The sequence below is a fragment of the Adiantum capillus-veneris genome, chromosome 18, assembly GCF_014529385.1.
Source record: "Adiantum capillus-veneris isolate H3 chromosome 18, ASM1452938v2, whole genome shotgun sequence".
NCBI classification, from domain to species: domain Eukaryota; kingdom Viridiplantae; phylum Streptophyta; class Polypodiopsida; order Polypodiales; family Pteridaceae; genus Adiantum; species Adiantum capillus-veneris.
Window position 1 is genome coordinate 130,720,644 of NC_140948.1, and position 288,358 is coordinate 131,009,001.

At 43.4% G+C, this 288,358-nt stretch overlaps 4 protein-coding genes and 1 pseudogene across 6 annotated transcripts in view; 3 read left to right on the top strand and 2 right to left on the bottom strand.

Annotated features, from left to right (window-relative positions):
- Nucleotides 1-23,911: 23,911 nt before the first annotated feature.
- LOC147436413 (glutathione hydrolase 2-like) lies at nucleotides 23,912-28,280 on the bottom strand. Its single transcript, XM_086489320.1, has 6 exons — nucleotides 27,765-28,280; nucleotides 27,076-27,594; nucleotides 26,749-26,987; nucleotides 26,229-26,490; nucleotides 25,672-25,809; nucleotides 23,912-24,655 (listed from the first exon to the last, which is right to left on the bottom strand). The coding sequence occupies exons 1-6, from the start codon at nucleotides 28,134-28,136 to the stop codon at nucleotides 24,377-24,379; spliced, it is 1,809 nt and encodes a 602-aa protein (XP_086345446.1). The 5' UTR covers nucleotides 28,137-28,280; the 3' UTR covers nucleotides 23,912-24,376.
- Nucleotides 28,281-29,170: 890 nt separating this feature from the next.
- LOC147436414 (ruBisCO large subunit-binding protein subunit alpha pseudogene) lies at nucleotides 29,171-31,631 on the top strand (annotated as a pseudogene).
- A 42,311-nt stretch (nucleotides 31,632-73,942) lies between these two features.
- LOC147436415 (uncharacterized) lies at nucleotides 73,943-167,833 on the top strand. The gene is made up of 7 exons (XM_086489322.1): nucleotides 73,943-73,981; nucleotides 74,137-74,230; nucleotides 74,320-74,441; nucleotides 148,958-149,093; nucleotides 166,710-166,786; nucleotides 166,931-167,141; nucleotides 167,229-167,833. The coding sequence occupies exons 1-7, from the start codon at nucleotides 73,979-73,981 to the stop codon at nucleotides 167,369-167,371; spliced, it is 786 nt and encodes a 261-aa protein (XP_086345448.1). The 5' UTR covers nucleotides 73,943-73,978; the 3' UTR covers nucleotides 167,372-167,833.
- Nucleotides 167,834-168,430: 597 nt separating this feature from the next.
- Nucleotides 168,431-215,732, bottom strand: LOC147436416 (uncharacterized). 3 transcript variants are annotated; one of them, XM_086489325.1, is made up of 8 exons: nucleotides 215,577-215,732; nucleotides 215,110-215,346; nucleotides 173,862-173,937; nucleotides 173,719-173,791; nucleotides 169,690-169,783; nucleotides 169,499-169,606; nucleotides 169,355-169,415; nucleotides 168,431-169,203 (listed from the first exon to the last, which is right to left on the bottom strand). In XM_086489325.1, exons 3-8 carry the CDS (start codon nucleotides 173,862-173,864, stop codon nucleotides 168,784-168,786), a joined length of 759 nt encoding a protein of 252 aa, XP_086345451.1. In that variant the 5' UTR covers nucleotides 173,865-173,937; nucleotides 215,110-215,346; nucleotides 215,577-215,732; the 3' UTR covers nucleotides 168,431-168,783. The 3 variants fall into 3 exon arrangements, with proteins under 3 accessions (XP_086345451.1, XP_086345449.1, XP_086345450.1); XM_086489323.1 differs by lacking the exon at nucleotides 173,862-173,937; XM_086489324.1 differs by lacking the exon at nucleotides 173,862-173,937 and having other exon boundaries at nucleotides 215,110-215,351.
- Nucleotides 215,733-260,609: 44,877 nt separating this feature from the next.
- Nucleotides 260,610-288,358, top strand: part of LOC147436417 (ribosomal protein L30 family protein) — a 66,327-nt gene continuing 38,578 nt past the window's right edge. Inside the window, exon 1 of the mRNA XM_086489326.1 lies at nucleotides 260,610-260,841. Coding sequence (XP_086345452.1) covers nucleotides 260,659-260,841 — 183 coding nt within the window. The 5' untranslated portion in view covers nucleotides 260,610-260,658. The remainder of the gene's footprint in view (nucleotides 260,842-288,358) is intronic.

Genomic DNA, 288,358 nt, shown 5'->3' on the forward strand with positions numbered 1-288,358 from the left:
AGGGTTTTATCTACCTCTATTTTTGAAATCTGTTTGCGTTTTTGAAGTCCGATTGCTTATTTTACTTCGTTTGTCAAAGTTCTTTTGTGTTTTTGGACTATACAAGTCACTTCTGAAGATTGTTGCATTTCTGAAGTTCGTTTGCGATTTTTCTACTATTTGCCGCTAGCTTTAACAACCTCACATTCTCTAGCCATACCCGATTCCCACACACCTCGATCTAGAGGTGCACGGAGATCAGGACCACAAGATAATAATCTCGTCTTATTGGTCAATGACTATATATTAGGGTTTTTGAAGTCTATGTGCGCTATTGAAGTTCAATAACGTTATTTTACCTTGTTTGTCATAGTCCATTTGCATTTTTGAAGTACACAAGTCATTTCTAAAGACTGTTGCAACTCTGAAGTCCGTTTGTGGTTTTTCTACCATTTGCTGCTAGCTCTAACAACCTCACATTCTATAGCCATACCCAATCCCCGCACCCCTCGATCTAGAGGTGCACGGAGATCAGGACCTTCGGGTAATAATCTCGTCTTTATTGATCAATGCCTATATATTAGGGTTTGACATACCTCTGTTAATGAAATCTGTTTACATTTTTGAAGTCTGTGTGCACTATTGAAGTCTGATCATTGCGTTATTTTAATTTGTTTATCGAAGTCCTTTTGCGTTTTTGGAGTACACAAGTCACTTCTGAAAATTGTTGTGTGTTTGAAGTCCGTTTGCGGTTTTTCTACTATTTGCCGCTAGCTCTTACAACTTCACATCCTCGGTCTAAAGGTGCATGGAGATTAGGACCGCTGGGTAATAACCTTGTCTTTAGTGGTCAATGCCTATACATTAGGGTTTGACATACGTCTTTTTAAAAATCTTTTTGCGTTTTTGAAGTTTGTGTGCGCTATTGAAGTTCGACTGCGTTATTTTACTTTGTTCGTCAAAGTCCGTTTGCGTTTTTGAAGTATACAAGTCACTTCTAAAGACTATTACGTGTCTGAAGTCCATTTGCGGTTTTTCTACCATTTGTCGCTATCTCTAACAACCTCACATTCTCTAACGATGCCCGATTTTCACACACCTCGGTCTAGAGGTGCACGGAGATCAAGACCACCGGATAATAATCTCGTCTTTATTGGTCAATGCCTATATACTAGGATTTGACATACGTCTTTTTTGAAATCTATTTGCATTTTTGAAGTCTGTGTGCGCTATTGAAGTCCGATTGCATTACTTTACTTTGTTTTCGAAATCCGTTTGCGTTTTTGAAGTACAGAAAAAAAACAAAAGAAATAGGTGATGAGTACATGGAGCTTGAGGACGGTGAAGACTCAAGACTGCAAACGGTGACAATGTGCAACAACGTCAACCAAATGAGGAGCCTCAACCTATTCCCCGAAGATCTACAAGAGCAAGTAGACCTCCAGAAAGGTTTGTTCCTTCCTTCAACCATCTCTTGATCTCAGATTCTGGAGAGCCGGAATCATATGAAGAAGCTATGCAACATGAATCCAAAGAAGAATGGACGAAGAGCATGCAAGTGGAGATGGACTCACTACATTGCAACCAAACATGGGAGTTGGTTGAGTTGCCTAAAGGTAAGCGGGCACTTCAAAATAAATGGGTGTACAAGCTAAAGGAAGAAGAAGGTGGGAAGAAAAGGTACAAGTCTAGGCTTGTGGTAAAAGGTTTTTCTCAAAAGAAAGGTATTGACTTCAATGAAATATTTTCTCCTGTTGTAAAAATGAACTCAATTAGGCTTGTCTTAAGCCTTGTGGCTGCTCATGATCTAAATCTCGAGCAAATGGATGTAAATACGGCATTCCCTCACGGTGACTTAGAGGAGGAAATCTACATGCTTCAACCAAAGGGGTATGAAGTAAAAGGTAAGGAGAAAATGGTTTGCAGATTAAAGAAGAGCTTGTATGGTTTAAAGCAAGCATCAAGACAATGGTACTTGAAGTTTGATCGATGGATGTTGGATCATGGATTCACAAGATGCAACTCGGATCACTGCGTCTACACGAAGAATTTGGAAGATGGGAAATTCATCATCCTAATGTTGTATGTTGATGACATGTTGATTGCAGTGCTAACATGCAGGACATCAAAGACCTAAAAGAGGAGCTGTCCAAATCTTTTTCAATGAAAGATTTAGGTGCTGCAAAGAGGATACTTGGTATGAAAATATCAAGGGACAGGACGAAGAAGACAATAAAGCTATCTCAAGAAGATTACATCAAGAAGGTACTAGAAAGGTTTGCAATGCAAAATGAAAAACCAATTTCTACACCTTTGGCTGGTCATTTTAAACTAACAAAGGATATGTGTCCAAAGACACAAGAGGAGATAGCCTATATGTCTAAATTTCCATATGCTGCAGTGGTAGGTTCTCTAATGTATGCTATGGTCTGGACAAGGCCACACATTGCACATGCAGTGGGAGTTGTGAGTAGGTTCATGGACAACCCAGGTAAATAGCATTGCCAACTGTGAAGTGGATACTTAGGTATCTAAAAGGGACAACAAAAAATGCTTTGTATTTTGGAGGAACTGATATTTTTCTAGAAGGGTATGTTGATGCAGATATGGCAGGTGACAAAGATACTCGAAGAAGCACTACTGACTATGTGTTCACGGTTGGAGGCACAGCAGTAAGCTGGGCTTCAAAGCTGTAGAAAGTGGTTTCACTTTCTACCACGAAAGCAGAGTATGTAGCAATGATGGAGGCAAGCAAAGAAATTCTGTGGCTTCACAGATTCTTAGAAGAGATTGGATTCAAACAAGACAATTGTGTCTTGTACAGTGATAGCCAAAGCGCTATCCATCTTGCGAAGAACTCAGCCTTTCATTCAAGGACAAAGCACATTGAGGTGAGATATCACTTCATACGCACTCTTTTGGAAGAGGGACAACTAAAGCTAGGAAAGGTGCATACAAGTGAAAATCCTACAGACATGTTTACAAAGGTGGTCAACAAGGAGAAGTTGAGCTTTTGCTCATCTTCAATCGACATTCAAGGATAAGAAGCCAGAATGGAAAGCAGTCACAGGTTTGGTTTGGAGATCAGCCTCCGAGTGGGAGATTGTTAAGTATGGAGCCTTGATTTACCCTTGTAATTTTCTGTGGTAAAAGCGCACATTTGTAAGGCCCCTATTATGAGGAGAAAGCCATCGTGCATGAAGGAAAATCACTCACCGGAAACCAAAATTTTCACGGACAAGAATCAGGGGCAACTTTAGAAGCCTCGGGGGCGGAGGCCCCAGAGACTTTTTTTCGCCGGAATATTATGGCCGGCCAGTGGCCGGAAAATGGTCGGAAAAAAACCGGTCGGTTGGCCGGTGGCCGGTAGTCAATGGCCGATGGCCGATGGTCGAAAGTCAATGGCCGGAGGCCGGTGGCCGAATTCAAAAGCGGACTTGTCTTCTCAAGGGCGGCCACACATGGGCGGATTGGAGGGTCCAATTTGGACTTATTCACACAAGGGAGGCTACACATGGCTGTCTCTCATAAGAGAGGGTAGCCCTTTTGACCTATAAAAGGAGGCCATTTCTACACACATTGCATAGTGTGAAGTTGATGCAACAAGGTGAGTGTGAGGTGGTGAGAGTGAAGCAAGGCGGGAGCTCCATTAAGGGTATAATCCCTTTGTAAACTACTTCTTGTTTTGAAGTACTAAAGCCATTGAGTGGCTGCTTTCCCGTGGACGTAGCCCACATTGGGTGAACCACGTATATCGTGTGTACTCTCTCTCTCTCTCTCTCTACTCTATAATCTCGTGTATGTAAATCTGTCTCTCTCCATTAAGTAATCTACTCAATTATCTATTTTGCTATGTCTTATTTCCTAACACCTGATTGGTGCATGTTTAGTTGTAGAAACAAATTTTCTACCACTTCTTGGAATGATTACAAGCTGCTCAACGCCAGACATTGCTATGTTGCGGCGGTGGATTGCCTACATTAAGTCCTTAAATCCCACGTTTAAGCACAATGTAGGTAAAGACAATACAATGGTAGATATGCCATCAAGGGCAAGGTATGAAGATGAATCACACATGATTGATGAGGGAGATGATGTGGACACAAAGTTCTATTCTATCTCTCATGTCAAAGGTAACAATGTCTACATGTCTAATCCACTTGAATTGTTCTTGAAAGAGCTTTATGAAGGTGATTGGCTTCTTATTGGAAGCAACTTGAGTACTCTAACAAAATAGGATGATTCGTCTGAACAAAAATTCAAGAGGATATGCAGGGAAGCATATGGGTACTTTTTGAGGGAGGGTTACTTGTGAAAGCATCCTAAACAAAAGGTTGTTACACAACAAAGGGTTATATGTAAAAAATAAACTCAAGTAAAGCTCATGACAAAGTTTCATGAGAGTTGATGGGCTGGACACAGGGGTGTGTGGGAAACCTTCTCCAAGTTTAAAGAAAAATATTGGTGGAAGGGTATGTATAAAGATGTATCTCAATTTGTAGAATCGTGTGTAACTTGTCAAATGTATTCAATTGTTCGACATCACGATGGGTTGCACCCTACATATCCACTAGCCATGCACTATAAATGGGTTGTGGATCTAGTCACAATACCTTTATGACTCTGGCAGATGAGATACTTCGTTCTTGCATGAGAGGACCTGACTAACCATGTTAAAGGGAGAGCATTAAGAGAAAAACCACAAAATCTGTATGCAAATTCATTCTTGAACTGAAGTGATTTTTTGTTATGGTTGTGTGGAAAAGATCACTACAGACAGAGGTGAATTGGATGTCGAGGAATCAAGGGAGTTCTTTCCTAGATTAGGAATCAAGATTTCCCTTACTACTACAGGTCATAACCCCGAAGGCAATGGAAAGAGTGAAAGAGGGCATTCTTCTATCATCAAAGATTTGGCCAAGGCTTACGAAGAAAGAGTTGGTGAGTGGCCAAAATTGTTTCAATATGCTTTATGGGTTGATCGTACAACACATAGCTCAGTAACTGGCTATATGCATTCGGAGCTGATGTATGGTCAAAGCCAATGATGTCAATTGAAGATAAAATTCCCACATGGAATGTACTACCTTGGCAAGAGGGGCTTGGCAGGGAAGGTCTCCTTGCATTGCATATAAGGCAACTAGAGAGAAGACATGGAGACGTTGAGGTTGCAAAAGAGCGACTAAAAAATACAAGATTGAAAAACAAGGACTACTTTGATAAGCAACATTGACTCAGGAGAAAAGAAATTGACAAAGCTGACTGGGTTTTAGTGTATGATGGTAGCCTTGATAACCAACACACAGTCATGTGTCCTGTGGTGGCCACTTTTTAGAATGTGTATGCTATCACGTGAGTTAACCAGAGAGGATTATTAAAAGATCAAAATGTATACATACAGAGGGGGGTGGGGGTTTTTTAAATAGGCACGTAGTGTAAATATAGTATGTATATTGAGGTATTATTAATAACCTCTTGAACGCACGTGATATAGGAAGCTTTTGATAAAGTGACCGCCCCGGGTCATGCGTAAGTTCTCGAAATGGTGGTTTGGACCATATTTTGTAAATCATGTGCATGAAGATGCTACTTACAACTTGTCTGAACTAGATGGCATAGAAGTAAAGGTTCCCACTTCTGCAGGGAAAATGGTCAAAGTGTTTAAGAGAAGAGAAGACAGTGATCCAAAAGATATTGAGAAAGAGGAAGAGCAAAACATAGGTGAAGATCAAAGGGAAGATGAAGTGTTGGAATCTATCAATGAAGATGAAATCATGGAATATCTACAAGGGAATTGAATCTGTTGAAAATCAAATGTGGCACATATCAGAGGATATGCAAGTTTAGAAGGGGTGGACGTCGTGTTGTGGCACATACATAGTGAGAACAAATGCTAGGAGATGTATTTTGTGACTTTTTAGATATATAATTATATTTTCCATAATGTAAATATGGATATCTAAGTATAATAATAAGCTTTCTATCTCATCCTATTATTTATCTCAAGGGTAACATATTCTTACTTTATCGTTAGAAAGTAATATGGGAAAAAACATCAATAGCTCCGTCTCTTTAACCTGGGGAACAAGGAATTGATTCTTTCTTTCTACTATCCCATTATTCCCTCACACTCTAGCTAGATCCTATATTTAGTGTGATTTCCAGTATCTATATATATATATATTCTATGTATTTTTCATATTTTTTTCATATATCTTTTTAATAGCTACTATGAAAAAATCAAATCGTCGTGGGACACTAGCTTGCATGATTTTCAAAGATGCACCTATTTTAATGCATTATTGCAAGGATGCTTACAAAACTTTGTCAATGAGAAATGTCATGATTTCATATAGCATGAGGTGTCCATTGGAATCAAATGAAAGTCTAGGCTAAGAGGACCACAAGAAGACTTATGCTACCAGAAAAATATCATATTTTGGTGCTTTTTTTACACGTGGTTCCAATCCGAATTAAAAAAAGTGTATGAAATGGGGGTCATAGCTTATGAGTGGAATTATTTGCACCTATTTTTATATTTTTATTTGGAGCCATGATTGAGGAGATATGCTCAAAGTAAAGGACCCAAGTCTACCCGCATCATGTAGGGACAGCCCATTTCAAACTTTGCCAGTTTTTGTTCACACTGACTCCTCTCTTTTTTGTGTAACACTTGGGGGTTCCATTCACCTATAAAAGGGGACCTCTCTGTCTATCTCTCTGTCCCTTACATTCTTTGATAATCTATCTCTCTAACTATCTTGCTCCATAATCACCTATCTATCTCTACATAAGCCTCTACCTCTATCTCTAGCTACCGGCCATAACCAGATCCTTTTCTATATGTTTATATTATCTTAAATGAGTAACCCACATGATGTCAACTTTCACCCTTTCCATAATGTAAATTCTCTTAGGTTTAATGTGTGTTTAAGTCAAAGAATTCACTTCCAACGAAGAATTGTATTTCTTTTTGGACCTGCAAGACTACAAAAAATTCTTCTCTCTGCACTCCCCATTATTCTACCACTCCTAGATTATTCTAACTCATCAATTTGTAAATATTTATTTTTCTCTAGAAGGTGAGTCTTGAATGATTATGAACCATGAAGACTTATATACACAACTCATTCCAATCGCTAGGCAAAATATATACATATTTGTAAGTACAAAATTACAATTTCAAAGGACAATTCGGGGTTTGTTGGAAGACAACCCTTGATTAGATATGATCAAAGCTTGGATGTTTTTATCTTTGTCTTATTTTAAGAGTTCTATGTGTACATGAGAGGGTGAGAGAGAGTCTTCTATAAGCTGCACTTTAAGTATTCACCACCACCAAACACCAGACTTCATGGAGTAAATTTTTTGTTACCTCCTCACAAGCTCTCATAGCAAGAGGTTTGATACCTTCCTGGTAAGCACACCAACTTCTTGATAGTGTGCACTTTGATCCCAATAGGAAAGGCTCCCTAGAGCACCTTCCAAATGAATACCTTTATGTATTTTGGCCATTTAGTCTTCCCAATGTCCTTAACAGTCTTTTCCCAATGCTCTTCCAACTAGTTTTTCTTCTAGATTTTGGTGAATCTATCGAACCAATCCACTTTGTATATCAACACTATATTATAGGTACTCTAGGCCTTGGGAAGCAAGAACACTCTGTCTTTCAGCCAATTCCAGGATCTCCAATCAATTTTGATCCATTGACAAGTGGAGGTGAAGCTAGCAAGCACTTCCAAGAGTCTATCAATCAGAAGCCTTTCATACATACCCAACTTATGTTGCATCACTACTAGCTCCACTTCCTTACAGCAAAAGCTTCTATCATCCCATAGATGAGAGAATTTAGAGACTCCTTTGTTGTTTACTAATCCTGCAACTTCCCTCTAAAAGGGGTCTAAGGAACCCTTTACAAGTTTGGAGAGCCAAGGGGACCAAGAGAGGAATTCTTGAAGTGTCCGAAATTCTCCCCCAATTCCAGGGTTGAAGCTGCTTTGTTGCACTTTGGCTCCTCTGTGTAGCCTCCACGCTTCAGGAGTGTCCAAGAGGGTGCCAAAATCTTTTCCTTCACTGTGGCATTATTCCAAGTGTCCCCTTTTGAGGCAAGCTTTGCTCCATTAATCATATCCGAGGCTATAATAGCCCATTCATCCTTTTGGTCTGTCAATGAGATCACTAATTTGGTAGACAAAGCTTCTTCATGAACCTTGCGGGTCAATAATCCCATTTTGGCCTTGATTCTTTGGTCTCGCTACCCATTCTCATTGCCCCCATCGAGGGTTTGAAGTTTTTGTGTTGTTTTTCCACAAGATCTGTTTGATAGGCTTCAAAAAAAAAATTCCAATTGGATTTTCTCAATTTTAGCAATGATGATACAAACGAGATGTATGGAATCATGAAATCATTAATCACCATCACTCTGCTATGGAAGGGGAGGAGCACAAACTTCCACCTTCTCATTTTTCTATTTATTTTGGTCAAGAAGCAGTTAAGTTTTTGCTTATCCATAATACCCACCCCGAGTGGAGCGCCTAGGTGTATAAACACAGTTCTCTTACCTATAACTTTCCGTGGGATTGAACGAGTCTCTTTCTGACAAAGAAGTCAATCTTGATTTCTCATACTGCACAGTGAGCCAAAAGCAGAAGGAAACAACTGAACAATCTTAAGGGCTCTTTTCAGCATTTCTAAGTTGTCTTTAAGAGAAAAGAGTCGTCTGCAAATAGCTTAGCAAGCAGTTTTCTTCCTCCAAGAAGTGAAAGACCTTGAATTTCCCCTTTCCTTGCACTTCCCTCAAGTGTGGTCACCAGAGGGTGAGAGCCAATTGCAAACATCATCGGGGCAAGGGTGGCCTTGCTTGATTGAACACTTGACTTCAAACCCTCCTACTATCTTGTTGTTGAAGAGGAGCTTAGAGTAAACTTCCTTTCTTGAGCGTGCGAACAATCGCACACATTTTGGGTCCAAAGCCTAAAGCCTTCATGGCAGCCTCAATGTAAGACCACGCTATTCTATTGTAGGCCTTATCTAGGTCAAGTTGGAGGAGGATACATTCTTGCTTGGTATGAGAAGCCTATTCAATGCCAACCATGGCAGCTAGGATATTGTCATAAATTGACCGTCCTTTGATGGATCTGTGTTGGTGGGGGATGCCGATTCTGTTCAAGTTTGACGCCAGTCTTAATGCAACCACCTTAGCAATGATCTTGTACACAACTATCATCATGGAGATAGGCCACCAAGAAACGAAACAAATTGGGTATAGGTTTGATCAGTCCTCTTTTAACATTGGCATCTAGTTGCCCCTTCAAAATATCTGTGTTAGCTAGTTGTGCTATCAATATTTTAAGATCCTCCCAAAATTCTTTAAATAATTTGGTAGTGAGTCCACCCCAACCAAGGGACTTTTCCTTTCCCATTGCCTACAATGCAGCCCAACATCCATCAAAAGAGATTAGTCTCTCTAGTGCCTTCAGCAAGGAGTATATCACATTTGACCATACCCAGCATATGGGCTTTGGCCTCCTCAACCCCCTAAGTGGAGTCTTCTCGCTAAAAAATAAATTCACAGAGATGATCAAGCATGAGTTTATCCATAGCGTTCTGATCTCTTACTTTGTTTCCCCTCTTGTCAGTGATTGATGTGAGAGAGTCCCTACTTCTTTTAACTTTGAGGGCTCTGAAGAAATGAGCCTGGTTGGCCGGTTCGGGTTTTAGGGCAAGCTCTTCGGCCAACAAGCGGGTGTTATTGATCTCTTTAGCTTGTAGATAAGCAAGATGCACTTTCATCTCAAGCCATCTTTTGTGCTCTTCCTTAACACTAGAATGGTAACAGGACACTTTTATGTCCTTGCACACTTTTGTGTCCTGTTAAGTGACCATTTTGCTTGAATTATTTGAAGAGTATGAAAATGAATTTCTAGGTGCTATATATCCACAAAGTTTCCTTATGAGCTGAAAAAAACTTAGCATTTTTTTTGGAGTATCGATCTCACCATTAACCTTACTCTTGCACAACATTTTTGAACCTAAACTGTGTGAAAAAACGGGTCCTGTTTTTGGTTTTTTTTCAATTTTTGGCAGCTATACCACTCTAAACTTCATGTTTATGAGGTTTAGATGGCTAGAGGTTAGGCCTTCATAGTTCTCAACATGTTTTGATGCTTGTAGGGAGAGCTAAGTGTTAAAATTAAAAGTTATGACCAATTTACAAGAATTGCATAATCCTGTTTTTTGGCCAAAATTAGCACTTTTATGATTTTTTTGGTGGCTTTCTTGATATCCAAATTCAATTTTGATTGTGTAACTGTAATGTATAACATAAAGCTAATCTTCCTTGAGTTTTGGGGGACCTAATATGCTATATAGCATAGTATATGATGATGGTTGAGTTTTTTGATTGCTGAAGAATATGATACATTTTAGAGTAGCAAGTATAACTTTCTCAATATTGCTAGTTTCTTAGGTCAATTGTGTATATTTTGTAGGTAGTAACCATATCTAATCATAGACTAAAAACTTGGCTAGATATTGAGTAGTTTCTATGGGTTTCTAGAGGTCATAATGCTAAACCCAGTTTTTTCATGTTTGCTGTATTTAGCACTTTATCATTGCCCCCAAGGTTCCAATTGTAAGAGATCCATTATCCTTTTGACATGCTCCATGGCTCCTTTTGAATCCAAAGGCCCAAAGGGTACTAAGAAAACATGTATATAGCAACTGTATTGAGCGTGATTATAGAAACTTTGATGATAGGTCCGGAATGGCAAAAATGCAACTTTTTTGTACCTATTGTTTTTGCCCAAAACAAAATTAGTGAGGTAAAAGCAACCATATCTTTTGGTCACTAACCCATTAAAGCTAACGGGGCATTTTATCTCATGTCCTACAAAAATCCCCACTCTTATTTATATGCAATCAACCGTAAGAAATTGTTGTTTTGGGCAAAATGCACTGGTCCATCAACTTTGGAGGCTTGTAGTGACCAAGGGATGAGAAAAATTACAAGTTTCTGATTTTTCCCATATGTAGTAGTTATTGAACTACAAGATCATGAAAGGATTTTTCAAAATGAGTGGATCTACTATGGTTTTGGAATTTTTTCCCAAAACCCTGAAAGGACACTTTTATGTCCTGTTAGGTTACCATTCTAGTGTTAAGAGCTCTTCCTTCTTTCTTTCTTTTGGATAGCCCCTCTACTTCTTCCTTCAACTCCGTGTTTGCAACCTCTCAAGTCTTGAGCCTTTTTCACTTTGGGCATTGCATGTTTAATCTCTAATTGAATACTACCCACTAAGGAGGGCCAAGCTTGAGGGTGAGCTGCTTCCACATCCTTTATTAGCTTGCCAAGAGAGTCTTTAAAGAGATGATCCCCTGAGAGTAATTTCTTCTTCTTCCCCTCCGAGGAGCAAGCGTCATTGCTATCTCTTGCTATGTGAATCTTCAAAGAAAAGTGATTTGAAATGATCCTGGAGGTATCAACACCTAGTAGCACACAGGGAGGAATCCAATCCACATGGTGAGAGATGTAGCACATGTTCAAACGAGACGCTATATTGGCGACCTAGAGGCTTGAGTATGTCAAACTGGGAGAGATATTCCATGGACGTGCATTCCAAAAATCAAGTAGCACCCATTTCACAGAATGCTTGCCATTTGGATCTTTTAGAGACAACCAGTAGACTAGCCAACCCACACAAAGACACTAACTGGCGTACTTCATCAAGAAGAATTGCACACTCTGCTTTGAATTGTTTCAATCGGGCCTCATCAATTCTTTTATCGTGATTGGGTGATCCCTCTGTCATAATCATTTATTTAAGCAACTAAAGATGGAGGTTTTGATCCATTAGATGGTAGTTTCTTAGAGAGAGAGAGAGAGAGAGAGAGAGAGAGAGAGAGAGAGAGAGAGAGAGAGAGAGAGAGAGATGTGGCTCACCAAATGAAGAGAAATTTTGAGAGAGAGAGAGAGAGAAGCTCAGATAAATTATTCAATTCTCCTCAAATTCTTGCCACACAAAACTTATGTACAAAGCAAACCTATTGTCACTGCTACTCTATTTAGCACTAAGGCCCCCCGATGGTAGGCCTAAAAGTGGAAAAAACCCTAAAATTTTCACTAGAAATCGATTTATTTCCAAAGCTCTTCTTTTTTCCATTAATTGCTAAAAAAGGTTTCGGTGAACACTGGTTGCAGTGTTCACACAAAACCGGCGTTTAGTGTATTTTTAAAGGACAAAACCTAAAAATTCCCGCCAAGTTTGGAGCGTCACCATGATGGAATAGAAACCTTGCTTATGGAGGAAGTTTGGTCGCTTGTTTGGTTTTTGTTGTCACAAAATAAAATCATTTACGATCTCAATTGAGAGGTAAAATTCAATCTAATTTTTCAACCCTTGATTGAAGCAGGCTCATAGCCATGACTTTTGACACACACTACTTTGACTCTGGCTCCTAGCCATGGGTTTTGCTATCCTTAGAACTCATCCTAGGTAGATGTAAGCCCCTAGTTTGTTATGCCAGTTTCAAGACATTGTGTAGTTGATTGCAAGGTAGTCCACTCACTATTGAGTGGAGATAGTATTGCGAGTAGGCTAAGCCCTCAATTCTTACAAGTTGAAGGAAGTCAAGAGGAACCACCTTTGGCATGTTAATATCATTGTCGAACCCTTTGAGCATCAGAGCTTCTGTTGCTAGAAGTTGTGGGATCTCTATTGCATTTATAGAAATATCCTAGTATCTACGGAGATAGGCTTTGTGTTCCATCCATGAGAACTATCAAGTTTATGGTTTAGGGTTGATATATAATTTTCACACCATAATAGTCTAAGGGTTACCTTATTTACCTATTAGAATTTTGTTGCATCCTTTTACATTTCAATTGTTTTTTATTTTTCAATGCAAGCACCATGTTGCAGCAGTCAGAACATGGAGGTGTTGACCCCTCAGCCTTCGGCTCCCACACAGCATCCATAGCCACTAGAGAAGGCACCGGAGGAGTTATTTCATGGGGCAAAGCACCTTCACAGTCTTCAGCCTGCTCAGAGTCTAGGGCAGCAAAAAGAGAGTCCTTGGAGGCTACCACGGCCATGTTCGATACACAGGGGCAGGGAAAGCACATCAAACCCTACCCCTACAAAGTTACATGACCATCTAAATCTTTCTCGACGGTCTAGGACAGCACAATCGCCAACTTTTGGTTGTTGGCCCCTTGGTGAGCCCAAAGCCAAAACATTGGTGATTGTGTCGCCCTAGGAATGACGAGATGGGAGTGGATTGCCATGAAAACTTCCACGGGTAGATGAAGCAGACTAATCCCTGAACTTAAAAAGTTTCATAGACATCGAAATTCATCTCAACGGTCTAGGACGGCACAATCACCAACTTTTGGTTGTTGGGCCCTTGGCGAGTCCAAAGCTAAAAATTTGGCGATTGTGCTTCCCTAGACGTGGGAGACAAGAACAACTGGCCATGAAACTTTGCAAGGACAAGGGAAGCACAATCACCCTCACCCCTACAGAGTTTCATGGCCATCACAAATCCATCTCAACTATGAAGGATGGCATAATTGCCAACTTTTGGCCCTTGGGCCCTTGGCGATCCCAAAGCGACAAAATTGGCGATTGTGCCGCCCTAGATTGATGAGACAAAGCGGATAGCGATGAAACTTTCGAAGGGTTGGGGAAGCACACTAATCCCCACCCCTAAAAAGTTTCATGGTTATTTCAATCCGTCTCGATGGTTTAGGGTGACATAATCACCAGCTTTTGGTCGTCGGGCCTTTGGTGAGCCCAAAGCCAAAAAACTGGCAATTGGAACGACCTAGATCGACAAGACGAGAACGGATGGCTATGAAACCTTGCCTGGGTAGTTAAATCACACTAATCTAGGCCCTACAAAGTTTTGTCGCCATCGCAATCCGTCTGGACGGTTTAGGACGGCACAATCGCCAACATTTGTCCATCGATCCCAAAGCCAAAAAATTGGTGATTGTGCCACCTTGGACCGATGAGATGAGAATTGATGGCTGTGAAACTTTGTAGGGGTAGAGAAAGCAAACTAATCGCTTCCCTTGCGAAGTTCCATGGCCATCTCAATTCGTCTCGATGGTTCAGGGTGAAAAAATTGCCAACTTTTGGCCGTTGGGTCCTTGGCGAGTCCAAAGCCAAAAATTGACGATTGTGACGTCCGAGATTGACAAGACAAGAATGGGTGGCCATAACACTTTGTATGGATATGGAAAGCATGCTAATCCTTGCCCTTCCAAAGCTTCATGGCCATCAAAATCCATCTCGATGGTCCAGGGTGGCACAATTGCCAACTTTTGACCGTTGGGTCCTTGGTGAGTCCATAGCCAAAAAATTTGGCGATTGTGCCCTCCTTGACCGACGAGACGGGAATAGATGGTCATGAAACTTTGCAGTGGCAAGGGAAGAACATTAGTCCCTATCCCTATAAAGTTTCATGGTCATTGCAATCCGTCTCCTTGATAAAGGGTGATACAATCACCAACTTTTGGCTGTTGGGCCCTTGTCGAGCCCAAAACCGCCCTGGACTAATGAGATGGGAACGAATGGCCATAAAAATTTGTCAGGGAGGGCAGGGGACACACACACCATTAGGTAAATTTTTGAGGTCATTTTTTGGCCTTGTAAGAAATTGCTAATGTGGCACAAATTTAAGAAGTGAGACTAGTAAATTTTTTGCAAATAAGTTTCACATTTGTTGAAGATTGGATATTTAGAATTTACTCTTCAAATTCTATTTATTGATATATAGCATGTATGTATCGAACATTACCTTCATATAAATCTAGAAAAAGGTGATTTCAAATTATCGTGATAGTAACAAAAACTAGCTGATTGAAAACAAATGGCATAACTTTCATAAAACTCATCCAAAAAATTTGGACCTTGGCTCTTTATATGTCATATCATGGGGTTCAAAGCAATATTTAGAGGGGTTTATTGGGTTGCTCTTTTTTGTGCAGCTTTGATGATGTGGCACTCTTAAAAGGCTCAAAAATGAGCTCAAATTTTTCCTAATGTATTCCCTGCCCCTGCAAAGTTTCATGGCCATCAAAATCCGTCTCAATGTCAAGGGCGGCACAATCATCAATTAAATTTGATCAAGCAGGATATCATGCACCTCGACTATGAGGTCATTAGTCAATGTTTCTTAGCGGGTAGAGGATCCCTTTTTACCCTATGGCAACATTCCAAGATGTATGACTAATCCATTTGGTTCTTGGGAACGTAGCTGCAGCAAGGATGTCTGCTCTTTAGTCCATTTCATTCTCCCAAGTAGAGTGACAAATTCTACTTGGTGTTTGAGAGACGTCGTCATCACAAACATTATTCTAAGCATGTAAAGTACTTAAATTTGTGCACAATAAAAAGATAATTAGTCTTATAAGACAAAAATATTGATCATTTAAAAGAGACATGTACATTTTCTTACTCTAATGTAGCATTGTAAGCATTGACAAGGTTCATATTATCCTTAAGTTGTATTCCTTGCATCCATCTAGCATCTTCAAAAGGATAATTTTTTATCTTAATAAGATACCGTCGGATAATCTTACAATGTCATAGTACCTTGTCTTCATGTTGAATGAAGATACCGTCGAATAATCTTACCATGTCGTAGTACCGTTTCTTCATGTCGAAGGATAGCTTCGGGTTGTAGCAACTCTTCTTGGTCTTTGATTTGGGGAGGATCTTCAATAATTGGTTCACTTTGTGGCTCTCCTTTCTAGGGGATCCAATGGTTGGGCATCTTAAGTTGATAAGCCATCTCATTAATTGTCTTCAAGATTTGAAAAGGACCATAGTATCTTTTTGATAGTTTAGCATAATACTTTTGATGGCCCGTAGAATTTTTGTCCATCGTTTGCATCAATCGAGTCTTGAGAAACTTAAGCAAGACCCAATCATTTTCTTTAAACGTTAAGGCCCTTTTATGCTTGTGAGCAGCAACTTTTTGCCTTTGTTGAGAGATGGATAAAGCCTCCTTAATCTTTTGGAAAGATTCTTATAGGTCACGGCTGTACTCATCAGCAGCGAAGATCTTTCCATGTACTTTAAGTAGCAAGGGACTTTTAGGTCTTCCCTCTATGATTTCAAAAGGTGCTTTTCCCGTAGAAATATGGACAGTATTATTGTACGCATACTCTACAAGGGGTAAGTACTTTTACCATTGTGAGCGTTGATCTACTTCTGTAACAGAAGCCTTTAGTAGATTGAGAATTGTAAGATTGGCTATCTCACTTTGGTCATCCATTTGTGGGTGATAGGCCGAGGAGAAATTCAATCTTGTATCTAGATTTTCAAAGAGACCTTTCCAAAAAATTACTGGTCATTCTAAGATCTCTATCTGACACGATGAATGTTGGCAATCCGTGGTGTTTGAAAATCTGGGATATGAAGAGAGGAGTTGCCATTTGGTGTGCCTTAATAGTCTTTTTGATAGGAAGAAAGTGTACTTGCTTGCTAAACCTATCCACTATTGTCCATATTTTCATATTCCCATGGATAGACTTGGATAATCCAAATATAAAATCCATGGATATACTCTCCTATGGTGAATTAGGGATTGGCAATGGCTAAAGTAATCCAAGTTGATTCCCTCTATCATACTTAGTCTTTTGGCATGCCACACAATTTGAAACATACTCTTGTATGTTTACTTTCATGGTGGCCCAATATAAGTACGTCTCTAGTCCTTGAAGAGTAGGTTGAATGCCTCTATGCCCCGCATAGGGAGGAGCATGGGATTCATACCTAACTTTCTCATGAAGGAGGTGGGTAACACATATCCTATTGCCATGGAGAAGATAACTATCATGCAAGGTGAATGGTTCTCAAAGCTCTACAAAGAAGGATAAGTCTGAGTCTATGGGTAGCCAAGCTAGCCTATTGAGTCTGCAAGGAGATGGTGATGAAGTGGAAACCGAGGGGGTTGGGCATATTTCTGAAGCTCATGAGGTGATGGATGTTGACCAAGGTGAAGAGCAGCCGGAGGTGCATATGGGTTGCCATGATGATGTTGTAGATGCAAGCCTTTTTTATCAAGTATGTTGTGGAAGTGAAGCTGATTGGGGCCTTTGATGATGTCAAGGATGCCATGGATGAAGAGAATCTAAAAGACAGGCATTCCATGAAAAGCTGGATGAGGTCCTTGCTAGCCAATCTACACCCTGACTATTGGATCTAATACCGCGTGCTTGAATCTTGGCACCTATCGGCAAGGCCCCCACAATACCTTCCATAGAAATATCTTCATAAAATGAGGCCATTGTGGATTCCAAATGTTCTTCGTGACCCATCTAGCCTTTTTCCATTGTTTCTCACTGCTTGTTCAAAGGGGTGAACCAATCAGCCTCGTGTATTAATGCTTGGTAAATGCCCTTGGTATGAAATTTACAGAATTGGCTAAAAGGCCATTTCCAAGCTTTCTACTCAAAAGTAGATTCACAGATTGGCATCGGAATATTGCCAATACCTTCTACAACCTTGTTAACAAGAAGCTTCTCAGTGCCATTGAGTTGAACTGAGTCCTTTATTGTTCGTCCTTCTTGTAGTTTCTCTCCAATAAGGGTTCAGGATTACAACCAAGGGGCCCAGTGCGAGATGGAGTTCTAAAAGTATCTGGTTAATTCACCCCATTCCGGTACCCATGTTGCTCTATTGCACTTCCAAACGAGCTCTCCCGTGATGCCACCCAGTCTCGGTCTAGACCACCTCGGGGTTAATAGTTTGTCATGCACCCTGATTCCTTTCCACTAACCACCTTGAGAGCAAAGTTTTGCCTTGTCTATCATATCCTTGGTCATGACAGCCCAAGAATGGTCTTGTTTTTCCATTGAGACCACAAACTTGGCGCACAACGACTCAATATGAACAGCAGGGTTGAGAATTCCCAGGCCACCTTGGAGCAACGATCAAGCGATACCTTCCCACTTTGCCCGTTGCCACAACGGCAGGGCTTTAGTGTCATTCCTCCACAAGAATATTTTGACAGGTTTCAAAAACTCCTTCCAGTTACATTTGGTTATTTTGAGTAACGGGCTGGTGAAGGCAATGTAAGGAAGCATAAATGAGTTGATCACTCTAACCCGACTCTGGAAGGGAAGCAACACATACTCCCACCTTCACCTTTTTTTTTTATCTTCTCCAAGTTCCACTAGAACCTTTGCTTGTGTGTAATGTTCCCCAAGGGGGTGCCTAGATGGCAAAAGATCCTTCCTTTAGACACAATCTCCCATGACCAGATGGATGGGTGAAATGAGTCATTTTTCGTCAGGGAGATCAATCTAGACTTCTCAATACTACACTTGACCCCGAAGCCACAACAAATGTCTAGTTACATTTGTCTATTTTGAGTAACGGGCTGGTGAAGGCAATGTAAGGTAGCATAAATGAGTTGATCACTATGACCCGACTCTGGAAGGGAAGCAACACATACTCCCACCTTCATGTTTTCTTGAATCTTCTCCAAGTTTCACTGGAACCTTTGCTTGTGTGTAATGTCCTCCCCAAGGGGGCGCCTAGATGGCGACAGATCCTTTCTTTAGACACAATCTCCCCTGATCAGACGGATGGGTGAAATGTGTCATTTTTTGTCAGGGAGATCAGTCTAGACTACTCAATACTACTCTTGACCCCGAAGCCACAACAAATGTCTGCACAATCTCTAGGGACTTCTTGAGTACCTGAGGGTAGGCTTTTAAAAAGAGGAGGGAGTCGCCTACAAACATCTTGTCCAGAAGCTTGTCGTTGTTACCAAGAAAAGTCAACCCTTGAATTTCCCCCCGTGCCGCAGCAGCAGCTTTGAGCATTGTTATTAGAGGATGCAACCCAATAGCAAATAGAAGAGAGTCCAGTGGGCATCCTTGTTTGATAGATCTTTTGGCTTCAAACAAGCCCACGGTTCTATCATTGAATAAGAGCTCAGATTGACTGCCTACTCTCAGAGTATGTATAAGTGGACAAATACGAGGCCCAAGGCCCAGTGATGGACTTAATACACCAATGGTACTCATTGATTTCACTTGTGGCATATTCATTCATGAAAGGTCTAGGCAAATTCTAAGAAAACTTGCAATTTGATGATAGTATCTGGTTGATTTTTCCCTAGCCTACGATCACGATCCACTTGATAAAGGATAATGTAGCCTTGGACAAGCAAACTATCTGTCCACTCTAATCCCAAGGTACTCACTAGACGTTATTGTTGCCATGCCATTTTGTAGGCACTAGGTGAAAGACAAACATTTGGATGCATTTTAGTGCTTTGGTTATCTTATGATTATGTCAAAATGTTAAGGCAAGTATGTAGCCCAAGTGCGAGGATTTTATGCTTACAAAAAAAGAAAGGGTTGTATGGTAAAAGCCTCTCATAACATTCAAGGCAAGTTGGGTAGCTCGAGGCCATGTGGTCAATGATAGAGAGGAAAGTGGGTGAGAGAATAACTCTATTGTATGAGGGAGGTCGAAAGTGCTAATCTGTAAAATATTTACAAAACATGTTTCCTAAAAAATGGGTGGCTTGAGATAAAGAAATGGTTATTTTGAACCATTTTGCATGGCAAGCACATTGGCTTATTTTGCACTAGTTGAGAGATATTCAAGTTTTCATGCTTTATTCTTTTTTGAAGGTTGTAAAAAGAAATAGGGAAAGAAGAACCAAGGAGGGGAAGGAGAGGAAGAGAGGGGATTTATTCTTCTTGGACATGCCAACCCCCCCCCCCCCCCCCCCCCCCCCCACACACACACACACCTCTCTCTCTCTCTCTCTCGATTTTGTGCAAGGGAAGCGATGTGAAGAGAAGAGGAATTAGACAAGGACGACGAATTAACAAAGGAGAAGGGGAACTTTTTCTTGATGGCCACAACATTAAAAAGGGAAGTTGAAGATAAGCAAGATGTAGGGAAGAAGATGTAGAGATTTTGGGGAGTTTTCTAGTAAGGCTTCTAGAGACAGAGTGGAGTTGATGGTTGGCAAGTAGCAAATTCATCGAGGGAGTTTTGGGGTTTGGGTTCGCACATTGAGGCATATACCAACGAAGGCGTATGCAATCAAATTGCATGTGGGGTTCTCAAAATCTATAATTAAAGTTGTTGTTGAATCTAGGCATAAACCATAGCTTATGTGGAGACTTTTCCCTAGGTTTCCAATGTTTTTGGCTGATCAAGGTTGGTTTTGAGTATTTTATTGTATAGGTTTTACAAGATTCTATGAATTTAGTGTTGGATTGGGCTCATATGCATTGTTTCTCATTGTCTACTACTATTAATTGTGTTTTATTCATCAAATCATTGTTATCTTTTGCAATTAGCCTCTAATGACACTTAGACTCTTTTATTAACTATCCAATATCTCTTGTAGGCTTCTACACCCTATACAATTATTATTTTTTATGCTCCTTTCTCAACTTTCTCACAATCAGAGACCTAGGCTTTCTCGATCAACCCTAGAGAACCGTGCACTCCGACATCGTAAGGTGGTAGTAGGTGAAGAATAGATTTTAGAAAGGAAGGAAACATACATAGGGGTAAATAAGGCAGTTTTGGTGCACGCAGGTGACGTCTCCCTATTACTACTAGTGAATCCCTCGTGACTCTAATGTATTGTAATGGAAATGGCCTATGAACTTTGAGAATAGCGGAATTAAGAGAATATGAGTGAGCATTTTTGTTGTGAGATTACTTTGAGAACATAGAGGGTGAATTTAATTGATGGTAGAAACATAAACATAGTACTTAATTAACTTGGCATGAACAATAATTTTGCAAGAGAGAGAGTATTAGAGAACATGATAATAGTTGAGGACCAGATTTACTTGGAGCCGGTCCCCCCTCCAAAAAGCGTTTGTATTATAGATTCTCCCATCAAGAGAGACTTGATACAATACAATTTTTGTGTTCCTTGTGACCTAGGTGATGCAATGAAGATGGAAAGCTTCATGCATCCCCCCTCTCATGCTTGGTCCACACCTCTCTCTCTCTCTCTCTCTCTCTCTCTCTCTCTCTCGCACGCGCAAAAGTATTGTTCATACCAAGTTAATTAAGTACTATGTTTATGTTTCTACCATCAATTAAGTTCACCCTCTATGTTCTCTAAGTAACCTCACAAAAATGCTCACTCGTGTTCTCTTAATTCCGCTATTCTCAAAGTTCATAGGCCATTTCCATTACAGTACAATATTGAAGCTTGTGAAATTTGGCCATAAGGCGATGATATCATGAGTATAGTTGAAAGCCTTTCTTTTTTTAATATTTTTTAGCTTCATCTTCTCTTCATTGATAGTCCTAGGCAAGCATTAAGAGTCTTTCCTAGTTCTCTTTCATACATAAATCTTAAAGCCCAGGTGATTCACAATCCTATAACATATGGAGCTTTTGTATTATGTAGTAGATGATACCTATCAAGATACTAGAGCTAGAGCCTAGGGCAACAAGAAGATTAAAAGCTTTTGATAGTTTGAGTCTGCAACGGCTTACATGCAAGTTGTCTAGAAATGAAGGCAGAGCAGCACTCAAAAGAAAGTTTTTTCCAACACCTTAGAAAACCTACATAAGAACAAATGTAGAGCTAAATATACTATATTTGAAGGTTTTTACACTACATTTCTCTAAATTTTGTAGGATTTCTCACCTTCAAATTTATAATTTTGAGATAAATCTCAAATTTTGTAAGTCAAATTTCATAAACCTGGGTTTTTTTGAGCAGTGAGGTAGATAGACGATAGGATCGACTATATCCAATCAATCCTCAATGAAAACATTTTTTCCTAACCGATGTAACAAATTAATTATATTTAAAATTCTCGTCTTTGTGTGTGACAATTTTTGACAAGGTTGAAATCTAGACGAGACTTCAAAATTTGAGGAGGCTAGATTTCCCAAAACAATGCACCCAATGTGCCACTCTCCAAGCATCATGGCATCACGAATGTGAGACCAAAGGAACATATTGCATTGAAGGAAATCATTTCCATAGAGATATAAGCCAAAGGATGAAAGCATGTATAATTTTTTGTGGTAACCTTTACAAAAAGTGGAGGCTAATAAAATCTCTAAAAGAATCTCAAAACTTGTCAAACCTTATAGTTTTCAATTCTACTGTTAGAAAGCTATCCATTGATATATAACACGCTGGTGTATTTTACATGTAAAACATGAAAATGGGGTTTGTAACTGTCCAAGACACCACTTTTTGGTAGCACCAATACATACTTTTATTGTGAAGTCTAGAGCAAGCTTGCTTGCAAAACTTTTGGCTCGAGAAGACTGACCTCTCAACAAGGGATCATGCTGCATGAATAGCATGCATCAAAAAAAATCTAAGAAGGCTCTTGCACATCTGCATTATCATGCTAGCTATTGGAACACCTTTTTTGTTTGTAACAGAAACTGGGTCCTAGGCAAGCATTAAGAGTCTTTCCTAGTTCTCTTTCATACATAAATCTTAAAGCCCAGGTGATTCACAATCTTATAATCATATGGAGCTTTTGTATTAGAGCTAGAGCCTAGGGCAACAAGAAGATTAAAAGCTTTTGATAGTTAGAGTCTGCAACGGCTTACATGCATGTTTTCTAGAAATGAAGGCTGAGCAGCACTCAAAAAAAAGTTTTTCCCAAAACCTTAGAAAACCTACATAAGAACAAATGTAGAGCTAAATTTTACACTACATTTCTCTAAATTTTGTAGGATTTCTCACCTTCAAATTTAGAATTTTGAGATAAATCTCAAATTATGTAGTTAAATTCTATAAACCTGGGTTTTTTCTTAGCAGTGAGGTAGGCAGATGAGAGGATCGACTATATCCAATTAATCCTCAATGAAAACATTTTTTCCTAACCGAGGTAACAAATTAATTACATTTAAAATTCTGGTCTTTGTGTGTCACAATTTTTGACAAGGCTGAAATCTAGGAGGAGGGTAGATTTTCCAAAACAATGCACCCAATGTGCCACTCTCCAAGCATCATGGCATCACGAATGTGAGACCAAAGGAACACATTGCATTGAAGGAAATCATTTTCATAGAGATATATGCCAAAGGATGAAAGCATGTAGTGGTATCCTTTACAAAAAGTGGAGGCTAATAAAAATTTTAAATGAATCTCAAAACTTGTCAGACCTTCAATTCTACTGTTAGAAAGCTATCCATTGATATATAACACGCTGGTTTATTTTACATGCAAAACATGAAAATGGGGTTTGTAATTGTCCAAGACACCACTTTTTGGTACCACCAATACATACTTTTACTATGAAGTCTAGAGCAAGCTTGCTTGCAAAACTTTTGGCTCAAGAAGACTGACCTCTGAACAAGGGATCATGCTGCATGAATAGCCTGCATCAAAAAAAAATCTAAGAAGGCTCTTGCACATCTGCATTATCCTGCTAGCTGTTGGAACACCTTTTTTGTTTGTAAGAGAAACTGGGTCTCGCAAACTGTCGGAATACTTTCTTGCAACAAGGCTCGCAGTATAAGTAAATCAACAACCACTAAAAGATATGGAATTCAATAGCCCAATAAAGAAGGAACTCCACACTTTGATAAATGCAAAGTGGCTTGCATTCCATGGGTACCAAATAAATATAAATATATGGACTAAGAGGGTTGAACAACATTTGGGAGAGAATACAAATATGTCTAGTGCCACATTAACATTTAGGACTTCGATAGATTGTTGAGTGTTTGTTAGCAGGTATTGCAACAGACAATTCTCTGAAAATGCGATGTGTATTAACCGTTGTAAGTGAAATTCTCAGTGTCTTGCATTATGCCTATCAAGATGGTAGAGCTAGAACACTGAAAGCTTCTGACAGTTTGTAATTAAAACCTATCAGGTCCCTTTAAAGGATTAACAAGTTGTCTAGCAATGAAGGCAGATAAACCAATGGATTGAAAAAATAGTGTGAGAAAAAGGATATATTTAAATTTCTTTCAGTTTCTGTAACAAAATTTGTGACAAGCTATGTGTTTATATTAATAGATAATGTAAAATGTTACAAACTACTGAACAGTGTCTTGCCAAGGATAACATGCCACCTTCATGTGCATTCCTCGATATCTTTTCTTCATCAAACTAAGAGCTGGGATTTCTAACAACAGAGATGAAGCACTTGTAATGGGCAAATCAGGATAGAGTCTAAGCATCAATTTGTCGCATAATGTTGCTCCGATTGCAAACGGCACCACGGAAAAATTGTGTGTTGTGCTGCTATCTGACTCAGAAAGATGTTTCAGGAGCCCAAGGATTCATAAACTGTTTATCAGCTTATCATCAGATCCCCCTCATGCAAAGTTGTTCAGAATCTAAAAAATGGTATGAATTGACATACTGCTTTCTTCTGGGCTACAGAGAATCTGAATCGAAGGTGTTAGTACGCAGAAGGAGAACCGTCCTTTCGAAGGTCACTCACAGCAGTGAGCAAGCCCCTCACTGGCTCAATCCCTCTCATGATACGCCACCAACTGTGGACGCTTCGTGCATCAAGTGGATCACTCAGGTCCTGAATGAGGAGCTCCGTGATGCCTCCTTTCTTGGATGTCATGTTGTGGCCCTTGCTCTCTAAATATTCCACCACTGTCAGAGGCTCCTCAATAAGATCTCCAATTGCTGTAGTCCAGTCCTCATACTGTAGTACATCTGGAAACAACTGCACAAAACAAAGCCAGTCAAGAACTCTTGAAAAGATCACAGTTCTGTACACAACATGTGCGCGCATTATTGTTTAGGGTATGGAAAAAGGCATTGGAAGGCCGGAACAGTGTTCGGGTTAGCCATCACACCAGTTTTGTGAATGTGTGGGCATGCTTGGAACAAATAGATATTCCATTGTCTACATGCAAACAAGGCAGAAGGCTGTCTGGTAAAGAATCCTACAAATAATTATTCTCACCTGTTTCTGGACTGTTTTATCCCAAGGCCTATGGGCACCATAGGCCAGCCATATTTTTCCTTAAAATAGACGCATTTCCCCTTCTCAAGCACCATCTCTCACAAGACAACCTCTCCCTCAAGCTTTAAGCCTTCCAACATCCAGGCTCCAACTCTCCTTCCTTGTGTCAAGGCTCAAGCTCTAGCCGCAAGCTCTAGCGTCCATTATAATCAAGGCTCAAGGGCCTTTGACTTGTGAGGCTTTGAGCCTCTCAAATTCTCAAGACCTTTCTCTCAGCCTTCAAGCCACATAATTATCTATCCCCGTGTTCCCCTCTCTAAGTGAGGAGCCTTTTTTAACACTACTGACTGAGAGGCTAGTGCAAAAACAAATGAAAACATCTTCTTTTATCTACTCTAAATGTTTTCTTGCTTTAACTCTGTGTCATGTAAGCTATAACTGTATTATATTTGAAATCCTCTCAACACACATCAGCACATGTTAAAGATGCACGTCTGACAAATAGCCGCTCAAAATTTTGTTTTTAGGTGATAAGTTTAAACTGCTAGTATTGCAGCTTCTACTATTCAGGTACTCAAAAGGCATGATGCTCAAATTTGCAGAATTTAAGTGGTATTTTTGCCCCTGCTGTGTCCCCCATTCTCGTTCCATGTTTTATTCAACTAAGGTATGCATGCACATACCACATGTGTATATGTGCACCTATCAAGCAAGCAAGCTGTCCCAGTAGATGGAACGACCTTGCATTTAGAGATTGTCAAATATTAACACACCTGATGGTGAAGCCGTGGACTGGAAACAGCATCTAAAGGCTGATAACTTTTCCAAAATCTGTTTAAAAATACTTGCAATGTTGCTGTGATAATCTTGGTCCCTCCACTGCCTCCAAGAGCTCCTAGAAACTGCCTATTCTGAAAGATCAAACAAAGAAATTCATCAAAAACACTACAGTGGGATAGCAAGTTAATGCATATCTGAGATGAGATGTATTGTGTCCATTTAAATTTGTGAATGCCATCAGAAATTTGGTACCACCAAAGAACTCTGCTCTAGAAGTGAAAGCTCAACTTTCATTAATACAAATTTGATCTTGCATGCTCTGGTTAAAGTTCCTCAAGGATTTCACAAGCACAATCCCGATCTTGCAGTTTGCCTTGTACATAATGTACTAAAGGAGCCATACTTTGCTAATCGTCCAAACATATGTGTAAAATGGTACAAGTTCAATTGTCTAGTAAATCTGAACACTTCAAGGTCTTGAAACGCAACAAAAGAGTGTAAAATCTATTTCAGGTAATTCAAAGGAGAAACGTCAGGCAAGCTGGCTTGCCTTCATAACAATAGTAGGAGCCATGGATGACAAAGGCCGCTTATAAGGTTGAATGAAGTTAGCTGGGGCCGGGGGAGTAGACCCAGAACTATTGGTTGGGATTGAGAAATCATCCATCTCATTATTCATCACAATTCCTGTGGATTTTGAAAGCATCTTTGCTCCAAACGGATAGTTTACTGTTGAGGTCATAGCTATCACATTACGGTCCCCATCTACTATGTTGAAATGACAGGTGCCATGATCATTCAATTGACTCCAGCTGCATGCAAAGAATCAAGGATATTTGGGAAAAGTATTTTGAACACTTGACTGTAAAGTTCCATTAAGTCACAAATGACATGGTAACAGCAATAATAGAGAGTCCTACAATGGAGCATATGTGATGCACCCATACACGACGTGCACCAAAAAGAAAAAGAACACAACCAATGACAAAGCTAGCCCTAGCAAGTTGATCAAATAACAGTCGATATATTCTCACAAAGCAGGCATATGTAAACAGCGCTGCTGACATTACCTGCCACCATAGTATGGAGAAGGGTATGTTTTGTTGTCATTAATGAGACTTTGGAGTTCAGCTGCATAAGTAGCATTCAGCATGGTACTGACAACCTTAGTCACATTGACAAAATCTGGATCACTCAGGTTCATCCGAATAGCAAAGGCATGCTTGATGGCCTCGACCATACGGTGAAGCCCAAGGGGTCCCTCGACTGCTTGAAAAGGATCAGGGTAAGCAGCCAAGATGTTAAGCACCTGTAGTATCTCAAAACCATCAGTTCGCCAGTACTGTTCCACAGATTTTAGAGAAAGTTTCTGTGTAAAGAATTTAGTAGAATCCTACCAGTGCAATGCATGCCCCAGCAGAAGATGGAGGAGGCATTCCAAAGACTGAAAGACCTTCAACATTGACGACAGTAGGGTCACGTATCTTGACTGCGTACTGAGTGAGATCATCCATAGTTAAAATCCCACCAGCATCCTGCACATCATTCACAAAGTTCTGTCCAATGGAGCCATTATAAAAGGCAGCAGGGCCCTCTTCAGCTATGGAAGCTAGGGATTTTGCCAAGGATGTCCAGACACAGAGGTCACCTGCACCAAGTAAGGTGCCATTGGGAGCAAACACTTCACTTAACCCTTCATCTGCTAAGATACTGGAGCCCGCAGTCTCGATTGCAGCTGCTAAGTAAGGTCTTACAACAAAACCATTTGCAGCAAGTTGAATTGCTGGCTCAAACAGATCATTCCAGGGTAGGGTACCATACTGTTGCCACAATAAATGCAAGCCTGCTAATTCACCTGGAACTGCTACCGACAGCGCCCCTCTTAACTTTAATTCTTCATTTCCAGCATACATATTCTGCGGTAGCAACAGACTCAAATAAAAAATGCCTTTCAAGTACCCCCATCAAAAGTGCTTTTTCAAAGACAGAGAAATTGTAGTGAGCAAGCTTTCTTGTTGGTGATGTCTGCAACTCTCTCTCTCTCTCTCTCTCTCTCTCTCTCTCTCTCTCAGACATTGGGACTCACCTCAGAAGCAGCTCCTGGAGCGACCTCGCGGAAGTCAAAGGCAAGTGGGGAGGTGGCATTTGTAGGCAGAAACAGGAGGAAGGCACCACCTCCTATGCCACTGGCCATAGGGTTCACAACTCCAGAGCAGAGAGCGACTGCGACAGTCGCATCCACTGCATTTCCACCCATTTCTGCCATAATGTCTCGGCCAATCTCCGAGCACCGGCTGTCTTCCCCTGAGACAGCACCTGTGAAGCCCCGTGCGATCCTGCTACCACTCTCTTGCATGTGATCTGTTGGCATGCGAACCCTCTTGGGGGTACGTGCGAGAGAGCCATGAGGAGCAGCTGTGATCAAGAAGACCCATAGGAGGGCTGCAAAAGGTGCCATATGAATACGACCTCCTGAGGTGCGATGGTGGCCGCGGTGAGGGAGACGAAAGAGCCGACGCAGAAGCACTCTCTCTCTCTCTCTCTCTTCCGTGTGTGGCAGTGTGCAGAATCTGCATTCCTCTCTTCCAATCAAAAAGCTTCCGGTTTTGTGGGAACTTGAATGACGAGACTTTCCACGCACAATTTTTCGGATAATAACAAGTGATTGGTCATATTTCATGTGCATTTTTCGAATAATAACGAGTGATAAGATCACGAGGCTTGCCTATAATTTTTCGAATAATAAAATTAAGAATGCTTCAAATAAAAATCTTACTTTTAACTAGATAAATCACTTGCAGAATCGTGGCTAGATTTAAAGCTTGCCTTGAAGAAAACTTGTAAAGTTTTACAAGCTTCTATTGTAAATACCTAAAATGCTTCAAAATAGGTACCGAAAACGACTTTTTGAGAGACCATTAAGGGGAATGTTAAGAGATTCACTTTGATTTTTAAAGGAAACTTGGCTTGAAGAGTTAAATGAAAGGGACGAGGGCAGGTTGACGATTTACTTTTTTGGACAAAATGAGATAGGCCAGGTGGGTGGAGAGAGAGCCAGAAAGAGAGAGAGCGGTAGATATTTCAGTCTCGCTCTCTCTTTGTCTCATTTATGTGTAGACCAAGCCACGGGTCCAACGGCACCATCTATGTCTGCCTCTGGCTTTTGTTCAATCGTTTTTTGGGGTGAGTTTGATTTAGTTTGATTTGTTCTTTGTTGAGCAGGATGATCTCTCTCTCTCTCTCTCTCTCTCTCTCTCTCTCTCTCTCTCTCTCTCTCTCTCTCTCTCTCTCTCTCTCTCTCTCTCTCTCTCTCTACATATCTTGCCCGCAGACACAACAATGGCCATGCCCTCTATTTCTCTCTCGTCTGCACACACTGTAAAGGAGGTTGTTCCTCACGCTCGCAAATCAAGGTACGACACAACGTTCATACCTCAGTTCGACATGTCTCAAGACCTTGTCTCTCGCGATGCTGGTCCTCTCTCACGACCAATGGCATTGGTAACAGAGAGCATGATATCTTGGGGAGGCGAAGCAGCACCATTAGCATTAATGCAAAGGGGAAGCACTGAGCAGAGTTGTGCAGAGGGGAAGGGAGTAGGCTTGCAGAGCTTGTAGCGTGTGGCCGATGATGGAATCGTGAGTTGAGTGCGATGCCTGACGAGCTTGCACTGATGGCGACTTGGAGGTTGGGGGGGGTACGCAGGAACGGTTGGGATGGGAGGGCTTTTTGCTTTTGATAAGTTTGGGAGGGGAATCTCAGAGTTTAATTAATTAATGAATCGTAGATAATGAATCGTAGAATGGAGCCAGTAGTAGCCTATCATCTTTTATATATTGCTACAATCTTTTATATATTTCTTTTTATAGGAATCATAGGAGATGCTCAAGTTCATCTAATTGAAAAAGGGATGGTCGAAGGGAATGTCTCTCAAATCTTTTTTGAGCTACTTGATAAGTGGAATCTAAAGAGATCCTCGCATGGCTTTCTGGGCAAAAACGGATGATATGGCACGGGGGAGTAGGGCCGAAAATTGCAACCCTGCCCGCCCTTCCCTAGCGTTTTACCTTCCACATGAAGGGCTTTTTTTTTAAAGCTCTTCCTAGAGAAGACCATCTTGGTGAGGTTGCCCTGCCCATAGGAAGGGAACTTGCAAGCTAGCCTTTCCCTAGGAAGGGCATATCGCCAAATTGCCCTTCATGGAGTGCTTCATGTCTAGGGAAGGGTAGAGCTTTAATGTGCCCTTCCTAGTCTAACTTTTGGATAGTCTTGAGTATTTAGGTATCTTCTTTATAATTTAGATTCTACATTTATTCTTTTACAATACTTATAAATTATATGTTTGTTTGGAATGTAGAATGTACATTGCACAATGCAGACTCTAAACTAGGCTCTTTGATTACTTCGTTAGCGTAGTGTCCGTTTTCCTCTCCTTGGCCCCTCAACAGCCCACGTGGCTCCAGCTAATCTCGCTCAAAAGCTAAAAACGTGGGCCTAGCTAAAAACATCAGCTTTTGCAATCGTTCTCTCTCTCTCTCTCTCTCTCTCTCTCTCTCTCTCTCTCTCTCTCTCTCTCTCTCTCTCTCTCTCTCTCTCTCTCTCTCTCTCTCCTGCGTTGACAGAAAATCCGTCTCTCTACTACATTAAAATACTCTCCTTCTTCTTCTTCTTCTCTCTCCCTCTCCCTCTCTCCGTTGACAGACATCTCGACCTGTCAAGGGCCATGATGATATCAAAGTTGTGGCAACTATTTCTTCCGGTAATGATGTTGCCATAGGTACCATGATTGCTGATGCCATCGACAACGTTGGTCCAGATGGTGTGTTGTCAATTAAATCATCATCGTCCTTTGAGACGACAATCACAGTCGAAGAAGGAATGGGATCGATAGGGGGTATATCTCCCCTCAATTCGTGACTAACCAAGAAAAGCTTGGAATGGAGATCGACAGGGGGTATATCTCCCTCAATTCGTGACTAACTAGGAAAAGCTCATTGTGGAATTTGATAATGCAAGAATCCTTGTCACTGATCAGAAATTAGCCACCATCAAAGACATTCTATCAGTTCTAGAGAAAGTTTCACAGCTGAATGCTCCTTTGGTGATTGTTGCTGAGGATGTATCAGGAGAAGGTTTAGCAACTTTGGTGGTGAATAAGATGAGAGGAATCGTGAAAGTGGCTGCTCTCAAAGCACCAGGATTTGGTGAGAGACGGAAAGCCTTACTGTTGCAGGATATTGCCATCGTCACTGGTGCTGAGTTCATAGCCAGTGATTTGGCTTGAAGCCTGAAAGTGTTACTGTTGAGCAGCTGGGGATTGCCCAGAAGGTGACAATGACCAACAACTCAACGACCATTATCGCCGATGCAGCCACCAAGGATGAAATCCAAGCTTGCATTGCTCAAATCAAGAAAGAACTTGCAGAAACCAACTCTGTATATGACCAATTAAGAAAAGTTGTCGGAGAGAGTAGCAAAGCTCTCTGGTGGGGTTGCTGCCATTAAGGTGGGAGCAGCCACAGAGGCTGAGCTGGAAGATAAGAAACTCATAATTGAAGATGCAAAGAATGCTACTTTTGCTACTTGAAGAGGGCATATATTGTTCCGGGTGGAGGGGTAGCCTTTGTTCACCTTTCTGCCTTGGTCCCTAGTATCAAGGACACAATTGTAGATCCTGAAGAGAAGCTCGGTGTTGATATTGTACAAAAGGCTCTACCAGCTCCCGTTGCTTTGGTTGCAGATAACGCAGGGACTGAAGGTGTTGTTGTTATTGAGAAGCTTCTTTACAATGCTATGATTGACAAGTATGAGAACTTATTGGAGGCTGGTGTCATTGATCCTGCAAAGGTGACCAGATGTGCATTGCAAAAATCTGGCTTCTCGTCCTCCCACGTGGCACATGCCCGTTCCTTTGCTCATTTTTTTTATCGACGTTTCACTTTCACGGAGTAATTTTAGAGCAGCGGCACATAGCGTAGGGAAGGGCTCTCTCCAGATGCAATCACCTACGCATGCATCTTTTTTTATTGATGCCTTGCTTTTCACGCAGTGACTTCAGATCGTGGACTCTTGGAATGCACTGATTGCAGTAGGGCAGAAAACTCTACTCCAACTGCAATCACCTGTGCAGCATGGTGAAGGCATGTGGTTCTACGCAAGGTGCTGATATGGGCACGGAAATTCACAACTATATTGTTATTCAGAGGTTGTTGAAAAAAGAAGTCGTGCTTGGCTTTGTGTTCGTCGATATGTGTGCCACTCAGCAGATGCAAAGTGAGGGTCTCTCTCCAGATGCAATCACCTATGCAGGATGTTGAAGGCATGTCACTCTACGCATGCATCTTGAAGGTGCTGGAAGGGCACAGAAATTCACAATTATATTGCTAATCAGAGGTTGTTGAAAATAGAAGTCATGCTTGGCACTGTCTTGGTCGATATGTATGTCAACTGTGGTGCGCTTGAGAAAGCACAAAAAGTGCTTGAGAAGCTTCCTATCCAGAACGTCGCCTCTTGGAGTGCATTGTTTGCAAGATGTACTCAACGAGAGCAGGGCTAGAAAGCTCTGGGCTATTTTCAGCAGATGCGAAGCGAGGGCCTCTCTCCGGGTGCAATCACCTACACATGCCTCTTGAAGGCATGTGCCTCTACTCAAGATGCTGATGTTGGTAGAAAACTTCACAATCAATCGAAGACTCTTGAAAAAAGATGTTGTGCTTCTTACTGCCTTGGTCAATATGTATGTCAAATGTGATGCGCTTGAGAAAGCACTAAGTGCTTCAGGAGCTCCCTGTCCGGAATGCCACCACTTCCAATGAACGCAATGATTCCAGAATGTGCACAGCAAGAGCATGGCGAGCGTCCATGTGATTGTCCTCTTTTTTAACGTTTATCAGCTATGTGGGCAATCTCTTGGTCGATATGTATGCCAAATGTGGTGCGCTTGAGAGAGCACAAAAATTGCTTCAGGAGCTTCCTATCTGGAATGTCAGCATCGATTGCGGGATGTCGCAATAAGAGCAGGGCCAGAAAGCTCTTGGCTGTCTTCATTGGATGCAAAGCGAGGGCCTCTCTCAACATGCAATCACATAAGCGTGCATCTTTACTACATGTGGTTATACGCAAGATGCTGATATGGGCTTAAAAATTAACTCTGAAATTGTTAGTCAGGGGCTGTTGAAAAATATTTCCGTGCTTGGCAATGCCTTGGTCGATATGTATGCCAAATGTGCTACGGGAAAGCTGTAGGTTGTTTTCAGCAGACGCAAAGCAAGTATATCTCTCCAAATTCATTCAAGGCATGTGGCTTTGCGCAAGTGCTCGAGGAGCTTCGTGTCCTGAGTGTCGACTCTTAGAATGCGTTGACTGCATGATTTGCTCCACAAGGGCAGGGCCAGCAAGATCTATTTTGCTTTCAACATATGCGAAGCGAGGGCCTCTCTCCAAATGCAATCTCGTACACATGCATGAAGGCATGTAGCTCCACGCAAGAGGCTCATATGGGCAGAAAAAATGCTTGAGGAGTTTCGTTTCCGGAATGTCGCCTCTTGAAATGGATTGATTATAGGTTGTGCAAAACAGATCGCAAGAAGGGTCTCTATCCAGACACAATCAACTACGCCTACACAGGAATCTAGAAGGCATGCGGGTCAGCAGATGCAATGACATACACAGCCATAGATATTAGAATTCATGATATGATCGCTAGTCAACGTTTGTTGGGAGTACGATTTCATGCTTGGTGGTGGTTTGATCGATATATATACAAAATGTGGTGTTCTCACAATAGCACAAAATCTTCTTAAAGGGTATCCTCCCAGGGATGTCGTCTCTTGCAGCGGGTTAAGTGCAGAAGATGCCCAACATCGTTGATACAAGCAACTCCATTGGCGATAGACATTCAATCGCGCGGTGAGTAAACATTATTACTTTCTGATTTTTGACACTCAGAATGCAGTTAATGAACACACTGAAAATTGCACGCTGCCGTGGGAATGGCACGTTCCCTCGTATTATAAAAATTGGGGAGGACTGTGCAAACTCCCCCATGCAACGAGACTTGCATGTTTCCTTTTTAAAAAAATATAAAAATGGAACAACAAACAATTAATAACATTGTATGATCATGAACATTGAGCTTGACAAAACTCTTAACACTCCTTGTGGTTTTTGGCGAGGTATCCCTCTGAAGCACTACGATCGGTAACAAATTTATGCAGAGCTACACGACTAAACCACGATGATCGGTATCCCAAACAATCTCAGGTAAAAAAACCTAACACTCTCTCTCTCTCTCTCTCTCTCTCTCTGTGTGTGTGTCTCTCTCTCTTACTCTCTCAGTTTCCAATATTTTGTTCGATCTCAATTCAATGGAACATAGCTAACGAAGCAATCTAGTTAATAATGTCGTTGGCAGCTGCTTTAATATTTTGCGCTTATGCATGCATGATGCGATTTGCGAATTGAATTTGGAACTCAGACTCCGGAGTCTTGTCACTCTTGATGACCTGGTCGCGACTCGCGCCTCTCCTGGAGGATGTCCGATGGAGTCCTTCACGCTGGTGCATGCAGCATGACTCATGAGTCGTGAGTCGGCCGGGGGCCCGAGTGAGGAGCACGAAACTATTTTTAGGTTGAACTTCAATGAAGTTTGAACTTTTAAAGCCTTTGAACCAGCTCAAGGCTGCTCGACTTGCAGAAGCATAGTCCAGACTCCGACTTCGACTCGGCCAGAGTCTAGACATCTCCACTCACCATGATCATCATAGCCTTTGTCGACCTCAAGGCTGCCACAATCCACCTGCTTCCCTCTTGATTTGCACCCGCATGCGGCATCATCCTTGCCTTGGTAGCACAGGTAACTTCTATGGATTAATCTACACGAATACTTTATTACCTTAAGGTGTTTCATATATACACAAAAAAACATACAATGTCTATTCAGCAACTCAGTTGCGACTCCGACTCAACTTGCGAGCCTGCAATAGGTTGTGACTCGCGAGTGGTATGCCCAACATAGGTACGAGTAGGAAGCTCTGGGCTTGCTCAGCAGGATTGGTAGATTGCATGCACGACAAATCTGGTGTTTTTTTGCAAGCACAAGCAGCTTTGGCGTATTTCATGAGTTGAACATGGTCTCATGTAGTGCATGAATTGCATGATACCCCCAATAAGGGCAATGTCGGGAAGCTATGCAATGTTTCCATGGGATGCAATGTTTTCATGGGTTTTTCTTAAACTGTTGGTTGTGTATGCTTTCATTTTGAAGGTTCATGATGAGATTGTCCTTGACAATGCTTTGATTGACTTTTCCACTAGTTTGGTTTATTTTTTATGTGCTTCTTATCTGGGATGTAGTCCCTTCAAATGCTTGTTTGTAGGATATTCTCACCATGGGTAGGGCTAGGGAACTCTTGATTGTTTTCAATGGATGTAAGTGACAAATTCTCTCCAAATGTAGTCACGTGGAGTGCACTTATGGGAAGATATCTTGGCAAAGGCCAGCCAAGGAAGCTTTGAATTGTTTTAATGGATGCAACAAGAGAACATCTCCCTAGACACAATCACTTTTGTTAATTTGTTAAATCCATGTGGTCACTCAGGTCACAGGTGCTGTGAAATTCAGGTCGAAAGAGGTGAGAGATTGAGGGCACTAGCGGCCATCCATAACCAGGTTGCAACATTCAGTCTCAAGGCTCGCTGCTCAAGATTGATCGCCTATTGCTGCTCGTAGCCTAGTGTTTGGGACTCGAGAGTCTTCAACTTGTGTGCCAAAGTCTCCCACGCTCCAACAAAAAGGTGCGCTAATGTTTGTCTAATATACACAACACATCATACATGCGTTCTCTTAATGCACACAACACATCATACTTTACTTGCTTTCTACTTAGAAAGTCTTTTGTTCTCTTAAATGTCAGTTTTTCCAAGCATGGATAGGAAGAATGTTGGTAAAAAGCAAAGGCAAGCAGATCTATCGACCTTCTACAAATTAGCTGATGATAAAAGAAAAGGAGAGGAAAAGAAATACAAATACAAGCTGATCATGTCTTGGAAGAGATTTTTGGGGATGGACCAGCAATAGGGGTAGACGATAACGATGAGGTTCAAGAAGAGCAAGGAAGCACGGGTTCAAAACAGGTACACAAAGAGAAGCACAGGCGATGGAGACTAGCTTGGAAGCTCGAGCATCCTTGGGCATATCCTATTGTTGATGCTGGCAAAGTAAAAGTCAAATGCGAGTAGTGTGTGTACAACAAATGCAAGAGTCCTTCTGCCAACAAATGATCTTCCACACTTCAACTTCCAAGTTTTGAACGATCATAGCAAATCTGATGAGCATAAGGCAACATCTTTTAAGTGGGCAAACAAAGATAGTGCATTATGTATTCCTCTTCCAGATTATGTCGCAACGTAGATGATAAGAAGAAGGTAAGGGTCATCACTATTATGTGACAGGTCTACTTTGTCGTGACATGTGTTGGGCCTATGGAGCTCTTTGAAAAGCTTTGTCTTCATCAAATAGAGCAAGGTTTGCCTAACATGCCAGGTACTTCAGCCTATGGAACATATATAAACAGGACCTCTGGTTGGGAATTTGTTCAAGCAATTAGGGATGTTCTTTGGGTTTCCTTTTACAAGGAGGTGCAAGCAAGTCCTTGGTATTCTCTTATGGTGGATGATAGTACTGATAGAGGAAAAGAAGGACACTTGATCGTCTATGTTAACTATTTGAAAGGTGGGGGTACAGGTGACAATCATGTGGCTTTTGCAAGACTCATAAAAGTCAATCATGGTGGGGCAGAAGCAAAATACAACATTGTTATCAAATTGATTGATGAGATGGGGCTTTGCCTTCGAAAGCTTGTATCACTCGCAGGTGATGGTTGTTCCATTATGATGGGTTGTAGAGGTGGTCTCTTAGCACGAGTGAAAGCAGATGTTCCACACCTTCTTCCAATGCATTGTTTGGCGTATAGAGAAAATCTTGTGGCTAGCCAAGTCGTGGGGTTCTTTCCAGAGTTTACGCACGTGGATAAACTTTGTCGAAGCATCTATTCATGGCTTCATGCATCAAGAAACGGTTTGATGACTTCAAGCTTATTGAGGGTGCCTTGGATTTACCTGACTTGGCTATGTTACAAATCCATATGGTGAGGTGGTTGTCACGGGGTCAGGTTATAGAGCGTATGGTGAAGTTCATGCCGTCTTTGATCATTGAATTTGGCAAGGAGAAGCTAAGCATTTATGATGAGCTGACAACTTATGCCATTCAGTTTTGTATTCACCTTCTTGCTGATGTGTGCACAGAGTTGGATGTTTTGAATTGCCAGTTTCAATCAGATATAGATGACATTGCAAATATTTCAGGTTATGTCGAAGCTAATTTACGAAACCTTGAAACGAAGTTTCTTAGAGACTCCAGGAACTGTGGGACCAAGTATTTGCTCAAATTTGATGGAGTAAAAGGTTGCAAGAGAGGCAGTACATTTGAAGATTGCATGCAACTCGGAAAAGAGCTCGTGGAGAGAATTGTGGAGAATTTGCATGCAAGAATGGAACAGGATATCCAAATATTTAATGCATGCAAACTATTCAGCCCAAAGCTTTACCCGAATAAAGAGCTTGATATCACTTTACATGATTCCTTCCCAAACATTATAAAGCTTTGGCAAATCTTGTCTGTTGTCCCTCTAAATACGGCAGTTGCAGAGCGTGGGTTCTCACTTCAGAACACCATAAAGACACCTCAAAGGACAAGCATGAATATCACGACACTCGAGAACTTTATGTTTATAGGCTTGCAGGGTCAGAAAAACACATCATATTTTCTTTGGGATGATGTATTTTGTACTTGGAGCAAGAAGCGGAGTAGTTCTATAAATACATCCATCTAGATTGCCAACTTTGGTTGGTTTTTATTGGTTTTTGCTGAAGCTTTGCTAGTTTTTGTTTTTGAAGTTATGGGCAGACATAGAGTCTTCTTTAAGCTTTTGAAATATTTTGATGGTTTTCTTGAGGGCCGAGGCTATTGCGATGTATGAGAAGTGCATATTTATGTTCTAAATATAGAAACTTTGAGCTTTTGGTGAAGCAATTATTATAACTATGTTGATTTTGGTAGCTTCTTAGTGATCATGTTCAAGTCCTTCGTCCAATTAGATTCAAAAGTACAACGTACCACATTGAAAATCAAGCTTCTATGATAATTTTTCTCTTTCTCTATTATCATGAAACACCATATTATTTCTTGTTGCAGTTTAAAAATTTACTAGTATTTGAGGCATCAACATTGCATCAACATAGTAAGGCTTTGCAATAGTTATGATACATGTCTTTGTTCCAATTTGTATTGGCCATGTCACCTTGATACTTGATCTATTTCTCTTAGCATTCAGATTCTAGAGTCTTTGATGATAATTGATCGAGTCTTCAATAATAGAAGTGGATACCATAACCTTTGTAGGAGGAAAGTAGTGATCCTCGGATTGACCTCATCGAGTCGCCTTTCAACCTTCTCACAAAGTACGCAAATTGCCTGATGTTTTGATACACAGTTCTGAGATGCTTGAACTTTAGTTAATATTGATATCATGTTTTTGGATTAAGTGTTTTCATTTACCTTGCAGGTTATAGTAAAAATAGATGTGCCAATGGTGGATTTGTTTAGATGGAAAATATGGAGTTTGAAGCTCTCAACTTTTTCAGGTAGCTTTGATTTTCTTATTCATTAATGTACAATTAGATTACTCATGCACATTGGACACTTTTGGTTGCTTATTTCTTCTCAAATTATAGAAAAGTCCATGCCAAGAGCATTTTGTAACCCAATGACTCACAAAAGGACCTTCTCGCTCCTAAGTTCTTGTATTTATAGTTTTAATAAAGCTAAAATCCAATACTTTGCCTTTGTTCTGTTATACCGCTCTCATGAGAGAACTCACCATCCTAAAGATGGAAGGGCGGTGAAAATTTTTCCCTGCCCAATGAAGGGCAAACTATGAGATGGATTTTCCCATGGGACGTGAAACCTTTAAGGTTTCCCTTCCCTAGGACGTGTAGTACTACCCTGCAATTCAGGGGCCTGGTGGAGAGAGAGAGAGAGAGAGAGAGAGAGAGAGAGAGAGAGAGAGAGAGAGAGAGAGAGAGAGAGAGAGAGAGAGAGACCTATGCCATGTGTTGACGCGAAGGCGGACAAGAAGAGATATTTTTCCTTTGCATGATGTTGGCAATGCGCACTTAGGGGTATCATCGCCTCATGCTTGTTGCGCTACGAGAGGTGAAATTGCATAGCTAGGGGTGAAGGGTGTCGAGAACTGCTACGCGTTGCGAAGGCAGGGGAGAGGCTTGCAATGCATGGCCTTAGCAGGGAGGATTGCATGTAAGGATCACGTATTACGGTGGATAATGATGACTCGCATTCATAATAATGGACGATTAAATCCAAGCTAAGTTTTCACTTGAAATCACATCATAATATTATACAGGAAAAAGGATGTAGTGAATTATATTACATCGAGAGTGAGTTTGTACAGTGGAACTCCATTTATAGATGGGGTGATACATGCAAGTAGTAGAGGTGGCAGATGCTAGTGCATCCACATAGCTGGCTAGGTGTTGTCTACATGAGGAGATTTTATACAAGTGTATGCTCCATGTGGCACGCAAATTAAGTGCTAGGTGCAAGCATGTTTCCCATAGTGGTATGAGGAGCTTAGACTGGGAATGGTTCACATGTAGTGAGGTTAGGGTTATCCTAACAATCGCACTCTTAAGCCTAATTTCATCCTAGATGTGCCCATGATACATCATGGCAAATCTCAATGGATGCAATAGGTCATGGTTCATACAAGGCACTCCAAATAATACATGGGTTCACATTTTGATGGCATCATAGCATGGTTCAAAATGGATACATCATGCTATGGTTCATTTTTGGATACATCATGTAGTGGCTTAGAGGATATTTGCAAACCTTTTATAGTGCGTCAACAACGAAGAGGACTTGTGATGGCTCCTCTTCTCCTTCTCCATCATCGGTGAGGTTGAAGTTGCCTTTATACTTGTTTTGAGTTTTCTTGAAACATCTTGAGGGTGTATGGCCAAGCTTTTCGCATAGGGTGCATGATTTGACCTTGAAACAATCACTTGATTTGTGACTGTGCTTGCCACAATGCTTGCATTTAGCCTTATGCATAACATAAGCTCCGTTTGACGTAGAGTTTTCGTTAGAGTGCTTCTTCTCTTCATCTTGAAGTGAATTGACCACATCTTCAAACCTAGGTATAGGTTCCTTTTCTTTAATTACTCTGACTATGTGATCATATTCGAGCGGAAGTGCTTTGAGCAAGACTGCAATTTTATCCTCATCATCCACTTTAGCATCTAAAGACGCTAATTGAGTGCAAATGATTGAAGCCTATTGATAAGGCTAGCTAAATCTTCATTAGCATGAGTCCGTAAAGTTGCATTTCAAGGCTAATTTTGGAGTGTTTAGCCTTTGCATCAAACATTTGTGCCAAGGTTTCCCATGCTTCTAATGAAGTGTTGCATTCATCAATGTAATGAACATAATTATCATCTAATGCAGTGATAATAATGCCTAGTGCTTGCTCGTCTTTTGACACAAATTGTGTTTGTGCACCTCGTGTCATGATGCTCTCCCCTTCCCAAATTGGCTTTACAACAGCCCATAGGTTCTTTTTCATAAGGTACCCTTAATTTTAACTTTCCAAGTGTGAAAGTTTTGGCCATTGAACTTGTCCAAATTCTTGGTGCTCATTGTCTGGAGCGGTCTTACTTGAGAGACTCTCTCAAGCAGTGTCTAGACTCCTCACTTACAAAGATTTAGGAGTTGAGAACTTTGTTTACCAGTTTTTGACAATAGACGCGATATGCCTCGTTGATGTCATTTTCCGCGACTTCTTCTATTAGTAGTGAAGATCTTTGTTGTTGTGAATTTAACTTCTCTTGCCAAAAGTCTCGATAGTGCTCCCTTGTAATCCTCAGTGTATGCGACTTCACAATGCCGAGTCGATTTGTTGAATTGGAGTCAGTTTGCATTAGCCTTTTCGTTGGCAGTGCGGGAGTAAAAGGTGACAGAGCAATTTAAAGCTTGCAAAAGAGAGTTGCAATTGCTTCAGTCGCCCTTGCAATTATTTTCACACAGTATTGATTGTGTGAATGAGCGATTAGTTAGCTTATTAAGGCTAACTTGATAAATTAACAAATTTTGCTGGTAATTTTTGACGAGTCTGACGAGGCTTAGTATTGCTCAAGGCGAGAATGGGGTTTGATTCGGAGTGCGCAGCGTAGCAGATGGTTTGCGGGTTGCAAAAGATCTGGGTCAATGTTACAAAATGGTGCAGCGAAGCAAGCCAGTGAGCCAAGTAAAGCGTTAGTACAACCCGGGCTAAGAGGAATTACCAAAAGAGGAGATGGGGTTGAAAAGCACACAAAAAAAGGTGATGGGCTGGAGTGGGCCGTTGTAGTGATAGCACAAGCGAAGCGAAGTTGAGGGGCTACTGGTGCTATAGCTTTCTTGCCTCTCGTGGTTTGCAAGTGGATGAAAAACTGTCAGGGCAGTGAGTACGAGCCAGACATTTGATGATGAGGTGGGTGAGATTGCAGAGGAGCGTGGGCGGATATGGCACGCCAGGTAGTCGACTGCAAGGCGTGGGAGAGAAAATAAAACATAACAAAATGGTGATGAGTTTTCTCAGGCTTTCAACTTTAAGGCTTACTCATTAGAGGAGTGAAGATGGAGAGTTTGACACTTGGCTTAAGAAAGAAAAATTAACCAGCTGGAAGGCTATTAAGAAAGTACCTGCGATATTATCTTCTCCCTTTCTCATCAAATGAAATGAAGAGCAACAAAGCTTTAACACTTGTCCCAAAACCTCACCTCCCTCTGCCACTTAGAGCTGAATGAGGCACGAATTCTCTCAATCTACAAAAAAGTACAAACACATAATAAAAATAATATTTACAATAGGATACTTTGATAACTAAAAATAAATAATCCTCACATTATGATGTGATACCACTTGTAAGGATCACGAATTACGGTGGATATTGATGACTCGCATTCATAATAATGGACAATTTAATCCAAGCTAAGTTTTCACTCGAAATCACGTCATAATATTATACAACAAAAAGGATGCAGTGAATTATATTACATCGAGAGTGAGTTTGTACAGTGGAACTCCATTTATAGATGGAGTGGTACATGCAAGTAGTAGAGGTCGCAGATGCGAGTGCATCCACATAACTGGATAGGTGTTGTCTGCATGAGGAGATTTTATACAAGTGTATGCTCCATGTGGCATGCAAATGAAGTGGTAGGTGTAGGCATGTTTCCCATAGTGGTGTGAGGAGCTTAGACTGGGCATGGTTCACAGGTAGTGAGGTTAGGGTTATCCTAACATTGCAGGCAGACAAAGACAGATTTTTGTTTTTATGCAAATAAGGGTTGATTGCTGCCTTTCAACTAAACGGAAGGTGGAGAAATATAGAGAGATCGTAACCATGCGTAGGAGTCCCCATTCGTGTGAACCCGTGGCATCTCATCAAAACAAGATGAGGTGCACTAGTCTTTTTTTGCTCAGCACAGTGATGATGTATCGGATGCCAAGTAGCTTGTTCGTGTTGCTATCTCACCCAGCTCATTTGCAAGGAAAGCAAAAAGAATGGCTCTCTTGCTATGTGCACACGTGCAGTATGGAGAGAGAGAGAGAGAGGGGGGGGGGGGGGGGGGGGGCTTCTCCTATCAATTTTCCAACTACAACAACGAAAGGGAGTTGATGGTGGGACTACGGCCGCAAGGCATGATGTAGGCGTCTCTTGCAGGAGGACAATCACCAACAAAATGTTGTGTGCGCGTTGATGTGCTTGCAAGAGCTGGATAGGGAGGTGGCATTTGAGGGGAGAGAGAGAGAGAGAGAGAGAGAGAGAGAGATGCCAAACACGACGAAAGAGCCAACAACGGTCTATGTGAGCACGAGCTCTATCGAAGAGAAGCGATGGCAAGGGTGATGGCTACGCACAGGGAAGATGGTGACATGGGTGCTTCTTTTTCTTTGCAATTCACAGATTTGATGCAAATCTGCGAGACAAATTAATTTGATTTTGCAATTTGGACCAAATATGAATCTAAAAGTAAAATCAAGTTTCCAGTGTAAATTCTTGCAAATGCTTTAAATATTAACTAAAAATCAGGAAAGCTTTAAGTTTGCCCTTTTCCCATGATAATTAGAAAAAAAAATTGGCTAGCTCTTATCAACCCTGGAGGGTATTCAAGGAAGTTCACAATGTTAAATATGCAATTTACAAAGCACCTGTATCTTGGGACATTCAAATGGCAAAGAAACTTGACTATCTATCCTCAATGTTTTCATTGCAAGTCAAGCTAGTTTTGGATCAATAGTAAAAGAAATTAAACACTCTACAAGCATTTTCAAAGTTTTCAAATGGGCATCGCCACCTACTAGCACAACAAAGAGGAAAATACTTTCTGAAACATCGCCTACATCCTCAAAACCAGGACGTACATCAATGCCATGCACAATATTCCAAACGCCCTTTGAAACAAGGACATGCTGCATCATATAAGCCCACATAGAGTAATTGTCCCCGTCCAATCTATCCTCAACAGTAAACATCTTAAACACATTTGTGTTGTTGTTAGCCATGGAAAATGTTGCACCTGATGTGAAAACTGTCCAAAAAGAGGAGAAATGAAGTGGGAACAACATGTGATATATAGCACAAACCATAGAAGATTGTAAGGGACTGTTGGAGCCCCATTTGTCCAACTGTTGTAATGAGCCCATCTTGTAAAGTATATCAAATTCCCATTTTATGTCAAAGACGTCTTATCATTTTGATCCATTCGTCTGGGCTATGTAAAGATTAATCAGTTAGTCAGGACTCAGATTTGTTCCCACTTTGTAATGATGAGTAAGAGAACCCCATGTACATTTTTGAGCTAAAGTGACTAAAGTATAAAAGTCACCTTAGAACCATTTTTAAAAAAACATTATTTTGAACATTAATCCTATGTCGTACGAGTCTGAGAGAGAGAGAGAGAGAGAGAGAGAGAGAGAGAGAGAGAGAGAGAGTCTTATCCTCTTCGCTACGCGCTTCTCCCTCACCGGATTCACGACGTGACTACACTATCACGGTAGTCTCTCCGAGAGCTACGCGCCCACGCCACGCATTCACATTTTTGAGCTGTTCGCGATCGATCCTTCCTCGAGCTTGTTTTTCTTGTAAGTAGCACAAACAGTGTCTGTTTTCAACAATCAAGTGCTTTATGGAATGAGAAAGCGATTAGCTACACATAGATACTCATAAACTAAAGTTTCGCCCACTTTTGGATTGTGACCTGTTAGTCTATCGCGACTATATTCGAGATAACTAGGGTTCAAACCTGGTGAGATTAGACTTATAGGTAAGTATATCCTAGTGAGAGGATGGTGCCTAGTAAGTTTGATGTGATTCCGAGTTCATTGGAAGTGTAAATGGTGTTGTGAGTGTTTAGGGATAGAGTGGGTTGCATTCTACCAGGGTTAGTGATTGATGCATCATAAAAGTGCGTATGTGTAGATTGGTCTCAGCCTGACAAGCTAACGAGATTGCCTACGTGCACCTACGGGTTAGTCGTGTCATCGGATGATAAGTATGTTGTCTGTGTCGTGCTGGTGAGCATGAACAGGGGAGTAGTTTTGCCCTAAAACATTGGCGTCGCTGTCGGGGACACAAGACCTTAAGTAGGGAGATCTACGTCACTCGTGTGATGGTTAGCTTACTTTAGTCTTGACTAGAGAGAGCTTAAACTTTTAGAACAAGATCCATGATAGAGTATCCTGAGGTCTAGTGGATAGCCGGGAAGCCTGTGTCTTGCCGAGGGTCTGCGACTAGTTAGATTTAGTTAAGTAGGATAATGTGGAGTTATGGTTTTTGGTTTTGAGTACTTGTTATACTTGTGTAGAAATAGAGTAGAAAAACGCTGTAAAAACGCAAAAACAAACAAAAAGAAGAAACAATAAGGCTGTTTGCTTGCCTTGAAAGCAAAACCCACACCATATACCCTTGAAGGGGGTGAAAAGAGTAGACATTGAAATTTATGATCCAACACTCGAGAAAAACATAAAAATTGCTACCAAAACCAACAAAAAGAAACAGATGATTCTCATAAGAAAACACTAAGTGACCCTAACAAGGCCAAGAAGAGATATAACCATTAGCCTAGGGTAAACTGACTGTGTCATGAGGTACGACTGATGTTCACAAGTTTAAGATGAAGTGTCATCAAATTTGCATCACTTCAAGTGCAATTGAGTTGTGAATTGCCAGAGAAAAGTGAAATTTGTGAAGTGCTTGAGTCCAAGGTCAAAATAAGTCCAAACTTCATAAAACTTGGGGGATAGACTTATATGGGCACAGGGAACACAACTATGCAAAAACAGACAAAAATTAAATCCCCATTGCTCTCTGCCTAGTCTATCGCGATAGACTGATGAAGGTGGTGATTGACTAACAACAAGGAAAAAACCTTTTTACCACAGGTTTAACACATCAATACAAGGGTACCCACAAAAATTGAGTGAAACTGAACACCATCTTGACCACAAAACTTCAAAACTGGTGTTTTAGAGTCTGAATTCAGAGACAAGGGCAAGAAGGCTTTGGCCAAATGTCCAAACAGGGCCAAAATTTGTCAATGCACTACACAAGGAGAGGCTGAACTAGCTGTGGAGATAAATTGAAAAAAATGCCAATAATGGAGAACTTTCCCAGTCTATCGCGATAGACTAAGGAAACTGCTGCTAAGGACCTTTTCTTTCAAATTTCCCCTAGGGAGAGCTTTATCAGAGTCTATACAGTACACACACACCAAATTTCAAGGCATTTAGACCACTGAAAATCAATCTAAGGCCCATATAGAGAATCAGGCTCTGACTAAAATACTAACAAGGGACCAAAACCCAACCCAAGTGTCCAAACTTCATAAAACTTGAGGGATAGGCTATAGAGGGTAACTAGAACTCAAGGGTGAAGTCACAATTTTGAATTGACTTGTGCTAAGCAAATTGCCTAGTCTATCGCGATAGACTAAGAAAGTTGTGATTCAGACATTTTTTGCAATTTGTGACTATACTGCTAGGACATGCTCTCCATATAGATCCCAACCATCATCTCATATTTTAAATTGGACCACCAGAAGGCTGACTAAGTGGTTGCTGTACATACTTGAAAGATTTTTTGGTAATTCAGGGAAAACCCTTGTGAACAGACTAACCATCCTTGTGTAGATCCCAGAAGGAGATAATCACAAAGCCGCACAAGAAGGAGTCCAGGTAAGATTTAAGTTTGCAACCCAACTTTCATTCTTATGTATTTAAGGTTAGGAGCCTTTGTTAAGTCGGGAGCTAAAAGTGTCAAAAGTCAAGTAAGCACCACGTCCACCGAAGAGAGTGTAACTCAGACGAGACTAGACCCATTAGCACCGATCATTGAAGAGGGTAGTGATACTGACACTTCATCGGAAAAGGCCTTCTTCATGATGGGGAGTCAACAGCCAGGAGGTTTCAACGGTGAAGGACCAATGCCAGGGGGGAGCACCTCTTTACATCCTTTAAGCGAAACCAAGTTCACTATAATCTTCTTGGAAGGAACTAACTCGAGGGGAGCCTTAGTTTATTCTGACTATCGGGGACGCAAGTGTATTTGTATTGAAGAGAGACCGGCTCAGAGACTAGAGATAATTCGAGTCTATGATGATGGAGACAGATTCCAAGACGAAAAGGGGAACCACTATCTGATAGCTGCTACATGGTTTGACTCAGTGGAGCGAAGAGACTTTAAGTCTATGGAGGAAGTGTTTGACGAGTTTATCGAGGAATTCTCACAAAGGGGAATAGCTCATAATACAGTCTCACAAATCCATAAATTCAAACAGAAAGATGGAGAGTCTGTGCGAAAGGCAGCCCTCCGATTAAAAAGATATGTTAAGTTCTACCTCGTGGAAGAACTGCCAACTCAGTCCAGACTTATGCTTATATTTATCCAAGGACTAAGGAATGCAGATCTTCAGAAGGACTTACATATGAAAAGGAGCACGACGTTGAATGATTTAACCAAGGAAGCTCTATACCTTGTGGACAATTGTGCGGTCTACAAAGAGGGTGATTTCAAGGATCTTGACGATGATTCTTCCTCGCAACAAAGCGGAAGCAAGTCTGCTAAGACAACACCGAAAGGAGAAGTAGCGGTAAGCCAAGAGCAGCTTATAGAGGAAGTGCTTCAAAAGATTAACTTGTATTCCAGACGACAAGCTAAACAACCAAAATGGTGTGCAATTGAACAAAAATGGACAAACCATGGGACGGAGGAGTGTTATTATAACAAGGGATATGTGAGAGAACGACCATATGCTCCGCAAGCTCAGGCGACATCCCCTCAAGTCCCACCGATGCCTAGATATCAGACAGGCAACCTACCAGGACCTGTTGGGGTAGAAAGACCACAACCAGTGTTGGGACAACAACCACCCCTACCAGGATTACGACCAGTCAGCATAAGATACACACCCACAGTAAGTGAGTCGGATGAGAAGGCTTTGGTACCTATGCATGCATACTACGACGAGCCCAATGGATATGCGGTGAACTCTGTCTATTATCCACTAGAAAAACCCTCTACACAAGAACCATGGAGCATGATAGGAAATACAGGACCACCAACTGCTGCACAGGCAGCGGGGGAAGGAAGATATAGCTTGGATGAAAGAACATTGTTGTTCATAGCCAAGGGAGGCATGAGCGGGCAAAGAATTGCACACCAACAAAGAGGAGCTCCAGGAGCACCTCAACAGCCTAAAGGACCATGCTACAAGTGTGGTGGAGACCATTGGCTGAGGGACTGCCCTCATGACGAAATCATTAGGGTCAACGCATATTGCACCGAGTGTGGAATTACTCACTTGATCCTTGATTGCCCTAAAAACCCGAGCTAAGGAGCAAAAACTACCTTGAATATGTTGGGAGTGTTGCCTTCCAGTGGAGGGTCAGAAAACGAAACTCCGATTCCTGTTAAAGTCTTGACGAGAGCCCAAGCAAGGAGAAATGACAATCAGCCCAAGAGTAACGATGAAAATCAGAAAGAAATCAAGACTGACAAGTCTAGCGTCAGTCGTTATAATCCTTGGAAAGAACGAAGAGCGAAAATGAAAGCTAGACGTGAGCGAAAACAAAACGATGTAGAAGCTGAGCGAACGATAGCTCGAGAGCAACTTAAACAACAAAGAGAGTCCGACTCTCTAAAATCAACGGAGGGACCAAGAAGTGCAAGCTCAGGAGGGTCGGTATTGGTAGATAAGATCAATGAACCCTTAGATGCAATCTTGCAAGCATATGAAGCAAGATTGAAGAACAGACAGACTCTAGAGCAAAGGTGGATGACATATCCATATCCAGAGATAGAAAAACAGAGACTAGAGATGGGCAAACAGCTGATTGAAACTGCACAAGATTTACTGGAGCCTCCACCTATGGAAGTGGGAGATAGAGTAATCAAACCACCAAACAATGAAACACCTCACAAAACCGAACAAAGGATACCCGACAAGATAGAAAACGTTAAATCCTTGCCGGATGTAGAGGATGCAAGAGACATGTCTAATAGCACTGATGAATCACTGAAAGATTTTCCACCATATACCCCTATTGTGGAAGAAAATTGGCCTGAAGAACTATGGGAACGGTGCGAAAAGCTCAAGAAAAATATGAGACAAAAACAATTGAGTCGGCGCCTTTCTCGGAGTTGAACTTGAATAAGCCTCCATGGGATTTAGATGTTTACTCATTTCAAGGGGATAATGGTTCAGTTGCATCCGTAGATAGCAGACAAGAATCACTCAGAACTTTGCCATCATATATGGGGGACTATGAGGCAAGGTCAGAAATTCGAAGAGTACCTTCTCAAAGAATAGGCGGGTCAAATCAATTGGACACTAAAATCCTGACAGACTTGTTGACCACTCCGGTCAAGTGTACAATCACATTGGCAGAATTGTTAAAAATTAGGCCAAGCATGTGGACGGAAGTGGGCAAATGTCTTGAAAAATTTGGTATAAGGACGCCTCTTAAGTTCTTCGAAACCGAGCTCAATGACACAGAACCAAAGAAAGTTAACACTAGACCAGTTCCACTCAACAAGGTAGGAGAGTATTGTGAGGGTCAAGACGGCAACACAACCCTACCAGTTGAATATAGCGGCATAGAGACTAAGGCAATACTTGATAGTGGAGCTGGCATTGCCATTGCGACCAAAATGCTATGGGAAAAATGGGGAAAACCAGCAATACGAACAACTAGAATGAAATTGCAACTGGCGGATGGGCACATAGAAAGGCCTATAGGATTGCTTGAGGTAATTGTGGTATCTTCCTGTGGCATAGAGTACGAACATACCTTTGCCATAGTAGATTTTGGCAAGAAAAACAACTATGAAATTATTCTTGGTAGGCCGTTCATGAGGCAACTCAAAATGGTGCAGGACTGGGGGTATGATTATTTGTATCTAAGACATGTTGAAACTCCGACACGAGTAAACATGAAAAATCATAGCTACCATGATGTCACGAGAACCCCTGTGGAAGAATTTGACTCAGCCACCATTAGTGGATCAGAAGTCCCAGCGTGGCTTTGTAAGAAAAAGGAGATATGGATGTGCGGGGTATCTCAATGTAGTGAATTTGACCACAATGAAAAGACACTAGAGAGGGTCTTGGAAGACGATGCATATATACCTTTTCTTGAAGAGAAACTCTAACCCCTAGAATGGTCTCAAATTTTGGCTACATTGGATGTATGCGTCAATGAAGTCACTCCCACCAAATTTTGTGATGAGAATGGCTACGATATCATACCATACTACATGTTGAGCAAAATTGTGGAGGAGGACGAGAACGATGGAGATACTGAGAATATGAGGATCAATAAAACAGAAACGAAACTTGAGATTAAGATAGTGGGCTATGTGGACATCCCCACTAAAGAAATCAAGCACGAGGGAGAAGAATTTTATGATTCTTCTGATCAAAGTGAAAACAAGGATAATGCAGATGACGAGAGTCGGAAAATACGGAGGAAGACGAAATCAAGATCAAGACAATGACGTCTTCTACAACTTCCCAAACCAAAGTGAGAGGATGGTGCCTAGTAAGTTTGATGCGATTCCGAGTTCATTGGAAGTGTAAACGGTGTTGTGAGCGTTTAGGGATAGAGTGGGTTGCATTCTACCAGGGTTAGTGATTGATGCATCATAAAAGTGCGTATGTGTAGATTGGTCTCAGCCTGACAAGCTAACGAGATTGCCTACGTGCACCTACGGGTTAGGCGTGTCATCGGATGATAAGTATGTTGTCTGTGTCGTGCTTGTGAGCATGAACAGGGGAGTAGTTTTGCCCTGAAACATTGGCGCCGTGGACATCCCCACTAAAGAAATCAAGCACGAGGGAGAAGAATTTTATGATTCTTCTGATCAAAGTGAAAACAAGAAGACATTCGCCAAAAGGATAAAAGAAGAGATAGACAAACTTATGGAGGCTGAATTTATTTATGAGATAGAGCACACGGACTGGGTGTCACCGATAGTGGTGGTACCCAAGAAAAACGAGAAATTACGAGTGTTTGTGAATCTCAAGAAGGTAAACGCAGCAACAATAAGGGACAACTACCCTCTTCCTATCACTGAACACGTCCTGGAACGAGTAGCAGGCAAGCAAGCCTATAGCTTTATGGATGGATTCTCTGGTTATAACCAATTGGGGGTTAAACTAGAAGATCAATACAAAACAGCGTTTGCAACAGAATGGGGCATATATGCATTTAGGGTAATGCCATTTGGCTTGACCAATGCTCCAGCCACATTTCAGAGATTGATGACACACGCTTTTAAAGAATACTTGCGAATATTTTTAGATATTTACATGAACGACTTGTGTGTCTATTCTCTATTGAGAGAAGACCATATAGATCATCTTAGAAAGGTATTCGAAAAATGCAGAACATATAGGATTTGCCTCAACCCAGAAAAATGTGTATTCATGGTATGACAAGGTAAAATCTTAGGCCACATAGTGTCGGCTAATGGAATTACCACTGATGAAGACAAGGTAAAGGTGATCATAGAATTGCCAAGACCAAATAGTGTACGAAAGGTACAATCATTTATGGGACATTGTGGATACTACCGACGTTTTATCTACATGTACGCTGTAATAGCAAAACCCTTGTATAGTCTAATCACGCTCTTCATTTGGACCAATGAATGTGAGGAGTCATTCCAGAAACTAAAAGATGCACTGGTATCTGCACCAATTCTAAAAGCACCAGATTGGTCAAATATCTTCCATGTACATGTAGATGCTTCGACATTTGCAATAGGCTGTATATTAGCACAACCAGGGGAGGGTAATACGGATTTTCCAATCAGTTATGCTAGTAGACAACTCAACAGTGCAAAAAAGAATTATACTACCAATGAAAGAGAAGGATTGGGTATGATATATGCGGTAAAGTAATTTCGACATTACTTGCTCGTGAACAAATTCACATTCTTTGTGGATCATCAGGCACTCTTGTACTTAGTAAACAAACCTTGTAACACGGGACGAATTGTAAGATGGTTCATTGTGTTGCTGGAGTTTGATTTTACGGTAGTAGTTAAGAAAGGGAAAACTCATCAAAGAGCAGACCACCTTTCTCGATTACTACATGTCGAAAAAGCTACTGGGGTAGATGATGATCTCCCAGACAAATACCTGTTTAATATAGAGATGGTACCGAAATGGACAGAGCAAATTATTCCGTTGTTGACATATGGAATGAATCTTGACAACAAAAACACGGTGGAAGACGTTAGACAAGCACGAAATTACACAATGCTTGCGGGAAGATTATACCATCATGGAAGCGATGGGATTCTAAGGTTGTGTATAGGACCAGAGGAGTACGAAGCGTATCTAGAGGAGGCTCATACACAAACAGGGGGATTCCATAGAGGAAATCAAATGATGTATGAACAATTAAGAAGACTTGGAGTGTATTGGCCAGGAATGGCAGGCGATGTAGCTAATTACATCAAGAAATGCGACTTTTGTACATCCAATACTACTATGGATTATGCCACATTATACCAAGTGACAGTAGCACCCGCATGGAGTCAAGCTATTGTGGAATATTTGACTAATAAGGAGCTGCCAAGAGACTGGTCAAAATCCAGACAAAAGGCTTTACAAATCGAAGCGAATAGGTATACCCTCATTAGTGACCACTTGTATAAAAGAGGAACTGATGACCAGCTAAGGTTAGTTCCTCATGAAAATGACTACTTTCCATTATTGGAACAAGCTCATGCAGGCATAGCAAGAGGTCATTTTTCAGCAGAGAGAACCGTGAAAATCATTATGGTTGCAGGTATATGGTGGCCGACCATGATTCAAGATGCAGCAGAATTCGTGAAAAGGTGTGATGAATGTCAACGCACTAAGGTACCAGTTAAAAGAGACGAAATGCCTTTAAGACCAATGATGAGTGCTCGAGCATTCGCTAAATGGGGATTGGACTTTGTTGGTCCTATCACTCCACCAACGTATCATTCACAAGCACAATATATCATAGTAGCCACGGATTACATGACCAAATGGGTGGAAGCAAAAGCCACAATGAAAGCAGACGCTAGAACCACGACACAATTCTTATATGAATATGTGTTTACACGTTATGGCCTTCCAATCGAGCTGGTGAGTGATAGAGGGACACACTTTGTAAATGAAGTTATCCAACATCTCTTAAATGAGTTTATGGTAATTCATCGCAAATCTGCACCCTATCATCCACAAGCCAATGTCCAAGCGGAAGCGACCAACAAAATATTGTGCACAGTTCTTACGAAACTGGTTAGTGAAACAAGAACATATTGGGATCAGATGCTCTATTCGGCATTGTGGGCTTATCGAGTTGCATATAAAACAACACTCAATGCTACACCATTTAATATGGTATATGGGTTAAATGCTTTTTGATCCCCACACTAAGGGTAGCCAAAAAATTGGACTAGACGGGGCATGAACTTTCAGAACGGTTAGAGGACCTTGAAAAATTAGATGAGTTACGACTCAATGCTGTAGCAGCCATATATGCAAAAAAAGACAACAAAAAGAGTTTTTTGACAAACATGTCAAGAACAAGGACTTTAAAACGGGCGACTATGTCTTAGTATACACCCTTAAACAACATGCCAAAAAGCTAAAGAAAAGGGGAATGGAGCCTTATTTGATCCAAGAAATATCGTCCAGCGGAGCAGTAAAACTGTCGACACTAGATGGAAAAGAAATGCCGAACTAGATTAGTGGGTGTCGTTAAAAAAAATATCATCTACCTTTAACACTGGAAATGTTGTTTCAATTGCATTATGGAAAAGCCTATAGACAGGAACAACAAAGAATCCAGGACCAGGCTCAACAAGAAGCCAAGGAACGGATTGCTAAACGAAAGCAGTTTCTAACGACAATAAACATGGTCACCCCAATGATGACTGACGAATATCCTCTTTCGACATCCCAAACAATCGAAGTGGATATACAAAGCAAAGAATTAGAAAAGACCATGACAGACTTTAGGGCTCAGGATGATATCATCATTGACGACTTGGAAGATATGTGGTGTAGTCCTTACATAAAAGCTTATGCAGACACAAAACAAGTTGAAATCTATACATTGCTTGACACTGGAGCAAAAATGAGCGTCATTAGCTTTGAGCTCTTTCAGAAACTTGGACCAATGAGGACGATCCCAGAGACACACCGGTTGAAAGTAGCATCGGGTGATGAGGTGACCACGTTGGGGTCTATTATAATACCAATCACAGTGTAGGCACACCAGTACACTACAAAATTCCATGTACTGCCACCAAGTAGATCAGCAACGCCGTGTATTTTAGCAATGTCATGGATGAAAGCTAACAGGGTATTCATTGATTTGGATACTAATGAAGCACTGTTCCGAAATGAAAACTTTTTAGAACCCTTCTTAAAATAACCAATACATGTCAAGGAGGAAACAGGAGTCAATACAACCGCAAGGATATGCCCAACAACAAACAGAGTTTATAAGTCCAACAACGTCTTATCAAAAATCAACATCCATGCAGGGAACCAGGCAAGTTTGGGTACGGCGTACAGATCTGGCCGAGGCACAATTACATCAAAAGAGGAAATAAAAAGTTTGGATAAGGCAGGACAACCTAATTCCTATAAAAAAGGGGGCAGAAGAACAGACAAAACACCAAAAGCCAGCAAAACTTCAAAGAACCAAAGTCAATAGGTCGATTACGCAACGGACTATATTGGTATGGCGGCCAAAATTACCAATTCAAAACGGGCCAACAACACAAGAACGGAGGCCAAAGATGACCATCGAGCAGTTATCTACAACTGTCAATGTCAAGCCACATCATTCAACCAGCACGAGGAAACAAACAGAATCAACAACAAAAACTACAAGGATCTATAAGACCCAAGTCATCAAAGGAGAAAGAAAGAATGTTCCACCAGAAAATGCAACAAAATATACGACAATATCGACTTCAAAGGATCCACATACGCCAATTCAAAACCAGTGGAAAACAATCAAACAAAGAGCGGCAGATTTACAAGGTAAAGAAGACACAGAGAAAATAGGGACTGCAAAGGTGACAGGGCAAAATGACCACCGTCATGAAGGGACCTCCAACAGGAGAAATCTACAAAAATGGTAGAACTGGAGCAATCGAGGTCCAAATCAGGAAATTTGCGAGCCTAAACCGCATCTCGCAAAAAGTTTTGGCCACAGGTAAAAGATGGGAAAATTTTGTGTCGGAGTCTTGATTACATATAGAGAGGCTAGGCTAGAAATCTCTCATTTGAGTCATTTTCCATTGTGTGAGAGAGAGAGAGAGCTCCCTACAACAGTTGAGACTTCCAGAAGCTCATCCATCGCGCACGGTCACCAGATCGACATCAGACATGAGAGGTACGCTCGTCAACACTGACTCTAAGTGTTGTTTACTTCAGTTAGTCGCAAAACCTCACCGGCATCACAATCACAACCTGTGCACACATACGGTAGACCGGTTGTTAGGGAGACCTAGAGGCCACCAAATGGAACCAAAATTGAAAGGCACAATGCCTATAGCTTAGCGATCAAGCCTTGACCTCGGAAAGCGTAAAGGAAGCTGCTCAGAAAACCCTAATTTCACAGGAACTGCAAAAGTGCAACTGAACCAAGGTGATCGGAAATGAGCCAAAACTCATAGACAGCAAGCCAATAACCTCGACAAACCTACTGAAGGGTTAGACCATGAAAAAGTTCGTCAAAACGGAGCCTAAAGTCCCTATCTGACGAAAACTGCACAAAGCGTCACGATACTCTAACGGGCCGACCAAGTAACAAAATGACACCAAATTTAACAAGGTACATCCAAAAGAGGTCAACTACGAGATGGAATGTGTCCACTCAGGAAAAAAGCTCTTCCACTAGGGAAAATGCCAGCAACAGGCCAGAAAGATGTCCAAATGGTCGTTTTTGGTGTTGTAAACACCAAAACAACAACTGCCTGCTTGGATGGAAGGTCAAAAGGAAATAAAAGACAGCCGGAGTCATACAATGATCAAAAGGAACGGTGACCATCACCTAAGTGGTCTACTTCGACTCCAGGACCAGCTAAGTGTGCAAACAGGGAGTACACTCTTCTAAATTGATTAAAACTTGATGTGTGTGTCTAGGAGAGCCTATTAACACAATTGTGGTCAACTAACATTAAAAAAAAAAAGGTAAAAATGACTAAGTGCTAGTCTATCGCGATAGACTTGAATTTACAATTAGACCAGTAAAATTTAGATTTTGGCTTCATGAGGGGTGCTAACAAGGAATATTAACCACCATTATCAAATCAAAGTGCAAGAGGGATCTCTTTTGGCCAAATAACCTAGTCTATCGCGATAGACTTGCTACACCAATAATTGGGGGAAAGACTTTTCAAAATTTGAACAAGATAGACTTGGGGAAGCACATGAAGGCAGTACACCAAATTTGGTGACAGGATGGACTCATATGGCAAGCCAAGAAAGACATGATGACAACTCAGAGTCAGAACAGGACATCTCGAGGGCAGACAATTAAAATTCACATGTGAGAGGTCAAGAAACCTTACATCAACTTGGAGAAGGCAGACAGATGATCACAGAGCCAAAAAATGACAAATTGACACTAATTACCAGTCTATCGCGATAGACTAAGCAGAGGGATACTAGGCCATCTAACCAAAATTTTGAATTAACCGTTGGATTCATCATGATGCAAGAAGACTACCCACTAAGTTTGAGCCCAAAACAACACAAAATGAAGGAGATAGACCAACATCTCCTTGGAAGGAATCTGGAAAAATGGGAGTTGATCCAAAAGGGGGTCACTTGACATTCATTTGAGGTGAAAATGGGATCAGATCATGTGCAAGGTATGAGAAACCAATTGGTGGAGGCACAACTGCAAAATAGGACCCCTGTCAAAAAATGGCTAGTCTATCGTGATAGACTGAACAAAAGCTGCAAATGAACTGATTTTCTATTTGGGATCATAGAGTGACCTTACATGCCCTATGAACATACACCACACAAAATTTCAGAGCATTTGGACTTGTTTTCCTTCACCAACAACATTAATTTGAAGCCGTCAGAGTCGCACAAGGGAAGAGCTTGTCTATCTGCTAACATTTTACCTTAACTCATCTTTGAACTAAGAAGGCTCATCTAGATGCACGATTAAGTGGTAATCAATTTAGAAGGGAAGTACTATGTTTGTACATTAACTGTTAATTGTGAATACAGGATCCATGGATGCTTCTCCGGGGAAAAGAAAAGGCAAGAACCTGGCAACGGAAGGTGCAATACCATATGCACTTCTACCCAATTCACTAAAGCCAACGGCCACCTGGATACCTACAGATGTGCAATAGGCAGCAACCTTTCAGATCTATCAAGGTTCATATGTGGATGACAAAAGAAACTTAGTGGATAAAATGATGATCCCCAAGGAGGCAGAAAATTACTTGAAAAGATCACTGCAAAGGTCATGGCTCAAAAAATTTGGCTTGTGGAACTTTGTATCACTACCACCAGTAGGGATAGATTTCAAGAGGGTACAACACCTGATTGAGACTATCGAAGAAGATGGAACTTGCAGAGTGGCAGGCATGGATAATGAAGTGATGGAGATCCAGATCACCAAAGAAATCATCAAGGAGGCATTGAAATTGTCTGATCAAGGAGCCAACATGAGAGAAAGAAGGAAAAACCTCACAGTCTACTTGCAAAAGTCCAAACTACCTTCTTTCGAACTCATAGCAAACCCGGAAGTAAGAGAACTGACACAGATCTACAGTCAGTGTTTGTTGAGCTACAACAAAAGACCACCAAGATACACTACACCACATGGGAGCATCTCAACCACACTGACATGGGATATGGGAATGACCCATGAGTTCTATATATATCACGCATCATATCTGTTTGAAGAAGTGGCAAAGCTATGGTAGGACAAGCCAAATTACATTGCAGGAGGAGAAGTCCTTACCAGAATCATATACCAAGCCATAGGCGCGGCAGATCAGCTGCCACCTGCTCCCCATCAAAACGATTGGCTGGTGTTAAGAGAAAATATCGAAGACAGATCACAAAGGAAAGTACCGGCCTCTATTAACACCATTGAAGGACGCATGCTGGAAAGAGTAACAAGAAGTACACAAGAAAAGATGGAAGAAGAAAGAAGAACTGAAGAGGAAGTTGTCCGACTAAAGAAGCGGAAAGAGAAAATGGAAAACAACACTAGGTTGCAGAAGATAGCAAAAATGGAAAGGATGCTAGAAGGATTTGCTCTAGAGAGATCTCTACGAGGCGATGTAGGCGCTACTTGGAAACCTTCTAGTAGCACTTACACACTGAGAACGAAGATTAAAAACAACCCAGCTTTTGAGTTGGACTGGTTCGAGAGGTACATCCAAGAAAGAAATGCTAGGCACGAACCTGAGTTGCTACTAGAAGAGGAGGATCTCCAAACTTTGAGAGATCAGTTGAGGCCAACTTCACGAGATCAGGAAACACCACCACCATCTCCAAGGCCAGAGACAAGTGAGACGCAATCTACCCCAACGTGTTGACTCTCCTTCGCATTCGGAAAGCTCACACCATTCGAAAGATCACACCGAGTGAAGAAGAAGAAGAAGAAAGAAAAGATGGTCACCCAAACACTTGAACCATATCACAAATTGATAAAGGCAAGCAAAAGGAGGTGGATCAGACAAAAGATAAAGCTTCCTCCTCTCAAGGAATTGAGCTGGAAGCTACTATAGATGAAGATTTGCAGTCAATGGAGACAATACTAAACCGAACAAGACTACAAAGTCAATGGCTAGCTGATCAGAACAGGTCCAACAAAACAAAGTTAGAAAAAACCCATCAAGAAGTTATGAGACTGCAGGAACAAAGAGATGACACTCTAAAATTGATCAGCATCAGAGATGCTAAGATCTTGGGGCTCAAAAGCACGATAAATCTCCTCAAAGACAATTTACAGGAGTTTGAAGATTTCAATGCCATTTGTGAAGATACGATCAACATATTCCTTGAAGATGTCAGTGTGACAGATATGAACACATCTATAAGTTGGAAAAAGAAAAGCAAGATGCGCTGGAGACAGTCAAAAGTTTGCAAGTCGTCATTGATGACTTACAAATTGAAGTCAAAGATTTGAGGGCAGTAACAGATGTACAAGCAAGGGAAATCGAGCGAGCTAAGAAACAAAAAATGTCGCTACCAACAACACCGGTAGTCCACCCACAAGAAGAAGTGGCTGCACTGAAGAGGGAGCTGGAATTGGAAAGAAAGCAGCACTTAATGATAGTCGAAAGTGCGCTTAGAGCAGAGGATCAACTACAAAGGCAAATTTCAAACTTACAAAGTGAACAGCAACAAGGACGAGCTCCTGACAGTGAAATGGAAAGCATTGTTTCCAAATCACTCAGGGAAGAAAATGAAAACTTGCAAATCAGGTTAAAACAGTTAGAGGAGTCTGCAGCTCAAAAAGAGATGGAATTTCAAGCTCTTCAAATCAATAGTAGAACAATGGCTGCGCAAATCGCAACTCTTCAAACTGCAAGGCAACACCAAGGATAGGTACGAGTGCACCTGGAGCAAGCAGCCACAGATTTGGCTGGACTCGCCGAAGTATATGGGGATCAAGATGACTACGAGGAAGAATCAGATGATCAGGAGGCCCCAGATACACAGACTGATAAAACTGTCTCCAAAGACCAAGAAATAGACGAAGATTCAGTCACGAGATTGGAAGAGCAAAGGCTGGCCGAGCAAATGGAAAAACAATCAGAGATGATATGGTACAAGACAATGCAACTAGAAAAGGAGATGCTACAAGGGCTCTCCAGATCAGGCAAAACAGCAGCAGAGCTACGGGAGGAATGGAATGCCCCTATGTTACCCTATGCTCTGCTGAAATACAAAACTCTAACACATCACCAGCAAAAGAAGAACAAGTGACAGTGTTTGAAGGCGAATTACAGGATCGGGAACAACAAAACAGAATAGTAGACAGCCAGCCAAAGTGGAGGCGTCAATGGCTCTTGGATCATCCTAATAACCTGATCCATTTAGTCAACGCACCGCCTGAGCTGAGGAATGACAGAACTTTTTGCCCAACTCCCCGAACATACACCTACAGCCAACATAAAGCACTACAAAGCAGAAATCCGACATGGCTAAATTATCCAGTATTGCCAGGGCCTGCAGAGGGAGAGAGAATATCCGGTTCTTACATGGTGAAAACTTATGTGCTTTAAGAAGGGCATGCCATAGCATATGAGAGTCAAAGACTCAACTTCGATAAGTGAGTATTGGGCAAATATGAAAAAGAGCTACTAGCTATTCTATATGCCCTAAACACGTGGAAACACTATCACTTGGGGACTCCATTCATCCTACGAATGGATCACAAAGCCTCAAGAACTTCATGACGCAAAGCAAGCTCTCCGACAAACAAATGAGGTGGACAAATTTTCTTTTGTAATTTAAATTTCATATTGCTCACATTGTTGGCAAGCACAATCAAGTGGTCGATGCACTTTCACAATGACCAATGGTTAAGGTATCTATAGAAACTCACAATGATCCATCTTTTATGATAGATGAGTATGCTACTGACCGAGACTTTAAGTATGTAATTACAGCCGTTGCATTAGGAAAGAAAAAAGAACCATTCACCTTGAAGGATGGTTATCTTCCAAACGGCAATAGGCTATGTGTTACTCACCCATACAATAAGAAAGTCATGTATGAATCCCATACTTCTCCTTATGCGGGACAAAAAGGGATTCCATAGTCTACTCTTCGAGTCTCATGTATGAATCCTATTCTACGGACCACCAAGAGTATGACGCTAAACTAGCAAAAAGATACTATGGTCCTTAAAAGTCTTAAGCCAGTCAATGAGATGGCTTATCAATTGAAGTTGCCCAACCATTGGCTCATGCACAATGTTTTCCATGAGAACCTACATAAGCCTTACAAATGTGAGGTCCCTGCCCCTTGTCGAGAGGAGCGGAGTACCTTTGATAGGTCTCCAATCCTGATAAGGAAAAACTAACGGACATTGCCTTAGCTACTACGTAGCCACGGGCATGAACCGTTAGTGAAGGATTGGTCCTATCTCGCTATGGCGGAGCGTGACCACCATAACCCTATCTAAAAACTATCTATAATCAATTATACCTAAAAATATAAATCTTAGAGTGACCAACCTGTGCGCTTTTTTCTCCATGTTTCAGAAGCACAGCCGCCAAGGTTTGTCTCTTTTAAGATTTATGACTAAAGAAAAAATTCTAGCGTTGGAAAGTTACCCGACTCATCGGGTCTACCCGTCCATAGAATGATACCGTCGGGGTATCATTCTCCCACTTCCCACACCACACTCACCCTTCTTTTGTTATCTAATTACTACCACACTGTTTAAACATACATGTTCCTTTACTTTATTTATGACACTGGTTCGTTAAACCAGCCCTTCAAACAGTATTACAAACAATTGTCAAACAAGAAGTCGTCCAATTTTAAACCAACAACCCTTGGATTAGGTTCACTCAAGAATCTCTACTGGCGCTATTATGTCCGATCGGTGTATACATTATTCATAAAAACCCTTGTCCTCATGAGCGTCCCATACCGCTCGACAAGTACTCGTTGTGCTAATCTGGACGTACTCCCGTCACAGCAACAACGGTGCCAATCTGGGCGTCATCCTCACGCCACGGCAAAACAAAACCGCAGTATCCAACTGGGCTAATCTGGGTGTACTCCCACCACAGCATCAGCGGTGCCATCCTGGGCGTCATCTCACGCCTCGGCAACTGCCACATAATACCAGCGCTAATAAGTAGAGAGACTTGAGAGAAACCATACCGAAGGTTTTGGACAAACATTCTTTCCTATAGCAACCAGTTTAACCAGACAATCTTTCCTACTTGTCAAACATATGACGCGTTTCTTGGGGTTAAGCCCCGTGGTTTCGGTCCGTGTTTTCTTTTCATAAGGTAAATAATATATTCCTATGGTCTCGCATATGCAATGATGCATAACTTGAAACTGCAATACTAACCTGTACCATAGCTCCGATTGGTCCGATTGGTGGAGACATAGCATTTTCCGCAGGGATTCCACCGTTACTTGTACCAGCTTCATGATCATTAGCGCCTTGGGTTCGAGCACGCTTTGGAGCCATTTTTTTTTGTACTACACTTATGTTATACACTTAGAACTTTAAATTGGTCAATTTCCCTAGTAATCTCCTTGTTTTTAAAGAGAGTCTGTAATTTGAACTCTCGCCAACTCGGATTCACGCTTAGTGTTATTGTTCTATATCTAATTTCTATACACCAAATATTTGCTAATCTTAATTAATAAATTAAGTGTGTAAATTATGAGTGAAAGTTTAGGAATGCATGACATTTCTAATCCAATTCTAACTTCAATTCTATACTTCAACTACATCAATTTTTAGTATTATTCAAAATTTTATTTAACCTAATTGACAATAACATTGGTGAATGAGAATTTCATCATGTATGATAAGAATACGATGAGTTCTCTTATGTATTAACTTTCAATTAACAATATATAAGTTAATAGTGAAGATGTACTAACTAGAGAGAATAGGTATACTTAGAGAGATTAGAGTAAGAGAAAACATACACACACATCTTTTTTAAAGTTAATTGAATCTCCCCAATCTATTAGAGAGATTAAAATAAAAGATAACACACACATACACACACACACACATATCCTTCTTAAAGCTAATTGAATCTTATTAATCTATTAGAAGATTAGAGTAATAATATATAGCACACACACACACACATAACTAATTGAATCTTACTAATCTATTAAAAATTAGAGTAAGAGATAGCACACATACACATAGCTAATTGAATCTTACTAACCTATTAGAGAGATTAGAGTAAGAGATAGCACACATACATCATTCCTAAAGTTAATTGAATGCTTAATTAATACGCACCTTATTAGTCCACTAGAGTTTTTGCTCTCTTAATGGTTTGTGGACGCCTTCTCTCTAGGAGAAGTGGCAGCACTTCGTGAGCACTATAGAGGCAATCTCTATGTCTAAAGTGTGAGCATGGATGCTCTATTTATAGCAGAAAGAAAAATGTCCAGCTTTTTTTTTTCCAAAAAAAAAATATATATTTTTTTTAAAAAAATTATTAAATTTTTTTTATTTTTTTATTTTTTTTTTCAAAAATCATATCCGCGTTTTTGGTACCCTTGTGGTACCCATGAGCTTGACCACTTTGTCATTATCATCAAAAGATAAGGCCACTCCTTTCCATGTGATAGTGTGTCCCACTTTGTCCCCTCCTATGTGATCCATGTGCCTTCATTTGTCATCCCTATGTATTCTTTTGTCTTTATAATTATTTTATTTATTTTTTTAATGATAATTTACTTTACATTTTCAAGTTAAACTTTACAGTCTTATATTAACTTTACAGTAGTAAAAGAAAATTCTACAATCAGTAAATAAGTCTTACAATAAGTTAGTTAGTGATTCATATAGCTAAACATGTCAGAATTTTGTAGCGTAAATTTTAAATTCTAAGTTTTTTCAACCTACGATTCATAATTTGAACTTGAATATCTTAAATAATGAGTGATGGTTTAAAAAAATTCAATTGCGTAATAGAACTTGTGTGAAATTTGAAAGTAGAGACCTTACAACAAAGGAGCGCCATCAAGAGAAGCAATAGTTGCAGGCCCTCCAAAAATCGAAGATCAAGAAGTACTTCAATCTAAGTTCATCCTATGACATGAAGACAAGGTATTAAGAAACGGTAAGATTATCTTACGATGTCTTATTAAGTTTAAGAATTATCCTTTCAAAGATGGTAAATGGATGCAAGGAACCTAGTTTAAGGATAATATGAACCTTGTCAATGCTTACAATGATGCACTAGAAAAAGCACATGAAAATGCATTCTAAATGAAAAATGTTTTTGTCTTATAAGACTAGTTCTCTTTTTATTGTGCACAAATTTAAAATGTATGCATGCTTAGAATCATGTTTGTGGTGACGACGTCCCCCAAACACCAAGTAGAACTTGTCACTCTACTTTGGAAGTATGATATGGACTAAAGAGCAGACATGCTTGCGGTAGCTACATCTCCCAAGCACCAAATGGACTAGTCATCCATCTTGGAATGATGTCATACGGTAAAAAGGGATCCTCTACCCGCTAAGAAACATGGACTAATGACTAGGCTTTATCTTCTCTACCTCATAGTCAAGGACGACTATGATTTCAAGAGAGAGGTAATGTCATAAAATATCATATCTAACTTTACCAAATGATTTTCTCGTATTAAACTGATCATTTAATGTGGGAGAATAAAAGGGAACAAGAGTTAGAATAGAGATATGTGCTTCTAGACCTATCTCAACACGAGACCAAAAGGAGAGATGGTTGCATCTCAATAGGGGTCCAAAAGGAGATGGTCTGTCAGGACAATGGTAGGACCAGTCCGGGCCAAGGGCCAGGACGGACATGCAGTCAAGGGGGTCCCTATATTTAGAAGGCCAAGGGCCTATATAGGGCATGGCTAGGTGGTGATGAGCATGTTCGGTTCCCCTGTCCTTTCACTCGTATCAGAGCACAAGGGAGAGCAACCATGGAGGGGAGGGGAAGGAGATTTGCATGGCTTCTCTCTTTCTCTCATGCGAGAGCAAGGCCTCTCTTCTCTCATGCGAGTTTTCCCTCTCTCAGGCCTGGACGAAGGAGGAGACCGTGCTTGCATGCTATGTGTGCTCAATGGCAAACGAGGTCGAGGTCGACATGACGACAGCAAAAAGGCCATGGGCAGGCGCCCTAAGGAGGAGAAGGAGTGGAGTAGGTCAAGTCATGGGAGACGGGTCATGGGACACCGCCCCTGCAGAGCTGACGCTAGAGGAGAAGACCGCGGGAAGGCGGGCTTAGTCGAGCTGAGGATCGAAGATGACCTGCATGAAATTGATCGCGCCTTGGCTTGTTGGGTTCGCAGGGCAGGAAGCGGGAGAGTCCGACACTGAGGCGCCATCACTCGGTGCTTGTGGCGGGAGCTACGAGCTCGCCTTCCTCTGCAACAATCGGCAACGCTACACTGGCGTTTTTGGGAGCTCAATTTCACACACAGACACCCCAAGGCCTTTGGCCTTGGGTAATTAAAGTTAATTAAGGGGGGCTGCCCATGGGCCAACCCCCCTCGTAGCATCGGCATCTCGACATGCCCTCATCTTCGCAGGCTTTCAGCAACCTGTTGTACTGCAGAGGTTAAGCAATACTACAGAACTTCAAAGGTTTTAAGGGGCTTACTTCCCAGTTTAGTCGATAATTATTTCACATACGAGGAGTCTCGCTCTCATCATGGGCGACAAAGTTGCCTATTCAATGGTTTGTACGAGCATCTCCAAACCAACATGTACAAGCGAACAGCTTATTGCAGATTTTTGGTCTTCATTTTTGACGGTTTTTGAACGCCGTAATCGGCATGCAAGTGAAGCACTTCCGCACGGCCAACTTGTCAGGAAATTCGGATGTCGGCATTGAGGAGATAGATTTTTCTCAACTACCAACCACATTTGGGGTCTCAATCTCTCACACCGCGACAAAAACCAAGACCACGGCAAATCAACCTGACTACGAGTCAACATGGTAGGACCATGGCTCCAAAGAATCTTGCTACGAGAAGCTTGGCATGTAGCAAGTCTGTGTAGCTACAAGCATCCATATACAATTCACAACAAGCGCGATATATTCATCCAAGCTTTCACCGCCCGCAATTGGTTGACAAGGTCGCAGGTATGAAACTTTCTTTACAACTTATTTGATTTTGAGTTTATTTTGTAGAACCATTCTATGAATTTGCCAAAGATCGCACGATTTGAGACTCTTCCTTATGGTAGAAGGGGAGCTAGTTTCCAGGTATATTTGTCACAGATAAATATCAGGCTGTTCAAGCAGGACCTGTGGCATACCAGTACAGGCAAGAATCAATGCAGCATGGCATGCATTAAACAAATGATGCAAATGATAAGTATTTGTTGAATGTCTTACTATGATGCTACTAGCATACATTTTTGACATAGCAATTAGATTCATGCATGGCTTGAGTCTCTATCGCCTTCACTTGAAGCACAACTCGTCAGCAGTTCAAGGTTCAAGCAGCTGTGAACCTTGATTCCAACTCGTTCAATTCTTACAACGACCATTTCATCGGTAGGCGTACTTCATGAGGTACGCAATTGGTATTTATTTATTGCACATATAATTCTGTTTTTCCAGCAGATCTACAAGTAGACAAGGCCGATTTTCTGTGCATGAACGACAAGGTCGTCTCCCTTTGCTATGACATCCGTCGTCAATAGCATTTGTTGGCAATGAGTCCAGACAGAGTTCTACGAAGCAAGGCTTCAATTTCTACATCTTGCATTGAAGCTGGTCACGTTTCGCATATGCTATGAGCATACACAATGGGGACAGAATAGGCAAGGTGTTTGCATGTGGATTCAATTTTGCAGGTTATGGCCTTATGTACCAGACGGGTGTATAAGACATACGAGGGCGTCTGTGCAGATATGGCTATGGGCCGTTTTGGCATGAGTTTTCCTCCCAACTTTCATGACAACTGGTTGGAGGAATAACGACTAGGTTAGCCAAGTTTAAATTTTCTTGTTTTTTCCTGTTTACACTTTACTTGGCAATTACTGTCATTGTGCAAAGCAAAGTGCTTTGGCAATTATATATGCAGCAAGGCTTCGAGGAACTAGCAAAATAGGGAATATCAACTCTCCGAATCCCTACCAATCTAAACTGTGCAAGGCACTTATGGTTTTGGTTCTCACGGTTGAGGACATCACTCTCCGCAAGGGCTTACTAGACGGGATGCAAGGCATGCTACTTAGGTGGATTCAATTCTACCGCCTCGTAATTACGCTTTCGCTATCACACTTGCAACTTTGTCATCACGGACATACTAAAAAAGGGATTTTGTACAACTCCACTAAACAAAACCTAAAATTTCGACTTATTTCACAGGCGAAGTGCCATATTAAATCATTTTTGTAAAGTCACGACCCCATACATGGTAAGTGGGGCAAGCTGTGGCTTGTTTTTTCTCTTTCCTCTCTCGATGACAACATTATACAGACAGCTTGATTCATGCTTATAGGATAAGCTGCCAGGCAGGCATAAGATATCTAAGAGCACACATTCTGGGCACACACACACTAGAAATTTAAGGAAAGTTCCTCAGCCCAACATGCTCTTCTTTTCGTTCTCTATCTCTCTCTCTCAGAAAAAAATGAAACTCTTCTAAGAAGCTTTTGATACATGTTTTGCATGTGAGGCAGCTTGAGCCAAGGTGCTCTAACTCACAGCTAGCATGTGGCTAAGATGCTACTCAACTTAGTCTTCATTGATTCATCGATTGAACACTATTTTGCATAAGGGCTATGAGTCAAACAGGCTAAGAGCCGTTGTCAGGCCAAGGGTAAGACCCAACTATTGGCATTCTTTGGGTGATTGTTTTCAAGATCTACCCAAGGAAGTACACATCGACGTTAAGGGACAAGCAAGAGTCTTGTCATTATGGATGTTTAGGGTGTCATTTTTGCACTACATGTTTTCAGTGCGACACTCAAGTTGAGTTTTTGATAATCTTCAACTCCCAGCAGCTAATCTCTACAAGAAAGTATAGATGCAGCAGTCAGTTGCGACAGCATGTCTGTCCATAAGAGCTCGGCAGTTCACTTGTGTGGGTCTCCTGCTCTCTCTATAGCACTACGGAGTGTCTATGAACATATTGTTTGGGGTAAGACCCGGCGGGTGATTGCTACATCACCCCATAGGCATTAAGGACCACAGTTTGATCTGCATTGAGGATCATAGTTGATCACTCCTAGTTATACTTTCAAGGAAAGAATTCCACAATCTACCACGCGGTAGCGGACGAACACACTTTTCACGTTGATTCCAATCATTCTGTACACAGTTGACTATGTTGGTTACCATTATTTGCTAGTTGAGCAGTTTCTAGAAAGAGTCTTACCAAGGGGACGTGCTCCTCTCCATTTGAATACGGGTAAGTGAACAGTACGTTCAAATCTCTAGGTACGCATCTATTGATTTGGTGTTATTCCATTTTTAGTATACTTTGCTTGGTTTTTCAAGACGTCTAAGTACGCTTGAATGTTAAAGAACCATGCCAAGGGCATGTCGGCACAAAGTATTTTGGGCCCAGTGTCCAATCTATCTTTCTGCCTTATGCTGTTACGAACCTACTTGTAGGGTTCAATTTGGCACATGTTGTCACATGGGATACAACATGGTCTAGGGACTCAAGGAGTTCGGTTTAGCCAGTGTGGAGCAATGAATGAGGGTCCCTCTCACTCTTGTCGTAGAGTATTTAGAGTTACCTCCACACACAAGTACATCTTGTACTTGAAGGATGTTTTTTTTTACACATCCTTACATAAGACATATTCCACATGTGGAGAATATGAGTCTTTGGACTGACACTGGCGCCATTATTTCAATTATGTGTCACGACAAAGTCCAATTAGGTGTTGGTCAAATCTGTTTTCTAGACCATTTTCAACACGACGTATCAGGAGCAATTTCGGTGGCCAAAATTTGTCGGATACGTAGAATGACTTGTTCAGGTACAAGTACTGCTAAACAACATTACAGATGGTTGTTTATAGATATAGCAAGGCTCTAAGTTGTTAATGAAAAAGTTTCATTGTTTGTACCTAGAAGTGATCACTATTTCACCTTCTATTATGGTTCAGATGTTTCAGCAAGGCTTGCAAAAGATTGCAATTGAAAGTATTTAGTTTCTTTTCAGAACTATTTACATTCCTCTTTAAATGCGTGCTAGGCGCATCACATTTGCCACAAGTATTGGCAAGGATCACCATGGATATACACGTTCGGATCTGTTTTTTGCTAAATGCATGCACGCTAGGTGTTATGGGCCCTAGTGTTTAGCAAAGGCTGATTTGGAACGGCCTGCATATTCCTCAGGTTGTTTCTTATAAAGCATTTTGCACTCTATGTGCACTATCTCTATGAGATTACTTTTGAGTCTACTGATCACCAATAAAGGTCATGGCTCGGTTTGGTTGTTTGTGGATTTTTCAAGCTAACCACGATGGTTATTCCAAACACTGTTGATTCCTCAACAATGTTATACGCTATTGTGATTCCCCGTTTACCAATCGTCTGGGAAGACTGTCTGTAAACCGTGGGGGAAACACACCTCAGTACTGTCAGTATCCAAGGGGATTGACAGATTACAAAGTATAATCTTGGGCTACAAGATATGCAAAGTGCGTACACTAGCACCAAGCAATCAAATTCATAAGCATTTATTGCTCTTTTTGGAGTTTAGTTACTATCAGTTAATGCATGTTGCGACTAGGTAGTCTCTTCATGTATAACTCAGGTTCTCAACCTTGAACACTCCTTAGGGTGGGGTTGTTTACTGATGATGAAAATTGGGACCAAGTCAAGGACTTAAAATTGGCTGATGAGTTATGTTAGCAAGTTAATTTCGTGGAAAGTGACAAGAGGTACTCTTTTTGGCACACCTATGTTGTGATAAACTCGTTTACCATGCTCATGAGCGTTCTAAATGGAGTCTACACACTATGTTTCAATAGAAACCGGTACCATCAGATGGTTACAAATGGACAACAATCAAGATGTTACTCTTGGTTTCATTGAACCTCCTACTGAACCGGGTTCCGCTCAAATGAACCGTTGGATCCATGCGGGATGTTATGGTAGAAAACATTAGTGTTCTTATGAAGATACCATCACTTGTGTTTTCGCGGACGAAAACGCTTCTCCAAGGGGGGAGTAATGTCACGACAATGGTAGGACCAGTCCGGGCCAAGGGCCAGGACGGACATGCAATCAGGGGGTCCCTATATTTAGAAGGCCAAGGGACTATATAGGGCATGGCTGGGTGGTGATGAGCAAGTTCAGTTCCCCTGTCCTTTCATGGTCTATCAAAGAGCAATGTGCAATAAGTGCTTCTAGACTTACCTCAGCAGGGGACCAAGAGGAGAGATGGTTACATGTCAGTAGGGGTCTAAAAGGAGGTAGTCTATCAAAGAGCAATGTGCATCTAATGGAGCTTAAAAGACCTTAGGGTTAGCTTCATTAAAAACCTCCAATGGTTAGTGTTAAAGTTCATTTGACCTTAGGCAAGCAAGGATTGAGGTTGAGGTGGGAACCAAACCGAAGCTTGAGGTGATTGATGACTAAGGTGCGTGCTTGATGACTAAGGTGCTTGAGGTGCTTGTCATGCTTGATGAATAAGGTGCTTGTCATACTTAATCAGGAAGGTGCTTGAGAAGCTTTCCATGCATGGGGGGGTAAGGTGCTTGAATCAAAAAGAGATCCTACAAACTTAATGAGGAAGGTGCTTGAGAAGCTTCCCATGCATGGGGGGGTAAGGTGCTTGAGTCAAAAAGAGACCCTACAAACTTAATGAGGAAGGTGCTTGAGAAGCTTCCTATGCATGAAAGTCCCAAAGCTAGGGGTTAACCTTCCACTCACCCAAAGGGCACCCCCTTTTCTCAAAGGGCACATGGGGCACATGTCAGACTCTCCCTATGCTTAGCCACACGGTGTGCTTGAATGCTATTGGTTGGGCTAAAGAGGTTCTAGTTCCATCCAACAAATATCTAGATATTTTCAAGCTCTCTCTCTCTAAGGGGTAAGGAGAACACTTGTCAAAAGGCTACCCCTGTACTTGAATGCATGATGCATGTGATTGGCTAGGGGTAGAGGGGATCAATGAGCTTGAAACATGTGTAAAAGCTACAACTCACCCCAAGAAAGCAAGGGGGGTGCTGGGGGGATATACACCACACACACACACACACACTCATTTTGTGGATTCATTCTCACTTGGTGAAAGTAGAGGAACTCCACCTCCTTCTCCAAGCTTGTGAGAAGTAAGAGCCTACACCAACACTCTTGGCTATGGAATGCAAATCCAACCAAGAGCCATGCTTCAATGCTTAAGCTTGCCACCTTCTCCATCTTCATTACTATGCTATTATGTATGCTAGCAAGAAGAGTGATGATAAGTGAGGAACTATTTCTTTCTCCTATGGAATGTTTCTTCTTTCTCTTCCATACCCTCATTCCCCGCTAGCTCTCTCCACCTTCAAAGGTGTTTGATGCCTTGGGACTGAGGGTTGGGATAGTTAATTCTTTCTACAAAGTTTAAGTTATGATTGTGATGCATGAAGCTTTCCATCTTCATTGCATCACCAAGGTCACACGGAACACAAAGATTGTATTGTACCAAGTCTCTCTTGATGGGAGAAACTATAATACGAATGCCTATTGGAGGGGGACCGGCTCTGTATGAATCCGGTCCTCAATTGTTGTCACGTTCTCTAAACTCTCTCTCTTGCAAAAGTAGTGTTCATGCCAAGTTAACTAAGTACCATGTTTATGTTGCTACCATCAATTAAGTTCACCCGCTATGCTCACAAAGTAATCTCACAAAAGTGCTTTATCTAAATTCCTAATATCGCTACTCTCAAAGTTCATAGGCCATTTCCATTACATCATCCCACTACAATTTCTATCTATAAATAGTGATAAAGATAGCCATACTAAGAATGATATTAGCAAACAACCCATAAAAGAGGAGATATTTGTATTCGAGGAGGACTAATAAGGCATATAATGCAGCGACCAATGAATCCAAGTAGAATATGATGACGATAAGTGAATTTGATTATTAAACCACTTAGGCATGCATGCTGGCTAGGGATGGAGAGGAGAAATTCTTCAAATTACCATACCAAAGATTGAAAAGACAAAGACATAAACATCATAGAATAAGAAGAGGAATATAGAATGATGTTCCTATCATTCAAGTGTGGTAGATTGGTTATCTTGTTTTCCTTTTGAGCAACCATTCTTGAAATTGAGACTCATGGGATAGGTCTTTGAAATTGCTTGGATTGCTCTCAAGATTTTAAAAATCCTCTTCTCATGCTTGTGTGTGTGTGTTGGGGTGGGGTGGGGAGGGAGATGAAGAGGAAAAACAGAGTAACCTTTCTATTTGCCACTACGTGGTAGATTTTCTTTTTTGATTTCCCACTTGAGTACTAGCACCTAAGCTCAAAATCATTGGATAGATCTTTAAGTTATCTTGGTATTGGTCCTTGGACATTAAATTTTCTCTTCTTCTTCATCTCTCTCTCTCTCTCTCTCTCTCTCTCTCTCTCCCCCCCCCCCCCCCCCCCCCCACCGTGTCCTTCTTGGCTCACTTGTGTAAATGAAAAGCTCACTTCTCATAGTTTCCTAACTCAATTACAAATACTCAATACTGCGATGCTCATTCAAAAGAGAATTTAGATTCTGCATATAGTTTGTTTCCAATTTTGGCACTAAAAAGGTCTCACTTTGCGTTCTCTCTCTCTCTCTCTCTCTCTCTCTCTCTCCATAGTTTAGAAGATTTTCAATTTCAATAGAAAATGGGCTTGATTACCTCCCTTTCACTCAACGTGGAGTACCTCAATAGCTCACATAGGCATTGCATATGAGCTTGCTCGTACTTTGATACGAATTGAATAGCAAGACATACATGAATTAAATACTTTTGAGGACCCACTATGCTATAAAATAAAATAAAATTTATGACCCATGTCTTCAAACATGGGACTGCACTAAGCTTGCTTTTTTCTAGAAAAAATTCACTCAGATTGAGTGCTTTCAAAAAACAACGTATGCCTCAAAGAATTTTGATACCAAAATTCTCTTAGAGAATATCTATAATGAATGTTGCATATACAAATTAGCTTGCTACTTCATAAACTATACTACATAATTTTCACCATCACACAATTTAGATAAGTAGTGGGTGATTTTTCATTGCATAGAGAAAATGTTGTGTAAAATACATATATGGCCCTATTAAGACAACATCACACAATGGCCCCACCTCTTGACCATGATATGGATGCAACCAAATAGGAAGCTCTTGGATCTATTTGAACCACACCTTTGCTATGTACAAAATGGCCGTAGTAACCTTTTGTCAATATTGCAAGAGGCAAGGGGATTCTTGACACAAACTATATATGTTTCTACCTCGTGACCTCTTTTACAGAGAGTGAGATGGAATATACATTGCTATCAATATTCTATGCTCTTCTTCCTCCTTGCTCTCTCATGACATTCAAAGGCTATACTTCTTCTCTTAAGGGAGAACGTTTATTCACCCTTCTATATAGGGTAAAATTCCCTCATGCTTGGAAGGCACGTCACAAGACACATCCTATCCTCTCTTGTCCCTACACACTAGAATCTAGCACTAAGAGCTCTGACTACAAATTGTGTCATATTTTTCTATTGCAATCCTTTCCAACATGCTTCTTATTGCCCCTTTTTCATAGGACACGCCTTACGTGGGACTCCAGAGGAACAATCCCAAGAACCCATTCTCAAGAACTTGGGAGGAAAAATCTCGATTGATTTTGAGAACCATTGGAGATCGTCACAGGCAACATCTTGGATAGCCTTCTTGCAGTTACTCAAAAATCTTTGATCATATGTAGGCCGATTGTGGTGCCCATCTAAAAGCACACGAAGTTTGTGACGAGCTTTCTATTCAAATTGTCTTCTCATGGAGTGTGTTGATTGCAAGACATGCACATGAATCAAAATCCACAATAAGATTGCAAGGTATACCAATAAGAGTAGACAAGCAACATATCAACAAACTCATTCACAAAGCATTACCCAACATCATTGTGTTGGTTACGACAATCGATACATGAATGTCGAAATAGAAGGGTACGTAAAATATCATGAATTCCTTACTCATTACTAACGATGCAGTGAAATGAAAGCACTAAAAATTGCACGTTGTAGTGAGAATGACACGTTCCCTTGTATTGTAAAATTTGAGGAGGACTGTGCAAACTCCCCCATCCAAAGAGACTTGCATGTTTTCTGCCCCCCTCCCCCCCCCCCCCCCCCCCCCCCCCCCAAAAAAAAGGGAGCAACATCTCAAAGTGAACATATTTCAAATGATTCGTATCATCACTGTATATAAATTCTAATCCTTCGTATGGTTCTTTTGTGAGGTACATGGATCAAAATTGGGGCATCACGATCGTAACCTACGAGAGACGATACCAATTAAGAAACAAAGAAACATCTTTGGTGAAAGGTAACAATCTCTCTCTCTCTCTCTCTTGTTCTCTCCATTTTCTTCTCTTGGGATGTATACTCTTGTTGAATCTTCAAATGACACAACCACAATGACACAAATGACAAGAATACACACAATAGAGTGAGATTGAATCAAAAAATTACAGCTAAGGACATATTTAAACATATCAAAATTGGAACATGAAGAGTGTAGCGCTCTAACATAGAACCATGTCAACTACCAGGTAGCAAGATTTGTGACAAACAAAGCACAAGCTCTCTTTCCCTCCCTCCCCCCCCCCCCGCCCCCAACAAAAGCTTTCCTTTTCTAGGTTCTTCTTTACGGATCCATACTCTTGACGTACACTCTTGTTGAATGTTTGGATGACAGCAAAATGGTAAATGCCCTAGTCCTCACTTCACTTCAATTCCTCACTTCACTTCAATACACATGCAGCTAACGCAGCGCTATGGTGCAAAGGAGGTTCAGGCTTTTTTTAAAATGTGTGGGTTGCCCATAATGTAATTTTCTTGAATTTCGAAATAACTTCAGAATTTTAGCAAAGGAGGGAGAGAGGGAGAGATGGTGTTTGGGTTCTCGTTTGGCGAGGTTTTGCTGCTGATGGTGGGAACCGTGATCCTTCTGGGTAACTATCTGCCCCCCCCCCCCCCCCCCCCACCCCCCAAAAAAAAAACCCAAAACTCCCCCCCAACCGACCTATAACCTTTTAAACAGGTCCCAAGGATCTCCCAATTGTTGCGAGGGCAGCTGGTAGGCTCACAGGAAGGGCCGTTGGCTACATTCAGACAATACGGAGTCAAGCAGACACAATCATGCAGCAATCACAAGCCAATAGTGTAAGCGTCATGAGAGAGAGAGAGAGAGAGAGAGAGAGAGAGAGAGAGAGAGAGGTAATACAACGGGGATGCCTTTGTGAATCATGGAAAGAAAAGAGATGTAGCTTTATTTCTGCAGTGTCCACAATAAGGCTCTAGGATGATTCATGAAATGCATAGGTGGTGGCAAGAGAACATCCCTTAAAGGGTCTGCCAATGCAGTAAGCCCCGCGTTCTCTTAGGAATCTCCTTGATCTGTAGCTGTGTTTGGGAGTATGCCCTCGTGCAGGTAGTTACTGGCATCTATTCACTCTAGCTCTCATGGCCATCTACAATGTGAACCTCCTTAAGAGGATTTGTGGGTTATGGTTCTCGCTCCGGAAGATGTTGGTTTTGTGATCTTTTTTTGGGCGATATTGTTCTCTCTTGTGATGCTCGGTTTGATGAGACTCGATTTGGTCTCGATTCTATTCATGCTTCTTCATCTCATGATGGTCTCAATCAATTCCCACATTTGGACATTATTGTGCGACTTCTAGTACCTCTCCCATTGTTGGTTTGTCATTTCAAAGCATAAGGTTCCTCTTAGACATGTTTGCACTCTAATTCGTGTTTAATGGATTCAAATTTGCTTGAGTAAGTTTCTGCTAACTCGTCGCCTCAATCGTAGTTCACAACAAGTGATGTATTCTTTGATATCATAGGTTGTTGATCAAAGTCAAAGCATGCAACGGAAGATAGGTGCATGGTAATAGTATATGAAGTTGGTCAGCCATGGGACACCTCAATATATATTGTTTTTTTTTTTTTCTTTGGGCCACTTGAGACATCCGGTTTAAATGTATCATTCACTCTTAAACGCAGGTGCCCTTGCAAGGCTTGACCATCTCTCTCTCTCTCTCTCTCTCTCTCTCTCCTTATTGCCCTTCTCCCACCATACTTACAAGAAATGGTCATTTTCTAGTCTTTGTGCCCCATCCCCATTCTAGCTTCCCGTTGTGTTTCGGACGTGAGTATTCGTAACAGGGTATGGCATTTCATACCTGTTGCCATTCCCCGATCGCCGTTCTGATTTCTCGTTACGGGTAAATATGTACCCCACGACTCATAAAAAGGGGAATATGAAGAGTCACAACTTGAACAACATGCGTATGTTTGGTACTTGCGTAGGTCACGTGCAACAAGTGCATTGTTAGGTGCAACAGAATGAATGTTTGCGCTTTGCTCAAGATGAGTGTTCCGAACTGTGCTCAAGATTCCTTTTGTTCTTATGGAAGGGAGAGCCTTCCGTTTTTAATGAGAGAATGCTATGATCACAAACAAAGTGAATGGACACTATGCGTGCAAGTGTATGAGACTGAGAGATAGAGAGAGAAGAGAGATACGACACCAGAGATGTTGTAAAACCCTCCTTCGAAGGCCCCACTCTCGTCGGCGAGAGTGGTCTACTTATGATTGCACAAACTGGTACAAACTGAATGCATGTGATTGATGCAAGTTTAGGCTATGTCGGCGATGACGACGGGGATGGCGAGACTGTAACAAACTGTTGATGTGTCAAAGCCTAAAGAATGGAGCCAACTTACAGATAATGTGGCTGCCCTAATTTCTGCAAGAAACCCTAACTGTTGAAACCTAATTTTGGAAACCCTAACCCTAAAACCTGCAAACCCTAATTCTAGAAACCCTAAGAAGAACAAGCAACAAAAGAAGAAGTCCTACCAACTTATGGGGGTCCGTTCGATGGGGCCCCAAGTGACATAAAAGCATTAAAAATAAAGCAGAACATGTTCAAAAGACTTTGCACATCAAGATATGATGATGTGGCACCTGTACGGACGTCTCGGAATTCGTGGTGGATTTTTAGGGAAATTCCGAAATTTTAGGAAAGTGATTTTTTGGGGTCAGCTTTTCATATTTGATGCTTTTAGGCTTTGGGCCTTTAAATATGAGCCTTGGGGGCCCTCTCTGGCACTTTTTAGCGCGCAAAATGCAGAGCAGGTGCTCCTCGGCTGTTGTACTTTGTGAATCGGTAGTAATATAAAGAAATACCGAAAGGGGCGCCAAGGTTTGGGGCCAATACTCTTTGGGGTGGAATTCCGCCACTCCGTGTTACGTGTTGTCTCTCTCTCTTTCAGTTCAGTTGTTATTGAAGTGCTAAAAGTTTGTTCTTTTCTATTAGCACATGGTGTCTGCCTTATGACAGACCGACACTAGGGCTGAAATTTGCAATCTTTTATCTGCTTTCCAAAAACGCTATGGGCTGAAATCTGCTGCAAGTCCAAAAACGCTGATTTTGGGGTTGTTTCTGTAGGTCTTTGTCGCTGAAAATTTGCAGGTCTAGGCTGGAAACCAAGGCTTCTTGGGGCAAAATCTGCTACTCTTTAGGGGCTGAATCTGCTGTGACAAAAAACGCTAGGCATGGGGGTTTCTGTTGGCGATGGCAAGGCTGAAAACGCTGGTGTTTGTAGGCTGTTGAAGACGCTAGGAGAAGTGCTGCATTTTGTTGGTAAAAACGCTAGGGAATGCTGGTCTGGGGTTGTTGAAAAACGCCAAGGATGCCTGCAAGAGGGAATCGCCTAGCACTTGGGGAGTCTTGCTTGAGAAGTTGCGTGTTGAGCGGTGGAGCTCTTGCTGCCTCTTCTGCCAAGTAGTGCTAGTATAGGTTTGCTTATATACAAACTTACTCAATTTGCCCTACCTACTTTCCAACAAAAGTCACTTAAAAATAATAAGTGAAAAATATCAAAAATAGGTAAAATAGGCTAAATGCACTGGAAAATTCTCCTGAGAGATTCTGATGGGAATGCTTATGATCATGCTGTATGCAACCAGAGGATATGCATCTACACTAAGTGACTGGGCATGCACGGTCTACGAATAGACTCACAAAAGTGTCAGATCACTTCTAATCTAGACTGACTGGACTGACTGAACCTTGATCATGCTGTAGCTTGTCCACGGACACATAGGGTTGGATGTGTCACGTGAGGTACTGGTACCGAACTGTATGGCGTCGAGGAAGATTGTTGCTAATTGGACTATTTTCTTATTTTTAATGATTAATTTTTTTAAGGATATTTTATTATATGCACTAAGAACTGTTAAAAGATTGTAGCTACAGGAACTGCCATCAGGAACGGACAACTCTGATGTGTCATTTGATGGGTGACGGTAAACATCGCGAAGGAGTTTCCGTAAGTTCGGTGGAAAGGGCCGGGTTACGAGTGCCCCTGATGCGTCACATGATTGGTGACGGGTGCATCAGTAAGGGGGCATCCCGTAGGCTAAGGAGGAAATCCGAACTGAGTAAGAAAATACGCGTAAGAACGCAAGCACAAGAATAAAGATGGGTTCAATGAAGCTTTTTACGAAAAGCAAGAACAATCGCGGGAAGGCAGACGCTTTCCCGCGAGGAATCTATGTTTGCATTGCATTCGTGCATGTGGTTGCATCGAAGGACGCCTGAGAAGTGTTGTTAAATGCATTGGTTTTAACTTATAAGGTTTTATTGAGTATTTGGGCAGGTTCAGACCAATTTTAAAATATGCCGGCCGCCCACTTAATAAGTGGGTAGCCACTTAGAAGATAAAGCAACAAAACCAGCCAGCGAATTCTCTCTCCCTATTTCGGGTAGAACAGCGCAAAAAAAAAAAAAAAAAAAAAACCCCGGCCGCGATCTCTACGCGAGCAGTTATTCGTGCCGCCAAGGAGCTATAAAAGCACCACATGCCCTCACTCACGGGAGGTACCAACATCAGCAAGAGAAGACTTTGCCGTAAGAGATCGCGAGACTACGAAGCACGGAAGTCGCTTTTCCCGCGCAAGAGCGACAGGTATCTATTGTGGATTCGCCATACGAATTGTTGTCGCGTGTTTGTGTGGTTTGTTTTGCAGGAATCTCCTGTCTTACGGGAAAAGGCCCTTCACGGGAAGTATGGCTTTTACGCCTAAGTCCCTCATGGGAAGTACGGCCTTTGCGCCTAAGTCCCTCAGGGGAAGTACGACCATTGCGTTTAAGTTCCTCACGGGAAGTATGGCTTTGACGCCTAAGTCCCTCACGGGAAGTACGGCTTTTACGCTTAAGTCCCTCACGGGAAGGAACGACCCTCGGGTCTAAGTCTAAAGAACGGAGGGGTTTCCTCGTTCTTGTGCTTGTATACGAACTCTCCTTGAATAAAGAATACTCTTGACGGGGGGGGACCAGCCCATCTTCTGGTCCCCAATACTGTGTCGATCTTCTCCCTTCTCTCGCATTTGCAAAGTTATTTAATTTTCAGATTTTAAAGTGCTCGTGTACGCTCCCGTTTTGTGACAGTGGTATCAGAGCTCGGACTCCTCTCTTTCTCTGCAAAGAAGGATGATTCCGGGAAGAACGGGAAGAATCATGTCGAGCCAAGGGAGAAGCGTTGAAGAGGAGCTTCAACAAGTGCAAGCTCAGCTTGCGGAGTTGCAACAAATTTTACTGTTGCCAGACGTCCAAAAGCTTTTGGGCGGAATGAAGAAAACGAATGGAACTGATGCAGCCAAGCATCCAGACAACACTGTTGGCGTGAGACCACAGGAGGCAAGAGAAGAAGAACGTGCCGAGGTGCACAAAGGATCTACGGATCGGAATGAACGGCCTACTTCAAGGAAAGGCAAGGAAAAAGCGCTCTCTTTGCTAGACGAGAGCAAGGACATCTCTATCTCATCTCCATCTTACTCTCCTGATTATACTTCTACTTCTCGATCATCTCGTCAGAAGAAGGAAGCCGCTACTACTGCCACTACCCTACATCAACCTAAAGATAAACCTCGATTCAAGAAGCATGGTCGCAAGTCTCAACATCGCATGAGAGTCTTCAAATCGGGCGACAAGGACATCAAGTTCGAAACCTACAACGGACGGAGAGACATCTCCAAAGCACTGTCCTTCATCAGACAGTTTGAAGTCGCCTTTACCAATGGGCACTTCACAGAAAAATCCAAATTACGCCATGTGGGGATGCACCTCAAGGAAACGGCAAGTAATTGGTGGTTAGCCAAGATTCTGGAAGGTTCTCAGGCCAAAACTTGGGAGAGCTTCAAATCTGAATTTTATGAACAATTTCTTCCGCCTGACTTCGAGCAGGACATATGGAAGGAATGGGATTGGCTTGCCCAGAAGGAACATGAAAGAGTAACGACCTATGTGGACTTAGTGTTTCAAGAATTGCGAAAGCATGAGTTGCATGTGAATGCAAAGAAGAGCGAGTTCTTTCTCTCAGATATACACTATCTCGGCCATATAGTCTCTCACAATCAAGTGAGTATGGATCCTGCCAAGATCCGCGAGTGGTAGAAGATTGGCCTATTCCCACTACGGTACATGATGTACGTAGTTTCTTGGGATTATGTTCGTATTATCGAAGGTTTGTCCGAGGATTTGCCCATGTAGCAGGACCACTTAATGATTTGACAAAGAAAAAGATTCCTTTCAGATGGGGATCGAGACAACAAGGAGCTTTTGATCGGCTCAAGTACTTGCTAAGCCATGGATCTATTTTGATAGTGCCTGACTTAAGGAAACCATTTGAGGTTCATTGCGATGCTTCAGGTGATTGCATCGGAGCAGTGTTAAACCAAGAAGGCCATGCAGTGGCTTATGAAAGCAGACGGCTTAAGGATGTAGAGTTGCATGCATCAATCTATGAAAAGGAACTCTCGGCTGTGATTCACGCCTTATCCAACTAGAAGCACTATCTTCTAGGAGCGGATTTTGTGATCAAGACTGATCACCAGAGTTTGAGGTATTTTCTTACGCAACGGAAACTATCTGAGAAGTAGATGAGGTGGGCAAACTTTTTGTCTATGTTTCACTTCCAGATCCTTCACACGGCTGGGAGTAAGAATGTGTCGCAGACGCATTGTCTAGGCGGCCAAGGGTGAACGCTATCACTTCGGTGTATCAGCAAGAATTAGAAGCACTACCGGATTTGTATCCGAATGATCCAGACTTCTCCACCATTTGGGAAAAGCTACATCGTGGAGAGAATGAGTTTCCCTATTCCATTCGGGACGGTTATCTCTACCACCATCAGGCCATGTGTGTGGCGGAACCATTAAGAAAGAAGATCATGGATGAAGCACACGCTTCGCCTTATGCAGGTCATCGGGGTATTCTCCCTACGACCTTAGCAATGGAAAGATATTTCTTTTGGCCTAGCCTTAAAGCAGACATTGATAAGTATGTCAGGGAATGCTTGGTTTGCCAAAAAGTGAAGTATGATCGGCATAAGACGCCTGGGTTGCTACAACCATTGCCTGTGCCTAATGAACCTTGGGAAAGTATTGCCATGGACTTCATCATGGACCTCCCTAGAACTCAGACTGGAAATGACGCAATCTGGACCATTGTGGACCGGTTTAGCAAGCAAGCACACTTTGTACCAGTCAAGAAAACGATCAAAGCAGATCATATGGCTAGGGTCTTTCTAGCACAGATCTTTAAGCATCATGGAATGCCTAAGTCTATTGTGAGCGATCGAGATCCTCGCATGACAGGAAATTTTTGGCGTGCCTTGATGGATAATCTTGGTACAAAGCTGAATTTTTCATCTGCCTACCATCCTCAAACGGACGGGCAAAGTGAGATAGCCAATTCCACAGTATTGGACATAATAAAAGCTTATGTGTTAGACTGGCAATCTGACTGGGAGAGATATTTGCCTCTTGTCGAGTATGCGTATAACAATACCATACACTCATCGACGGGGAAAGCCCCTTTTGAGATTCTCTATGGTAAGCCTTTGCTTCCACCCATCCTTTTAACTAAGGATAAGATCTTTGCAGCAGATGAATTTGTCTGGGACTTGGACACAGTCTACGGGCATGTTAGGAGAGCTATTTTACGCTCTCAGGAAAAGCATAAGAAAGCTGCAGACAAGCACAGGAGGAATCTAGAGTTAACAGTCGGACAGTTTGTCTTACTCAAGTTTGAGAAGGCAAGACTTGAGAAACAAGCATCTCATAGAGGGAAGGTGGTAAAACTTTCCACTCGTTATTATGGGCCGTTTAAGATCACTGAGCAAGTAAATGATGTCACATTCCGATTAGAGCTACCGCCTAATTGGAGGATCCATAATGCTTTCCATGTCAGTTTACTCTGGCCGTATGTGGGACCGCCTCCAAGTCAGCCTAGTGCTGAGGAACCTCCTGAGGTTGAGGAAACGGAAGAAATACTCCAACCGGAGAAGATAGTAAGTCATCAGGAGCGGTCTCTCAAATCCGGAAAGATAACACGGAAGTATTTGGTTAAGTTTAAGAACTATTCGAATCTAGATGCTCAGTGGATGACGCAGGAGGAATTAGCAGCTTATCTCGAGATACTGAAGGTATATGTCCAAGCACTATAGTTGAGAAGCCAGAGGGATGTTGCTAATTGGACTATTTTCTTATTTTTAATGATTAATTTTTTAAAGGATATTTTATTATATGCACTAAGAACTGTTAAAAGATTGTAGCTACAGGAACTGCCATCAGGAACGGACAACTCTGATGTGTCATTTGATGGGTGACGGTAAACATCGCGAAGGAGTTTCCGTAAGTTCGGTGGAAAGGGCCGGGTTACGAGTGCCCTTGATGCGTCACATGATGGGTGACGGGTGCATCAGTAAGGGGGCATCCCGTAGGCTAAGGAGGAAATCCGAACTGAGTAAGAAAATACACTCAAGAACTCAAGCACAAGAATAAAGATGGGTTCAATGAAGCTTTTTACGAAAAGCAGGAACAATCGCGGGAAGGTAGATGCTTTCCCGCGAGGAATCTATGTTTGCATTGCATTCGTGCATGTGGTTGCATCCAAGGACGCCTGGGAAGTGTTGTTAAATGCATTGGTTTTAACTTATAAGGTTTTATTGAGTTTTTGGGCAGGTTCAGACCAATTTTAAAATATGCCGGTCGCCCACTTAATAAGTGGGCAGCCACTTAGAAGATAAAGCAACAAAACCAGCCAGCGAATTCTCTCTCCCTATTTCGGGGAGAACAGCGCAAAAAAAAAAAAAAAAAAAAAAACCGGCCGCGATCTCTACGCGAGCAGTTATTCGTACCGTGGCCAGGGAGCTATAAAAGCACCACATGCCCTCACTCACGGGAGGTACCAACATCAGCAAGAGAAGACTTTGCCGTAAGAGATCGCGAGACTACGAAGCACGGAAGTCACTTTTCCCGCACAAGAGCGACAGGTATCTATTGTGGATTCGCCATACGAATTGTTGTCGCGTGTTTGTGTGGTTTGTTTTGCAGGAATCTCCCGTCTTACGGGAAGGCCCTTCACGAGAAGTATGGCTTTTACGCCTAAGTCCCTCACGGGAAGTACGGCCTTTGCGCCTAAGTCCCTCAAGGGAAGTACGACCATTGCATCTAAGTCCCTCACGGGAGTCCCTCACGGGAAGAAACGACCCTCAGGTCTAAGTCTAAAGAACGGAGGGGTTTCCTCGGGTTCTTGTGCTTGTATACGAGCTCTCCCTGAATAAAGAATACTCTTGACGGGGGGGGGGACCAGCCCATCTTCTGGTCCCCAATACTGTGTCGATCTTCTCCCTTCTCTCACATTTGCAAAGTTATTTAATTTTCAGATTTTAAAGTGCTCGTGTACGCTCCCGTTTTGTGACAAAGATCGCCAATAGCATACGGAATCTTGGAAGGGACTCTTCGCGTGTCCACTCTGATGTGTGGGTCGTGCGGTACTTGAACTTCATAAAGGTCTGCAACGCTTGCTTCTTTGGGCCGCACCGAAAGCGACACAAAGTCTTCTATGGCTCCTTCGATGCTTCAACTTCGTTGAGAGTCATGCTTCTATCTTCTTCAAGAATCTCCATGGTTGAAAATTCCTGAAACCATTTCCAACACAAAACCATGAACATACCCATTCCATGTAACATGAGTGGAAAAAATCTTGTCTTCCTCAAAGACTGTGCATGCAATGTAGACGAACCAATAGACGGAGTGCCAAACCATTCACCACACACATGCAAACAATGAGATCGAATCTTTCTCTTAGGATCTAGAGCAATCAACTGTGGCAATTCACAACGGAAATGCCCATGCTTGGTGCCCATACTTTCTTGTGCTCTTCCTACAAATGTGTCATGCCAAGGAAGACACATGGAATGTGACGTCCTTGAATGCATACTTTTCAGCTTTTCATGAAAAATCCGCATACATTCGTGCTCATCCATGAGTGAAACGTGCTCAACGTACAATATGTCATGCCTAGGAAAAGGGATCACATAAAGATGCTGACTAAAATACAGGAAACGATCACGAATGAAACACTCGAACAATGCGTGCGTATCAATCATGCGAACACATAATACTTCCTATGCGGGTTCTTTGGACCTAGGTTCGAGAGCCAAGAGTGATCCTTCATGATTGATCGAATCTGCAACGAGGTTAGCTTCGCTAGAAAAAGCTTCCACTAACACATCATCATTGTGAACAATCACATTATCGTCATGAAAATCTTCATGCTTGTGAAAAATCACATCTTGATCTTGCAAATCATCATGCTTATCATTATCATTCAAATCATCATGCTTCTCATAATCATGCAAATCCTATGTGTCATGCTTTGAAGAGAAGAGACTGAGAGAGTCTCCTTCTTCTGAATCCTTTCAATCTTGTCTTGCATATTAGCAATGAGAGAGGGAGAATGAACAATGTCCTCTCCATGAATGACAATGGGAGAATCACTTTTGGCATAGAGAGTGAAAGTGTTAGCCTATCAATCAATGAGAGGGTTAAGATCCGAAACCATCGAACCCAAAGTCATATCACATCCTGAGAGAGGAGAGACAAAAAATCTTTTGCTGAAGGCAGCTTGTTGAATTGTAAACAACACACCAAGACACTCCTGCGTGATGAGAGAGTCCATACTGGGAACAGAGCTAGAGACCTCAAGAGGAGATTTCTGACTAACTTCTAGGCGGGCTCTCTCAACAAGAGAGGGATTGATCACATCATGCATACTACCTGGGTCAAACAATATGACAAAACCATGCCCCGACACTTGACCATAACATTTAATGAGAGAATCATCAATGGGAGAGTCAAGAGAAACTTGGGGCACATTCGTGTTAATCATTCATTGCATTGACAGAGGAAGTGGGGTCTCTGGATTGTTTAGATTCATTCGATTCAAGCTTAGGACATGTTTTTTTTATGTGACCCTTAATGTGACAATGAAAACAACGACCTTCCTTAGAATAAGTGCTTTGCTCCTCCGACGTGATGTATCCTCCTACAATTCCTTGTGCTACCTTTTCATCTGAAGTAAGCTTAGGGTTAGCAATTGTGTTAGCCTTACCCTTAGGTTGATTGGAAGAATTCTTTTTTGAGAGACTGTTGGAAGATTGGTTAGAAGATTTACCACTCTTACCATTCTTACCGTTCTTACCTTTCTGAGAAGTCTGCGAGGTACTTGTGGAGACTTGTTCTCCTTAGGCTTTCCCTTGTTGTGCTGCATCTCCTGTGCGAGAGCAATCACTACCGCCTTGTTGAAATCACTACCGCCTTGTTGAGATCGATTCGGTCGAAGACTTCTACATCAAACTTGATATAGTCGTCTAACCCAAAAAGGAATGCCTCTTTGCGTTTATCATCCGACTTGCATAATTGGGTACCTAGCTGCAAAACACGATTAGAAAAAGACATAACCGGCACACCATTTTGCTTGAGAGCGCGCCAATCGTTCTTCAATCGTGCGAGGTACTGAGGTGGCATAAACCGCGCCTTGAGCTTGTCTTGGAAATCAGCCCAATTGAAGGAAAGGGACGTGAATTCGTCGGCTTCCTCTAGGTGCGTGGCTAATTGTGCCTCTTGCCATGCGTGGTACCAATTGACGGCATCACCGGCAAGGTACATGGCTGCCGTCAAAACTTTGCTATTTCTTGTCTTCTTAGTTGTTGCAAAATAAGCATTAAATTGATGCAACCAAGAATGAATAACCGTAGCATCCATCTTACCATCATACTTACTGAAAGTCAACTTCTCTGTGACTGGATTGTTGGAATTCGCATCGTGGCTTGCGCCACTTGAGGAACTCCCACGATCTTTGGTTGGTTCGGACTTCGAGGCAAGTACTTGTCGAACCAATCCTTGAGTGCGTAGTTCTCTTTGAGCCTCACACTCGACCTCCAAGGCCACTCTTTGAGCTTCACGCTCGGCCTCCAAGGCCAATCTTTGGGCTTCACGCTCGGCTTTTCTTTGTGCTTTTCTTTCATTTCGTTCATTGTGCTCGCGTTCTAAAGCAATGCAATTTGCTACTTGTTGTGCGGCAATTCTTTCGTTTCTTTCTTCGCGCTCACGGTCCTTGGCTTCCTGTTGTTTTGCTTTTCTTGCTAGTTGTGTCAATGCAACTCGATTCGTTTCTTGTTGTTGTGCCATCATGTCCAACATCGACTTGACCATCACCTCCATAGAAGTTGGTACAACTCGTGGCGTAGATGGAGAAGGGGGAGGGTCGGAAAAATCTCTTGGTGGAGAGAACTCTTCATCGCCTCTCTCATGCTCACCACATGTATGCGAAGTATCCATTCCGCTTCGGGTGCTGACCATGCACTATCATCTTTGGTTCTTAAGTTCACGAGAAACTTGGGTTCTTGTGGGTCTTGGGTTCTTGGGTTCTTGAGGGTCTTGAGGTTCTTGAGGTTTTCTTTCGCTTGCAAACCGTGTTTGAGAAGGATCTTCTCTTTACCCGAGTTCTACTCTTTTCCGCGGGCGCACTCCTTCGCGGCCTTGGGCTCACACCAAGGTTGCTTTTTCTCACCTCACGTCGATTGGCCGGCCGCTAAGTGCATGGTCCGCTCTCAATGAGTGAAAAGAGACACAAGGGGAGGCTGGACAAGCCCTTCTTTCCTGGGATTCCTGTCACTCTTCAAAACACGATTAGGAATCGACACGCCCAAGCGAACTTGGGTTCGTGCGACCGCAGCAAGCAAAAAAGATCTTGTGATTCTTGTGGTTCTTTCCTTGAGTGATACAGAACACTGCCAAAGCTTTGATACCAATGTTAGGTGCAGCAGAACGAATGTTTGCGCTTTGCTCAAGATGACTGCTCCGAACTGTGCTCAAGGTTCCTTTTGTTCTTATGGAAGGGAGAGCCTTTTGTTCTTAATGAGAGAATGCTATGATCACAAACATAGTGGATGGACACTGCGTGTGCAAGTGTATGAGACTGAGAGATAGAGAGATACGACACTAGAGACGTAAAACCCTCCTCCGAAGGCCCCACTCTCGTCGGCGAGAGTGGTCTACTTATGATTGCACAAACTGGTACAAACTGAATGCATGTGACTGATGCAAGTCTAGGCTATGTCGGTGATGACGATGGGGATGGTGAGACCGACACTAGGGCTGAAATCTGCAATCTTTTATCTGCTGTCCAAAAACACTTTGGGCTGAAATTTGCTGCAAGTCCAAAAACACTGATTTTGGGGCTGTTTCTGTAGGTCTTTGTCGCTGAAAATCTGCAGGTCTTAGGCTGAAAACTGAGGCTTCTTGGGACAAAATCTGCTACTCTTTAGGGGCTGAATCTGCTATGACCAAAAACGCTAGGCATGGGGGGTTCTGCTGGCGATGGCAAGGCTGAAAACGCTGGTGTTTGCAGGCTGTTGAAAACACTAGAACTGCTGCATTTTGTTGGTAAAAACGCTAGGGAATGCTGGTCTGGGGTTGTTGAAAAACGCCAAGGGGAAAAACGTTAAGGATGCTTGCAAGTGGGAATCGCCTAGCACTTGTGGAGTCTTGCTTGAGAAGTTGCCTGTTGAGCAGTGGAGCTCTTGCTACCTCTTCTGCCAATTAGTGCTAGTCTAGGTTTGCTTATATACAAACTTACTCAATTTGCCCTACCTACTTTCCAACAAAAGTCACTTAAAAATAATAAGTGAAAAATATCAAAAATAGGTAAAATAGGCTAAATGCACTGGAAAATTCCACTGAAGGATTCTGATGGAAATGCTTATGATCATGCTGTGTGCAACCAGAGGATATGCATCTACACTAAGTGATTGGGCATGCACGGTCTACGAATAGACTCACAAAAGTGCCAGATCACTTCTAATCTAGATTGACTGGACTGACTGAACCTTGATCATGCTGTAGCTTGTCCACGGACACATAGGGTTGGATGTGTCACGTGACATGCATAAAGTGAACACATGCAAGGGGAAGATTTATATGCTTTGCAGCCACAAGTAAGCTTCCCCTTGCTTCCCTTTGCTTCCATACATCGAATTTTTGATCAGGTGTCAAGTTTTATGCGTATTTTCTTGAAAATAGGTTTTCTCAATCATTGTTATGCCGCTTTTGGGCCCAAAATGTGTAATGGGAACAGGCACTACGTGCTAATGGAAAAGAACACTTCAAATAACAACTGAACTGAGAGAGAGAGAGAGAGAGAGAGAGAGAGAGAGAGAGAGAGAGAGAGAGAGAGAGAGAGAGAGAGAGAGTGGCAAAGTTCCACCCCAAAAGAGCACTAGTCCAAACGTTGGGGTCCCTTTCGGTATTTCTTTATATTGCTTCAACTTATTATAAGCCGGTATTGTGTCTACCGCCCCATTGGATGGGGTCTCATAAGTTGGTGAGAACTCTTCTTTAAAAATAGGCCACTCGGCAAGACTTTGCAAGTTAGTAAATGTCGCAAACGGGAGCGCATAACAATATAAAAGATACTCGGATAAATAGAATTTATTACTTAATACTGAAGCCAGAGGAGATAAGAGAGAAATAGAGATAGAGAAAGAGCGAGACTCGAGAGAGATAGAGAGTAAGAAGATCGACACAGTATTGGGGACCAGAAGATGGGCTGGTCCCCCCTCGTAATAGTATCTTTATTACCGAGGAGAAGTCTATACAAGCACTTGAACCGAACGTATTACCACGTTCGTTCTAGAATAAGACTCAATGGTTCTTGGAAGCCTGAGGTTCCTATTCCTTGGGCAAAATCATATTCCAAGGAACTTCCGTTCCTTATTCCGAATCCTCGAGAACCAAGGTTCTCATCTTCCAAACTTAGGGCATGGTATCCTTGCAACTCTTTTCCGACTATGTTCCCAGAGTCCTCTTTCTGCATAATAACTCATCTTTCTTGGACTTCCTTGGGAATCTTAACTTCCGGATCCCAACTCGAGAGTCTACCTCTCTTCAATCCGTGGATCTACTCCCAAGCTCAGGGTGGGAAACCCTTGGGCTGATCCGGCTCTAATTCCTCAGAGCGCTTTTCTCCAGTAGAGGCTTATGCCTTCTTCTGCTTCTACTCTCTAGCGAAGAGGAAGTACTCCTGCAAACAAATATCCAGAGATCAAAACATGAAAATGTTACCTTTGAAGTCTTGACGCTTGAAATGCAACTCGGTTCTCAAAGATCCTGGACCATGGTGAAGAAGGGCCTTGGGCGCCAGAGTCGTAGGAAAGTCTCTCTACCCTGAAGTCTTCCAAACCGACCCCTGAAGTATGGATCATGTAACAAACTGCTGCGTGGCAAAACCCTAAAGAATGGAGCCAACGTGCAGATGTCGGCCGAGGGGCCTAAACCCTAAGAAGAACAAGTAATCAACCCAACATATGGGGACCCCGTTTGATGGGGCCCCAAGTGACATAAAGGATCAAAAGAAAGCAGGACCCCCACACGCAAAAACTGATGATGTGGCAGATTTTCAAAAATTGCGTTGACATGATGACGTGGCATGTTGTATGGATTTCCACATTTTGTGCTGGCTGATGACGTGGCAGGCTGTACAGATTTCCGTGATTTACGTTGGCAGCTTTTGAGCATTGCTTTTAGACCAGATGCTTTTGAGTTTTGAAGGCTTTTCACTGTAACTGCTTTTCAGGCCAAGGGCCTTTAAATATGAGGTTAGGGCTCATTCTTTGGCATGCTTCCTGGAGAAGGTGCAGAGTCTGGAGTACCGGCTTGTACTGTGTTGAGCAATATAAAGAAATACCGAAAGGGGCGCCAAGGTTTGGGGCCAATAGACTCTGGGGTGGAATTCCGCCACTCCTCTTTCAATTCAGTTGTTATTGAAGTGTTAAAAGTGATGAGCGCGTGGCAGTGTGTGCAAGTGATAGAGCACGCGAGGAAGTGCAGTGTGTGTGCAGAGAGGGGTGGCAAAGGCCAGCAAGAGAGGAGGCGCTAGCAAAACGATAGAGCAGAGAGAGAGCGTACGTTTTTCTCAAAGGGGATAAGTGAGTGAGTTTGTAAAAACTCACTATCCCTTTTATTATTGTATAAGGACCAATTTAATAAGTCAGTGGCCAAGTTCAATGTGAACTTGGCCAAAGGTTAGTAACCTTTAAAATGTACATTAAAGGGGGCCATTTGGGCCTTTAACCCAACAACCTCTCACTTAAAGGCATAAATGGCGCTTTTAAGCTACGTGACTCCCACCATCTCTATGCATACTCCCACCATCTCTATGCATAGATGATGTTCTGCTTTGGGTAAGCACTTAGTGAGAGCATTGGCTGGATTTTGTGATGTATGGACCTTAACCAATGTAATAAGGCCATCCTCAAGCACTTCTCGTATGAAGTGATACCGCACATCAATATGCTTTGTGCGTGCATGAAACATGGCGTTCTTTGCTAGACATATGGCACTCTGGCTATCACAACCAAGCATAGGGGCCTTGGCAGGCAAACCAAACTCACTGCATAGGCGTGCTAACCAAATAGCTTCTTTGGAAGCCTCAATGGCTGAAATATATACAGCCTCTGTCGCAGACAATGCAACAATCTTTTGCAGTCTAGAACACCATGAAACAGCACCTCCTGCAAGAGTAAAAACATATCCACTTGTGGATTTTTGTGTATCCACATCACTAGCCATGTGAGAGTCACAAAATCCCTTCAACTCCATTGGTCCTTTACCATAGCAGAGGCATTTGTTTTTAGTCCCTTTCGAGTACCTCATAATGGACTTCACTGCATCCCAATGTAACCTGCCTGGATTAGCCATAAACCGGCTCACAACTCCCACTGCATGGGCTATGTCAGGCCTAGTAGCAACCATAGCATACATAAGCGAACCACAAGCTGAAGCATAAGGCACACTTTGCATGTCATTGGCTTCTTCCTTTGACTTGGGACAATCAGCCTTGGAGATTTTGACATATGGCTGTAATGGCACACCAAGAGGCTTTGCTTCAGCCATGTTAAATCTGTCCAGCACCTTTTCAATGTACTTTTCTTGCGAAAAATACAATAGGCGCTTGTCTCTTTGCCGTGTAACACGCACTCCAAGTATATGTTCAGCTGTCCCAAGGTCTTTCATTGAAAACGCAGATTTCAGCTGCCCTTTAAGAGCATCAAGAGTGCTTCTTTTCTTTGCAGCTATCAACATATCGTCTACATAGAGCTCAAGAATGATAGGGCTGTCATCCTCATCACGTTTGGTATACAAACAATGGTCTGCATGGCTTCTTTTGTAACCATGTTTAAGCATGAAGCGATCAAACTTCTTATACCACTGTCTACATGATTGTTTCAGCCCATACAAGCTTCTATTGAGCATACATACCAAATGTTCCTTGCCAGGGATAACAAAACCCTCGGGTTGCTTCATGTAAAGCTCTTCTTCCACATCACCATGCAAGAAGGCGGTATGTATATCCATTTGGTCCATTTCCAAATCAAGAGCAGCCACAATGGCAAACAATACACGCAAAGTGGTCATCTTCACAACAGGAGAGAACACCTCCTGAAAGTCTATGCCCTTGGTTTGAACATATCCCTTTGCCACAAGCCTTGTCTTATACTTGGGTTTTGCATCAACAGTCTTGATTTTATACACCCATTTGTTAGGAATAGCCTTCCTTCCTTTGGGAAATTCAACCAAATCCCAAGTATGATTAGCATGCAAAGCTTTAATCTCTTCCTGCATGGCAAGCTCCCACTTGTCGTTGTGCTCACATGTCTTTGCCTCTTTATACGTAAGAGGCTCTCCCTCATCTGTCAACATAATGTAATGCAAAGAGGGGTCATATCGACTCACAGGCCGTCTTTGACGAGTAGACCGCCTCACCCAATGATCCACATTATCCGGCAATGGGTTTACATGAGGTGGCACTACAAAATCATCAACAATGGGCTGCTGTATATCATTTTCAGCATTGTTTCTTGGCTGCAAATGCCGTTCAGGAGCCTCAATTTGCTGTCCAACATCATCTGGCTCAGACACCACTGGATCATCTACATTTTCAGCCATTTGTGGTGCATCTTGAGGGTCAAAAGTAGGCCTAACAGGTGGTTGGTCATGCTGAAATTTCACCCTTTTATGGTCATTCTTTGAGGCACAATTGTTTTGAAGCAGCCTTGCCTTATTAAAAACATCCCGGCTGTGTACAACCCTTTTGAGCTGAGGTAACCAAATCTTGTAACCCATTTCGCCTTCTTCACCATATCCCATGAAGAGGCCTTTAATGGACTTGGCATCTAGTTTACTCCTCAACTCAGGTCTAACATGCACAAAAGCTTCGCAACCAAAAATGCTTAAGTGATCATATGAAGCAGGCTTGCCAGACCAAACCTCTTCAGGAATGTCACCTTTCAAAGACATGTGAGGGGATCGATTGCATATATGCACTGCAGTTTTCAAAGCTTCTCCCCAAAATCCATGAGACAGATTAGCTGTGGACAGCATGCATCTCACCCTCTCACAAAGTGTCCTATTAAATCTTTCAGCCACACCATTAGAAGAGGGGCTGTATGGCATAGTAAGGTTCCTCTTAATGCCCAAATTTTCACAAAATTTGTTAAATTCATCACCTGTGTACTCCCCCCCATTGTCTGTACGTAAGCATTTTAGCTTTCTACCTGTTTGGGTGGTCACAAATGCATGAAATCTCTTAAACGCACCAAAGGCTTCATCCTTAGACTTAAGCAAATAAACCCAAATTTTCCTAGACTGATCATCAACAATGGAGACAAAATAACATGCACCACCCATAGACTTAGTAGGCATGTTACATATTGTCACAAACGGGAGCGCAGAGCAATCTAAAATACATTCGGATAAATAGGATTTATCACTTATTACTGAAGCCAGAGGATATAGAGAGAAATAAATAGAGAGATAGAGATAGAGAGTGAGAAGATCGACACAGTACTGGGGACCAGAAGATGGGCTGGTCCCCCCCCCCGTAATAGTATCTTTATTACTGAGGAGAAGTCTATACAAGCACTTGAACCGAACGTATTACCACGTTCGTTCTAGAATAAGACTTGATGGTTCTCGGAAGCCTCAGCTTCCGATTCCTAGGGCAAAACCCTATTCCAAGGAACTTCCGTTCCTTATTCCAAATCCTTGAGAACCAAGGTTCTCGCCTCTGGATCTCACCTTCCAGACTCAGGGCATGACATCCCTGCGACTCTTTCTAACTCTCTTTCCAGAGTCCTCTTCCCGCAGAATAACTCTGCTTTCCCGGACACGAAGTCCTTACTTGGGAATCCCAACTTCCGGATCGCAACTTGAGAGACTACCTCTCTCCGATCCGTGGATCTTCTTCCCAAACTCGAGTACGAAACCCTTGGGCTGATCTGGCTCTAGTTCCTCAGAGCGCTTTTCTCCTGCAGAGGCTCATGCCTTCCTCTGCTCCTACTCCCTCACGAAGAGGAAGTACACCTGCAATCAAATACTCAAAGATCATAACATGAAAAACGTTACCTTCAAAGTCTCGACGCTCGAAACGCAACTCCGTTCTCGAAAAGCAATTCCCCGGAAGAGATCTTTACATAGAAAAATCCTCTCTTCCAATCCTACACACAAAAGAGGTGTGTTTTGGGGTTCCTTCTCGTAAATCAGCCCCGTCTACGACGTTTATGGGCTGAAAACAGAGAAAAACAACAACTTGTCGCGATGGAAACACGCTTCGTAGGCACTTCTTCGCGAGGGAACTCGCGCACTGGGTCTTGGCGACATCTGGTACACTTGGGGCAACCATGGGCATCACTGGCAACGTCTTCTTTACGGCTGAAATCTGCAGTAGCATCTCCTCCTTGCAAAGATTGGTTCTCCTCTCTGGGTGAGGGCATGTGATGATTTTATAGCTCCTAGCCATGGGCACGAATAGCTGCTCGCGTAGAGATCGCGGCCGTTTTTTTTTTTTTTTTTTCTGTTCTGCCAGAAAAAGAGAGAGAGAAAACGCTGGCTGATCTGTTGCTTTATTTATCAGATATCTGCCCACTTATTAAGTGGGCGGCCGGCGTATTTTAAAAATAGTATGAGCCTGCCCAAAAACTCAATAAAACCTTATAAGTTAAAAACAATGCTTTCCCAGCACTTCCCAGGCGTCCCTGAATGCAATCACACGCACAATTGCAATGCAAACATAAACTTCCTCGCGGGAAAGCATCTGCTTTCCCGAAAAGCAATCCCGCTTTCTCAGAAAGCATCTGTTTTTCCTCAAAGTTTCCTCTGAACCCATCTTCATTCAAGTGCTTGCTTTTCCTTGTGCACAATTCTAACACAGTTCGGAATTTCCTCCCGACTATGGATATTCCCTTTCCGATGCACCCGTCACCCACCTTGTGACGCATCAGGAATACCCATCACCTAGTCCTTTCCTACCGAACTTACGGTACAATCTCCTTCACGATGCTCTATGTCACCCATCCTATGACGCATGAGAGATGTCCGTTCCCGGATGGTCGGATACTTCTTTCCGATGCTCCCTGTGACCCATCCGATGTGACGCATCAGAAGTACCCGTTCCTGGTGGCCTTACAGATATTCCCGTTCTCAGTGCTGCCGTCATTACTTTGAATGACGCACTAGGAATACTCTGTACTCGGATGTCTCCAGTGAGAAAAGCCCTCTCACTTAAAATTCCAATAATTCATTTAGAATTATTTTTCCTTGGTGTTCCAAGCGAGAAAACCCTCTCACTTATAATTCCAACAATTCATTTAGAATTATTTTTCTTTAAGATAAAGCCAATTTAGCAACACATACATCAGAATGTACAAGATCAAGCACACAAGATTTACGAGAGACACTAGAGTAATAAGAACGCTTTACTTGCTTGCCATATTGACATTCATTACAAAAATGAAGCTTTGCGTCTTTAGCATCAAGCTTGTTCAAAGTACAAAGCTTAGAAAGGCCCTTTTGGCTCATATGGCCAAGCCTCTTGTGCCACAACTCCATGTGAGAGTTAATTTCAGCCAATGCAATAAACTTGCCCAACACGGCCTTTCCATGCATGCAGTAAAGTGTCCCTTTCTTTGTGCCCTTTACAATCAGCCTTGAGCCTTTGGTCATTTTCCATGATCCTCTCTCAAACAGGATGCTGTAACCATGCATATCCATCTGACCAACAGAAAGCAGACTCTTCTTGATTCCCGGCACATATCTAACATCATGCAAGACAAGCTCATTTGTGCCATCTATGGAGAGATGCACAGTGCTAATACCCTCAATGGAACATGTATGATTGTTTGCAAGGTATACATGGCCACGCTTGCCTACATCAAAAGTAGAGAAACACTCCTTGATAGGAGCCACATGAAATGAAGCACCGGAATCAACATCCAACTCTCCACTTGCTTTCCTCCTAATTTCTTCATTTAAGATAGAACCCCTAACACCATCAAAGGTCAAATTGGGGTTATTGGACAACGAAACCACGAAAGTTTCCCATGACTCAGGTAAGGTCATAAGCAAGAAGATAGCTTTCAGCTTATCATCAAAAGGGGGCAAGCCAGAATCCTGTAACTGCGACAGAGTACCTGCGAACAACGACAGGTGCTCTGCCGCGCTCTTGGACTCATCTAGTTGCATGCCAACAAGTTTTCGCATCAAGTGCACCTGGTTGACAGGCGTTGTATTTTCATACATTCTCTCTAACTTCTCCCACACATCAAAAGCAGTCGTGAGACCTTTCACATTAATGACGGTCTCATTTGTCATGGCCATTTTAATGTATGTAACGGCTTTTTTGTTCATGCTAACCCATGCTTCATCTGTCATATTCTGTGGCTTCACTTGTTTAAGTGCCCCTTCGCAATCCTTAAGAAATAGGATTCAAGGAATCCTGTCTTTCCAAAGATCAAAACCTGTACCATCGAACCTCTTAATCTTGAAGAGGTTCTTCACATCCGAAGAAGATGAGGCCATAGTTGCGCGAAATAAGAGGGAGAATACGCTGAATTTTTGGGCAAAATGCGCAAAAATTGGAGTATAGCCTCACAGAGATGTGCGCTACAGCTCCAAATGGTCAGAGGAGCAATTTGGGGCAAAATAGGACGATTTGGCCGAAGATCTGGTGCAGTGGGATGCACAAGAGGGGAGTCACTCCACTCCTTTGTCAACAGATGCCTTGATTTAGATACTAGAGTCACTAATGTCTCTTTGAGCTTCAGGGATACTGAAAGCTGACAGTATTCTGCTGTATGACTTTAATGAAATGGAATTCCTGATTATGATACTGATTTGTTCTTGACTTCTCTTAAGTGCAGGAACTGATAGACGAATTGACTGCAGCATTTTGGTCTGATTGATCTTGAATAGACATGGTTGCAATAGGGGTTAGTCAATCGGACATCGATGAGGTCCCGATTGGACCTAGATGTGATTGCTAGCTACATTGCGGATAAATCATGGTCTAAGATCCGAATGAATGTTGAATGTCATGTGATGTCCTGTGATGTCTAGTGATGTCCTTTGATGTCGTGTGATGTGACTGTCGATTTGGTACATGTGCTAGATGTGCGTTCCTAGTTCGTAGGTACTAACAGTCAGTGTCTAAGACGGTTTATGGCTTCTGTCGGTTTTGCAGGCGTAATCGCGGTCGATTACAATGCTTTCAAGAGGGGGGTATGTCACAAAGTGATGACGTGGCTACCGATAGCAGAATTCCTAATTTCTGCCAGAAACCCTAAAAATCCTGCAAACCCTAAGTTCTACCAGAAACCCTAATTTTGTAAAAACCCTAATTTTTGGAAACCCTAATCCTAACTGCTGGCTGAAACCCTAAAATGGTTGGAAACCTTAAAATCAGCGGCCATGCCACGTGGCAGTAGTGTACGGATTTCGGAAATTACGGAGGTGGGAAAAAAAGCACCTAGCGATGCAAATTTGGGCTTTTTTTTTGGCTACGCAAAATAGACAGAGAGAGCTGATTTGCTTTATTTACAAAAGCCTAAGAGAGAGTTTGAGATAGAGAATCTCTGCTTTTGATTTTAAGCTTTTGGGGCTCTGCTTTTGGGCATCCCATGTATTCTTTATATACGTGGTGAGGGCCTCACTTCACAGAGCACGTGGACGTAGGGATTTGTACTTTGTACTTTGACATTGATTTAATACAAAAAGAAATACGGAAAGGGGCACCAGTCTTTGGGGCCAATATCTCTAGGCACGGAACTCCGTCGGGCCAGTGCAAATCTATTGTGATCTGTGAATTGTTTTGAAGTGTGGTTATTTGGTGCTGTCGCGATTGATTCTTGACTTGGAGTGTCCAAGTCTGTTACACCGTGTCCTAAGAGTGACGTCTAACCCTCCTTATATAGGTGGAGAGGAGGAATCTTCCACAATTTTTAATGCTAGACAAGAGGGCCCTGACACATGGCCCGACCCTGCTAGGAAGACCATTGCCCTGGCGCTACTTAAAGAGTAAAACGAGAAATTTACAAGTGTTCGTGCGAGTGCAGGAGAGAGGAAGAAGAGAGAGAACCATTGATTTTTTGTAGAGAGGGAGAAAAGAGAGAATTTTCAGCCATGGAGAGAGAAAGAGAGTGAGAGTGAAGAGTGTATGTGTGTGTGTATGTGTGAGTGGTTATGTGCTGAAAATTGGCTGTTTTCAGCTTCCGTGTGGGCGTGTGTGTGTGTGTAGGAGAGCTTTTTTTTAGAGAGAGAGAGAGAGAGAGAGAGAGAGAGAGAGAGAGAGAGAGAGAGAGGGGACAAGCTGTGAGAGAAAAAGTGAATTTTTAGCCATGAAGAAAGAGAGTACGAGAGAGAGAGAGAAACAGAAAAGGTGGTGGGTTGAGAGAGAGAGAGAGAGAGAGAGAGAGAGAGAGAGAGAGAGAGACAAGGAGGCCCCTCCATCCTCCTTTGTTGACTTTGGCTTCATTATTGGCCACCCTATTATCAAAGTATAGATAGATATTATATTGTTTAAATAAATTAAGAGTGGAGCCCCATGGGTGTTGGGGGTAAAGGTCCCCGTGTGGCCCCCCTTCTTGTATAGTGTACACATGCTTATACTTAAAATACACTTATAAGTGAGTACACATATTTTTTATTAAGTGTCCAACCACTTTGGCCGGACAACTTATAAGTGTACTTAAATAAAACAAAGAACCCTCAAAATATAACATTGTGGGTTTCTTACGTTGAGCTCTCTCTTTCTCTCTCTTTCGATTTGCTGCGCACCCTACTTCCTGCAGTGTGTGCCCATCTCCTCCTGCTCTCACACACTCCCTGCGCTCAACAAACTGGTATCAGAGCACGGCTACGTGCCTTGGGCGAATCTCTCGCGCGTAGGAAGGAGTTTCTCTCTCCTGCGCAGATTTCCTCTCTCTAGAAACAGCAGCGCAGCAGCTTTCTCTCTCTTCTCCAAGTATGCTACGTCTACTACCCTTGCTTACACGCTGAAAACAGGGAATTATAGGTCCAACACAGGTGTTTTTGGGCTGTTTTTGGCTAAAAACAGGCCATTTTCTGCATATTCAGGTGTAAAAACAACAAAAACAGGTTTACAGGTTGTCACAGGGCACTTAGGGAACCCAATTTCATGTTTGGAATTGGGGTTTTCTACCACTTTGCTGAAATTTGTCAAATTTCAGCAATTATTCGCGACAAAACTTGGGGGCTTTTGCTAATTTCAGCAAAAACTATCAAGTTTACTCCTTACAAGTGCAGGTGGCAAAGCTACAGTGGAGAATTGAGCAGTGAGAATTTGTGGTTTTTGCTGAATTTTGAAAAATTCGGCAAAATTTCACTTATGTACTTACATTTGTGGTCAATTTGAGCAGAGAGATTGAGGCTTGTGGAGCCTACAGGTGTTTATTCAATTATTTGAGCAAATTTCACCTCTTATGTGTATTGCCAAATGTACTTTATGCAGTGAAACTGTGGCATGTACATCATTGGGGTCATTGCAAATGCATTTGGTGATGTATACTTGATGTGAGGTTGTTCTATGCGTTGAGTTTGACATGCTCAATATGTCATCTTGCTGAAAATTTTACTTTTGAAGTAAATTACAGCATTATATTTGCTCTTGTAGACACTTTTACAGTGTATATTTGCATTTGCTTTTGCAGTACAGTGATTGTACTTCTTGGCTGAAAATTATCTGTTTTTGTTTTGCCTCATTATGGCTGACACTTCGTCATCCTCGGACTCTAAGAGCCTCTTTGAGATCCGTAGGTTTGATGGTACAGGTTTTGATTTGTGGAAGGATCGCATACAGGGCATTCTTTTCTTGAAAGAGTGCGATGATGCATTGTCTGCAAATAAGCCAGAGGGTATGTCAGATGCAGATTGGACTAAGCTTAACAGGAAAGCCATTACTTACATCAAGATGGCTGTGACTGATGATATCCTTGTTGACATCAAGGGACTTGACACAGCTATGGCTGTGTGGGATAAGCTTAAAGCTACTTATGAGAATACGACTCCTGTAAATCAGGTCCATATCATGAGGAAGCTTGTAAGCTTAGAGCTTGATGAGTCCAAATCTGTCTCTAATCACTTGAATGCCTTTGGTGGGATTTTGAGTCAGTTGAGTGATTCAGGTTTGCAGGCTTTTGAGGATGATAAGCTCAAGTCTATCTTGGGAAGCATTGGTTGTTTCTTTGAGTAACAACTCCAACTTGACCTATGATGGTGTGCGTGGCTCTATCCTCAATGAGGAGATTAGACGCAAGTCAAGTGGGAGTGGCAGTGGATCAGCCTATAGTGTGCGTGGTCGCAATGAAAAAAGGCAAAATGTTGTAAATAAGCAAAGAAATCGCAGCAAAAGCAAGGAAAAACAACAAGACATTACTTGCTATCAATGCGGAAGAAAGGGGCATAAAAAGCCCGATTGCAAGTATTTTAAGAAAGAGCAGGAGCGCAAGAAGCAAATGAATGCAAAAGGCAAGAAAAATGACAAAGAGGGCAGCTCTACCCCTAAGGAAAGTGAGCCTGAAAAGGCAAATGTGATCTCTAGTGTTGTCATTAAAGAGATTGATGAAAATGAAGACACTCGTGATCTTTATGTTGCATCTTTAGATCCACATGTCACGACTGTTGTGGATATGCATATTACTAAGCATGATGTGATAGATGCTTTGCTTTCTACTCATGATGGCCTGTCACAATCTTGGATTGTTGACAGTGGTGCCTCTTTTCATGTAACTCCCTCTTTGGAGTGTTTTGCCTCATACACTGCAAGAAACCTTAGAAAAGTGTATTTGGGCAATAACTATGCTTGTGACAATGAGGGAGTTGGCACCATACACCTGGCACTTGATAATAGCCAGGAACTCACCTTTCATGATGTTAGATATGTGCCTGGTATCAAGAAGAGTTTGCTTTCAGTTGGGCAGTTGGATAGCAGAGGCTTCTTCACTACATTTGGTGGTGGCATGTGGAAGATCCAAAAGGGATCTATGCTTATGACTAGAGGCAGTAAGAAGGGTACTTTATACTATCTGCATTGCAAGTCATTACCTGGTCGTTTTGTTGCAATCACACATGGAGCTTTGGCATAAGCGTCTTGGACATATGAGTCATAAGGGACTGCAGACTCTTTCCTCCCTTGGCAGGATTGATGTAAAAAGCTCTAAACTTGATTTTTGTGATGATTGTGTACTTGGGAAGCATGTAAAAGCTTCTTACTCTCATGGAGCCTCTAAAAGGGCTAGTATTTTGGATCTTGTACATTCTGATGTATGCACAATGCCAATAAAAACTCATGGTGGTTCTCGTTACTTTGTGTCTTTCATTGATGATTGTTCACGAAAGCTATGGGTTTATTTGCTCAAGGACAAGAGTGAGGTTTTAAATGTTTTTAAAAGGTTTTATGCCTTTGTTTGTACTCAAAAGGGTTTGAAACTTAAATGCATACGTACAGATAATGGGGGGGAGTATGTTTCGAAAGATTTTAATGTTTTTTGTGATGAGAATGGGATTAAAAGGGAGCTAACTGCCCCTTATAATCCATCTTCAAATGGTGTGGCTGAGCGTATGAATCGCACGTTATGTGAGAAGATTCGGTGCATGCTGTTTACAGCTAATCTCTCGCAATTGTTTTGGGGAGAGGCACTTAAAACCGTGGTGCATATATGCAACCGATCTCCACATCGTGCACTTAATGGTGGCATCCCTGAAGAGGTTTGGTCTGGCAAACCGGCTTCATATGACCACTTGAAAGTCTTTGGTTGTGAATGCTATGTACATGTGCCTGTTGACTTGAGGATCAAACTCGATATGAAATCCTTGAAAGGCATCTTCTTGGGCTATGGAGATGAAGGTGAAATGGGATATAGAGTTTGGATTCCGGGGTCACATAAGGTAATTCGCAGCCGGGATGTGGTATTTAATGAACCTAAGCTGCTGAAAATGCCACATCCAGTGACTTTGATAAGAAAAAGGTGAAATTTCAGCATGATCAGTCACTTTCACAGCCATTTTCTACTGAAAATTCAGCTCCTTTTGATGCTGGTCATGAGGGTCAGCGTGTTATCATTGAGCCAGATGATAATGGACAGCAAGGGGATGCTGAAATTGAGTCTGAGGGTCAAAATCAGCATGCTGAAAATCAATTACAGTAGCCTGAAAATCAATTACAGCAGGGTATAAATGCTGAAAATCAGCCTCTATTTGATGGGGTTAATGTTCCGCATGATGTAGAACCCTTGCCGGTTAATGTAGATCATTGGGTGAGGCGGTCTACACGTGTAAGAAGACAACTAGAAAGGTTTCAGCCCTCTTTGGATTGTGTCTTGTTGACGGATGAGGGAGAGGCTCTTACATACAAAGAGGCCCAGTCATGTGAAGATAAGAGTAAGTGGGAGCTTGCTATGAAATCTGAGATGCAATCATTGGAAGGAAAACTATTCCTAACAAATGGGTTTATAAGGTCAAATGTGTTGATGACAAACCCAAGTACAAAGCACGTCTAGTTGCTAAGGGTTATGCACAGAAGGAAGGCATTGATTTCCAGGAGATTTTTTCACCTGTGGTGAAGATGTCCACTCTCCATGTGCTGTTTGCTTTATGTGCTATCTTGGATTTGGAGCTGGATCAAATGGATGTGATCACTGCTTTCTTACATGGTGACTTGGATGAGGAGCTGTATATGCAGCAGCCTGAGGGTTTTGTCATTCCAGGGAAAGAGCATTTGGTATGCAAATTGAAACGTAGCTTGTATGGGTTGAAACAATCCCCTAGACAGTGGTACAAGAAGTTTGATACTTTTATGCTCAACCATGGGTTCAAACGCAGTCATGCAGATCACTGTCTTTACACTAAAAAGGCTGAGGATGGAAGCCTTATTGTGTTGGTCCTTTATGTGGATGATATGCTACTTGCAGGAAAGCATAGAGCGACATTAGATACATTGAAGAAAGAGCTGAATTCAGCCTTTTCTATGAAGTATTTGGGTGCAGCTGAAAATATTTTGGGCATGCGCATTAAGCGAGATAGAAAGAAACGATTGTTGTTTCTCTCACAGGACAAGTACATCAAGAAGGTACTTGAACGTTTTCATATGGCTGATGCTAAGCCTCTTGGTGTGCCTTTACCGCCACACACAAAGCTTAGCAAGCTTGATTGCCCAAAAGATGATGCTGCCAAACAAGTCATGAAAGGGATTCCTTATGCATCCGCCTGTGGTTCTTTGATGTATGCCATGGTTGCTACCCGTCCAGACATTGCTCATGCAGTGGGAGTTGTTAGCCGGTTTATGTCCAACCCTGGCAAACCACATTGGGAGGCAGTAAAATGCATCTTTAGATATTTGAAAGGTACACAGGACATATGTATATGCTATGGTGGGATTACACTTGCGCTACGGAGTTATTGTGATTCGGACATGGCAGGTGATCTTGACACTAGGAAATCTACCAGTGGGTATGTCTTCACACTTGCTGGAGGTGCTATTTCTTGGTGTTCAAGGTTGCAAAAGATTGTCGCACTGAGCACTACAGAGGCTGAATATATTTCAGCCACAGAGGCTTCTAAGGAAGCCATATGGCTTGGCAGGTTGATCAAGAATTTTGGTCTTCTTGCACATGCTCCAGTGCTTGGTTGTGATAGTCAGAGTGCTGTATGCCTGGCTAAGAATGCCATGTTTCATGCTCGTACCAAACACATAGATGTGCGGTACCACTTTATACGACAAGTCTTGGATGTTGGTCTTGTCTCATTGACAAAGATCAAAACACAAGACAACCCTGCAGATGTCCTCACTAAAAGTCTTGCAAAGTCTCAACATGAGCATTGCGTACGCTTAGTGGGAGTTGCTTAAAGGTACCACATTGGGCCTTTAAGTGGGAGGTTGTTGGGGGTAAAGGCCCCCTGTGGCCCCCCTTCTTGTATAGTGTACACATACTTATACTTAAAACTCACTTATAAGTGAGTACACACATTTTTTATTAAGTGTCCAGCCACTTTGGCCGGACAACTTATAAGTGTACTTAAATAAAACAAAGAACCCTCAAAATATAACATTGTGGGTTTCTTACGTTGAGCTCTCTCTCTCTCTCTCTCTCTTTCGATCTGCTGCGCACCCTACTTCCTGCAGTGTGTGCCCATCTCCTCCTGCTCTCACACACTCCCTGCGCTCAACAATGGGAAGAAAAGCATAGGAAAGGAAGATGCTCTTGGCTCCACCAATGCTTGACCATAAATTATAATGCACTCTCTTGACCATCCGTTCCATGGCAAGCTCTCGTAAGAGATTTTCCTCCAAGCTTCGAGTCTTCAAGTGGTGTTTATCCGCGAAGCCTTGATGCCTTGACGTAAGTGCATACCAAGAGAGAGGTGAACCTAATTTCGAAGAGCTTGCCTCATTTAAAACGAAGCTTGGACGCCTTATCGTCAAGTGCATGCCAAGAGAGAGGTGATCCGAAATTCGAAGAGCGGCCCTCATTTAAAGACTCAAAGATTGGAGGAAAATCTTGTAGAGAGCTTGCCATGGGACGGATGGTCAAGAGGGTGCATATGGTCAAGCATTGGCGAAGCCAAGAGCATCTTCCTTTCCCATGCTTTTCTTCCCATGGGACTCCACTCTTAATTTATTTAAGCAATATAGTATCTATTATCTATACTTCGAAAATAGAGTGGCTAATAATGAAACCAAAGTCAACAAAGGAGGATAAAGAGACCTTCTTGTCTCTCCTCTTTCTTCTCTCTCTCTCTCTCTCTTTCCGATCAATAAAAAAGCTCTCTCTCTCTCTCTCTCTCTCTCTCTCTACACACACAGACACTCGTCCACACACAAGCTCAAAACTACCAATTATCAGCACATAACCACTCACACGGACACACACACACACATTCTTCACTCTCTTTCTCTCTCTCTCTCTCTCTCTCTCTCTCTCTCTCTCTCTCTCTCTCTCTCTCTCTCTCCATGGTTGAAAATTCTCTCGTTTTTCTCTCTAAAAAAAATCAATGGTTCTCTCTCTTCTTCCTCTCTTCTGCAATCGCACGACCACTTGTAAATTTCTCGTTTTACTCTACCTAGCATTACCCTTACCTTTTTTTTTGTAATTTTAGAAAAAACCCAAAATTTATTGTATATTCTCCTTCTCTCCGAAGCGGTGGCCATCCATTGACTAGAGAGCATCTAGCATGCATCATCATCCTTAAATAGGGCCAGGGCAATGATCTTCCTAGCAGGGTCGGATCATGTGCCAGGGCCCGCTTAAAAAATTGCAGAAGATTTCAGTGTGAACTAAGTGTCTGATTTTGTGAATTGCATGCTATGTGGATGTATTGTCTTGTGGAGATGGTCATGGGCATGGTTTGCTTGATTGAGATGTGATAAGAAAAGATTTGGATTTGATAGTAATAGGATTTAGTAGATCAAGACATCCGTAAAAAGATTAGGGCGGTCTTGATGTGATTTTTAAATAGGTTGCAATGATCATGATTTGTATCTGATATCCTCGACGGAAATGTGATTCATCAGTGACTGATGTGTTTGTAGAAGCTCTGGATTGGTGGAGTTTGATGCATGCGTACATAGAGTCAATGCCTATGGTTGTTTTGCAGGTGTAATCAAGAATGCCTGAGGGGCCTAAAACTGAAAGGAAAAAGGGATTTTTAATTCCAAGATCCCACCTAACTCGTAGAGCACCGGCCTAGGGGCCTCAAACCCTAAAAACCGAAAGCTTGAACTCTGAGGCCGACTTTCCTAAATCGCATTGACATGCTAATGCGGCAAATCGTACGGATGCTCACATGGCAGGGTTCTACGGATTTTCTACGTTTTGCCGCTTGCGTTGGTTGTGCAACGTGGCAAGTTGCGTAGATTTCCATCTTTTTCACTGGTACATTTCGGCAGTTTTTGACGCTAGCTTTTGTGAGCAGATGCTTTTGGGGTTACTTTTGGGTGACATGCTTTTGGGACCGTGCTTTTAGGCAACCCTTGTACTGTTTATAAGGACCCTTGGGCCTCTCACTCTGCAAAGCATCTGAACCTCAGCTCAATAATAAAGAAATATAGGGAGGGGTGCCAGTCTTTGAGGCCATCGCATCTGGGTGCGAAACTCCACCGTGTGAAACCGGCCTGTACTTTCAAAAAGGGTGGTAGACTTTACTTCAAACCTTGATTTAGCTTTCACCCATTATTAGTCGTCTATTCTACCTGTACTTTCAAGACACAACACGGGGGAAAGGGATACAGGCTGCTAGAATGCACCTGTATGAGAAGACCGACACTAGATTGGCCCCTAACTTAGGCGCCCCTATCGGTATTTCTTTATTGTTTAATAGAGGGAATAAACGCTGTGGTTCCCTACAAGCTGCCCCGCACAAGCTTGGCTGAATTTCAACTGTTCCGGCAGCATAACTGTACTAGGACCCTTCACAGTTAGTATTCCCACGCATTGAATGACTTTCCCGACGCATACGGGCACTTTGCAAAACCTGGCGAGAATCTGCAGCAGGCTGAATTCTCTGTTTTCAGCCCCGAAAATGCGCCAGATCATCTGTACAGCGGTCCCCTCGCGTCCCCGAACCTCCTGGGGGTATTAGGGACCGTTTAGGGCCAAAACCCTAAACCTGCAAAAATACACAGCAGGCTGTAATTTACTGTTTCGGGCTCGGTTTCGCGTGCCGGTCGCATCTGTAGCAAGTCCTCGAGCTCCCGCACCTGTAGGGCTACTTGCCCTTTGAATCGGACGAGATTTCTGGCGTGAAACCTCTCCGAATTCACCTGTACCTGCGGGGGATTAGCCGCTAGCTAATCTAGTACCTATGCAAGAGGCTCTTGCCTCGGCAATCGCGCATGAACCCACACAACTGTACATTGGTCAATTGAAAAGCCCACTAGTGGGGCATAACATACTGCCATAGGGGAGAGAGAGGGCATTGCGTAGCGTGCAGGGCATCACTCCTGGCACTGCATTGTACATAAGAGGGAAAGCAAGCACTCCATAGCTCTTAACCTGTGACAAAATCTGAAAATGAGCCTCTCCTAGCTTCAAATTCAGCGCCACTTCTTGTTGCATGAGGAAAGTGCACCAGAAGGTGCCACTTGGCACATTTACAAGCATTTTCCCGTTTCGGGGTTGCTGCCTAAAAATCTCCCAACCGGTTGCCCAATTGACTTCACGGCAGAGTAAGAAAATGTTGTCCTTGTCATTCCGGAGGTAATGACGCAAACACATTTTCAGGTCCCAAAATAGCAGTTTCCTAAATTTTAGGAGATGCTGCCATTGTATCTTTCTAGGTCATCTGACCCCCTTTGTACACTGTAGCCACACCCATAACTGAAATGTAGCCTCTGTAGCAAAGGATTCCACTTTGGCTAGTCAATGACCCCACTTTGGCTAACCATAGTCTTTGTTCAACCTTAGTGCTCTCTTGCCTTTAGGCCTGGACTCCCTTTGGACAGTTCCACACTAGCTATGCAATGCAGGGCAGCTAGATTTCCCGAGGGGTGTTTCCAAAAAGTGAAAGTAAGTAAATAATAAGAAAGAAATCAACAAAAAGGATAGATAGTAGTCACACGCTGGTGACATACCCCCCTCTTGAAATCTCAAACGTCCTCGTTTGCATCTATGTCGTACATGCTCATAGTCAACACTGATGTATTCAACATCTGTCGACACATGTACGACACATACATGCTCATTGTCAACCCTCGTGTATTCAACACCTCGTCGACACATGTATTGCCTGCGTGTGAACCGTGTCCCAGGGCATAAGCCATAAGGAGTTCAAGACTACTTGCAAGAGAAAAAGGAGTTCGTTTTTTTGACGCTTTTTAGTATTGCAGAGACCTTAAAAAACCTCTTTGACGGTTGAGAATTTAAATGTGTGTCAGAAGACAAAGTTGCTCCTCTCAACAAGCTCAATGCATTGACGCGAACAGATTTTATATCCAACAACTATAAAAAATTAGGGTTTCTGCAGAAAGTTTCAGTATGTGTGGAATTAATGTTTTTGCAAGATCTTGTTAACTTGTCTTCAGGTAACTGGTAATAGGAGCGAGGAACTCACGTTTGTAAGCATTGGGAAGTATGGAGTTGGACATTCACTTTTTTGCTACGAGGTGAGCTATCTCCTTGAAATTTTACCTGTTTTGCAGGTGAAATCGAGGATGAGATGGTGAGGAATTTGCATATGAATGCAATGGGAAGCAATGACGGCTCCAGAATGAACCTGATCTTGGTTCGAGACAAGAATCATGAATTTTGAATGATGATGATGAATGATTGAATGAGATGACTACATACTGTGGTGAGCGCATCAAGAGTTACCGAGGGATGAAATGGCCACACAGGGATCTAAGTGCATCAAGATTTTTGAATCGATGAGATGACTAGAGTGAATGATTGAAACACTGTGTGCATTACGAACTAAGTGTGTGATTTGTGAACTGGAATTCCTGGAAAGGAATTTGATTTTGAGTGCTCACTCATGTGATTGTATTAGAGTGCCAGATTGAAAGACAAAACGATTGCAGCATTTCGGTCTTGAATCTATGGACATGATCGCAATGAGAATTAGTTAATCCACTGACATCAGTGAAATCCGGTGTGGATCTAGATGCGATTACTAAACATTGCCAGGAGTCACGGTCCTAGATCAAAATGGATTTGTATGTGATATGATTTGAATGTGATGTGAATGCTCAGTGAGTGTCGTCTAGTGTGTCGGTACTTAGAGTCAGTGTCTACTGAACTGTCTACTGAACTGGTTTATGGCTTACAATTCTTTCAAGAGGGGGGTATGTCACAAACTGATGACATGGCAGTCTCACGTTGGGAGACTTACGTGGCAGAGTAGTATGGAAAATCCCGCAAATTGCGTTGACATGCTGATGTGGCAGCCCGCATTTTGCGTTGGCTGTGCCATGTGGCAAGTTGTATGGATTTCCACGATTCATTCACATTGGCAGCTTTTTTGGGCGAGTGGCTTTTGAGTTTGCAGCTTTTCATATAATTGCTTTTGAGTTTGAAGGTCAAGGGCCTATAAATATGAACCCATGGCTGCTTATTCTCTCAGTTTGCTAACGAGCTGAGCAAAGAGGACCCTCAGACTCTGTAACTTTGCTCAAGCATTAATATAAAAATAAATACCGAAAGGAAAGGGGTGCCATAATATTTTTGGGCATGGAAATACGCCGGGCCGTGTTGACTCTATTTTGAATTGTGATTAAGTTTTGTGAAGTGTTTTTAAGCGATTCTCTTGTGTCGTGCCAAATTTACGACTTGGGATGTCCAAGTCTGTTACATTATGAGACAAACTGCTTGTCTGAAAGCTCTTTCTGAGACAAGAAATATCATGAATTCTATGATTAGTGAACACTGTGAAATCGGCTCCGAGTAAAAAGTGTCGCCACTGAGTAAGAACGTGAATAATTACCAATAGCTTCTCATAAATCTGTGCAACCCGTTCTGGTCTAGAAAACATTCTACTCTCATAGGCTACAACACGACCTTCCTGCATCAAGACGGCTCTCAGACTGCGGCCGTTGGAATCACAATATACTTCAAATAGCTTTTGCAAGTCTGGCAAAACCAATACTGGCCAGTCATCAACTTCTCCTTGAGAGTCTTAAAGGCTGTAATCTCAGCTGGTCCCCAAGTGAAAGGAACCCCTTTCTATGTCAAAGCATGTGGAGTGATTATAGGACTACAATCCACTCTCCTCAATTGTGCGTTCACACACACACACACACACACACACACACACACACACACACACACACACACAAATACAAATAATTGCATCTTCCTATGAGCGTACAATTGTCCATAGGGAGATAAAGAATGATGGAGGGAGATAGAAAGGGTACACGACAACTTGAACGCCTGTGTGTGTGTGTGTGTGTGTGTGTGAGAGAGAGAGAGAGAGAGAGAGAGAGAGAGAGAGAGAGAGAGAGAGAGAGAGAGAGAGAAGTTTTGATGTCATAGAAACACATCAAGAGATCTCAAAGCTCTATTTGACAAGTCTTGAACTTAAGACCTGGTATTTAAGAGAGAACTTTGATAACCAATCTGCTACACTCAAAGGTTACTATAGTTTCCTTTTCTTATTCACTGAGAGAGATCCCAAAGATCTACGTGACAACTATTAAACTCAAAACGTTTTGTGTGTGTGTGTGTGTGTGTGAGAGAGAGAGAGAGAGAGAGAGAGAGGGGGGGGGGGGGGGGGGGGGGGGGGCAAGGAGGTAGAGAGGAGAAGAGGATTTTTGTTGTCATAGAGAAATCCAAACAGATATCAAAGGTCTCGACGAGTCTTGATCTCAAGATCTAATAAGAAAGAGAGGGGGAATTGCAATCTTCTTGAAGTGATTACAGGGACTAAAGTACATCCTTCTTGCTTGTGCGCACACACACACAAGCACACACACCCCTACAAATATGTGTATGTGTGTGACCCAATGGCCATGCTTTCTTAACCGCAGTAACGCGCGGGTCACACACTAGTAATAATTGAAGTGGTTGTCTGAAGCGACGCATTCCTCGAAGAAACATATTGACATGACTCTAGGATAAATGCCAACTTGAATTTGAATGTAGCTTTTCTAAAGCTTTGTGTATGTATAACCAAGCAAGGGCTTTCCAAAAATTTGAATGTCTGAAAGCGAATTATCCTCGGAACCAGTCTACTAGTAGAAAGCCAAAATAACAAAACCACCTCACCTTGAGGAGGTTTGCAAAAGTTTAATAAGATAGATAACCCATGTAATATGCTCGTTCATTACATGGCAATATGCTTCGTTCATTACGTGGCACATTGGGTGTTTGAGGATTGTTTGCTAGTCAAGATCTCAAGCACAATGTAAGTGCCTTTATGATTCAAGTTTTTTTCATTGGTTAAAGCATGTTTAGGTTGTCATGTTTTTTTCTCCTATAAAATGAGTCTTGGAGAGACATAAACTAGGCAAGGGTTTCAAGTGAGAACAATTCGGAAAAGTAATAGATTGTTTCATTAGTTACACTTAATTTAGTACAGGTATTGAGGAGTATAGTGAAATGAAGCTGTTGTTGAAGATGGAGCTCTATCTATTTATAGGCATAGTTTCAAAAACAAAAGTTCTTACTTGCTACTCAAAGAAAAGGTGGTAATAGCAATATAGCCACTTCTCATAGTTCTTTAGTGAGTGGCAAATCAGCTATTCCTAATACTTTTGTTAGTAGCACCTCGTCTAGGAATTCTGGTGAAAAGGGGTAGAAGAAGATATGTTGCCATTATTGCAAGGCTAATGATCATTTGATGAAACCATGTCCTAAGTTGAAGGCGAAAGAGGCCAATAAGAAAGAGTTTAGTTCCACTACAAGTGTCGCCATTGTAGAATCTACTAGGAAAGGAGATTGTGATGTTGATGTAAATGTAGATGCAGAGTTGGCATTTAGTGCAAAGTGTACTTGTGATCCTTCTGTCGATGATGCATGTGTGTCGATTCATGTTTGTGGCACTTTGATAGTGGTGCTGCAAAGCACATTACTTCACATCGTGACTTCTTTATCTCTCTCGAGTCTGTCCCTCATGGGAATACAGTCACTTGTGCCAACAATGCCTCTTAACCAATCAAGGGACTTGGAAAGACTGTGCTAACTGTTGTGAATGGCAGTTCTTTCACACTTATTGACGCACTTTATATACCAGGGATAAAAAAGAACCTTCTATCTGTATTTGCACTTGCAAGACTTGGTCTTGTTGTCATATTTGTGGATGACTGATGTACATAAAATGAATTTAGTTTTGGTGATAAAATAGTTGCATCTAGAATTTTGTACCGTGCGCTATATAAGCTCACTTTGTAGGACATGTCGATAGAATTTTGTAAATGTAACTGTGTATTTAAAGGCTGTTTCAAATGCAAACCTGTAGCATGCACATTTTGGACATTTGAATTTTGCCAATTTGCTCCGTTTGTAGAAATCTAATATGGTTGCTCCTTTGCCGCCTATTGTAGCACCTTCTTACCATGTTTGTGAAGGCTGTATTTTGACATAGAGACATTACTAAGTAAGTTTGGACTTGAGGATTGCAAACTTATTGCTACTCCAATGGAAACATGTTTAAAATTGAGTCTTCATGATGTTGGAGATCTTGCTGATGCTACTCTATATCAGACTGCTATTGGATGCCTTATTTAAGTATGCAATACGAGGCCAGATATTCAGTTTGCAGTCTCACAAGTTAGCAGATTTATGCATAGCCTAGGGTCTAAGAATTGACTGGTTCTTAAGAAAATCTTTTGCTACTTGAGTGGCACTTTATATTTTGGGTTGTTTTATCCCAAGGGGGGATCATTGCCTCCATATTTACGTGATTTTTTGGACTCAAATTGGGCTAGTTGTTATGACACGCGAGTGTTCAACAAGAAGCAACCTACTCTGGACACTTCCAATTGTGAATCTGAGTATAGGATAGTCTTCACAGCTACGGTTGAGTGTGTATGGATGAAATGCCTTATGGATAACTTGGGTGTTAGACAGGACACTGCCAACATCATCTATAGACAACCAGAGAACATTGGTAGTTGTGAGGAACCCAATTTTTCATGCTCACAAAAAGCACATTGAGGTGCATTATCACTATGTCAGAGAGATACTCTCAATAGGAGAGATCAACTTGGCTTATGTGCCAACACAGGACAACCTTGTATATCTATTCACAAAGGCATTGCCTTCTTAGAAGTTCAAAGCTTGCCGCAAAGCTTTGGGCTTGTTTCCCTTTGTGGATTGATCATGTCCTCTGGGCATGGCACTTTCCTTTACACTATGTGCTAGCTCTTGTTCACCACATCACTCCAAGGGGGATTTGTCACCATAAATGTGGTAGTGATTTGTGTGAACACACTTAGGACCGTCGGCGGGAATTTTTTTTCCATTTTTCCCTCGTGCATTGTATATACACCCATCTTTCCATTGTGCAAAACCCTTTCACCGATGAAACCCGAAGTGTGTAGAATAAAATTGTGTAACTTCGTCCCCAAAGAGTTGGTCTAACAGTAAGGCATTTGGCCTCTCAACCTACGGGTTGTGGGTTCAAATCCCCGTTGGTTCACACTCTAGAGGGACACCTTGTGCTCACTTGGTGTTCACGTTGCTAGGGCTCTTTCCCTTGGACACTCGAGTGCATCCTCCTCCTGAGGTGGGGCATTCGAGGAGGAGGTTCCTAGTTGGTTGCTACGAGTTCTCTCTGTCATCGCACATCTATAGTAGAGAGAAAACATTGGTGCAAGAGAAACGCTATAAAGCAGCACACATGAGCTAGAGAGAGAGTGCCCAAACGCTGACAAGCTCTATGTACAACTGATGTACACACACAACACAACCGCCCCCGGCTGGCAGTAGATTGGGCTCTCGGAAATTTTGATCGACTGCTGACATGGCACTGCCATACGGACATCACCGAAAAATGCAGCGCTTTTTGCAGAATTGTACGGACATACGATGTGGCAGCAGCGCACGGAACTTTTGCTTTTTGGCTATGCATGGCAAGGCTAAAATCTTGCGCAAATCAAGGGGCAGCTTTTGGGAATTAGATGCTTTATTTTAAGAGGCTTTTGATTTTCAGCTTTTGGGGCTCTGCTTTTAGCATCCCTTGTAAACATTTAAATAGGTGGATAGAGCCTCACAACTCAGAGCATCTGGACGTAGAGTCTGAGAGTGAGCGCCTGCCTACTCTCTTGTACTTTGAACACAGATTAATATAAAAAGAAATACCAAAAGGGGCGCCAGTCTTTGGGGCCAATATCTCTAGGCACGGAACTCCGCCGGGCAAGTGTCAAATCAATTGTGAACTGTGAACTGTTTGAAGTGAATTCTTGTGGTGTCGCGGTAGATTCTCGACTTGGAGTGTCCAAGTCTGTTGTAATGGTATCAGATTGCGGCCGATTTCTCTTCTACTGGGAAATCCGATCCTCTTTACATGGCACTTATGGCTTCAGACAAAGATCAGTCGACTCCCTCTGCATCCAGAGATGCGGGAGGAGAGCACGAAGAAGATTTGGCGAGGAGTACGGCCCCCCTCGGCCTACTCAAGCGGAGATCGAAGAGATGGAGCGTCGACAATTGATCGGCGATGCAACAAAGATGTTGCTAAATTTTGCGAAGGACCCGAAATTTGCAAAATTTATGAGCCAGACCTCCTTCGACAAGGTGTATGCACAGTGGCAACAGACCACTGAACCACCCCCCAAACCAATTCTCAAGAAACCTTCTACCCCAAGGATGTTTACTGAGCAAGAATTAGAAGAGGTGGTTGATGCACGGATTTCTCAGCTTTTTGACGCACAGAATAGAGCAGAAGAAAGGAACTGACTTCCCTGGTTATTTGGGTCGTCAGTCTACTTTTGCCTCGGCCAAAAAGCAGAAGAAGCGTGTGCGGTTTGAAGGATTACCTAATTCTTCTTCTTCTTCTTCGAGTTCTTCTAGCTCTTCCAATTCGAGCGAAGAGGACAGAAAAGGCAAAAAGCGATGTAAAAAGCAAAAGGGCAAGAAAAAGGCAAAGAAGTCTAAATCTTGCCCAGTTTCCTACAGTTCTACAAAGGACTCGTTTCAGATAGTTCGGACTCCGACGACCGCAAATTCTATTCAAAGAAGAAATTTTTAACAAAGCCAACCAGTATGACTTTCTGGAAAATAAAAGCAAGAAAGTCCGAGAGTTCAAAGAAGGTGGACAGTCAGTTAAATTTAACACTTTTTCTGGTTTTCGAGATGCTTCGAAGGCTTTGGCCTTCAAACACCAGTTTGACATAGCTTTCTCTGGAGGGCGTTACGCAGAGCACTCCAAGATTCGGAGGGCTACTTCCTATTTCAGAGGGAATGCTCAAACTTGGTGGTCCACGCTTCTATTGAACTGGAAAGCGCCAGTTAAATGGCTGAAATTTAAAAGGCTTTTTATTTCTTCTTGGCTGACTTGAGAGTACGAACGCGACATACAAATTGCTTGGAACTCTCTTCGGATGACCAAGAAGGATACTTTGGACTCATATTGCGAGAGATTCTAGAGCTCTTTTCTACTAGCCTCTTCATTTAAGAAGATCTCGTTTAGAGAGCAGATTGAGCGGTTTACCTTGGGACTTCCTACGTAGATCCGAGATCACTGCTTAGAACAAAAGTCAGATTCCATTCAAGAATTGATGAGTCATGTGAAACGGGGTTTTGCCATTCACTCAGGCAGTTTGATCTACCCCACATATGAAATCATGACACAAAGGAATGAACAGACATGAAAGTAGAAAGAAGAAGAATAACCCAGAAAAGAAAGAAAAGGATGCACGACCCAAGCTTATTCTTTCATAGAGAGCTCTTTACATCAAAGAGGGGAAGTGCTTTGGATGCGGGGAAACTGGGTATATCTCCGTGAAATGCCCTAAAAAGGCACCGAAAGAACAGAATGACAAGGATGAAGATAGGCCAGAGAGTTCGAGAGCAGCTAAGGACGGTGGACGAAAAGGCAACATGAAAGCAGGACTGGTTCCAGATTGCATGGGTACTGACCCAAGCACGATTGATGAGAGTACAGAACTTTACCAAGAAAGACCAAGAAGCCTTGATTTTCTTTAATGGAGGAGCCAAGGCCAACTTCATTTCACCTGAATTGGTGGCACGTCTCGAGATCACACCCGATCGAATGGGACCACTAGCAGAGGCAGTTCTAGCGGCACCCGGCAGAGACGTAGCCATTACACGTGTCATTGGCAAACTTCGGTTGCATTGTCAGGGGTATTTGGACTTCTACATAATGCCTTTGGAAGGTTGTGATGTCCTCTTGGGAATTCCCTGGTACCAAAAGAACAACGCCGTGGTCGACTATCGGGCGAGAAAAGCAACTTTGACCACAGAGAAGGGAAGAACCATTGTACTCGATGTAAACCTGAAGGGCGAGTCTGTCCCTATTGTATAGGCTTCGGCCATTTCAAAATTAATGAAATCCAGTCTGTTTGGTTACTCGATCTTCTTGAGAGAGATGAATGATGAGAATAGGACAAATATGTCTGAACTTGATAAAGAATGCCAAGATTTTCTCCACACTCATGTCGATTGCTTCTCAGAGGGCTTGCCAAGCGAGTTACCACCCGCCAGGGTTGTCCACGTTCGACGTACTGGACGTTCCGTACATTCCGTACCGTACCGTACGACTCGTACGTTCCGTACATGAGTCGTCCGTTTTTTTTAAAAATTAAAAAATTAAAATAAATAAATAAATTTATATTTATAATTATATTGGCGGGGGCGATTTTTGGTGTGGGAATGTTTTGCATCTCGACTGCATTTAAACAAGAGCCCAATGGCTGCATTGGCTCAAACCACCATGACCTATGTGCGACGAGGCTTGGGTAGCGGATCTACTATGGCCGCCATCACTTTGAAGATCATGATTCTTCTTTCTTCGGACATTGCCTTTTCCAATGTCCATGGACAGATCTTTCATGTTCTAACTTGTAAGACTTAAGTTACAAGTATTTAGTACTAAGCAGTGTTAGAAAAAAGCAAGGGTCTAGTGTATTTTAACCGGTTGAAATTATAAAATCCCGGTTAGATTTTGAGCTTGCCTCTAAGAAAACCGGCAAATTTACACAAGTTTTAGTGTAATTACCGGCAAAAGCTTCAAATTTTGACCTGAAAACCGGGAGAATTTCAAGTTTTCCCTTATTTTGATTGGTTAGGAAAAATGTTTGTTTCTAGCCCTGGTACTAAGTACTAAGGTCGATGTTATGACGTGTAAGACGCATGATTTTTTTTTGCATCGTACTTTACGTCACCGTACGTCTAATTTTTTTTAGTTCGATTAGTACCGCACGTCTTCGTACATGTACCCGTCGTACGTGACCGTACGTGTCAACTATGCCACCCGCTCGTCTTGAGGATAATACCATTGATCTGATACCTGGAAGCACACCACCGAACCGGCCACCTTATTGTGTGAGCACAGCCCAAAACGAAGAAATTATGATCCAAGTGAAAGACCTCTTGGAAAAGGTCTTGTCCAGCCTAGTACTTCACCGTATTGCTCTCCAGTGTTGTTGGTTTTGAAGAAAGACGGACCTTGGAGAATGTGCATCGATTATAGAGCTCTCAACAAAATCACCATCTAGAACAGATTTCCGATTCCTAGGATCAATGATATACTTGACAGATTACAAGGATCCTCGTGCTTTAGCAGGATCGATTTGAAGAGCGGATATCATCAGATCTGAATCGCGTTGGGGGACGCTACAAGACAGTCTTTCGAACGACTTTTGGGTTATTTGAGTTTTTGGTGATGCCTTTTGGCTTAACCAATGCTCCTGCGACATTTAACTAGATGATGGACAGGATTTTTCGAGAGTATAGACTATTTGTTGGTACTTTCTTTGACGACATCATTGTTTTCTTCAAGGGTGAGGCAGAACATAGAGAACATCTGCTTCAAGTCTTTCAGGCATTACGAGATCACAAGTTGGTGATTAATGCGAAGAAAAGTGAATTTTTCCTACGAGAGAGACACTTTTTGGGACACATTGTCTCAGCAGCAGGAGTGCAGATACCCAACCAAAATAGAGACTATTCGTGATTGGCCCAATTTGAAGAATGTCCATGAAGTTCGAAGCTTCTTGGGCTTGTGTTCATACTACAGGCGGTTCATTAGAAAGTTTGCAGATGTTGCTTCCCCTTTGCATATCTTGACACAGAAAGGAGTACCTTTCTTGTGGGGACCCACGGAGCTGACTGCCTTTTAGACATTGAAAGAGAAATTTACTAGAGGACCAGTTTTGACTTTGCCGGACTTGCAGAAGTCATTTGAAGTATATTGTGATGCTTGTGGTCGTAGTCTGGATGCGGTCTTAATGCAAGAAGGGCATGTCATTGCTTACGAGAGTCGATTGTTCTCAAGGCCGGAATTGACAGCACATATTTATGAGAAAGAGCTTTTGGCGGTTATCCATGCTCTTACTCAGTGGCGGCAGTACCTACTCGGATCGAATTTTACTGTCTTTACAGACCATCAGAGTATATGCTACTTCTTGTCATAGAAGCAGCTATCGGAAAAGCAGATGCCGTGGGCGAACATCTTGTTGGGTTAAAGGCCCAAACGGCCCCCTTTTAATGTATATTAAGGTACTAACCTTTGGCCAAGTTCACATTGAACTTGGCCACTAACCATAAATTGGTCCTATACAGAATAATAAAGGGAATGTGAGTTTTTAACTCACTCACTTATCCCCTTGAGAAACTTACGTGCCCTCTCTCTTCTGCTAGCGCTTTCTCTCCTGCTGGCCTTCGCCTCCCCTCTCTGCGCACACACTGCACTTTCTCGCGTGCTCTTTCACTTGCACACACCGCCGCGCGCTCATCAACTGGTATCAGAGCCCAATTAGGGTTTGCCCCCAAACCTGCAAACGCTGAATTTCAGCCAAGAAGGTTAACTTTCACGCGAGATTTTGCAATTTCGTCACCAAAGGACTCGTCCCGGACACTAGAGAGCTTGGCACCTCAAATTGACCCAAAACAGGCTGAAATTAGGTCAAAAACAGGAAATTACAGGTTATGATAGCAAAATACATGTTTTGCAAATGATGTATTAAGGTGTGGGAATACTTTTGCTAAGTCCCCGCTACCCGAAAACCCTGAAATTGCTGAAAAACAAGTATTAAAACAGGTGGTTTAAGAAAATTTCAGATTTACGCAGGTTTTTGCAAGTGTTTTTATGGTGCGATTACATTGGGGAAAGTGCAAATTGATGCAATCTACGCACATTTGACAAATTTTGTCGATGTATGACCATTTGTGGCTCAATTGCATGCAGTTTTGATGCTACAAATTGAGGCTTTTGTGCTTACATGCTTCTAAAGCCTGTGTATTAGCCTTATGTATGTCTTCAGAGGTTAAAAACAACTAAATTTGTTGTTTTCGAGCACAAATTCGCTCGCTGAAATTTCTTGCGCATAAATTTAAGAAATTGAATTTTGTGCCCAAATCGTCCTATTTTGCCCCAAATTGCTCCTGTGACCATGTGGAGCTGTAGTGCACATCTCTGTGAGGCTATACTCCGATTTTTGCACATTTCGCCCAAAAATTCAGCGTATTATTCCTCTTATTTCGTGCAACTATGGCCTCATCTTCTTCGGATGTGAAGAACCTCTTCGAGATTAGGAGGTTCGATGGAACAGGTTTTGATCTTTGGAAAGATAGGATTCATGGAATCCTATTTCTTAAGGATTGCGAAGAGGCACTTAAACAAGTGAAGCCACAGAATATACTTAAAAGGGACTAAAAACAAATGCCTCTGCTATGGTAAAGGACCAATGGAATTGAAAGGATTTTGTGACTCTGACATGGTTGGTGATGTGGATACACGGAAATCCACAAGTGGCTATGTATTTACTCTTGCGGGAGGTGCTGTTTCATGGTGTTCTAGATTGCAAAAGATTGTTGCATTGTCTACGACAGAGGCTGAATATATTTCAGCTACTGAAGCTTCCAAAGAAGCTATTTGGTTAGCACGCCTATGCAGTGAGTTTGGTTTGCCTGCCAAGGCAGCTATGCTTGGTTGTGATAGCCAGAGTGCCATATGTCTGGCAAAGGACGCCATGTTTCATGCACGCACAAAGCATATTGATGTGCGATATTACTTCATTCGAGAAGTGCTTGAGGATGGCCTTATTACATTGGTTAAGGTCCATACATCACAAAATCCAGCCAATGCTGTCACTAAGTGCTTACCCAAAGCACAACATCATCTATGCATAGAGATGGAGGGAGTCACGTAGCTTAAAGGCACCATTTATGCCTTTAAGTGGGAGGTTGTTGGGTTAAAGGCGCAAATGGCCCCCTTTTAATGTATATTTTAAAGGTACTAACCTTTTGCCAAGTTCACATTGAACTTGGCCACTGACCATAAATTGGTCCTATACAAAATAATAAAGGGAATGTGAGTTTTTAACTCACTCACTTATCACCTTGAGAAACTTACGTGCCCTCTCTCTTCTGCTAGCGCTTCCTCTCCTGCCGGCCTTCGGCTCCCCTCTCTGCACACACAGTGCACTTCCTCGCGTGCTCTTTCACTTGCGCACACCGCCGCGCGCTCATCACATCTTGTCACAGTTTCACTTCCAGATTGTCCATGTTCAGGGACAAAAGAATTTGGTGGCAAATGCTTTGTCTCGGAAGCCATTGGTTCTGGCTATCTCCGCGATACATCATAGGAGCTCCGAGGATATGGTCAATCAATATGCCACATATACAAATTTTGCAGACATTTCACACGGATACGGGATGGGGAGACACTAGCGGGATATTCCATTCGGGATGGCTACTTAATGAGGAAAACCATGTTGTGTGTTACACAGCCCTTGAGGAAAAAGGTTATGACCGAATGCCACTGTCCACCTTTTATGGGTCACCGCGGCATTTCTACCACCTTGAAAGGGGTAGAGAGAGACTTCGTTTGGCCGATACTCAAGAAGAATGTGGACGAGTTTGTGCGCAGGTGCTTCGTATGCCAAAAGGTCAAGTTTGACAGGCATAAAGCACAGGGATTGTTATAGCCTTTTCCCATACTCACCCGCCCCTGGGAAAGTATTGCAATGGATTTCATTTTTGATCTCCCGAGAACACAGAGTGGTCACGATGGTATCTGGACTGTTATTGACAGATTTAGCAAGCAAGCTCATTTCATTCCAGTGAAGAAAACAGTCAAGCCGGATCACTAGCGAGAGTGTTTGTGGCCCATATCTTCAGACTACATGGCATGCCCGAGACGATTGTCACCGACAGGGACCCCAGATTTACGAGTTTGTTTTGGAAGGCTACTTGGGAGAACATTGGCACGCGGTTGTAGTTCTCGTCATCTTTCCACCCGCAGACTGACGGGCAATCCGAGATTGCTAATTCAGTGGTTCTAGATTTATTGAAGTCTTACATCGCAGATCAAAAGACTCAATGGGAAAAGTATTTACCTTTGGTGGAATTTGCCTACAATAACACGATACACTCTTCGATGGGGAAGGCGCCATTTGAGATTATTGAAGGTGCTACGAAGGTTCCACCCTTCCTAAGCACGAAAGATAAGATTTTTGAAGCCGATGAGTACACGCTCGACTTGGACACGGCTTTTGCCAAGGTCCACGAGGCTTTGCAGAAATCTCAAGAAAGATAGAAAAAGGCAGCAGGTCGCCATCGTTGTGATTTGAAATTGAAGGAAAACGATTGGGTGCTTTTACATTTTGAGAAGGCACGCCTGAGAAAGAAAAAGGGAAAGGAGAGGCTTTTTCCAAAGCTTAGTATGCGATACTACGGACCTTTCCAGCTCTCTAAAAAGATAAATGATGTCTCCTTCCGATTGAAGCTGCCCGAATCTTGGAGGATTCACAATTCTTTTCATGTGAGTCTCCTGCGGTCTTTTAGAGGCGATGTGCCCGAAGATGGGGAGCCTGATCAGCAACCCGAAGTGGAAGAAAACGAGGAGATCCTTGTTCCAGAACAAATATTGGCACATAAAGACAGAAAGATTAAGGATAAAGTAATAAGGCGGTTTTTGATTAAATTCAAGAACCATCCTGCATTGGATGTGAAGTGGATGGAGGAGGAGGACCTAGCAGATACTCCTCAAATCGTGAAACTTTACCTTAAAGCTTTTGGTTTAGCATAGTCTATTCCAATTGGAACCCTGAATTCAACTTGGCCGAAAATCTGGTGCAGTGGGTATGCACAAGAGGGGAGTTACTCCGCTCCTTTGTCATTAGATGCCACGAATTTTGAATACTAGAGTCACTGATGTCTCTTTGAGCTTTAGGGATACTGAGAGCTGACAATATTCTGTTGTAATGACTTTATTAAATGGAATTCCCAATAATATGATACTGATTTGTTCTTGACTTGTTTAAGTGCAGGAACTGATAGACGAAATGACTGTAGCATTTTGGTCTGAATGATCTCGATAGACATGGTTGCAATAGGGATTAGTGAATCAGGCATCTATGAGGTCCTGAGTGGATCTAGATGTGATTGTTGATTGCATTACCGATAAATCATGGTCTAAGATCCGAATGAATATTGAATGTGATTTGTTATGTGATGTCCTGTGATGTCGTGTGATGTGACTATGGATTAGTACATGTGTTAGATGCGTGTTCCTAGTGCGTCGGTACTAACAGTCAGTGTTTGCTATGATAGTTTATGGCTTCTGTCTGTTTTGCAGGAGTAATCGAGGGCGATCACAATGCTTTCAAGAGGGGGGTATGTCACAAACTGGTGAGATGGTGTGCCCACAGTATACACACAACACACCCGCCCCCGGCTGGCAGCAGACTGGGCTCCCGAAAATTCTGACTGACTGTTGACGTGGCACTGCCGGACATCACCGGAAAATGCGGCGTTTGTTGCAGAATTGTACGGATAGATGAGGTGGCAGCAGCGTACAGAACTTTTGCTTTTTGGCTACGTATGGAAAGGCTAAAATCCTAGCAATTAAGGGGCAGCTTTTGGGAATAAGATGCTTTATTTTAAGAGGCTTTTGATTTTCAGCTTTTGGGGCTCTGATTTTAGCATCTCTTGTAAACATTTAAATAGGTGGGGAGGGCCTCACAACTCAGAGCATGTGGACGCAGAGTCTGAGAGTGAGCGCTTGCCTACTCTCTTGTACTTTGAACACAGATTAATATAAAAAGAAATACCAAAAGGGTGCCAGTCTTTGGGGCCAATATCTCTAGGCACGGAACTCCGCTGGGCCAGTGGCGAATCAATTGTGAAATGTGAACTATTTGAAGTGAATTCTTGTGGTGTCGCGGTAGATTCTCGACTTGGAGTGTCCAAGTCTGTTACATGTTCTCCACATTTTTTGCAAGGAAAAAATGCAGAGCAGTGAGATCGTGACCCTCTGAAACTGTAGAATAGGGGTCTCACCTCTTACTAGCCTACTGAGTGGGCAACACGTTGGAATACATTGCCGAGAAAGTACGTCTACCTCGTGTACGGCGGGGCACAACCAAAAAACAAACCTCACTCCCTAATCTGCGCGTGGGAGATACTGGAGCCACATCGGAGCAGGAATCTGAAACTCTTAACATTTGGAGGGCCCTTGCAACAACCCGCACTCCCTATCACTTGTCCCTGGGAGATATCGAGACCAAATGGACGAATCTAGAGAGATCTAACATTTCCATACCACATGCTGGACAAATAACTTTAGTCTTGCCACTTCACCCGATTGTGAAGAGTCAAAAATCCTCTATGAGTAAAGAACTTGCTCTTGTATCCATACATGTTCCACGTGCAAGCAATTCAAACCCCCTTTGGCTATAAAGCACTGGTCATATTGTAGTGACAACACCGTCCAACCGGTACTCGTCCACCTTAGCATGGGTAGCAAGATGATTCTCCCTTCTAAAGAAGAACCAACGACCACCATTCACATTTTACCACCCCTTGCATGAGAGATACGCCTCCGAAGCAAGTCGGCAATATGAAGCATGATAGGACATCTCTTATCATCTCTCAAAGCGAACAGGTACGAGGATCTAAACCGCATTGGATCATCTGCATCAACACATCCTCTTGTAGGAATCTTGCAATTCCATGCAAGCTGTGGCCTACGCTCTAATACCATGTCAAAGTATGCAGTGGAAGACGAATGCATGTCACCAAGAGGAGAGGGATGAGGAGAGAGAAAACGCTAGCAGACAAGCCCTATAAGAGCACCGTTGATCAGAGTGAATGATACAATAGAGCCAAATGCCTCAAACGACCCCCCCAAAACACCACACGCGCGCGCGCACACACACACACACAGAGTTTTCCCTTGCCTGCCCAACTCCCCCTAATATACTCCATGACCCAAACATAGTAAAGGCAAATATAAAGAGTCATAGCCTAGATATAGAGCACCCATAATAATTGGGCCAACGATGGCCATACGGACACAATTTGGGCACTGCCAAAATTAATACAGAGGTCACAAGACCAAGTACAGCCACATAGAAGCCCTCTCCCTAGATCTAGGTAGAAGATGACCCCGTGTTAGAGCCAAACTATTTAGAGGAGACTCTCTTATTGGCATGATGCCATGATAGCTGAGATGGCAAAAGGTGACCCCTCACAGCTCTTACATAGCCAAATTCTTTAGAGGAGGGTGTCTCTCTTATTGGCATGATGCCATGATAGCTGTGATGTCTTCTATTGAGGACAATCATATATGGGAGCATGTTTTTTTTTTTTTTTTTTTTTGAGAAAAAGATCCTTCTATTAGTTAATGAAAACTGCCCATAGGGCTACATCCACCTCTGCAGGAGAGGGCTACAACAAGCATGATGGGGAGACTCTCCCAATGAAAAAACAGCATATATATACACTGGGGCTAAATCAAGAGATGGGAGGAGGGAAGAGCCACACAGGTGGACAGTAGTGCCATCTGAGCACCCCCTGGACCATGGTGTAGAAAGGCCCAGGGCGCCAGAGTCGAAGGAAAGCCTCGCGGCGCTCCCGCATGCGGTCGGAGCTGCCCTGTAGTCCCTCAAGCTGTCCTGTGAGAGTATGGATCAGCTCTAGCCAAAAGTCACGAACAGTCTCTGCTGGTGGCACAGGGCGAGCCTCAAAGATGCGGAAACAGCGGGCCCGCCAGATGAACCAGAGAGCTAGGCCGCTGATGAGCTCCCAACACTCCTCTCTCTCACTGCACCACTCCTGTGGAGTAAGATCTGTAGCAGGCTGGAGTGTAGGTTGCCCCCCCTGTATCACTATCATCCTGCTGGTGGAAGATAGCTCAAACTGAAGTGACGGGCCCGTGAGGGTGGACCAAGCCGCTGCCCCCCAAGTGTACTGTCGAGCCGTGGAGAGGGCAGGCATCAGCCGAAGAACTCGTAACCACACCTGCTGGGCCGAGGGACAGTCCCAAAGACAGTGACGCTGACTCTCCACCAACTGGTCACAGGCTGTACATGCGGCCGAGAGACCACTATGCACAAGCCAGCTCCCTACTACTGTGGCTGTGTGCAACCAACCACTGGAACAAAGTGACGCGCCTCGGCTGTCTGGAGTCCCATAGCCTCTGCCAAAAAGCTGCCAAGAACTAGACTGTGAGACCCTCCTCCTGCCAATGACGTGCTGCAGCGGGGCTGGCCTCTCTCTGTGCTACAAGTATATGACGTCCAAGCCAAACAGTGTACTGAAAGAAAGGGACTGTTGGGCGGTCTGCAGAAGAGAAGGGGTCCCTCCATAGCCACTCACCAGGATCCCACTGTACTCGTGCCAGTGGACAGCACTCCCAAGCCCATAGCCTCCAGTGTCCTGCCTCAAGAGCTGTTGGGTCAGGGTCTATGACGCAAGTCCTCCCATAGATGCCCACAACTCGGATCCTCTGGAAACAACACTCTGCTACTTGCGGGGCCTCTTCTGCAACTCGCTGTAATCGTCCCCCACCCTGAAGCTCGAAGAACAGGGTTGGGACAGTCTCTGAACAAGCCCTGACTGAAATGAGAACCTCCAGTCGTGTGAAGGCTCCCATCCATCGGGGTGCTACTGGCTCGAGAGGCGTGAGCCACTCAGCTGGAACTGACTCTGAGATGTCCCTGACACATGCTCTGAACCCCTCTCATGCCCTGTAGCTGGACAGCCTGCACCTCCTCTGACAAACCTGTGAACTCTAGCCAGTCACCTAGAGAGCGCACTGGACCTGCTGCCATGGGACCCCAAGAAACATGAGGCCTACTCCCAACCAAGTGGCCTCTCTGAGTGCTAACCATGGGGTTCCAGACGAGGGGCTGCCGTAGGCGCTCCTCCGTGCACGTCGGCTGTCTCTGCTCTAGGCCACGCCGTAAGAGCTCCCAAGAACAAAGCAAACTCACAGCGAATCGGTCCTCCAGTCTCCTGCTCAAACCAACTCGGCGCAACTCTGTAAAGATCCATCTGGTCGAAGGTTGCCAAGGGCCTCCTGACTGAGGCACCCTGGCACGAAGCCTCTGCATCAAGAACACCTTCCAGGGCTCCTCGCCTGGAAGAAGTCCTCTGATGACGAACTTCCCAAGAAGGGCTCTGCTCTGCTGTGCTGTGCTGGATCAATGATCCCAAGCCCTCCCTGAGAACAAGGAAGTGTGATGACCGACCAAGCCACCTTGGCTCGGGCAATCTGAGTGTCGCGACCTGACCAAAGGAAGTTCCTGATCAGCCTCTCTACCTGGCTGATACAAGAACTCGAGAAGATCCAACAAGAAGTGATGTACCACATAGTTGCCAACAACACCTGGTTGGCAACTACTACTCTACCAGGCAGCGAAAGTCGTGCTGAGCTCCAATGTAACAGCTTTCTCCTGATGGACAGGAGAAGAGGAGCAATCTGCTGCTCGGGGGACAAATCCAAACCAACCTGACAACCCAAGTATCGAACTGCAGTCCCTGGAGGAATCCACTTGAAACCCTCTCCTGGCATCCAATCTGGCACAGGAGCACTGCCAACCGAGAAAGCCACTGTCTTTCTCCAGTTGATCAGTGCGCCCGATGCACAGCAGAAGGTCTCCAAAGCCTGCCCACATCTGTGTAAATTGGCCTCCTGGCCCTCTAAGTACAAGGCCGAGTCGTCGGCAAAGTCAGCGTCCAGAAGCTCATCTCCCCGTATAGGGAGTGCTAAGCCCCTCAAACCAACCTGCTGTGACACCAAAAATCTGCTCATCGCCTCGGCATAGAACAGAAAGAGAAAGGGGGCAAGAGGACAACCCTGTCTGACCGATCGTGTGAGCATGAAGCGCTCACCTCTACCTCTACCTCCTGCCAAAAGCACCTGACTGTGAGCCTGTCTGTACAAAGCTGACACCCCTCTGATCCAAGCATCGGAAAAGCCCATCCTGCGTAGCGTGCCCTCTAGAAAGTCCCAGTCAACTCTGTCGTATGCCTTCTCAAAATCGAGAAGAAGAATCACAAGGTCCTCTCCACGGAGACGTGCAAGGGCACAAGCCTCCCAGAAAGTGAAGATGTTGTCAAGGATACTGCGTTGCTTGACAAAACCTGTCTGAGTCCCATGTATAAGGCTCTCCAAAAGTGGCTGAATCCTCAAACTTAGAGCCTTGGCAAGAATTTTGTAGGCTGAGTTGAGAATGGTGATGGGGCGCCACTGTCGAATCTCATCCAAGGAGCCACCCTCCTTTGGAATGAGGTAAATGAGGCCCTCACTCATGCTATCCGGCATCACTCCTGTGTGTAGAATGTACTGAAAGGCACTACAAAGATCTAGGCCAAGCAGGTCCCAGTACTCCAAGAAGAAGCTGGGAGTCAGTCCATCCTCACCTGGACAGCTACCACGAGGGAGGGCCCTAAGAGCCGTGTGCAGCTCCTCAAGCTGAAGAGGTATCTCTAGCCTCTGGCGCATCTCCTCAGTCACAAGACAAGGCATCTGTGCCCAAACCTGCTCCTTGCATGCATCCTGTCTCTCTGACTGGGGTCCAGCCGACAGTAGCTCACGGTAAAAGTCAGTAGCAACTGCACGCATATCCTCTGGCTCACAAACAATTGACCCATCGGGTCTCCTCAACTGATTGACCTTGGCATGCGAGTGCCGAGGTCCCACTGTCTCAAAAAAAGCACCTGTCACTCTGTCACCCACCTGAGTCCACTGAGATGCCTGTCGGTGAAAGGCAAACTCATCGCGCCTCTCCTCTGTGCAAGCAAACTCCTCTCGAGCCTGCTGTAACTGCTCCTCCAACCATGGACTGTCTGGATGCTGCTCCTGCATCCTCTGTAGTGAAGCAATGCCTCGTCTGAGACGCTGCTCCTCCTCTCTCGCTGCAGCCCGTCGAGCCAGAGACTCCTGGAGAAAAAAATGGCTAAGCTGAGCTAGGCCTAAGGCCACTCTGTCTGCAGGTAGAGCCTGGTTGTCCATGCCCTCTGTCCAGAGAGCCTCTACCCTCTCTCTGAGTGCTGAGTCCAACAAGACCCGCTCTGGGATGCGAAGCATCGTGCTCCCACTCCTTTGCCTGTCTGCCACTGTGAGGATCACTAGTGCATGGTCCGAGAAGGATGTCCCTGCCAGGATGCCCACTGATCCCCCCAAGTCACTGAAGTGGTCACTAGTGTAGAAGCGATCTATCCGCGATAGATTCACTCCTCCCACTTTGCGGTCCGATCTAGAGAAGGCAAGACTCTCTGGAGGCCTCACAAAGCCAGAATGCTGCCATGTATCCGAGACCCTCAAAGTCATACACAACCTCTCCCAAGCTGCTAACTCGACTCCATGCACAGTAGCATGGCTGCCTCCGATCTTGGCAGAGGGGTCCTCCAACATGTTGAAGTCCCCTCCTACACACCAATGGTCAACCTCTGGCAAAGACTCAACAATCTGTGACCAAAACTCTGCACGAGCACTCGCCACATTGGGCGCATAGATGTTCAGGAAGCCCACAAGGCCACCCTGAACCTGCAAAGTAATCCACTGAGCCCTGCCTGGCACAATAATCCCTCTGCCCACAATGGCCTGCTGCAATGAGTTCGCAATAGTCATGCATACCCCACCCTGGATGCCTCCAGGTCCAAAAGCAGCTAACCAAAAGGTATCATAACGTCCACGCAAAATCTGACCACATCGCCGAATGCGGCTCTCAGACAAATGGTGCTCCTGAAGCATAAGGAGATCAATCTCTCCTCCCACAAGGCAACGTTGAAGCTCCTGACGCAATCGGCCCTGCTGTCGCTGAAATTGGGGCCCACCTAATCCCTGCACGTTCCACGAGATGATCCTCATGGGGAGCGAGAGAGAACAGATGCTGCCGCAGCAGCAAGACGGGCTATCTTCGAGGCAGGCTTGGATTGGGAGTAGTCCGCATCCGAGCGTCCTCTAGATAGGCGAGCCTGTAGTGACTGCCTGGCCCAAGCCCAAGCAGAGTGAGCCATGTGTAAAGCAACCTCCTCTGTCCAGGAGTCCTCATGTATGTATACATAGCAAGGCAAACACTGTGTATCAGCAAAAAAGTACACCACAATGTGCCTACATCCTGCTGAGTCTGGGGGTGTCACCGCAAACTTGGCCAGTGGCCACAAAGTCTGCAGCAAATCTGTAACTCCAAGTTCTCCCATGTGGTGAGGGAACTCGAGAACCTGTGTATGCAACCATCCCACCACTGAGTCGAGGGACCACTCTGTCTCGGTCCTACCACAAAGGGGAAAAGAGAAACCAAATGTTGAGTCCAAGGCCTCTGTCCCCCTAGCGGCGAGGAACAGAGCGTTGACCCTGAAGCAGGCTGCCTCGTGGTCTGTTGCGGAATCGCCGAGAAAGCGAGTGAATCCGTAATCGAAGAAATCCCATCGGCGTCGGAGGTCAATGCTCGTCAGACCACGAGGGATAGCTGCAAGGGAAGATGTCTGAATCTGCAGAGGGGGCCGCAAGAAGGGCTGACCCTCTCTCGCTAGGCGACTCGTGTCAAAAGCGCTGCCAAGAGATCTCCTAGCTGCCGGCGAGGGACCAGTCTCCTTAGCCGACTGTGGTACTGGAGCAGGAGGAAGGGGAGAAGGAGCTGGGGGGGGCGGAGGAGAAGAGAAGCGGGGTGGGGAGTGGGCGGGAGCAGAGGGCGGGGGAGGGGATGAGGAGGAAGAGGGGAAATCTGAAGGTGGGGTGGCTGGCGAGGGTGAAGCGGAAGTGGAGGCTGGCGTAGGGGGCTCCTCTTGCTCAAGAGGACCAAAGCGGTTCCCTGTGGGAACCCACTGCTGCTGAGTAGGCATCTGAGGGCCACTCTGAGTGCCAGGCTGTCGCTGTGGCCCCTGGCGTCGACGGCCACGGGCCTGCTGCCACCCCTCCTCCGCTGGAGCCCCAGGCTCGGAGGGTGGCTTAGAATCTGTGCGTTGTGCCGTTGGCTGTGGCTGCGGTCCAGCCTTGGTAGGCTGGGGCTGAGGCTGAGGTGCAGGTCGAGGCCTCCTCCGTGGACAGGCCTTCGCTAGGTGGCCCATCTGTCTGCAAATGAAGCACTGGTTCAGGAGACCTGAGTACTCCGCACTCTGTCTAAACCAACCCCCACTCACACGAGGCAGAAGGATGACCTTCGGGAGCGTGTGGGTATCTCTGACCAAAACTCGAACTGAAGGGATGCCAGCCGCCTTGGCAGCTACTGATGCTGTCGTACGAGGTGTCTCCAGAACAGTCCCGATGGCGGAGCCAATCATGGAGAGAAGTGGAAGGTACTCCCTCCGTAAACCCGGAAAGGAGACTGAGATGGGGATGTCTGCCTCCTCTACTAGCACATCTGAAGTCGGGTCAAAACCATGTCGCCACTCTTGAAAGTGGGCGCGTGATGCTCGGATAGCCAGTGGACTCATAGCTATGACCTTGGAGGCCATCTCGGAAGTCTCGAACTCGATCTGGTAGTACCCCCGTCCGAGGATCTGGACATCCAAAATCTTGCCCACCTCTGCGAGAATGCGGGCCTGGAGAAGGTCTCGCAGCTCTCCTCTGCTAGGACGGGTGCCGAGAACCTTGCAGATGACAAAAGTCGCCTGCAAGCGCTCTACCTCTGCGGCAAGGCTCGCTTGCTCTGTCGGCGAAAGAGCAAGTCAAATGGTGGGCTCAACGGGGTTGGGCGAGGGGGCTTCAGGCGAGTCCCTGTGTGGCGGAGCTGGAGCCTCCATCTGTGTCTACTGCTGAGTCGAAGAAGCGGACGGTGAAGACAAAACTGCAACTGAGTGCGCCGAACACTTGTCCGAAGAAAAAGTGTTGCAGAGCCAGGCGCAGAAAACCTTCGGGGACAATGAGGACGGGGGGGGGGGGGGATGGAGGGAAGGATAAAGTGGCGAGCGAGGGTACAAAAGGCTGCGCGGGGGGGGGGGGGGGGGGGTCAAGCTGTTTCGCCAAAAAACAGCCAAGGAATGGGGGGCAGCGGGCGGGCTAAGGGGCAGCTAGGGGCGAGGGCGGCGGGCAGCAGGGGGCAGTGGTGGCAGGCTGGGTTGGGCGAGGGAAACAGCGCGAGGGCGAGAGGGGCAGGGGATGCAGCGCGAGGGCAAGGGGGGGGGGCAGTGTGAGGGCGAGAGAAGAAGGGGGGTGAGGGGCAGCGATGGCGCAGGGGGGGGGAGCGTGCAGCAGCAGCGAGCACCCTCTTGGAGTTCTTTTGCAATTCAAAAATTAATGGGAGCATGTTCTCGTCCATCCCGTAAGAAGGTGACTGATTTTCAAAGTCAAGTTCCATTTTATGGTTCTTTACTCTTGTGCCTCGTTGCTAAAGGCTATGCTCAAAAGGAAGGCATTGATTTTGATGGGACTTTTTGCCATCGACTCGGAATTCCAGGTGACCCTGCCCTATGTAGAGACTTATAGGCTCTTTGTTTGCATATTAAGTTTTGGGCACCCCTTGCTCTTGGCATTTTGCAAAGTGTCACTCACCTCTCAGTGGCACTTTGAGTCGTGATGGCAGCCCTCCCTCTTGGTGGCATTTTTCAGCCCAACCTCCACCAGCCATCCCTAGCGCTACCTAGCAGCCATATGTCGCCCTCTCTATGGTTACTGATTGCCCTGGAGCTGTGCCCCAACTGTTGCCCATCATTCCCTCCATCTTCAGCTGCATGCCCAGCCTTGCATCCCCATCAAGATCTGCTGCATTTATTCGTCTCTGTTAGGTGCAGCGGAATGAATGTTGTATTTTCTCAAGATTAGTGATCTTTATTGCTCAAGGTTCCTTTTAGTTCTTTAGGGAAAGAGAGAGCTTTCCGTCTTGTAGATTGTTGTGGTCACGAACAAAGTGAGTGGATGTTGTGCGTGCAAATGAATGAGACTGAGAGAAGGAGAGAGAAGAGATACGACACCGAGAGGTTTGTAAAACCCTCCTTCGAAGGCCCCACTCTCGTTGGCGAGAGTGGTCTACTTGATTGCACAAATGCGTACAATGTATATGCAATGGACATATGCAAGTTGGACTATGCCGATGACGACGGCGGTGATGACGACGGACTTGGGCTGAAATCTGAGATCTTCTAGATGCTGAATTTCTTGGACTGTTTCAAGGCTGAAAATGAACTGTTTTGGCTGCGTTTCCTTGGTTGAAGATGGGGAACAATCTGCAACCGGGTTGGGGCTGATCGGCTACTGAGTCATGGCTGAATTCTGCGTTTTTTTCATGGCTGAAAACCCTGCTGTAAAACACTGATGTACTGCTGATGACCTGCATTTTAATGGCTGAACCGTGAAGGCAAAACCGCTGCAGATCTTCAAGCAAATGCTAGCGTTAGTAAATTCTGGGGCTGCTGCAGGCTGAATAGCGTTTATGGCTGAAATCAGCGTTTTTGTTCTTGCTGAAAAACGCTGGGGAATCTGAGATTATGCTGGAGTTTTTGCATGAGAAAACGCTGGCTGAAGTGGGTGGGGGATCGCTAGGCAATGGGTGATCTGGCGAAGGCTGAGGGAAGCAAAAACGCTAATGCTGCTGGGTTCTGTCGCGGGAAAAACACCGGGGGTGATGGGAGGTATGGTGATGGGTCATAAGGGGGGGTACTGTTGAGAAGTTGCCTGTTGAGCGGGAAGCTCCTGCTGCCTCTTCTGCCAGAAAGTGTGAACTTTGGTTTGCTTATATATTAACTTAGCAAAATTGCCCTACCTACTTTTGTTGGAAAGTCACTTAAAAATAATAAGTGAAAATAACCAATAAATAGGAAAATAGGCTAAATGCACTTGAAAATTCCCCTAACTGATGCTAATGGATTTTGATGGGAATTCCGATGATCATGCTGTGTGCAACCGGAGGATATGCATCTATGCTAAGTGATTGGGCATGCACGGTCTATGAATAGACTTACAAAAGTGCCAGATCACTGCTAATCTAACTTGATCGGACTGATTGAACCCTGTTGTGGTGTAGCTTGTCCACGGACACACAGGGTTGGGACGTGTCACGTGACATCCCCTCCTTTTCAAAGCGAGGTACTGGTACCGAACTGTATGGCGTCAAGGGAGATCGCCATCAGCATCCGGAATCCTGGAAGGGACTCTTCGCCGGCCCACTCTGATGTGTGGGTCGAGCGGTACTTGAACTTCATAAAGGTCTGCAATGCTTGCTTCTTTGGGCCGCGCCGAAAGCGACACAAAGTCTTCAAAATCTTCTTTCTTGCTTCAACTTCGTCTAGAGTCCTGCTTCTTCCGTCTTCAAGAATCTCCATGGCTGAAAATTCCTGAAACCATCTCCAACACAAAACCATGAACATACCCATTCCATGTAAAGTGAAGGAAAAAAATCTTGTCTTCGCTAAAGATTGTGTATGCAATGTAGATGAACATAGAGACGGAGTGACAACCCGTTCATCAAACACATGCAAACAATGAGATCGAATCTTTTCTATTTGATCAAAATCATTCAACTGTGGTAAATCACAATGGAAATGCCCATGCTTGGTGCTCATACAATCATGTGCTCTTTCGGAAACTGTGTCATGCCAAGGAAGAGACATGGAATGCGGCTTCCTTACATACAAACTTTTCAACTTTTCACGAAAAATCCGTATACATTCATGCTCATCCATGAGAGAAACGTGCTCAACATACAATATGTCATGCCTAGGAAAAGGGATCACATAACGATGCTGACTAAAATACAGGAAACGGTCACGAATGAAACACTCGAACAATGCGTGCGTATCAATCATGCGAACACACAATACTTCCTGTGAGGATTCTTTGGACCAAGGCTCGAGAGCCAAGATTGGTTCTTCCTGAATGATCGAATCGGCCTGTGGGGGTTCTTTGGACCTCGACTCGAAAGTCAAGATCAGATCTTCGTGACTGCTCGAATCTACAACGAGGTTACATCGCTAGTAAAAGCATCCACTAACACATTATCCTTGTGAACAATCACATCTTCTTCATGCAATTCATCATGCTTGTCTTTTTCATCCAAATCATCATGCAAATCATGGTCAATCAAATCATCATCATGCTTCACGCAATCATGCAAATCCTGTGTGTCATGCTGTGGAGAAAGAGAGATTGAGAGAATCTCCTTATCCCAAATCCTTTCAATCTTGTCCTGCATATTAGCAATGAGAGATGGAGAATGAGCAATGTCCTCTCCATGAATGACAATAGGAGAATCACTTTTGGCATTGAGAGTCATAGTGTTAGTCAGAAAATCCATGAGAGCGTCATTATCACGAAACCATCGAATGCCCAAAATCATATCACATCCTGAGAGAGGAGAAACAACAAATCTTCTAGTGAAGGTAGTCTGTTTAATTGCAAATAACACATCAAGGCATTCCTCGGTGATGAGAGCGTCCATACCAGGACGAAAGCCAGAGATCTCGGACTAACTTCAAGGCGGGCTCTCTCAACAAGAGAGAAACTGATCACATCATGCATACTACGTGGGTCAAACAATATGACAAAACGGTGCCCCGACGTGCGACCATAACATTTAATGAGAGAATCATCAATGGGAGGGTCCTAAGAAACTTTGGGCACAATCGTGTTATCATTCATTGCATTGACAGTTGTAGTGGGTGCTGTTGTCCCGAGGACGTGGCAGTTATTAACCATGTCACAGAGATGTGGCAACTGCTAACCTTGGTTGTTGGTTTCTTTCCAATGGGGTTTATTTTATTTATTTTGAGACCCTCTTTTTGAAGTAGCAAATGGTCGGACATTGTATGGCCAATGTGAACGGTAGATTCACCCGCAGACGGGAAGTGGTCGGCACTGGAATTCGTATGGTAAGAGGATGTCTAGGCTCAGAGCAAGATCATATAGGTCCCCCCCGTCGCACTTAGCAAGTTGGTGGATACTAGGAAGTGAACTCAATTAAGGCGTAAAGTCAAGGTGGGACTACCAACAAAAAGTATCCGACAGTTGGGCCACATTGCATTTTTGGATGCGGTCCCAATGAGGATAGATGGTCAGAAGACCAGTGGGAGCCCAACGGAAGCATCTCCTAAAATTTAGGGAACTGCTATTTTGGGCCACAAAATGTGTTCGCGTCATTACCTTCGGTATGACTAGGGGAACACTTTACAACTCTGCCGCGAAGTCAACTGACGCACCAGTTGAGATATTTTTAGCAGGGAAAGCCCAAACTTGGAAACTGGGCGACGTGTCAGCTTGTGAGCGATTCTGCCACTCTGGGAGGCAAAAACGAGCTGCATATCATCAAAGGGGGCGCCATTTTCAGCCACAGGCGGATTGCAACAGGTACAGAAGCTATGGAATGCTTACCTTGCCCTCTATGCACAGTATGGTGACGGGAGTGATGCCCCGCACGCTACATACTGCTCTCTTTCTCCCCTACGTGCAGTTATGTGATGCCCCACAAGAGGGCTACTGATTTGACTGATGTACAGTTGTGTGTGTTCATGCTTTTGTGCTGAGGCAAGAGCCTCCTTGAGCAGGAACAGGGGTAGCTAACTGCTGCTCCAAAGCAGGCACTGGTGAGGGTCATAACCTCACCGTACAGGTGCAAAATCAGCGCTGTGTATGCGCTGTAATTTGACTGTTTTTCAGCCATACGGACGCCAGGATCATTGGGAATCGTGCCCCACTGGCAAAGGACAGTTAGGGGACTGTTTGGGGCTGAAAACAGGGCAAAAACCAGTAAATACAACGTGCTGAATTTACTGTTTTTGGACAAGAATCAAAGGGTATACGACAGTGCAAGCGAGTTCCAGCAGGGGAATTGGTTTCGCGCAAGTTTTGGGGCTGTTATGCTACCGAAATTTGGCCAAATCAAATGGTATCTAGGTGGATACACGTGAAGGATTCCTAGGACCTTACCTTGTAATTTACCCTCCATAAGAATAAAGAAATACCGAAAGGGGCGCCAATTTTGGGGGCTACAGGTTGTCGGCGTCTGCTCGGAGCATTCTAGCTTCCGAGCCGTGTGTGCGATTAAGTGTTAACTCCCGTCGCAGGTTCTCTTTGCAAAGTGCTCTGTGTGTGTGTTTAAAGTAAAGAATTTCGGGTGAAAGCCAACGCCTACCGCCCTACGGGCCGGTTTCATGGTTCCGTTGCCGGGACATCAATCACTTTTTCCTCAAAGAGTGAGCCTGGATTGTTCAGGGTAAAGACACACAGTGCAAGAACGCGGGGATTACACTATGACCGACAAGGGGAAGGGAATTATGGAAGAGGGTTCCTCTCCAAAGGACAGGCAGGAGATTCCTATGGTTTTTGAGATTGGCGAGAGCTCACGGCCACGTCAGTCTGTACCTCCTGTCAACGTGAATGTCCCTCCAGTAGTACAGGGCTTTATGACAGGGCAACTCGAGGATGATGCGTTTAAGACTCAGTTAGTTGCCGCGGTGAATGTCTTTTCGCAGCTGGTGCAGAATCCTAGGTTTATGGAATTCTTGCAAGCGCCACCAGTCCAACAGCAAAATAGACAACCTACGCCGCGTACGGAGCTTGTTGAAGCTCAAGCCCAGATACTTCATGAGGCGCAGGAGGAAAGGGAACACTCGCATGTTGCCGAGTCGGGGGCTCCAAAGCAGGTTCCTCCCGTGCTTGAACAGGTGGCTAGAACGCCTATTCCACAGGTTATGCCAGTTCAGCCCGCCACCTTTCAGAGCCAGCATGCTGTCTTGAATGGACAGGGAGCTGGATACCAGGCTATGCACTCAGTTTTTCCACCACCCACGGTACATCCTGGGTATTTCGGGGGTGGATCAGTGTTCCAAAGTATGGCTGGTTATGCGTCTGGAAGTCAGCCGTACATGCCAGGAACAGTGTTTGGGGGTATGCAAGGCATCATGCCAAACCCCATGTATGGTACTATCAGCATGCAGCAAGGTTTCCACGGCAACCAGAGCCAGTTTGGGGTGCCACAGGGTCATTTTGGCATGGCTGGTTTTTCTGGACAGCAGCCAGATATCGCACCTCTGACGCAAAATGTGAATGGCCAACACGTGCCGATCATGCCTAGTACAGTGCCCATGTTGCAGACCATCCCGTATGACAACTTGGGGGCACTAGAGAAGCCGAAGGCTTACAAAGAAGGTGGTGCAGCGGTAAAGTTCAGTACCTTCAGTGGTTTCGAGGATAAGACAAAGGCACTCACTTTCCTCCAGCAGTTTGATACAGCTTATGCGGGAGGGAATTTTACAGAGGCCTCGAAGGTCAGAAAAGTTGCCACTTTCTTAAAGGACAATGCGCTTACACGGTGGACGACATTGTTAATGCAAGGACAGGCACCCGCCACTTGGGTTTACTTCAAGCAAATGTTTGCATCTGCTTGGCTATCAAATGAATTTGAAGCCGATGTCTTGACAGATTGGCACCAGCTTACGGCAGCTTCGTGCCAGAGCTTGCTGGAGTACAATAGGAGGTTTTGTAAAGCATTACTCTCAGTGACCTCCTACAGATTTGTGCCATTGACAGAGCAGATAGAGAAGTATTGTTGTGGGCTGCCTAAAGGGCTTCGCGATTACTGTACAAAGAATAGAGTGGCTACCCTTACTCAGCTTATGGAAGTTGCGAACACTGGTCTTGCCCTGTTGAAAGGAGAGGACAGTGGATTTCCGAGCAGTGATAAAGGAGGGCAGCAAAAGAAAAATTCAGCGAAGAAGCCCTTTGTGAAGACGGCTCCTGATGCGTCACAGGGGTCAGAACAGGCCACCAAAGATAAGGATTCAACCACCAAAGATAAGGATTCAGCTGGGACTTCTGGAGCGCAGGCAAAGAAACAGAAAAGGAAGCCTTTTGTGCGCAAGTCGCTCGAAGAAAAGAAGGTCCTAATGGCTGAGAACAAATGCTTTATATGCGAGCAGCCTGGTCATATTTCTATCAATTGTCCACAAAGGAAAAGGCCAGCTGACTCAGAGGATAAAGAAGACCAGAAAGGCAAGAAGCCTAAACCCGCGGCAGGTTTAGTGCCAGACATGGTGGGTGACAGACCCAGCACAGATGCCAGTGAGTTATGCAGGGCATGGGGTAAAGTTAGGGATCAGACGGCACTCATCTTCTTTGATCCAGGTGCCAAAGCCAACTTTATCTCACCAGAGTTAGCTATGAAGCTCGGCATCAAAGCTGAAGAGATGGGGTACACAGCAGAGGCAGGGTTGGCATGTCCTAGCCACTCAGAGTGTGTTACTCCCATCATTGGAAAACTGCGTCTCCATATTCAGTCGTATGTGGACACTGAAGAGTTTTACATCATGCCGCTGGAAGGTTGTGACGCCTTGTTGGGGATCCCGTGGATGTTCCGAGTGCATGGAGTCTTGGATGCCTACAACAAAAAGATCACTGTACAGCATAGGGGCAAAACTCACATCTTGGATGTAAAGCTTAAAGGAGAGTCAGTCCCTATTGTATCTGCTTCTGCTATCACTTCTGTAATAAAGAATCATCTTTCTGTGTACTTGATTTTTGCACGTGATGTCTCAGATAGGGATCAGTCAAATTTATCTGTGTTAGATAAAGAAAGGTCAGCATTTTTGCAAAAGTTTAGTGACTGTTTTTCTGATTCATTACCGTCGCAATTACCGCCAGAGAGACCTGAGGACCATCGGATAGATTTGGTGCCAGGGTGTAGCCCACCAAATAGACCTCCCTACAGTGTTAGTGCGGCGCAGCAGAAAGAGATTATGGGCCAGGTTGAGGAGTTATTAGAGAAGGGGCTGATTCAGCCTAGTTCTTCACCCTTTTGCTCCCCAGTGCTCCTAGTGTAGAAGAAGGATGGCTCATGGCGCATGTGTATTGATTACCGTACGTTGAATAAGAATACCATCAAGAATAGGTTTCCTATTCCTCGCATTGATGATATTCTCGATCGTTTAGAGGGTGCTGCAATTTTCAGCAGGATAGACCTGAAGAGTGGGTACCATCAGATTCGTATAAGCCCAGAGGATGTGCACAAGACTGCGTTTAGAACGACATTTGGTCTTTATGAGTTTCTAGTGATGCCGTTTGGGCTAACAAATGCTCCAGCCACGTTCAACAGAATGATGGACCGGATTTTCCGCTCGCATCAACAGTTTGTTGGAACATTCTTCGATGACATGATTGTGTATTCGAAGAATGAAGAGGAGCATAGGCGTCACTTGACCATTGTGTTCGAAGAGCTGCGCAGTCACAGGTTGCTTGTCAATCCTAAGAAAAGTGAATTCTTCCTTGAAGAGATCCACTTTCTGGGCCACATAGTCTCAAAGGATGATGTAAGAATGGATCCCGCAAAGGTCAAAGCTATCAAGACATGGCCAGACTTGAAGACTGTGCACGATGTCAGAAGCTTCTTGGGATTGTGTTCCTACTATAGAAGGTTTATCAGAAATTTTGCAGAGATAGCATCGCCTCTTCACGCATTGCAAAAGAAAGAGGTCACTTTCAGATGGACCCAAAAAGAGATTTCAGCTTTTAGTCTCTTAAAGGAAAAGTTGACTTCAGATCCAGTTATTGTTTTGCCAGATCTCAGGAAGTCATTTGTGGTCCAATGTGACGCGTGTGGCAGTAGCATCGGAGAAGTGCTAATGCAAGATGGACGGGTAGTAGCCTATGAAAGCCGAATTTTGCAAGGGCCAGAGAGGACTATGCAAGTCTATGAGAAAGAGCTCTTGGCCGTGATTCATGCGCTTTCTAGCTGGAAGCACTACCTCTTAGGTGCTGATTTTGTTGTCCAAACAGATCATCAGACCTTGCGATACTTCTTGACACAGTCAAAGTTATCTGAAAAGCATATGCGATGGGCAAACATTCTTTCCATGTTCCACTTCCAGATTATGCATGTGGAAGGCAAGAAGAATGTTGTGGCTGATGCGTTATCAAGAAAGCCACAAATTTCAGCTGTGTCAATTCCTTATCATCATGAGTTAGATGACATGAAGGAACAGTATACTGCTGATGAAGATTTTGCAAGGATCTTTGAACAGTTACAAGAGGGGCAACATCACGAGCAGTACCTCCTCAGAGATGGTTTTATGATGATGCATGGCAGACTTTGTGTCACTAGGCCACTGCGACATAAGGTCATGGAAGAGAGTCATGTCCCACCGTATGCAGGGCATCGTGGCATTGATGCAACAGTTAAAGCGGTAGAGACGTTCTTCTATTGGCCTACCTTGAGGAGAGATGTGGATGCCTTTGTGCGAGCATGCATAGTTTGCCAAAAGGTCAAGTTTGACAGGCAAAAGGCACCAGGGTTGTTACAACCACTGCCGATTCCGGATAAGCCATGGGAAAGCATTGCTATGGACTTTATCTTTGATCTTCCAAGAACGCCAACAGGGAATGATGGTATATGGACCATTATCTGCAGGTTCAGCAAGCAGGCCCATTTTATCCCTGTCAGGAAGAAGATAAAATCTGATCAGATGGCACGCTTGTTCATGTACAATGTGTTTAAGTACCATGGTATGCCACAATCGATTATCAGTGATCGTGATCCTCGCATGACCAGTTTGTTCTGGAGAGGATTGTTTGAGAACATGGGTACTACGCTCAAGTTCTCGTCTTCGTTTCATCCACAAACTGATGGACAGTCAGAAGAGGCCAATTCTACTGTCTTAGATCTGTTGAAATGCTATGTGTCAGATAATAAGGGCAAGTGGGAACAGTATTTGCCTATGCTTGAGTATGCGTACAATAATACAGTGCATTCGTCTACTGGCAAAGCATCTTTTGAAATTGTTGAAGGCGGCAAAAAGGTTCCTCCCATTTTGCACACAAAGGACAAGATCTTTGAGGCAGATCGATATGTTGAGAACATGGATGAGATGTATAAGAAGATTAAAGTTGCCTTGGAGAAGACTCAGGCAAAACAGAAAAAGGTTGCTGATCGTCACCGTCGTGAATTGCTACTATCACCTGGTGATTGGGTTCTCTTAAGGTTCGAAAAGGCAAGGTTAAAGAAGATGAAGGGCAAGGAACGGCTGTTTCCTAAGCTCAGCATGCGTTACTATGGGCCTTTTCAAGTGCTTGACAAGATCAGCGATGTGGCTTACAGGCTGAAATTGCTTGATGCGTGGAAGATTCATAATGCGTTTCACGTGAGTCTTCTAAGACCCTTCGTGGGTGATGTGCCAGAAGATATGCCAGTTGAGGATCAGCCAGAAGTTGAGGAACTTGATGAGATCCTGGTACCTGAGCAAGTTTTGGCACATAAGGACAGAAAAGTTAAAGGACAAGTTGCAAGACGCTATTTGGTGAAGTTCAAGAACTATCCGCCTATGGATGCAAAGTGGATGGAAGAGCATGAACTGTCAGAGTCACCAAATGTATTGCAGCTTTACCTTGAAGCCTTTGGGTTACAGCCTACTTATGCCCCAACCCAACGTGTGCAAAGGAGGGGTAATGATAGAGCTAGTACATCGAATGTACATATGAATTCAGTGCCATAGATAGAAATGGCAAAAGTATGAAGGCCTCATTAAGTCATTTGTATCTATGTATGTTACGACCTTTCTTGCGGATACATGCGATGATAAAAGAGTGTTGATAGCACAAGATCATCAGTGGCGTGTATTTATGGTATGCAATCGAGGACGTTTGCGATTTCAAGAGGGGGGTATGTCACGAGGACGTGGCAGTTATTAACCATGTCACAGAGATGTGGCAACTGCTAACCTTGGTTGTTGGTTTCTTTCCAATGGGGTTTATTTTATTTATTTTGAGACCCTCTTTTTGAAGTAGCAAACGGTCGGACATTGTATGGCCAATGTGAACGGTAGATTCACCCACAGACGGGAAGTGGTCGGCACTGGAATTCGTATGGTAAGAGGATGTCTAGGCTCAGAGCAAGATCATATAGGTCCCCCCCGTCCCACTTAGCAAGTTGGTGGATACTAGGAAGTGAACTCAATTAAGGCGTAAAGTCAAGGTGGGACTACCAACAAAAAGTATCCGACAGTTGGGCCACATTGCATTTTTGGATGCGGTCCCAATGAGGATAGATGGTCAAAAGACCAGTGGGAGCCCAACGGAAGCATCTCCTAAAATTTAGGGAACTGCTATTTTGGGCCACAAAATGTGTTCGCGTCATTACCTTCGGTATGACTAGGGGAACACTTTACAACTCTGCCGCGAAGTCAACTGACGCACCAGTTGAGATATTTTTAGCAGGGAAAGCCCAAACTCGGAAACTGGGCGACGTGTCAGCTTGTGAGCGATTCTGCCACTCTGGGAGGCAAAAACGAGCTGCATATCATCAAAGGGGGCGCCATTTTCAGCCACAGACGGATTGCAACAGGTACAGAAGCTATGGAATGCTTACCTTGCCCTTTATGCACAGTATGGTGACGGGAGTGATGCCCCGCACGCTACATACTGCTCTCTTTCTCCCCTACGTGCAGTTATGTGATGCCCCACAAGAGGGCTACTGATTTGACTGATGTACAGTTGTGTGTGTTCATGCTTTTGTGTTGAGGCAAGAGCCTCCTTGAGCAGGAACAGGGGTAGCTAACTGCTGCTCCAAAGCAGGCACTGGTGAGGGTCATAACCTCACCGTACAGGTGCAAAATCAGCGCTGTGTATGCGCTGTAATTTGACTGTTTTTCAGCCATACGGACGCCAGGATCATTGGGAATCGTGCCCCACTGGCAAAGGACAGTTAGGGGACTGTTTGGGGCTGAAAACAGGGCAAAAACCAGTAAATACAGCGTGCTGAATTTACTGTTTTTGGACAGGAATCAGAGGGTATACGACAGTGCAAGCGAGTTCCAGCAGGGGAATTGGTTTCGCGCAAGTTTTGGGGCTGTTATGTTGCCGAAATTTGGCCAAATCAAATGGTATCTAGGTGGATACACGTGAAGGATTCCTAGGACCTTACCTTGTAATTTACCCTCCATAAGAATAAAGAAATACCGAAAGGGGCGTCAATTTTGGGGCCTACAGGTTGTCGGCGTCTGCTCGGAGCATTCTAGCTTCCGAGCCGTGTGTGCGATTAAGTGTTAACTCCCGTCGCAGGTTCTCTTTGCAAAGTGCTCTGTGTGTGTGTTTAAAGTAAAGAATTTCGGGTGAAAGCCAACGCCTACTGCCCTACGGGCCGGTTTCAGCTGTGGGTTCTTTAGATTCATTCGATTCAAGCTTAGGACATGTTCGTTTTATGTGACCCTTAATGTGACAATGAAAACAACGACCTTCCTTAGAATACGTGCTTTGTTCTTCCGAAGTGATGTATCCTCCTACAATTCCTTGTGCTACCTTTTCATATGGAGTAAGCTTAGGTTTAGCAGTTGTGTTAGCCTTACCCTTAGATTCATTGGAAGAATTCTTTGATGAGAGACTGTTGGTAGATTGGTTAGAAGAGTTATCATTCTTACCGTTCTTACCGTTCTGAGGAGTCTGCGAGGTACTTGTGGAAGTCTTGTTCTCCTTAGGCTTTCCCTTGTTGTGCTTCATCTCCTGTGTGAGAGCAATCGCTACCGCCTTGTTGAGATCGATTGGATCGAATACCTCGACATCGTACTTGATATACTCGTCCAATCCAAAGAGAAAAGCCTCTTTGCGTTCATCATCCGACATGCGAAGTTGGGTACCTAGCTGCAAAACACGATTAGAAAAAGACATGACCGGCATACCATTTTGCTTGAGAGCTCGCCAATCGTCCTTCAATCGTGCCAGGTACTGAGGTGGCATAAACCGCGCCTTGAGCTTGTCTTGGAAATCAGCCCAACTAAAAGAGGGGCGTGAAATCGTTGGCTGCCTCTAGGTGCGCGGCTAGCTGTGCCTCTTGCCATGCGTGGTACCAATTGATGGCATCACCGGCAAGGTACATAGCTGCCGTCAAAACTTTGCTATTTCCTGTCTTCTTAGTTGTCGCAAAATAAGCATTAAATTGATGCAACCAAGAATGAATAACTGTAGCATCCATCTTACCGTCATACTTACTGAAAGTCAACTTTTCTGTGACTGGATGGTTGGAATCCGCGTCGTGGCTTGCGTCACTTGCCGAACTCCCACGATCTTTGGGTGGTTCGGTCTTCGAGGCTAGGATGTGGGAAATAAATTCTTGATGACGAATCTCCCTTTGAGCCTCGTGTTCATCGCGCTCGCGATCGAAAGCAAGTCGATTTTCTTCTTGTTTTGCGGCAAGAGCAATGCGCTCACGCTCCTGAGCAAGGCGATTTTCATCGCGCTCGCGGTCCTTGGCTTCTTGTGCTTCTGCTTTGCTTGCGAGTTGTGCCAATGCAACTCGATTCGTTTCTTGTTGTTGTGCCATCATGTCCAACATCGACTTGACCATCATCTCCATAGGAGTGAGTGCAACTCGTGGTGTAGATGGCGAAGACGGAGGGTCGAAAAAGTCTCCTGATGGGGAAAAATCTTCGTCGCCTCTCTCATGCTCATCACCTGTATGCGAAGTATCCATTCCGCTTCGGGTGACGACCATGCACTATAATCTTGGGTTTTGAAGTTCGCGAGGAACTTGGGTTCTTGAGGGTCTTGAGGTTCTTGAGGTCCTTGATTCGTGAGAATCTAGGGTTCTTGAGGTTCTTGAGGTTTGTGAGTCTTGAGGGTCTTGGGTTCTTGGGGTTCTTGAGGTTTTCTTTCGCTTGCAAATCGCGTTGGAGAAGGATCTACTCTTCACCCAAGTTCTACCCTTTTCTGCGGGCGCACCCCTTGGCAGCCTTGCGCTCACACCAAGGTTGCTTTTTCCCACCTTATGTCGATTGGCCGGCCGCTAAGTGCATGGTCCGCTCTCAATGAGTGAAAAGAGACACAAGGGGAGGCTGGACAAGCCCTTCTTTCTTGGGATTCCTGTCACTCTTCAACAAAACACGATTAGGAATCGCCACGCCCAAGTAAACTTGGGTTCGTGCGATCGCAACAAGCAAAAAAAAAAATTCTTGTGGTTCTTTCCTTGAGTAATGCAGAACACTTCCAAAGCTCTGATACCAATGTTAGGTGCAACGGAATGAATGTTGTATTTTCTCAAGATTAGTGATCTTTATTGCTCAAGGTTCCTTTTAGTTCTTCAGGGAAAGATAGAGCTTTCCGTCTTGTAGAGTGCTGTGGTCACGAACAAAGTGAGTGGATGTTGTGCGTGCAAATGAATGAGACTGAGAGAAGGAGAGAGAAGAGATACGACACCGAGAGGTTTGTAAAACCCTCCTCCGAAGGCCCCACTCTCGTCGGCGAGAGTGGTCTACTTGATTGCACAAATGCGTACAATGCAGATGCAATGGACATATGCAAGCTGGACTATGCCGATGACGACGACGGTGATGACGACGGCGACTTGGGCTGAAATCTGAGATCTTCTAGATGCTGAATTTCTTGGACTGTTTCAAGGCTGAAAATGGACTGTTTTGGCCGCGTTTCCTTGGTTGAAGATGGGGAACAATCTGCACCAGGTTGGGGCTGATCGGCTACTGAGTCATGGCTGAATTCTGCGTTTTCTTCATGGCTGAAAACCCTGCTGTAAAACGCTAATGTACTGCTGATGACCTGCGTTTTAATGGCTGAACCGTGAAGGCAAAACCGTTGCAGATCTTCAAGCAAATGCTAGCGTTAGTAAATTCTGGGGCTGCTGCAGGCTGAATAGCGTTTATGGCTGAAATCAGCGTTTTTGTTCTTGCTGAAAAACACTGGGGAATCTGAGATTATGCTGGCGTTTTTGCATGAGAAAACGCTGGCTGAAGTGGGTGGGGGATCGCTAGGCAATGGGTGATTTGGCGAAGGCTGAGGGAAGCAAAAACGCTAATGTTGTTGGGTTTTGTCGCGGGAAAAACACCGGGGGTGATGGGAGGTATGGCGATGGGTCATAAGGGGGGTACTGCTGAGAAGTTGCTTGTTGAGCGGGAAGCTCCTGTTGCCTCTTTTGCCAGAAAGTGTGAACTTTGGTTTGCTTATATATTAACTTAGCAAAATTGCCCTACCTACTTTTGTTGGAAAGTCACTTAAAAATAATAAGTGAAAATAACCAATAAATAGGAAAATAGGCTAAATGCACTGGAAAATTCCCCTAATTGATGCTAATGGATTCTGATGGGAATTCCGACGATCATGCTGTGTGCAATTGGAGGATATGCATCTATGCTAAGTGACTGGGCATGCACGGTCTACGAATAGACTCACAAAAGTGCCAGATCACTGCTAATCTAACTTGATCGGACTGATTGAACCTTGCTGTGGTGTAGCTTGCCCACGGACACATAGGGTTGGGATGTGTCACGTGACAATCTCAGACCTGCGTCTTTGCAACTTGCATTCAGGCATTGAATCTTCTCACATCGGGTGTGCAAATGAGCCACTGATCTACCCTGTGGTGGCCATCCACAACCCACGTTGAGGATCTCTTTGGTGCATCAAATCAGCTCCATCGGAGGTGCTTTATGTTGAAGAGTTACGATAGCTATATCATCTACTAGAGCCTTGTGTTGAGGTATTGCATTTGTGTACATTATACCTAAAGCAAATGCCACTACAGTAACGTTGTGGGAGGGCCTTTGAGAGGGTCGGTTGGGACCCCATCTCTCTCTCTCTCTCTCTCTCTCTCTCTCTCTCTCTCTCTCTCTCTCTCTCTCTCTAAGGAACTATCAATAACTCAATGTTACATTCAATAATGCAAGCAAAACACAAAGGATTGTGATAATGTGATTGCTCGTTCTGCCTTCTTTCTCAATTCCGCGACATCTAACATAGGGCTTGGTATCAAAAAATGGATAGTTGCCTCATCTATTTAGGTTTTAAGCGATCTCATGTTGATGCTTATCTTTTCGGGCTTGTCGAAGATTGTGAAATTTGCATCATTATCTTGTGTGTAGATGATGTTATTGTCAAAGGCTCAAATGAGGATCTTGTTGGTTGGGTGAAAGTTCTAGTACAGGCAGCTCTTGTCCTGATATTGGCTAGGACATGAGTATCTTGAGCTATTTTCTAGTGAGCCACATGTGTCTCAATGGGAGGGATCTCATTGAGCATTTGTGGAACTATTGACTATGGGGTTCTCTATTCTAGCAGTGATAATCTTGTTGGCTTCTATAATTGTGATTGGGTTGGATGTGTTGACATGGGGAGGTCTACTTTGCTCTCTCTTTGTCAATGCACTTATATATGGAAATGTAAAAAAAAAACACCGTTGCTTGTTCTTCTTTTAAGCTGAGTATTGGGCTAATCTTGGCACTACAAGAGGGAAAGCTTTATAGGTTTTGGATCAACTTGCTATTGCTCCTCATCTCCTACCACTATCTATTTTAAGAGTGCTTTTGCTTTAGCACATAATGGTGTTGTCCTTGGATGAACTCGGCATAGTGATGTTCACCAATTTGTTCGATACTACATTGAGGATGGTTGCATAACATGGAGCATTGCCTTACTATCACCAAGCCTCTCTCCACCTCGATTGAATTATCTTCTTCAGCCATTTGGCGTTGGACTCTGTGTCACCCATCTGACGCTCAAGAGGTGGTATTGGAAATAAGCCATCATTAGATGATGGCATCTCGGGTTGCATCTCATGGCTGTATGGCCAATTTGGTCCTGCATATATACTTTAGCCTATATGATCCATTCTTATTTTCAAGGACTGTTTCAAAATTTTAGGTCACTTTATGATGACTGGGTCAAGTTTGGTCCATTTTATGGCATATTTATTATGTGGGCACCTTCTCCTAGGCCCAACTTTAATCCATTTTAGGGCGCCTGAAACCGGCCCACGGGGCGGTAGGCTTTGGCTTTCACCCGAAATTCTTTACTTTAGACACACACAAAGAGAACGTGCAAAGGAAACCTGCGACGGGAATGAACATGAACACTTAAGCACACACACGGCTCGGAAGCTAGAATGCTCCGAGCAGATGCCGACAGCCTGTTGGCCCCAAAATTGGCGCCCCTTTCGGTATATCTTTATACTTTGAGAGGGTAAATTACAAAGTAGAGTCGTGGGAATCCTTTACTTGTATCCCGCTAGATACTATCAGTTTTGGCCAAATTGCGGGAGCATAACAGCCCCGAAACTTGCGTGAAACCAATTCCCTTGCTAGAACTCACTTCCCCTGACGTATACCCTCTGATTCCTGCCCAAAAACAGTAAATTCAGCACGCTATATTTATTGGTTTTTGCTCTGTTTTCAGCCCCAAACAATCCCCTAGCTGTCCTCTGCCAGTGGGGCACGATTCCCAAGGGTTCTCGCGTCCATATGGCTGAAAAACAGTCAATTTACAGCGCATACACAACACCGAATTCGTACCTGTACGGTGAGGTTATGATCCTCACCGGTGCCTGCTTTGGAGTAGCACCTAGCTACCCCTGTTCCTACTCAAGGAGGCTCTTGCCTCAACACAAAAGCATGAAACCACATAGTTGTACATTAGTCAAATGAAGAGCCCTCTTGTGGGGCATCACATAACTGCACGTAGGGGGGAGAGAGAGCAGTGTGTAGCATGGAGGGCATCACTCCTAGCACCACACTGTACATGAGAGGGAAAGAAAGCACTCCATAGCTCTTAACCTGTGACAAAATGCAAATGAGGCCTCTCCCAGCATAAAATTCAGCGCCCTTTTTCCTTTGTGAGGCAAGTGCATGAAAAAGTGCCACTTGGCAGGATTACAAGCCATTTCTAATTTTGGGGTTGCCGCCCAAAAATTTCCCGACTGGTTACCCAGTTGACTTCGCGGCAGAGTTGTTAACCCTAGTCATACCGAAGGTAATGACGCAAACACATTTCACGGCCCAAAATAGCAGTTCCCTAAATTTTAGGAAATGATTCCGTTGGGCTCCCACTGGTCATCTGACCATCTATCCTCATTGGGACCGCATCCAAATGTGCAATGTGGCCCAACTATCGGATACTTTCTGTTGGTATTCCCACCTTGACTTTATGCCTTTATTGAGTTCACTTCCTAGTATCCACCAACTTGCTAAGTGCGACGGGGGGACCTACATGATCTTGCTTTGAGTCTAGACATCCTCTTACTATACGAATTCTAGTGCCGACCACTTCTCGTTTGCGGGTGAAACTACCGTTCACATTGGCCATACAATGTCCGACCGTTTGCTACTTCACTCAAAAATAAAACAAAAATCATTGGAAAGAAACCAACAACTAAGGTTAGCAGTTGCCACGTCCTCGTGACATAGTTAACAACTGCCACGTCCTCGTGACAGCGCCCCCTCATTTCCACATCTCTAGGTCACTTCAGCATGTATATAATTGACCTTCTAGGGATCATTCTCATTATTTCATTGTATAATCACTCATTCTAGGGTTATTGAGTTTTTGTTAGTGGATCATTCTCTCTCGTTGGAAAGAAACCAACAACTAAGGTTAGCAGTTGCCACGTCCTCGTGACATAGTTAACAACTGCCACATCCTCGTGACAGTGCCCCCTCATTTCCACATTTCTAGGTCACTTCAGCATGTATATAATTGACCTTCTAGGGATCATTCTCATTATTTCATTGTATAATCACTCATTATAGGGTTATTGAGTTTTTGTTAGTGGATCATTCTCTCTCGTTCTCCCTCTATTGTGCTCGTCTCCTCTTGTGTGCTCCTCTCTTGATTCCTTTGGAGACTCCTTTAATTTTTAGAGTCAAAATAAACTTACTGCAAATGCAGAATAGTGTTCACTGACCTGCAATGGGTTTAGTTCACAATGTACGCCTAATGGATCATGCTGATTTTAGTATTTTCACGCATGTGCTTGTCCAGCCAGTAATGGAAGCTTTGAGGCTTCTGAGTATGGTTTGAACTGCAGTGCATATAAAGCTAGATAAAGGCAAGTTGCAATCAATTACGTACTGCATGATTTTTTTTTGCAGCCAAGTACTTCCACAGTTTCAGGACTAATTTGAGATTACGCTCGTCGAGGGAGGGGGAGAGGCAAAAAAGGAGGGAGGGAGGGAAATGGGTCAAAGAGTTGCCTTTGTGCTTTGCAGATCTTGGCATAGACTGTTGAATCTGTGAATATTGCTTGGTGTTATTGAGGATTATGGACATAAGATGTTTGTGTAAGTTAGGGTCATCAAAGAGCTAGAGCCAACAGCTTAATCAATGTGTGTGTCGTGGATTTGATTACAAGTGTGCTAATTTTTTCTTTTGAACAGCTGCAAAAAGAGTTACGTGAGGCAATGGCACAGCTTGATGCGATTCGCTACGAGGTTCGCTCAGGCATGTCAATTATGCAACCAAGGCCTTTTGTGAGAGAGAATTTGGAGAACTATGGATCAGGTCTACAACAAGGTTGTGTTTGTACATAATGTTGTCAACTTCCAAATTTAAATTCATGTAGCAATGTGTTAAAGATGTGAGTTTGTCTACAGGCCTGTGGTGAATTCACATGTAGAGCTCAAGCTGGTCTAACTTTTGTTTTTGAAGTGCTGGGGTTAAAAACACTTTTTCCTCGCACAAATCCTTTGAGTAGGGAGGCTCGATTAGTGAAATTGTGTTTTAATGGAATCTACGAAGATTCCGTGTACCTTTTTAGTGTTATCTAGCAGGTTGAACGAATTTTTTAAAGAGAGACTACACTGGCAGCTCATTGCATGCGTGCCTAAGTGGTGGAGTCGAAGGTTAGTCAAGGCAAGGCAGTTTCAGCGACACGTGAAGGCCTGTGGTGGAGAAGAAACTTTCATTGCAAAAGCATGTGGGTGGGTCCATGGGCCTCCCCCACTTCTTCCTCCTTGATTGTGTGTGTGTCAGAGAGAGAGAGAGAGAGAGAGATTCTATTTTCGTCCTTGGAGGTCAAATATGACCTATGGGACCAAAAATACATGTGATGTAGTATGTGTGGGGCTGATAAGTGATTCTCAATGCTCCAAGATTGTGGTGATGAGAGTCACAATGGAGAGCCTGCACTGTGGGTGGGAGAGGAAAGTGTGTAGGTCTAAGTCATGGCTGAAAATGTGAGGGAAGCAAGTTCGGACGTGAGCAAAAGTTGAGCACTCTAGTAGTGTGTGGTACTCATACTCTCGAACTTGCAATGAGCACAATGTGCATGGTCAATTGGCTTGTCAAGCATTATCAAAGTGTCCTAGGAAAGTGTTTGCAACAGGGGTGCAATGGTTGGGATCACGTGTGCTCCTTGGCCATTAGCATTCTGGCTTCCCGATGCCATATTTGCCTTTTGGTTGATAAAAAAAAGCCATACCAATTGTCGTGTGGCACTACGAACTGGCCCTAACCTGAGTACACCAAAAGCTTGACTGTGAGCCAATATTAGCATACATGGGGTTTGGCATCACGCCTTGCATACCCCCAAACACTGTTCGTGGCATGTACCACTAATTTCTAGGCGCATAACCAGGCATGCTTTGAAACATAGATCCACCTCCAAAACGCTCAAAGATGGCTGTTTGAATTGGTATAGTTGAGGAATTGGTGTCCTAGCCACGCATTCATAGACGGAAAAAGTTTTCTTTGGAGGCTCGAGTGATTCCGCAACATGTGAATGCTCCTGTCTTGCTGGGTCGCATTTGGGACCTGCCCTTGAGCCTACTGTGACACTGGTGGAGCTTGTAGAAACTCCATAAGGTAATGCTTAGACATAGTGGTCGATCTTGCTTTTGCATAAGAAAGCCTTGGAAATGTGGGTAAAGTTCAAAAGGCTGTTCACTTTGGCATGGTTGACGGAGGAGTACGAATAGGACGTCATTACAGCTTGGAATCGTATGAGGATGACAAAGGAAGATACCTTGGCTACTTATTGTCAACGGTTTTGGAATACCTTTTTGCTAGTAGCTTCTTTTAGGAAGATTTCTTTCTAGGGCAGATGGAGCAATTTTGTTGTGGTCTACAAAAAGAGATGCGGTGGTACTGTTTGAAGCAAAAATCCTAGAGCATCTAGAAGCTCATGGAACACTCCAAGAACAATTTCTCTATGCATTCTGGCTCCTGGACTTATTCCTCGGGCAAGCTAGTGTCCATTTCAACAGGAAAAGAGTCTTCCGATGAGAAGAAGGGCAAGAAACACCCCAAATAGACAGTGGAGTAGCGTACATAATACTTCAAAGAGGGCAAGTCTTATGGCTATGGGGAACAAGGGCACATTCTTGCAAAGTGTCGTAAGAAAGAACCAAAGGAGCAAGCTGAGGACAAGCCATAGACTTCAAAATCGATTGGGAAGTAGGCAAAGAAAGAGAAGACAGGCAAGATTGGTTCCAGATTTTGTGGGGGCGACCTTAGAGCAAAAGGGTGAGATACCAAGCTTCGCACAGCATGGGGCAAAGTATGAGACTAGGAAGTCTTGATATTTTTCGATGGAGGAGCCAAGGCCAACTTCATCTCACCAAAATTAGCAGCTCGACTTGGGATTACGCTTGAAGGAATGGGATCACAAATGGATGCGGTTGTAGCGGCACCAAGGTATGATGTCGCAATTACACCTATCATGGCAAATTGCGGTTGCACTGTCAGGGGTATCTAGGATACGAGGACTTCTATTTCATGCCACTTAAGGGGTTTGATGTACTCTTTGGGATACCCTGGTTCCACAGGAACAATGTTGTGGTGATTATTGGGCAAGAAAGGCATTATCGAAGAAGAATAAGGACAGAGAAATCAGCCTAGATGTAAAATTAGAGGAGGAATCCTTCCTACTTGTATCGGCTTCGATCATTGCTCAATTAATAAAACCAGTCTTTTTCTTTACTCGATATATTGAAGTCAAATTTGTCAGAGTTAGAATAAGAATGCGAAGACTTTTTGCAAGCTCAAGCTGATTGTTTCTTTGAGGGTTTGCTTGGACGACGTAGGTATCACTCCAAAAGTCTGAAAATGGGACTATTGAAGAAAGCCTCAAATGATTCTATCAAGGGAGTGAAGTCATAGGAGACCCGTTGAGGGTATGAACCGCTGTAGAAACTACCTCAGCCCTAAAGGTCTTTGGAAGATCTAGATGCTCAAGCATAGTCTGTACCATCTCCACCGCAATCTTATGCTTTTGTTCCACTACTCCATTCTCTGAGAGTGATCCAGCCATGGTTTGCACAAATTTGTACAAAAGCATTAGAGGTAAATTCCACCCTTATCCTCATGAATAATCTTCAATTGCTCCTGGATTCCTTCCCCACAAGCGTACGCCAATTCTTGAAGATCTCAAAAACCTTGTCCTTGTGCTTGAGGAAGCGGCTGAAATCATCCACCAACAACATATAGTATAGAGCTCAACCTAGGGATGAAGTCTGTAAAGGTCCACAAAGGTTAGTGTGAACCAACACTAAAACCTTAGTAGCTCATTGTGTAGAGTGCTTTGTAATAGCTTTGTATGCTGCTTCTTAGAAATACACGAAGGCATTGTCCTTGTGTAGCAGGCTTGGACACCCAAGCGTGACATCAATAGCAACACACAAATTCAAACTACAACCTCAAAATACAACAAACTCACTTTGAATAGAGAGAGAGAGAGAGAGAGAGAGAGAGAGAGAGAGAGAGAGAGAGAGAGAGAGAGAGAGAGAGAGAAGAGGAGAGTCGACACAAAGGGACGGAGTTCCGCTTCTAGATGTACTGGCCCCAAAGTTTGGAGCCCCTTTCGGTATTTCTTCCTTTATTGCTTCACAAAGGTACAATAGCTGGGAGAACTTACGCTCTGCTTTCGCAATTGGAATGCCAGAGTAAGCCCCCAAAGGCCGTACTTAAAGACCCTTGGCCCAAAAAAATATAACATGAAAAGCTCAGCTCCCCAAAAGCTAGCGCGCCAGATCCTACCTCTGCATCTTGCGGCTTGTCTGTACATGTGCCATGTCAACAGTCCATGAATTAGGGGCAAGTTTGTACGATCAGCCACGTCAACAGTGTTTGCATAGATTCTTCTTTTAAGGCCTTGGCCAAAGTCCAAAATTGGAAGGGGGATTTAAAAAACCTAATCCCTATGTCTTGCCAAGTCGCTAACTTGTGACATACGCCTCCCTTGAAAGAAGAGTAATTACGCCTGCCAAAAGGACAAAAAACTAGATCAGGAGACATTAACCCTATGTACCCATGCACTAAACTACACACATCCAGCATTTGCACGAAGACGATAGTCATCGAACATTCACATAAATATCCCCCTCGAGATCTTAGATGAGAATCATGATCATCGTAACTTATTTGCAATCGCATCCAGACCGGCACATTTGTTCACGAATGTCTTGATCAACTAAATCTTGTTACTATCACATTCACATCACCCGGTAGGAAAAAGAGAGAAATACTGCAATCATTTCATCTTTTCGACACGTACTCAAACAATAAACACATGTAACAAGTTCATTTTAGGAATTCCCATTTCAATGTACATCTTTTTATAGATTCATTCAGCAGAATACCATCAGCCTCTCAATATCCCTAAAATCTCATGGAGAAATTAGTGACTTTATTCTATTTTTGGTAATCTGAGATAGGGGAGTGGAGCGGCTCCCCTCTCGTAGCATGCACCGCACGAGATTCAACGTGTTGATTCATCGTGCACTTTCAAAATAGTCGGTGCTAAACCAAAAGCCTCAAGGTAAATCTCTAGTAACCAAGGAGGATCTGCTAAGTCCTCCTCCATCCACTTTGCATCAAGAGCTAGATAGTTCCTAAACTTGACTAATTATCGACATACAAGCTTACCCTTCACTTTCCTTTCCTTGTGCGCCAATTCTGGAACGACAAATGCTTCTCTGGCTCCGTGTCCTCTCGCACTTTATCTTTGAAAGGTCTCAAGAGACTTGCAAGAAAAGCATTGACAATCTTCTAAGTATGTGGCAACTTGAGTCAAAAGGATACATCATTGATCTGTACGTGTATTTGAAAGGGCCCATAGTATCGCATACTAAGATTTGGAAAAAGCCTCTCCTTACCCTTAGGCGTGCTTTCTCAAAAGTAAGCAGTACCCAATCATTCTCCTTCAACTACAAGTAGCGCTTGAGACTTTTGCAAGGCCTCCTTTACCTTGGCAAAAGCAGTGTCTAGATCCTATGTGTACCGATTTGCTACAAAAATCTTGTCCTTGATGCTCAAAATTGGTGGAACCTTTCTGACACCCTCAAAAATCTCGAATGCCACCTTCCAGTAGACGTGTGAATAGTGTTGTTGTAAGCCAACTATACCGGAGGCAAATACTTCTCCCATTGAGTCTTGTGAACAAATATATAAGACTTTAACAAGTCCAAAACCGTTGAATTGGCTCTCTCCAATTGCCCATCTATTTGTGGATGAAATGACGATAAGAAATTAAGCTGAGCAAAAAGTGTATCTCTAGTCTTGGGGAGAGCTACCTCTTGAGAGACCTAAAGATCATACGATCGATTTGATACCTGGCAGTACACCACGGAACCGGCCACGGCCACCTTACAGAGTAAGCAACCCATAATGAGAAAATAATGCACGAAGTAACAGAACAACTTGAAAAAGGGTCTAATTCAACCAAGAACATCCCTTTTTTGTTCACCAATTCTTCTAGTTTTGAAGAAATGCATTGACTACAAAGCTCTCAACAAAATCACCATCAAGAACAGGTTTATGATACAGATTGATGATGTACTTGACAGACTACAAGGTTCTTGGTGTATTAGCAGACTCGATGTAAAAAGTGGCTATTATCAGACTCGATCAGGATCGCTCATGCATTTGTATACAAGACCATGTTCAAGACATCCTTCGGATTGTACAAGTATTTGGTGATGCCTTTCGATCTAACAAATGCTCCTACAACATTCAACAAGATGATTGACCACATTTTTAGAGAGTGCAAATCGTTTGTGGGTATGTCACAAAGTGATGACGTGGCTACCGAGAGCAGAAACTGCCAGAAACCCTAATTCCTGCAAACCGTAATTTCTGCCAAATACCCTAATTTGCAGAAACCCTAATTTTAGCCTTAACTGCTGGCTGAAACCCTAAAACAGGTGGCAAAAATGCCACGTGGCAGCAATACGGACCCCCGGATTTTACGGCGTTGAAAAAGGTTGATTTGGGCGACGCAAATTGGAGATAGAGAGAGAGAGAGGGAAAGCTCTGCTTTATTTTATTAAAGCCACAGAGAGAGCTTGTGAGAGAGAACACTTGCTTTTGAACTGGAAACTTTAGGGGCTTTGCTTTTGGGCATCCCTTGTAATCTTTATATAAGTAGTTTAGCTCACTCTGGAGAGCATTTAGACGCAGAGTCTAAGAGTGAAACCCTAACCGCTCTCTTATACTTTGACATTGATTTAATACATAAAGAAATACCGAAAGGAGCGCCAGTCTTTGGGGCCAATATCTCTAGGCACGGAACTTCGTCAGGCTAGTGCAAATCTATTGTGATCTGTGAATTGTTTTGAAGTGGTTATTTGGTGCTCTCGTGATTGATTCTTGACTTGAGTGTCCAAGTCTGTTACAGTGGTATCAGAGCACCGCCAATTTCTCTTCTACGGGAAATCCGATCCCCAATTTTTTTTTCCACGGCACCTATGGCTTCACGCAAGGATCAATCGACTCCCTCTGCATCTAGAGATGCGGGCAGGGATCACAACGAAGATTCCGGCAGAGAGTATGGCCCGCCTCGGCCTACTTAGGCGGAGCGACGAGAGATGGAGCGTCGTCAATCGATCGGCGATGCAACAAAGATGATGCTGATGAAGGTGATGGTTATATTGTCTTGTGGGTGACTACCATGGGTCTATACCTTGCACTTTCCTTCAAGGGTGAATTTGGGCTTATCCTAGATTCATCTAGGTATATTTTTTAGTCGTATAGAGGACATGCAGACTTCACATTGTGAAGTTTTCGTCCGAGTTATGACCAGTTGATATTGTGCTAATTCTTTCTATCTTTTGTGGTGCGTATGCCCTATCAACTACCTCATTTGTGCTAATTTTTTCGATTTCATGCTTTTTTTAGTGCTAGGCTTCATTATGACTGAGTCTGCCCTTGATCTTCGGAGTCATGACAGAAACTCAGTACGTTGAACTTTGTGTTGATGTATGCTCATGTGTGTGTGTGTGTGTGTGTGTGTGGGTGGTGTTTTGTGTTGGGGAGCATATGTTAGTACCTAGTTCTACACCCACTATTGAGCACTGACGACGTTAGTGGGGATGTCGTGGTATTTAGTCAATACTATGCATGATGAAGATGATGGTTATATTGTCTTGTGGGTGACTACCATGGGTCTATACCTTGCACTTTCCTTCAAGGGTGAATCTGGGCTTATCCTGGATTCATCTAGGTATAGATGATGCTCAATTTTGCGAAGGACCCAAAAATTGCAAAATAAAGGAGTGAGACTTCTTTTCAGGAAGTGCACAAGCAGTGGCAAAGAACCACAACACCACCCCCGAAACCCACTCTCAAGAAACCTTCTGCTCACAAGAAATATTCAGAGAAGGAATTAGAAGAGGTCGTTGATGCACGGATTGCTCAGCTTTTTGACGCGCAAAAGAAAGCCAAAAAGCACGGCAAAAAGCAGAAGAAGGGCTTTGACTTCCCGGGTTATTTGGGTCGTCAGTCAACATTTGACAAAGCAAAGAAACAGAAGAAACGTGTTCACTTTGAAGGAGTACCCAGTTCTTCTTCTTCTTCTTCTGACAGTTCTTCTAGCTCTTCAGATTCGAGCGAAGAAGACAGAAAAGGCAAAAAGGGAAGCAAGAAACAACGCTTCGGAAAGGGCAAGAAAAAGGCAAAGAAGTCTAAATCTCGCCCAGAGACTGACAGTTCTACTGAGGACTCGTCTACAGACAATTCAGACTCCGATGACGGAAACTTTTATGCGAACAAGAAGAATTTTTATAAAGCCAACCAGTATGACTTTCTGGAAGATAAAAGCAAGAAAGTCCGAGAGTTTAAGGAAGGTGGACACTCGATCAAATTTGATACTTTTTCAGGATACTCAGATGCTTCGAAGGCTTTGTCTTTTATACAGCAGTTTGACATCGCTTTCGCGGAAGGATGCTTCTCAGAGCACTCCAAGATTCAGAGAGCTGCCTCTTACTTTAAGGGGAATGCTCGCACTTGGTGGTCCACGCTTCTTTTAAACAAGACTGCGCCAGTTAAATGGCTGAAATTTAAGAAGCTTTTTATTTCTTCTTGGTTGACGCAAGAGTATGAACGCGATATACGAGCTGCTTGGAACCATCTTCGGATGACCAAGAAAGATACAATAAATGCTTACTGTGAGAGATTCTAGAGCTCTTTTCTACCTGCCTCTTCATTCAAGAAGATCTCATTCAGAGAACAGATTGAGCGGTTCAAGAAGATCTCATTCAGAGAACAGATTGAGCGGTTCACCTTGGGTCTACCTACACAGATCCGAGATCACTGCTTGGAGCAGAAGTTAGCTTCTATTCAGGAGTGGATGAGTCCTGCGAAGCGGGGCTTTGCCATTCACTCTGGCAGTCTGACCTACCCCACAGATGAGGCCATGACACAACGAGCCAAACAGACTTCTGGGAATGAAAGTAGAAAGAAAAAGAGTAGCCCAGAGAAAAAGGATGCACAACCCAAGCTTACTCCTGAGGAGAGAGCTCACTTCATCAAGGAGGGGAAGTGCTTTGGATGCGGGGAACATGGACATATCTCTACGAAGTGCCCTAACAAGGCACCGAATGAACAAGATGAAGAAAGGCCAGAAAGTTCTAAAGCAATTGAGAGACGTGGCAGAAAAGGCAGAGAAAAAGCAGAACTGGTACCATATGGCGTGGGACGTGCACCGAATCAAATGAATGAAAGTACAAACTTCGCCGCTTTTAGGGCAAAGCGAAGGATCAGGAAGCTCTTTTGAAGAAGCCAAGGCCAACTTCTTTTCACTTGGAATTAGCGGCTCGATTCGGAATTACGCCCGACAGACTGACGCCACAGGCGGAGGTGGTTTGACTGGCATCCGGATACGGGATGTTGCCATTACACCGAGCATTGGCAAACTTCGTTTGCAATGACAAGGGTGTCCAGGGCACGCAAGTGACGTTCTACTCGGAATCCCTTGGTACCACAAGAAGTACGCCGTGGTTGACTACGGGGCCGAGAAAGCGACTTTGACAAATGAAGGGCTCAGAGATTGTACTTGATGAACTTTAGTTTCTCTACTCATTCTTTTGGGAGAGAACTGAACGATGGATAAACGTTGAATATGTTTTGACTTGAACAAAAGAACGCCAAGATTTTTTCTCCATACTCATTCCGATTGCTTTTTAGAGGGCCTAAAGATCATACCATTGATCTGATACCTAGAAGCATGCCACCGAACCGGCCACCTTACCGTGTGAGCCGAGCACTGAATGAAGAGATTATGAACCAAGTGAAAGACCTCTTGGAAAAGGGTCTTGTCCAACCTAGTATTTCACCGTATTGCTCTCCAGTGTTGTTGGTTTTGAAGAAAGACGGATCTTGGAGAATGTGCATCGATTATAGAGCTCTCAACAAAATCACCATCAAGAACAGATTTCCGATTCCTAGGATCGATAATATACTCGACAGGATACAGGGATCCTCGTGCTTTAGCAGGATTGATCTGAAGAGTGGATATCATCAGATCCGAATCGCGTCGGGGAGACGTCTACAAGACAGCTTTTCTGACTACTTTTGGGTTATTTGAGTTTTTGGTGATGCCTTTTGGCTTAACCAATGCTCCTGCGACATTTAATCGGATGATGGACAGGATTTTTCGAGAGTACAGGCTATTTGTTGACACTTTCTTTGATGATATCATTGTTTTCTCCAAGAATGAGGCAGAACACAGAGATCATCTGCTGCAGAGATACACTTTTTGGGACATATTGTCTCAACAGCAGGAGTGCAAATGGATCCGGCCAAGATAGACACTATCCGTGATTGGCCTGATTTGAAGAATGTCCATGAAGTTGGAAGTTTCTTGGGACTGTGTTCGTACTACAGGCTGGTCTTACGAATGTTTGCAGAGGTTGCTTCCCCTTTGCATATCTTGACACAGAAAGGAGCTCCTTTCTCGTGGAGACCCACAGAGGTGACTGCCTTTCAGACATTGAAAGAGAAATTGACTTCGGGACCAGTTTTGACTTTGTCGGACTTGCAGAAGTCATTTGAAGTATATTGTGATTCTTGTGGTCGTAGTCTGGGTGCGGTCTTGATGCAAGAAGCCCATGTCATTGCTTACGAGAGCCGATTGTTCTCTAGGCCGGAGATGATAGCACAGATTTATGAGAAAAAGCTTTTGGCGGTTATCCATGCTCTTACTCAGTGGCGGCATTACCTACTCTGAGGGGATTTTACTGTCTTTACAGACCATCACAGTTTGCGCTACTTCTTGTCACAGAAGCAGCTTTCGGAAAAGCAGATGGGGTGGGCGAACATCTTGTCACAGTTTCACTTCCAGATTGTCCATGTGCAGGGACAGAAGAACGTGGTGGCAGATGCTTTGTCTCGGAAGCCGTTGGTTCCGGCTATTTCTGCGATACATCATAGGAGCTTCGAGGATATGGTCGATCAGTATGCCACAAATACAGATTTTGCAGATATTTTATGGGGTGGGGAGACAGTAAAGCAGAATACTCCATTCGAGAAGGCTACTTGATGAGAAAAACCATGTTGTGCGTTACACGACCGTTGAGGGAAAAGGTTATGACTGAATGCCATTGTGCACCTTTTACGGTTCACTGCGGCATTGATACCACCATGAAAGGGGTAGAGAGATACTTCTTTTGGCCGAGACTCAAAAAGAATGTGGAAGAGTTTGTGCGCAGTTGCTTAGTATGCCAGAAGGTTAAGTTTGACAGGCATAAAGCACAGGGATTGTTCCAGCCTTTACCCATACCCACCCGCCCTTGGGAAAGGATAGCAATGGATTTCATTTTTGATATCCCGAGAACACAGAATGGTCACGATGATTTTCCGATTACATGGCATGCCTGAGACGATTGTCTCTGATAGAGACCTTAGATTTACGAGTTTGTTTTGGAAGGCAATTTGGGAGAACATTGGCACGCGGTCGCAGTTCTCGTCATCGTTCCACTTGCAGACTGACGGGCCTGATGAGATTGCCAATTCAGTGGTTTTAGATTTATTGAAGTCTTGTATCTCGGATTAGAAGACTCAATGGGGAAAGTACTTACCTTTGGTGGAATTTGCCTACAATAATACAATACACTCTTCGATGGGGAAGGCGCCATTTGAGATTGTTGAAGGTGCTGCGAAGGTTCCACCCTTCCTAAGCATGAAAGATAAGATTTTTTTAAGCGGATGAATATACGCGAGACTTAGATATGGCTTTTGCCAAGGTTCGCGAGACTTTGCAGAAGTCTCAAGAACGACAGAAAAAGGCAGCGGATCACCGCCGTTGCGCTTTGAAATTGAAGGAGGATGATTCGGTGATCTTACGTTTTGAGAAGGCACGCCTGAGAAAGAAAAAAGGGAAAGGCGAGGCTTTTTCCAAAGCTTAGTATGCAATACTACGAACCTTTCCAGATCACTGAAAAGATAAATGATGTCTCCTTCCGATTGAAAGTGCCTGATACTTGGAGGATTCACAATGCATTTCATGTCAGTCTATAAAAACCTTTTAAAGGTGATGTGCCTGATGATGGGGAGCCTGATGAGCAACCCGAAGTGGAAGAAAACGAGGAGATCCTTGTTCCTAAAGAGATTTTGGCACATAAGGATCCGAAGAAAGGTAAAGTCCGAAGGCGGTTCTTGGTTAAGTTCAAGAACTATCCTGCATTTGATGCGAAGTGGATGGAGGAGGAGGACCTAGCAGATACTCCTCGGATTGTGAAACTTTACCTCGATGCTTTTGGTTTAGCATAGTCTACTCCAAATGGAACCTAGAATTTAGAGGGGAGTTAATCCGCTCCTTTGTCAACATATGTCTCGATTTTGATACTAAAGTCACTGATGTCTCTTTGAGCTTCAGGGATACTGAGAGCTGACAGTATTCTACTGGATGACTTTATGAAATGGAATTCTTGATTATGATATTGATTTGTTCTTGACTTCTTTTGATTGCAGGAACTCATAGACGAAATGACTGCAACATTTTGGGCAGAGTGATCTCGAATAGACATGGTTGCAATAGGGGTTAGTCAATCAAACATCGATGAGGTCCCGATTGGATCTAGATACGATTGCTAGCTACATTGTCGATAAATCATGGTCTAAGATCCGAATGAATGTTGAATGTCCTATGATGTCTAGTGATGTCCTCTGATGTCATGTGACTGTCGATTGGTACATGTGCTAGATGTGTGTTCCTAGTATGTAGGTACTAACAGTCAGTGTCTACTAAGACGGTTTATGGCTTCTGTCGGTTTTGCAAGCATAATCGAGGGCGATTACAATGCTTTCAAGAGGGGGGTATGTCACAAAGTGATGACGTGGCTACTGAGAGCAGAAACTGCCAAAAACCCTAATTTTTGGAGACCCTAACCCTAACGGCTGGCTGAAACCCTAAAGTGTCTGGAAACCCTAAAACAGGCTGCAGAAATGCCATGTGGCAGCAGTACGGACCTCTGGATTTTACAGCGTTGAAAAAGACTGATTTGGGCGACGCAAATTGGAGAGAGAGAGAGAGAGAGAGAGAGAGGGAAAGCTCTACTTTATTTTATTAAAGCCACACAGAAAGAGCTTGTGAGAGAGAACACTTGCTTTTGAACTGGAAGCTTTTGGGGCTCTGCTTTTGGGCATCCCTTGTAATCTTTAAATAAGTGGTTTAGGGCTCACTCTGGAGAGCATCTGGACGTAGAGTCTGAGAGGGAAACCCTAACCGCTCTCTTGTACTTTGACATTGATTTAATACATAAAGAAATACCGAAAGGGCCGCCAGTCTTTGGGGCCAATATCTCTAGGCACGGAACTCCGCCGGGCCAGTGCAAATCTATATTGTGATCTGTGAATTGTTTTGAAGTGGTTATTTGGTGTTGTCGCGATTGATTCTTGACTTGGAGTGTCCAAGTCTGTTACAGGGTACCTTCTTTTACAACATTATTGTATCCTTTATGAATGAAGGAGAACATAGGAAACATCTCTTACAGGTTTTTGAGGCACTGCGGAAACACAAATTGGTGATCAACGAGAAGAAGATTGAGTTCTTCCATATTGCAAAGAAGCAACGGGGAAGTTTGAATCCAAGTTTAACTAAATAATTTCTGTTGGCTACAATACTCTTTCCAAGGACTATCAACTTTATGATCCAGATAGGAGGGAGATTGTGGCAAGCCAAGTTGTGGTCTTCGACGAGCATATTCCTGTAGAAGGGGCTTCCGCTCCGCTCCCAAATCTTCCACTTTTTCCCCAAATTTGCCTCTTCTTGGTGATTCTGATGCTGAATCCTCTCCTACAGTTGATGAAACCTCTTTTCTCTGCTTCTTGTCCCTTGGGTTTCGGAAATTGATGCATGGTGTTGAGATGATGTAGTGGATGATGGTTCTTAGCGCAGTGTGGATGAGGAGGAGGAGATACCAGTAGCTTTTGAGAGTGGGGGCAAACACCGAGTGCAAGATGCTATGACTACAGTGTGACATACAAACTTTCCAACGGATTGATGTGCTGTAGGTACTATGAGGCGGTTCGACGCTTTAGAAAGTTGAGACAAATGGACCCTATTACAGGTGAACTATTTCTTCATGTCCTTAGTGGCATAGGATCAAGAAACTCTTACAATTTCAAAGTGGAAGGAGACCGTGCAAGGAGAGCTTGATTTCATCAAGAGGAATGACACATGAGTTGGTATGGAGGCCATTGGTGTCAAGTTGTCTACAAGACGACATATAAGAAGTACAAATTGAATGTGATCGGATAAAGCACAAAGCTTTGTGGCAAAGGATTGAGAACTCCTTACAATTGAGGAGGCTCAGTCAAAGTGGCAGGAGGCCATGCAAGGAGAGCTTTATTCCATCAAGAGGAATGACACATGAGTTGGTCTCAGGCCAGCAAAAGTAGGTCATTGGTGTCAAGTGGTCTACCATGAAAGGTACAGATTGTGTTATTGCAGTATTGAGGCCAATGTTTTGGGATCGCATCCTCCTCTTCTAGTATTTTCTCTCTCTAGCAAATGCATATCAGGTCGCATATTCTCTCTAGTGTTTTTGTGTTGGCAGCGTTTTCTCTCTCTTTCCTTGCAAGCTCTTTTCCTCTCTCTCAGTGCTTGCTATCTGTATTGTGAAGCGTTTGTCCCCTTGCAGCTGTGCACAATACTGTCTGAGGCCTTGCACTATTGCTGTGGAGGGTGGTCTGCGGTCGGAGGCTGATTTAGAGGAGGATTTTCACAATCGTCATCCGATTCGCCTTTCTGCTGCGCTTTGACATTTTCCAGTTTTGGAACCTTGCATAAACGGTTTGTACTCGTGTTTGACGGATGTTATTAAAATTTGGTGGGCATCCGGTAACATTAGCATGTAGCCTAGGGGAAGGGAGACATGTGGGATGAGTTCCCATGTCAAACACATCACCAGATAGTGAGTTACGGCATTAACCGTGGTAGAAACTCACGACGTGCACATGTCCACTTGAACTCTCTCCTTGACTAATTTTTGAGAGCACTTCCATCTGGACTCTCATAGCATTCTATTCAAGAGGTCGCATACTCCTTACCCCTCCGCATTTTTCAACCCATCTTAGTGTCCCTCATTTGCAGCCGCAGCATTCTGGCAGCCCATTGCCATCCTCTTCTTGGCATTACCCCCTATACCCCCCACCAAAAAAAAACATCTGCCCTGTCAGCTGTAGTGTTTTTTGGCCTTGCACTTGCTGGAAGAGCTGCTGTGTTTTTGTGTTGGCATCTGCAGCCAGCATCCAGCCCTTGATTCCTCTCACATCAGGTGTGCAAATCAGCTCCAGATCACCCCCTTGGTGGCCATCACCTAACAGCAACTACATTGAGTTGGAGTTAATCGGTGCATCAAATCAGCCCTGGAGATGCTTCATCTTGAAGAGTTACCATGCCGGTCATCGTCCTAGACTCGAGTTTTGCATCGAGTTATTGCATCTGTGAATATTCTATTTACACTCTAAAGCAAATGCCCCATCGGTGACAGTTTTTCTTTTTTGTTTTTGTGCGGGGGGGGGGGGGGGTTGGGACCTCTGTCTCTCTCTCTCTCTCTCTCTCTCTCTCTCTCTCTCTCTCTCTCTCTCTCTCTCAAAATTGTGCAGTTCTCTACCATTGCATATAGGACCATGCGCCCTTAGCATAGGAAACTTAAAACACTACATACGAGGGATCACAATTATGGTGTCCCTGCGCGAGAGGGTAGTTGCCTTGGTGTCAGTGCAACACCACCTTGAAAAGAGGAGAGAGCGCTAGTTCTCGCAAGGATAGGTGGGTTGAAATTTAGTGTCTGTCCACTATGCTCCCAATTAGAGGGTAGACACATGGATACCTACTGCAGTTTAATAGGAGCACTATTATGGATAGAAAAGGGGAGAGAGTGCTGGTTCTCGCTAGAATAGGTGGGCTCAAACTGGCTGATAGTTGGAGGCGCGGACACAGTGTCTGTCCACTTTGCTCCCAGTTAGAGGGTAGGTCGCTTTCGCATTTGATGACGATGTGCTCGGCGCTTGATGGTCCTAGGGGGCAATTACTAAACCAATTCAACTCTACCTTCAACGGTATCGACCCACTGTTGGACCCTGATGAGATGACCATTATCCTCCGTGGTGGGGAGGCTCGCATACCCTTCTGGGTATGCCGCAGTGATCCGCACTTGAGGAACTGTGGTGAAGTTCCTCAATGAGGCTGTGCTCGGGTACTTGAGTGCTCTGCATAGGCGGATGGAGGGGTGATGCCCTCCTTCCTATGCTTAGTCTTATACTCCGATCCCTCTCGAGGGAAATGACGTTCTCCCAAAGCGACGAGAAATGAGCACGAGTTAGTCTTGTGGGGTTCGTCTTGCCAAAACGGCATTGGGAGATGAAAGGGGGACATCACCAATCCTAGCGGACACCACCTATGAGCCGACGCCTATCCAAGCAAGTATGGCATTTCCTCTAGGAAAACTGTCGGGTTTCAAGGAAAGTTTAGCGAGGTGAGCGATAAGCTACGTGGCGGAGGAAACTCCAAAGGGAAGGCCGAAGCAAGTCCCTCAGTACCTGGGCCTCTTACCTGAGGTACTTGGTCGCTATCACGCCCATAACTTTCAACCATGTGGGTCTCTCAAGGACTTTGCTCTAAGAGAGTAGATAATCCTGGCCTCTTGGGGAAGCGTAGTCTCACATAGTCTAGTGGAAACTAGTGACAAAAGCGTCTGCCCTAGGAGCTTGGGTGCATTGAAGTCTTTGTTGTCTCTTTTGTTCTGCGGAGACGACAGAGGGTACCCGTCCTGGACTCCTAAAACAAAACAAAAAAACACCACCTTGACATAATGAGGCCATGCATGGTTACTTGCATTACTTTTCCAACGTAACAAATCGCATCATTGCAGACATACATTGGAAACATGTTGATGTTGGATTTGAGTATCAGGATTTGTTAGCAACCTTTGATGATAAGGGAAGGCTACATCAAATCAGCCAATCCGCTTTAATGTCTTAGCAGACAATTATCTCTTCCATCTCCTTGGGACATCCATCAATCATAAGAGGCATTGGATCATCATTGATGTGAGAGGTGGCTGAAAACGAGAAAAACTCTGAAAACAGAAAATTCAGCAAGATGATGTACGCTTGCGACGATGAAACCAGTCACATACAGTGAAAAAAGTGGTGTAGGATGATGAAGAGAGACAATTCAAGGCTGGATATGGCTATGGAAAGTTTTCAGTCCCCCAAAAGTATAGTGAAGTTCAAACTTGCTAATTCCTTTAAGTAACTTTTAAGTCTTTATAGACTTGCTACATGCCAACATTCCTATTTTATGCTTTTTTTAGTATGGCCGAGTCTGCCTGCCCTGCATTTATAACTTATGATAGAAACTCAGTACGCAGATCTTTGTATTGATGCAAGCTCATGGATGTGTGCGTGCGCACGCTCACATCTTTGGTAGTGCATTGGCTCCACACCACGTGCATCATCTTAGCAAATCAGAAGCTACCAATCCGGAGCCAAAGCATGTCATAGAGTCTAGCATACTTCATAGCCCTGGCTGCACAAATGAATCCTCTCCTTAGCGATCTGGTATGCTCTGCCACATGTATCCTTTATATTGCCGTCCGTACCATGCCTCCATGACCTATCCTGCATCTCGCAAAGCCGTTTCATGGGGGGCATGGTACAGAGGGTCATACAAAGGATACAACGTGGCAGAGCATCTGAACAAACCAGATCGCCAAGGAGAGGATTTTATTTGTGCAGCCAGGGCTATATGTGAGGGCTTTCCGACAAATGGTTGTATAAAGATTTAGGAGAAAATGCATGCGTAGCGTGAGGGCCTGAGAGCACATCTGTGGGACCTCTTCCACATACATGGTCAAGGAGTGCTGGGGCGAAATTGCTGGTACACAGGTCCATATTATGTGATACACGAATAGTATTGTTTCTATCATTTAGACACTAGAGAGGCTACAGCAGCATTCACATGCATTAGAGCTCTTTTGCATAGATAGAGATCTCATAGTGGAGGTTGGTAACACCAACTTTATGATTTTCCACACCTCAAGTCAGATACGGAGACATTCAGTCTTCATCTTTGATGGTAGATACAAGTTCCGATTCGGATGTATACTTGGGGATCCCCTTAACGACTCATGCAGGGATTTTCTCTATGTTGCAGGCCCGTTGGGACTGTTTGACATTAACATATTTCTCGATTTCTTAAGAGGATTTGATGGTAATTTGATAAGAGAGGCCATCATTCTAGTAATCAACACAAAACAAGTGTATGTTGGTACATGTGTTGTCTTGAACTGACGTAACGAATTGATTATTTGTCCACAGGTTATTCCTTCTTCCTTGCCATATTTTTTTTACTTCAAACTTTGCAAGTCCAGAGAGGTACATGTTCTTATGTTCTGGTTGGTTTTCCAGCAACGAAGCTTGTGCACAAAATTGAAAATACACTAGATCGGTTTGCGGATGCAACAACATCAAACGTTCAAACTGAGGTAATTACTGCTCTCAGGCACAATATCTTAAGAAGATGTTATGTACGTTAATTGAGGATAAAGAGAGTGGAAGTCAGATTCTACTTGGAATGCATGTCTCGCTTATAGTTAGGTGTGTGTGAAGACAAATTGTAACCCTTGTAGGGCATTTCAAAGAGCTCTGTTGATTTGCAACGACAAGCTACTTCATTTGCACGTGTTGCTGGACATCTTCATGCGATTGGAACACCGGAAGCTGTTCACCTAACAGATAAAAAAAGGATACCCATAGCCAAGGCTTTCAAAGAGAATGAAAGCGGAGTCTCTATTCTACCAATCTCTGCAGTGAGCATGGGGTTATTCCCAGCAAGAACTGGTAATATTACTCCCTTCTTACTCTGATTCGAAGCAGTGGCTTGAAGAGACCAGTGGTTTTGATGTTCTCCCTTTGTACTTGAAACAGGTCCCATAGCAGGAGGTTCTGATCTTATGCTGGAATCTTTAGCTGAAAGAAAAGTGGCACAGCAAGCTGTTGAATTTCTTCAACAACCCACAGAGCCTGGCAACACCTTGGGAGAGGTCAATGAGCCACAAAAGACAACTTGATGTCGCCGTTCCATGGCATGTGATGCAGAGGAACCCACGGTACCAAGTAACACCGTGGGGGAAGCCATGAGCCATCAACTTGCGTTGCCACTTCATTGCATGTGTGATGCACAGAACAATGGGGCAGGGAGAAGCCACTAGCCATGAAATGCCTCAGCTTTAAGGTCACCACTCCTTCGTGTGATTGGCAGACGTGTAAATGCATGAGAGATGTACAGTTTTCACTATGCATCTCGGTAAGTAGATAGAACTACAGTTGTATCTACCTCAGACTGCAGACTTCTTGCTGGATTTCTTTGTACTCGCAGCATCACATCTCTGTGTTCTGAGTCCTCTTGAAATTGCCTACTTTCCCCCACCTCCCTGATCAAACGTCCCAAACTTTTGAGATACAATTGCTATGCATTTTCTTTTGAACTCATGAAGCCAAAGCTATTATCAATGCAAAATTTTGCAGCGGTCCCTCCTACCTTTTTTTTGTAAAGTCTCAACATAGCAAAAAAGGGCAAATTGCAGCTGATACTACAAAATTTACAAAATTGTGGCTATCGGTATTACAAAATCTACATGACATTCATGCTAGGACTTCCAGTAATTTACAAAATAGGTACCATCTTGTAAAATCTTCCTTCCATTACATATAACAAGTTGGCCATTCAAATTTGCAAAGTAAATATCTCCTCTTCTAAATTTTCACAAGTTTATTAAAATATTACTCTTGTAAAGTCTTCCTTCCAATAAATATAACAAGTTGGCCATTCAAATTGCAAATTGAATCTCTTCTAAATCAAATAGGTCCCATCTAGTAAAATCTTCCTTCCAATAAATATAACAAATTGGCCATTCAAATTTGCAAATTAAATCTCTTCTAAATCAAATAAATCCCATCTAGTAAAATCTTCCTTCCAATAAATATAACAAATTGGCCATTCAAATTTGCAAACTAAAATCTCTTCTAAATCTTTACGACAAGTTTATTGCAAGATCAATTAGCTTTGCATGTGATTGTGCAATACCTTTACTCCTCCCAATTCAGCAAAGAGGAACAAAACAAAAGCATTGACAACTACCAATCTTCAGCAGTTGCACGTAAATTTTCTGAAAATCTTCTTGCAATTTCCCGCCTTAAATTACAATGCAAGGAAAAGGGAGATGTGTGGCTTACATCAACCATATCCTTGCTACAATCTTGACCCAGATCCCTGCTACAATTCTGTCAAAAGTTCTAAATTCCCACCCACAGCTTACTTGTTTCTTGTGGTTAGTTTACTATGAAGAACTTCCTTTACATACACGGGGGCCTCAACCCAGAGCTCCTACCTTGATGTCAAGATCTAACAGACTACTCTCTACATTAACAAGTGTGAGATGTTAACCTTCGAAGATGAGACTACAGAACCCATGATGACAAATCATTCCTCATCTTCACAGTCGTAGTCCTCTTCTGGCTGAAATACATTTTGATCCTGATGAACTTTTAATGAAACCGTGTCAGGACTAAGTCCTTGTAATCCTGGCCCTAACCATTGAGAATGATCTTCCTCCTTCCCAACTGCCACCTCACCATTTTCATCCAATTCCATGTTCAGATCGAAGTCTTTTGGACATCTTGAGCTTGGCAGAGGTTCTTTAGCGCCTGCACTAGGCTCACCTTCCACCTCATCTGCTGGTGATTTTGAGCTAGTCTCACCGTCCTCACTCAGATGCGGTGAGCACGGCCCCTCATTGTCATCAGGCTTGTCCACCTCTGCCATCTTCGCTCTTTCACTATTGCTCTTCCTCCCTCTGCCACGGCCGCGACCCCGGCCCCTACCTGCAGGGGCCTGCGATTCCTGGTTGCAACAGGAGAATTAGAAGGAACACACACCAGTAATGATGAAACAATGATAGCATCAGAAACAATCTGAGGATGTGCAACATCTCATAATCTACAAACAACGACCAACCATACGTATTCATGTAAGAAAACAACATAGCACTTACTATTCGAGAGCGCTTCATGTCCTCATCACCACTATCATCATTCTCACCCTCTGCAGCTTTCCTATGTTGACATGGATGCAAATTACAACTGGAAACCAGGAAACAAAAAAAGGCCCAACCAGGAATTGCGCTTCAGACAATTACCTGCGACGTCCAGATTCACCACCTCCAGATTCTGGATCGATATCGGGAACCCGAGAGACAGTCTCACGCAAAAAATCAAAGACACTGTGACTGCGAACACACTCCTTCCTATAAACAAGTCAAGACGCGTAACTGGCGTGCGGCACTTAAGACCAAGTATTAAGAGGGCTTTTTGCATGCTCATTGCTTACAAATGATGTGAATTCATAGTTTTGGCTCCCCTCCGTAGAGTGATGTCATAGGTTCTGTCACATAGATCTTGCAAGAAGAGCTCCAAAGCTTTGGCTGAAATCCAATCTCTCTCTCTCTCTCTCTCTCTCTCTCTCTCTCTCTCTCTCTCTCTCTGTGTGTGTGTGTGTGTGTGTGTGCGCGCGCACAATAAAAGTGGGGCTTTGACCCTTTGCATTAATTAAGAATCGACCACCGGTCCATAGACAAAAAATATGGGAAAAACCTTTCCGATACATCTGGGGATAAAGATTCTCTCTCTCTCTCTCTCTCTCTCTCTCTCTCTCTCTCTCTCTCTCTCTCTCTCACACACACACACACACACACAGCCACAGCCACACCATGGCAAATAAATTTATGTTCAACCTTATGATATCCAGACGACAAAGACATGTTGTATATAAATCTTGTCTCATAGGCCCGTTCCTCTTTGGCCTCACTGCCACAGCCACACCATGGCAGATAAATTTTTATTCTACCTTATGATATTCAGACGACAATGACACTTTGTATATACGGTCTTGTTTCATAGGCCAGTTCTCTTTGGCCTCTATGTGTCATTAACAAAATCTCTCTTTTTTTTTGGGAAGAAAAGGAGGGCGTCGACCATTTTGTATTACATAAACAAATTACCTCCGATAATTACCAGAAGAACCCCCAGCGGTGCAGAATCACAAACAATAAAATTACCACAGCGCCATCAATATAGTGAAAAGTGGATTGTGGAGCTACAGGCAATCGCACCTTTAGAATTTTCCATAGCCACCAAAAGAAGAATACTGTAGAAGAGGGCCCACAAATGCATAAAAAGAAGGGAAAGTGGTGCACCAAAAGAAAGATCAAGGCCATCCTCTGCTATACCACCAGGACTATGTTTTAAAAAAATATACTTTCCTCCTCCACATAAAGTATCTCCAATTTAAGGGACAAATGCAACAAAGGAGAGGAGATGACCACCGCTTCGTGGCCAGTCCCAGAGCTAGAGCAGCAAACCTCCAAGACCACCGAGAGAATACTGTAGAAGAGGCTCACAGCTTCGTATAAAAAGAAACGGAAAGCCCTGCACCAAAAGAATGATAAAGGCCATCATCCACTCCATGAAGGGGAGTGTGGTGACAAAAGGATTATTTTCCTCCTCCACAGAAGTATCTCCAATTGAAAGGACAAATGCAGGAAAGGCGAGAAGAGGACCACCACTTGAAGTCCTACCTAAAGTCACCTCTGACACCCCACATATACAAAATATATACACCTAAATGAATCCAGGATAAGCTCAGACTCACCCTTAAAGGGAAGTGCAAGGTATAGACTCATTGTTGTCACCCACAAGACAATATAACCATCAGCTGCATCATGCATAGTATTGACTAAATACTACCACTAACGTCGTCCGTGCCCAATAGTGGGTGTAGAACTAGGTACCAATATATCCAAAATAGGCACACTTCCAAGCATACACTCACCCACCACGCAATCAATGCACATACATATTTATGTGCAACAACCAGAGCACACAAAGAGAAAAGGTGCAGCTACGTCACACACAAAACAAGAACAAAAGAGAAGCGCTAAGATACCCTCAGTGAAGAAGGAAAGCCCAAAAAAAAAAACCAGACAAAGTGAAGAAGGGGTAAGAGGGGGGGAAAGGGGAGGCATCAACTTGCATAAGCTGTAGAATCAAACTGGACGAGTGATAGATGAGGCAAGACGCTGAAAGGAAGAAAGATCATATAAACGTCCATTAGAGACAGAAGTCCACCTATTGGACAGATAAGATACATTCATTGCGAGAGAGAGAGAGAGAGAGAGAGAGAGAGAGAGAGAGAGAGAGAGAGAGAGAGAGATCCATTATTGTCCTCGGAGGTCATATATGACCTATGGGACCAAAGGGGTGTACAACGGTGCCTCCTCTCACAAACAGGAGAGGGACAATGGTTGATACAATTTGGGGGGGGTGGGGGGGCATTGTTAGTCCCTAGCTGGATCCATCGTACACACATGACACAAGCCATACTCACACATAAACAAATGTAGAGAGCGGACATCAGGCTTACCTCCCAGCCATAGAGTCAATATTGGCTCACCCCCGAGCTTGGGAGCCTACAACCACCGAACTAGCCACTTGCCAGAAGGACCGGTGTCTCATACCACCACGCCCACACCGATGCGAGTGTGACCTTGACCTCCTTATTGGCGGGAACTATAGGAACCCCACGGAGAATTACGAGGTTCAGTAAAACCTTTCTCAAGATAGGCTTGTAGCTACCTAGCGATCTCATCTTCCTCGTTCGGACCAAACCTACAAGGTCGTCAAGACGACGGGATGGCTAGCGGGCAAAAGCTCTATCTTGTGATCAAGGTCGGACCCACAACATGATGGAAGCCCATCGGGTAAATATGATGGATACACATCAGCAAACGCTTTGAAAACAGAATCCAATATCCTCATGATCAGACAAAGGAACAGCATGCTCAAACAAAAGCACTTATCAAATGACAATGAAAACATGGAATGCTTGACAAAACAGCCTGAGAGTTCCACATTAGGATCATAACATGTCACGTGCACATGGCTCTGTGTGCCACGTGGACATGCTTATCGACTTCCAGAGCCAGTTTTCCCCTTCTTTTTAGATAGGGATGTCTAGAATCCTAGGAGGGTTAGTACCGGCAATTTTGTGAGCCTAATCGCAGGACTTGCATGTCTGAACAAGTCCATAGATTAGGTTTTCCAGTTTTGGAACCCTCTTGCATAAATGGTTTGTATACGCGTTTTGACAGATGTTATTACACTACGGTGGGCATCTGGCATGACGTGCATGTAGTTCTAGGTTAGAGGAATCCAACGAGCCATTCCCTGCGTCGATCGGATTCTTGGGCGGGTGGGTGTGCGACGAGTGCACCTAATCTGGACCCCCCTTGGCCCAATTTAAATATATCAATTTATTGATATATTTGTTGGGTGAGTTGAGTCGCCGTAGCTCTTTGTTTTGTTCAATGTGAGAGATGAGAGGGAGAGAGGGAATACCGTTCTCGGCTCAAGTGAGGATAGGTGGAACAACCATAATTTATTCTAGCAAGAACCTATGTAGTCAAAAGCTTCCTTGACAACACTCTAATTGATTTAATACAAAAACAATTGAATACTCTATATGCAATATTCTGTCGCAGTCTTCTATTGCATAAAGGCTTTGATTAAGGAGTAAGAAAACTTAATATGGCGCAGAAATGTAGGAAAGATAAGGTAATGCATAAAAAAATTTAGGTATGGAAATGCATTCAGCGTAAAATCAAGGAAAACCAAAGACACCACAGTCTGATGAATGCAAGTTGAAAACTAAAGAATATCACAAGTTGATATTTGTTTGTCCACAGCTTGTGACAAAAAGTACTATGGAAGCACTAAAAGAGTTAAAATCCAAGGTGAAAGCTCCTTCTGACAATTAAGTGGTGGTTAAGTACAAAAACTAATAACCTAAAAGGAATTCTAAAACATGCAAATGTCGGTGATTGAAACGTAACCGATCAATTTAACCCCAGATTGAGAGGACCAGAAAGCTCTCAACGAAAAATCTCTCAACACTGTGTTCTAAGATCCTCAGCATATATGATATCTCCGCATCCATGAAATCTCCTGAATTGCCCAAAATCAAGATGCTTTTGTTGTGAACCTCATCATGCAGCTGATTAGTTCACCTTATTCATGACAACTTTGCATGATCTAATATATTCCTAAGGTTTTAATATTGAAGTTTATAGACAATATGAACAGTTTTTGTAAATGTAGTGTGAGAGAACCAAGCAAGATTATATATATCAATAAACATGTTTCCTTGCAAAACTAAATGTTAAGTCTTAACCAAGATCTCAAAAATTTGATCTTCTCTTCAAACAAGCTAAAATTGACAATTAAAAGAATCAGCAAAAACCATGTTCTTGCATCAACTAGCCAAAGCAGTCGTGAAAGTTCATGTACCACCATTGCCACTCACATATTAGCACAGGAGTTGCCATCGCTATTTTACCGACTTCCTCATCCGCTTGCATGATCTTCTTTATCCTGGCCTGTGCATAACAGGAAAACTGTGAATTGCGCCTAAAGTTTAATGCCTTGCAAAAGAACAAGAAATATCACCATTAGAGATAAGCTGCATTTCTACTTTGCATTGCTATTTACTCGTGTTTCTTCTTGGAAGTGTTACCATGTATACCTTCATAAGGTCAAAAAAATCTTAACTTGTGAATTATGTAAGGCTAAAACACTTACACAGCACAAGCAAGGCCCAAAAGAAAACAAATACAGAAGAAGATCACTAAATATCTTGTTTCGATTAAAAAATGATAAAAACAAAGTAATATCTACTAAAGTGTGCGTTTAATAAAGGCCCAAGCAAAATACATGAGAGAAACTTCTTACTGTAAATTTGAAACACGTACTTAACTTTATAGGCAATCACAAGGATAAGGCAGCACAAAGACTTCAATTATACATTGCCAACTCCATACCACACCATAAACAAAACAGAAAATTCTTAAATCCTTTGTAAACTAAAGACGGAAATTACAATGTACTACGCCTCGATGTTGAAGAGGTAAAGCATAACCAAACTAATAAAATGTTGAAAACTCGACAACATGCAACCTTAGCTTCGTTGCTTATCCAAACAGGAAAAATAAAATCATCTATGTGTCAAAGTTGACGATGCGGAAGCGTCCGAACCAAGGAGAGGATGCACATGCGAGCGAGAGAGAGAGAGAGAGAGAGAGAGAGAGAGAGAGAGAGAGAGAGAGAGAGAGAGAGAGAGAGAGAGAGACTACTTAACCAAGTAACCTAAGCAATGAATTAGATGATTTACAATGGGGGCTTTGGGTTCGCATATAGTCACCTAAGAAAATTACCCTACCCAAGATTTGACATATATACCTAGCCAAAATAAATTTTGGGATCACATCACTTTAGATGCCATAACTTATAACACACTCTCAGCTCATAGCGGACATAAATGGTGAGACCAAATCGATGAAGAATGAAACCGGTCCCATAGCCTCACTAAAGGGTGGTAAACTTTAGCTTTCACCTGATGTACACTTTGCTTAACTTTACCTATACTTTACGACACAAGTAACTTCACAATTAAACCCGTGAATGGAATTCACCACTTCAAAACACTTCACGACTTGGTAGCTAGAGCGCTCCCAAGTAGACAACGACACCCTGCGGACCCAAAGACTGGCGCCCCTTTCGTTTTTCTTTATTTCAATTAAACTTAAGAAAACCTGTAAACTTCTACGAGCTGTCCCACTTCTATTAGGCTCTAAATTGCCTATTCTAGCCCAATTTCGGTAACATAACGACAATAGTGATGAGCGCGTGGCGGTGTGTGCAAGTGAAAGAGCACGAGGAAATGTGCAGGGTGTGCACCTTGGAGAGCGGCGAGTGCAGACAGGAAGGAGGGCGCTAGCAGAACGATAGGAGGGAGAGAGAGGGCACGCTACACGATAGTTTGGGGGAATGAGTAAGTGAGTTAAAAAACTCACATTCCCTTCATTAATATGTATAGGACCAATTTGAAGTTAGTGGCCAAGTTCAATGTGAACTTGGCCAAAGGTTACTAACCTTTAAAATATACATTAAAGGGGGCCATTTGGGCCTTTAACCCAACAACCTCCCACTTAAAGGCATAAATGGCGCCTTTAAGCTACGTGACTCCCACCATCTCTATGCATAGATGATGTTGTGCTTTGGATAAGCACTTAGTGAGAGCATCAGCTGGATTTTGTGATGTATGGACCTTAACCAATGTAATAAGGCCATCCTCAAGCACTTCTCGTATGAAGCGATACCGCACATCAATATGCTTTGTGCCTGCATGAAACATGGCATTCTTTGCCAGGCATATGGCACTTTGGCTATCACAACCAAGCATAGGTGCCTTGGCAGGCAAACCAAACTCACTGCATAGGCGTGCTAACCAAATAGCTTCTTTAGAAGCCTCAGTGGCTGAAATATATTCAGCCTCTGTCGTAGACAATGCAACAATCTTTTGCAATCTAGAACACCATGAAACAGCACCTCCCGCAAGAGTAAACACATAGCCACTTGTGGATTTCCGTGTATCCACATCACCAGCCATGTCAGAGTCACAAAATCCCTTCAACTCCATTGGTCCTTTACCATACCAGAGGTATTTGTTTTTAGTCCCTTTCAAGTACCTCATAATGGACTTTACTGCATCCCAATGCAACCTGCCTGGATTAGCCATAAACCGGCTCACAACTCCCACTGCATGGGCTATGTCAGGCCTAGTAGCAACCATAGCATACATAAGGGAACCACAAGCTGAAGCATAAGGCACACTTTGCATGTCATTGGCTTCTTCCTTTGATTTAGGACAATCATCCTTGGAGATTTTGACATATGGTTGTAATGGCACACCAAGAGGCTTTGCTTCAGCCATGTTAAATCTGTCCAGCACCTTTTCAATGTACTTTCCTTGCGACAAATACAATAGGCGCTTGTCTCTTTGCCTTGTAACTCGCACTCCAAGTATATGTTCAACTGCCCCAAGGTCTTTCATTGAAAATGCAGATTTCAGCTGCCCTTTAAGAGCATCAACAGTGCTTCTTTTCTTTGCAGCTATTAACATATCATCAACATAGAGCACAAGAATGATAGGGCTGCCATCCTCATCACGTTTGGTATACAAACAATGGTTTGCATGGCTTCTTTTGTAACCATGTTTAAGCATGAAGCGATCAAACTTCTTGTACCACTGTCTACACGATTGTTTTAGCCCATACAAGCTTCTATTGAGCATACATACCATATGTTCCTTGCCAGGAATAACAAAACCCTCGGGTTGCTTCATGTAAAGCTCTTCTTCCACATCACCATGCAAGAAAGCGATATGTACATCCATTTGGTCCATTTCCAAATCAAGAGCAGCCACTATGGCAAACAATACACGCAAAGTGGTCATCTTCACAACGGGAGAGAACACTTCCTGAAAGTCTATGCCTTGGTTTGAACATATCCCTTTGCCACAAGCCTTGCCTTATACTTGGGTTTTGCATCAATAGTCTTGATTTTATACACCCATTGGTTAGGAATAGCCTTCCTTCCTTTGGGCAATTCAACCAAATTCCAAGTATGATTAGCATGCAAAGCTTTAATCTCTTCCTGCATGGCAAGCTCCCACTTGTCGCTGTGCTCACATGTCTTTGCCTCTTTATACATAAGAGGCTCTGCCTCATCTGTCAACATAATGTAATGCAAAGAGGGATCATATCTGCTCGCAGGCTGTCTTTGACGAGTAGACCGCCTCACCCAATGATCCACATTATCAGGCAATGGGTTTAGATCAGGTGGCATGATAAAATCATCAACATGGGCTGATGTCCATCATTTTCAATATTGTTTCTTGGCTGCAAATGCCCTTCGAGAGCTTCAATTTGCTGTCCAACATCATCTGGCTCAAACACCACTGGATCATCTACATTTTCAGCCATATGTGGTACATCCTAAGGGTCAAAAATAGGCCTAACAAGTGGCTGGTCATGCTGAAATTTGAAGCAGCCTTGCCTCAATAAAAACATCATCCGGCTTTGAGGCACAATTGTTTTGAAGCAGCCTTGCCTCATTAAAAACAACATCCCGGCTGCGTACAACCCTTTTGAGCTGAGGTAACCAAATCCTGTAACCCATTTCGCCTTCTTCACCATATCCCATGAAGAGGCCTTTAATGGACTTGGCATCTAGTTTACTCCTCAACTCAGGTCTAACATGCACAAAAGCTTCGCAACCAAAAATGCGTAAGTGATCATATGAAGCAGGCTTGCCAGACCAAACCTCTTCAGGGATGTCACCTTTCAAAGACATGTGAGGGGATCGATTGCATATATACACTGCATTTTTCAAAGCTTCTCCCCAAAATCCATGAGAGAGATTAGTTGTGGACAGCATGCTTCTCACCCTCTCACAAAGTGTCGTATTAAATCTTTCAGCCACACCATTAGAAGAGGGGCTGTATGGCACAGTAAGCTCCCTCTTAATGCCCAAATTTTCATAAAATTTGTTAAATTCAGCACTTGTGAACTCCCCTCCATTGTCCGTATGCAAGCATTTTAGCTTTCTACCTGTTTGGGTGGTCACAAATGCATGAAATTTCTTAAACGCAGCAAAGGCTTCATCCTTAGATTTAAGCAAATAAACCCAAATTTTCCTAGAATGATCATCAACAAAGGAGACAAAATAACATGCACCTCCCATAGACTTAGTACGCATGCTACATACATCAAAATGTACAAGATCAAGCACACAAGATTTACGAGAGACACCAGAGTAATAAGAACGCTTTCCTTGCTTGCCATATTGACATTCGTTACAAAAGTCAAGCTTTGTGCCTTTAGCATCAAGCTTGTTCAAAGTACAAAGCTTAGAAAGGCCCTTTTGGCTCATATGGCCAAGCCTCTTGTGCCACAACTCCATGTGAGTTAATTTCAGCCAATGCAATAAACTTGCCCAACACGGCCTTTCCATGCATGCAGTAAAGTGTCCCTTTCTTTGTGCCCTTTACAATCAGCCTTTAGCCTTTAGTCATTTTCCATGATCCTCTCTCAAATAAGATGTTGTAACCATGCATATCCATCTGACCAATAGAAAGCAGACTCTTCTTGATTCCCGGGACATATCTAACATCATGCAAGACAAGCTCATTCGTGCCGTCTATGGAGAGATGCACAGTGCCAATACCCTCAATAAAACATGCATGATTGTTTCCAAGGTATACATGGCGACGCTTGCCTGCATCAAAAGTAGAAAAACACTCCTTGATAGGAGTCACATGAAATGAAGCACCGGAATCAACAATCCTAGTCTGGGATAATGCATCATTGATAGTCAATAAAGCATCAATAAGATCACTCTTAGTGATCTGCATATCCTGTGAATGAACATTAAGAGAGGCATCAAAGTCATAAGCATCATCATCTGACAAAGTGGCACACAAGATGTTCTCTACATCTGACAGCTCCTCAATCACAACAATAGAAGCCACATTGACCTTCTCTTTGTCCTTTGAGCTATCCTGTGCATCTGTCTTGACTTCCTTCTTCTCTTTCTTTTTGTCTCCTCCATTCTTTTTCCGTTCTAACTCGGCGTTATAGTACCTGCAATCGGGTTTCTTGTGACCTTTCCTGCCACACTGATAGCAAGTCACATCACCCTTGCCTTTGCTGGCATTTCCCCTTTCCTTACTCTTACTCTTACTCCTTTGAGCATAGGCATTCTTCTTTTTTGTCCTGCCTCTAACCATGTTGGCAGAGCTGCCTCCCTCTCCACTTGCCTTCCTCCTGATTTCCTCATTCAAGATAGAACCCCTAACACCATCAAAGGTCAAATTGGGGTTATTGGACAATGAAACCACCAATGTTTCCCATGACTCAGGTAAGGTCATAAGAGATACCTTTCAGCTTATCATCAAAAGGAGGCAAGCCTGAATCCTGTAACTGCGACAAAGTACCTACGAACAACGACAAGTACTCTGCAGTGCTCTTGGACTCATCTAGTTGCATGCCAACATGTTTTCGCATCAAATGCACTTGATTGACAGGCGTTGTATTCTCATACATTCCCTTTAACTTCTCCCACACATCAAAAGCAATTGTGAGACCTTTCACATCAATGACTGTCTCATCGGTCATGGCCATTTTACTGTATGTAACATCCTTTCTGTTCAAGCTAACCCATGCTTCATCCGTCATATTCTGTGGAGTTACCTGTTCAAGTGCCCCTTCACAATCCTTAAGAAATAGGATTCTCTGGATCCTGTCTTTCCAAAGGTGGAAGCTTGTTCCATCGAACCTCCTAATCTCGAAGAGATTCTTCACATCCGAAGAAGATGAGGCCATAGTTGCACGAATAAGAGGGCTAATACGTTGAATTTTTGGGCAAAATGCACAAAAAACCGGAGTATAGCCTTACAGAGATGTGCACTACAGCTCCAAATGGTCACAAGAGCAACTTGGAGCAAAATAGGTCGATTTGGGCACAAAAAACAATTTCTGAAATTTATGCGCAGGAAATTTCAGCGAGCGAATTTGTGCTCGAAAACAACAAATTTAGTTGTTTTTAGCCTCACAGAACATACATAAGGCTAATGCACAGCCTTTAGAAGCATGTAAGAGCAAAAGCCCCAATTTGTAGCATTAAATTGCATGAAATTGAGCCACAAATGGTCATACATAGCCAAAATTTGTCAAATGTGCGTAGATTGCATCAATCTGCACTTTCCACAATGTAGTTGCATCATAAAAACACTTGCAAAAACTTGTGTAAATCTGAAATTTGTTGAAAACACCTGTTTTAGGACCTGTTTTCCGGCAATTTCAGTGTTTTCGGGTAGCGGGGACTTAGTAAAAGTGTTCCCACACCTTAATACATCATTTGCAAAACCTGTATTTTGCTGTCATAACCTGTAATTTGCTGATTTTGACCTAATTTCAGCCTGTTTTAGGTCAATTTGGCTTGCCGGGAGCTCTCTAGTGTCCGGGGACAAGTCCTTTGGCGATGAAATTGCAAAATCTAATTGGGGGCAAACCCTAATTGGGCTTTGATACCAGTTGATGAGCGCGTGGCGGTGTGTGCAAGTGAAAGAGCACGCGGAAATGTGCAGAGTGTGCACCTTGGAGAGAGGCGAGTGGAGACAGGAAGAAGGGCGCTAGCAGAACGATAGGAGAGAGAGAGAGAGAGGGGGCACGCTACACGATAGTTTGGGGGAATGAGTAAGTGAGTTAAAAAACTCACATTCCCTTTATTAATATGTATAGGACCAATTTAAAGTTAGTGGCCAAGTTCAATGTGAACTTGGCCAAAGGTTAGTAACCTTTAAAATATACATTAAAGGGGGCCATTTGGGCCTTTAACCCAACAAATAGAAGGCTTCACAAACAAAATCACCAGTAATAGGTGACTTTCTACGCGCATTAGAGCACTTATATAAACCTCGCAAGAAAACACAACACACTGAATTCTCTGTTTTTAGCCTCTAAAATACACCATAATGCCTGCTCGGCAATTTCCTAGCTTCCCCGAAGCTCTTGGAATCTTTAGGTATCAAAAAGGGTCAAAACCCTAAACCTGCAAAAATTATAGCAAGTTGTAATTCTCTGTTTTGGGAAAAATTACAACAAGCTGTAATTATTTGTTTTGGGCTCCGTTTTGCGTGCCAATCGCACATCTAGGTAGCCCTTGAGTTTCTGCACGTGTAGAGCTACTTGCCCTTTGATTTAGACAGGATTTCTCGCAAAAAATCTCTCTAAATCAACCGGTACCTACTTTGCATTAGCAGTTAGCTAATCTGGAACCCTGTGCAAGAGGCTCTTGCCTCAGCAATCACGCATAAACCCACAATTAATTCTACATATAGATGAAAGCCCTTGAGCTGGGCATCACGATTCTGTATTCAACAGGGGGGGAGAGGTGTACGAGAGCAGAATCATCGTGCTACATAAGACAAAGAAAAAGGCAAGCTTTCCATTAAAGTTGTAGACCTACACCCATTACTCACACATACACACAATGTAGGTTCCCAATGGGCTTCAAAATCAGCCCCAACGGCCTCAAATCGATTTTGGACGGCCCCTCCTAGCCGAGGTGTCTTGCAGAGTGCTCCAGAGCTGCCAAGTGTCCTCTATGCCCATTTGGTTTAAATTCCTAGTACCCACCAACTTATGAAGTCTCAACAAGTGCCTGAATGACTTTAACTGAGCCTCGTTACCATTTTACTACTCGGATTTCACTGCCGATCGGCCCAACCATCTCGTGGCGACCCGGCCTTCACTACTGCGGGTGAAACTCTCGTTTCACACTAGCATACAATGTCCGGTCATTTGTGACTTCAAACAAAGGGACCCAAAAATTAAACAAAAATCAAGGGAAGGAACCCAGCAAATAAAGTTAGTAATTGTTACAGCCTCGTGACAAAGAAGCTACCATGAACACCCCAGCAACACCTGACATGCTAGATACACCTCAGATTGGCTAGTATCAACATGTCACCTAAGAAGAATGCCATCTTGAGCACCAGTTGCCTTTTAGAAAGTTGAACTCTAGAACACACTATGTCCAAGTATCCCCATTCGAGAACTGTGAGCACATCACGTCCAAACACTCCTAGATAATGAACTTTGAAGCACATCCTGTCCATAATCCAGCCAGCAACAATGAATTGGTGCACTCATCCATAGTGTTTTAGATACACCTTCATAAGTTCAGAATAGTCCGAACTCACGAATTATAAGAGGGGATAAAACACTCATAAAACTATAAAAGCAAGGGACGCAAAAAAAAAAACTAAATCTCTTAATTTGCTACAAAAGAAAACTAGATAAAACAAAACATTATTAACTTAAAAATGTTTTTAGAAAAGGCATGTGTAGAATAAGATGAAGCAGCTTACTTGGCTAATCTTAAAAGTACTCAACTTTAAACGAAAAAGGATAAGACATCTCAAAAACTTAATCCTAGAAATCAAACTTCACACAACTTCTAAACGTATGATTGGTTCCTTGCAAGATGCATATGCCTTGAACTCTGATCCACGGGTTCAAATACTGATAGCTTAAACTCCAGCACATGAGTCCAATTCATTTGTAGGGAGCATTGTTTGCCCCTCTCTACCGCTAACAAACCTCTCCCTAGCTGAAGCTAGTGGCGGCAACGGTATCTGCTTGACTAGAAGGCGGGAGTCCTTGCCCATGTAGTCTCTACCACACCAACTACTTCCTTATTGTCCTTCCTTGACCACACCAACTACCTCCTTATTGTCCTTCCCTGAGTCATTTCACTGCTTCCCTCATTATGCTTGGCTTTGCCTTTGTCCTTTGTAAAGCTTTTGTCTTTGCCTTTGGATCTCCAATCCCTAGACAAATGACCACGCTTTTCACAATTGTAACAATGGCTATCGGTCTTCTTTCACGAATCCGAAGAAGCAAGTGCTTCACCAACTTTGTCAGAAATTTGAATTTTGCCTCGAGTTATTAAGACAACTTCCTCCTCCATGAGAAAAGAGATGAGATCATCAAATTCCAGCTTTTCCGTCGTGATTTGTAGCCGAAGTATCCTAGACACCATTTTGTACTCCTCATGCAATTTCACGAGTACCAATCAACTAATTGAGTACTGTTTTGTGCACTTTTCATAGCCGATAGTTGATCATGAATAACCTTTGCCATCATAAGAAAAGACTGCATGGAACTTCCTATTGGAAACTTGACAGCAAATAACTGTCCAAGAAGGGCGACCGCTCGTATCATAGAATCGCGATCCAACATTCCGACGAGCTTGAACCACATATCATTGGCAATCTTCAAAGTCTGTACGGTTGGAAAAATTTCCTATGTAAGAGATTTCGCAATGGTTGACATTGCCTTCACATTGCTCACATTCCAATCAATACATGCTTTTTGATGCTCATCATCCTAAAGGTAGGTGTACCTGTTGTTGGAATCCCTCATAGGACACGGCTCCGAGCCGTCGACAATGTCCCACAAGCCTTTCCTGGTAAACCAGAGTCGCATGATCAAATTCCAAAGGGCATAGTTATCGACATTCAGTTTATCACTCACACTCGAGCAAGGTGGGCATGTTGCATGTGCAAGATCTGGAAACAAAAAGTTGATTCCTTCTCACACTCAAAAAGGGCCGAACAATCTAAGCCGTGCAAAAGTGTCACGTGACACATCCAACCCTATGTGTCCGTAAACAAGCTACAGCATGACCAGGGTTCAGTTCAGTCAAGTCAGTCTAGAATAGGAAGCGATCTGGCACTTTTGTGAGTCTGTTCGCAGACCGTACATGTCCAAACACTTAGATATCCTCTAGTTGCACACATCATAATCATCAGCGGTACCATCAGGAGCATTTTCCAGTGCATAGACCTATTTTCCCTATTTTTGACATTTTTCACTTATTATTTTTAAGTGACCTTTGTTGGGAACTAGGTAGGGCAAATTTACTAAGGAAATATATAAGCAAACCTAGCGCTAGCACTTTCTGGCAAAAGAGGTAGCAAGAACCCGGTGTTTCATAAGGCAACTTCTCAGCAAGACACCCCCCTCCCCACGACAACTCTAGCGTTTTCACTCACCAGAAGGCCTAGCGTTTTTACATCAGATCAGCCAGCGTTTTTGCACTTGCAGATTCCCGGTGACAGTAGACAACAGATCAGCCCTGGCGTTAGCAGATTCCCCAGAAGACAGCAGATTCCCAGCGTTAGCAAATTTCCACCGCAGGAAGCAGAATTCAGCCTAGCGTTTTTGGTTTGAAGATCAGCCTCGACAGATTCAGCCCTAGACTCAACGTTTTCAATTTTCAGCAGTTAGTACCCGCAGAAGAAGTCCCAAACCTCGCATATCTCACCTTCCTGCAGCAGATTCTCACCGCACGGTCAGATCCAGCGAAGTTTGCAGATTCAGCCCGGAAAACGCAAACTTCAGCATCTATGTTTTTAGTGCGTCGTCGTCGCATCGTCATCACCGACATAGAGTCAGAATTCAGCAGATAAAGACTTGCAGATTTCAGCCTTTAGAATTTTCAGATTTCAGCCCGTCTCGTCGTCGTCGACATCGTCGGCAAGTCCAAGCATTGTAGAGATTTGTGCAATCATAAGTAGACGGCTCTTGCCATAGAGAGTGGGGCCTTTGGAGGAGGGTTTGACAACATTCTGGTGTCGTATTCTTCTCTCTCTATCTCTCAGTCTCAATACCTTCATTCTCAGTGTTTATCCACTTTGTTTATGTCCATTGCACTCTCTCACTAAAGGGACCGAAGGCTCTCCCTTCCGTAAGTAAAAGGAACCCTTGAGCACATTTTGGAGCACTCATCTTGAGCAAAGTTCAACATTCACTTCCGCTGCACCGTACATTGGTATCAAAGCTTTGGCAGTGTTCTGTATCACTCAAGGAAAGAACCACAGATTTTTTTTGCTTGTTGAGGTCGCACGTAACCCAAGTCCTCTTGGGCGTGTCGATTCCTAATCGTGTTTTTGAAGAGTGACAAGAAACCCAAGAAAGAAGGGCTTGTCCAGCCTCCCCTTGTGCCTCTTTTCACTCATTGAAAGTGGACCGTGCACTTAGCGTCCGGCCAATCGACGTGAGGTGGAAAAAAGCAACCTTGGTGTGAGCCCAAGGCCGCTAAGGGATGCGCCCGTGGAAAAGAGAAGAGCTTGGGTAGGAGAAGATCCTTCTCTAACACAGATTGCAAGCTAAAGAAGAACCTCAAGACCCTCAAGAACCTCAAGAACTCAAGAACCTCAAGAAACTCAAGAACCAAGACCCACAAGAACCCAAGTTCCTCGTGAACTTAAGAACCCAAGACTTCAGTTGATGGTCATCATCCGAAGCGGAATGGATACTTCGCATGAAGGTGGTGAGCATGGGAGTGGCGAAGAAGAGTTTTCCCCACCATGAGACTTTTCCGACCCTCCCCCTTCCCCATCTACGTCAAGGATTACACTAACTCCTATGGAGGAGTTGAAGCAGTTGTTTATGGACAGAAAGTTAGAACGCGAAGAAAGGAAAAGCAGAAAGAAAGGCCTATGAAGAAAGAAGGGCAGCCATAGATCGTGAAAATGAAGAAAGAGTGGCAGCCATAGAGCGTGAGCACGAGCAAGCACGATTGGAAGCCAAAGAAAGACAAGCAGAATTTGATCGCGAGAACAAAACAAGACAAGCAGAATTTGATTGCGAGAACAAAGCAAGAAAAGACGAGCGACCAACACATGAAAGAGTTCTTGCGACTCTTTTCAATTGTGCACACACCGTTTGAACAGAATCAGGAGAAGGAGACTCTCTCCGTCTCTTCTTTTCCAAAGCAAGACACACAAGATTTGCATGATGAAAAGCATGATGAATTGCATCATAATGATGAGCATGATGATTTGGATGATAAGGACAAGCATGATGATCAAGATGTGATTTTTCACAAGCATGATGATTTGTATGGAGATGATGTGATTTTTCACAAGAATGATGTGTTAGTTGATACTTTCTAAAGCTAACCTCATTGCAGATTCGATCAATCACGACGAACCGATCTTGGCTCTCGAGTCGAGATCCACAGAACCCCCACAGGAAGATTTGACCAATCAGGAAGAACCGATCTTGGCTCTCGAGTGTAAATCCAAAGAACCCTCACAGGAAGTACTATGTGTTCGAATGATTAGTCAACACCCATTGATCGAGTGTTTTATTCGTGATCTTTTCCTGTATTTTAGTCACCGTCTTTATGTGATCCCTTTCCAAAGGCATGCCATATTGTACGATGAGCACGATTCACTCATGAATGAGCACGAATGTATGCGGATTTCTCATGAAAAGCTGAAAGTATGCATTCAAGGAAGTCACACTCCATGTCTCTTCCTTGGCCGTAGAAAGAGCACAAGAAGGATTGAGCATCAAGCATCGGCATTTCCATTGTGATTTGCCAAAGTTGATTGATTTAGATCAGAAAGAAAACATTCGATCTCATTGTTTGCATGTGTTTGATGAACGATTTGGCACTCCGTCTATATGTTCATCTACATTGCATGCACAGTCTTTAGAGAAGACGAGCTTTTCCAATCAATTTACATGGAATGGGTATGTTCATGTTTTTGTGTTAGAGGTGGTTTCAGGAGTTTTCATTCACGGAGATTCTTGAAGAAGATAGACCTACGTCCATAGAAGAAGTGGAAGCATTGAAGGAGACTCAGAAGATTTTGTGTCGCTTTTGGCGCGGCCCAAAGAAAAAGACTTTGCAAACCTTTATGAAGTTCAAGTATCGCACGACCCACACATCAGAGTGGGCCTGCAAAGAGTCCTTTCGAGGATTCCGAATGTTGTTGGCGATCTCCCCCGACGCCATACAGTTCGGTACCAGTACCTCACTTTGAAAAGAAGGGGGATGTCACGTGACACATCCAACCCTACGTGTCCGTGGACAAGCTATAGCATGACCAGGGTTCAGTTCAATCAAGTCAGTCTAGAATAGGAAGTGATCTGGCACTTTTGTGAGTCAGTTCGCAGACCGTGCATGTCCAGACACTTAGAATCTAGATTAGATGCATATCCTCTGGTTGCACACAGCATGATCATCAGCAGTACCATTAGAAACCATCAGGAGCATTTTCCAATGCATAGACCTATTTTCCCTATTTTTGACATTTTTCACTTATTATTTTTAAGTGACTTTTGTTGAGAACTAGGTAGTGCAAATTCATTAAGGAAATATATAAGCAAACCTAGCGCTAGCACTTTCTGGTAGAAGAGGCAGCAGGAACCTGGTGTTCATCAGGCAACTTCTCAACAAGACTCCCCCCTCGTGACAACTCTAGCGTTTTCACTCACCAGAAGGCCTAGCGTTTTTGCATCAGATCAGCCAACGTTTTTGCACTTGCAGATTCCCGGCGACAGTAGACAGCAGATCAGCCCTAGAGTTAGCAGATTCCCCAGAAGACAGCAGATTCCCAACATTAGCAGATTTCCACCGTAGGAAGTAAAATTTAGCCTAGCGTTTTGGTTTGCAGATTAGCCTCAGTGTTTTGCAATTCCATCGCGACAGATTCAGCCCTAGACTCAGCGTTTTCAGTTTTCAGCAGTTAGTACCCGCAGAAGAAGTCCCAAACCTCGCAGATCTCACCTTCCCGCAGCACATCCTCGCCGCATGGTCAGATCCAGCAAAGTTTGCAGATTCAGCCCGAAAAACGCAGATTTCAGCATCTGCGTTTTCAGCGCGTCGTCGTCACATTATCGTCATCGCCATCGTCACCGACATAGAGTCTGAATTCAGCAGATAAAGATTTGCAGATTTCAGCCTTTAGCATTTTCAGATTTCAGCCCGTCTCGTCGTCGACATCGTCGGCAAGTCCAAGCATTGTAGAGATTTGTGCAATCATAAGTAGACCGCTCTCGCCATAGAGAGTGGGGCCTTCGGAGGAGGGTTTGACAACATTCTGGTGTCGTATTCTTCTCTCTCTATCTCTGAGTCTCAGTACCTTCATTCTAAGTGTTTATCCACTTTGTTTGTGTCCATTGCACTCTCTCACTAAAGGAACGGAAGGCGCTCCCTTCCGTAAGTAAAAGGAACCCTTGAGCATAGTTCGGAGCACTCATCTTGAGCAAAGTTCAACATTCACTTCCGCTGCACCTTACAAAAAGAAAGCTCCAGAGTCCTTTGCTTCCAAGTCCCCAAGACTATCGACTTTCTCCCTCATTTTCGGCCTATAGTGCCCACCAATCTGTTGCTCACAACGTTTAAGAATGCTAAGTCAAAAGGTGGGGATGGCTCACGGCAGTGTTGCCAAAGAGAGGGGAGAGCATCGCCATCAAGGGCTGCTAGAGATGGCGTTTTCCGTAGGGGGTCGAGGGGAGAGGGCCGTCACCTTGCTGTCGTCAAAGGGACACCTTGTTGCCGTCATCGACACTTGTAGACGGACAACATTTCGAAACGCTACCTACAGCGCTAGCACAACCGACACAGGAGGATGCAACGAGAAAAGAGGCCATAAACGCCGCTATAACGGGAGGACACAAGATGCCAATGGAAAAGAATAGAGGCACTTCAAAACAACTACCTAAAAGTGATGCACGACACACGAGAAATGGAGTGGCGGAGTTTCACCCCAAGAGAGCACTAGCCCAAACGATGGCATCCCTTTCGGTATTTCTTTAAATTGCTTCAACACGACATTGGTGGCTCTGCTCCCGCTAGAAGGCCAGAGAGAGAGGCCACTGTTCATATTGAAAGGCCTTAGGCCTTCTGAAAGCAGTTTACATGAAAAGGTACAAGTCCCAAAAGCATTTGGTCCAAAAGCATACGCCCCATGGGTTGTCCATACAACGTGCCGCAGTCAGCGTAAAACGCAGAACTATCCCTACACTGCTACGTCAGCATGTCGACACAAAATCCAGGTTGTCCAACAACTGCCAGTTTATCAATTTTTATGCCAAGCCTTGTGTATGTAGTTGCTTTTATTATTAGGCCACATCGAGCAAGGTCTAGGGGTTAGGGTTTTAATCCTAACCCTTTTCTTTGATAATTGGGCCACTCGGCAAGGATCAGTAAGTTGGGGAGAACTTCTTTTACTGCTTCTAGGGTTTAGGCCCCTCAGCCAAGATCTGCATGTTGGCTAGGGGAGAGCCCTAACCCATTAGGTCTTCAGTGGCTTGACACGTCAGCAGTTTGTAACATCCCCTCCTTCTTGAAAGAAGAGTAATCATCCACAATTACATTATTTCTGCAAAAACCTGCCACGTCACCAGTTTGTGCCCTCTTGAAAGCATTGTAATCGCCCTCAATTACACATGCAAAACAAACAGAAGCCATAAACTGTCTTAGCAGACACTGACTGTTAGTACCGACACACTAGGAACAACACATCTAGCACATGTACCAATCGACAGTCACATCACAAGACATCACAGGACAAATCACATTCAAAAATCATTCCAAATCTCAGACCATGATTAATCGGTAACATATTTAGCAATCGCATCTAGATCCAGTCGGGACCTCACAATGCCTGATAAACTAATCCATATTGCAATCATGTTTATAGAGATTTATGAGACCGAAATGTTGCAGTCATTTCGTCTATCAGTTCCTGCACTTAGTCAAGTACAAATCAATCAGTATCATTTTCATTATCGAGGATTCCAGTTCGTAAAGACATACAGCAGAATACTGTCAGCCCATCCCTGAAACCCAAAGGGACATCAGTGACTCTATATCATGAATCTGTTGACAAAGGAGCAAAGTAACTCCCCTCTTGTGCAAGCCCGCTGCACTAGATTCACCCATGCTGAAATCGGGGTTCTATCGGAATAGACTATGCTAAACCGAATGCTTCAAGGTAAAGGTTCACAATCTAAGGAGTATCTGCTAGGTCCTTCTCCTCCATCCACTTCGCATCCAATGCAGGATAGTTCTTGAATTTAACTAAGAACCGCCTAGTCACTTTACCTTTAATCTTTCTATCTTTATGTGCCAGTATCTGTTCCGGAATGAGTATCTCCTAGCTTTCCTCCACTTCGGGTTGCTCATCTGGCTCCCCCATCATCGGGCACATCGCCTTTAAAAGGCTTCAAGAGACTCGCATGAAAAGCATTGTGAATTCTCCAAGTATCAGGCCACTTCAGTCTAAAGGAGACATCATTTATCTTTTCTTATATCTGGAAAGGTCCGTAGTATCTCATGCTAAGCTTTGAAAAAAGCCGCTTCTTACATTTTCTTTCTCAGGCGTGCCTTCTCAAAACGTAAGAGCACCCAATCGACTTCTGCATAATTTATTTGAACTTTCAAGACTAATGCCATAAATATAAGGTCTAGCTCTCTTAGCCGCAGGTGGTCTTGCAGGTCTATCTGCTCGCGGACCTAGAAGTTGCTCAGAGGATGTCTCGGCTCTCTAAGGACAAGAATTGTAAGTATGCCCTCTTTGAAAACATTCAAAGCATCGGCCTTCTCGTAACAAGGTTTCTCGTTGACGTTGTGTCAAACAAGGCCTTTGAGATTGACTTTCATGAGATTCCCGGGGGTTTCCTCATTGTTGCCGAGAGTTCTCATTGTTTGCCGGAGTTTCATCTCTAGTAAACTCTAGTTTCTCTTTCATAAGCTTGCTACGATCGGCCGGAGTTTCATCTGCAGTAAACTCTAGCTTCCGTTTCATAAGCTTATAGCCGACCGTAGCATGGTCCATATGCTCTTGCATTGTCGATACATGTTTAGACAGACGGTATTCCTGTAAGGGTGATGGTAGCCCAATGATAAATTGCTCGAATTGATCCTCCAAGGGAATCAACTTGAAGAAAGACCCCGATAGGTAGACATCCAGGAACCTTTTGTTGTAGTCTCCCATAGTCTCCGTGGCAAGCATTTTCAAGTTTCCCCATTCAGACAAAATGTAACAAACTTGGACACCCCAAGTTAAGATTCTACCACGACACAACAGAGATTCACTTCAAAACAGTTCACACATCACAATTAAGTCGACACGGCCCGGCGTGCTTCCGTGCCTAGAGATATTGGCCCCAAAGACTGGCGCCCCTTTCGGTATTTCTTTTTGTATTAATTTGTGTTCAAAGTACAAGAGAGTGGGTAGGTGCTCACTCTCAGACTCTGCGTCGAGATGCTCTGAGAAGTGAGCCCTGCCCACTTGTTTACTGGCACAAGGGATGCCCAAAAGCAGAGCCCCAAAAGCAGTAAGTGAAAAGCTTTCAAAAATAAAGCAAGTATCCCCAAAAGCCGCCAATTCCGAAAATCCGTACGCTCTGCCACATTAGCAAGTCAACGCAAAAGCGGGATTTTCGTACGACCTGTCAGCGGATTTTACGGAGCATCCGTACGGTACTGCCACATCAACCTGCCGCCGCGTTTTGCTGACCTGTACCCTGCTACCAGTCTGTGTAAGTGTGTCCGGGGACCTGCTGCCACGTCACCAGTTTGTGCCCTCTTGAAAGCATTGTAATCGCCCTCGATTACACCTGCAAAACAGACAGAAGCCATAAACTATCTTAGCACACACTGACTGTTAGTACCGACACACTAGGAACAACACATCTAGCACATGTACCAATCGATAGTCACATCACACGACATCACATGACAAATCACATTCAAAAATCATTCCAAATCTCAAACCATAATTAATCGGCAACGTATTTAGCAATCGCATCTAGATCCAGTCGAGACCTCACAGATGCCTGATAAACTAATCCATATTGCAATCATGTCTATCGAGATTTATGAGACCGAAATGTTGCGGTCATTTCGTCTATCAGTTCCTGCACTTAAACAAGTCAAGTACAAATCAATCAGTATCATTTTCATTATCCGGAATTCCAAGTCATAAAGACATACAACTGAATACTTTCAACTCATCCCTGAAACCCAAAGGGACATCAGTGACTCTATAGCCCGCTGCACTAGATTAACCCATGCTAAAATCGGGGTCCTATCGGAGTAGACTATGCTAAACCGAATGCTTCAAGTTAAAGGTTCACAATCTGAGGAGTATCTGCTAGGTCCTTCTCCATCCACTTCGCATCCAATGCAGGATAGTTCTTGAATTTAACTAAGAATCGCCTAATCACTTTACCTTTAATCTTTCTATCTTTATGTGTCAGTATCTGTTCTGAAATGAGTATCTCCTCGCTTTCCTCCACTTCGGGTTGCTCATCTAGCTCCCCCATCAACGGGCACGTCGCCTTTAAAAGGCTTCAAGAGACTCACATGAAAAGCATTGTGAATTCTCCAAGTATCGCGCAGCTTCAGTCTAAAGGAGACATCATTTATCTTTTCTTATATCTGGAAAGCTCCATAGCATCTCATGCTAAGCTTTGGAAAAAGCCGCTCCTTACATTTTCTTTCTCAGGCGTGCCTTCTCAAAACGTAAGAGCACCCAATCGTCTTCCTTTAATTTCAAATCGCAACGGTGTCAATCTGCTGCCTTCTTGTGTCTTTCCTGAGATTTCTCTAAAGCCTCCCGGACCTTGGCAAAAGCAGTGTCCAAGTCCCTTGTGTACTGGTTAGCTTCAAAAATCTTAGCTTTTGTGCTTAGGAAGGGTAGAACTTTCGGAGAACCTTCAATAATCTCAAAATGCACCTTCCTCGTCGAAGAGTGAATCGTGTTATTGTAGGCAAATTCCACCAAACGCAAAAACTTTTTCCATTGAGTCTTCTGATCCGAAATGTAAGACTTCAATAAATCTAGTACGACTGAATTTGCAATCTCAGATTGCCTATCTGTCTGCGGGGGCGGATGGAAAGATGACGAGAACTGCAACCGTGTGCCAATGTTCTCCCAAATAGCCTTTCAAAACAAACTCGTGAATCGGGGATCTCTGTCAGTGACAATTGTCTCAGGCATGCCATGTAATCTGAATATCTGGGCAATGAACAGTCTCGCTAAATGATCCGGCTTGACTGTTTTCTTCAGTAAAATGAAATGAGCTTGCTTGCTAAATCTGTTAATAACAGTCCAGATACCATTGTACCCACTCTGTGTCTTCGGGAGATCAAAAATGAAATCCATAGCAAGACTTTCCCAAGGGTGGGTGGGAATGGGTAAAGGCTTAAACAATCCCTGTGCTTTATGCTTGTCAAACTTGACCTTCTCGCATACCACGCAACTGCATACAAAATCGTCCACATCCTTCTTGAGTCTCGACCAAAAGAAGTATCGCTCTACACCTTTCAAGGTGGTGTCAATGCCGCGGTGACCCGTAAATGGTGAACACTGACATTCGGTTAGCACCTTTTCCCTCAATGGCTGTGTAACGCACAACATCGTTTTCTTCATCAAGTAGCCATCCCGAATGAAATATCCCGCTACTACCTCCCCATTCTGCATTTGACCAGATACTTCTAAGAAATCTGGATCTGTGGCGTATTGATCGACCATGTCCTCGAAGCTTCTATGATATAAAGCGCGGAAATAGCCAAGATCAATAGCTTCCGGGACAAAGCATCTGCCACCAAGTTCTTCTGTCCCTGCACATGGACAATCTGGAAGTGAAACTGTGACAAGATGTTAGCCCACCGCATTTGCTTTTCCGATAGCTACTTGTGTGACAAGAAGTACCGTAAACTCTAATGATCAGTGAAGATCGTAAAATCGGCTCCGAGTAGGTAATGTCGCCACTGAGTAAGAGCATGGATAACTGCCAAAAGCTCTCTCTCATATATTTGTGCTCTACATTCCGGCCTTGAAAACAATCGGCTCTCATAGGCAATGACATGGCCTTCTTGCATTAAGACCGCGCCCAGACTACGACCACAAGCATCACAATATACTTTGAATGACTTTTGCAAATCCGACAAAGTCAAAACCGGTGTTGTAACTTGTAGTCAGTTTCTCTTTCAAAGTCTGAAAGGCAATCACCTTTGTGGGTCTCCACGAGAAAGGGACTCCTTTCTATGTCAAGATAAACAAAGGGGAAGCAACCTCTGCAAACTTTCTAATGAACCGCCGGTAGTAAGAACATAAGCCAAAGAAGCTTCTAACTTCATGGACATTTTTCAAACCGGGCCAATCACGCATAGTCTCAATCTTGGCCAGGTCCATCTGCACTCCTGCTACTGAGACGATGTGTCCCAAAAAGTGTATCTCTGATAAGAAAAATTCACTCTTCTTTGCATTGATCACCAACCTGTGATCTCACAATGCCTGAAAGACTTGTAGCAGAAGTTCTCTATGTTCTGCCTCATCCTCGTCTTGAGGTTCTTGGGTTCTTGAGGTTCTTCTTTAGCTTGCAATCTCTGTTAGAGAAGGATCTTCTCTTCACCCGAGTTCTGCTCTTTTCCGCGGGCGCACCCCTTGGCGGCCTTTGCGCTCACACCAAGGTTGCTTTTTCCCACCTCACGTCGATTCGCCGGCCGCTAAGTGCACGGTCCACTCTCAATGAGTGAAAAGAGGCACAAGGGGAGGCTGGACAAGCCCTTCTTTCTTGGGTTTCCTATCACTCTTCAAAAACACGATTAGGAATCGACACGCCCAAGGGGACTTGGGTTATGTGACCGCAACAAGCAAAAAAAAATCTTGTGGTTCTTTCCTTGAGTGATACAGAACACTGCCAAAGCTCTGATACCAATATAAGGTGCAGCGGAAGTGAATGTTGAACTTTGCTCAAGATGAGTGCTTTGAACTGTGCTCAAGGGTCCCTTTTACTTACGGAAGGGAGAGCCTTCCGTTCCTTTAGTGAGAGGGTGCAATGGACACAAACAAAGTGGATGAACACTGTGAATGAAGGTGCATGAGACTGAGAGATAGAGAGAGAAGAATACGACACCAGAATGTTGTCAAACCCTCCTCTGAAGGCCCCGCTCTCTATAGCGAGAGCGGTCTACTATTGATTGCACAAATCTCTACAATGCTTGACAATGTCGACGACGATGAGGACGACGACGAGACGGGCTGAAAACTGAGAATGCTAAGGGCTGAAATCTGCAAATCTTTATCTGTTGAAGACTGACTCTATGTCGATGACAACAATGCGACGACGACGCGCTGAAATGCAGATGCCGAAATCTGCGTTTTTCAGGCTGAAACTGCAAACTTCGCGGGATCTGACCGTGCGGCGAGGATCTACTACGAGAAGGTGAGATCTACGAGGTTCGGGACTAGTTCTGCGGAGTGTCTATGCTGAAAACTGAAAACGCTGGTCTTCTTGTTGATTCCGTCGCGGAGAAACTGCAAAACGCTAGGGTGTCTCTGGTCTTGCTGTGCAAAATCTGCTAACGCTAGGGTTGATCTGTTGTTGCTGTGGGAATCTGCTAACACTAGGGCTGATCTGCTGTTCTATTGTCGCCGGGAATCTGCAAGTGCAAAAACGCTGGCTGATCTTGTTGATGGCTGAAAAACGTTGAGTCTTCCTCCCGGTGGGGAGTCTTGCTAAGAAGGTGCCTGTTGAACCCTTGGTTCCTATTGCCTCTTCTGCCCAAAAGTGTTAGCGCTAGGTTTCTATATATACTTGCTTGCTAAAATTGCCCTACCCAGTTTCCAACAAAAGTCACTTAAAATAATAAGTGAAAAATGTCAAAAATAGGGAAATAGGTCTATGCACTGTAAAAATGCTCCTGATAGGTTCTGATGGAAATTTGATGATCATGCTGTGTGCAACCAGAGGATATGCATATACTCTAAGTGTCTGGGCATGCACGGTCTGCGAACAGACTCACAAAAGTGCCAGGTCACTTCCTATTCTAACTGAACTGAACCCAATGTCATGAAGTAGCTTGTCCATGTGCACATAGGGTTAGATGTGCACGTGACAGTTGGAGAACCTCTGACAGCGCAGACGAGATGTCTAGGGAGCCGTTTGGTTGTATGCTTGAAACCTCCAAGCAACCCACTATCACGTGCACATCTAACCCTATGTGCATGTGGACAAGCTCCTTCAAGTCCAGGGTTCATGTCGTCTTAGGAAGTGTTCTAGCACCTTTGTGAGCTTGTGCGCAGGCCGTGCATGTCCAGGGCACTTAGAGTAGTTGCATAATGCTGGTTGCACACAGCATGATCATCAGCATTACAGTCAATAGCCATCATGAGCATTTTGCAGTGCACAGAACCCATTTTCCCTATTTTAGCCATTTTTTCACTTATTATTAATAAGTGACTTTGTTGGGAAACTGGATACGGCAAATTTGCTAAGTTATTATAAAAGAAACCTGCAGTCACTCAAAAAAGTAGAAGAAACCAAGAGAGCACAAGCAGATTCTGCAACAGGCCCTAGAGTGTTTTCTCCTCAGTAAGAACCCCTTCAAGATCGGCGTTTTCTACAAGTGTTTTCAGCAATCAGCACACAGCGTTTGCAAAATCAGCCTATCAGCGTTTGCAGATCGGCAGCAGCAGCGTTTTTACACAGCTGTACCAGCGTTACCAAAGATCTGCAAATCAGCGTTTTTCAGCAGGTCGAATCAGCGTTTTTAGCCAGCTATACCAGCGTTTTCAGAGATCTGCAATCAGCATTTTCAGCAGGTTAAAATCGGCGCTTTCAGCCAGGGATAGTAGTGTTTACAGCCATGCTACAGTAGCATATTCAACCATACAAGACAGCGTTTTTCCAGCCGCCGTCGTCACCCTTGCCGTCGCCATCGTCACCGGTCATTGCATCAATAACTTGCATCAGCACCTTTGTACTAGATTTGTGTCATAGACTTCTCTCGCCATCGAGAGAGGGGCCCTTGGAGGAGGGTTTGACAACATTCTCGTGTCGTATTCTCTTCTCTCTCTATCTCTCAATCTCAATACCTTCATTCACAGTGTCTTCCACTTTGTTTGTGATCATTTGCACTCTCTCATTAAAGGAACGGAAGGCTCTCCCTTCCATAAGTAAAAGGAACCCTTGAGCACAGTTCGAAGCACTCATCTTGAGCAAAGTTCAACATTCACTTCTGTTGCACCTTTGTAATAGGACTAATATTTGAAGTTCTTAAAGTCGAAAAGAATGTAGTAGGGCATATCTTTCGTTAGCACGATTTGAAAGATTGTTGAATAGTCTATTAAATAGAGCTTATACGAATGAGTTGAAATATTAAGAGAGAACATATATTCTTTTTTTTAAATAATACACTAAAGACGGATTTGATAAAGATTAATGAATAACAGATAGTCTGTCTATGAACAGTAAAATTGAGATTTTTATTAATATCAATGTTTTATATTTATGTGTTTTAGCTTAAAATGCATGGGTAGGCTTAAAATAAGTTGTAAAAGTAGTGGATACCCAAAAATAGAGGTTTTATGAGTCGCGACCTAAAAGTTGCGTTTTTAGCCAAACAGAGACGTTTTTCGCAATTTTGTCCGCGTTGCGTTGTAGACCAGACCTATTCCCGTCGTTTTGAGTACCTGGATCGCTCTGTTCTGAGTTCGTTTGTAAAAGTTATGATGAAAACAAACAGAAGGCAGCAGCTGTAACCGGCCCGTAGGGCGGTAGGCGTTGGCTTTCACCCGAAATTCTTTACTTTATACACACACACAGAGCACTTTGCAAAGAGAATCTGCTATGGGAATTAACACTTAATCACACACACAGCTCGGAAGCTAGAATGCTCCGAGCAGACGCCGACAACCTGTAGGCCCCAAAATTGGCGCCCCTTTCGGTATTTCTTTATTCTTTAGGAGGATAAATTACAAGGTAAGGTCCTGGGAATCCTTCACGTGTATCCACCTAGATACCATTTGATTTGGCCAAATTTCGGCAGCATAACAACCCCAAAACTTGCGCGAAACCAATTCCCCTGCTGGAACTCGCTTGCACTGTCGTATACCCTCTGATTCCTGTCCAAAAACAGTAAATTCAGCACGCTGTATTTACTGGTTTTTGCCCTGTTTTCAGCCCCAAACAGTCCCCTAACTGTCCTTTGCCAGTGGGGCACGATTCCCAATGATCCTAGCGTCCGTATGGCTGAAAAACAGTGAATTTACAGCGCATACACAGCGCTGATTTTGCACCTGTACGGTGAGGTTATGACCCTCACCAGTGCCTGCTTTGGAGCAGCAGTTAGCTACCCCTGTTCCTGCTCAAGGAGGCTCTTGCCTCAGCACAAAAGCATGAACCCACACAACTGTACATCAGTCAAATGAGTAGCCCTCTTGTGGGGCATCACATAACTGCACGTAGGGGAGAGAGAGAGCAGTGTGTAGTGTGCAGGGCATCACTCCTAGCACCACACTGTACATGAGAGGGAAAGAAAGCACTCCATAGCTCTTAACCTGTGACAGGTTGCAAATGAGGCCTCTCCCAGCATAAAAATCAGCGCCCATTTTTCTGCAAGAGGAAAGTTCACCAAAATGTGACACTTGGCGCATTTTCAAGCATTTTCCCGTTTCGGGTTCGCCGCTTAAAAATATCCCAACCGACGCGTCAGTTGACTTCGCGGCAGAGTTATAAAGTGTTCCCCTAGTCATACCGGAGGTAATGACACGAACACATTTCACGGCCCAAAATAGCAGTTCCCTAAATTTTAGGAGATGCTTCCGTTGGGCTCCCACTGGTCTTCTGACCACCTATCCTCATTGGGACCGCATCCAAAAGTGCAATGTGGCCCAACTGTTGGATACTTATTGTTGGTAGTCCCACCTTGACTTTACGCCTTAATTGAGTTCACTTCCTAGTATCCACCAGCTTGCTAAGTGCGACGGGGGGACCTATATGATCTTGCTCTGAGCCTAGACATCCTCTTACCATACGAATTCCAGTGCCGACCACTTCCCGTCTGCGGGTGAATCTACCGTTCACATTGGCCATACAATGTCCGACCGTTTGCTACTTCAAAAAGAGGGTCTCAAAATAAATAAAATAAACCCCATTGGAAAGAAACCAACAACCAAGGTTAGCAGTTGCCACATCTCTGTGACATGGTTAATAACTGCCACGTCCTCGTGACAGCAGTAGTGTAATGTACACAGGGACAGACAGACCTACAACATCATACAATTCTCCCTGCTATCAACCAAGAAGTGGATTGTTTCTTCATGGTAGAGTATGGCAATTGAGATTATGAAGGTATATAATTATGTTTTTTACTTTGATTATCATGTTGAATTGGTTGCACGAGTATGAATTTGGCTATTTTGTAGGCGATGCAGAAATCAATGTGTGAAACAGGATCTGTGCAAAGTGTCATGATAGAAATCTAACCTTTACGGATCGCTTAGCGATCACGTTCTTATATTATTCTCGCAGGTATACTTGGTACGAAAATCGTGCAGGCTTTTCGAGGAAAAGAAGGATAAAAGCACAACGGGTGGTGCGTTTGGGGATCATTCACCGATCTCTTCTTCTGCGAGTGCGAGTGCGAGTGCGAGTGCGAGTGAGAGTGAGAGTGAGAGTGCGAGTGCGAGTGCGAGTGAGACGCTGCATGCAAGCGAACTGAAGCTCGGGGGTGGTCGGGAGGTTCGAGCTTTGTACAACGGAGTGCGCCCATATATTTTGCTCATCTGTTGTATCAAAACTCTACAAAGATTCATCAATACAAAGATCTCTTTCTCTATCTTTTGCTATCGATCTATATTATTCGGTTCCCGTGACAATTGGTATCAGAGCAAGCGGTTGATTCTGGACATGGAAGGATACGAGAGGAGGATGAAGGAGCAAGAAGACCTGATTCGGCGACTATGAGAAGATCTGAAAATTGCAAATCGGGAGTGTGTTGAGGCTCTACGGGGCAAAGCAGCACGAGAGCTTGATATCTATGTAGACCTTGATAGCCAACATGAAGGTGAAAACCATGCTAATCCACCTGGAAACAATAATCATCGTGGTGGCACTGGGGTACCGCCAAAAGAAACGATGACGATATGGGAGAAGCGACAACCAAATCATTCTTAACGAAGGCTAAGCTTAAAGAGTTTGATGGCATAAGAAAGATATGCGAAGATTTAGAAGCGTGGATTGAAGAACTCAAAGATTGGGATTATACTTTCAATATCGAGAACACGACCACGAGACTTTCGAATGCTCGAGCAAGGTGATCGATAAGACAATACGTACCAAGATGGCTCAATTGGAGACTTTTGGCGATGCATACGATAAAGGTAAGTCATCTACCCTTCTTTGTGATGTTTTATGTCTTTGATACGTCCTTTGAAAGCTTCTGTGAGATCGAATTTATGCGTAGAAGTTGAGATTAAAATTTGAATTTCTTAATTGATTTGGATAGTATTCATTGCTTCTTATCGTCTAAATTGATTGAGAAATTAAACTTGAAATTAAATCGAGAAGTTAAAAGTCTTGTGGATTTAACTAGTGGTAATAATAGTTTCACGAAAGAGTTAGTAGAAAAATTGTTTTTTTTTCTTTGAAGAGTCGAAATCATAAAGATGATTTCTATAACATAAACATTGATATGCATGATGTTATCATTGGTATCAATTAGATCATTGAAAATCATGTTTTGATTGATTGTTAAGAAAGAAAAATATATCTTTAATCATTTGATGATGATAAGTCACACTCTTTGTGGAAAGAAAGAGATTCTAAATCTAGTTTTGGCAATGGAATTGATAAGGTGACTTAGATAAGAGTGTGAAACGTTGCTTGTGTTTGCTAATGAGATTAAAGAAGAATCTGGGGATAAACATAAAGAGACAAATCCAGAATTTATAGAGGATCTCTTACATGAATTTAAGGATGTGTTTCCGGACGATCTTCCTGGTATGCCTCCGCCTTGAGCGGTAGACCACGCCATAAATCTATATCCAGGAGCAACACCTTATTCAAGAGCTCCATACAGGTTCAATATTGATGAGCTTAAAGAGCTCAAGATACAACTTGATGATCTTTTGAAAAAAGGGTTTCATTAAGCATAGTGTATCTCCTTGGGGTAGTCTTGTGTTATTCAAAAAGAAAAAGGATGGTACATATAGGTTATACATCGACTATAGGGGATTAAACAAACAGACCATTAAGAACAAATATCCTCTTCCTCACATAGATGAACTGCTTAGTCATTTGAGTGGTGCTTAGTCATTTGAGTGGTGCCACAATATTTTCAAAGGTTGACCTTCGTTCTGGCTACCATCAAATCCGTATCAAGGCCGAGGACATTCCAAAGATTGCTTTTCGTACACGTTATGGACATTATGAATTTACAGTTCTTACTTTTGGTTCGACTAATGCACCAACAACTTTCATGTGCTTAATGAATAATATTTTTTACCCGTATCTTGATGACTTCATTCTGGTATTCTTGGATAATATTTTTGTGTATTCTACGAATGAAGAAGATCATGCATTGTACTTAAAGAAAACATTTGAGGTTTTGCGTGAACATAAATTGTATGCCAAAGCAAGTAAGTATTCTTTTGCAAAGGATCAGATTGTGTATTTGGGAAGAGTGATTTCTAAAGAGGAGATTCACATTGATCTTGATAAAGTTAAGACTATGTTAGTAAGAGATGTAAGAAGCTTTATGGGTCTAGCACAATATGAGAGACCACACATTAAAGATTTCTCTAAGATAGCAAGTCTTTTGACCGAATTGACCAAGAAAGACAAGGGTTTTGTGTGGACTTCTAGCTGTGAGACTGCTTTTGAGACCTTGAAGGCTAAAATAGCAGAAAATTTTGTTTTAAAAGTTCCTGAGATGGGCAAACCATTTGTTGTGTCCTGTGACGCTAGTGGTGAACAATTAGGTTGTGTTTTGACATAAGAAGGAAGAGTGGTTGCATATGAGTTTAGGAAATTAAGACGACATGAATTGAACTATGCAACACATGATCTAGAATTGCTTGCTGTTGTTCATGCATTGAAGCATTGGCGTCATCTCTTGCTTGGTGTAAAATTTGAATTGCATACTAATCATCAAAACTTGAAGTATATTTTCACTCAGCCATAATTAAATAACAGACAAAGAAGATGGATTGAATTGTTGGATGAGTATGGCTTTGATTTCAAGTATTTGTGTGAAAAAGAAAATAAAGTTGCAGATGCATTGAGTCGTAGGCCCATGTGTAATTTGTTGACTGTTGTGCGATCCAATTTGATTGATGAGATACATGCTGAAGTTGAAAATGATTCCTTTTATATGCCTATTTTGAAATTCTTGCGTGAGAATATTGGTGAGATGTATGAAAACAGATATCACTTGTATAAGGGAAATCTGTATTCTTATGACCGCTTGTGTATTCCTGCAAATTCTTCTTTTAAGAGTCAAATTCTGCATGAGTGCCATAATTCACCTTCTTCTGGTCATCCTGGATTAAATAAGACATATGAAAAGATTAAAACCTTATTCTTTTGGCTGCGTATGAAATTGGATGTTAAGAATTATGTGTGTGAGTGCTTTCAATGTCAACAAGTTAAGATTGAGCATAAGAGGATGCCTGGTGACCTTCAACCCTTAGACATTCCTTTACAGAAGTGGGAGTGTATATCCATGGACTTTATCATTAGACTTCCTACTACTCGTGGAGGGTATGATTCGATCTTTCTAGTGGTAGATAGACTCACAACACAAGCTCACTTCTTTCCTGTAAAAATAACTTATATTGCATTGACCATTGCATACTTGTTTATGAAAGAGATATTTCGTTTGCATGACATGCCCAAGAGCATAGTGTCTGACAGAGATTCTAAGTTCACTTCTCATTTCTGGAGAGCGACTTTTGACTCTATAGGTACCCAGTTACGCATGTCTACTGCTTTTCATCCTCAAACAGATGGGGAAACGGAGAGAGTGAATCGTATTTTAGAAGATATGTTACAAATGTCTGTCAATGAAAACCAATCTAATTGGAATGAATATCTGCCTTTGGTGGTTGAATTTGCATATAACAGTTCATATCATTCATCTATTAGGATAACTCCGTTTGAGGCAATGTATGGCTATAACTATCCTACACCTATTCATTTTCTTAATTCGAGGAATAAGGTAGAACTCTCACGTGAGATGCTTGAGAAAATGGATAGCGAGTCGGCCAAAATCAGGGGGAATATTAGAGAATCTCAAAAGAGACATAAACCGTATTATGACAAGAAACATCGTGTTGTGGAGTATGAAACTGGTGATATGGTTTTTTAAAGGTTATTCCTGAGAAGTCTCATTTGATTCTTGGAAATGATAGAAGATTGTCTCCACGATTTGTTGGTCCATTTAAAATTTTGAAGCGCATTGGTTCATTAGCTTACAAATTGGAATTGCCTTCTCATGTTAAAGTGCATCATGTATTCGATGTGAGTTTATTGAAAAAGTATGTTCCTAATGTGCATCATGTTTTAGAGGACAACTCTAAGTTAAAAGATGACGGACCATTGACTGCAGAATCAGACTTAGCACTAGATAGGCGTTTTAAACATATGAGAAATAGAGACATTGTGGAAGTTTTGGTTAAGTGGCAGAACTATCCAGTAGAGGATGCATCATGGGTTGATCTTAGTGTTTTGCAAAGAGAATTTTTCTCTCTTTAGACCAACTCTGAGGACAGAGTTAATTTTGATAAGGGGAGAATGTAATAGGACTAATATTTGAAGTTCTTAAAGTCGAAAAGAATGTAGCAGGGCATATCTTTCGTTAGCACGATTTGAAAGATTGTTGAATAGTCTATTAAATAGAGGTTATACGAATGAGTTGAAATATTAAGAGAGAACATATATTCTTTTTTTTAAATAATACACTAAAGACGGATTTGATAAAGATTAATGAATAACAGATAGTCTGTCTATGAACAGTAAAATTGAGATTTTTATTAATATCAATGTTTTATATTTATGTGTTTTAGCTTAAAATGCATGGGTAGGCTTAAAATAAGTTGTAAAAGTAGTGGATACCCAAAAATAGAGGTTTTATGAGTCGCGACCTAAAAGTTGCGTTTTTAGCCAAACAGAGACGTTTTTCACAATTCTGTCCGCGTTGCCTTGTAGACCAGACCTATTCCCGTCGTTTTGAGTACCTGGATCGCTCTGTTCTGAGTTCGTTTGTAAAAGTTATGATGAAAACAATTAGAAGGCAGCAGCAGTGTAATGTACACAGGGACAGACAGACCTACAACATCATACAGTTCTCCCTGCTATCAACCAAGAAGTGGATTGTTTCTTCATGGTAGAGTATGGCAATTGAGATTATGAAGGTATATAATTATGTTTTTTACTTTGATTATCATGTTGAATTGGTTGCACGAGTATGTTCTTTTGGCTATTTTGTAGGCGATGCAGAAATCAATGTGTGAAACAAGATCTGTGCAAAGTGTCATGATAGAAATCTAACCTTTACGGATCGCTTAGCGATCACGTTCTTATATTATTCTCGCAGGTATACTTGGTACGAAAATCGTGCAGGCTTTTCGAGGAAAAGAAGGATAAAAGCACGACGGGTGGTGCGTTTGGGGATCATTCACCGATCTCTTCTTCTGCGAGTGCGAGTGCGAGTGCGAGTGCGAGTGCGAGTGCGAGTGAAACGCTGCATGCAAGCGAACTGAAGCTCGGGGGTGGTCGGGAGGTTCGAGCTCCGTACAACGGAGTGCGCCCATATATTTTGCTCCTCTGTTGTATCAAAACTCTACAAAGATTCATCAATACAAAGATCTCTTTCTCTATCTTTTGCTATCGATCTCTATTATTCGGTTCCCGTGACAACCTTACATTGGTATCAAAGCTTCGGCAGTGTTCTGTATCTCTCAAGGAAAGAACCACAAGAAATATTTGTTTTGCTTGTTGCGGTAACACGTAACCCAAGTCCACTTGGGCGTGTCAATTCCTAGTCGTGTTTTTGAAGAGTGACAGGTAACCCAAGAAAGAAGAAGGGCTTGTCCGGCCTCCCCTAGTTCCTCTTTTCACTCATTAAGAGCGGACCGTGCACCTAGCAACCGGCTAATCAACATGACGTGGGAAAAAGCAACCTTGGTGTGAGCGCAAGACCGCCAAGGGGTGCGCCCGCAGGAAAGAGTAGAGCTCGGGTAAGAGAAGATCCTTCTCTAACACAGATTGCAAGCTAAAGAAAGACTTCAAGAACCCAAGAACCTCAAGACCCCAAGTTCCTCGTGAACTTAAGAACCCAAGATCTCAGTGTACGGTCATCACCCAAAGCGGAATGGATACTTTGCATGAAGGTGATGAGCATGAAGGTGGTGAAGAAGAATTTTCCCCACCAGAAGGTTTTTCCAACCCTCCCCCTTCCCCATCTACACCACGGTTTGCACCAAATTAGATGGAGACTTTGGTCAAGTCGATGATGGACATGATGCTACCTACAACAAGAGGCGCAACGCGCTACCTTGGAGCGCGAGCGCGGCAAATGAAGGTTAGCCAAGTTGACGTTAAGTAAGTATGACGGTAAGATGGAGGCTACTATTATTCATTCTTGGTTGCATCAATTTAATGCTTACTTTGCGACAACTAAGAAGACAGGAAATAGCAAGGTTTTGAAGGCAGCTATGTACCTTGTTGGTGATGCCATTATTTGGTACCACGCATGGCAAGAGGCACAGTTGACCGTGCACCTAGAAGAAGCCAATGAAGGCGCGTCCCTTTCCTTCAATTGGGCCAACTTCCAAGACAAGCTCAAGGCGCAGTTTATGCCACCAAAGTACTTAGCACGGTTGAAAGACGATTGGCGCCGTCTCAAGCAAAATGGTATGCCAGTTATGTCTTTCTCTAATCGTGTTTTGCAGCTCGGCACCCAATTACGCAAATCGGATGATGAGCGCAAGGAGGCATTCCTTTATGAATTGGACAAGTATATCAAGTACGATGTCGAGGTACTCGATCCAATCGATCTCAACAAAGCGGTAGCCATTGCTCTCGCACAGGAGATGAAGCACAATAAGGGAAAGCCTAAGGAGAACAAGTCTTCTTAAAGTACCTCCCAGACTCCTCAGAACCCTCAGAACGGTAAGAATGGTAACTCTTCTAACCAATCTTCCTCGAATCCTTCGGAAAAGAATTCACAAAATGAATCTCAAGGTAAAGCTAAAATACCTGCTGAACCTAAGCTATCCCCGGATGAAAAAGCCGCAAAAGGAATTATAGGAGGATACATAAAGGCAGAAGAACAAGTCATTTATGATAAGAAAGGTCGTTGTTATCAATGTCACGTCAAGGGTCACATTGAAGCGGCTTGTCCTAAGACAGGCCCACCTAAAGAACCTAAAGAACCCGTAGCTACCACAAGCACTCTAATGAACCAATCTGAATCTTCACATGTTTCTGACACACACATTGATGAGTCTCTCTTTAAGTGTTATGGTCATGTGAAGCGTCAGTGTTTTGTCATATTGTTTGATTCAAGTAGTATGCATGATGTGATTAGTGCATCTCTTGTAGAGAGAGCCCGCCTAGATGTTAGTCACGCATCTCCTCTCGAGGTGTCGGGCTTCGCTCCCAGTATGGACTCTCTCATCATGCAAGAGTGCCTTGATGTGTTGTTTACAGTTCAACAAGCTGCCTTCCGTAGGAAATTTGTCATGTCTCCTCTCTCACGATGTGATATGCTTTTGGGCATTAGATGGTTTCATGAGCATAACCCTCTCATTGATCGGGCAGAAAATACTCTCATTTTAAATGCCAAAAGTGACTCTCCCATGACCATTCGTGGTGATGAGGGTCTGCATTCTTTGCCTCTCATTTCTCATGTGCAGGCAAAGGTGAATTACGACGAGGAGCACAAGCGGCATTCATCTATGCCTCTCTACTTACCCAGAGCATTCAGACTCCAGACAGGTATTCAGCTTTGTTTACCAAGTTTAAGCATATCTTTTTGCAGGATGATCTTCCACCCATCTCCCACTCGAGCGGACAGAGGACCATAGCATCAAGCTTACAGAGGGGGCACAGCCTGTCAGTAAGGCTCTCTATCGTTTGAACAAGACTCAGAAAGAAGAGTTAGAGCAGCAACTCATGGAGTTGGTGGGCAGAGGATTTATACATCCTAGTATGAGTCCTTTTGCTGCTCCTATTTCGTTTGTCCGCAAGAAGATGGTTCGTCTCGTTGTGTGTTGATTACAGGGCATTGAACAAGATGACCGTCAAGAACAAGTTTCCGATGCCTCACATTGAGTATATCCTCGATAGGCTCAATGGGGCAAAGGTCTTCAGTAAGGTCAATCTCAAAAGTGGATACCATCAGGTAAGGGTATTTATAGGCGACATCTATAAGACCGCTTTTCGCACAAAGCGAGGGCAATGGGAGTAAGTAGTCATGCCTTTTGGATTGACAGATGCCGTGGGTACATTTAAACGTCTCATGGTAGGTCGTTTTGGCGATATGGCTGGTGTATGTGTGTTCATCATATTCTCATTTTTTCTGGTTCGTGGGAACAACATGAAAAGGATGTAGAAAGGGTATTAACCCGTTTGGATGAGTGTCAATTGTACATTGCAGCTAAGAAATCTGAGTTTTTTCTCACTTAAGTTACTTATCTGGGTTATATCATTTCTGCAGAAGACGTCAAGCTAAATCCCGCGAAGGTGGAACACGTACGTAATTGGGATTTGCCCAAAACTGCATATGATGTGCGTTCTTTTCTTGGTGTGTCAAGCATATAGTTCGCACATAGAGAATTTTGCACGCATTGCTGCACCCATGACAGATGTTTTGAAAGGGGTAAAGACTCGCCGACAGCGCGTGGATTTGCTCAAGGCAGCCATTGAGGCTTTCACAGCTCTCAACATTGCGGTGACAGGAGCGCCATGTCTTATCCTTGCCTCTTGGGATGACCCCTTTGAGGTACGGACGGATGCGAGCAATGTTGCCTTAGGCGCTGGGCTTCAGCAGCATGGTCGTCCAATTGCTTTCCTTAGTCGGAAGCTCAATAGTGCAGAAAAGAACTATTCAGTTTATGATAAAGAACTTTTGTTTGTCATTCACTCTCTTAAGCATTGGAAGCATTTTCTGTATGGTAAGAGAGTTCACAGTTCGCACAGATCACCAAGCCCTCAAGTGGCTCCAGTCTATGCCTAGTGCACATTGGAGTGATCGCCAAGCTAACAATTTTTTGAGCAATTTGGAGATTTGATTATGTGTCTGGAAAAGCTAACCCTATTGCAGATGCGTTAAGTCACAACGGACAGATCCTGGCTCTTGAGTCAAGATCCACAGTTTCTCTTTAGGGTGTGTCTTTCGACAGCATGAAGAACCAGTACGTAGATTCCGAGTTTGGTAAGCAATGGCTCCGGGCTCTTGCTTTCCAAGGGCCTAGCAACTATCTCATTTGTGATGGTTTGTTATATTGTCGTCACCGTCTATGTGTGTTGCCCTCTCTCAGGTCAACCGTATTGCACGATGCACATGACTCTCTCATGGGTGGGCACAGGGAAATGAACACCACTTTGGAAAAGAATAGAAAGATTCTTTTATTGGCCTAAAATGCGAAAGGATGTGTTTCGTGATGTCACACAGTGCACTATTTGTAAAAAGATAAAAGCTCCTCGGGGTAAGCAGCAAGGCCTCTTGCTTCCACCGCCTATTCCCGATGGACCTTTTCAGGATATTTCTATAGATTTTGTGACCACTGACAAACCTTCCACCTAGTTTGCATTCAAGGAACACTCAATGTTTGACAATTGTTGATCATTTCAGCAAGTTTTGCATGTTGATTCCTTGTAAGGCCACAGTCAGCGCACAAGATGTAGCGCGGTTGTTCATTAAGCATTGTTACCCCCTCTGTGGTTTGCCAAAATCGATTGTTTCATATAGGGATGTTGAGTTCACGTCCAATTTTTGGCGCGCATTCTTTGAAAATTTTGGCACTAAGATGAATTTTTCATCGGCTTTTCATCCAAGTCAAATGGTCAGACAAAGATTTACAATCAGTTGGCTTTTGATGTTTTAAAGTCATATGTACATGATCGGGAGCTCTATCTTCCATTGGTTCAAGCTATTTTGAATGACTTTTTTTTCTCTGCCATTGGTCGAACTGCGTATGAGGCAACTTTTGGTTGTCCGTTCCAGTCACTTTTGACTCGCTCGGTCAGTCAAATGTATGATGCCAATGCTGAAAGTCAGTCGTTGGATGAGATTTCTGAGAGTGTGTAGCTTTGGCTAAGCAAGGCTCAGAAGTCTTACTCACGACAAGCTAACAAGCATCGTCAGGATGTTTCGATCAAGGAAGGGGATTGGGTATATTTAAGAATCATGAAGTAACGTCTTACGCAAGTTGAAAAGAAATGTCCGAAGTTGTCTTTTAGAATGTATGGTCCATTTCCTATCATTAAAAAGATAAGGTTTCAATGAAATTGCAATTGCCTAACTCATGGTCGATGCACAACGTTTTCCATGTTTCTTGGTTGAAAGTGTTTCAGGGAACACCTCCGAAGGACATTTCCGAAGAAGAAGAGTCGCAGATCATCGATGAAGCAGAAGTCATGGAGCCGGAGCAGGTGTTGTTGCATCGATTTCGCCATGGCTCAGAGAAGCAAGTCAGACAGTACTTTTTGAAGTTCAAGGATCGAGGAACCCACGAGGCAGTGTGGGCCGATGAAGAGTTTTTCAAAGATTATCTCAAGTTGTGGCAGCCTACAAGGAAGCCATGCGGATCAGTACCAGTACCTCACTTTAAAAAGGAGGGGATGTCACGTGCACATCTAACCCTATGTGCATGTGGACAAGCTACTTCAAGTCCAGGGTTCATGTCATCTTAGGAAGTATTCTTGCACCTTTGTGAGCATGTGCGCACGCCGTGCATGTCCAGGCACTTAGAGTAGTTGCATATCCTCTGGTTGCACACAGCATGATCATCAGCATTACAGTCAGTAGCCATCATGAGCATTTTACGGTGCACAGAACCCATTTTCCCTATTCTAGCCATTTTTCACTTATTATTAATAAGTGACTTTGTTGGGAAACTCGGGAGGGCAAATTTGCTAAGTTAATATAAAAGAAACCTAACAGTCACTCAAATGTTTTCTCCTCATCGAGAACCCCTTCAAGACCGGCGCTTTCTACAAGCGTTTTCAGCACTCAGCAGCCAGCATTTGCAGAATCAGCCTATCAACGTTTGCAGATCAGCCTTTTACACAGTTGTACCAACGTTTACCAGAGATCTCCAAATCAGCATTTTTCAACAAGTCAAATCAGCGTTTTTAGCCAGCTGTACCAGCGTTTTCAGAGATCTGCAATCAGCCTTTTCAGCCAGAGATAGTAGTGCTTTCAACCCTGCTACAATAGCATATTCAGCCATACAAGACAGCGTTTTTCCAGCCGTTGTCAACGTCGTCGTCACCCTTGCCGTCGACGTCGTCACCAACTTAGATTGTCATTGCATCATAGCATCAACAACTTGCATCAGGCTTCAACACCTTTGTACCAAATTTGTGCAATCAATAGCATAGACTTCTCTCGCCATCGAGAGAGGGGCCCTTGAAGGAGGGTTTGACAACATTCTGGTGTCGTATTCTCTTCTCTCTCTATCTCTCAGTCTCAATACCTTCATTCACAGTGTCTTCCACTTTGTTTGTGACCATTTGCACTCTCATTAAAGGAACGGAAGGCTCTCCCTTCCGTAAGTAAAAGGAACCCTTGAGCACAATTCGGAGCACTCGTCTCGAGCAAAGTTCAACTGTGACGACCCGGTGATTGGGCCGTCGCGGAAACGTTGCTCTGATACCAAGTGTGACGACCCGGGAGTTGGGCCGTCAATGCGGAGAAGCGTGGTGGGCGCGTTTGCGGAAGCTTGCGGAGAAAAGGGCCCGGCTCGGACCGGACCGGCTCGGGTCAAGGTGCGTTTGTCTTCAAAGGGGCCTGGCTCGGACGGGACCGGCTCAGGGGGGGGGCTGGCTCGGACGGGACCGGCTCAGGTGGGCCCGGCTCAGACGGGACCGGCTCGGGTCGAGGTGCTTGTCTTCAAGAGGCCTGGCTCGGACGGGACCGGCTCAGGTGGGCCCAGCTCGGACGGGACCGGCTCGGGTCGAGGTGCTTGTCTTCGAGGGGGCCCGGCTCAGACAGGACCGGCTCGGGCGTGGTTGCGTTCCATGGGTCGACGGCCGTGTTGCGTTTCGCGGGTCTTGCGTTCCGGGTCCCTAGCCCCACGTAGCCTCAGGCTCCGCCGCACTCACAGAGGGTCATAGCGTGCCCTGGGGAACCTTGCGTGGAGTCCCCACGGTGCACGAGTGCGTGGAGTGAGGCTAGCGTGTCTAGGTGGGGGGTCCCCTCCCGTGGCCGTTTTCGGGAGGCTCATACCCCTTATATACACCCCCGGTTGAAGAGAGTTCGACGCCCTCGTCGAACGCAGGGAAAAGAGAGCTTGGCTATGCATGAGGCCAAAGGCTAAGGGGTGCATATAAGTGCGAAGTGCGTGAAACTGTACCCGAAAATGCAAGTAGGAAACATGCTTTGTTTTTTGTCATTTTTGGCATGAAGTGTGTATTTTTGGATTTTTGGCAGAAGGCTGAAAAAATGATGCTTTGAATACCCAAGTAGAATTCCCCATACTTGTGCATTCCCCAAAAGGTAACCCGGTGTGCGCGGAGCCACCTGCTGCGTTGGCCCGCGCGGAGACTTCTTGAAAGCCGAATATGGGTAGAGTCCGTCGCAATGCAGCCCTTGCGAAGTTGCAAGGAAACTTACCGTCATTTTGACGCGCGTTGTAGACTTAGGCTGACACCAGCTTTGGTTTCCAATCGCCGAATCTTGAATCGGGCAAGGTTACTTGGTTAGATGCAGTCTTTAGGTCGAAGTAGCTTTGGTCATCATGACACCATGAAGGCTTTGGCTGAATCTTCAATCTTCAAATTGATCCCTGTTTGTCCCTGTGTGGACGTCATTTGGAGGGCTAGCTCGGTGCCCTTTGGTCTCTTGTAGACTTGAGTGGGTCTTCAGCTCAGCATGGGCCACAAAAGTGGCCGGGGCGTGACGAACTAAGTTGAGTTTGTCCGTCGCGTTTTTCTCTTTTTGTTTTTGATGTGAAGAGCCCTGTCTGGCTCGCATCTTTCCTTTTTGTTTGGAGTGTGACGGCCCGGGGTTTGGGCGCGTCATGTGGAGGTGCCCGGCTCGGATCGGGACCGGCTCGGGTCACGGGTGACGGCCCGGGGTTTGGACGCGTCACGGGGACGGGGACTGGAGCTCTCATCCTCGAGCTCTGATACCAAGTGTGACGACCCGGTGGTTGGGCCGTCGCGGAAACGTTGCTCTGATACCAAGTGTGACGACCCGGGAGTTGGGCCGTCAATGCGGAGAAGCGTGGTGGGCACGTTTGCGGAAGCTTGCGGAGAAAAGGGCCCGGCTCGGACCGGACCGGCTCGGGTCAAGGTGCGTTTGTCTTCAAAGGGGCCTGGCTCGGACGGGACCAGCTCAGGGGGGGACCGGCTCGGGTCGAGGTGTTGTCTTCAAGGGGCCTGGCTCGGACGGGACCGGCTCAGGTGGGCCCGGCTCGGACGGGACCGGCTCGGGTCGAGGTGCTCGTCTTCAAGAGGCCTGGCTCGGACGGGACCGGCTCAGGTGGGCCCGGCTCGGACGGGACCGGCTCGGGTCGAGGTGCTTGTCTTCAAGGGGGCCCGGCTCGGGCGTGGTTGCGTTCCATGGGTCGACGGCCGTGTTGCGTTTCGCGGGTCTTGCGTTCCGGGTCCCTAGCCCCACATAGCCTCAGGCTCCGCCGCACTCACGGAGGGTCATAGCGTGCCCTGGGGAACCTTGCGTGGAGTCCCCACGATGCACGAGTGCGTGGAGTGAGGCTAGCGTGTCTAGGTGGGGGGTCCCCTCCTGTGGCCGTTTTCGGGAGGCTCATACCCCTTATATCAACATTCACTTCCGCTGCACCTTACACCCACGCTATGGTATGGGGAGCGTCCGACCATTGCATCTTGGGGTGGAACTAGGCCACTCTGCATGTCGTGTGATCTCTCTCTCCTTCAGTTCTTTGTATTGAAATGCTTAAAAGTCTGTTCAAACTATTCTTTCAGTTGGCACAAGATGCCCTCCCCACCCTCTGTAGAACCTTGCGTTTTAAAATGCAACTTTAGATTCCGACCCGGGAGACCCTTGCGCATTTGCAAAAACCCTAAAATCCTCCTTACCACCCCGTCCGACAGCGTTTTAAAACGCACGGAAGGGAGCCAAAAACGCACTTCTTCTACAAAGCTTCTCAAAACGCCACTCATAGAGACAGCCATTGTCAATGCCAGCATTCACATTTCAAAATGCAAGCAAAAATGCCAATGTTTGCAGAAGCTTGCCAATGCGTCTCAAGGTGACAAAGTCCACCTTCCTTATGTTCCTCTTCACCGCGAGCAGTTCTCTCCGCCGTCAACAAGCCATAAGCTCTCATACCATGTCAAAGTCGATGATGTAGAGCCAAGAGAGAATGAGAGAGAGAGAGAGAGAGAGAGAGAGGGTTTACTCAATCAACTAGTTAGACAATGAATTAGATATTTAATACAATGGGGGTTGGCTGCTTCTTATCCAGGGGGCCTTAAGTACCCTCCTCAGCAATTACCCTACCCGAAAACATGTCAAATAAGTAAAATAAATACCTAAAGACAACTATTTAGCTAGGATCACATTGGGCCATTCTCTTGAGATGCTATAGCTTTAAGACAAGGGTGTAAAATGCAAGGTTTTCCATGACAAAATCCCTCGAAACTGGGGGCTAGTGCAAAAACATAGCAAATTTTTTGAAACAAGTTACCGTGATAAAACCTTTTGTAGAATTCTCCCAAAGTATGTTGTAGGGTCTTGTAGCAATCCTCAACCTGCTTGCTTTGATACCATGAAGGAACGAAGAAAGGAGAGCAAATAGAGAAGACAAGCATTGAGAGAGAGAGAGAGAGAGAGAGAGAGAGAGAGAAAGAGAGAGAGAGAGAAAGAGAGAGAGAGAGAGAGAGAGAGAGAATGAATGACCCAAGAACAATACCTCAATAACTCTGGAGAATGCTCATGCAACTAGATTCTCAGAATAAGGGAGCAAAGGCTCACTTGTATAGCAGTACAAGTGACCTAGAGACCTAAAAAATAGGGACACCATGTTTAGGGCTTACTCAATAACTCTCGAGAATACTCATGCAACTAGATAATGAGAATGAGGGGGCAAAGTCTCACTTATATCGCAGTACAAGTGACCTAGAGACCTAAAAAATGAGGATGCCCTACGCTCACTTTGTCTAATAAACGGCCACATCATCAAAAAGGCGACTAGTGGCCTAATCAAATAATAAGTGAATCACAACACCTAAAATGCCACATCAGCTAAAAGGCTACTAAATGGGCCAAAAGGGGATAAAATGCGTATGCAAAGCCATTGTCACCATACAACCATCTTGCGCAACCTAGAATGCCACCATCTGATAATATATCTCCAACACCTCCAAATTGGACTCCCTATGATCTGATCAGCAAACTTAACTTCCTTAACCAAATTGACTAGTGTCTCCAAAGTAGTGAACCTATGCTCCACTCTTTGAACCCTGCAACTTCTTCCATCCGTCACATACTTCAACCCTTGACTGTCCAACTCTCACCGTAAAAGAGTGCCTTAAAGACCTCAGGGGCGACACCAGAATATTCGCAAGTGATGTATTTTTACAATAAAGCTGTAAGCCAGCTTTAACGCTTGTGAGAGACAATCATTGTCTACACCTGCAGAACACCAAGCTCTGAGACAAACAACCAATCAAAAGACAATCTTGCACTTGCATTTCCAAATAGCGAGACTTTTCCATCGTCCATCTTATGGGGTGCCTTCTCTTGCCTATGGACAATTCCCTCAAGGACAGGAACCTTCTAGTTGGCTACTTTTCCATGCCAGCAGCACCCTTCTGCATGTGAGGTTTAAAACTCCCAGTGCAGAAGAAAGTGAATGTAAATGAGTGAGGAATCTGAGTCAGCACGGGCCTTCATAAGACAGCAATCCCTCCCTAGACCTCTATAAGACACGGGAGGCAGATAGGCCTGAAAATGGCCCTTTTAAGTGCCTTGGCTGTCACACAAGGCGGGCAAATGCTATATACTAAAATTTCAGCCTCAACACAGAAGCGAATGATGGCAACCCACATGGAAAGGTCTTCACGTGACAGACAGAAGGTCTGCGGTTCAATACCACTGGAATAACTTGGCGCGCTTTTGATCTGCATGTCCGCCGAGGTGTGAAGATTGACCAGGGGTCTGTGCCAATATTCTCTCGATGTAGCAGGCACCACAACCACATCATAGCACACACGTCCCGTCAGTCTATCAGCATGGCTAGAAACTTAAAAGACTAAAGAGCTAAAACCTAATCGAGAACGGCCACTTGGAATGATTATACGACATGTTCCCAAACCCCACCATATAACCTTTTCATTTGATTAAAACACCGTCCTTGCCTGCTTATCCCTAAAAAGTCAATTTTTTGGTGAAAAACAGGAGAAGTCAACTACTAGAAAATTTTCAGCAGTCTCAACTTCACCACAAGGAAATTGTAAGCAAAGCGAAGAAAGGCACCTACCGCAGGAAAGCGAGTGTCTAGCTTTTTCCTCATTCTGCTGAAATGTCCGCCTGCTCTGTGAAAGTTGAATTTTAAAAGGGTGAACCCGTAGCTATTTCAAATCCTGATTCTCTCCAGATAAAGGCACATGGTGTTCCAGATGCGCAGGAAGCCTTCTGCTCTTGGTGACCCCTGTATCCTGTGTTCAGTCCGCTGCAAGAGGATCATAGCCTTCCTGCTTGTACGGAATCCTAATTCCTAATCTCCATTACAAAAAACAGGATGAAAATCTTATCACCACAGGCCAAGAGTAAAACCCTAAAATCTGCAGGAAATATGTAGAGAGCAGAAAAGTCACACAACCACACTAATGCAATGCAGAATTCACAAAATTGATGTGAAAACATGGAGCTTTGCGCTGCCTAAGGACACACAGAAGGGGACTCATTGAAGAAAACAGAAAGAAAGAAAATGAAATCGAGAGATACCTGGATTTGGCGATGAAGATGCAGACGCGAAACGCGTCCTTCTTCTGAAAGGTCCAAGAAAGAGCAGGGAAAAACAGTAGTCGTTGCGAAGTAATTGGCTCTCCCAAGGTCCAAAGTAATTGCTATTTATATTATCGTCTGTTTCCTGATAAGCTTCCCTCTATAAGTTATAACAGGATCCTCCTGCGTTGAAGGTTAGAAGTTGAAACTTCCCTTTGACTTGTTTAACATATCCTTCATGTTCTTGTCCTCCCTCACTATCGTTACACATTGAAATTCACCTCGATGTATACTCCGCCCTTCCTGCAATCTCATCGAGAAAATTTGACCTAATTTTTCTTGAAGGCTCAAATTTTGAAACTAAAAAAATTGTACACAGAGGCATATATGCATGTATGTACATGTCAGGACACGGGTCCTAAAGCTAGGAATCTATGGAAATAGGGGCTTTAGAGGAACCCTATTCGAGGAGATGCACAAGTGGCAAGGAATCTTGTATTTCAGGGCAAGGCTTTACCTATATAAAGAGTTGGTTGGGTGGAGCTTCAATATGCTTGGGGATGTCTTTAAATACTGGTGCTAATTTCAAGCATTGGTTCTCTTCTGATTGACGTATACTATCCATTGGAGTTGACCCTTAAGCAAAGGGAGACGACAGACAGTGATATTAATTTCAAGCATCGGTTCTCGTATCATTGCCTTATACTATCCATAGGACTAGGGTATGAATAACTTGGCACCCTTCCCATCCAATCCCCTACTTATAATAAATAGGGTCCCTCATACCACCACTCGTTCGTATGACCCTTGTCCTCACATTACCCTTGGCCCCCTTGGGGAAAAAAATTATCCTCAAAAACAAAGGTGGGAAACGGCTTCTTAAGAACACAAATGTTTTCCCTAGTCACACCTTCTTCATGTTAAACTTTCCATTTGACTAGTACTTGATGTCACGCATGATGTCATGTCCTTAAATCATGAGAATCCATGGTTCGCTAAGGTTCATGCGGTAAAATAGGAGGTTCAATGAAATCAATCGATACATCTTGATTAACAACATTTGCATCCTGATGTAAGTGCTGACGTAAACGATTTACATGAAATACCGGATGGCTCTGAGAGAGTGATGGAAGAGCTTACTTGTAAGCCATTTCTCCTACTCGGTCAATATTATTTTATTAGCGCGAATCTTCCAAGATCCCCCCTTCTCGACTTTCCGTGCAAAGCCGTCATGCCCCCCCCCCCCGCGCAGTGTGCAGACATCCTACTCAACTCTAGCAGATATGGCGTGTAGCTCCTCCTGGCCCTATCCGCCCTTCGTCGCCCTGCCTGTGCTCGATAGCTGCTCCACCTGCACCCGCAAAGGCAATGGGAAAATCGCGCGCGCACACACACACACACACACATCCTGACTGATAGCCTCGCAACCTCCAAGACTCCTTAGTGTTCTCCCTCACACGGAGTAGTTGTCTCTCTCTCTCTCTCTCTCTCTCTCTCTCTCTCTCTCTCTCTCTCTCTCTCTCTCTCTCTCTCTCTCTCTCTCTCTCTCTCTCTCTCTCTCTCTCTCTCTCTCTATGTTAGCCTCACACAAACCGCCTCTCTCTCTACCCCTCACAACCCATTGCCACCGTGTGCTCCTCGCTCCTCTTCCTGTGGTTGCACCTTGGCCTCATAGAGAGCCAATCTCTCTCGCCCTCTGTCCCTCTCTCAGTCTCCAACTGCAGCCGTGGCCATTTCCTCCTTCCTACGTGATTCCTTGTAGAGTAAGCCTACCCGTCACCACACAATAACGACCACATTCCTTCACCATACTAAGAGGATATATTGCTTCCTCTTGGGTAATTGCCTGCGAAATACAGAGGGAGCACGCTCTGACAGGTTGCACCCACACCCTACCCTCCACCCGGCTCCTCGCTGTCCTGCACCTGCCTCTTCCTTGCAACCACGTGTCTGCCCTCTGCCAGGCTTGGGCCGCCTCTATCGTGCAAGTTGAAAATGCCCTTCAAATTTTCCAAAATTCCCAAAACACCTCTGATAGTGAGATTAAATATTTCCAAAGTAAAAAATGTTGTCGCTTTTCATAAGAAGATTGAAGATTGATGGTCTCTTTCTCTCTCTCTCCACGTGCCATCCACCCCTCTTTTTCACCTCAAATCCATACAAGAATCTAAAGAGATTCCACTTAATGCGACCCTTAGAAAGATTGCCCGCACCTACTCGCTTGAATATTTAAATGGACCACAATATCATGAAGATAACTTAGGGGGGGGTCTAGTTTTTAAACTTTCTTAATGTTGTAAAACCGTGGAAAAGACACCATCACCATTCTTGAAAGTAACATGTAGTCTCTTTTCTTTCGCATACTATCTGTAACTATCTTAAGCTTGTTGAGCATTTTGGTCATTTGTACTAACATATCCAAATAATCTTGAGCAAAGTTCTGGACATGTTGAAGTTTTTCTTGAAAAACCACCATCGAAACGAGTGATCTAGGGTGAAAATTGTACATAAGAATAAATGGACTAAACTTGGTTGTCACATGTTTTGTGTTATTGTCAACAAATTCAAGGATAGAGAGATAATCTTCCCAATCGGTTTGCTTGATGATATACGCTCTTAGCATATCTTTTAGTACTTGGTTGAATCTATATGCCAGACCATTCATCTCTAAATAATCAAATGTACTTAGATTGAGTTGTGTGTCCAAAAATTTTAAAACAACCCTCTAGAAGTGAATGCTAAACTTTAAATTCCAATCACTTATTGTGTTACTAGGCAATCCATAAAGCCTATAAACATGCTCCATGAATAGTTGTGCTTATTTGGACGTCTTTCTTGTAGTCTTAATTGAAATAAGCTTACATATCTTGGTCACCCTATCAAGACAAGAGTAGGAAGGGTGGGACGCTATCCTAGGCAAGTCCATTAGCGTGCTAAGTTTAGGGATCTCTTAAAGATAGGGCCAAAGGCATCTATAGGAGGAGGTGATTGGGTGGAGCACGGCATGCAATAGTCACATAGGATTTCCTTGTTGGTGCTAAATTTAGTAGCGGTGCTCTGAAGTTGGCGAGGTCATTATGCAAGGAAGGCCGCTAGAGATGGGTTGGCAACGTCGAACTCAACCAAATCATGCTCTTGCACAAGCACGCGTGCACCCCCCCCCCCCCCAACACACACACACACACAAATGGAGGAAAAACTTTCTTCTCCTTCACCAACTCAAGTTAACAATTCTACAATGCATAAAAAAGAGATAATGCAACATAAGGGAAAACTAGCACAACAGTCTAGTGTGAACTACTAGTGAGTGAGTTGAACAGATAAGTCGGCCATCACTATGGTAGGTAGACCAAGTCGATGTAGTCTGACTATTGTATCACTAGCGAAGATGTGCACATCCACCAAGGCACAATGACTATCGGTGATAGTCATCTAGGAGTAGCACTTGTTAAGCTTGTCATCTCAACACTCCCCCTCAAGCTCAATGCCATCTCTCGTACCCGCAAAGCATTGCTCGAAATCATTGCAGCTTCTCTGCCTTTGTGAAGATATCTACAACCTACTCATCCATCGTCATGTATTGAAGGTCGATGTCACTTTCCAAAACCCTCTCTCTGATGAAATGGTACTGCACCTCAATGTACTTTGTCCTTGCATGAAACATTGAGTTCTGAGCCAATCGTATGCTATTAAGGTTGTCACAATATATGACAGCCGGCTTCTGTACATGTGCTCCAAAGTCCTGAAGTAGCAATTGTAACCATGCTACCTCACATTCCACCACTACAACACCCATTCACTATGCTTATGTACTCGATAGAGCAATCTTAGGTTGCTTCTTGCTACTCCATGTGATAGTAGCACTCCCAAGTAGAAACATGAATCTGTTGGTAGACCTTCGATCATATGTGCTACTAGCCCAATCCACATATGTGTAGCCATAGAGTTGCAACTCGACATCATCCCTATAAGAAAGTGCATAATCCAAAGTAGCACTCACATAATTGAATGTGCACATCAATGTGTCCATGTGTGGCCCTGGAAGCTACATAAATTGACTCATCAATCTAGTTGTGTAACTAAATTATAGACGTGAGATAGTCAAGATCATCTATTCATGGCGGGTACCAACATAGGGCATTGCGAGGGATTTCTATCAGACATATGGGTACTTTATGATCCCCTCCCTTAGACACGTATATGGTGATTGTGTATCATCCTCCTCCTTTCCTACGTGTGTATGGGTCTCCTCTACCCCTGCTCCTTCTGTATGTGCAAATCTAGAACCGCTAGGCGTGAAGTAGCAAATGGCAATGTATAGAGTGTGCTCCTCCGAGAGCTCAATCCGTATCCACATGTAGCGCGCCTTTGGGTCACGGGCTACTATCTGTATCCTGCTGTGAAGTGAGCGGCGATAGAGGATTGCTACCCCGCCAGATCCTCTAGAAGTGTTGTGTCGTGTGCACTTCCTATGTAGAGACTCCCATTGGTAATCTTGTACTCGAGGTAGGCCTCTCTTGGGACTCGCATGTGTCTCTGTGAGTAGAACGATGTCTCGGTCATGCATCACCTCCTCTAGTCTCCCTGGATGCGTCCATAGAGAGCCATTGCAGTTCCAAACTGCCATGTGTATCTCCTCGTATAGTGTCCCATAGGCCGCAAGTCCCTATGCTACGGCCTTGCCATCAATGATGACTCGACCGTCTCAGTAGGAGGCCTGTTTCCCCTCTTTGCGTGCTTGTTGTACTCGAGGCATGCATGCTCTCCTGTGTTCTACTTGCATCTTTGTGAGGTCATCATCAAGGTAGATGGGGGCCCCTATGAGGCCTCGTAGAATGACCCTCTTGCGGATGAAGAGGGTACGGGCTTCTTCCGATGGAAATTGGAGGATGAGGGGCCTCTTTTTGGTTGGGTCTTTACCGGCTCTCCAAGCTTTGGTGAAGGGGGTTGGGTCTTATATCTTGTACCAAGTTTGGTACATACGGTTTTGCCATCTTTCTCGGGAGTGGAGTCTTTCCCTTCTTCCATGCCGGTGACTCGTATATTTAGGCGGCGGGCATGCCTCATCTTCTCCTCTTCATGTGTGGTGTGTACAAGGAGGGCCTCTTCTTTGTGAGCGTCCTCTTTGGCTTCTTTTTTAAGGTTCTTCTTGCCCACCTCCACCCACCCTTCCTTTGAGGCCTCTAGCTTGTCTTCCAAGCTTTCGGTGAGAGCTTTGGTGAGTTCTTCCTTGATGGCCTCTTTGGTTTCATTGTTTATTTCGCCTTCCTCGGGGGTGAGGGATGCGATTGAGGCATCCCTCGGGGGTGAGGGATGCGATTGAGGCATTGAGCATGGCCATTTGTTCTTGCATCTCCTTTTTCCATCCTTCTTGGGCCTCCTTCCACATCGCGAGCTCCTTCCTTGTCTCCTCGTCTTTAATCTCTTTTTCTTTGACCCACTCCTCTTTCTCCTTATTCAAGGCTTCCACTTCCTTCTCGAGCTTGGAGAGACGGTTGATGATAGTGTTGTGGCGGAGTCCGTCATCTTCTTGTTCTCCTTGATTGTGGCATTGAGCTTTTCGTCCATCTTGGTTAATTCCTCCTTGGTTACTCCTTTTGCCATCTCGGAGCTTTCTTGATTTGTTCGTTTGCCTTGCGTGACTCAAGTGTTGAGGAGAGTCATGTTGAAATGCAGTGATGTGATGTGAATTGTGTGTGTGCGACAGACGGATACGGGTAATGTGTGCTGCGAAAATGTAATTGCAATGTGTGTGTGTGTGTGTGTGTGTGAGGGGGATGGGGGATTGGGGGGGGGGGGGGGGGGGGGGGGGGGCAGCATATAGCAGGGAGGGATGGGGGCAATGCTGATTCAGGTGCAGCAGCTATACAGGCATGTGGAAATGCAGTGGAGCGGCAGCAGCGCGCAGGTAACACAGGGGGTGCTGGCGGGCGCTACACAAGCACGCGAGCAGATAGACATTGCACGAGCAGGCAGGGATGGTGGCGGGCGGCACGTGCTGCGCAAGCAGGCAAGGTGGCGGGCAGCAAGCGCGGAGAGAGAGAGAGAGAGAGAGAGAGAGAGAGAGAGAGAGAGAGAGAGAGAGAGAGAGAGAGAGAGAGAGAGAGAGAGAGAGAGAGAGAGAGAGAGAGAGAGAGAGAGAGAGAGAGAGAGAGAGAGAGAGAGAGAGAGAGAGAGAGAGAGAGAGAGAGAGAGAGAGAGAGAGATGATGAAATGAAATGCTATATTACGTCTTCAAAAGGCCAAAGTGACCTATGAGACGAGAAAGTTATAATGTGGTGGATGATACAAAGTCTAAGTAACAAAATAAGAATACTGTAGAATCCTAAGCTGCTAGATGTGAGCTAAGCAGCTAGTTGTGCTTGTGTGGGATATGAGTAGGGGGTAGGGGGTGAAGTGAAGTGAATGGGGGGCTAAGACAACATAGTGTGGATGTATCGTCAGAAAGAGCTAAATCACACGAGATCCAGCATCGGTCGTCGCTGGCGGATCTCATCAATCTCCTCCATGGTCAGTAGTATGACCGGGCGCCGTGCATGCCGAGCCAAAGTGATCTGAATCCTCTGATACAGCCTCTGTCAATGTTGTGTAGTCCTCTTTAGTCGTGGGCGTCTGGATCTCCCTAGCTCGGTCGCTTGGTCAATCAGCGTTCCTCTGATGCGAGGAGAATGTGGACTCTATTGTGGTAGTAGCTCCTCCGGATGCCCAGTGTGTGCTTTAAAGAAGTTTATGATCTGTCTCTGAGACTGGCTAGCCTCTCTTCTCATCAGGCCTGCTCTGTGTCTGCGCAGCTCGAGCAAAAACAATCCCAGGTATCTCTGATCCTCGTACCCCATGACTCTCGAGAGTGGTAAAAAGCCCTCTCTAAACAGACAATGGAAGCAACCTCGTATCTCATAGTAGACTGGGCAGTGGCATGTGTAGCACAACTCTGTCTCAGGCTCCATATGACACAGGGGGCATGTCTTGGCCTTTGAAAAATCATACTCCGCTGTATCTCCCAGTCTCGACTCGAAGCTGGTGTGAAAATGTGTGTATTTGGCCAATAGCACATTGTATCCCATGGGACAAGTGGGTATCCATGTATTTGGGTTTCATCACAAAGTTGTCCTACGTAAGTTGAAGAAGATGCTCTCTATAGAAAGCCATCTTCGTGCCCAACTCCTTAGCCGGTTGTATCCATGTCCTCCTGGTGTTTAGTTGAGTCAGGTCATGGCGGATGAGCCTGGTGTATTTTGTTTTAACACATTGAGCCACTTGATATGGTCTTAAACGTTGAGGTTTAGTCACCAATCTAACCAATTTGTGGTCTCGTGGAAAGACGTCTCACGTGCTCTCCTCTGGTCTTGGAGAAAATCCTGGTGGAATCCTCTCTGATGTGTACTCTAACATTGTTTTTGGTTGTAAGTAAGTAGAGATCGGAGTACCCTTGTATGTGTATCGTTCTAAGTCAATTGGATCAACAAGTTTGTACTCACATCCATACTTATATACCCTCAAAACTTGCACTCCGTGGGCATCTGTATGTGAATGCATAGAGGTTCTTATGGAATGTCAACTCTCCAGCATTCGGTTCCACACACTTGTAGAAGATATATGAATGCCCGTTTGTGAACCTATATAAGCCCTCATAAGTGAAATCCGTAAGAACTTGCATGGCTTCATTGGTTTCAATGAATCTCACGTTCAGTTTGTTGATTAGAGGATGCCTTTCCTCTATGTATTCTTCCAATCCCACTGTTGAAGGCATTGCAGCGTTTGTTAAATTTTCAAGGTAGTCCTTGTTAACAATCCCACTTTGGCTTAGTGCAACTTATCCCTTTGTGCCCTTGATCAACCCAAGGAATCCATATGTTCATGTCTCACTCTTTAAACAAGTTCTGAGAGCTGAACAGATTGCGGATTTCCATACTCAATATAAGGGATTTGGGTTGACATTGGAAGGAACAGCCTTAACTTGGTTCCAACCACTAAATAGAGATGATTTTCCCAACATAGCACAACTCTTACAAGAATTTCTAGAAGAATTCTTGAAAAGGGGAATCAAACACAACACAATGGCCCAAATCTGCGCATGCAAACAAAAAGCGAACAAGAGAGTGAAGGAAGCTTTGCTTCGCTTCAAACAATACATAGATAGATGTCCTATGAGAGAGCTGCCGCAAGATGAGAGATTATCAGTTCTCTTCATTGAGGGCTTAAAAAATGAGATTCTAAAAAAGAACCTACATTTGTAAGGATGCACAACGTTCGAGTAAATCACTAGAGAAGCTCTATATCTAGTTGACAATTGCAAGGCCTATGGAGAGATGACTGAAGATGTGGAAAGTGTGACTAGTAGTGCCCCTTCTCCAAAGAGTGGACCCGCAACAAAGCAAGATGTTCAAAATTCTACGATACAGATCTTTGACCAAGTGGTTGAAGAGGTGATTAGAAGAATAAACCAAGGCTACAAACAAAACCTGAATGTACGACAACCTCATTTAGGGAGATGTACTACTTGTGGAGGGGATCATCCCACTCCATGGTTTAACACTCAACCAAAAGTGCAACGTATACTAGGACAACAACCACATCTTCTGAATGATGGTAGAGTAGTAGTAAACTACACTCATCCAATGCATGTGCCACAATCTGTGAAAAACAAGTACTCCATGGATGCGAATACGCTCATGTTCATAGCCAATCATGAGTATGGTTTGAAAAACATTCGTACCAAGCAAAAACAACCATTGGCTGGATCACCATCTATGAAACAAGAAGGTCCATGCTATGAATGTGGAGGTGACCATTGGGCACGAGGTTGTCCAAGCAAGGGTCAACGAATATAATTCTTTGTATTCTGTGATGGTTGTGGGAGAGACCATCTATGCCAAAACTGCGATAAAAATCTAGACTACAAAGGGAATGCAACAATGAATATGGTATGCGCGATTCCTTCTTCAAGCGGATCTGAAGTAGAACCTTCAATTCCTCTAAATGTAATGACTCGAGCTCAAGCTCAAGAAGCTGCCAAAAACACAATCATTGAGGAGGAAGCCACCTTGCCACCTCAAAAAGAAGTCGAGAACATATCGGTGAGAACTACAAGAAAATCATGGAAAGCCAAATGAGACAAAATGAAAGCGAAGAGGCTGCAAGAGAAAGCTACTTTAGAAACGGAATTGAACCAAACCAGAGAATAGCTTAAACACGAACAAGAAAGCAAGAAAAACGCAAAGGGACCTAAAGAGTCAAAGACTAACTCGAGAGGTTCAGTCTTGGTTGACAAAGTCTTTGAATCTTTAGATGAAATTTTGAAGGCCTATGAAGCTAGGGTAAAACCCAATTAAACCCAAGAGCATAGATGGCTGACATATCCTCATCCAGGGTATGAAAAAGAGAGGTTTCAAATGTGCAAGGAGCTCATCCAAGCAGCCCAAGCTCTTATGGAACCACATGTTCCAGATGCTCCAAAAATGGAGATGCTAATCCGTACAAAAATTCAGGAAATGGAGAACCAAGATTTTGTAAACAGAGACCAGGAAGAGCCGAAACATGAGGCACATTTAGATACAAGGGAAGTAGCCAATACCACAGATGGGGTGGGCTCACAAGCAGTAATACCAAGTCTGGAGGTAGAAGAATCATGGCCACAATTCTTATGGGAATCGATCAGAAACCAAAAAGATGGTAGTGCTACTTTACAATCAGCACCTATCCCTAAGATAAACATGGATCACAAATTTTTTATAGGGGATATAAGATCTTTATATGGGGATGTAGGGTATGTAGCATCTAGAGAGAGCAAACCATGTTCTCTACAGACTTGGCCATCTTTCATAGGAGAACTCAAAACAAAATCAAAGATTAGAGTGGTACCTTCTCAGTGGAAAGCCACACCAAAAATGATGGATACCAAGAGCTTGCACAAATTGATGTCTTCTCCTATACAATGCACACTTTATCTCTTAGAGCTACTAAAAATTAGACCGCATCTATGGGGAAAAATGGGCAAACACCTAAAAAAGATGGAGTTGAAAATCCCTTCACATGACCAACTTGCACATGAAAAGATGGATGAAACTTTGTCTAAGAAACCACAAGCAAATCCAATACCAATAAATAAGGTGGGTGATTACTGTGAAGGCGATGAAGGAAACACCACCTTGCCACTTGAGTACAAAGGAGTAAAGACGATTTCAATATTAGATAATGGGGCACGAATTTCTATTGCAACCAAAGGAATGTGGGAAAATTGGGGAAAGCCTGCTCTTAGGAAAACTCAAATTAAACTGCAATTAGTGGATGGATACATGGAGAGACCGATAGGAATGTTAGAGCAAATCATTGTATCCTCGTGTGGCATTGATAATGAGCACACCTTCACCATAATGAATTTTGACAAGAGCAGCAACTTTGATATCATATTGGGCAGACCATTCATGTGTTAGCTGAAAATGGTACAAGAGTAGGGCTATGACTATATCTACTTTAGACACAACGAGGTCACTACAAAAATTAGTGTCAAAGATCATAGTCATAGAGATGTAAGAGAACCCCAGGGAAAGAATTACACTCCACAATTGAGCCGAAAAACGAGGTACCTGCTTGGTTGCAAAGCAAAGTGCATATTTGGATGTGCGGAGCATCAGAATGCGGGAGTCTTAGAAAGGAAGATTGCATCCTAGAGTGTTCAATAGAAGATGAATCTTACATTAAGGAACCATTCTCAAAGGAGTTATTTGAACCATTTGGATGGAATCAAATACTGGCAACTCTTGATGTCTGCGTAAATGAGGTGACCAACACCAAATTTTGCGATGAAGATGGCTATGATATAACTCCCTTATTTACGTCATGGAGCATGGTGCCAAAGAGCATGATATAAAGGTGTTGAAGGAAGCTAACAAGGTTTGTGAGTGTGAAAGAAAAAAAGATGATACAAATAGCTACGTCATGGAGCATGGTGCCAAAGTGCGAACAAAGGAAGTAGAGCAACCACGAGAATATGTCATCATTGACATACCTGAAGAATCGACAAAATCTAACGCAAACAAGTCAACTCTAGAAAGAGCACAATTGAAAGCAGATGAAGTCAAATGTTCAACAAACGCAAGATCAAGACAAGAACAGGGATAATGAAGAAGATCGACCGTCTCATACGACGATCAAATTCACTATTGTGGAGAAACAGGACTCAAAATCACATGTTCAACTGTGATAGTTCCAGAAGCGACAAAGAATCTTATGGAACGTGGATCATGATGGGAAATCCACCAATCAAAGAGCTAGAGGAGATAGTGTACACAAGTTCAAAAATGCCAATTCCTAGCTTTGATGTGGTAGAAGAAGTATTCAAGTTGAGTACTGGGGAGTACAAGGATACTTTCCACATAATTGACTCCCATCACATCAAGGAGAGTCTAGTCTTGACAAAAAGTTAGAGAAACATCTTCTTTCAACCACAAGGAAAATCTTCAACAACAACACCATCAAAAGCCCCAAAAGCACCTCAAGTCATTACAAAAAAGGAGCAACCAAGCATAGCAAAAAATGGAAAAGCTAAGGTAAACTTTGAAGTATATCAACCTTACAACACAACTTTACCTTCAATGAGCCTCCATCAAACTTCCCGCAAAGCCTCTACATCAGGAGACACACCATGAACAATGAAATGGAAACCAAAACAAAAAGTCTATCAACCAAAGTTTCCATCACAAAAAAGCATCAAGAAGAAGCCAAAGGGAATCAACCAAGTGTTAGTATCCAAAAAACAGCACATCCAAATCAAAGACCCAGTTTGGATACATAAAGCACAAGTTCAACCTAAACAATTAAAAGTGACACGATGGGTAGCATCAAATGAGTCAATCACTGCTCAAGGCTACTTCCAAGGAAACACTAATTTTTGGGCAAAAAAGCCTAAAGTCATAGCCTAGATCTAATAACCTCAAGAAGGAAGTTCTACAAGGAGCAAGTCGATCTATCAACAATGGAAGACAAATAACTCAACCAAGAGAAAGAAAAATAGCAAAAGACAAAAGAAAAGACCTTCCAAGCCAGCAACATGACAAGTTTGGGCACCAAAGTCACACGCTCATCAAGCTACCCAAGAAAAACATGTGAAGCAGCGGATGATTCCAATCAAGCTACTTGAAGCACAAGGATTTTATGAAGGTAACACTCAAATATGGTTACCAAAAGTTGTAGCTCAATCTGGAACAACCAAGATAAATCATGCAGCACAAGATTCTATCCAAAGGCAAGCAATGACAACCAAAAGCCAACATAATCCAATTACAACCAAGGCTACTACAATCTCTAGATGGATACCTTGTCATCAACTCCAAAATCAAGGCTTCTGCAACGATAATCATCAGGTCTAGATACCGAAGCCTAGTGTCCATCAAAATATAGAAGAAGCTAAAATGCCAAAGACGATCACACAAGGACCAAAAACAAGATGGGCTCCAAAATCCCTCGTGGAAACTCAATTAGAAAGAACCCACACACAGATTCAACCACTTCTCATGGGAGATAGAGTAAAGGTTCCCTCAATCTCTACAGCAGCTAAAGAACTTGTTTCACATAGTAGTGACAACATACGACAAGCAAGTCAAAAGGAGCCAAAATTTGCCAACCTACTGGCCAAAATGGTGGCATCCAAAGATCAACACAATGGAAGAGGCCTAAATTTCCAGAACTTATGGAATTGGGTTTCTTGCCTTGAACAGGTAAGTCCGAGTTGCCATTAAACATACATGTCATAAAAGTCAAAGTCGGACAGCTAAGCCACTAAATGAGTGAGACGTTAGTCCCAAAGCTTCATGTAATATTCTCTATGGTCTAAGCGTCTTAGCTAAGCTAGGTACTGCTTAAGCTGGAAGAGTTGAGCATAATTACGTTGTGTCGCTCCTGTTGGTATAGGTGAGCATAAGAGTCGAAGTCGTTGTAGTATAGTGGTGAAGTGAAGGAGGAAGTCCAAAAGACACTCATGCACTCAGCAAAGTGACGTATGAGTGGAGAAGTTTCTACATCAAAAACCCCTCTTGGAAACATGGAAGCTATTGCGACATCTTTTGATGTCACATGTGCTACATTTGTTCCTTGAAGTGCCCATAAAATCCCTCTTTTGCACTGCATGCTTTTGTTTGAAAATTTATCATAAGCATATAGAGTGTCCCATAATTGGCACTTGCATTAGGCACTCTTCCTTTGTTTCTCCCAAGCACTCACCTTGCATGACAGGTACTTCAAACCCAAATGCTCAAATCCAATAAGAGCGTATACCAAAGGCACTTTTTTCCCACCGGGGTTTTTTCCTTTGGTCATCAAGGTTTTCAAGCCCTAATCTAGAGACACCCATCACCACACTCTTGTATATATTCCTTCTACATCAGCAATAAGGAAATGGCTACCCAAGTCATTCATCAAAGAGAGCAATAGTTGCAGGTCTCCATATGCTTATCAAGAGCATCTTTTATCTTCAAGGGCGACAACAAAGCTCCATAAAAAATGGCAAGTTAAAGAATGTCCTGCAATGACAAGCAATGATGACATTATCAAGAGATCTCTCAACAACCAAACATAAGGAGATCCAATGTTGAAGCTAGAGAAGCATTTCAAGTCAACACCAAAGGTAGACACATCAAGAGAAATCTTCACGGCCAAAAGTGGCACCAACTTGAAGATTGAGCAACAGATGCAAAATTCCATCAACAATTGAAGTCCAACACACGCATCAAAAAGAACATCGCAGATATGAAGAACTCAAGGAAGGGGGGATCATCATCAACGACAAAGCACTTCCCAAAGAAAGGACCAACCTTGAAGACACAACTGAAGGAAACCCTATGACAAGATTGCACATGGTCGTGTCAAGGGACGACACGAGCTAGGAAGGGGGGAATGTTACGGAATTGATCGAACGGGTGCCCACCTGGCTTGACACATAGCCGAACACCACATTTGTACTCTAATTATTTCTTCGAGCTAGCGTAGTGATACTCTGTGTAAATCCTAATTCCATAGTAGCAAGTTAATTCCCTAAGTTGTAATTCTGTCATGATGATTGTAAAGGTTCATGTGAGTCGGCCACTAGCCATTTAGAAAGCCCTAGGTATAAAGGTCAATAACTTTAATGTGAAAGAAGGCTATCTTTAGAATAAGAGAGGAGCTCTGAAATCGTACGCTCAAGCTACAAAGCTGCTCCAACTTGTAATCATCGCAACTAATGATTGGGTAATCCTTTTTCAATTTTGAAACTTGCATTGTTCTCCTCTTTCCTTTCTCTTTCATTCAAGTGTAAGCATTGTAAGTTTTGTTGAGGTTTGCAACTACACGTTAGTGAGCCTAATCATCAGATTTGAGTGCTTAACTCATTGTTTTATGACGTTTTGACCATAGGAGAGTGTTCTTAGACCATAAGCCGACATTCTAGATAGCTCTATTGCAGTTTTCAAGACCTTTTTCATAATGGATTGTGATTTTGGTACTTTGTTGGATTGCAACCAGAGTTGGTAGGATAGTGTCCCTAGGTATTGTTACCGTATATATGTGGTAGTGATGTGTGTGAACACACTAGGACCGTCGGGGCAAATTTTCCCTCTTTAGGAGGTTTTTCCCCCCGAGCATTGTATATACGCCCATCACCCTAGGGCTATCAATCTTTCCATTGCATACTAAGAAACACACTCTCCATTGTGTGCCTTGAGCTTCCTTCGTCTTCTCCAAGCTGTGTGCGTTTCTCTGCAACCCTAATTCCAACAATTGGTATCAGAGCAGGTTGCGTCCTCCCGGGCTTAGTCGGCAGCTGCTCCAGTACACGCCTGCTCACTTTCTCCGATTTCAGTGAGCTTTCGCGAGCGTTCGCTGGTCGACAAATATTTCGGGAAAGCTAGTAGAGCTTAGTCTACTCAAATTTCTAATTCGGGCTCATTTCGGCCTCCGTTTCCACTACAAGCTGGTCTGCACAGACAATTTCATCATTTTGTGCAGAATTTTTGTCTGTGCCATTTTCTGTGTCTTTTAGTCTTCTACGATTTGTGCTTTATAGCACGTGTTTTTCCCACTCCATTTCTCCTATTTTCGGGCAGTTTCACATCAGGTGCAACATTTACCATGGCTGACAACAATACAGATGTCTTCAAGGTGTTTGCTGCTGAGGACATGTTGGATGGGGACAATTACCCTATGTGGGCTTATATGATGCAACACGTTCTTGTGTCAAAGGGCGTCTGGAATATTGTGCAGGGCATTGATGTACGTCCTGGTTCTGAGGATGTAGGCGATGTTGAGGATGTTGTAGGTCTTGCTGCAAGAATTGCTGCTATTAGAGTTGTTTTGCCTATGACAGAACAAGCTCATTGGGATGTAAAGGATGCGCAGGCTCATGCATTGATTGCATTTTCTATGAAGCGCACCATTGTTCCTCACATCCATTCAACAAAATCTGCAAAACAGGCTTGGGATATTCTAGCAGGTCTTTATGCAAGCCCCAATGAGGCTAAAATTGCTTTGCTGCGTAAATAGCTGGAGTCGAAGATTATGCATGAGGAAGATGATATGGACACTTTCCTTGCTGGTGTCAAGGATATCAATCAGTAAATTAATTCTGCAGGTGAAGTCATTTCAGACAGTTCCCTTGTGCAGACTGTTCTTGATGCCTTACCAGATTCCTACCAGACTCTTGCTAGTACTTGGAGACTGATGACCCAAGGAAATCCCGAAGTTGTCAAGTTTGATGCATTATGCACATTGCTATTGCAAGAGTCACTTTCTAGAAAAAACAGAACTAGGCAGCGTGCAGTTGAACAGGCTTTTATTGCTTCTCAAAGAAAGGGTGGTAACAGCAATGCGGCCACTTCTTATGGTTCTGCTGCGAGTGGCAAAACTTCGATTCCTAATGCTTCTGCTGGCAGCAATTCGTTTGGAAATTCTGGTGATAAGGGAAAAAAGAAGATGCGTTGCCATTATTGTAAAGCTAATGATCACTTGATCCAGTCGTGTCCTAAGTTGAAGGCCAAAGAGGCTAAGAAGAAAGAGGGTGGTTCCACTGCAAATGCTGGTTCCACTACAAATGCAGCCATTGTTGAGTCTTCTGTGAAAGGAGATTGTGTTGCTGATGTTGATGCAGAATGGGCTTTTAGCGTAGAGTACACTTACAATCCTGCTGTCCATGATGCATGCTTGTCAGTTGCTGCAGATTCACATGTGAGGTATTTTGACAGTGGTGCTACAAAGCATATTACCTCACATCATGAATTGTTTACCTCTCTCGAGCCTATCCCTCATGGGAATTCAGTCACTTGTGCCAACAATGCCTCTTGTTCGGTTCAGGGAGTTGGAAAGATTGTGCTTACTGCTGCAAATGGCAGTTCCTTCACACTTGTTGATGCACTTTATGTACCTGGGATCAAGAAGAATCTCTTGTTTGTATCCGCACTTGCTAGACTTGGACTTGTAGTCAAATTTGTGGATGATAGATGTACAACTCATGATCTCAGTGTTGGTGATTAAATTGTTGCATCTGGCCTTTTGTGCCATTGGCTGTATAAGCTCACTTTGTATGACAAGTGTGGACAAAATTTTGCAAATGCTGTTGCAGATTCAAGGGCTATTTCAGATGCAAAACTTTGGCATGCACGTTTTGGTCATCTGAATTTTGCCAGTTTGTTGCGTTTGCAGAAATCTGATATGGTTGCTTCTTTGCCGCCTCTTGAAGCACCTGTCAAACATGTTTGTGAAGGCTGTATTTTGGGTAAGATGCAGCGTTCCAAGTTTCCAAAGGATGGTTCAGTTCGAGCCACATGCAGGTTGCAGCTTGTGTGTAGTGATGTTTGTGGGCCCATGCAAACTCCGTCCTAGGGGAATTACCTTTACTTCGTGACTTTCATTGATGATTACTCCAAGCATGCATGGGTATTTCCGCTTAAAGCAAAGTTTCAAAGTTTTTATGTGCTTCAAACAATTTCTGGCTATGGCTGAAAATGTCTCGAAATGTACTATGGGCACCCTCCATTCCGATCAAGGGGGGGAGTATATGTCTCATGAATTTAATGCATTTCTGGCTAGTCGTGGGATAAAACACCAATCTACAATGCCTTATACACCTCAGCAAAATGGTGTTGCTGAGAGGAAAAACAGGTCACTGACGGCAATGGCACTATGTATGGTCAAAAGTCAAGCTTTGCCGCATTTTTTTTTGGCTTGAGGCCATCATGTGTGCCACTTATGTACTTAACAGGTGTCCTACAAGAGCTTTGCAGTCTATTACTCCATATGAAGCATGGCATGATAGAAAGCCTTCTATTGAGCACATGCGTGTTTTTGGTTGTTTGGCATATGCTTTGATACCACAAACACAGCGCAGAAAATTGGATGATAAGGCTGTCAAATGTATTATTGTTGGTTATAGTGCTAAAAGCAAAGGTTACAGGTTATATCATCCGCAAAGAAAACGTATTCTGGTTTCACGGGATGTAGTGTTTGTGGAAGATTCTGTTCAGCCCTTGCTGTCATGTACTAGAGACAGTAATGTAAGCTCACATGACATTTATGACACTTTGGTTCCTCTTTTCAGTGGTGTAAACACGAATGTAAGTTCCACTGAGGCAAATGTACAGCCTATGGAGGTTTCTGAAAATATTACATATCAGCCTATTACTGATGCAGATGTACATGATGTACTTGATGAGGAAAGGGCTGAAAATGAGTAGGCTAGAGGTATGACAAAATGGCTGGTGCACACTTTGTGTGACAGTAAATTGGATGCACCTTTGTTTAGTTGTACTCGTTCAGGCTCGCACCATGCATCTTATGCATCAGATTGTTATGCTTTGGCTGTGTCTAGCTTACATGATGTTGAGGAACCTCTGTCTTTTGATGAAGCACATAATTCAAAAAATTGGATGGCTGCCATGCAATCAAAATATGATGCACTTATAGAAAATGACACATGGACTTTATGTGATTTGCCTCCTGGCAAAAAGGCCATTGGTACGAAGTGGGTTTACAAGTTGAAATGCAAGCCGGATGGTGAGATGGATCGCCATAAGGCTCGACTTGTTGCAAAGGGTTATGCACAGCAAAAAGACATAGATTATGAAGAGACTTTTGCTCCCACTTGTCGTATGACTACTGTGCATTTTCTATGTGCATTGGCAGCTCATTTGGTTGGGATGTACATCAATCAAACATTGTTACTGCTTTCTTGAATGGTGACATATTTAAGGAAGTTCATGTAATGCAGCCTCGCGGTTTTGTCATAAAAAGACAAGAGGACAAAGTATGCAGATGTAAGAAGGCTTTGTATGGGTTGAAGCAATCTCCTCGTGCTTGGTATGAGAAAGCTGACACTCATTTGGTTAAATGAGGCTTTCGTAACAGTCCAACAGAAAGTACATTGTATGTAAAGCATGAGGGTGATGTACTTCTCATTGTGGTTCTTTATGTCGATGATTTGCTGATCACTGGACTAAATGAGAGACATATTGCTGAATTTAAGGCTGATTTGAATTCTACTTTCAAGATGAAAGATTTGGGGTTGTTGCATCATTACTTGGGTATACAATTTAAGCAGTGTGATGGTGATATTGCCTTGTGTCAGAAAAGTTACATAGAGACATTGCTATGTAAGTTCGGACTTGAGGATTGCAAACCTATTGCCACTCCCATGGAAACAGGTTTGAAGTCGAGTCTACATGATGCTGGCGATCCTACTGATGTCACTCTTTCGCAGTCTCACAAGGCAGCAGATTTATGCTTAGCCCAGGGTCTAAGCATTGGCAGGCTGTCAAGAGGATTTTCCGCTACCTTAGTGGCACTTTACATCTTGGCTTGTTTTATCCCAAGGGGAGATCATTGCCGCTAGACTTACATGCTTTTTCGGACTCAGATTGGGCTGGTTGTTTTGACACGCGAGTGTCCACAAGTGGTTTTTGTTTCATGCTTGGCAGTTCATGTATATCATGGTTGAGCAAGAAGCAACCTATTGTGGCCACTTCGAGTTGTGAGGCTGAGTACAGGGCAGTCTTCACAGCTACTGTTGAGTGTGTATGGCTCAGACGCCTTATGGTTGTTTGGATGTTGGACAGGACACTGCCAACACTATCTACACTGACAGTCAGAGCACATTGGCAGTTGCAAGGAACCCAGTTTTTCATGCTCGCACAAAGCACATTGAGGTGCATTACCACTATGTCAAGGAGAGGCTCTCAACAGGAGAGATTAGCTTGGCTTATGTGCCAACACAGGACAACCTTGCAGATCTTTTCACAAAGGCATTGTCTTGGGAGAAGCTTGAAGCTTTCCGCAAAGCTTTGGGCTTACTCCCCTTTGTGGACTGATCATGTCCTCAGGGCATGGCACTTCCCTTTACTCATGTGCCAGCTCTCGTTCACCGCATCACTCCAGGGGGGACTTTGTTACCATATACATGTGGTAGTGATGTGTGTGAACACACTAGGACCGCCGGGGCATTTTTTCCCTCTTTTGGAGGTTTTTTCCCCCGAGCATTGTATAAACGCCCATCACTCTAGGGCTATCAATCTTTCCATTGCATACTAAAAAACATACTCTCCATTGTGTGCCTTGAGCTTCCTTCGTCTTCTCCAAGCTATGTGCGTTTCTCTTCAACCCTAATTCCAACAGGTATCCTAGACCTCTTCTTAAAGTTTCGTTGCATTTTGAGTCCGTTCGAGTGCCGAAATGGCGTGATGACCTAGAGCTGTAATAAAGGACATAGGCAGATTTCCCTGATCATTGAGTGTTGGTTTGCTTGTTGAGTTGGTGTGTTTGCTTGTTAAGGTTCACTTCTTGATATTGACGATCTCAAAGAGTCACCATGCCCCATCCGAGTCACTTCCTTGAGTATTGACATTATGTTAGTGCCAGATCGCTATGCTATAGACGTCTGTCGCGGCGACCCGCTAACACCATTGTACCTTGTGTAGTAAAAGCAATTTCTTTTTCTGACATCCTTACTTGTTCAAATGTTTGATTTACACTTTTTTTAATAAATCCATAGCCATCTTAGGGGTTGTACCTTGCAAAGTACAATAATCGTAGCTATAGAAGTAGAAGTTGTTTGTATAGTGGTCGATTCAGACTTCTTCTCCCCTAAATGCCCGTTATAGAAATATAATGGTTGTAGCTATAGAAGTACCAGTTGTCTATATGGGTTTCTAGGCCAATTCATATGTTCCTTTTGGACTTTTGTCGGAGTGTGATTTTTGATCCCTTGTGTGGCTACTTTTGTTTTCTCTTTGTTCCAAAGCCATTATTTGGTCTTTCGGGGCTTCTATCCCACTCAGTCTCAGCATGACATTTGTGGCATTGATGTTTTTAAGTACATAGGTAGCCCAATAGAAATACTGCCATATGTACAAAGCCTTGAATAAATGTAGGGTTTTGACTTTTTCCATTTGTGTGTGGTATAAAATGGTGATCAGGTTAATTGGGGTTTTGTTATTTTTAGTTATAGCTAGTAACATATTGAAGAGCTTCTCAAACACATATGCATGATTATTCTTGAGGCTGATTGCCTCAGTGGCAAACTTGTATGTCACCTTTTGTTCCAATGTTGATATTGTTCAAGGGTACACCGACTTCGGCTACCTACCCAAGTGACAACACACTTATCCATCCAACTCACACACTAGCACTTCACACTAGAACGTTGTACTAGTTTTCCCTTATGTTGTATTCATTGCCTTTTTTATGCATTGGAGATTTCTTATGTTTAGTTACTGAAAAAGAAGAAGAAGGTTTAGGGTTTAGAGTGCCTCTATCTGTGTATGTGCATGCGTGCTTGCAAGAGCTCAAGCTCTATCTCCTATAGGTATCAGAGCCTAGTTATGTCTAAGGTGCTCATAGGAGCAAGCATGAGCCACAGAAGAAGCAGTCTTGGGATTCTTGGGAGCTATCACCAAAGATCTCTAATCAAGGTGCGTCTTTTTAGAGATTGTGCATCTCAAGTTCGTGTGCAATGCTTTGGACTATATTTTTGCATCCCAATTTTCATTTTGGTCACTTTCGACCCCATTTTGGAGTTGGAGTGCATTAGCATGTAGAAATGATAAGGTTCACAATTCTATAGATCTACATTTTGATGGTACATAAATAGTGGGTTTGGTTGCAGTGTTCACAATTATTATTTAGCACTATAGAACAAGGATATGTATGCATATTGTGGTTATAGATGATTCAAACTATTTTTAACAGGCTACTCACAAATAGTGCAAAGTAGTAAAGTTCTAGAGATATGTCATCAAGCAATGATGGACTTAACTAGATTGTTCGCGAGAAGCTAGACAAGAACAACTTCCATGCTTGGAAGTTTAGAATGACCGATTTCCCTATGGGTAAAGGTTATTGGGAGTATATTGATGGAGAGTATGAAAAAGCACCAATATTACCAAACCAAGCTGCAACTGCTATGCATATAAAAGACTTTAAAGATTGGAACGGAGGAACTCAAAAAGGTCATGTATTGAATTCTTGTGAGTGTGCAAGACACTACGATTGGAGGGCGCATACAAGATGCCCATACCCCTAGGAGGCTTGGGACACTCTGTTGTCATTGGATGTGACCACACAAAAGCAAGGAAGCTATAAGTTGAAGACTGAGCTGAATACATTGCAAAATAAAAACTTGTTTATCAATGATTCTTTGTTGAAGATAAAGAACATATGTGAGTCCCTTGCATAAATTGGTGCTATAGTTGATGACGATGATAAGGTGGAAGTATGTCTACAAGGTTTATGTCCAAAATACAAATAGTTTAAAACTGGTATCCATCTTCGAGAGAACATTTCCACATTTATAGTTTTAGTGTCCTTGGTGATGTGGAAGAGAAGGAACTTGAGGAAGAGTCATCGATGTACTGCGTAAGTATTTATGAACATGTCCTCTTTAACAATAGAGGAAGAGAAAAAGGGTGAAATCATGGAGGTGGTCGAGGAAGACTCAACCACCAAATGCAATAGCATAATAATTTCCAAAGCTAGAATACAGGTGGTCATGTGCATAAATATTTATGAACATGTCCTCTTTAACAATAGAGGAAGAGAAAAAGGGCGCGATCATGGAGGTGGTCGAGGAAAACTTAACCACCAAATGCAATAGCATAATAATTTCCAAAGCTAGAATACAGGTGGTCAAAGAAAATGTCAAGGCGGCAGGGGGAACCCAAGAGGTTGTGGAAATGTGCAATGCAACAATACACATCAACATGAGAACGTTGTATGCTAGAGTTGTGGGAGACATGGTAACTTTTCATGTAGGTATACTTCTCAACAAAATAGTGTTATAGAGTAGTTGAACACACACATAACAAAAGTTGCTAGAACTATGATGAATCAGAAGAGCATGCCTCATTGTTATTGGGATGAAGCTTTTGCAACATGTTTTTACATTATGAACAAGTGTAGTGCATGATATGAAAATTGAAGAGACGTTCAATGGTGAAAAACTTGATGTGTCAAATTTCAAAGGGCTTGGTTGTATTGATGTTGTGCATGTGCTAGATGAGTTGAGAAACAAGCTAAACCCAAAGGCTAAAATATATGTGTTCATTTGTTATTCCCTTGATCCAAAAGGGCACAAATGTTACAATCCTATCATAAGTAAATTGAGGGTGAGCATAGATGTTGTTCTTTATGAAATTTCAAGTTGGTATGCTGATGTAAAGGTTTATTTAGGGGTTGATATAGGATCTCTCTCTCTCTCTCTCTCTCTCTCTCTCTCTCTCTCTCTCTCTCTCTCTCTCTCTCTCTCTCTCTCTCTCTCTCTCTCTCTCTCTCTCTCTCTCTCTCTCTCTCTCTCTCTCTCTCTCTCGCGCGCGCGCGCGCGATGAGTGCTATAAGTGCGAGAATCCAACTCAATGCACATACATTTGTAATAAAACATATTTTTTAAAAGTGCTTGTGTGTTTGTGCCTATATTTGATTTGCATATTGTGTTTCTTACCCACACACAAATTGTGTTTCTTACCCACACACAAATTGTGTTTATTGTACTAGAGCTATTCAACAAGGCTATAATCCACCTGATGATGCCTCTTACTCAAGAAATAGGTTTAGAAGAATGGGTTTATATAGGCGTTATTATGGGTTGTTATGATTCACAATATATGTGTCACTTACTCCCATAATAACTTAAAAATAGATGAAACAATTCCTGTTATGATTCGCTCATGCTTCTCTTACTTGGGTTTTGGCTATACAAGACCATTAGACAACCCATGCATTGGTCGTGATTCATTTTATAGCGTTTCTCTACCTTTCACCAAGGTTTAGGTTAGCATAGCTTCCCTCCCTGCTTTATGATCCTTTGTATATCCTTGTTTCTTTCAATGGGAGAAGTAGCTTCTAGACACGATCTACGATAAGCTATTAAAGTATACTCTTTCAGCATTCAAGTTCGTGGTCCATTCCTTGCACTCACAATGGGACTTATAATCCTACTATTTTGATCTTGGGTGGGTGAGATGATTCTTACAATGGAAAGGATGCACTTTACGTATAGTTTTAGTTGTGTTTACATTTGGATTTTGATCCATATGATTAAAATTCTCTTAGGAATGTGCATTGTGTAATGGGCTTAAAGCTCTATGGGGAAAATTGTATTCATCACTTTAGGTTTTGTTTAGGAAATGCGTAAAGGATTGCATCCATTATCCATATGATTAAATTATCTTGCATTGATATGGAAGAACCTAAACTATTGAGCTTTGTGTCCACTCTGATTTTCTTTGAAGCTTTGAGATTGTCTACTTGTCAAGATATGTTTCTTTTCAAAGTTTTATGAAGATCACTTGAACTTTATACTTGTATGACCATGGCCAACATGGTCAAAGTGACAAAAAAAGAGTGTCACTTTAAGGAGGAATGAGTATGCATATGGACACATCATGCCAGACAATGAAGGCCTCCAAAACATCGGAGACCTAGGACATATGAGAATGACATTGGTTAAAAACTTTTTTTGATAGCTTGTCCATCCGTCAAGGGCTATGGTACACCTAAGTATAGGTACAAACTCAAGCACTATTCGCTTGAGGATCACATATGATCACGACATTGATTAAAAGATTCTATTGACAACTTGTCCATCTTTCGAGAGCTATGGTGTAGGTAAGGATGGCCTCTATCTATGACTTCATCCTGTCTATGTATTTGTGAGCATTTTTAGTTGTAATGAGACATTACAAATCTTTTTTTGGCCATGGACATGAGTGCATCTTTGAATATAGGATTTTTTATGACATTGAACAAAATTCCACAAGCCATGAAAGCTTGTGTCCACTTCAAGTTTAGATATAGCATATCTTACTTTTCAAATGGCATATGTAAAGTTTGAGATAGTGGGGCTACCATTCATTATAGTAGAGGTAGAGGCACCACCGTGGGTCCCTTTGCAATGCTGCCATTCGAGTACATTGACCACACTCTTCATTTGTTGGAGGTGTTGCACCATTGAAGGTACCAATAGCAGTTTCACCACCAATGCCCTTCTGCCTTTTAGATAGCAGACCTTGCTCCTTGCACTTTTTCACATAGCCGACAAAGTGCTCAATCTCTCAAAAGTCATGAATATCTGACTCTTTCGGTTTTTGAAAACTAGTTCTGGATACCTTAAAAGTTTGGAATTAGGAAACCTAGAAAAACTCAACTCTAAAACCTAGGTGTATCCTATTTTGCACAAGCTTTCTTCATGGCTATACCTGACTCAATTTGGAGTTTTCTATCAAAAGTTAGAGCAATTTTAGTGAACTCCACTTGAAACAGCACTCAAGACAATCTCACGATCAGAACACAGGAACTTTGGCTTGTATCTTGGTCTCCAGAAGGTATTTTTAGCTCAAAATTGAGAGTTGGGATGTTCTCAAGTATGTCTACAAGATCAAGTTAGATACCTCCACTATGCTGAGGTACATGGATCGCGATCCATGTTCTGTCAATTTTTTTTTGCAAATTTTTCCAAATTTTGACAGTATGTAGACAAGGTCATATGTAGGCTCTTTACCAATTTTCATCAAATTCTAAGATGGAGGTACATGGATTGCGATCCATGTTCAACCATATCTTGACTTGATCTCTTAGGAATTTGTTTCTGACTATGTCCACACAAGCTAAATCTCAAATTCTTTTGGATTTAGACTTGTTTTGAAAGGTCAAATTGCCAACACTAGGTCTGCACTCCAATTTTCAGTTTGTCACTTGTTTTTCTCCCTTTCGACCCAAATTTGTTCAAATTTTTCCAAAAATGTAATGGGGGATATGTTTTCTTGTGTATGCACTACTGATCTAGAAAGTTTCAGGTTAAGCTATTACTATGGGTACATGGATTGCAATTCATGTTTGGAGCCCAAATTGACTTCTCTTGATACCATCAGATTCAGCATGATTACTAGGTTCTATGTATCATATTTTTTGAAAATAGACCTCTAGATTTAAAATTAGGTCAATTATGGCACTATCAAAGTACTTGGCAGTTCTGGGCTTTTGGTTTGGTTTTTGATATTCAAATTTACTTTTGATAAAACCACTAGAGTCATTGTGATGTCCTCTAACTATGGTGCAAGTTTGGTATCAGTCTGTGAGAGAAGAACATGGATAGCGATCCATGTATCTATTTGATAGAATGCACTGCAACTTGGCACACAACTTCCATTGATCTCTGCTATATGGTTTTTGTGTGATTTGGACTTGCCTGGGACAAGCAAAACTCAATACCTATGTCTATTTTAGGGTTTTCACCTTGAACTTCTTTTGGCTCTTTTCACCCACTTTTTGAACTTTTTTGACAAAAATTCTTTGGGGACTTTTGTTCACAATGGTCTCTGCTACATGCTGGAAATGTTTCTGTTGAAAAATTCCTCAAGGGTACATGGATCGTGATGCATGTTCCACCACTTTTGGATCTGGATTTTGGTGTGCTGATAGCTTGTGATGTTTGTAGCTTACTTTACAAATTTTTGAATTTGGATCAGTTTTGCCCAACCAAAAATGACTTCTATAGTCTGTTATGGCAGTTTTGACAATGTTCTATTTTTTGCTCTTTTGACCACTTTTTGCAACTTTTTTGCATATAGTTCTTTTGGGAAAGTTGTTCCAAAAATGATACCAACTACCTACTGCTCAGATCTCAGCCAAATTTTTTTGACAAGGTACATGGATTGTGATCCGTGTTCCATCAAATCTGAACACCAAATTTGGCATGTTGATTATTAGCAGTATCAATAATTTACTCCACCACTTCTTTTTGAATTTGGACAACTTTTTCCTAGTCAAAAGTGAGTTTTTTTGTCTGTCTTGTGGTTTTTGATTAGTTTCTGTATTTGGCTATTTTGACCAACTTTTTTGACATTGTGCCTTTTAGGAAAGTTGTCCCAAATGGTATCAAGGACGTACTTGTCAAATATCAGCCCCAAATGTCAAAAGGTACATGGATCGCGATCCATGTTTGACAACATTTTTTCATGAATTTTGTTCTACTGGTTCTTTATTCCCAGTAGAAACCAAATCTCACCCCTTTTTGAATTTGGATCCCAAAAAGTTAAAAACCCCCAAATTTTGTGTCTACAATGCCTGTTTTGTTGTTTTTTCCCTAACAGTCAATTTTGATGTAATTTTTGAGTTTTTCTTTCAAGAAAACTTGATGAGAACACTATCCCACTAATGCACAATGTCACTCATTACTTTTCTGTCAAAATGGTCTTTGGGATACATGGATCACGATCCCTGTTCGTCCACAGAATCTGGCCAAACTTTTCAAATTGCTTCTAAAGAGTCTTTTAATGGCCTTGATCCACAAATTTTTGAATTTGGACTACTTTTGAGGTCTCTACCATCAAATTTTCAGAATTTCAGAGTTATGGTCATTTCGGCCAAAATATGGTTTTCATCCTTTTTTCCCTCAATCTTTTAGCCCAAATTTGATGGTGATAATTTCTACTTACCCTACTCTTAAGTACTAAAATGAAACATGAAACAACAACAAACAGAACAGTACAAAATAAAGTCGAAATGGAAAACGAAACATCACTCTAAAAGCATAGAGACAATCGGAGAATGAAATGATTTTGGCTATCTCACTCACAACCCTCTTTATTTCTCCAGAATAGATCTAGCAAGTCCTCGACTCCTAGACTCTATCAAGCATTAAATCACGTGTCTAGCTGCTTCCTTGCTAAAGTGTAAATGGAATGGAAGACAAATCTTCAAAAAAGAACACTCTAAATACGCACTGGGTCACTCACCATCTAAGGATCATATCCCTGGCAATCGCGCCAATGTTATCGGGTCACCACGAGGGACGTCTATAGCATAGCGATCTGGCACTAACATAAGGTCCATAGTCAGCGAAGTGATTCGGATGGGACACGGTGACTCTTTGAGATCGTCAATCTCAAGAAGTGAACCTTAACAAGCAAACACACCAACTCAACAAGCAAACCAATAGTCAATGATCAGGGAAATCTGTCTATGTCCTTTCTAACAGCTCTAGGTCATCACGCCATTTTGACACTCGAACGGACTCGAAATGCAAAAAAACTTTAGGAGGAGGTCTAGGATACCTAGGGGTACTATCATACCAACTTGGTTGCAATCCAACAAGGTACCAAAATCATGATCCATTATGAAAAAGGTCGTGAAAATTACTTCAGAACTATCCAAAAATGTCGCCCTATGGTCTAAGAACACTCTCCTATGGTCAAAACGTTATAAAATAGTGATTTAAGCATTCAAATCTGATGATTAGGCTCACTAAAACGTAGTTGCAAACCTCAACAAAATTAAATGCTTACACTTGAATGAAAGAGCAAGGAAAGAGGAACACAATGCAAGTTTCAAAACTGAAAATGGATTACCCAATCATTAGTTGCGATGATTACAAGTTGGAGCAGCTTCGTAGCTAGAGCATATGATTTCAGAGCTCTTCTCTTCTTGTAAAGATAAGCCTTCTCTCACATTAAATTTATTGACCTTTATACATAGGGCTTTCTAAATGGCCAGTAGCCAACTAACATGGACCTTTACAATCATCATGACAAAATTACAACTCAGAGAATTGACGTGCTACTTTGGAATCAGGATTTACACATAGTATCACTACACTAGCTCCGAAAGTTAGTAAGAGTACAAATGTGGTGTCTGGATATGTGTCCAGCCAGGTGGACGCCCGTTCGGTCAATCTCGTAACAAATGGTCACCACAACCTTAGTGCAAAAAACTATAGACATGCTTCACGCCTTAGAAAAGAATAGCTTAGTGGGGGATTTGATTATTGACACATCCAAAAAAAATGGATGTACTATACAATAGCCCATTTATTAGATATGAGATAGAGATTGTTGATATCGATACAATCACAGATGGTTGTGTCACCACAATTCAAATTGAATGGAATACTATTGTCAACAATGTGGGAGGATGATGAAGGATCAAATAGCAATGCAATATTCTAATACTGCTCATGTGGAAGAGCATCTGGAGCAAGAAATTGTCAAGGCTGACAACTATATAAAGGATATTGAAGCTGAAGGAGATTTTGATAGAAGAAGAATATGAAAAGGAGCAACACACCAAAACCATCAAAGAGCCACAACAACAAATGGAGCACTTGGTGGTGTTGAATTCAAATCTAAATGTTGAGGAATGGAAGCTCACAATAAAGTTGGATCGACAAAAGGCATTGTTAAGTCAAAAGCAGGTAGCTCATAAGAGTTTGAAGGAAGTCCACAACAGTGTAGTGAAGAAATCAATCATGGAGAATATATCTATCAATCACTAGTTGACATCACAGATTCAAAGGACAATCTGACTGTCAATTTAGAAGACTTACAAAACTTGGTGATCACAATCAAAAAAGACCTAGAGGATAAGAGCTCCACCTACACCAACATAGTGACAAATCAAGCACTCATTGAAAACTTCATAACCAACATTGATGATGATGAAGATGATGAGGACGACAAAGATAACGAGGAGGACAAAGACACTCTAGAGGGGGAACAATCGCAAAAAAAAAAAATGATGATGATGACAATGATGACCCCACAAATGCTCCTAGCTCCATTCAAGAAGGGGCTCAGGTGAGTGAGGCACCTGATAACTCCCAACACCAACCTGACCAGACTCTAGACAACACTACTGATTAGACAACAGGAGTTCAAGAGAAATCACCTCTAGACCAATAGACTAGAAGTCAATAGCAAATGGTCCTCACACACAAAGATAAGGAAAAGGGAAAGGTCATTTAGCAAGAGCTAGACTCAGACTATACTTCATATTTCTCAAATCAACGTATGAGTGTGAGCAAGCATCTTTGAAGAGAGAAGCAACTCATATCCAAAAGTATATGCAAGATGATGATGCTTATTTGGATCTAGAACGCTATCAAATATTATATGTGGGAGCCAAGTGGATGATAAAGCAATGGAAGGTAATCAGTTATCATGAACAACAAACTTGTAGCCTGCCAAAGCATCCAAATGCAATTCAGGTATTGGATAGAATACCTAAATAAGGGTCCCCTTTTATTGAGGAAAAGAGGGAGCACTATCTCCCCGAGCTTGATGAGAATGAGAGAGTGAGGGATAAAGTCGACTAAGGGGTGCCAAGAGCTTCAAGAAATATTCCTAAATCAAGCACCAAAAGGGACCAATGAGGAGATGATTTCTAAAAATGAGTGAGAGTTTGGGGGTCTTTTTTGGGAGTTTTGAGTCTGGGTTTGTCTGTGAGACCTTATTGACAACTGTGTGTGTGTTGGTTTGTGTGCAAACAATGGTTTGCTGGTGTGAGTTGGTTGTTTTGAAGGTGTTTATAAGAGGACAGGTGTGTTGTGAATGCCTTGAGCTATAGGGAGGCCTTATGAAGTGTGATGAATGTGTTTACCCATTCCCCCCCTCCAACGTACATAAGATGCCTACTCGTGAAGAATATGGCACCTTTGCCATTTCAGCTTTCTCAGCATCAGATTTGGGAGCATCATCCTTGTTAAGTTTTGCATATGCGTGTAGTGGGCTCAATTTAGCTTTTCCCCATGCATATTAAAATGTTGCGAGACCTTGTGTAGATACATTTCTTGAGATAACTTTAGTATCCCATGTTTTCTATCCCTCTTGGCAAGATGGTAGTCTCATCTTTAGACTTCCTGGCAATGAGCATATCATCGACATAAATTATCAAGATGATAAGTGAACCATTGTTCAACTTCTGGATATACGAGCAATGATCTTCTTGGCTCCATACATAACCTTGGGACTCCATATACTTGTCAAATTTTTGGTACCACTGTCTTGAGCTTTGCTTTAGGCCATACAATGCCTTACACATTCTACACACTAGTTCTGTCCTCGTAGGCTTTTCAGGTTTAACTTCAAAATGCTATGGCTGACTGATGTAGACATCTTCTTCAAGATCCCTATGAAGAAAAGCCATCTTCACATTCATCTAAACAAGTTTCATGTTCTAAGTGGCTATTAGTCCAAGCATAAGATGCAATGTAGTCGTCTTGACTACTGGAGAGAAAATCTCATCAAAGTGGACTCATCATGGGAGGTACACAATAGGGGCACCACCGAGTAAGATATGCGGATAGGACGCACACATATACACAATCAAACATGCCATGGAAAACAATTTCAAGATCCACGCCCAAGTGTGGGATGGGGTGGTTGGAAAACAAGACGAGAGGAATGGTGAGTGAGTGAGAATGGGTTCGCTACTCGTGCATATAGTAAGGAAGATAATGAGGCAAGGGAAACATGCAAGTATGCTTACTTCTCATACCAGAGGTGGCGAATCTGCACACCTTAAGATGCAAGTAGTAAGATGATAGGAATGAGAGGGAGAGAGAGTGTGTGGGTATGGTGGCTAATCCGCACACCTTAACATAAGCAAAATGGAAAGAACAAGCATAAACCATACTCACAATGAAGTGATTCTCAAACGACACAAGGTATGGCACCAAGATGGAGTGTGTTGATTGCTTGCAAAAGATGAATACAATAGGTAGCATATGGAAAGAAAATGAGAAGGGCACAAGACCGTAGGAAGCATAATGGAGGGATGGGAGTTGATGGCGAGGAATATCATGAGTGTAGCCATCATTCTTCTTCTTGAAATCGTGCCTTCAATCATTTATTACAAGTGTGTGGAGATATGGTGCTCATTTTGTGCATGGTGATGGTGATGGTCTTGTGATTATGTGATTAGGGTTTATGCTACTAGCATGTAGCACAAGGGTGTGTATGTATAGGTGTGCGGGTATGAAATAGTGTGCATATGAGGTAGTGTGTATGTGTGTGTGTGCAGTGTATCTGTTTACAAAAGAGGAGGCCTCCTTTTATAGGCCAAGAGAGTGATTAGGAAAGAGATTATGAGCAAGAGGAGTTATCACAAAGTAAACTCAGTTAGAGGCATTCCCCCAATGAGAGAGCTCCGTGTGCCATGCTTATTGACCAATTTCCTCCAATCACTTTCATCATGGCGAGCTTTGTCTCCATGCCACCTTCCATAGCTTGAGTCTAAGAGAATCTTGATAAAATAAGAGAAAATACATAATGGAGAGAAACCTATAAGAAATTGTGTGTGTGGAGTTGGATAATCATGACTTCTTCCCATGTGGACAGATAGGTTCCACCATTTTGGCCATATATCTCAAACCGTAGCTCAAAAAATTATAAAATAAATAGGGGCCAAAAGATCAGCTCAGCGCCTACAACTTTGTGGTTGAAAACTTTTTTCGATTCGGAATGAAAAAACTAGAGAAAAATTCCACAAAAATATGTGCCCGTCTTTTCCCTTCCAAAAGTCTTTCATGTGGTCCCCTCTTGACTTCATGTGCAAACCTTGTGTCCACAAGTGAATTAGGCTTGAATTTGAAAATACTTTGTTAACTCCAACTCCATAATGCATAAGATTCTCTTCCCTTTCACTATTGACTTTCACTCTTCACTTGTAGTGACCGTCGGGTAGAATTAGCATCTAGTGATTTTTTATTTTTGTTTCCTTTCATAGGGTTTGTTCCTACCTCTCCTTATTTTTGAGATCCAAATGTGTCAAAACCATAGCTATGTACAAAATAAATACATAGATTTTTTTTTGTGATTTTCATGCATCAAGTGCATACCAAGAGAGAGGTGGAGCAAAATTTGAAAAGCGGCCCTCAGTAACAACCATTCGAGTTTGGTCTGCAATTGCTTCCTCTAATTGGTGTAGTGCCAAAGACTTCATGCTTCCTTCTTGCAACTGTATATTTGGTGGATCCACCTTGTTGTGATCAGTGAGAATGAGACCCAGATTTCAAGAGAGTTGTCACTATCATTCTTTGTGGTAGATTTCTCCTCCTCTGATGTTGTAGTAGAACTGCTAGAGAGTACACTAGTCTTTAGGTCCATCCCTTGTACCTTGTATCTTGAGAATTTCTGTGTCCAAATCTTGCTTTTCTCTCATGGTCTTGAGCCATGGTCTTCCTAGCATATTTGGGTAGCCCTCCCCCTTAGGGATGCTCATGCCCTGCATAGAAACATCACTCACAAGATCACAAGATCTATAAACACTCCAATTGTGAAATCTGAAATGCCAGTTTTCGTCGTGGCTTAGACTTCTTCTTGATTGACTCCTGCTTGGCTTTTATCTTTTCGTCCCTTTGTGAATTCCTCATGTATAGAGTGATTAAATCCCATGGTGTCTACCTCTTCTACCTTGTTCTTACCTCTTGCCACTTCTTTGATGGGTTTCTCCACTTTTGCCTTTTTCTTACCTTAAAGACTGATGACACTCACTACTTGGTTACAAGCTAGTGTTAGTGGTAAAGGTGGAATGAGGGTATGTGGTGGTGGTTGTGGTTGCACATGTCGTTGTAATATTTACACGGGTGGTGCTTGTTGTGGTGGTCTGGGTGGTGGTGGTCTTGCTCTTGGTGGTGAGAGTTGATTTTGCCTTGCTCCTCTGTTGAAATTATGCCTCCTTGGGTGTGGGTAGTAATACATGCCATGGCCATCTTCTCCACAATTGTAGCAGTGGTATTCTTGGTTTTGTAGCAATTCTCCAGCTGAGTCGTGATGAGGCTCAACAGGTCTTGTTGCTCTTCTGATGCCTCTTGTGGTTGGGTTCTCTGAGTGGTTGTTGCAGTTACTAGGGTTTGTCGGATTAAGCTTGATTCCTATGACTCGTTGACTCTTGCTTTCATGCACAACTTCTTGTCTTTAAGGCGGGGTACTTCCACTGCCACCTCATACGTTGCTGGGAATCTCCCCTTCACCTTCTCCTTAAGCGACAACCACAAGCCAGCAATGAAACGGTCCTTCTTCAAGAAATTAAGCGCTCCTTCACCTTCCTCTAGTGAGGTAACCCATCGCTCCCACAAATCCACAAACTTGGATTAGTAAGTGGCATACTCTAGCAGACCTCCTTGCTTTAACTCTGTCAGCATCTGCCATAACTTTTCTGAGGTTGTGCCTCCACCAAACCTCTTCATGAATGCAGTAGATAGTAAGTCCCATACATCCTTGGTAGCTTGGGACAAAGCATTGTACCAAGACTTGGTCTCTACTTTCATCAGTAGAGGAAAGGTTCGTAGCCGTGAGGCATCGTCATCCTTGTTGGAAATCACACAAGCGATGTCATAGTTATCCAAAAAATGAGTGCTGATGTCTTCTCCCTTTTTGCCACTGAATGTGGGAAAAGAGACACTTGCCATGGTAGTAAATCAATGAGCAGACAATCACTTTTTTTTTGGAATGACTTAGTGATTCATAAAGGTTTATACATGGGTGGAAAACTTGAACAGGAGCTAAGAAGAGCGCAAGGCTAGAATAGAATAAAGATGCTTACATCAAAAGAGTAGTAGTAATCAAGAATGGGCAAGATGATGGGACGTGGGGATCTAAGGATTTCGCCAAGCATCTATACTTCAAATAGGAAAACAATCTTTTGCTGGTAGAATATTTTCCTATCAATGTGCACATTTGCATGCATGTGTTGCAAGAAATGAAAAGGAAAGATTTTTGGTATATTGTTATTATCCATGTTGGGTGTAGGGCAAGACTTTGACCACTAGAGTTGCATACCTTAAGTGTTGACAAGGTGACACCTTAACCACATGCCTCGTCCACATAATCCTCCACATCGGGTTCAAAACAAATTGGGTGAGAAGAGTCTACCTCAATCGGCTTTCCATTTTGCATGCGGCAGTGACGCTTGGGTGGTTATACTTCACTTGAACTCTCTAGGCCTAGAGAGAGCATAGGTCCGCTTGCTTCCACCAAATGCTTTAAGCTTTGTGGATTGGACTTTGTGATTGATGTAGTTCACGACTCTTCTCTGACTGTTGGAGAGAAAACACTTGGTGCTACACAAAATCTGACCAATGTGAGAGCGTTGATGCGGTTCTCAAAAGCAAAACTCACCATTCTTTCTTCACCTCCTCTATCGGTACTCATTGACAGAATGCTTTGGTTGACAACAATGATGACATTCCATAACCCTCCCTCTTGATGCTCTTGATTTGCAATTAGCACAAGCAATGTCAGATGGGGAGCTTACCTCTTGGATATCGACGACGCTACAACCTGGCAATAGCACTTCGATGAAGGCCTTGAGTGCTTCTACAGTCTCCTCTTCTTCAGTCTTCCAATTTGAAAAATCTTGTACCTACTCATGTATGATTGATGGCATGTATCGCTACTCTTTGTTGACTAAAGGTCTTTGCAAAGCCCTCCTCAGTGGGGGCACCAAATGGGAGGCAAAAGTGAAAAACAGACCCGGTGGCCTCTACACTACAATAGCCTCATCATGGGACGTACACAATAGGGGCACCACCTAACAAGATATGCGACTAGGACGCATACATATACACAATTACACATGCCATGGAAAACAATTTCAAGATCTACGTCCAAGTGTGGGATGGGGTGGTCGGAAAACAAGACGAGAGGAATGGTGAGTGACGGAGAATGGGCTTGTTACTCATGCATGTAATAAAGAAGATAATGAGGTAAGGGAAACGTGCAAGTATGCTCACTTTTCATACGAGAGGTGGTGAATCCGCACACCTTAAGATGCAAGTAGCAAGATAATAGGAATATGAGAGAGAGAGAGAGAGAGAGAGAGAGAGAGAGAGAGAGAGAGAGAGTATGGTGGCAAATCCGCACACCTCAACATAAGCAAAATGAAAAGAAACAAGCATAAATCATACTCACAATTAAGTATATCCCAACTGACATAAGGTATGGCACCAAGATGGAGTGTGTTGATTGCTTGCAAAAGATGAATACAATAGGTAGCATAGGGCAAGAAGATGAGAAGGGGACAAGATCGTAGGATACATAATGGAGGGATGGAAGTTGATGGAGCAAGGAATATCATGAGTGTAGCCATCATTCTTCTTCTTGAAATTGTGCCTTTAATCCTTCATTACAAGTGTGTGGAGACATGGTGCTCATTTTGTGCATGGTGATGGTGTTGTGATTATGTGATTAGGGTTCATGCTACTAGCATGTAGCACAAGGGTGTGTATGTGTAGGTGTGTGGGTATGGGATGGTGTGCATATGGGGTAGTGTGTGTGTAGGTGTGTCTACAAAAGAGGAGGCCTCCTTTTATAGGCCAAGAGAGTGATTAGGGAAGAGATTATGAGCAAAAGGAGTTATTACAAAGTAACCTCAGTTCAATGAGAGAGCTGCGTGTGCCCTGCTTATTAACCATTTCCTCCTAATTGCCTTCATCATGACGAGCTTTGTCTCCATGCCACCTTCCATAGGTTGTTGGGGTGATAAAGCCCAATGTGCCGCATTGTTGGGATGATCAGCCCAATGTGCTGGGCCTAAGTGTTGGGCGGCTGGAGACTAACCGGGAACTAACACTGACCATTCATTCTACATAAAACAATTAGGACTCATAACCCTAACACTATTGTGTTTGGAGTCCACCTAAACATGTGTCTCATCTCTTCTTCTCTCTTCTCCATTGCTGCACACGCGCACACACACACACACACACACTCTTGCACGCACACTTCAGAGCATTTGAGAGAGAGAGAGAGAGAGAGAGAGAGAGAGAGAGAGAGAGAGAGAGAGAGAGAGAGAGAGAGAAGGAGAGGATGAAGGGGAGGGAGGGAGAGGATGTAGAGATTTTCAAGTGTATAAAAGCACCTTTGATTTTTCTCCCTATATTCAATCCTAAAATTCAAATACTGCTCCTTATTGTCTCTCAACAAATTAAGGTAAGTCTCTCCCTCTCTTTCACCTTCTCCACCTCACCCTCCCTCCTTCACTCTCTCTCTCTCTCTCTCTCTCTCTCTCTCTCTCTCTCTCTCTCTCTCTCTCTCTTTGTGGGGGCATGATGATTGGGGGAGCGTGCGAGAGAGAGAGGGAAGGGAGAGAGTGTGTGTGAAGGACGGAGGTGAGAAGGAAATGATGAAAGAGAGGGATTGGCTATATAAAGACTTACTAATCTAGTTTTTTTGTGTTGTTTTGCAAATTTCAACAAACATCCAGATTGCTTGCATTTTTGAGGTAATTCTTTTACCCCTTCTCTCTCTGTCTCTCTCTCTCTCTCTCTCTCTCTCTCTCTCTCTCTCTTCTCAAAGAGGACAGGAGAGAGAGAGAGAGGTAGAGAGGGGAAGAGAAAATTCTTTAAAAAAGATCAATTTCAATAAGCCTATTAGTGACGCACAAGGTTTTAAAATTATAAAACTGATGTCCATTGTCACCAACTCTCTTTGGTCTATGCATCGATCAATTAGAACAAACGGTACTTGACTTTATGCAAGAAGAAGGCATTGAAGAGGTCACTATTTGCAATGCGGTAATCATGCCTTTGTTGTATGCGGATGATGTAGTGCTTCTAGCACACACTTTAGAAGATGCACAAAAGTTTATAATTATCCTTGAGAACTTTTGCTTGCATAGTGGGCTGATTGCGAATGAATCCAAAACAAAGGTTATGCTTGTGAAAACCAAGCATAAGGAGAAGCCATGCATTGTGTACAACAATGAGACACTTGAAGTTGTTGAGAGCTTTAAGTACCTTGGCCTTGAGGTTCCGTCCAATCACAAGTGGCATGAATGTGCTATGCGTCGTTTGGAAGCGGGAAAGAGATCATATTATGCATTTGAGAACATGTGGAATGCGGGAAACATCAAGTGTTGGGTTCTCAAGAAGTACCTTTTTAATGCATTGGTGACACCGGTTCTTCTTTATGGAGTTGAAGTGTGGGGCTAGAGCATCTCAAAGTCTACTTGGAAAGAGTTTGAGAATGTCCAAAAGCATTTTCTTACAAACTTTCTCCAAGTTAAGACACAAACACCATATATGCTCCTACTTCTTGAGTCGGGTTCTCTTCCAATTGACGTTATGGACATGGAAAGGGTTCTGGAGTACATGATAAAGATGCATCAAAACCCCTCACATTGACTTCCTACAATTGCATGGGAAGCAAGCAAAAAGGTTCAAAAGATGCGTAAAAGCAAGATCTTGAGCACGGGATGGATGCAAGACGTAAAGAAGTGTTTTGGGAGATGGGATGCATTACAATTGCTACATGATGTTTCAATTGATTCCCAAGTGAATGAAGCTTTTCTACAAGGCCAATGTATTACGGCTTGGGAGAAATCCGGTGGGTCACGCTTCATACATTACACCATCCATATTGCCTCCAACTACAAAACCATGTTCTTCGCTAAAAGAGGAAACCGTACTCACACTTACATGCTCGAGCCTATCCCCTTGTCGGTGATACGCACTATCGCAGCCATTCGGCTTAGCTTCCATTTCCTTCGATGTGAGATAAGGCGTTGGGGCAGTGGAGAAGAGTCAAATTGACTGAGCACATTATGCTCACTACAAGTTCGAGAGTTTGAGTACCACACACTACTAGAGTGCTCGGCTTTTGGTCACATCCAAACTTGCTTCTCTCACATTTTCAGCAATGACTTAGACCTACACACTTTCCTCTCCCAGCCACAGTGTAGGCTCTCCATTGCGACTCTCATCACCACAATTTTGGAGCATCGAGAGTCACTCATTAGCCATACACATACTACTGCATCACATGTAACTTTGGTCCCATAGGTCATATTTGACCTCCAAGGATGATAATAAAATCTATCTCTCTCTCCCTCAACCTCAGAGGCTTTTGCCTCCCCCCCCCCCCCCCCCCTCTCTCTCCTTCTCTCTTGCGCATGATGGCTGGAAAGAGAGAGGGAGAGTGAGAGAGAGAGGGAGGGAGGGCAAGATTCTATGAGAGAGAGGGGGGGGGATGATAAGATTTTTTAAGTTTATAAAATCTCCTCTTTTCTATTTAAAATCAATCCTAGAAGTAAAAAACCTTTCATTATTTTGTCACTCACCTAATCAAGGTAACTCTCTCCCTCCACCTCATCCTCTCTCTCTCTCTCTCATGAGTGAGAGAGAGAGAGAGAGAGAGAGAGAGAGAGAGAGAGGGGGGGGGGGAGGGAGGAGTGGCTCATTAAAAAACAAGCCTGTTCATAGGGTAATCTACTACTATCAGATTCTCTCTCTCATAGAGCGCCTGTGTGTGGCGGATGAGGAGACGGCCTCCCCCCTCTCTCTTTGCTCTATGTGGTGGATGAGCGGACAGACAAAGACACGAAGACTCTGTGTGTGTGTGTGACCAAGTAGATGTGCTCACTCTAGCTAGGGGGATGCGTGCCAAAGCTAGGACTGAGGGAGGGAGTGAGGGAGGTGGAGGGGGACAAGACATGCGCAAGGGGGGAACACACATGTGCATGCACAGAGCTGGTCCGAGGTCACTTTGAAAGGGGGAATATTCGAGGGGAATCTCGGTAGTTGAAAGTAGGCTCTCTTTCTCTGTTCTCTCTCAGACAAAGGAATATCAATTTTTTTTTGTTGAAGCCATTAGGAATAGCATTTTATTTTTTTGAACGAGACACATACTACTAAATTTAAGGCTGATTTGAATGCTACTTTCAGATGAAAGATTTGGTACTGTTGCATCATTACTTGGGCATACAATTTAAGCATTGGACATACAATTTAAGCAATGTGATGGTAGTATTGAACACACTATATAGAAACATTGCTATGTAAGTTTGGACTTGATGACTGCAAACCTATTGCTACTCACATGGAAACAGGTTTGAATATGAGTCTTCATGCTACTTGTGATCTTGGTGATGTCACTCTTTATCAAACTATTGTTGGATACCTTACTTATGTATGCAATACGAGGCAAGATATTCAGTTTTCACTCTCACATGTGAGCAAATTTATGCATAGCACAAGGTCTAAGCATTGGGAGGCTATCAAGAGGACCTTTCACTACACTTGAGTGGCACTTTAAATCTCGGGTTGTTTTACTCCAAAAGGGATCATTGCCGCCAGATTTACATGCTTTTTTGGACTTGAATTGGGCTGGTGGTTATGACACTCGAGTGTCCACGAGTGGTTCTTGTTTCATGCTTGACAGTTCATGCATATCATGGTTGAACAGGAAGCAACCTATTCTGGCCACTTCAAGTTGTGAGCTTTTGTATGATGCAGCTAGTGCTCTTTAGATAATTAGTAGAGGAAAATGGCTCATTAGAAATACTCGAATGTCTATGTTTAAATGGCATATAGGTTTTGATGATGCAGTTAGTGCTCTTCAAATGCAATGGCTCATTAGAAATACTCGAATGTCTATGTTTAAATGGCATAGGGGTTTTGACACTAAAGGTAAGAAACCATCAAAAGTTCCAGTATGAGTGGATTTTCTAGACTTTCCCATAGAATTTTATCCTTGGCTAAAACAATCGGTGCTCAGATAGGCAAGGTCCTATGACAAGACCCAACCAATGAAATCAACCCCAAATGGGATCCTCAATTGCTTATTGAATTTGACAAAGACTCTTCATTAAAGAAGCTATTCCTTGAAAAGACCACCTAGGTTAGGTGCTTCACAGCTAGAAAGTTATTTATAGAGATTTGCCCAATTCTTGTTTTCAGTACTTAAAATAGGGTCATTTGATTAAAGATTGTCTTAAATTGTTGATTAAAGAACAAAAGGACTTAGACAAAGGCAATGAATTGAAGGACACCAATCAAGGATTTTAGTAGGTGAATAGATGAGGTAATATCACGAATAGACCTCCTACAAGGAACAATGGGAGCAGATTTTTCAATAAATTTGGAGCTTTGTTGGATGATGTGTTTGATTTTTTAGTAATGGAAGGGACAAATGTAGAGGTTGATAGAGCTTCTACCTCTCAAATTGTGGAATAAGTACAAAAGGAGGATGAAGGAAATCAACATAAAGACTAGAGCCATACTGCTAAAAATAAAGCTCTCATCCCACCTAATAGTCCTTCTGAAAAACAAGAGGGATGTCCTCTAATTTTGAAGACTTGAAGCCGGAAGAGGAAAATTTGACATCAACCCATCTTAACACTCAAATTAACAGACTTGAAGATTTCAAAGAAAAGGGAATGAGAGATGAGGAAGACTTCAACAAGGAATTGGAAGCACAAGATAAGGAAGAAATATCCAAACTTGCTCAACCTCCCTCAATTCAATTGAAATCATCATGATGACCCAGGTAGAGGAGGAGTCTCTATGCCAAAAACAAGGCCAAGGGTAAAAAGGAAAAGTCCTATGATCCTAATATAGCCTCTTCTTCATTAGTTAAACCTTCCAAAACCTCTAAAATGTGAATTACAAAGTTGTTGGTATGTCCCTTAATTGTAAAGGGCTTGCAGACCCTAAATTTGGGATATTTGCATCAAGAGATGGTTTTTTGAACTTTAGCTTCATTTTGACTTTATATGCTTGCAGGAATTCAAGGTAGCAAGGGATGCCTTAAGGTATAATCTGCATAGAATTAGCAACCAACCTAAGTGGTTTTTTACCACCCATTGTTCTATTAAGGGAGGTTCTCTATTGGACATAGTTGTCAAGCATGAACAATTGCTTACTGACATCCAATATAGTAAGAGAGGACATCGGGTGGCAGTTTCTAGAAAGAACCATTTAATTATGCTATTGTCAGCATTTATGCTTCTAATTTTTTCTCTAAGAGAGCAGCTATATGGATAGAAATCAGTTATTTATATGATCCCCCTGTTGATTATGGGGGACTTTAACATTGTTACTTGCATTAAAAGATAGGGAGAATTCTTTAAGAGAAGTAATTCAAAGAAGAGAAAGAGAATCCTGGGAGAAAATGTATGATAAACATACCCTGATACATGTTTCTGTGAACTCTAGCTTCACTTGGTCAAATAAACAACAAGGAAACTATTACAAGGCTGCTATACTTGAAAGAATATACATGTTTAGAGACTTGATGTATGATCACAAGTTGGTAAGTTGTAAACCAGATTCATATTTGCTGTTGTTTGATCATAAGCCTGCTTTTTTTGAAATGCATAAAGGTGAGCACAATTTTAAGTTAGGTTTGCCTCACTTTCACATTTTAAACTGGATACTGTGAAATGTAAAGTTCGATGTATTTTCTATGAAGCTTTTGCATGCCATGAAAAATCTTTTAAATCTTGGGGTGTTGCCATCAATAACACTCAAGAAGCATTGACCAAGTTCAAAAGGCTAGCCAAGGAGATTAGAGCCAATAAAAGAATGATGATTAGCAAAAAAGACTTTGCTTTAAAGAGAGAGGCTCCAATTAGTGATTGTCCCACCCTTGAGCTTATGAAACTTAAGGAAAATTTAGGAAGGGAGGAACGCCTAGAGGCATAGGGGGCATTTGCTAAGGCTAGACAATTATGGGCAGGTAAAATTGATAAGCCCAATCCTCCTTGTTGAAGAAGAAAAAGAGCAGGGATTTGATCCCTTATTTGAAAAATCAAGAGGGAATCCAAGCCAAGTCCAACCAAGAGAATACAGACATTGCCTAGTATTTCTGTTCCAATAGTTTCTCTCCTGTCCCCCAAAGAAATGGGGAGATTACTAAAGCAAGGGCACAAATAGCCTCTGCAAGGGAAAAAATAGTACCTTATCATTTGGCAAAAGTGTTACATCAAGCCGTATCTGAGGGCAAGATCAAAGAATCTATTGGAAGACTCAAGAATGGAAAAACACCTAGCCTAGATAGAGTTCCTAATGAATTTTACATCTCATATCAAGAATTTTTGGTACCTTATACTATGCTAGTTTGGCAAGAAGCCATGAACTCAGGAGCTCTCTCTCCTAATAAAAATGTTGTATTTGTCAAGTTGATTCACGAGAGAGGCTCTAGGGAGGAGTTATCTAACTAGCGACCTATTACTTGTGTGACTTATGTTTATAAAAGCTTCTCTCTCTCCTTGGCTAGAAGGCTCAACCCCTTTATGGATAAGATTATCGATACTCAAGAAACAGAAAGGATTTATTAAAGGAAGATTTATATGGGATGCTATCATTACGTTATGGGTAGGAATGGATTATGCAATTGAGTCAAACCAAGACTTTAACTTTTTCAAAATTGATTTTGATAAAACTTATGATAGAATTGAATGAAAATTCCTACTACAATGCATGCATGATATGGGTCTAGCAAAGCTGTTTATAAGATTTGTGAATATTCTCTTTGATAATGCTTCTATAGAAATCTCCATCAATGGTCAATGAATAGAGCCCACTCCGCAGATGTACAAGGCAAGGATGTCCTCTATCTCCTCTTCTATTTGCCATTTCCTCAGATGCTTTGGGATGGTTGATCAAAATCTATATGAAACAGGGTAAGTTGAAGGCAATCAACTTTCCGGGCTCTATGGACCCACTGTGCTTGCAACAATTTGTTGATGACAATAAAATATCTTTGGGAAGGAATGACGTGTAGTCTGTTGATAGTTTCTGGGAATGCTTGAACACCTTTTTATGAGCCAGTGCTTCAATCATAAATCGTGCTAAAACTAGTTACAAAGTTTTAGAGAGAGTTTGTCCAGTAGTGGTGACGTAAGTTGGATGTAAGGCTATTGTGGATGGAGAACTTTTCAGGTTGTTAGGAATTTCTATGGGCTTCAATGTCACCTTCAATCAAAGGTGGATTTGGGTTTTGGACAAATTTAGGAAACATTTTGGCAAAATTTTCAACCCAACATGTTTGCTCAAGTTTTTGTCCGTGATCAGTATCTTCTCTCCTTACTATTTTTTTTTGTCTTGTTAGATGCCTTCTCAGTTTCAATTGAATAAAGCCTTTAGCAACAAGAAGATTCTTATGGGGAGGCTCTGAGGATATTAACAAAATTCCAAAGGTAGCTTGGTTGACCCGTTGCCTAGAAAAAGATAGGGGTGGTTTGGGGATTCTGAACATCCAATTGCTCTCCACTAAGCTGGTTTCCAAGTGGATAATGAGAGGTGCATCCTCTAGAGACTTTTGGGTTTTACCGATTAAGAGAAACATGCACCTTTTCAACCTGAAGGACTACAAAGGTTGGAGGGGGTTGTCACATGTTGAAATCCTAATTTCTAAGGCTTACTTTGTTCCAAAGGGTTATGCTCTTGTTTGCAAATTTTGAAAATCTTGGAATAGTAAAGGGGTGTCTCCTAGATTGTTTTCTTGGAACTTTTGTCTTGAGGATACTATCTGATGTTTTTCCCCTCTCAAGAAGTGCACACGATTGTTTTAAGGTAGGCATTAGAATGGAACTCATGAACCCAATTCTGCAAAGATGTTTCAAAGGGACTTTTTCTTCTTTGGACAAGATTTGTAGATTAATCTATACCTACAAGGAAATTATATGTAAATGTGACCATGTATTAGTTTCTAAGCTCAATAAAAGATGGCGGATCTCTAAGAATTCTTAGAAATGGTCTTATAGATGTGCCTATTGGCTTATCCTCTCTCAATCAAGCAGAGTTGCCTCATGTGGTTAATACTTCATCAAGGGATTTGGATCGGTAAAAAACTTAAATAGATCAGGGTTCCAAATGGGATATGCTAAATGTGTAAGCTACATGAAGGATCTATCCACCACCTCTTTGTGAGATGTAAGCACAACTTGCAATTTAAAAAATGAGCTTTAGAAAGCCTGTGGTTTTGGTCCCTGTCAGGTGTCTTGGAGAACCTTACTATTGGGAGAATGTAAAGCTATGGATGTCCCCTTTTTGGACATGTCTTAGAGGAGCCTACCTTTGGCAAGCGTGGCTTGAGAGGAATAAAGCTTTGTTTGGGTTGACTCACACAACTTTTGTTGCTTAGCTCACTCTCAGCTTCATCTATGTAATGAAAGAAATGAAGTCTCATGTAAAAAGGAAGCTTCACAATGTGATGTTAGTGAACTACAAAAGTCTTGAAGATGATAGGGATGGAGGGTTGTACTTCTTGCCTTGTATGTCCATTCTAGGTTAAGTTTGATCCATGATTATTTGTCTTTCTTTAACAGACTCTTGTGCTTTGACCACAACCATTTGGATGGTCGGCATGGTCCCTATCCTCCCTCAAGGGCAGTTACAGACTCTTTCCTTTTTTCATAATTCAACACTCTTCTAAAAAAAAGGAGGCTCATTGATTTGGCAATAGGAGGTTCACAGAACCAAGCAATAAGGAGTAAACTTACAAATTGGATCATTTGTAGCACTTTACAACAAGTGATGCCTTAGATGCCTCCTAACACAACAAGTGAAGAAAATGTCAATAGCACAGATTTCCATAAATGCACCACTCATGGCTGCCATCAATGCAACACTCCTCAAAAACCTACGTAGTGTGTTGGCCCCAAGTAAATAGCAACGTGGAGCCTTTGTAGCTTGCCGGCCAGTGGAAAGAAAGCTTCACCCAGACTTGCAAGCTCAGACCTGCAAGCTACATCCTTGTACACAACATCGAACATTAGCGTAAATAAAACAAGCATACCTTCAATGCACCCAAGCTTTACCACATGGGCTCACAAAAATTGGTCTATCCGCTTTGTAGCAATACCACATGGGCACCCTGTGCGGGAAATGAACACGCCAACAAGAACTTCCCAAATAAAACCTACCGTAACAAAGAAAAGAATGGTACACGTGGCAATAATCGGACAGAGGATCCAACTGCCAAAAATTGGCACTACCATCTTATGAAGGCCAAAAATAAATACAAAACAATTTTTGCATGCTTTCTACTCCTGTGAGAGAGAGAGAGAGAGAGAGATGGCCAAGGCGAAGGCCGCCGCCCCTATAGCATGGAGCGCTCGACTGGCCATTACTCTGGTACGCGGCCTTCCAGGTACTCTTGCATTGCACCGCCGAACCCTTGAGGCTCTTGGACTTCGCAAGTGTTACCGTACTGTCATCCGGGAGAATACCCCTACTATTCGCGGAATGGTCAAACAGGTCTCTCTCTCTCTCTCTGTGTGTGTGTGTGTGTGTGTGTGTGTGTTGTGTGAGAGAGATCTGTGTGTGTGTGTGTGTGTGAGAGAGAGAGAGAGAGAGAGAGAGAGAGAGAGAGAGAGAGAGAGAGAGAGAAAAGCTGGTAGAGTTAAATGCATGCGACAACGAGTTAGAGATTTCATTTTCAGGATGGCTTGTTGTGGGCAGGGCTTAAATCCTCGAGTTGGTAGCACAATAAAAGTCAGCAACAGTGCAGGCATGCTGTTGAGAAGCCCATGTCACATGGTGTTTGAGTGTGAGATCACAAGCAGACAGTGTTGGGAGACCATTTTTGAATTGTTGTAATGATCCAGTGTGGGTCTACTGTGACAGCTGAAGTCCAGTTGGATCAAGATGAGAATGTGAATGTTCTGTCATGACTTCGGAGATCAAGGGCAGACTCCGTAATGAAGCCTAGCACCAAAGAAGCATTAAATTGAAAAATAAGCACACAAATGAGGTAGTTGATAGGACATACACACCACAAAAGACTAAATGAATTAGCAGAATATCAACTGGTCGTAACTTGGACGAAGACTTCACAATGTGAAGTCTGCATATCCGCTATACGACTAAAAACTATACCTAGATGAATTTAGGATAAGCCTAGATTCACCCTGAAAGGAAAGTGCAAGGTATAGACCCATGGTAGTCACCCACAAGACAATATAACCATCAACTTCATCAAGTATAGTATTGACTAAATACAAAGACATCCCCACTAACGTACGCTGAACCAATACACAATACAATCAGATGTGTGATCTCTATGAGATGAGAGATGTGAAAGTGGGTACCCTTGGCTCCATAAATAGGTTCCCAAGGGGAGGTAGGGCAAGGCCTGATAAAAATCCCCACCACCCAACAGAAAAATGATCTATGGAAATATATGTGGGTGCGCGAACAAAAGTGGGCGGCCGGCCCCAAACTTGGCGGCCGGACTAGGTACAACCTAGACTATGGATGGCCAGCCCGGAGACATACTAGCCGTACAAGTATGCCCTAGACCTGTGAAGCTGTCACGTGCACATCTAACCCTATGTGTACGCGGACAAGCTACTTCATGACACGGGTTCAGTTCAGTTAGCTTAGGAAGTGTTCTGGCACTTTTGTGAGTCTATTCGCAGACCGTACATATCCAGACACTTAAGAGTAGATGCATATCCTGACACTGAAGAGTAGATGCATATCCTCTGGTTGCACACAGCATGATTATCAGATTACTGTCAGAACCCATCAGAGCATTTTTACAGTGCATAGACCTATTTATCCTATTTTAGCCAATTTTCACTTATTATTTTAGTGACTTTTGTTGGGAACTAGGTAGGGCAATTTTGATAGCCAAGTATATAAGAAAACCCAGCGCTAGCATAATCTAGCAGAAGAGAGCACGGACCAGACATCCAACAAGCACCTTCTCAGCAAGACCCTTTCCCAACAGCATACCTAGCGTTTTTGCCAAGCAGAAGCCTAGCGTTTTCATCAATAGCAGAAGCCTTGGCGTTTTGCATTGCAGATCAGCCCCAGACAGCAGGACCAGCAGAAGCCTAGCGTTTTTGCAACAGACCCCCAATTCAGCCTGGTGTTTTTGGAGCAGCATAGCAAACTAGCGTTTTGCAGTTCCCTCGCGACAAAACCCAGAATAGCACCAACGTTTTCAGTTTTCAGCATAGACACACCGCAGTAGAAGTCCGGAACCTCGCAGATCTCACCTTCCCGCAGTAGATCCTCGCCGCACGGTCAGATCCACCGAAGTTTAGCCCAGAAAACGCAGATTTCAGCATCTGCGTTTTCAGCGCGTCGTCGTCGCATCGTCGCCATCGACATCGTCATCGACATAGAGTTAGAATTCAGCAGATAAAGATTTGCAGATTTCAGCCCGTCTCGTCGTCGTCCTCATCGTCGGCAAGTCCAAAGCATTGTAGAGATTTGTGCAATCATTAGTAGGCCGCTCTCGCCATAGAGAGTGGGGCCTTTGGAGGAGGGTTTGACAACATTTTGGTGTCGTATTCTTCTCTCTATCTCTCAGTCTCAGTACCTTCATTCACAGTGTTCACCACTTGTTTGTGCTCATTGCACTCTCTCACTAAAGGAACAGAAGGCTCTCCCTTTCGTAAGTAAAAGGAACCTTGAGCACAGTTCGGAGCACTCATCTTGAGCAAAGTTCAACATTCACTTCCGCTGCACTTGACATTGGTATCAGAGCTTTGGCAGTGTTCTGTATCACTCAAGGAAAGAACCACATATTTTTTTTTTGCTTGTTGCGGTTTTACATAACCCAAGTCTTCTTGGGCGTGTCGATTCCTAATCGTGTTTTTGAAGAGTGACTGGAAACTCAAAAAAGAAGGGCTTGTCCAGCCTCCCCTTGTTTCTCTTTTCACTCATTGAGAGCGCATGCACTTAGCGGCCGGCCAATCGATATGAGGTGGGAAAAAGCAACCTTGGTGTGAGCGCAAGGCCGCCAAGGGGTGCGCCCACGGGAAAGAGAAGAGCTTGGGTAAGAGAAGATTCTTCTAACACAGATTGCAAGCTAAAGTAGAACCTCAAGACTCCAGAGCCTCAAGAACCCAAGAACCTCAAGACCCTCAAGAACTCAAGACCCTCAAGAACCTCAAGAACCCAGAACCACAAGAACCCAAGTTCCTCGTGAATCGCATGGAGGTGGTGAGCATGAGCGTGGCGAAGAAGAGTTTTAACCACCAGGAGGGTTTTCCGACCCTCCCCCTTCCCCATCTACGCAGAGGATTGCACTAACTCCTATGGAGGCTTTCGACAAGATGATGATGGACAGGAAGTTAGAACGCGAAGCAAGAAGAGCAGAAAGAAAGGCAGAACACAAAGAAAGAATGGCAGCCATACAGCGTGAGCGTGAGTAAGCATGCTTGGCAGCCGAAGTAATACGTGCAGAAATGGATCGCAAGCACCAAGAAAGAAAAGCAGAATTGGCTTGCGAGCGCGAAGAAAGCCGGTTAGCCTTTGAGCGTGAGTGTGAGCACACGCGCTTGGTGGCCGAACAGAGAGCCCAACACATGCAAGAGTTGTTCCAACTCTTTTCTAGTGTGCAGGTGTCACAAAACGGGAGCGTACACGAGCACTTAGAAAATCTGAAAATTATAATTCTTTGAAAACATGAGAGAAGGGAGAAGATCGACACAGTATTGGGGACCAGAAGATCGGTTGGTCCCCCCCCCCCCGTTAAGAGTATTCTTTTATTCAGGGAGAATTCTTATACAAGCACGAGAACCCAAGGAAACCCCTCCGTTCTGTAATCTTAGACCCGAAGGTCGTGCTTTCCCGTAAAGGGCTTGGGCACAAGGCCGTTCCTTGCCGTAAGGGACCTAGGCGCGAAGCCGTACTTTCCCATAAGGGACTTAGGCGTGAAGCCGTACTTTCCAGTAAGGGACTTAGGCGTGAAGCCGTACTTCCCGTGAAGGGCCTTCCCGTACGACGGGAGATTCCTGCAAAACAAACCACACAAAGCAACAATCCTCAATGCGTATCAACACCTTATACTTGTTGCTCCTTGCTCAGAGAATCGACCTCCGTACTAAGTCGTCACACGATCACTTGCAAATTCTGTCGCCAGCACGTGCTCCAGAATCCCAACGCTAGTTCTTGTTGCTGCTCCCGGCATATCAAAACTGGAACGCTTGCTGCCCTTTTATAGGCTCTGGCACCTGGCAGGAATAGAGGCCCAAAAAGCAGAGCCAGCGCTCCTAGAGAGAGGAGAGAGAAAGATCGCAAATTCAGCCCCCCCCTCTGTGTAGCTTTTCTAGCGCTGCCTTTTTTTAAAGGACTTGCTTTATTTTATTAATAAAGGCCCGGTCACTTAAAAGTGACCGGCCACTTTAATAAAATAAAGTGTGAACATGTTCAAACTTTAAAAACTCACTTAGTCAATGAAAACAATGCTACACGGACACATTCCAGGCGTCCCCGGGTGCAGGGCACGACACAGATGCAATGCAGACACAGACTCCTCGCGGGAAAACATCTGTCCTCCTGCGACTGTTCCTGCTTTTCGTAAAAAGCTTCATTGAACCCATCTTTATTCTTGTGCTTGCGTTCTTACGCGTATTTTCTTACTCACTTCGGATTTCCTCCTTAGCCTACGGGATGCCCCCTTACTGATGCACCCGTCACCCATCATGTGACGCATCAGAGACACTCGTAACCCGGCCCTCTCCACCAAACTTACGGAAACTCCTTCGCGATGTTTACCGTCACCCATCAAATGACACATCAGAGTTATCCGTCCTGATGGCAGTTCCTGTAGCTACAATCGTTTTAACAGTTCTTAGTGCACATAATAAAATATCCTAAAAAAGAGATTTAATTATTAAAAATAAGAAAATAGTCCAATTAGCAACATCCCTCTGGCTTCTAAACAGTTGACCTCAACTGTAGCGCTTGGACATATACCTCCAGTATCTCAGGATAAGCTGCTAATTCCTCATGCGTCATCCACTGAGCATCTAGGTTCGAATAGTTCTTAAACTTAACCAAATACTTCCGTGTTATCTTTCCGGATTTGAGAGACCGCTCTTGATGACTTACTATCTGCTCCGGTTGGAGTATTTCTTCTGTTTCCTCAGCCTCAGGAGGTTCCTCAGCGCTAGGCTGGCTCGGAGGCGGTCCCACATACGGCCGGAGTAAACTGACATGGAAAGCATTATGGATCTTCCAATTAGGCGGTAGCTCTAATCGGAAAGCGACATCATTCACTCGCTTAGTGATCTTAAACGGCCCATAATAACGGGTAGAAAGTTTTACCACTTTCCCCTTATGAGACGCTTGTTTCTTAAGTCGTCTTCTCAAACTTGAGTAAGACTAATTGTCCAACTGTTAAGTCTAGATTCCTTCTGTGCTTGTCTGCAGCTTTCTTATGCTTTTCCTGAGAGCGGAGAATAGCTCTCCTAACTTGCCCGTAGGCTGTGTCCAAGTCCCGGACAAATTCATCTGCTGCAAAGATCTTATCCTTAGTTAAAAGGATGGGTGGAAGCAAAGGCTTACCAGAATCTCAAAAGGTGCTTTCCCCGTCGATGAGTGTATGGTATTGTTATACGCATACTCGACAAGAGGCAAATATTTCTCCCAGTCAGATTGCCGGTTTGACACATAAGCTTTTAACATATCCAATACTGTGGAATTGGCTATCTCACTTTGCCCGTCCGTTTGAGGATGGTAGGCAGATGAAAAATTCAGCTTTGTACCAAGGTTATCCATCAAGGCACACCAAAAATTTCCTGTCATGCGAGGATCTCGATCGCTCACAATAGACTTAGGCATTCCATGATGCTTAAAGATCTGTGCTAGAAAGACCCTAGCCATATGATCTGCTTTGATCGTTTTCTTGACTGGTATAAAGTGTGCTTGCTTGCTAAACCTGTCCACAATGGTCCAGATCGCGTCATATCCAGTCTGAGTTCTAGGGAGGTCCATGGCAATACTTTCCCAAGGTTCATTAGGCACAGGCAAAGGTTGTAGCAACCCAGGCGTCTTATGCCGATCATACTTCACTTTTTGGCAAACCAAGCATTCCCTGACATACTTATCAATGTCTGCTTTAAGGCTAGGCCAAAAGAAATATCTTTCCATTGCTAAGGTTGTAGGGAGAATACCCCGATGACCTGCATAAGGCGAAGCGTGTGCTTCATCCATGATCTTCTTTCTTAATGGTTCCGCCATACATATGGCCTGATGGTGGTAGAGATAGCCGTCCCGAATGGAATAGGGAAACTCATTCTCTCCACGATATAGCTTTCCCCAAATGGTGGAGAAGTGGATCATTCGGATATAAATCCGGTAGTGCCTCTAATTCTTGGTGATACACCGAAGTGATAGTGTTCACCCTTGGCCGCCTAGACAATGCGTCTGCGACTACATTCTTACTCCCAGCCGTGTGAAGGATTTGGAAGTGAAACATTGACAAAAAGTTTGCCCATCTCATCTGCTTTTCAGATAGTTTCCTTTGCGTAAGAAAATACCGCAAACTCTGGTGATCAGTCTTGATCACAAAATCCGCTCCTAGAAGATAGTGCTTCCAGTTGGATAAGGCGTGAATCACAGCCGTGAGTTCCTTTTCGTAGATTGATGCATGCAACTCTGCATCCTTAAGCCGTCTGCTTTCGTATGCCACTGCATGGCCTTCTTGGTTTAACACTGCTCCGATGCAATCACGTGAAGTATCGCAGTGAACCTCAAATGGTTTCCTTTAGTCAGGCACTATCAAAATAGGTCCATGGCTTAGCAAGTACTTGAGCCGATCAAAAGCTCCTTGTTGTCTCGATCCCCATTTGAAAGGAATCTTCTTCTTTGTCAAATCATGAAGGGGTCCTGCTACATGAGCAAAATTTCGGACAAACCTTCGATAATACGAACATAATCCCAGGAAGCTACGTACATCATGTACCGTAGTGGGAATAGGCCAATCTTCTACCACTCGGATCTTGGCAGGATCCATACTCACTTGATTGTGAGAAACTATATGGCCGAGATAGTGTATCTCTGAGAGAAAGAACTCGCTCTTCTTTGCATTCACATGCAACTCATGCTTTCGCAATTCTTGAAACACTAAGTCCAAGTGCTTCCGATGTTCCTCTTCTGACTTAGAGAAGATGAGTATGTCGTCAAAGAATACTCCCGTAAAAGCTCGATACGGGCTGAAAATGCGGTCCATCATGCGATTGAATGTCGCAGGAGCATTGGTCAAGCCGAAAGGCATTACCAAAAATTCATATAGTCCAAAGGTTGTGCGGAAAGCAGTCTTATGGACATCCTTAGGGGCAATCCGTATCTGACGATACCCACTCTTTAAGTCTATGCGACTAAAGACACTTGCACCTTGCAACTTATCAAGTATATCATCAATCCGAGGGATCGGAAAGCGATTCTTGATTGTGATTTTGTCTTAAGACCTATAGTCTATGCACATTCGGAACGTGCCATCTTTCTTCTGCACCAGTAGAACTGGAGAGCAGTAGGGTGAAGCACTTGGCCGTACTAACTCTTTCTCTAGAAGCTCGTTGACTTGCTTCAAAATTTCCTCTTGCTGAGCAAGACTCACCCGATAAGGGGGTTGATTGGGAGGCGAGCTACCCTGTATGAGATCTATGCGGTGATCTTCCGGACGTACCGGAGGGAGTTCATCAGGAAGTGTTTCCGTGAAACAATCCTTGTACTTTTCAATAAATTGAAGACGCTTGATTTCCAGACTAGAGAGAGAGTCTCTACTAGTTTTATCCTTTGCAAAAATCAAGTAAGCAGAAACACATTTCTTCATTTCTTTCTTAATGGAGATATGGCTTACAATTGGGAACTGCCAATCTCCTGCATCAGCTTGAATCTTTATTTTCTTACCCCCACGATCAAAAGTGAGGGTCTTTTCCACATAATCGGGAACAGGTGTCATGTGAAAGTGCCATGGCATACCCAAGATGATATCACATCCCTCGATGGGTGCCATCAAAAATGATTCACGGTTCTTGTACTCGCCAATCCAAAGATTGAGCTGTCCTTGCACGGGAGTTGCATTGGTTGTCAACCCCTCGAATGCCGATCCGGATGTAACTGGTGTGCCAAGCTGAGCCGGTGTAAGGCACAAACGTTCTGCAGTATCCAGGGAGATGAAGTTATCCGTGGATCCTGGATCATTAAGAATCAGTACTCGCTGGTTGTGCAAAGACCCCCAGCCCTTCAGAAGTTGACGCTTCCCTTTCTCTGTTTCTGTGTTTCCTTGAACATCTGGAATTGAGTTCAAGCTTGGCGGTGCGGGTTCCTTCCTTGCTTTCTCTTGCCTCGTAGAGGCTTGTTCTTGCCGTTGCTGCTTTAGCGGGCAATCCGGTTTCATATGTCCTTTCTTGCCACAATAGAAGCATCTTCCTTCCTCTCTGAAAATTTGAAGTTGAGTAGGAGAAAGATACTTAGTTCGCTTGCCAGTGCCCTTTGGCTTCTTAGAATGATCATCGTCCCTCGGTGGAGGACGTTTTCTTCCTTGGCCCCCTTGGTCATCGTAGACCCCTCTTTGTCTTGCACGGTAAGTGCCATGCTCCATCTTTCTGGGCGTCCTAGTTGAGTGCAAATCCTCAGCAAGATTGCTGACTCCATCATCCTCTGAAGAGTATCATGCGGATACACCTTCATACTCTTTCGAAGCTGTGGTTGGAGACCCGCTTCGAACTTTCGTTTCTTTTCCTTGTCGGCAATCTTCATGAAGGGAGTGACCTTCAGAAGAACCGACCAATACTTGTCCACATAGGTCGTTACTCTTTCATGTTCCTTCTAGGCAAGCCAGTCCCATTCCTTCCGTATGTCCTGCTCGAAGTCAGGCGGAAGAAATTGTCCATAAAATTCAGATTTGAAGCTCTCCCAAGTTCTGGCCTGAGAACCTTCCAGAATCTTGGCTAACCACCAATTGCTTGCCGTTTCCTTGAGGTGCATCCCCATATGGCGTAATTTGGATTTTTCTGTGAAGTGCCCATTGGTAAAGGCGACTTCAAACTGTCTGATGAAGGACAGTGCTTTGGAGATGTCTCTCCGTCCGTTGTAGGTTTCGAACTTGATGTCCTTGTCGCCCGATTTGAAGACTCTCATGCGATGTTGAGACTTGCGACCATGCTTCTTGAATCGAGGTTTATCTTTAGGTTGATGTAGAGTAGTGGCAGTAGTAGCGGCTTCCTTCTTCTGACGAGATGATCGAGAAGTAGAAGTATAATCAGGAGAGTAAGATGGAGATGAGATAGAGATGTCCTTGCTCTCGTCTAGCAAAGAGAGCGCTTTTTCCTGGCCTTTCCTTGAAGTAGGCAGTTCATTCCGATCCGTAGATCCTTTGTGCACCTCGGCACGTTCTTCTTCTCTTGCCTCCTGTGGTCTCACGCCAACAGTGTTGTCTGGATGCTTGGCTGCATCAGTTCCATTCGTTTTCTTCATTCCGCCCAAAAGCTTTTGGACGTCTGGCAACAGTAAGATTTGTTGCAACTCCGCAAGCTGAGCTTGCACTTGTTGAATCTCCTCTTCAACGCTTCTCCCTTGGCTCGACATGGTTCTTCCCGTTCTTCCCGGAATCGTCCTTCTTTGTAGAGAAAGAGAGGAGTCCGAGCTCTGATATCACTGTCACAAAACGGGAGCGTACACGAGCACTTAGAAAATCTGAAAATTATAAGTCTTTGAAAACATGAGAGAAGGGAGAAGATCGACACAGTATTGGGGACCAGAAGATGGGCTGGTCCCCCCCCCCCCGTTAAGAGTATTCTTTTATTCATGGAGAATTCTTATACAAGCACGAGAACCCGAGGAAACCCCTCCGTTCTGTAATCTTAGACCCGAAGGTCGTGCTTTCCCGTAAAGGGCTTGGGCACAACGATGTTCCTTCCCGTAAGGGACCTAGGCGCGAAGCCGTACTTTCCCATAAGGGACTTAGGCGTGAAGCCGTACTTTCCCGTAAGGGACTTAGGCGTGAAGCCGTACTTCCCGTGAAGGGCCTTCCCGTACGACGGGAGATTCCTGCAAAACAAACCACACAAAGCAACAATCCTCAATGCGTATCAACATCTTATACCTGTCGCTCCTTGCTCAGAGAATCGACCTCCGTACTAAGTCGTCACACGATCACTTGCAAATTCTGTCGCCAGCACGTGCTCCAGAATCCCAACGCTAGTTCTTGTTGCTGCTCCCGGCGTATCAAAACTGAAACGCTTGCTGCCCTTTAATAGGCTCTGGCACTTGGCGGGAATAGAGGCCCAAAAAGCAGAGCCAGCGCTCCTAGAGAGAGGAGAGAGAAAGATCGCAAATTCAGCCCCCCCCCCCCCTGCGTAGCTTTTCTAGCGCTGCCTTTTTTTGAAGGACTTGCTTTATTTTATTAATAAAGGCCCGGTCACTTAAAAGTGACCGGCCACTTTAATAAAATAAAGTGTGAACATGTTCAAACTTTAAAAACTCACTTAGTCAATGAAAACAATGCTACACGGACACATTCCAGGCGTCCCCGGGTGCAGGGCACGACACAGATGCAATGCAGACACAGACTCCTCGCGGGAAAACATCTGTCCTCCTGTGACTGTTCCTGCTTTTCGTAAAAAGCTTCATTGAACCCATCTTTATTCTTGTGCTTGCGTTCTTATGCGTATTTTCTTACTCAGTTCGGATTTCCTCCTTAGCCTACGGGATGCCCCCTTACTGATGCACCCGTCACCCATCATGTGACGCATCAGAGACACTCGTAACCCGGCCCTTTCCACCGAACGTACGGAAACTCCTTCGCGATGTTTACCGTCACCCATCAAATGACACATCAGAGTTGTCCGTTCCTGATGGCAGTTCTTGTAGCTACAATCTTTTTAACAGTTCTTAGTGCACATAAAATATCCTAAAAAAGAGATTTAATCATTAAAAATAAGAAAATAGTCCAATTAGCAACAGCAGGCGCAGATTGCAAAGGATTAGGAGAAGGAGACTCTCTCAGTCTCTTCTATTCCAAAGCACGATACACATGATTTGCTTGATAATGATAAGCATGATGATTTACATGATCAAGATGTGATTTCTCACCAGCATGATGATTTTGCATGATAATGATGTAATTGTTCATAAGGATGATGGTTTAGTTGATACTTTTTCTAGTGAAGCTAACCTCATTGCAGATTTGATCAATCACGAAGATCCGATCTTGGCTCTCGAATCGAGGTCCAAAGAACCCCCACAGGATGATTTGATCAATCAGGAAGAACCGATCTTGGCTCTCTAGTCGAGGTTCAAAGAACCCCCGCCGGAAGTATTATGTGTTCGAATGATTAGTCAGCACGCATTGTTCGAGTGTTTCATTCGTGATGCTCTCCTGTATTTTAGTCACCGTCCTTATGTGATCCCTTTTTATAGGCATGACATATTGCATGTTGAACACGATTCACTCATGGATGAGCACGGATGTATGCCGATTATTCATGAAAAGATGAAATGTTTGCATCCAAGGAATTCACATTCCATGTCTCTTCCTTGGCATGACACCGTATCAGAAAGAGCACAAGAAGGATTGAGCATCAAGTATCGACATTTTCATTGTGTTTTGCCACAGTTGATTGATTTAGATCAGAAAGTCAAGATTCGACCCGATTGTTTGCGTGTGTTTGATGAACGGTTTGGCACTCCGTCACTTTGTTCATCTGCATTACATGCACAGTTTTTTCGAAGGAATAGTATTTTCCCGGTCACTTTGCATGGAATGGGTATGTTCATGTTTTGTGTTGGAAGTGGTTTCAAGAATTTTCAGCCTCGGAGATTCTTGAAGAAGGTGGATGCATGACTATAGACGAAGTTGAAGCATTGAAGGAGCCGCAGATGACTTTGTGTCGCTTTCGGCGCGGCCCAAAGAAGCAAGCGTTGCAGACCTTTATGAAGTTCAAGTATTGCATGATCCATGCATTAGAGTGGGCCGGCAAAGAGTCCTTTCCAGGATTCGAGACGTTGTTGGCGATCTCCCTCGACGCCATACAGTTCGGTACCAGTACCTCACTTTGAAAAGGAGGGGATGTCACGTGCACATCTAACTATGTATACGTGGACAAGCTACTTCATGACATGGGTTCAGTTCAGTCAGCTTAGGAAGTGTTTTGGCACTTTTGTGAGTCTGTTCGCAGACCGTGCATGTCCAGACGCTTACAGTAGATGCATATCCTCTGGTTACGATCATCAGATTACAATCAGAACCAACCAAGAGCATTTTTACAGTGCATAGACCTATTTTTCCTATTTTAGCCAATTTTCACTTGTTATTTTTAAGTGACTTCTATTGGGAACTAGGTAGGGCAATTTTGATAGCCAAGTATATAAGAAAACCCAGCGCTAGCATCATCTGGGTGAAGATTCAACAGGGACCAGACATCCAACAAGCACCTTCTCAGCAAGACCCTTCCCCAATAGCATACCTAGCGTTTTGGCCAAGCAGAAGCCTAGCGTTTTCATCAGCAGTAGAAGCCTTGGCGTTTTGCATTGCAGATCAGCCCCGGCGAAGCAGGACCAGCAGAAGCCTAGCGTTTTTGCAACAGACCCCCAATTTAGCCTGACGTTTTTGGAGCAGCATAGCAAACCAACGTTTTGCAGTTCCATTGCGATAGAACCCAGAATAGCACCAGCGTTTTCAGTTTTCAGCATAGACACACCACAGTAGAAGTCCGGAACTTCGCAGATCTCACCTTCTTGCAGTAGATCCTTGTCGCACGGTCAGATCCACCGAAGTTTGTAGATTCAGCCCGGAAAACGCAGATTTCAGCATTTGCGTTTTTAGCGCGTCGTCGTGGCATCGTCGCCATCGACATCGTCATCGAGATAGAGTCAGAATTCAGCAGATAAAGATTTGCAGATTTCAGCCATTAGCGTTTTTAGATTTCAGCCCCTCTCATCGTCGTCGACATCGTCGGCAAGTCCAAAGCATTGTAGAAATTTGTGCAATCAATAGTAGACCGCTCTCGCCATAGAGAGTGGGGCCTCCGGAGGAGGGTTTGACAACATTCTGGTGTCGTATTCTTCTCTCTCTATCTCTCAGTGTTAGTACCTTCATTCACAGTGTTCACCACTTGTTTGTGTTCATTGTACTCTCTCACTAAAGGAACGGAAGGCTCTTCCTTCCGTAAGTAAAAGGAACCTTGAGCACAGTTCGGAGCACTCATCTTGAGCGAAGTTCAACATTCACTTCCGCTGCACCTTACAGAAGCAGCAAAGTGGTGTAAATCTAACACCCCTCTCAGCACCGGATGCTGAACAAACCGCATGAAGCTGAAGATGTGAGGCAAATGATGAAGATGTTTGCTGCAATGTCCACTGAAGGACAATACTCCATGAGTGTAGCAGTAGTCTGGGGTGTCCGGACCGCCAAGAAACCTCCATGGAAAGATGCCGTCACGAGCAGTGTAGCAAACTACTGTACTCCGCTGATACATGGTGAAGATACTGCATGCAGGTCCCGAACTGAGTGTGAAAACAATTCCTTGTCGTAAAAGAAGTGCCAATAGACCTGCAAGTGTTCTGCCCAATAGGATCTATGGTGTCTGTAGTCAAACCGTCTGGAGAACATGGAGAAGCCCAGGAACGGTCATCAGAATGCACGGAAGCCTGTCAATGCATGAACATGCAACCCAGTGTGGCTAGGTGGCTAAGCTGTGTAAAACTCCAGGAAGGCCAGATGTAGTAATCTGCACCATAAACTCCTCCTAATCAAGGAAAGCCAGACTAAGCAGTTTGTACTGTAGAAGCTACCGTAAGCTACAGTAGTCACTGAGAGATCGCACGGACCACCATTGGATGGTTTCCTGTCAGTAGGTAGGGTGATCCAAGATGAGGGGAAAGCCAGACTCAACAGTCTGCGTTGTGAAGGGCCTCTGAGCAGAGGTCTGGTCAGACCAAGTTGACTGCACCTTAATCATCTTGTAGAAGTAGGGAAGCCAGACTGCGCAGTCTGTGCTTGAAGATCCTCTGAGAAGAGGAAAGGCCAGGCTAAGATGTCTGCTTCGTCTTGCCTGTATCTTCTGCCTCCAATCCTCCGGTGTCAACCTAAGCATAATCCGCACCAACAACGCCACCAAACCACAACTCGGTGTGGCTCTCAAAGCGAATGAGCTAGGAGTGGCCTACTGCCCAGGTCGGGGGATAAGTTTGCTGTAAGGTTACCGAGGGTGAGTGTAAGCAACTCTGAAGGTAGCAATCCAAATGATGAGGAGTGTAGAAGAGCAATTGCACTACCATCCAAGCCAAGCTCCGGGTGACTCCGGATGTAGTCGCGTAATGATGCGTGATCTCCCGCATCTTGCGGGTAAACTCTCCAAGAGAGTCCAAAGCACTGAAGTCCCACTCCAGTTTGTAGATCCAAGCAATGAACCTGTCCAAGAAGAGATCCAAGATCCTCTCTCTAAGTCCATGTAGATGCTCCTGTGTAAGCAAGTGATCTGACGTGTCGAGGTCAAGTGGTAAGTGTCTGTCCACCAAAGATGGTGGTGAAAACGCTGCTGTCCAGCGATTTTCAGCGTGCTCGTACGCTCCCGGCAGGGTCCGGAGTGGTGCAGAGGGTGTAGGGAGGGGTGGTGAATCACTGTCACTACCCCAGATGGGCTGAAAACAAAGAAAACATCAAAGGGTAATGGCTGAAATCTGTAGATTTGAAGAGGAACTTCGCGGGCAAGGTACCGGATGCCAAGGCCGGGTAGGTGGTGGCAAAATCCGGGGTCCAAAAGCTGAGCGCTCCCCTCCTGTTGCAAAAATGCAGGTCAATTTGCAGCCCACTTTTGCTGCAATTTTTGGCACCAAAAACCTTCTGTTTGCTAAAAAACAAAGGCTTGATGGGTGTGAGTGCGCGCGTGCGGAAGTGTGAGAGAGGAGAGAGAGAGAACGACAGTAGACACAAACACTAGAGATGGTGAAGAGAAGGCGATCAGCCCCCCATGACTACCATGAGCAGAAGACTCAATACACAGTAACCAGATGATCTCTTTGTGATGTGGAAGTGGGTACCCCTAGCTCCATAAATAGGTGCCCAAGGGGAGGTAGGGCAAGGCCTGATAAAAATCCCCACGACCCAGCTGAAAAATGATATATGGAAATATATGCGGGTGCCCGGACAAAAGTGGGCGGCCGGACCAGGTACAACCTAGACTATGGGTGGCTAGCCCGGAGACATCATACTAGCCGTACAAGCCCTAGACCTGTGAAGCAGCAGAGTGGTGTAAGTCTAACTCCCTCTCTCAGCACTTGATGCTGAACAAACCGCGTGAAGCCGAAGATGTGAGGCAAATGATGAAGATGTCTGCTGCGATGTCCACTGAAGGACAATACTCCATGAGTGTAGCAACAGTCTGAGGTGTCCCGACCGCCAAGAAACCTCCATGGAAAGATGCAGTCACGAGCAGTGTAGCAAACTGCTTTACTCCGTCGATATAGGGTGAAGATACTGCGTGAAGGTCCCGAAGTGAGTGTGGAAACAACTCCTTGTCGTGGATATCCAAAGCGGATAGGAGTGAGCGTCCCAAGGGGACCTCCATTAGAGCTGTACGTGATTCTGCAAACAGATTACATACATTTCTTGATGAGGTCCTTGACATAGCTTCAAATTATTTTGAGCATTTGTTTACTGCTGATCAGCTTACAGACGATATTATGCGTGCTAGAGAAGAGGTTTGGTCTCATGTACGGCCTGTGGTTACAGAGGCTATGTGTCATACATTACTAGCCCCTTTCACTATGCAGGAGGTGCATGACAGTGATTGGCGTGGATAGTGCCTCCTGTCCTGGAGAGGACGGCTTGACTAGACAGTTCTTTTTGAAGTTTTGGGATGCTCTCAGCCCTGTTATGCTTTCAGGTTTGCAACACATATTTGACACAGGAGAGATACCTGCCTCTATGTGTTCAAGACTTATTTCTCTTATACCAAAAGGCGGAGATGGATTGTCCCTTTGACAGTGGAGACCGATCACTCTCATGTCTTTTGAGTATAAGATCTTAGCTCGCATGATCAGTATGCGCTTGAAACCCTTAGTGCTCGATCTCATTCATGCTTGGCTGACAGGTTTTGTACAAGACGGTTGTATCTTAGATAACATTTTCACTTTCTATGAAGCAATCGAGTGGGCTTGTCGGTGAGAAGGCTTATGACAGAGTAGATTGGGATTTCTTGGAGGGCACTATTCAGCGAATGGGTTTTCGCTTATGGTGGATCATGGGTAGTTCTGCATTATACTGTACTGCTTCCAGCGCTGTCACAATCAGGGGCCACATTGGACGCCGTTTTCCATTGTCTCATTTAGTTCGCCAAGGATGCCCCCTGGGTGCTTACTTCTTTCTGTTTTTTGTGGAGGTCATGTCTCTCTTCTTGCGCCACAGGACCCCACAGTTGAGAGGTCTTGCTATGCCGTTGATTGATTCGCAAGACTCGTTGGATCAGGAATATGCTGATGACACTATGCTCTTTGTTCGATATGACACCCACCTTGGACAATCTACGGGATGCTCTTGCTTCCTTCTGCATGGCTAGTGGTGCTCTCATAAACTAGCACAAGTCTTTTGGCTTTCTAGTAGAGTAATTTCAACTTGGCTACCTAAAGGGCAGACTTTTGGGTTTCCATGTCGGGATTGATGTGTCTGTTGAGTAGCAGTTTGTGCCCGTGCTATAGTCCATCAGGAAGAAACTTCGCCATTGGTCATCCTTGCATTTATCTTTGGCTGGCAAAGCCCTTGTGGTAAATCAAGTTGTTCTTGTGACAGCTTCGTTCACCACATCTTGCATGACACTTCACTCGGGCATCATGGCACGTTTAAGGCGCCTTGTATGCAACTTTTTGTGGGGTGGCATGGATGGCTCTACTGACACTCGACCACGAGTTCATTGGGACACAATCATTTTGCCTCGAGAAGAGGGAGGATTGGGGATTATTGATTCAGAGATGCAGAGCAAGGCATTGCTTGTAAAGCTCATAGTACGAGGATTGTTTCTAGGGATAGAGCCTTTGAAACGATTTTTGCATCATGCTTTGTCACATCTCTCTCCTCGTTTTGGATCTCTAGATGCTGCCGGTGTCTGGCGCTCGACCATCAGATTCATCTTCATTGATGCACCCTTAGATACATCCCATTTGTCACCATTTATGTGCTGCTTGCTGCGGATTTGGAATGACTTTCGTCTTTCTTTGATCTGACACCTGCCTTCTTCTGTCGAGGAGGTAGTGAGGCAGCCACTTGTACGGAATGCTTATGTGACAGATGCAGAAGGCCATCAACTAGGTGAGGACTCACATTGATTCGGCTAGATGGGATGATGGACCGACAAGCTCTTTATGCCGTTGGTCGAATGCCTCCTTGGTTGGAGCACAGGTTATTGGAGCAACCTATGGGATTGATGAGGCCATTCCACCCGATTGGCATACCTCGATCGAGGGACAAACTACTTTACCTTCTTATCAAGGATGCTGGGTGCAGGAATCCAATCGTTGCTTAGCAGGGGACTCTAGTCTTGAGCATCACCGAGACTGGCCATCATGGACATCACATTAGATTGGACTTTCAGGGTGAGGTTCCACCTGATCAGAGGCTGACTGCACATTGGCAGCCTGTTAGAATGGTTGGCTCTTTATGTGACCCTGTTTTCATTGTTGAGGAGGCTCTACTCTGGAGACTATGGATTTGGCGGGGCAAGCCCTTGTTCAGTTGGAGTGGGATCTTGGAGAGTGGCACTGACCTTCGTCAAGCGATGATGACGTCCCTCTTATCCTTTTTTGAATACACAGTCTCCCTTGAAAGGAGGCTTCTTTTGCGAAACCGGCATCCACCTCATCGGCCACACCAGTCAGAGATGTGGCAGGATCAGCGCATCCTACCAGCTTCCCAGCGACAATTTTGGTCCTGCATCTGGACCGCATCAGCGGTAGGATATGTTATTTCATGTGGTTACTAGCGCATGCTGGATTGCCTATAGGCACTTGGTTAGCAGTCAATGGTCATGATCCGACTTGTCAGAGATGTTCTCTGGAGCCTGAGTCTTTGAGGCACTATTTTTGGGGTTTGTTCATATGCGAAGCCAATGTGGATGGTAGTTTGTTGTTTGCTGATTAGAGTGGGCATCCATGATGGGTTCGTGACGTGGCAGGTGGTTGCATGGCTTTTGCAATTTTCGGGGTCACAGACCTTTTCTCAAGGCCTGCCGACAAATCCGGTCTTCCTGTTTACTCCTTTAGGATATAGACCAGGTACTTTACAGATGATACCAGATGCAGGTCATTAGTGGGACTTCTGCCACTGAGACATAGTTTTTGTAACCGGCCTGTTAACTTCAAGAAGGGCGGTAGACCTTAAGACTTAAACCTTATTTGCTTTCACCCATTTAATTTGTCGCCCACTTTACCTGTACTTTCAAGACACAACAAAAGGGGAAAGGGATACAGGCTGCTAGATTGGACCTGTATGAGAAGACCGACACCATACTGGCCCCTAAATTAGGCGCCCCTTTCGGTATTTCTTTATTCTTTAACAGAGGGAATAAAAGCTGTGGTTCCCTACAAGCTGCCCCGCACAATCTTGGCTGAATTTCAACTGTTTTGGCCTGATTTCGGTAGCATAAATGTACTAGGACCCTTCACGGTCAGTATTCCCACGCATTGGATGACTTTCCTGACGCATACGAACACTTTGCAAAACCTGGCGAGAATCTGCAGCACGCTGAATTCTCTGTTTTCTGCCCCGAATATGCGTCAGATCACCTGTACAGCGGTCCCCTTGCGTCCCCGAACCTCCTGGGGGTATTAGGGTCCGTTTAGGGCCAAAACCCTAAACCTGCAAAAATACACAGCAGGCTGTAATTCACTGTTTCGGGCTCCGTTTTGCGTGCTGGTCGCATCCGTAGCAAGTCCTCGAGCTCTTGCACCTGTAGGGCTACTTGCCCTTTGAATCGGACGAGATTTCACACATGAAACCTCTCCGAATCACCTGTACCTGCTGGGGATTAGCCGCTAGCTAATCCAGTACCTGTGCAAGAGGCTCTTGCCTCGGCAATCGCGCATGAACCCACACAACTGTACATTGGTCAATTGAAATCCCACTAGAGGGGCATAACCATAAAGAATAGGGGAGAGAGAGAGCATTGAGAGGTATGCAGGTCATGACATCGTGCACCTCACTGTACATAGAGGGTAAGCCAACACTCCATTGAAGCTCTCCCACCTGTGACAGCACTCAAAAACGAGCTCCCAGCTGAAAATCACGTTTTTGCCTTCTCTTTAAGTAGTAAACTGGCCTCAGAGTGTTAAGTGTCACTCATTTGTGCATTTTCCCGCTTTAGACCCCTCAGGTCTAAAAATATCACCTGCAGCCTGTGTTGACTTGGTCACAGAGTAACAAAATGATCCCCATGTCAAACTGCACGTAATGACGCGAAGACATTTTGCCGTCCAGAAATAGCAGTCCCTAAAATTTAGGAGTTTCTTCCATTACATTCTTCTAGGTCATTTGACCCTCTTTGTACACTGCAACCACACCCAGAATTGAAATGTAGCCTATGTAGCAAAGGATTCAGCTTTGGCTGGCCAATGACCCCACTTTGGCTAGCCGTAGTCCTTGTCCAACCTTAGTGCTCTTTAGCCCTTAGGCCCGGACTCTCTCTGAACAGTTCCACACTGGCTACGCACTGCAGGGCAGTTAGATTTCCAGAGGGGTGTTTTCAAAAGGTAAAACAAACGAAATTACCCAAAGAAAGAGAAATAAACAAAAATGGAATTGCCACTGGCTGGTGACATACCCCCCTCTTGAAATCTCAAACGTCTTCGTTTGCACCTATGTCGTACATGCTTACAGTCAACACTCGGGTGTATTCAACACCTTCGACACATACATGCTCATTGTCAACCCTAGTGTATTCAACACCTCGTCGACACATGTATTGCCTGCGTGTGAACCCTGTCCCAATGACATAGTGGAAGCGTCACACTCTGCCATTGCTTTGAGTTATTAACTTTCCAATGACAAAATGGTACGACGCATTTTGCCACTGTCTTTTAGTACACCTTGGATCCAGTAACACTTTCGAGCATACCCAAACCGACAGTTTAAGAATGCAGTTACACTTGTACCCTTTAATAGAAGCAATTACTGTATCCTTGACAAACTGACAAGAAATACTTACTTCTATAGCACTAACCAAACTTTTGGACATTCCATAAGAGAAATTGCCAAACTGACAATCTGTACAGCTCTAACATTCATGTAACATGCACTTCATTTGAGCTCACTGTAAGTAACATGTACATCATTTCTTTCAGAAGCCATTGTCACACTGACAATCCATGTAGCTCTGAATCTCAAGGGGTCAAGGTAGGTTGGAAACCAAGGTGTTCCCATACTTTTAGTGACTCTGCAAGTTCACTTTTTTCTATCCACTTGATATCATAGCTTTTGAACTTTACCAAACAGCACCTTGCAACCTTGCCTTTTCTTTTCTTTCTTTATGTGCCAAAATCTGTTCCGAAACCAAGATCTCGTTAAGTTCCTCGACTTCCGGCTGATATTGAGCTGGCATATCTTCTGGCACATCACCCACATAGGGTCTGAGAAGACTCACGTGAAACGCATTGTGAATCTTCCAACTCTCAGGCAATTTCAGCCTTTATGCAATATCACTGATTTGCATACTGAGCATCGAAAACAATCTTTCTCTGCTCTTCATCTTGATCTTTGGAGATTAACCTGTGATCTACCCTTATGCTGTCACTTTTATTGGGCTGAGAATTCTCTTTTTGACCCAATTTTGGCAGCATAACTATAGTAGAAACCTTCACAACCAAAAATCCACATATCCAAGTGATTATCCACGCATAATAGAGCACTTTTGCAAACTTGTCCTGGAAATTCAGCACGCTGAATTCTCTGTTTTTAGCTCCTAAAATGCTCCAGATCACTTGTATTACTGTCCTCTAGCTTCCCCGAAGCTCTTGGGACAAAAAGGCATCAAATAGGGTCAAAACCCTAAATCTGCAGAAAAATACAGCAAGCTGTATTTTCTTCTTTCGGGCTCTGTTTTGCGTGCCAATCGTACCCATTCGTAGCCTTTGATCTTCTGCATCAGTAGGACTACTTGCCCTTTGATTTACATGAGATTTCTCACAAGAAATTTTGTTAATTATCCTGTACCTGTTTTGAATTAGCCTTTAGCTAATTCGGTACCTGTATGAAATCATTCCAAGTGGAAGGAGTCTGTCCTTGTAACAACAGTGTATTCCACCACTGACTTGCATTTTTTTTTCCAGAAAAGTGGCAGCTTTCCTGACTTTAAATGCTCCTTCCAACAAATGCTTTGTCAAACTGTTCGAGGAAAAAGAAAACCTTTGTCCTCTCATCAAAGCCATTGAATGTGTCAATGGACTCACTGATCATCTTCTTTGTATGGCTTTAGCTTATCCATTGACTCCAAATTGTCAAAAGAGACAGTTTGCATAATGGATACACCTCTGGAAGCCATCTATACTCCCTGGCCAGTAACATGTTGATGTCCAGGTGTCATATTCACTGATGGGATTGAAAAACCAGCCATACCCAAGTTGCCTTATGACACCCCAAACTGACCTTGTGTGCCCTGAAATCCTGGGTGCAAACCAATGTTTGCATACATGGGGTTGGGCACCATGCCTTGCATATGCCTAAACACTGTTCTTGGCATGCCAAAACTGCCTTGAACTTGATGTGCTATTGATGAAGATTGTATGAACTCCATAAATCTTGGATTCTCCATCAATTGCTTGAACATGGTCACAGCAGTAACAACCTGCAAAGCTTTCTCTGCTTGGCCTGAACTCTCGCCAATTTCATGTGCAGTTGGAATAGGCTGTCTATCCTATGAAGAGGAACCCTCTTCCTTGTTGCCATCCATCCTGTATCCAAAGAAAGACTCGTAGCCTTTCTCACTTGTATCCAAAGAAAGACTCTCGTAGCCTTTCCCACCTGTAAATCCAAAGAAAGACTCGTAGCCTTTCTCACCTGTATCCAAAGAAAGACTCTCGTAGCCTTTCTCACCTATAAATCCACTCGATCTACTTTCAAACTCTCTGTGTTTTCAAGGTCATCCCAAACTCTCTGTGTGTCTTTAACCCAAACTGACCAAGGCTCACTTTTTGAGGAAAAAGTGATTTAATCCCGGCCATGGAACCATGTAACCGGCCTGTTAACTTCAAGAAGGGCGGTAGACCTTAGACTTAAACCTTATTTGCTTTCACTCATTTAATTTGTCGCCCACTTTACCTGTACTTTCAAGACACAACAAAAGGGGAAAGGGATACAGGCTGCTAGATTGCACCTGTATGAGAAGACCGACACCATAGTGGCCCCTAAATTAGGCGCCCCTTTCGGTATTTCTTTATTCTTTAACAGAGGGAATAAAAGCTGTGGTTCCCTACAAGCTGCCCCGCACAATCTTGGCTGAATTTCAACTGTTCTGGCCTGATTTCGGTAGCATAAATGTACTAGGACCCTTCACAGTCAGTATTCCCACGCATTGGATGACTTTCCCGACGCATACGGACATTTTGCAAAACCTGGCGAGAATCTGCAGCACGCTGAATTCTCTGTTTTCTGCCCCGAAAATGCGCCAAATCACCTGTACAGCGGTCCCCTTGCGTCCCCGAACCTCCTGGGGGTATTAGGGTCCGTTTAGGGCCAAAACCCTAAACCTGCAAAAATACACAGCAGGCTGTAATTCACTGTTTCGGGCTCCATTTTGCGTGCCGGTCGCATCCGTAGCAAGTCCTCGAGCTCCTGCACCTGTAGGGCTACTTGCCCTTTGAATCGGACGAGATTTCACACATGAAGCCTCTCCGAATCACCTGTACCTGCAGGGGATTAGCCGCTAGGTAATCCAGTACTTGTGCAAGAGGCTCTTGCCTCGGCAATCGCGCATGAACCCACACAACTGTACATTGGTCAATTGAAAAGCCCACTAGAGGGACATAACCATAAAGAATAGGGGAGAGAGAGAGCACTGAGAAGTATGCAGGTCATGACATCGTGCACCTCACTGTACATAGAGGGTAAGCCAGCACTCCATTGAAGCTCTCCCACCTGTGACAGCACTCAAAAACGAGCTCCCAGCTGAAAATCACGTTTTTGCCTTCTCTTTAAGTAGTAAACTGGCCTCAGAGTGTTAAGTGTCACTCATTTGTGCATTTTCCCGCTTTAGACCCCTCAGGTCTAAAAATATCTCACCTGCAGCCTGTATTGACTTGGTCACAGAGTAACAAAATGATCCCCATGTCAAACTGCACGTAATGACGCGAAGACATTTTGCCGTCCAGAAATAGCAGTCCCTAAAATTTAGGAGTTTCTACCATTACATTCTTCTAGGTCATTTGACCCTCTTTGTACACTGCAGCCACACCCAGAATTGAAATGTAGCCTATGTAGCAAAGGATTCCGCTTTGGCTGGCCAATGACCCCACTTTGGCTAACCATAGTCCTTGTCCAACCTTAGTGCTCTGTAGCCCTCAGGCCTGGACTCTCTCTGAACAGTTCCACACTGGCTATGCAATGCAGGGCTTCCCCAAAGAAAGAGAAATAAACAAAAATGGAATTGCCACTGGCTGGTGACAGTTTTCACCATGATATGTAGCATCACGCTTTAAACCATCTGGAAGGCTCCCTGTGCCCACATTCTGGGCTCACAGTCCTCCTCTACGTCCACCGTTTTGACAGCCTTTTGGACAGAGTAGTTGTATACTCTTCGCAATCAGTGGGACTCTTCAGCCAGCCTCCGGGGCACCGGAGCAGCGTCGATGCGTCTCTCTTCACAGATGGGCGAGATCATCGGTTCTTTTCCGAGGTTATGGCAACATTACATGGCATTATGCACTCCACATTGGTTCCTCTTACATTCATCGTATAGGCCACCTTGATGTTTATATAGTTCATTCCTTGTTAGCCCACTTTTGTACTTCCCGTGGGTGATAAGCCGTGGTGCATCTCCAGAGCTCTCTTATGTACGTAGAATACAGCCCCTTTTCTCAAACAAAGAGAGAGACCCTGTAGCCTCAGCTCACGTTATCCCCTTACCGTCCTTGTTTCGCTTGTGTTGCGTGACCCTTGTTTCGCCATCTCTTGTGCTACGCGTTTTCTGTTCGCCATAGCTAGTGTTGCGCGCTCAGTGTTTCGCCATAGCCTATGATGCACAGTAATCGCAACCTCGCTCTGCTATCACCATCGCTGCTCATGCGTCAACCCCCACCTGTGTTCGTTTTCCCACCTATCAGCCTTGCCTGCCTCGCTACTCCAGCCCTTGTTCGCGTAGTAGAGCATACGAGGCTGCTCACAAATTGCCGCCTATATCCACCTTTCGCCTCCCTGTAGCCTGCATTCAAATTCCCCCAACTCCTTGCTGGTGTTTGCTATAGAGCTTTGCTTTCGCCCGCCTTACTGTGAGTGCTTGCGTGCTGGTCGCACACCACACCCTCATTGCTTCCTATACTTTCCCCTTCCTTTTTTTTCTTTAAGATCTTGCCATACCTTCCATAACCATCTTGCGCCTTCCATAACCATTTTGCTACTGCTAGGTTTGAATTGGTGAGCCAATGGTTGTCTTATGAGCGGCTTCACAAATTTGAACCGTCTTTAGCTTTTTCTCGTGTTTCGAGGGTTTAGGTAGGGAAGGGTTAGGGTTAATGGGTTTGGCTCCATCTTTTTGGAATCTTGCGTATTATGGCACCGCCTTTTGTCATTTTAGAGGATTCAACACACAAAATTGCTGACCGTATTAAGGTTCTCTCTCAAAGAGGGGCTGGTGGTCGCTTGGTCGGATGTTTCTATGCTTGTGCCAACATTTGGGAGTGGCTCACGTGCACAGTAACTGGTTCGGATGAAGGCAAAGTGGAGGAGGACATCTTGCACGGCAGAGGTACTTTCATTGCTATTCTCTCTTTGCAAGAGCTTGCCTCAAGAGTCGTCAGTCACACTTTTCTCGGCTTCGGGGACAAATTGGTTTTTTTGCATCTGTGGTACGAGGAGTTTACATTAGTTGCCCTCGAGGATAGATGTTAGGTTCCAAAGTATCTTGTAAAAATATATCTTTGGCATACCATTTATGCGTTCAATATAGATTTAGACATCTGTGCCATCTATAAAGGTGGCTATCACCCCTTTCGAAATCTTTCCGGATACCACCAGTTTTGAGTGGAAAGGGGTGTTACTCCCAAAGGTGTAAGGTGCAGCGGAAGTGAATGTTGATATTGCTCAAGATGAGTGCTCCGAACTGTGCTCAAGGGTTCCTTTTACTTACGGAAGGGAGAGCCTTCTGTTCCTTTAGAGAGAGAATGCAATGATCACAAACGAAGTGAATGCTACTGTGAATGAAAGTGCTGAGACTGAGGGAAGAGTACGACGCCAGGCGATTCTCAAACCCTCCTCCAAGGGCCCCCCTCTCTATGGCGAGAGAGGTCTATGCTATAGATTGCGCAAATTTGGTACAATGGTCTAGATGCAATGGACTTGCCGAAGCTGTCGACGACAATGATGATGACGACGAGGACAGACTGATAACTGAAAACGCTAGGGCTGAAATGCTGAAATCTTCGAACTGCTTATGTTCTGCTGAATATTGACATTGTGTCGGCGAGGGCACACCTCGACGACGATGCGCTGAAAATGGAGATGCTGAAATCTGAAAACAACAGGTTGAAACTGTAAACACTGGTTGACTCGAGGGTACGGCGAGGATCTGCTGCGTGTAGGTGAGATCTGCGAGGCTAGAGGCGAAATCTGCAATGGCTAAGTGCTGGAAACTGAAAACATTGACGTGCTTGGTTGATCTGGCGTCGGAATCTGCAAACGCTAGGCTTGATCTGCAAACTGAAAACGGGAGGCTGATCTGTAGCAGAAAACGCTAGAGGATCTGCTCCAAAAACGCTAGCTGCTGCTGCTGGCTGAAAACGCCAGGTTGTCTTCTGCTGGTCTTGCTGAGGACAAAACACTGCAAGTTGCTGGAACTTCTTCTGTCTCTTCTAGCTAAAACTGCTAGCTCTAGGTTTCTTTTATAATCCCTTAGCAATTTGTTGTACCTACTTTTCCAACAAAAGTCACTTATTAATAAATAAGTTTGTAAAATGCTTATGATGGGTACTGAATGCCATGCTAATGAATATGATGTGTGCAACCAGAGGATATGCAACTAATCTAAGTGCCTGGACATGCACGGCTTGCGCACGAGCTCACAAGGGTGCCATAACACTTCCTAAGCTGACCTGAACCTTGGACCTGAGATAGCTTGTCCACATGCATATAGGGTTAGATGTGCACGTGATATCCCCTCCTTTTCAAAGTGAGGTACTGGTACTGAGCTATATGGCGTCGAGGGAGTGCGCAACAACTCTTGGAATCCTGCGAAGAACTCTTCGCGGGCCCACTCTGATGCGTGGGTCTTGCAATACTTGAACTTCATGAAGGTCTGCAATGCTTGCTTCTTTGAGCCGCGCAGAAAGCGACAAAGTGATCTATGGCGGCATCAATGCTCCAAGTGGGGCTATGGACGTGGGTCCACCTTCTTCAAGAATCTCCGAGGAGGAAAATTCTTGAAACCATGTCCAACACAAAAGCATAATCATACCCATTCCATGTAGAGTGCTTAGAAAAATACCTTTCTTCCTAAATGATTACTTGGTGAGCCAAAGGCTCTTTTTCTAGTATCTGAACGCACAAGACACCACGTGGCATTAGATTTACACTTTAAAAAAGACATCGCTGCCATGCAAAGCTCTAAATTAAAAAAAAAACTCCGCGTGAAAATCTACCAAGTGAATGAAATAAAGAAAGCACTCTATGTTGCTCAATTGCTCTCATAAGCTATTCAATCTTCTCTACAAGTAGCAAAAGCAATTCGCAATTCTTCCAAATCCTTGTGCTTTGTATGGAGTGCTGCACTAAGCAGGTTTTGAACTCTACGCAGTCCACACAAGCAGCTTGTGATGTTTTAACTGGTACCTGCAGCCTCACCAAGTCTGTCTCCCCAGCCCAACTCTGCACTCCATCGTCCAGCTCCGTGGTTGCTGCGCTCCCCAGCATTGCTGAAGGATATTTTTTTGAGCCCACAATTGGCCACTTGGCATGATCGAATCCATCGCCCACAACTCAAATGGCATGGCCTAGAGCCTTGCAAGAAAGCGTTGCTTTTTATTATTATGAGCTTGCATCGATGCTTTTCAATCGTTGAGGTCTGCACAGAGTTGGTCACCACAATTAAGACTTACGATTCGGGAGCCTTAAAGAAGAAGAAAATCCCGCAGCGAGATAATTAGAGAGAGCGCAGGAGGAGGGATGCTGTGTGAACATGATCGTCAGCACGACAACCTATCTAGTGGCGTGAACAGCTGGGGCATTTGACATACAGCACGAGGAGGAGCTTCCACCTGTTGTGCAGGAATTCCAGAGTAGCAAAGGGGTGGTGGATGACAACTATTGATCTCCTCAGCAGCTAGAGGAGCACCAGCTATGGCATAAGTTCTGCAGCCTGATCTCGCAGCTTGAAGTCAAATTTAAGCGACGGCTAGACTAGTGGACATACAACTGTGTCATTCTCTGCTTTTCAAGACCTATACTACGCTCATGGCAGTAGGCAAAGAACATGGCTCCTCATGGAGATGTCGTCAGATGGAGCAGTCTGGGCCTACCTCTTCTTTCTGTACAAGTACTCTTCCCTAAGATTCTGTGGTTGATATCTATTTGTGAACAATGTAGATAGTCCAAGTCGAGTAGGATTCTGGCGAGCTCCAAAGACACTATAGTCACCATTGTTCTCGGGCTTTCAATTTTTTTTTGTGGGCGGTGCGGATTCTACCAGTGAGTATCTATGCGATTACAAAGAACATTATTATTTCTTGTAAACAATGATCCAAGCGATGAGGAAGTGGTGGGGCATGTGGATCTGTAGGGTGCTCCTCCTTCTCAAACAGATACACATACTTTTTCTCAAGATCATCTTCATATGCTGGA

Excerpts from the sequence above, each read along its gene's own strand:
- LOC147436413 (XM_086489320.1), bottom strand. The coding sequence starts at position 28,136 with ATGGCACCTTTTGCAGCCCTCCTATGGGTCTTCTTGATCACAGCTGCT. Across the intron at positions 27,595-27,764 it reads CTCCAGGAGCTGCTTCTGAG|AATATGTATGCTGGAAATGA; the intron begins GTGAGTCCCAAT and ends TTGCTACCGCAG. Across the intron at positions 26,491-26,748 it reads TCTCCATACTATGGTGGCAG|CTGGAGTCAATTGAATGATC; the intron begins GTAATGTCAGCA and ends CTTTGCATGCAG.
- LOC147436415 (XM_086489322.1), top strand. Across the intron at positions 74,231-74,319 it reads GGGAACCGTGATCCTTCTGG|GTCCCAAGGATCTCCCAATT; the intron begins GTAACTATCTGC and ends CCTTTTAAACAG. Across the intron at positions 166,787-166,930 it reads CATCAAACGTTCAAACTGAG|GGCATTTCAAAGAGCTCTGT; the intron begins GTAATTACTGCT and ends TAACCCTTGTAG.
- LOC147436416 (XM_086489323.1), bottom strand. The coding sequence starts at position 215,142 with ATGAGGAAAAAGCTAGACACTCGCTTTCCTGCG. Across the intron at positions 173,792-215,109 it reads TAGACACTCGCTTTCCTGCG|GCCAGGATAAAGAAGATCAT; the intron begins GTAGGTGCCTTT and ends TGTTATGCACAG. Across the intron at positions 169,416-169,498 it reads GGTGAATCTGGACGTCGCAG|GAAAGCTGCAGAGGGTGAGA; the intron begins GTAATTGTCTGA and ends ATGTCAACATAG.